Consider the following 243,793-nt stretch of genomic DNA (forward strand, 5'->3'; position numbering starts at 1 on the left):
TGAAGCCCTCGTGCCTAGAGCTTGTGCCCCACAATAAGAGAAGTCACTGCTATGAGAAGCCCTAGCACCACAATGAAGAGTAGACCCCTGCTCATGACAACTAGAGAAAGCCTGAGCAAAAAAAAAAAAAAAAAAAAAACACCAAAAAACAAAAAACAGCAATGATGACTCAGCACAGTCAAAATTAATAACTAAATAAATAAAATTCTAAAAAACAGAAAAAACATGTACTGAGGGAATAGGCAAATCCACCAGAAAGCTGACTTGTGGTTGCCAGGGACTGGTGGGAGGGAGGAATGGGAAGTGACTGCTTAATGGGTATGGGTTTCCTTTCGGGGAGATGAAAATATTTTAGAGCTAGACAGAAGTTGTGGTTATACAACACTGTGAATGTACTAAATGCCACTGAGTTATTCACTTTAAATGATTAATTTTATGTTACATGAATTGCACCTCAACAGAAAAAAAGAAAGAAATCTACCGAGGAGAAAAACACAGCATAAATCAGAGTCTGCCACTCTCATGCTTAAAAGCCTTCAGAGACTTCCTAACTCTTTAGCAGATAAAGCTCTTCATTTCTGGCCCTGCTGCTCCTCCACCACGGCTACCTCTTCCTGTAAACCTTACTCCCCAGCCATACAAAACCATGTTCAGTGCTCTGAAAGGGCCTATTCTTCCCTTCTTCTGTGACTTTGTATGGCTTTTCTTTTCTTGGAATACCCTTCCCCTAGTTATTTTCCACTCATCCTTCAAAACTCAGCTAAACATCTATTTTGAGATGCTTTCTCTGACTTCATAGTCTCAGATGCCTCTTCCCCAGATCCCAAGAACCTTCTGGACATTATTTTATCAGTGTAGGTGATTGAGACTCTTAGGAGGACAGGACCTGGGCTTTTCCTCCCATTAGCTTCAAAACTTGGCCCAGGAGAGAAGCCATAATGAATGTAGAATGAATAACAGATTTAAAATCACTGAAAATAACAGGCTTTTCTAATGTAAAACAGGTACAGGTAGTTATCCTGGGTATGAAATTGAAAATGATTCAGAAAAGTTTACCTGACTTACTGTAGTATTGATATAGAGGAACAGGATATGTTTCCTTTTTCTTCTTACTTTTTATGGATTATTTAGGGATTGAAGCATAGATAAAAATTCTGAATAATAGGTTAATAAAACTGTCAATCTAAGTAGCAAAATGGTCCCACATGGGAGATAGAGGGTTGCAGAATACTGATGGTTTTAGGAAAATAAGGCTAAAAGCTCAATCACTTTTGCGAAAAGAAATAAGTGAAAACAAACCAAACAATCCAAACCCATGATAGGTAATAGATAAAAGGAGATTTCTTCTTCTTCTTTTTTTTTATATATCTTACCTCAAAACTAAGATGCCCTATTGCTATCTTAGGATGGTTTTTATTTTAAAAATTTTATTTACTTATTTATTTTATTTTTGGCTGCTGGGTCTTCATGGCTGCTCACAGGCTTTCTCTAGTTGTGGCAAATAGGGCGTACTCTTCTTTCCTTCATTCTTTCTGGATTTTTTTCTCCAGTGATCTCCAGTAGGATATTGGGCATCTACTGACCTGGGGAGTTCCTCTTTCAGTATCCTATCATTTTGCCTTTTCATACTGTTCATGGGGTTCTCAAGGCAAGAATACTGAAGAGGTTTGCCATTCCCTTCTCCAGTGGACCACATTCTGTCAGACCTCTCCACCATGACCTGCCTGTCTTGGATGGCCCCACATGGCATGGCTTAGTTTCATTGAGTTAGACAAGGCTGTGGTCCATGTGATTAGATCGACTAGTTTTCTGTGATTATGGTTTGTGTGTCTGCCCTTTGATGCCTCTCTCAACACCTACCATCTTACTTGGGTTTCTCTTACCTTAAACGTGGGGTATCACTTCACGGCTGCTCCAGCAAAGTGCAGCCGCTGCTCCTTACCTTGGATGAGGGGTATCTCCTCACAGCTGCCCCTCCTGGCCTTGAACGTGGAGTAACTCCTCTAGGCCCTCCTGCGCCCTCTCAGCCACTGCTCCTTGGACGTGGGGTTGCTCCTCTCCGCTGCTGCCCCTGACCTCGGGCATGGGGTAGCTCCTCCTGGCTGCCGCCAAGGTCCGATGCTGTAAAGAGTGATATTACATAGGAACCTGGAATGTTAGGTCCACGAATCAAGGCAAATTGGAAGTAGTCAAACAGAAGATGGCAAGAGTGAACATCGACATTCTAGAAATCGGCAAACTAAAATGGACTGGATGGGTGAATTTAACTCAGATGACCATTATATCTACTACTGTGGGCAGGAATCCCATAGAAGAAATGGAGTAGCCATCATGGTCAACAAAAGAGCCTGAAATGCAGTACTTGGATGCAATCTCAAAAACAACAGAATGATCTCTGTTCGTTTCCAAGGCAAACCATTCAATATCACAGTAATCCAAATCTATGTGCCAACCAGTAATGCTGAAGAAGCTGAAGTTGAACGGTTCTATGAAGTCCTACAAGACCTTTTAGAATTAACACCCAAAAAAAGATGTCCTTTTCATTATAGGGAACTGGAATGCAAAAGTACGAAGTCAAGAAACACCTGGAGTAACAAGCAATTTGGCCTTGGAATATGGAATGAAGCAGGGCAAAGACTAATAGAGTTTTGCCAAGAAAATGCACTGGTCATAGCAAACACCCTCTTCCAACAACACAAGAGAAGACTCTACACATGGACATCACCAGATGGTCAACACCGAAATCAGATTGATTATATTCTTTGCAGCCAAAGGTGGAGAAGCTCTATACAGTCAACAAAAACAAGACCGGGAGCTGACTGTGGCTCAGATCATGAACTCCTTATTGCCAAATTCAGACTTAAATTGAAGAAAGTGGGGAAAACCACTAGACCATTCAGGTATGACCTAAATCAAATCCCTTATGATTATTCAGTGAAAGTGAGAAATAGATTTAAGGGATTAGATCTGATAGATAGAGTGCCTGATGAACTATGGAATGAGGTTCGTGACATTGTACAGGAGACAGGGATCCAGACCATCCCCATGGAAAAGAAATGCAAAAAAGCAAAATGGCTGTCTGGGGAGGCCTTACAAATAGCTGTGAAAAGAAGAGAAGTGAAAAGCAAAGGAGAAAAGGAAAGATATAAGCATCTGAATGCAGAGCAAGGAGAGATAAGAAAGCCTTCCTCAGCGATCAATGCAAAGAAGTAGAGGAAAACAACAGAATGGGAAAGACTAGAGATCTCTTCAAGAAAATTAGAGATACCAAGGGAACATTTCATGCAAAGATGGGCTCGATAAAGGACAGAAATGGTATGGACCTAACAGAAGCAGAAGATATTAAGAAGAGGTGGCAAGAATACACAGAAGAACTATACAAAATAGATCTTCATGACCCAGATAATCACGATGGTGTGATCACTCACCTAGAGTAGACATCCTGGAATGTGAAGTCAAGCTAGTGGAGGTGATGGAATTCCAGTGGAGCTCTTTCAAATCCTGAAAGATGATGCTGTGAAAGCGCTGCACTCAATATGTCAGCAAATTTGGAAAACTCAGCAGTGGCCACAGGACTGGAAAAGGTCAGTTTTCATTCCAATCCCAAAGAAAAGCAATGCCAAAGAATGCTCAAACTACCACACAATTGCACTTATCTCACACGCTAGCAAAGTAATGCTCAAAATTCTCCAAGCCAGGCTTCAGCAATACGTGAACCGTGAACTTCCTGATGTTCAAGCTGGTTTTAGAAAAGACAGAGGAACCAGAGATCAAATTGCCATCATCTGCTGGATCATGGAAAAAACAAGAGATTTCCAGAAAAACATCTATTTCTGCTTTATTGACTATGCCAAAGCCTTTGACTGTGTGGATCACAATAAACTGTGGAAAATTCTGAAACAGATGGGCATACCAGACCACTTGACCTGCCTCTTGAGAAACCTATATGCAGGTCAGGAAGCAACAGTTAGAACTGGACATGGAACAACAGACTGGTTCCAAATAGGAAAAGGAGTATGTCAAGGCTGTATATTGTCACCCTGCTTATTTAGCTTATATGCAGAGTACATCATGAGGAAACGCTGAACTGGAAGAAACACAAGCTGGAATCAAGATTGCTGGGAGAAATACCAATAACCTCAGATATGCAGATGACACTACCCTTATGGCAGAAAGTGAAGAGGAACTCAAAAGCCTCTTGGTGAAAGTGAAAGAGGAGAGTGAAAAAGTTGGCTTAAAGCTCAACATTCAGAAAAGTAAGATCATGGCATCAGGTCCCAACACTTCATGGGAAATAGATGGGGAAACAGTGGAAACAGTGTCAGACTTTATTTTTTTTGGTTTCCAAAATCACTGCAGATGGTGACTGCAGCCATGAAATTAAAGGATGCTTACTCCTTGGAAGAAAAGTTATGACCAACCTAGACAGCATATTGAAAAGCAGAGACATTACTTTGCCAACAAAGGTCTGTTTAGTCAAGGCTATGGTTTTTCCAGTGGTCATGTATGGTTGTGAGAGTTGGACTGTGAAGAAAGCTTAGTGCCAAAGAATTGATGCTTTTGAACTGTGGTGTTGGAGAAGACTCTTGAGAGTCCCTTGGACTGCAAGGAGATCCAACCAGTCCATTCTGAAGGAGATCAGCCCTGGGTGCTCTTTGGAAGGAATGATGCTAAAGCTGAAACTCCAGTACTTTGGCCACCTTATGCGAAGAGTTGACTCATTGGAAAAGACTCAGATGTTGGGAGGGATTGGGGGCAGGAGGAGAAGGGGACGACAGAGAATGAGATGGCTGGATGGCATCACTGACTCTATGGACATGAGTTTGAGTGAACTCTGGGAGTTGGTGATGGATAGGGAGGTGGAGGCCTGGTGTGCTGCAATTCATGGGGTCGTACAAAGTCAGACATGACTGAGCGACTGAACTGAACTGAACTGAGGAGATACTCTTCACTGTGGTGCATGGGCTTTTCATTGCAGTGGCTTCTCTTGTTGCAGAGCGCTGGCTCCAGGGTGAGTGCATTTCAGTAGTTATAGCGCATGGACTTAGTTGCCTTGAGGTATGTGGTATCTTCCCAGACCAGGGATGGAACCTGTGTCCCCTGTACTGGTAGGAGGATTCTTAAACACTGGACCACCAGAGAAGTCCCCATAGGATGGTTTTTAAAAATACCTAAGCCTTATAGGATTTAAACAAATATTTATACATTTATTTAAAAATTTTTTGACTGTGCTGGGTCTCCTTTGCTGTACACTGGCTTTCTCTAGTTGTGGTGAGCGGGGGCTACTCTCTAGTTGAGGTGCAAGGGCTTCTCATTGTGGTGGTTTCTCTTGTTGAGCAATACAGGCTCCAGGGTGCATGGGCTTCTGTTGTTGTGGCATGTGGGGTCAGTAGTTGGGGCTGGAGGCCTCCAGAGCTCAGGCTCATTAGTTGTGGCACCTGGGCTTAGTTTCCCCTTGGCATATGGGATCTTCCTGGACCAGGGATCGAACTGGTGTCCCTTGCATTGCAAGGCAGATTCTTAACCTCTGAACCACCAGGGAAGTCAGTCTTATGGATTTTAAATGAACCTAAGCTCCTAATGAAATCATGGATATAAGAGAAAAAAAAAATCATCAATGGCTGCTGAAACTATTAGGTAAAAATTTGATGAGGAACTTTGTAAGGTATATACCAGGTTGGCAACTACTGAACCTTAGCATTTACTAAAAGTGGGACAGATATTTATTGCCACCTGATAAACTGCAATAGGAAGTATATATTAACGCTTAAGAAACAATCTTGCCAAAAAAATTGAACCTGAATTTAACAAGTCTCTCACCATCATGTTGTGAGAAATATAAAGGAAAGTTGTGGTTGTGTGGTTTAGTCACTAAGCCGTGTCCGACTCATGCAACACCATGGACTGTAGCCTGCCAGGCTCTTCTGTCCATGGGATTCTTCAAGCAAGAATGCTGGAGTGGGTTGCCATTTCCTTCTCCAGAGGATAAAAGAAAGAGGAGCATGTTAAATGACCCCATTGATATATGAGAAATTGAATTAAGAAGATGGGAAATTCTATAAGACAAATGATTCAATTTCTTCAAAAATTAGTTGTATAAAATAAAAAGGAGGGGAAAAATTAGAATTCAAGGAGACAGACAAATTTTGAATAAACCTAAAAAGATATTTTTGAGACAATTTAGAAGACTTTACATGGATTGGATATTGATATTATTAAGGAATTATTGTGAACTTTATTATTTGTGAAAACAATATCTATCACACCATTATTCTTTTTTCTAAAGTTTATTTTTTATTTTATTGAAGTATAGAGGATTTATGTTTTTTATGTTCTTACATTCAGAGATTGAAATATTAATGATGAAGTGGCATGGTGTCTTGAATTTGCAATTGAAATGCTCTCTAAAAAGTATGTGTTGGAATAGATGAAACAGTGACACAGAATATTAATAATTGTAGACTCTGGATGATGGCAGGCACATGGATTCATTTTTACTCTTCCTTCCCTTTTTGTGTATGTTTGAAAATTTCCATTAAAAACAGTTTTAAAGAATAAACCTAATATTCAGCAACCTTGTGGCAATGGCCCATCTACTGAGTCAAGACTATGTCACAGAAGATGCCGTTGTTGGACGATTGGGAAGATCTTGGGTCTTGGAGTCAGAAAGTCCTGGGTTTGAATTCCAACTCCACTACTTACTAACCCTGTTAGGTTGGGCAAGTTACTGACTTCTCTGAACTTATTTTCTTATCTGTAAACAGGGATGATTATTACTTACTTCAGATGGCTTGCAGAATAAGTGAGATGATATACAAAGTATCCATCACATGCCCAACATAGAATAAAGACTCTGTAAATGTTAGCCACCTTACACAAATCTAGTTATTTATTTTCTTTATTTAAAGAATAAATTTAAATAATACCAAAGTATATGAAGTAAAAAATGAAACTCCCCCAGTTATACTCTCGGAGGAAGGAACCACTGTTAACAGTTTGGTTCTGGTATCTTTCTGGGCTTTTTCTTTACACCTATAAATATATATAGGTATATGCATCTACATAAATAAAATGTGGGTTTTTAAACAAAAATGGAATCTTATATTATTTACATATTTTTTGGCAATTTACTTTTATCACATCACAATATATAGTCTCTCTTTTTGTCAGTTCATGTGGCACTTACATGTGATTCAATCAGTAATGCCATTCATATGTCTTTACTCCCAGGTATGAACATTTCTGTGAGAGAGAATGCTGCGAAATTGTTAGGAGGAAGAGGGTGTGTAGTGTGTATCTTGATGGTGCTCCAAAATGGTCCTACTGCCCCTCCACAAATTATTGTCACATGAAGACCTCAGTATTATCTATTTTCTACACATTTCTTAGTTGTGTTCTGGGAGGTATATCCTTTCTTATTTCTCAGTAGGCATGAAAGTGTTTCAGAAAATAAATGTGTTTGATTAGCAAAAATCAGCCTCATGGAAAATAGTCAGGTTCCATTCTGCTCTTTGTTCCTGTAGAGGATCATTCACTGCATGCTGTTTTCAAGGTTGAATGTAGGGATGTATTGGATAAAGTAAATGGGAGTCCTACTTTGCTTCACTGAAAGTCAGTGAGGATTATTTGAGGCAGAATCTTGAAAGAAAGCAGGGAAATAAAACCTCCTCTCAAATGAGATCCCAGCGGCTGGCAGCCATGGAAAGATGGATGAGTAAAGAAAAGGGAAGGAAAGTCTGCCTTGATTCCCTGGGGAGTTCAAGATCTCACTTTTCCCTCCTGTTGTTCTAGTGACTTTCAGAGAGGACAGTTCTAGATAAGGATGGTTTCAAAAAGAAAATAAATCCAAATGGAAACCAATTTGGCCTTACTTATGTCAGAGCACCTGCCATGTGGTGTACAATAGTCCCAGGCAGAGCGCCTAAGAAAGATCATTTTGTAAACCATTCTTCCGCTGTGGGAGGCCAACAATTGTCCTTTGTCCATGCAGCCCTCCCATCATCCTGCTATGGAGTTGCTGGTCCAAACCACTGTAGTAAGGTTTGGGCAAGAAGAAATTATTCCATTGTTTGTTTGTTTTTTTTAAAGTTAGATCAGTAAGGCTGATGTCATTTATGAAGGATGGCTTTGGGTCCCGGCTGTCCCAGATGTAGGAGATCATGTGCTACCCCAGTGATGGATATATTTCTCCAGATCCATAGGCTGTATGGCCACAGAGAAAGTGACCTATGTCAGATGAGAATCTAAGTCCCCAAAACACTGACTTTTTTTTTTAGGTGAAGTAAAATCAACATCTTGCTTAGTGTCTTCTAAAACAATACATGTAAAAACAATTAAATAAATAGATGTCCTGGTCTTTCTTGACTGAAGAGATAGGTTTTTTGTTTTTTTTTCTTAACTTATTTTTGTCTGCTCTGGGTCTTTGTTGCTGCATGTGGACTTTCTCTACTTGCAGTGAGGGGGGCTACTCTAGCTGTGGTGTGTGGGCTTCTCATTACCGTGGCCTCTCTTGTTTCAGAGCATGGGCTCTAGGTGCTCAGGCTTTAGTAGTTGTGGCATGCAGGCTCAGTAGTTTTCGTGAATGGGCTTAGTTGCCCCGAGGCATGTGGGATCCTCCTGGACCAGTGATCCAATCCATGTCCCCTCCATTGGCAGGTGGATTCTCAACAACTGGACCATCAGGGAAGTCCCAGAGATAGGTTTTAAATCCAGGTTACTAACTCAATAATGGACAGACAACATTTCATTGCATTTGATCTCCAAAACACCTTTTGCCTCTAAATCTTTTTTTAGTCGTGAAGCAGTCTTTTGCTATGACAGATAGGTTGACTACAGCAAATGGGAAATTTGCATAAGAGCCTTAATATAATCTCATTTGTTTTCTTTGACAGGCAACTTTAATTATTTTGACAAATATTTAATGTGCCAGGTATTGTCTTAGATGCCTTAAGGATAAAGCAGAACAAAACAACAAAAATCCTTGCATTTGTGGGTTTACATGCTAGTTGGGAAGTTTCATTCATTCATTCACTCATTTATTCCATAAGCATTTACTCATCCTCTCATATGACTCAGGCCTTAAACCACATACTATGCCTAAATAGGATTTTATCCTTGCCCTCAAAATCTAGTGGGAGAAATATAATATGTCCCCTCTCCTCCTCTGCTACCCTCCATATATCCTTATATATAGAAAGTACAGAGGAAGGGCACCTTGTTCAGTTTGAGTGGTTTGAAGCATGTTTCTCGGGGAAACATGTAAACAAACAAATCGAGGCTGGAAGAATGAACTGATGGGGGAGAAAGGCAATCCTGGTGGTGATGAGACAGAGCATGGCCTAGGGCCTGGGCCAGATGAGGAGACCAATGAATGCTGTTGAATGGATGAAGAGAACTTCCTCAGGAGAACATAAACTCCAAGAGGTATGTTCTGGGAACTGCAAGTCCTTTACCATAGCTGAAGTTTAAAGTGTGTGCGGATGAGGAGTAGAAGATGGAGTTAGGGAAGAGGCTGGGTTGAGGCATGAGGTAGGCCTGGCTAAGGAGCTTTATCCTGATGACAATGAGAAGATTCATGGATCATTTTAAATAGCAATGTTACCTGGTCTGATTGTTTTATTCTTTTCTTAATAAAAACATATTTTAGGGACTTCCTGGTGATCTGGTGCTTAAGACTCTGTGCTTCCAATGCAGGGGGTGCAGGTTTGAACCCTAGTCAGGGAAATAAGATCCCACATGCTGCATAGTGTGGCCAGAAGACTTTTTTAAAACATATTTTTAAAATTCCACAAATGACGGATGTTTATTTTAGATGACTCTTCAGGGACTTTTTGTGGGAGCAATGATTTCATTGTGCTATTTTTGTAAATCATACTTTGCCCATCTCTTTCTGCTTCACAGTGAAAGGACCTTTTTCTTTCATTGGGTCTGACATCCAGAAAGCTCTCTATAAAGATTTGCTGTTTTTGAAATTCCATGGACACTGGTGAGGAGCAGTCACCTTAGGTGAGGCCATGATCTGGCCCAGTTGTGCCACTCTGAGAAACTGGAGCTTTATTACCTAACTGGGAATATTTAGCAATTCCCCCTGCCATTATACATTTTTAATCTCTATTTTTTCACCTTGTATTATGGAAAAATCCAAATATTAATGTATGTAAAAATAGAAAGGATAGTGTAATAAACTCATGCACCCATCAGCCAACTTCAACAATTAACAACTTAGAGCCAATCTTGTCCCATTTATATTCTTTGCTTTTCCCAACCACTACATTATTTTGAAGTAAATCCAAGACATCAGATCTTTTTGTATGTATCTCTAAAAGATAAGAACTTGTTTAAAAACATATCCACGATTATTATAACTAACAAAGAGGTATTTTTTTACTGCCATCAATGTATAGTCAGAGCTCAAATTCTAGTTGTCTCATTAAAAAAAATTTTTTTTTGGCTTATTTGAATCATGATTTAAACAAGATTCACATTTGTATTGGTTTGTATAAATTTCCGTTAATTAATAGGTTCCCTCTTTTTTTGTTCTTACCTTGCTATTTAACTATAGGCTCTTAACAGAATGGATAAGTTGAAAACAGCACTTTTAGGGTGCCATTTCTTCATGCTTATCTTCACGAAGTTTTTTTTTTCTTAATGCTTGATAATTTTTAAGGTACAAAATGGTATCTCGTTACTGCACAACATTCTTTTAATTTGCAAAGCATGTCTAATGTTGCCTTGTTTTTAGCCTGTCATCTTTATCCATTAAGACCATTAAGAAACATGGTGATCACACCATATATAAAAATGAGCTCTAGATAGAATAAAGAGTTCAGTTCAGTTCAGTCACTCAGGCATGTCTGACTCTTTGCGACCCCATGAATTGCAGCACGTCAGGCCTCCCTGTCTATCACCAACTCCCGGAGTTCACTCAAACTCACGTCCATCAAGTCAGTGATATCATCCAGCCATCTCATCCTCTGTCGTCCCCTTCTCCTCCTGCCCCCAATCCCTCCCAGCATCAGAGTCTTTTCCAATGAGTCAACTCTTCGCATGAGGTGGCCAAAGTACTGGAGTTTCAGCTTTAGCATCATTCCTTCCAAAGAAATCCCAGGGCTGATCTCCTTCAGAATGGACTGGTTGGATCTCCTTGCAGTCCAAGGGACTCTCAAGAATCTTCTCCAACACCACAGTTCAAAAGCATCAATTCTTCGGCGCTCAGCCTTCTTCACAGTCCAACTCTCACATCCATACATGACCACTGGAAAAACCATAGCCTTGACTAGACGAACCTTTGTTGGCAAAGTAATGTCTCTGCTTTTGAATGTGCTATCTAGGTTGGTCATAACTTTCCTTCCAAGGAGGAAGCATCTTTTAATTTCATGGCTGCAGTCACCATCTGCAGTGATTCTGGAGCCCACAAAAATAAAGTCTGACACTGTTTCCACTGTTTCCTCATCTATATCCCATGAAGTGATGGGACTGGATGCCATGATCTTCGTTTTCTGAATGTTGAGCTTTAAGCCAACTTTTTCACTCTCCACTTTCACTTTCATCAAGAGGCTTTTGAGTTCCTCTTCACTTTCTGCCATAAGGGTGGTGTCATCTGCATATCTGAGGTTATTAATATTTCTCCCGGCAATCTTGATTCCAGCTTGTGTTTCTTCCAGTCCAGCGTTTCTCATAATGTACTCTGCATATAAGTTAAATAAGCAGGGTGACAATATACAGCCTTGACATACTCCTTTTCCTATTTGGAACCAGTCTGTTGTTCCATGTCCAGTTCTAACTGTTGCTTCCTGACCTGCATGCAGAATTCTCAAGAGGCAGGTCAGGTGGTCTGGTATTCCCATCTGTTTCAGAATTTTCCACAGTTTATTGTGATCCACACAGTCAAAGGCTTTGGCATAGTCAATAAAGCAGAAATAGATGTTTTTCTGGAACTCTCTTGCTTTTTCCATGATCCAGCGGATGTTGGCAATTTGATCTCTGGTTCCTCTGCCTTTTCTAAAACCAGCTTGAACATCAGGAAGTTCACGGTTCACATATTGCTGAAGCCTGGCTTGGAGAATTTTGAGCATTTACTTTACTAGCGTGTGAGATGAGTGCAATTGTGTGGTAGTTTGAGCATTCTTTGGCATTGCCTTTCTTTGGGATTGGAATGAAAACTGACCTTTTCCAGTCCTGTGGCCACTGCTGAGTTTTCCATATTTGCTGGCATATTGAGTGCAGCACTTTTACAGCATCATTTTTCAGGATTTGAAATAGCTCAACTGGAATTCCATCACCTCCACTAGGTTTGTTTGTAGTGATGCTTTTTCTAAGGCCCACTTGACTTCACATCCAGGATGTCTGGCTCTAGGTGAGTGATCACACCATCGTGATTATCTGGGTCATGAAGATCTTTTTTGTACAGTTCTTTTGTGTATTCTTGCCACCTCTTCTCAATATCTTCTGCTTCTGTTAGGTCCATACCATTTCTGTCCTTTATCGAGCCCATCTTTGCATCAAATGTTCCCTTGGTATCTCTAATTTTCTTGAAGAGATCTCTAGTCTTTCCCATTCTGTTGTTTTCCTCTATTTCTTTGCATTGATCGCTGAAGAAGGCTTTCTTATCTCTTCTTGCTATTCTTTGGAACTCTGCATTCAGATGCTTATATCTTTCCTTTTCTCCTTTAAATATGAATAAATAAAACAATAAGAAAACTAAAAGGGAATATAATATTGAACATATTCTTGGAAAGGGATGATGTTACCTAAACAGAAAAGGAATGGAAATATGACAAAGAAAGCATCAATAAAATCACGTATATGCTGTTAAAACTTTTTAGTCAGCAAATACAAAATGAAAAGACAAATGATTAACTTGGTGGGGGAAATAGTTGCCATCTATGAGAGATAATAGTTAGTAGCTTTAACACATCACCTTGTGTAGATTGTCACTGGATCCAGATGGGTCCACTCACAAGATGGCTGTAAGTCATTATCTTCTTTAAAAAAAAAAATTTATTGGAGTGTAGCTGATATACAACATTACATTAGTTTCATGTGTACAGCGAAGTGAATTATGCATACAGCCACTCTTTTATAGATTCTTTTCCCATATAGGTCACTACAGAGAGTATTGAGTAGAGTTCCCTGCAGTATACAGTAAGTCCTTATTAGTTATTTATTTTATATATAGTAGTGTATATATATCAATCTCAGTCTCCTAATTTATTCCCCTCTCCCCTCCCTGGAATATTGTCACTTTACTAATCTAACTTCTATGCAGAGTACATCATGTGAAATGCTGGGCTGGATGTATCACAAGTTTCTATCAAGATTGCCAGGAGAAATATCAGCAGCCTCAGATATGCAGATGATACCACTCTAATGGCATGAAATCAAAAGAAGTGGTCCCATCACTTTATGGCAAATAGATGGGGGAAAAGTGGAAAGAGTGAAAGATTTTATTTTCTTGGGCTCCAAAATCTCTGTGGATAGTGACTGCAGCCATGAAATTAAAAGATGCTTGTTCCTTAGGAGGAAAGCTATGACAAACCCAGACAGTGTATTAAAACGCAGAGATGTCACTTTGATGACAATAGCCTGTATAGTCAAAGCTATTTTTCCAGTAGTCATGTATGGATGTGAGAGTTGGACCATAAAGAAGGCTGAGCACCAAAGAATTGTTGCTTTTGAATCATGGTGCTGGAGAAGACTCTTGAGAGCCCCTTGGACTGCAAGATTAAACCCGTCAATCCTAAAGGAAATCAACTCTGAATATTCATTGGAAGGACTGATGCTGAAGCTCCAAAACTTTGGCCACTGATGTGAAGAGTCGACTCATTGAAAAAGACCCTGATGCTGGGAAAGATTGAGGGTAAATGGAGAAGGGAGCAGCAGAGGATGAGATGGTTGGATGGCATCACCGACTCAATGGACATGAGTTTGAGCAAACTCTGGGAGATAGTGAAGGACAGGGAAGCCTGGTGTGCTGCAGTCCATGGGGTCACAGAGTCAGACATGACTTAGCAACTGAAGAACAGCAACAATCCCCTCTGGTAACCATAAGTTTGTTTTCTACATCTGTGATTCTATTTCTGTTTTGTAAATAAATTCATTGGTACCATTTTTTAGATTCCACATATAATGATATCATATATCATATGATCTAGAAATTGTATTTTTTTCTAAGATCTCCTGCCCCAGTTATTCACCTGAGAAGCCTAGGAATTGAGGGCAAGATTCTTAACATTTAGTTCCTCTGTTCTGTCTGTTGGTCTCACCATCCTTCTGCTCTGTTGACCTCAGGAATTCTGCTGGGCCACTACTGACCTCTTCCCCACCACTGACATCTGTCTTTCTTCTTCTCCTCTAACTTACAGGAAAACACTCTCTATCTCTTTTATATGTATATATATATATATTTAGCTGTGCTGGGTCTTAGTTGTGGCATACCAACTCTTAGTTGTGGAATGGGGGATCTAGTTCCCTGACCAGGGAGTGAACCTGGGACTCCTGCATTGAAAGTGCAAAGTCTCAGCCACTAGACCACCAGGGAAGTCCCTCTACTTCTTATGACTTTCAAGTCATAAGATTTTCAAAGGGATTTCATGCAAAAGAGCTCTGGGTTCCTGATGACCCAGTTAATTTTGTTAGACCACAGACCTTCTATCCCTGAACTCACAAGCATTCTTAGGAGGAAGGAGGAAGGGCGAAAGTGCAAATCAGAGGATGGTCAGGCCTCTGTGGTACTAAAGCTATACCAGTCTAACTCCCAGGATTTGTTGCATAAATTATTTCCTGGCCACAAGTAACAGAAGCTGATGCTGGCAGATTGAACAGAAAAGAGTTTTATTCAGAGGATAATGGGTAGCTCACAGAGTTGTTGGGAAGACTGGAGGAAACAATTGTGAGGCTAAGTTTCCAAGAGAATCCCTCCAAATTAGTAGCATAGCTGGCCTAATGAGCAGACTGAGGCCACTGCCCTGTCACCATTCAGCCACTATATGCTGCCAAGAACTCAGTTTGACTGCAGGTACAGCCACTGTTGCCAAAGGGGCTTCCCAAGTGACTCGGTGGTAAAGAATATGCCTGCCAATGCAGAAGACATGGGTTCAATATCTGAGTTGAGACGATCCTCTGGAAAATTAAATGGCAAGCCACTTCAGTATTCTTGCCTGGGAAATCCCGCGGACAGAGGAGTCTGGCAGGCTACAGTCCATGGGGTCGCAAAGAATTGGACTCGACTTAGCAACTGAATAACTGCTGCCAAAAGCATCAGTGCAACTTCTGCACCAGAACCTCAGCCTTACAGACCATCGCAGTTCCCCTAAACCACTTGGCTCTGCCACCCACCCCCCACCAGAAAAGGAGTGCACTGAGCAGCCTTTCCTCTCTCACTGCCCCTTTCTTCACCAGAATCTCACACAAATGCATTTGATTAGAGGAAAACAAATCACATGCCCTTGCCCTAACTGCAAAGGAGGGGGAAGGGGAATGAGTACCCTGCATTCTAACTTTGTGGAAATCAGAAAAGGAAAATTCTCCTAACATCAGAAAGCTGTTCAAAGGCATTGGGTATAAGTGAAAGTCGCTCAGTCATGTCCAACTATTTGAGACCCCATGGACTATACAGTCCATGGAATTCTCCAGGCCAGAATACTGGAGTGGGTAGCCTTTCCCTTCTCTAGGGGATCTTCCCAACCCAGGGATCAAACCCAGGTCTCCCACATTGCAGGTGTATTCTTTACCAGCTGAGCCACAAGGGGAGCCCTTGGGTACCCAAAGACCAGGACAATTGTTTACCAGAATGAATGACTTATGCTGGGTGTGGCAGGGAGTGGTCTCTTACAGATAGGGTGGACTTATATCTCTTAATTAAAATATGGACTAAGTTAAAATATGAAATGACATACTTACAAGGTTATTCATGGAGGCATTTTTTAAAATTTTATTTAGTTTTTAATTGAAGGATAATTGCTTTATAGAATTTTGTTTTTTTCTGTCAGTTCTCAATGTGAATCAGCCATAGGTATACATTTATCCCCTCCCTTTTGAACCTCCCTCCCATCTTCCTCTCCATCCCACCCCTCTATGTTGATACAGAGCCCCTGTTTGAGTTTCCTGAGCCATACAGCAAATTCCTGTTGGCTATCTATTTTACATACGGTAATGTAAGTTTCCATGTTACTCTTTCCATACATCTCACCCTCTCCTCCCCCTCTCCCCATGTGCATAAGTCTATTCTCTATGTCTGTTTCCCGTGGAGGCATTATTTTTAATAGCAAAAGATTGGAAACTGAATGCATTGTAATAGAGATTTGGTTAAATAAAAATCATGGTACATCAATACACACATGGAAGATAGTGCACCTGAATGAAGGAGGAGAAATGATCTTTAGAATATATAAGTGAAAAAACAAATATATAATAATACATATAGTAGCTATCTTTTCTGCACAAAGTGTGGGAATTTATATATGGCTCAACCACAGAACGGAGAAGGCGATGGCACCCCACTCCAGTACTCTTGCCTGGAAAATCCCATGGATGGAGAAGCCTGGTAGGCTGCAGTCCATGGGGTAGCTGAGAGTTGGACATGACTGAGCGACTTCACTTTCACTTTTCACTTTCATGCATTGGAGAAGGAAATGGCAACCCACTCCAGTGTTCTTGCCTGGAGAATCCCAGGGGTGGAGGAGCCTCGTGGACTGCCGTCTATGGGGTCGCACAGAGTCGGACACGACTGAAGTGACTTAGCAGTAGCAGCAACAACCACAGAAATTGCATTTTTGATGATAAAATAATTAATCTTTGGCAGTTTTGCACAATTCAACATAATATAGGGCAGAGGAAACAAGCACGGAAAACAGACTTTTCTGAATATATTTGTTATGAATTTTTGACATTGGAATCACATAAATGTGTTTTGCAAAGTCAAATTTTAATTTAATTAAAAATAACAATTCCTAAGATTTTAAAACAAACCCAAAACAATGATCTTAACTATATATGAAGTTAATTAAGTAGCTTCAGAGAGAAAACATTTAAAGAGATTCTAAAATATGGTACATTTGCTATACATACATAGTGGAGTATATTTTAAGGGCAAAGAGAGCTGTAAAGAAATCTAACACTTCTCTCAATAGTTATATTGCTAATAGAAGTCTTTTTTTTAATTAATGTATTTTTTAATTGAAGGATAATTGCTTTACAGAATTTTGTTGTTTTCTGCCAAACCTTAACATGAATCAGTCATAGGTATAATAGAAGTCTTTATATTAGTGTTTTCAATATTTTTTATGTAGTGTAGCACAGAGTAGTAAATAATTATGTCAATGTTTTTAGGAACCAAGATTTTTAGTGTAAGAGAAGAGAAATATAAAATCAAAGGCATTACTAAAAATAAATTTGAGTGTTAAATTTGAATTAGACATATCAGTATTTGCTTATGATAATTTCTACTATTTCTATACTTTTAAGAAAGGCCTAGAAGTATTAAAACCTCACGAACAATGGATAATGTCTAGTGCCCAGATTGTGGTCCCCAAATGGCATTCCTTGTTTAAAAGAATCAGGATCTTGAATGAGTGATTCCAAGTTTGGGGCAGTACGTATACAAGATAAAGTTTACACATCTTGATGAGCCCAAACTATGAAGTTATCAAAGATTCTTTTTATCAAAAGGACTCAAGAGCAAACATGAAAGGGCTCCAATTGGTCAAAGATGGAATAACTGAAGTATGCAAAAAAAGTAATGATTGCATTTGATTGAAATACATAGAATATGTAAAACCTAATGAGTTCATGAGTGGGTGGGGTGGAGGAGTATCTTAAATAGATTAACAAACTCTTTGGGTAACATTGGTGTAATTAGGTCATGGACCTTACCCTGAAAATTGACAATTTAAGAGAAGTAGGTAAGCATTTTCCTGCTTTTCCAATTCAGTTTGTATTTCAGGATGACCAAATAGCCCTAATTACTGAAGAAAAGTTCTTCTATACAGACTGTTCCCAGCTAATAAATGTGAAAGGAATGACAGAATTAGAAAAATCACCATTTTTTTATCCTAATGATAGAACCGATTATGGCAAAGATCAATAAAGGATGAAAGCATTAGATGAAAGGCTTATGGGGGACTTTAGTGCATTTCATGATACTGAACTCTTTTAGCTTTTTCTGGTCTGTAAATCTCTTGATCTCTCCTTCAAATCTGAATGATAACTTTGCAGAGTATTTTTGCTTATAAGTTTTCCCCTCCCATCACATTTTGGGGAGCTTATTCTATCATGAGGACACTGGTGTTGGCAAGCGCCATGTTGGAGTCCTTCCTATAGTTTATTAGTCCCAGGACATGGATTCTTGGATTTCCCAGGCTATGTAGCTAATCGTGCAGCTGGCCTGCTGGTGGGTAGAGCTGTGTCCCTGTGTTTTGCAGCCTGAGAGATTTTGTGTTTGCCCTCTAAGAGTGGAGTTTCCATTTCCCACAGCCTTCTGACTCTCCTGAAAGTAAGTCCTGATGGTCTTCAAAGTCACATGTTCTAGGGGCCCTATCTTCTTGTTGCAGGACCCTTGGTTGGGGGCTCAGAACACTTCCTCCTTGGGAAGAAACTCTGCCATTGTAACTAACCTCCCATTTGTGGGCTATGGGTCTTGAGTATAATGCAACTCCACCCCTCCTACCTAATTGTAGCTTCTTCTTTATATCTTTAGTTGTAGAAGACCTTTTCTGCTAGTCTTCAAGTAGTGCTCACAGTTGCTCTGTAAATAGTTGTAATTTGAGAGGAGTTGAGCTCAGGGTCTTCCTGAAATCTTGGCCCTTCCCTAGAAAAAAAGAGCTTATGGAGAAGTTTACAGTGGAGAAATCTAGCTGACACCACCTGAATCTGCTGATCAATCTTAACTTCCCTAAGAGTAAGCACAATATGTGCTTCTTGAGATTCCTCCTTATGGAAAAGAGAAACTGAATCTAACAAGCCTTTTAGAACTAACCTCCAGTTTACATGAACTACAGGAGGTAGAGCCTCAAGTTTAAGTGATGCCACAAGGACATACACGGATAAACTCAGAATATATCCATCAGATCAGATCAGATCAGATCAGTCGCTCAGTCATGTCCAACTCTTTGCGACCCCATGAATCGCAGCACGCCAGGCCTCCCTGTTCATCACCAACTCCCGGAGTTCACTGAGACTCATGTCCATCGAGTCAGTGATGCCATCCAGCCATCTCATCCTCTGTCGTCCCCTTCTCCTCTTGTCCCCAATCCCTCCCAGCATCAGAGTCTTTTCCAATGAGTCAACTCTTCGCATGAGGTGGCCAAAGTACTGGAGTTTCAGCTTCAGCATCATTCCTTCCAAAGAAATCCCAGGGCTGATCTCCTTCAGAATGGACTGGTTGGATCTCCTTGCAGTCCAAGGGACTCTCAAGAGTCTTCTCCAACACCACACTTCAAAGGCATCAATTCTTCGGCGCTCAGCCTTCTTCACAGTCCAACTCTCACATCCATACATGACCACAGGAAAAACCATAGCCTTGACTAGACGAACCTTTGTTGGCAAAGTAATGTCTCTGCTTTTGAATATGCTATCTAGGTTGGTCATAACTTTCCTTCCAAGGAGTAAGTGTCTTTTCATTTCATGGCTGCAGTCACCATCTGCAGTGATTTTGGAGCCCACAAAAATAAAGTCTGACACTGTTTCCACTGTTTCCCCATCTATATCCCATGAAGTGATGGGACCAGATGCCATGATCTTCATTTTCTGAATGTTGAGCTTTAAACCAACTTTTTCACTCTCCACTTTCACTTTCATCAAGAGGCTTTTGAGTTCCTCTTCACTTTCTGCCATAAGGGTGGTGTCATCTGCATATCTGAGGTTATTGATATTTCTCCCAGAAATCTTGATTCCAGCTTGTGTTTCTTCCAGTCCAGCATTTCTCATGATGTACTCTGCATATAAGTTAAATAAACAGGGTGACAATATACAGCCTTGACGTACTCCTTTTCCTATTTGGAACCAGTTTGTTGTTCCATGTCCAGTTCGAACTGTTGCTTATGACCTGCATACAGATTTCTCAAGAGGCAGGTCAGGTGGTCTGGTATTCCCATCTCTTTCAGAATTTTCCACAGTTTATTGTGATCCACAGTCAAAGGCTTTCACATAGTCAATAAAGCAGAAGTAGATTTTTTTCTGGAACTCTCTTGCTTTTTCCATGATCCAGCGGATGTTGGCAATTTGATCTCTGGTTCCTCTGCCTTTTCTAAAACCAGCTTGAACATCTGGAAGTTCACCGTTCACATATTGCTGAAGCCTGGCTTGGAGAATTTTGAGCATTACTTTACTAGCATGTGAGATGAGTGCAATTGTGTGGTAGTTTGAGCATTCTTTGGCATTGCTTTTCTTTGGGATTGGAATGAAAACTGACCTTTTCCAGTCCTGTGGCCACTGCTGAGTTTTCCAAATTTGCTGACATATTGAGTGCAGCGCTTTCACAGCATCGTCTTTCAGGATTTGGAATAGCTCAACTGGAATTCTATCACCTCCACTAGCTTTGTTCGTAGTGATGCTTTCTAAGGCCTACTTGACTTCACATTCCAGGATGTCTGGCTCTAGGTCAGTGATCACACCATCGTGATTATCTGGGTTGTGAAGATCTTTTTTGTACAGTTCTTCTGTGTATTCTTGCCACCTCTTCTCAATATCTTCTGCTTCTGTTAGGTCCATACCATTTCTGTCCTTTATCGAGCCCATAGGATAGTCTATAGAACAATTGAACTAATTTAATCAGGAAATCAATGGCATAAAGAAAAATTAAAAGTTGGGGCAAGGTGGGGAGAGACTGTTCTAGATTTAGAAAGACTCAAAAGATGTAACCATCAAACACAAAATATAGAACTAACCTGGATCCTTATTCTAACAAGCCAACTATAAAAATATATATTTCTTTAGATATATAGTCTAAGAATAAGATGATATCAAAGAATTACTGCTCCTGTTAGGTGTGTTTCTGGCAGAGTGGTTTTATAAGAAAATATTCATGTAATTTAGAGATGTGAAATGAAGTATCTAGAGAAGAAATAATGAGGGCTTTAAAATACTTCCATAGAAAAAGAAGGATAGATAAAGCAAGTGTGGCAAAATCCTAATTATTATTGAATTGGATTATGGGTATATTTTGTACTATTCTCTCCAATTTTATTTATTTGAATTTTTTTATATTAAAAAAGATAGTGGAGGGAATTCCCTGGCTGTCCATTGTCTAGAATCTGACGCTTTCATTGCTGTAGCCTAGGGTTCAGTCCCTGGTTGGGGAACTAAGATCCTGTAAACCTCACAGCATGGCCAAAAAGAAAAAATCTTCAGGATGATAATTCAGTCTGACCCTTGAAAGTCAGTGGAGCAAATAAATAGAAAAACTTTTTTGCAAAACAGACTATCTTGCTGTTCTTTAGTTGTCAACTCACACTATTCGGTAAAATCACGTCTGATGTCTGTGATCACACCTTGGATGATGTGATCATGGTGAAAGGAAGGGCTGTTGCTGGGTGTAACAATTCTTTCTCTCTCACATCTATTTTGCTAACACCTGAGATGGCACCTCAGCATACCCAAGCAGGGTACAGAGCAGTTTGCAATGTTCTTTTGCATCCAAAAGCTGCTAATCACACTCAGTGTCTTTGCTGATTCACTGAGGAATAACTTTTGACCCTGTATGTAGATCTCAAGAATTAAGTGGGGACTCTGAAGAAGTTAACAAGCATGTTGTCCGTATCCCACATTTCCTGACAGTTCCTCTATGCTTGCCCTGTTTGAGTAAGGGTGCTGGATGAAGGAAGAAGACTTTTTTTTTCAGATGGATTATAAAAATCAAGGATGCAAATGCAGCCAAGTGTGTGACCCCCTCTCCATTCCAGAACCTGGAGCAGGCAGACATCACAAAATGATCACAGTTTTCTTTCTCTGGACTCTTCTTGCCATACTACTCCAGTAGCACCATATTGATGAAATTGTTACCAAACCAAATTTGGGGCTGCTCAACTGCACTTAGTAAAGCCAATCTACTGACACCAGGTCACCGTGAAGCAAAATGTACTATTTATTGCAGGGGCCAAGCAAGAAGTCCAGACAGTTAGTGTTTAAAAAACCTGGCTTCCCCAGTGGTGTTCAGGGGAAGATTTTTAAAGACAGGGTGAAGGAGGGTGAGCTATGGGGTATATGATCAGGTCCTGGGCATTCTTCTGATTGGTTGGCAGTAAGGTAATTGGGAGTCAACATGATCAATCTTTTGGTTCCATCCCATAAGGTCTACATGCTTGTGGACTGCACACAGATAACTTCTTCCACCTGGTCAGTGGAGCAGTTTCAGTATCTGCAAAACAGCTCAAAGGGTAGAGCTCAGAATATTACTTATAGCCCTTTAGGAAGAATTAAAGGTCCTTGACTTTTTAGCCATACTTAATGGCTAAAGTATTATTTTGTCTTACTTGCTGTTTTCTTTTCTCTCTGCATTTTCTTACTTCTTTGATTAAATGTATTCTTTGACACTTGGGGAAGGAAGCTAAAATTTCCTATAGACAAGAGGCACAGAAAGGACATTGGGTGACTGGCTGTCCTGTTCTGGGAAGGCCTATAGGGTCTTACTCGGCTACAAAATGATTCCTACTCAAAAACATCTTCAGACTACATTATAGAGTAAAGCATTTACGTAACTATTTTGTTTTAAACTTTTACAAACAAGGAGAAAAATACCTTTAATAGGAATTCAAGGAATTTAGATTAGATTGGATTTGAGGAAGAGCCTCATGAGAGGAGAATGAAATCTGTGAATAAGTATTAGAAATATTAAGTTAATTTTCTTAAAAGGCATTTTAAACTTGTGCAGATTCTTATTGTCTGAAATGATCTAGGACTAATGAGGTTGACAACCATCTTTCAGCCCATGTTAAGGGGTCTGGTGCTTTTGCCTGCCTATCCTCCTTATAATAGAATATTCTTTACTTTAAGAAAATATGTCTGTTTGCATAGGTCTGTCCCTTCTCTTCTATATGGGGTGCAGGCCTAGCCAATCACATTACTCCCCATTTCCTTGAACGCAGAAGTTAACACGTGGATGGGCACATGACTCTAGCTGGGCACATTAAATTCTAGCTATAATTTTTCAGCGAGATGTGGCATGGCTAGGATGCTCATGACTGGCTGCCAGTAACTGGGAAATGGTGCCAACAGTGGGAGCCCTTCAGTGCCAGAGACGGTAGTATTTTTTTGTTCACAGTGGTGCGCTTGGAATTTGTGTATACCTTGCAACCTGATGGCCCTGAGACTATATTTGCTGTAGAGAGATACAGAGAGATAAAGAAACTCATTGGAAGTGTCTCTTTGAGAGAATAAAGCAGACGTTATTTATTTTTGTGGCAGCCATTCAAGTGTTGAAGGAGCAAATTGCTTTTGTTCTGTTTCCTGCCTTCAGACAAGACCTGTGAATAAGAAGTCTCTTGGATAAGGTATGTGTCAGGTATACTGAGGTCAAACTACACGTTTAATTAGAAAACCAGGGAGCAGAAGACAGTATTTGGAGGAGGGGGCAGATTTTCTATGATCCCTAACAGGCATAGTTATCTAATAAAACTCCATGTAACCAACTCATGAAAGTAATTGATGCTCTCCATTCCTTCTGGAAAACGTATCAGTGAAGGTATACCTGTGTGCTTCTGTGTCCAATGTTTACTGAGCACTTACCAAGTTTTTTAAACACAGATTAACTTGTTAAATACTTAGAACAACACCATTTTGCAAGCGAGAATAATATGGCATAAGGAAGTTAAATAACTCAGCACCAACTGAGTTAGATGCTTACCAGGATTCAGTGATGTTTGCTAACAAACTGATTTTTGCCAGGCACACATGGTATAATTTAACTAAATAAAGTGTAAATCTGTGAAGTCTGAGTATAAAGAGAGATTGAGCTATTATTTCTATGAAAACAAAATTGAATGTTTTGGAAAGGTTTGATAAAGGTGAGTTTCAAAAAAGGTTGCTATTGAGTTAGGTCTGAGCAAGACCAACCACTGTTTCCTGTGTCTATGACTTGGCCTAGTGCTGCTGTTTAGAAACCCTTGTCTCTTGTTGTTCTCCTTCAAATGCTTTCCTCCAGATTGACCTCCTCTGAGAAGACTTCTCGGGTAGACTGAGTTTTACTAGTTCTGTGACTCAGCAGCAAGTTGCTTAATTTCTGTAAGCCTTAGAGTCTGTATCTGTGAGATGGAGATAATAATATTTACCTTTCAGGATAGTTGTAGAAATTAAGCGGGTTTATCTGGCCCATAGTGAGTACTTAACAAATGGCAAAAAAAAAAAAAAAGTGTATATATATATATATATATATAGTGTGCTTGTTCTTGTGCTGGGGGCTATGGAAACAGATGAACAAGATAGTCCCTGCCTCCAGAAGACCAAGACTAGCACAAGACTGTTTGCTTTCGGTTCCACTTGCCCTGTAGTGAGTTGAAGCAGATTTTCACAAATGTAACTGGAAACTCTTCTAGATGTTTTCAGACGCTGACACCATTATGTCATCCAGCTTCTCAGCATTTGAATAACTCATCCTGAAGGCCTGGAGTGCATCAGCACAAAAGCTTTTCTTTCTGTAAAAAAAAAAAATGTATTCATTTATTTGACTGCTTCAGGTTGGGTCTTAGTTGCAGTGCTCAGGCTTAGTTAACCCAAGGCATGTGGTCTTCCTGGATCAGGGGACGCAGACCAGGCATGAACCCTCATCCCCTGCATTGCAAGGCAGATTCTTTACCGCTGGGCCACCAGGGAAGTCCCCAGAGGCTTTCTTATATTGTGTCCCTAAATGATCTGTCCTGAAGCCTAAAGGGGCCATTGCAATGGCTTCAAGAGGCACAGCTTCCAAATCATGGAGGCTACAAGGAGCAGGCTCTGGAATTTCCCCAAGTGGGGTTCAAAGCATGGCTCTTTGACCTCAGGAAACTTACACAATAACTCTGAGTATCAATTTCTTCCTCAGAAAAATGGGGGTAATGATTCTCACTTTATAGAAGGTAACAAGAAGCAGATGAGATGAAGTGTCAAGTGTTCAGCACAGTACTTGGCATATAGTCAATACCTAATAAATGTTAGCTTCTAATCACTCAGTTCAGTCGCTCAGTCGTGTCTGCTCAAATGTAATAGGTGAATGTAAATAGGAATGTGGTGGGCACACAGCTAACCTATGAGCTAAGGAACTGCGAGTAAGCCTTTCTTCAACACTTTCTTCTTGCTGTCATCACAAAGACTCTAGTCTGGATAGCCCATTGGTTTGACCCTGCACAGTCTTCTCTTAGTGTTCCAGTGGAAATGACTAATACTCAAATTCTTATTCCATTATTTGACTTACAGGATTGTCCTGAGTGAGATAATCAGCCTCTAGCAGCCTCAGTTATAACATGCAGATACAACTGCCAACATTGTAAGAATTATGAAAAGAATTGAAATAAAGAAACACATGTAAGACAGTGCTGACCCTCACAGATATTTGGTGAATTGTGGCAGTTACAGTAGGAGGCCTCTATTAGAAGTTGGTCAAGTGATCAAAAAAGTTGATTAAAGCAGGAAATCTTTTTAAAAAAATCTTTTGGCTGTGCCACACATGATGCAGGATCTTAGTTCCCCAGCCAGGGATCAAACCTGTGCCTCCTGCACTGGCAGCACAGAATCGTAACCACTGGACCACCAGGGAAGTCTCTAAGGCAGGAAATCTTAAAAAAAAAAAAAAAAAAAAGATACAATCTTTTCTTCCCTCACCATGCCTTCCCAGTACCAATGAGTTCATCAGACCTGTTAACTTTATCCCTAATGGTGGCTCCCATCCCCATTCCTGGCCTGTATGATAGACATGAGTCACCTATCTACAAAGTCCAGAAACACTGCTCCATACATAAAGTTTGGTTTGAAGCCTTGCAGATTTTTCTGTTCAGAGACCACATAAATGACCACAGGCCAGAGTAGGATGAGAAGAGAGTAGGGGTGGCATTTACCACAGATCACAGAAGAGGAAGATGTGGTGCAGTCTGAAATGGGGGGAGGTGGAGGTGGGGAAGCCATGAAGTGGAAACTGCTTCAGTGACCAGCTGTCCCTCATGCTGCTCTCTGGAGTGAACCATGCATAGCCTGCAGAATTAGGCTGCCCCTGAGCATATGATTTGGAATGAGTTCTTTTGCCCTGGAGGTTTTGGCAAGCTCTCCTTTTCCATCTGACCTTTCACGTATTACAACATTGACTCTTGTCAGCCCCAGAAGGCTTCCTGGAGGAGTTATAATGTCCTGAAGGGAAATCCTTACCCCTTTGTCAAAGTGAGACAGGACAGAACCAGTTTGACCAGGCCTCTGTGTTGGAATCATGGTGGAATATCCTCCCCCCTTTTTATTTATATTGCAAATTGCAAACTGTATGGATTTAGGGCTCTGTGTTTCTAAGTCAAATTGGAAGCTACTCTGATTCTGAACTGGGAGTTATATAGTCAATGCAAAATTCACCTGCCAAAGATGACACTCATATTATAATCAACACTTCTGATTTAGTTGTTCTTACAACTTATAATTAGATCTTGTTGTCAGGGGGAAAAAAAAAAACTTGAAGAAAGCAGCTGTGTTTTGGTGCTATTCAGGTCTGTGACTGACCCAGTTTTTATTAAAAATGTGGGACTGATATTTGTCACATCTTTGCGCCTTGCTCACACTCTTGTAAGATGAGTGTTGAGAAGTGTTTTCTGATCTGTGAGGAGGAAGGGCATTGTTGCTGAAAGCATTGATCAGCTCTCAAGCAAAATTCCAGAGGCATAGCTGTTCCTGAGGTTAACCTTCACATCCTGAAAGGAAGATGGTAAAATAGACCTCTATAAATAGATGAGTTTTAGAGGTAAATAAGAAAGGATGTTCTTTATGCTGTGTTCTCAGTGTTTTTGCCGCCATTACCTTCATGATAGACATGAGCTATAGAGCCGAAACAATCATCAATACTTCCATCCCATCCCTGGGTACAGAGAATCTGGTTGCTAGGATATCACTCCAAAGCTTGCAAGGAAGTTGGTGGTTTATTCTAAAGAAAGAGAATAAATTAGGACTATTCTCTGGTGTTTGGATTTTAGACTCTCCAAGTATAATGGCTGATTCTCTACCTGCTCTTTTTGAAACAAAGCTTTCAGCCTCCCAACCACCCTCCCACACAGAAGTCACAGGCAACTCTCCTCTCTCCTCATTCTCAAGCATGTATAGACAATTAAAGATGACTAGGACAAGATAGTGGAGGTTATAGAATTCCAGTTGAGCTATTCCAAATCGTGAAAGATGATGCTGTTAAAGTGCTGCACTCAATATGCCAGCAAATTTGGAAAACTCAGCAGTGGCCACAGGACTGGAAAAGGTCAGTTTTCATTCCAATCCCAAAGAAAGGCAATGCCAAAGAATGCTCAAACTACCGCACAATTGCACTCATCTCACACGCTAGTAAAGTAATGCTCAAAATTCTCCAAGCCAGGCTTCAGCAATATGTGAACTTCTAGATGTTCAAGCTGGTTTTAGAAAAGGCAGAGGAACCAGAGATCAAATTGCCAACATCCGCTGGATCATGGAAAAAGCAAGAGAGTTCCAGAAAAACATCTATTTCTGCTTTATTGACTATGCCAAAGCCTTTGACTGTGTGGATCACAATAAACTGTGGAAAATTCTGAAAGAGATGGGAATACCAGACCACCTGATCTGCCTCTTGAGAAATCTGTATGCAGGTCAGGAAGCAACAGTTAGAACTGGACATGGAACAACAGACTGGTTCCAAATAGGAAAAGGAGTACATCAAGGCTGTATATTGCCACCCTGTTTATTTAACTTATGTGCAGATTACATCATGAGAAATGCTGGACTGGAAGAAACACAAGCTGGAATCAAGATTGCCAGGAGAAATATCAATAACCTCAGATATGCAGATGACACCGCCCTTATGGCAGAAAGTGAAGAGGAACTAAAAAGCCTCCTGATGAAAGTGAAAGTGGAGAGTGAAAAAGTTGGTTTAAAGCTCAACATTCAGAAAACGAAGATCATGGCATCCGGTCCCACCACTTCATGGGATATAGATGGGGAAACAGTGGAAACAGTGTCAGACTTTATTTTTGTGGGCTCCAAAATCACTGCAGATGGTGACTGCAGCCATGAAATTAAAAGACGCTTCCTCCTTGGAAGCAAAGTTATGACCAACCTAGATAGCATATTCAAAAGCAGAGACATTACTTTGCCAACAAAGGTTCGTCTAGTCAAGGCTATGGTTTTTCCAGTGGTCATGTATGGATGTGAGAGTTGGACTGTGAAGAAGGCTGAGCGCCGAAGAATTGATGCCTTTGAACTGTGGTGTTGGAGAAGACTCTTGAGAGTCCCTTGGACTGCAAGGAGATCCGACCAGTCCATTCTGCAGGAGATCAGCCCTGGGATTTCTTTGGAAGGAATGATGCTAAAGCTGAAACTCCAGTACTTTGGCCACCTCATGCGAAGAGTTGACTCATTGGAAAAGACTCTGATGCTGGGAGGGATTGGGGGCAGGAGGAGAAGGGGACGACAGAAGATGAGATGGCTGGATGGCATCACTGACTCAATGGATGTGAGTCTGAGTGAACTCCGGGAGTTGGTGATGGACAGGGAGGCCTGACGTGCTGCGATTCATGGGGTCGCAAAGAGTTGGACACGACTGAGCGACTGATCTGATCTGATAGATAGACTGATCTGAAGACAAGATAGACTAACAGATAAAATAATAATACTGTAGGAAGCAGAGATAACTCAGGGGAACAAACCAAAACACGAAATAAATATTTAAAAGAATCATCTAATTAGTATCCTCATAAAAGATGGTACATCCACAAAATAAGAACAGATTGCTATGAAAAAAGAAAACTTCAGAGTGCAAAATTGAGGCTTTCCTAAAGTTGACAAAAATCCTGACAATTTGTATGATCTTATAGATAATGATATGTGAGGCAGAAAGAAACTTTTCTAAACTATCAGCTACAGAGAGTGAATTTTGATCACCATAATGACAAGACTGACTTATCTTTCTATTCTCTCTTTTGAAAATGATATTATAAGACAATTGTCCTATGAAGAGGTTATCGAGAAATAACGTTGTAGGCAAAAAAGTATAAAGAGGTGTGTCAGCATTTAATATCTGTGATTTTTTGTAATTTTTTTCTCTAAATAAAAATATTCTGTCAGATATAATTTTATATTCACAATTTAATATTCTTAAAGAGGCCTTCCTTTCCCCTCACCACCAACTGTCTAACTTTCAGGGCCCACAAAGCTTGGATGTGCCCCTGGCAGTGACCTACCTTGCCTGCAGATAGAACAGAGAAGATGCCAAACAAACTGCAGAAGGGCATATACCACAAGATTTCAATTCAAATACCTTTCAAATACACAATTCTCATGGTGTGTGTGTTCAGTTGCTCAGTTGTGTCTGACTCTTTGAGACCCCATGGACTGTAGCCCACAAGGCTTCTCTGTCCATGGAATTTTCCAGGCAAGAATTTTGGAGTCGGTTGCCATTTCCTACTCCAGGGGATCTTCCCAACCCAAAGATCAAACTCGCATCTCTTGTGTCTCCTGCATTGGCAGATAGATTCCTTACCACTTTGACACCTAGGAAGCCCAGAGCTCTCACTATTGATTCTAGCTACACATACAGGTAGTAAAAGTGTGAAAATATAGACTAGGAGATACACATCCAATTTGTGAGAATAGTTGTTTTGAAGTATGGAGTGCTCTATTTTTTTACTTATTTTCTGAAGCAAAAATGAAAAAAATGTTAGCGTGCGCTTTGAATGGTGGGCATGTGGATATTATTTCATTCTCAGTGATTTTCTCTTCTCCATAAATTGTACAGTTATAGTCAGATCCCCTCAGAATTTGGAAGACATTGTTGATAGTCTTCTGGTATTCAGGTCATCCTTTGCAGGTGACCTGATTTTCTCTTCTTTTTCTTTGTCCTTGCCATTTCTGCTGTCTTTCTTGATCTTTTGTTAGTCAAATTTAAACTTTGTATTTTTGTCTCACATTTTATGCAGATTCCACCCCCCATCTTATTGGAGGTTTCTTTTCCACCTTACAACACTTTTGTTAAAAATTTATATTTTTGTTTTCCAACATTATTTTCCTTTTTCATAACATACTGTTTTTATTTTGTAGATGCTTTGTCTTCTGTGAGGATACTAATTAAATTGTTAGAATTATAACAGTTGTTTCTATTTTGCATTATTTTGTGGATGTGGTAGTTAAAACACACATACTAACATGGATTTTTCTTTAAAGAGTCAGAGTATAGTTAGACAGCCTACCCATTATAAAACTGTTCGAATTTTACCATATAGATACAGAAACATTTCAGGATTCTAAAATATATTTTCAAAACTTGGTTGAGAAACCTGAACACAAACAAAATGAAGAAAGTTTATTCAAAAAGTTGATGAAACTCTAATATGTCATTTCCCCCTAATATATCATTTTTAACTGAAATTTGAAAAGATATTTTTAAAGGTTTTAATTTTTAAAATGAGAAATGAGTCCTAATTTGGATGTGTATACAATTTCATACAGATTATGGTATAATAAATATATACTTGGTCTTTGGCACCAGTTCCTGGCACGGATTTCCTAAAACCATCGGAATTTCCTGAGTGATAGGATTATCTTTTGTTGTTCATTGGAGCCCCTTTCAACCACACTTGAGTTTGTGTTAGTGAGATGACTCAGGGGTTCCTAAGTGACTTTGGAATAGAGGCCAGTCAGTAGAAAGAACAATCAATTTTATTTCTCCTTTCATCCTCAATCTCTGACTTCCTGGAAAGTGATAGGGACTAGAGATTGGGTTGTAAAAACTCTTGAACCACAAGACTAAGAGAGCTTCTGAGGTGGTGAGTACATCCTTGTTTTCAAGAGTGGCAAAGCCTGACTCCCTGGGTGCAGAGGTTCCTATGTACCAGACCTCAATCTATATACCTCCTCATCTGGCTGTTCTTTGTATCCTTTATAATAGAGTGTAAGAGTAAGTTTAGCACTTTTCTGAGTTCTGTAAGTCATTCTAGTGAATTATCAAACCTGAGCAAGGGTATTATGGGAACCTCTGAATTTATAATCTGCTGGGGAAAAGTATAGATAGCCTGGGTACACAAAGAGTCAACACGACTGAGTGACTGATCTGGTATGATCTGATCTGCCTATCTTATACTTCATTGTGCCCTAGTCCCTAGAACAAACCTGATGCATAGTAGTAATAGCTAACATTCACTGGCTGTTTATCATATCTTGGATACTTCTATTGGGCTTTCAGTTCAGTTCAGTAGCTCAGTCGTGTCTGACTCTGCAACCCCATGGACAGCAACATGCCAGGCCTCCCTGTCCATCACCAACTCCCGGAGTTTACTCAAACTCATGTCCATTGAGTCAGTGATGCCATCCAACCATCTCATCCTCTGTTGTTCCCTTCTCCTCCTGCCTTCAATCTTTCCCAGCATCAGGGTCTTTTCCAATGAGTCAGCTCTTCACATCAGGTGGCCAAAGTATGGGAGTTTCAGCTTCAGTATCAGTCCTTCCAATAAATATTCAGGATTGATTTCCTTTAGGATGGACTGGTTGGATCTCCTTGAAGTCCAAGGGACTTTCAAGAGTCTTCTCCAACACCACAGTTCAAAAGAATCAATTCTTCAGCCCTCAGCTTTCTTTATAATCCAACTCTTACACATGACTACTGGAAAAACCATAGCTTTGACTAGATGGACCTTTGTTGGCAAAGTGATGTCTCTGCTTTTTAATATGCTGTCTAGGTTGGTCATAACTTTTCTTCCAAGGAGCAAACGTCTTTTCATTTCATGGCTGCAATCACCATTTGCAGTGATTTTGGACTTTACATGTATTAAATTGTTTAGTCTTCATGTCAACTGTATTAAATATTACTATTAGGTATTATTATCATCAGTTTCTTGGTGATGAAACAGGCGCAGAGAAGGCTAGATTTTACAGATCTGGACTCCAACCCAGGTCACTTGCCTCTGTAACCCTCAACCTTAACAAAACAAAACAAAACAAAACTTCTCCAGCTTTATTGCGGTATAATCGACACATAACATTGTGTAAATTTAAGGTGTAAAAACATGTTGATTTGACCATTGCTATTCAACATAGTTTTGGAAGTTTTGGCCACAGCAATCAGAGCAGAAAAAGAAATAAAAGGAATCCAAATTGGAAAAGAAGAAGTAAAACTCTCACTATTTGCAGATGACATGATCCTCTACATAGAAAACCCTAAAGACTCCACCAGAAAATTACTAGAACTAATCAATGACTATAGTAAAGTTGCAGGATATAAAATCAACACACAGAAATCCCTTGCATTCCTATACACTAATAATGAGAAAACAGAAAGAGAAATTAAGGAAACAATTCCATTCACCATTGCAACGGAAAGAATAAAATACTTAGGAATATATCTACATAAAGAAACTAAAGACCTATATATAGAAAACTATAAAACACTGGTGAAAGAAATCAAAGAGGACACTAACAGATGGAGAAATATACCATGTTCATGGATTGGAAGAATCAATATAGTGAAAATGAGTATACTACCCAAAGCAATTTATAGATTCAATGCAATCCCTATCAAGCTACCAACAGTATTCTTCACAGAGCTAGAATAATTTCACAATTTGTATGGAAATACAAAAAACCTTGAATAGCCAAAGCGATCTTGAGAAAGAAGAATGGAACTGGAGGAATCAACCTACCTGACTTCAGGCTCTACTACAAAGCCACAGTTATCAAGACAGTATGGTACTGGCACAAAGACAGAAATATAGATCAATGGAACAAAATAGAAAGCCCAGAGATAAATCCACGCACATATGGACACCTTATCTTTGACAAAGGAGGCAAGAATATACAATGGATTAAAGACAATCTCTTTAACAAGTGGAGCTGGGAAATCTGGTCAACCACTTGTAAAAGAATGAAACTAGGACACTTTCTAACACCATACACAAAAATAAACTCAAAATGGATTAAAGATCTAAACGTAAGACCAGAAACTATAAAACTCCTAGAGGAGAACATAGGCAAAACACTCTCTGACATACATCACAGCAGGATCTTCTATGACCCACCTCCAAGAATATTGGAAATAAAAGCAAAAATAAACAAATGGGACCTAATTAACCTTAAAAGCTTCTGCACATCAAAGGAAACTATTAGCAAGGTGAAAAGACAGCCTTCAGAATGGGAGAAGATAATAGCAAATGAAGCAACTGACAAGCAACTAATCTCAAAAATATACAAGCAACCCTTACAGCTCAACTCCAGATAAATAAATGACCCAATCAAAAAATGGGCCAAAGAACTAAATAGACATTTCTCCAAAGAAGACATACAGATGGCTAACAAACACATGAAAAGATGCTCAACATCACTCATGATCAGAGAAATGCAAATCAAAACCACTATGAGGTACCATTTCACACCAGTCAGAATGGCTGCGATCCAAAAGTCTACAAGTAATAAATGCTGGAGAGGGTGTGGAGAAAAGGGAACCCTCTTACACTGTTGGTGGGAATGCAAACTAGTACAGCCACTATGGAGAACAGTGTGGAGATTCCTTAAAAAAACTGGAAATAGAACTGCCTTATGATCCAGCAATCCCACTGCTGGGCATACACACTGAGGAAACCAGAAGGGAAAGAGACACGTGTACCCCAATGTTCATCACAGCACTGTTTATAATAGCCAGGACATGGAAGCAACCTAGATGCCCATCAGCAGATGAATGAATAAGAAAGCGCTGGTACATATACACAATGGAGTATTACTCAGCCATTAAAAAGAATACATTTGCATCAGTTCTAATGAGGTGGATGAAACTGGAGCCTATTATACAGAGTGAAGTAAGCCAGAAAGAAAAACACCAATACAGTATACTAATGCATATATATGGAATTTAGAAAGATGGTAACAATAACCCTGTGTACGAGACAGCAAAAGAGACACTGATGTATAGAACAGTCTTATGGACTCTGTGGGAGAGGGAGAGGGTGGGAAGATTTGGGAGAATGGCATTGAAACATGTAAAATATCATGTATGAAACGAGTTGCCAGTCCAGGTTCGATGCATGATACTGGATGCTTGGGGCTGGTGCACTGGGACGACCCAGAGGGATGGAATGGGGAGGGAGGAGGGAGGAGGGTTCAGGATGGGGAACACATGTATACCTGTGGTGGATTCATTTTGATATTTGGCAAAACTAATACAATTTTGTAAAGTATAAAAATAAAATTAAAAAAAAATGTTGATTTGATACATTTATAATTGCAAAATGATTACCATCATAGTATTAGTTACCACCTTCATCCACTGATATTGTTACTGTTTGTTTTTGTAGTAAGAACATTTGAGATACACTCTGTATCAAGTATGTGATAAAGCATTATTAGCTATAATCACCATGCTGTGTATTAGTTTCCCAAACTTGTTAATATTATCACTGAAAGTTTGTACCCTTTGAACAATATCTCTCCCTTACTTCCACCCCAACTCCTGGTAACCACCACTGTACTCTCCATGACACTCACTCTGAATCACCATATTATGGTGCTCAACAAAGTTACTCTCTTCTTATGCAACATCACTTCTTATATCCAGTACCTACCCATCTCTTTTCTTTCCTCAAACTATGACTTTCTCTTAAAAACATGCTCCTTCAGAGAGTTAACACTCTGCCAACTATTTCTAGCATATAGTGCATCTTCAAATTGAAAAAGAGTAGGACTGTTAAGTTCTGGATTTGGGGTAAGAAAATAAATCCACAGGAGTGACCAGTTATTACAATAGAATGAGTTCTCTCAGATTTTCTAGGATCAATATATTTTGGCTGCTTGACAGATTGTATTATCAACCTGCCAAAATAACTTTTGTGTATCTGGTGAAATCTTGGAGAAGCAATAGGGAAAAGAAGCTCATGATGTTACTTGATAGGAAGCCTCACAAAGAAAATAATAATAGACATCATTTACTTTATTTTGGGTGTATGATTATCTCATTTAATAAAAAATTCTTATTGGAGTATAGTTGCTTTATAATATATTAATTTCTGCTGTGCAGCAAAGTGAATCAGTTATATATACACATATATCCCCTCTTTTTAGGATTTCTTTCCCATTTAGGTCACCACAGAACACTAAGTAGAGTTCCCTGTGTTATAAAATAGGATCTCATTAGTTATCTATTTTGTACATCAGTTCAGTTCAGTTCAGTCACTCAGTCGTGTCCGACTCTTTGCAGCCCCATGAATTGCAGCACGCCAGGCCTCCCTGTCCATCACCAACTCCCGGAGTTCACTCAGACTCACGTCCATCGAGTCAGTGATGCCATCCAGCCATCTCATCTTCTGTCATCCCCTTCTCCTCCTGCCCCCAATCCCTTCCAGCATCAGAGTCTTTTCCAATGAGTCAACTCTTCGCATGAGGTGGCCAAAGTACTGGAATTTCAGCTTTAGCATCATTCCTTCCAAAGAAATCCCAGGGCTGATCTCCTTCAGAATGGACTGGTTGGATCTCCTTGCAGTCCAAGGGACTCTCAAGAGTCTTCTCCAACAACACAGTTCAAAAGCATCAGTTCTTCGGCGCTCAGTCCAACTCTTCACAGTCCAACTCTCACATCCATACCTGACCACTGGAAAAACCATAGCCTTGACTAGACGAACCTTTGTTGGCAAAGTAATGTCTCTGCTTTTGAATATGCTATCTAGGTTGGTCATAACTTTCCTTCCAAGGAGTAAGCGTCTTTTAATTTCATGGCTGCAATCACCATCTGCAGTGATTTTGGAGCCCACAAAAATAAAGTCTGACACTGTTTCCACCGTTTCCCCATCTATTTGCCATGAAGTGATGGGACCAGATGCCATGATCTTCGTTTTCTGAATGTTGAGCTTTAAGCCAACTTTTTCACTCTCCACTTTCACTTTCATCAAGAGGCTTTTGAATTCCTCTTCACTTTCTGCCATAAGGGTGGTGTCATCTGCATATCTGAGGTTATTGATATTTCTCCCGGTAATCTTGATTACAGCTTGTGTTTCTTCCAGTCCAGCGTTTCTCATGATGTACTCTGCATAGAAGTTAAATAAGCAGGGTGACAATATACAGCCTTGACGTACTCCTTTTCCTATTTGGAACCAGTTTGTTGTTCCATGTCCAGTTCGAACTGTTGCTTATGACCTGCATACAGATTTCTCAAGAGGCAGGTCAGGTGGTCTGGTATTCCCATCTCTTTCAGAATTTTCCACAGTTACATAATAATATATATAGAGAGGTTTCTCTAGTGGCTCAGTGGTAAAGAATCTGCCTGCAATGCAGGAGATGCAGGAGATGTGGGTTTGATCCCTGGGTTGGGAAGATCTGCTGGAGAAGGAAATGGCAACTCACTCCAGCATTCTTGCCTGGGACAAGGACAGAAGAGCCTGATGGGCTACCATCCATGGAGTCACAAAGAGTTTGGCATGATTTAGCATTTAAACAGTAATAAAGTTCATATATGTCAATCCCCAATCTCCTTATCTTATTTAATTAAAAAAATTTTAGTTTTAACCTTGACCAACATCTCTTCTTACTCCTCTCTCTAAGCCATGGCAACCATCATTCTATACTGTTTCTATGAGTTTGACCTTTTTTTTTTTTTGAAGATTCCACATATAAGTGAGATCATGCAGTATTTGTCTTTCTATCTTATTTCACTTAGAGTAATACCATCAAGGTCCCTCTATGTTGCAAGTAGAAGGATTTCCTTGTTTTTTACAGCTGAATTAAAAACTTTCTGTCTCTCTCTCTCTATATATATATATATATCACATTTTCTTCATCCATTCATCTATTGACAGACACTCAGGTTTTTCCACATCTTGGCTATTGTAAATAATGCTGCAAAGAATATTAGGATGCAAATATCTCTTCAAGATAGTGATTTCATTTCCTTGGGCCTTATCACCAAAAGTAGAAGTGCTGCATCATATAATAGTTCTATTTTTAAATTTTTGAAGAACCTCCGTGTTGTTTTCCATAGTGACTGTACCAGTTTACATTTCCACTGAATTTAAGGTTCCCTTTTCCCCAATGCTGTCTACCATTGTTGTTTCTTGTCTTTTTGATAATAACCATTCTAAGAGGTGTTAAGGTGATATCTCATTGTGGGTTTGATTTGCATTTCCCTGATGATTAGTGTGTTGAGCATATTTTCATATACTTGTTGGACGTCTGTGCATCTTCTTTGGAAAAATTTTCATATCTCTGCCCATTTTAAAATCAAATTATTAGTCTTTTTTACTGTTAAACTGTGTAAGTTTTGGATAGATAGCCCCTTATCTGATATGTGTTTGGCAAATATTTTCTCCCATGCCACTGGTTGCCTTTTCATTTTGTTGATCATTATTTTTACTATAGAAGCTTTTTTTTTAGCTTTATGTAGTCCCACTTTGTTTTTGTTTTTGTCATCTGCTTTGGTGTCATCTCCAAAAAATTGTTGCAAGACCAAGGCCAGTTAGCTTTATCCACATGTTTGTTTTTTTCTAGGAATTTCATGGTTTAAGGCCTTACATTTAACTTTTTAAACTGTTTAGTTGATTTTTGTGAATGGTACAAAGATAGGGTCCAATTTCATTCTTTTACATGTGAACATCCAGTTTTACCAGCACCATTTATTGAAAAAAGCTATCCTTTTCCTGTTGAGTATTCTTGACTCTCTTGTCAAATATTAGTTGACCAAATATGCATGGATATATTTCTGTGCTCTTGATTCTGTGACTGTTTTTATGCATTTACTCTTTAAGGTATCTTTCTGTGGTAGCTGGCATTTACTGCATCTAAATGCAAGGAAACTGAGACAGAAATGTTCTGTTCTAGGTCGCACAGCTAGAATGTACTCAAGTCATTTTGATTCCAAAGCTTGTGTCTTCAACTGTATTATATTACCTCTTGGTATAGTGTGTGGAAATTGTTCCTAAGCCTCAATAAACTTCCCTGTTTTTCTTGTTCCCACATATAAGAATACAGGGATATATATAATTAGATTCATATTTATTATTTCCATGTACTTTCATATAATTTGGTATTATAAACAATACCTTGTAAATTAATAATAACCCTGTAATTTAATTGTATTTATATTGAGAGTATATTGCAAGTTGTTTAAACAGCACCACTTCAGAGGCAACCACACGTATCACCACAGAAGGGTGAATGCAAAAATGAAATTTAGAGAGATAACATTTACATCAGCTTCAGCCATTTGGGTATTGGATGAGTCATGATTGAACCATGATTATATATATATCTTCAAGTCTAATTATTAGAAAATTATAGCACAAAAATGCTGCTGGTGCAAATATGTGTCACTGCATGTTCTGTAACACTTAACAACCTTAACAAAGAAAAAAAGGGGGAGCTAACAGTAATTTTAAATTAAAGAGAAGGAATATCAGCAATTGAAATATCACAACAAACCGAAGATAATACTATGAGGATTTAATACTCTGATCACAGGGAATCTATTCCCCAAATTAAGACTATTCCAGCTATCTGAGTGAGAAAATAATAAGCAGCAGGAGGCAAATTGTGGCTATAAAGATTGGCCTCTGACTTTTTAGTGGAATCCTGAATTTAGACTCTTTAATAAATTCTAGTAGCAGCCCAATTTCAGTTTATGAATATAACATTTTATTAATGGATAATTCACTTAGTAGGCGACTAATGAAAATGAAAGTTCATAAAATTATGAATTTAGGCATCATTTTGAGGCCCTTCAGTAAGCCTCAGATCCATCAGTAGATGCCAACTCATTTTTAAAGACTCTAGGGGAAAAAAGCATAAAGAATTAGGATCAGAAAAGACTGGTTTTAAAAGGCTGATCTTTCCAAGTGTGAGACCTTGAGCAAGAATCTTAGCTGGACTGAGTTTCAGAGTCTGTGAATCACTCTATGGTGTGCTCAGAACTGACTCATGTCAGTGCTGGAAAGCTGATAGTTTAATTTCCAAAATTTTTGCAGACCAGTTGTTAAGCCATTAATCATTTGATATCCACCACAATGGGAGTATTATACTACAAAAATCAGCAAACACTATAGATCAGGAATTTCTTTCAGATGGTTTAAATTTTTATTGTAGTATAATTGGTATATACTATATAAGTTTCAGGAGCACAATGTTATAATTTAATGTTTATATACATTAAAAAGTGATCACCACAATAACTCTAGTTACCATCTGTCACCATACAGTTTACCCCTGCAACCATTTTTGCAATTTCTCAACCCCCAACACCACTGTTAACCACCAATCTGTTCTCTATCTATGCGTTTTGGTTGTTGTTGTTGTTGTTTGTACATTTTGGTCTTTAGATTTCACATAAAAATAGAATCATATAGTATTTGTCTTTCTCTGCCTGGCTTACCTTCCAGGTCCATCCATATTGTCAAAAATGGCAAGATTTCATGATTTTTTATGGCTGAATAGTATTATATATATATTTGTGTGTGTGTGTTAGTTGCTCAGTCGTGTCCGACTCTTTGCAACCCCATGGTCTGTAGGCTGCCAGGCTCCACTTGGTCCATGGAATTCTCCAGGCAAGAACACTGGAATGGGGTTGCCATTTCCTTCTCCATGTATATAAATATACCATCAACAGTGCACAAGGGTTCCCTTTTCTCCACATCCTCTCTACCACTTGTTGTTTCCTGTCTTTTTGATAACAGCCATTCTAAGAAGCATGAGGTGATATCTCATTGTGGTTTTGATTTACATTTCCCTGTTAATTAGTGATGTTGAACACCTTTTTGTGTGCCTGTTGGCCCTCTGTCTGTTTTTTCTGTAAGAGTGTCTATTTAGATCTCCAGTCAGGAACTTTTTCCCCCTAGAAAACTGGTTTACCAGCAAACCATTGTTTCATTCTTCCCTCCCCTCCAAAATATTACTAAATTCTGCTAGAAGGGAATAATGATTCCTCTATAAGAATTAAATTGTTTTGATACTGAGCCAAAGCTACATAATCAATAAACATCCGTTTTGTAGGGTGGCTACTAGGCACGATCCTGTTTAATTCCTTTAGAGGTATATGTTACATTTTTGGAGAATTACACTTTTGGAAATACCTGAGAACAAATTACTGATGCTCAAAATATTACAAGTGACTCTCATATCTATTATATTGAGTGGAAGAAGCCAGATATAAAATAATATATACTATATTATTTAATTTATATGAAATTTAAGAACTGATTGAAGTTCAAGAACTGATAGAAGATTATAGAAGCCAGAAGAATGCTTATCTCCAGTGGGAAGAAGAGTGGTGACTGCGAAGGGATGTGAAGGAAACATCTGAGTGCTGGAGTGTCCCTACTGTGATCCAGATGGGAGTTACACAGTTGCAAAAATTCATCACATAATACACTTAAGATAGTTGCACCTTATAATAAAAAGTACTTTTTACTCAATAAAAATTTAACAAAAAGTAAATTCTTAAAGAGATGGAAATGCCAGATCACCTTACCTGCCTCCTGTGAAACCTGTATGCAGGTCAAGAAGCAACAGTTAGAACCAGACGTGGAACAACAGACTGATTCCAAATTGGGAAAGGAGTACGTCAAGGCTGTACATTGTCACCCTGTTTATTTAACTTATATGCAGAGTAAGTCGGATACGACTGAAGAGACTTAGCAGCAGCAGCAGCAGAGTACATCATGCGAAATGCCAGGCTGGATGAAGCACAAGCTATAATCTAGATTGCTGGGAGAAATATCAATAGCCTCAGATATGCAGATGACACCACCCTTATGGCAGAAAGTGAAGAAGAACTAAAGAGTCTATTAATGAAAGTGAAAGAGCAGAGTTAAAAAGTTGACTTAAAACTCAACATTCAAAAAGCTAAGATCACAGCATCCAGTCCCATCACTTCATAGCAAATAGATGGGGAAACAATGGAAACAGTAAGAGACTTTATTTTCTTGGGCCAAAATCACTGCAGATGGTGACTGCAGCCATGAAATTAAAAGATGCTTGCCCCTTGGAAGAGATTCTGTGACCAACCTAGACAGCATATTAAAAAGCAGAGACATCACTTTGCTGACAAAGGTCCCTCTAGTCAAAGCTATGGTTTTTCCAGTAGTCATGTATGGATGTGAGAGTTGGACTATAAAGAAAGGTGAGCGCCGAAGAATTGATGCTTTTGAATTGTGGTGTTGGAGAAGACTCTTGAGAATCCCTTGGACTGCAAAGAGATCCAACCAGTCTATCCTAAAGGAAATCAGTCCTGAATATTCATTGGAAGGACTGATGCTGAAGCCGAAGCTCTAATACTTTGGCCACTTGATGTGAAAAACTTACTCCTTAGAAAAGATCCTGATGCTAAGAAAGATTGAAGGCAGGAGAAGGGGACGACAAGAGGATGGTTGGATGGCATCATTGACTGGATGGACATGAGTTTGAGCAAGCTCTAGGAGTTGGTGATGGACAGGGAAGCCTGGCGGGCAGCAGTCCATGGGGTGGCAAAGAGTCGGACACAACTGAGTGACTGAACTGAACTGAACTGAAACTGTACTAAAATTAAAAGAAAAAGAAATATCTGAGAAAGTATGTCTTATAAACTAGGAAGCAGTGCAAAGTCTCCTCTATCTTAAAAATCTGAGATGCCTTTGACAACACTCTTCTCCTAGTTTCTCTCTCTCTGGCCACTCCTCAGTCTATCTAGGGTACCACTAGTTTCTTTCTGCCTGTCTTATAAGTGTTGTGTCCCCAGAGTTCTGTCCTTGTACTTCTCCTCACTTTACATTCTATTGATAATCTCTGTAGCTCCAACTCCCAATGCAATTTCCTAACCTCTAGATCACACCCTTTTCTCCTCTAGACCCATATTCATTCCTTCAGCAACTACATACTGGTTTAATCTTACTGGGTGTTTTCTTATGCCAAGTACTGTTCTTGGCACTCAGTTCAGTTCAGTTCAGTCACTCAGTTGTGTCTGACTCTGTGACCCCATGAATCACAGCACACCAGGCCTCCCTGTCCATCATCAACTCCCGGAGTTCAGTGATGCCATCTAGCCATCTCATCCTCTGTCGTCCCCTTCTCCTCCTGCCCCCAATCCCTCCCAGCATCAGAGTCTTTTCTAATGAGTCAACTCTTCGCATGAGGTGGCCAAAGTACTGGAGTTTCAGCTTCAGCATCATTCCTTCCAAAGAAATCCCAGGGCTGATCTCCTTCAGAATGGACTGGTTGGATCTCCTTACAGTCCAAGGGACTCTCAAGAGTCTTCTCCAACACCACAGTTCAAAAGCCTCAATTCTTCAGCACTCAGCTTTCTTCACAGTCCAACTCTCACATCCATACATGACCACTGGAAAAACCATAGCCTTGACTAGACGAACCTTTGTTGGCAAAGTAATGTCTCTGCTTTTGAATATGCTATCTAGGTTGGTCATAACTTTCCTTCCAAGGAGTAAGCGTCTTTTAATTTCATGGCTGCAATCACCATCTGCAGTGATTTTGGAGCCCACAAAAATAAAGTCGGACACTGTTTCCACTGTTTCCCCATCTATTTGCCATGAAGTGATGGGACCAGATGCCATGATCTTCGTTTTCTGAATGTTGAGCTTTAAGCCAACTTTTTCACTCTCCACTTTCACTTTCATCAAGAGGCTTTTGAGTTCCTCTTCATTTTCTGCCATAAGGGTGGTGTCATCTGCATATTTGAGGTTATTGATCTTGGCTAGTTCTTAGCCTTAGCCCATGTTTTTTTTTTTTTTTTCATTTTTTTTTTAAATTTTATTTTATTTTTAGACTTTACATAACTGTATTAGTTTTGCCAAATATCAAAATGAATCTGCCACAGCCCATGTTAATTAATGAAACAGACAGAGATCTTTGCCTTCCTGGAGCTTACCTCCCCAGATCTCTCTCCCTAGGCATACAAAGATTCAAGATGTCCCAAATGATCTCATCATCTTCACCCCTAGATTCTCCCTAAATTGTTTTTTACCATGCATCCCCCATCTCCATGATTCCATGGTCATCTTCTCAGAAACTTGAGAGTCATCCCTGACCCCTTTTCAGTAAATCATGAGGCTGACTACTCTGTGACCTGCATATTTCTCAAAACCTTCCATTTGTCTGTATTTGCACTGCCTAGCTCTGTTCTCATTCTTGTTCGTTTGGCTTATTAACTGGCCTCTGCCTCCAGTTTCTTTCCTGCCTATCGCTCTCCATATAGCTGCTAGAATGACTATAAAATGCAAATCAGAACAAGTTGCATTCTGCCTGAACCTGTCCAGTGGCCCTGCCAGATGAAAGTCTAAATTCCTTACCTTGTTCTCATGTTTGCAGCTGTCAAATCATGAGGGTGGTTGCTGAAATCTGGGTTCACATGCCTGCTTATCAGCATAACCTTGGGTAAAATTGTTTTGTCCTTTCTGTGACTTTATTTTTTTGGGCTCCATAATCACTGCAGATGGTGACTGCAGCCATGAAATTAAAAGACGCTTCCTCCTTGGAAGGAAAGTTATGACCAACCTAGATAGCATATTCAAAAGCAGAGACATTACTTTGCCAACAAAGGTCCGTCTAGTCAAGGCTATGGTTTTTCCAGTGGTCAGGTATGGATGTGAGAGTTGGACTGTGAAGAAGGCTGAGCGCCGAAGAATTGATGCTTTTGAACTGTGGTGTTGGAGAAGACTCTTGAGAGTCCCTTGGACTGCAAGGAGATCCAACCAGTCCATTCTGAAGGAGATCAGCCCTGGGATTTCTTTGGAAGGAATGATGCTGAAGCTGAAACTCCAGTACTTTGGCCACCTCATGCGAAGAGTTGACTCATTAGAAAAGACTCTGATGCTGGAAGGGATTGGGGGCAGGAGGAGAAGGGGACGACAGAGGATGAGATGGCTGGATGGCATCACTGACTCGATGGACGTGATTCTGGGTGAACTCCGGGAGTTGGTGATGGACAGGGAGGCCTGGCGTGCTGTGATTCATGGGGTCGCAAAGAGTCGGACATGACTGAACGACTGAACTGAACTGAACTGTGCCTTACTTATTCATCTATAAAATGGCAATGATAATAGTACCGACTTCAAGAGTTGTCATGGGAATTAGATTTATTATTGCACACAAGGCACTAAGAATAGTGTCTTGTTGTTGTTCAGTTGCTCAGTCGTGTCTGACTTTTTGCAACCCCATAGATTGCAGCCCATCAGGCTTCCTTGTCCTTCACCATCTCCTGAAGCTTGCTCAAACTCATGTCCATTGAGTTGGTGATGCCATCCAACCATCTCATCCTCTGTCATCTCCTTCTCCTCCTGCCTTCAATCTTTCCCAGCCTCTGGGTCTTTTCTAATGAATTGGCTCTTTGCATCAGGTGTCCAGAGTATTGGAGCTTCAGCATCAGTCCTTCCAATGAATATTCAGGATTGATTTCTGTTAGGATTGACTGGTTTGATCTCCTTGCAGTCCAAGGGACTCTCAAGAGTCTTCTCTAACACAGTTCAAAAGAATCAGTTTTTTGGCATGCAGTCTTCTTTGTGGTCCAACTCTCACATGTGTACATGACCATTGGAAAAGCCATACCTTTGACTATACAGACTTTTGTTGGCAAAGTCATGTCTCTGCTTTTAAATATGCTGTCTAGGTTGATCATAGCATCTCTTCCAAAGAGCAATCATCTTTTAATTTCATGGCTGCAGTCACCATCTGCAGTGATTTTGGAGCCCAAGAAAATGAAGTCTCACTGTTTCTATTGCTTCCCATCTATTTGCCATGAAGTGATGGAACTGGATGCCATGATCTTAGTTTTTTGAATGTTGAGCTTTAAGTCAACTTTTTCACTCTCTTCTTTCACCTTCATCAAGAGGCTCCTTAGTTCCTCTTCACTTTCTGCCATAAGGGTGGTGTCATCTGCATATCTGAGGTTATTGATATTTTTCCTGGCAATCTTGATTATAGCTTGTGGTTCATCCAGCCTAGGATTTTGCATGATGACTCTGCATAGAAGTTAAATAAACAGGGTGACAATATATAGCCTTGACGTACTCCTTTCCCAATTTGGAACCAGTCTGTCATTCCATGTCCGGTTCTAACTGTTGCTTCTTGACCTGCATACAGGTTTCACAGGAGGCAGGTAAAGTGGTCTGGCATTTCCATCTCTTTAAGAATTTACCACAGTTTGTTGTGATCCACATAGTCAAAGGCTTTAGCATAGTCAATGAAGCAGAAGTAGATGTTTTTCTGGAATTTGCTTGCTTTTTCTATGATCCAATGGATGTTGGCAATTTGATCTCTGGTTCCTCTGCCTTTTCTAAACCCAACTTGAACATCTGGAAGTTCTCAGTTCGTGTACTGTTGACACCTCGCTTGGAGAATTTTGAGCATTACTTTGCTTGCATGTGAAATGTCTGCAATTGTGTGGTAGTTTGAACATTCTTTGGGATTGTACTTTTTTGTAATTGGAATGAAAACTGATCTTTTCATTCCAGAATGAAGGAAAAGTGCCTGGTCCTCAGAATATACACAAGAAATGCTTTTTTTTTTTTTTTTTAAATATGATTGCTGTTATGTTTAAATAAGTTAAAACATCTAAAAGACTTTGCACAGTACCCAGCCTGTCTTAAATGCTCTGTAACATCCATGGTTCATATAGTCAAAACTATAGTTTTTTCTGTAGTCAGGTACAGATGTTATAGTTGGACCATAAAGAAGGCTGAGCATCAAAGAATTGATGCTTTCAAATTGTAGTGCTGGAGAAGACTCTTGAGCATCATTTGGACAGCAAGGAGATCAAACCTGAATATTTATTGTAAGGACTGAGGCCGAAGCTGAAGTTCTAGTACTTTGGCCACCTGATGTGAAGAACCGACTCATTGGAAAAGACCCTGATGCTGGGAAAGATTGAGGGAGAAAGAAGTAGAGAGTGGCAGAGGATGAGATGGTTAGATAGCATCACCAACCCAGTGGTCATGAATTTGAGCACACTCCAGTAGATAGTGGAGGACAGAGGACTTTGACATGCTGCAGTCCATGGGACTACAGAGTTGAACACAACTTAGTAGCTGAACAACAGCAACAACAAACATCAATGTTGTTGCCTCTCTAGCCTTACTTCTTGTCCCTCTTCCATACAAACCTGACTCAGCCCAGAGGGGCTGGTTGTGGTTCTCTTACACCTCCAGGCCATGATTCCTTCCTTTTCCTGTCTTTTTCCTGGATGTCTCCTATCGATCCTTAAAGCCACTGCTCAGGCACCAGCGCCTGATTGCCCCAGCCCAAGCTGGATCAGTGGCTCCTCCTCTGTTACTTCTCTTTAAGAACCTGTGCTTGCTTCCATCACAGAACTTAGTAGTTGTTTATTTAAAATGTTCTATGATTCATCCATCAACAGATGAATGGATAAGCAAAGTGTGGTATATATGTATAAATGGGATATTTATTATTCAGTCTTAAGAATGAATGAAGTACATCATGGATGAACCTCAAAAACATTATGCTAGTTAAAATAAGCCAAGATTAGAACAATTAGGCTAAAATTGCTCTAAATCCTGGCTTTGCCAGGCTGTGTGACCTGGTGTAAGGTATATAACTTCTTTAAGTTTTAGTTTCTTCATATATAAAAATAGGTAGATTTTCCTTATAGATGTTGCTTGAAGTAATGTGTGTAGAGTACTTGACACATAAGTGGATAATGGTAAGCACTGTGTTTTCTCTTATTATTGTTCAGTTGTGACCTCTTTGGGCATAGGGTTTGTATCCTGTCATAGTTGTATCCCAGGTTCAGTGATATGGTTTCAGACTCCACATTGCAACCAACCTTGAAGAACATATTGCAGAAGATTGAGTATAGAAATAGATAAAATAATCCATCTGTGTTCTATTGAACTAGATAGTGACAAGATTTAAAAAGAAAATAGGCAATGCTGCTCTTCTTCTTAGATTTTTTTTTTGAGTAAATATACTTTCCATAAAATCTTTTCTTTATGTTAATGTATTAATAAAAGGAATCAATAACGTTATTTTATTTTAAATATTTATTTATTTTTATTAATCATTGGAGGATGATTGCTTTGTAGTGTTGTGTTGGCTTCTGCCATACAACAATATGAACCATCCATTAGTATACACATATTCCTCCCTTCAGAACCTCCCTCTGCTCCCCCTCACATCTCACCCCTCTAGGTCATCAAAGGGCTTCAGGCTGAGCTCCCTGTGTCATAGAGCAACTTCCCACTAGTTATCTGTTTTGCACATGGTAACATACATTTCAATGCTACTCTCAATTCTTCCTATTCTCTCCTTCCTCCACTTTTGGCTGTGCTGGGTCTCAGTTGGGGCTTTCAGGATCTTCCATCTTAGCTGTGAGGGCATGTAGGATCTTCATTTGCAACATGGGAACTGAGCTGTGGCATGTGAACTCTTAGTTGCAGCATGCGTGAACAGGGATTGAAGCCAGGCCCTGTGCATTGGGAGCACAGAGTCTTAGCCACTGGACCACCAGGGAAGTGCCACTAATGCTATTTTAAAATAAGTTACTAAGTATTTTAAATGTTCCATTTTAATTTCTAATATGGTAAATGTTGATAGATAGAACCTTTTAAACCATGTTCTTTGGGATCCTCCATAATTAAGAGCATAAAGGAGTCCTGAGACCAGAAAGATCAAGAACCATTATTCTGCCTTGCAGCTGAATCCCTGCCATCCCACCCAGGACAGCTGGCCTCCAATGTGGGCCTTAACACTTCACAGGATGGAGAGGTCATCACGTCCTGGAACAGCTGGCTTTATCTTTGGTCTACTCTGGCTCTTAGAAAGTTGTGGCAAGGAATAAAAAATCCTTGTTTTGGAGGCCCCATTGACTGTTCTTAGACTCACCTCTTATTTTCACACTTTGCAGTTTGGAACCCTCTTCCAGGTCTGGAAGACTGTCATCAATTCCCCTTTGTTGTAGCCCCAGAGGGAATCACCCTGTTCTTTTGGTGACTAACGTGCATATGTATTTTTCTGAGTCAGCTAGTGATTTGTAGGAAGCATTGCCAACCCAAAGAGCTCACAGCTGCTTTTCCAGGAGCCAGATTATCTCCAGTCCCACACTGAATTTGAGGAACTCATTTTGTTGTTATTTTTGCCAATAAATTAAAATTTTCCATTGTAAACCACACATGCTTAAGGAAAATAAAGAAAAGTAGGGGGAAAAGAGGCTTAAAAATGAAAATAAGGTCACGATTAGCCTTAACTTTCTTATCTTGGCATCTAGCTCCTTTTCAGGGTTGCCCTGAATGACATTTTTTTCAAACAATTTCTACAAGCAGTTATGTGAACTATGCTTCCAGAGGTCTCTCAGGTTGACAGGCTGCCTGCTGCCTGGTCAGTCCCCAGCCCTTTAAGGACAGCTGAGAAGGGGAACTCAGAGGAAACAGGAAGCTCTCAAGGAACATGATTCTTGTGCTATCTGGAGGCACTTTAGGCCAGATCTCTCCAGGCTACATGGGGTCAGAAGGGATAGATGCTGTTTTACAGAAGCAACTGGTAATTTTTTCCTGCATTTTTGGGGGATAAAAATAAGTTCTTATAAAAATTCTACTTCTAGGAATCTATCCTAAGAAAATCATGAGAGATGTAGATGGCATTAGGTATCTATCATTATTCATAAAACTTAAATTTGGAAATAAGCTTAATATTCTACAATACAGGTTTAGTTTAAAAACTATCTGTAAGGGAACAGGGGTTATATGGGAACAGGGGTTCACAACTTTGCTGTGAACCTAAAACTGCTCTAAAAAATGAAAATCTTAAAAAAAAAACACCTGCCTATATGCTTGTATATTTTGCCAGTTAGTAATAAATGACATTTACAAAAATCTTTTGAATGATGTGGGAAAATTCTCAACATAGAGTGTTAGTTGCTTACTATATGACTAGCATACAGTTTTTATATAAATATTTGTTGACTGAAAATAGCAGATAAGAAACTGTATATACAGTACTGTTACTAATGCTAAGTTGCTTCAGTCGTGTCTGACTCTGTGCGACCCCATAGATGCCAGCTCACCAGGCTCTGCCATCCCTGGGATTCTCCAGGCAAGAACACTGGAGTGGGTTGCCATTTCCTTCTCCAATGCATGAAAGTGAAAAGTGAAAGTGAAGTTGCTCAGTCGTCCTACTCTTAGCGACCCCATGGACTGCAGCCCACCAGGCTCCTCCATCCATGGGATTTTCCAGGCAACAGTACTGGAGTGGGTTGCCGTTGCATTCTCCGATATACAGTACAGTCTTGACTATATAAATATTTTAGTTACAAAGTGAAAAAAAATTTATCTTAATGGTTGGCACCAACATATCTCATATGGAGGAAACTGTCTTTGTGAAAACTCTGAAATGACTTGCGGGTACAGGTGTCAGCATATACCCAGTTTAGACATGGGGAAGCTGCTTTGCATGAAACAAAGAAAGTAATATGGTTTATTGCTTATAAAAAGGAAGGGGAAGAAAGAAGGAATTGGTCAATGCTCTTGAAATTGCAAATGACAGAAATTTAACCCAGTCTGCCCTAAGGGGAAAACCCTGATATCTAGTTAGACGTGGCTGGATTTAAGGACCAAGCTTTGTCATTCATATCTGTGGTCTCTCCATCTCTTGATTTTCTTTTCCTCAGTCTTGATTTACCCTCTAGCAGGCTCTTTACATGTGGTGGCAAAAATGGGCACTAGCGATATTAGACTGACTTTTCTACCAGCTCAGTGACCCCAGGGATAAGAGTCCTTCACTCACAGGAGTTCCCACATTCAGGTATATTCATTATACCTGAATGGCAGTCTGGCCGTGGATATGGGATGCACCAATTATCTGTGTTTAGTGACTTGTTTGGATCACTGGAATAGGATGGGGGTCAGCCTTGCTCAAGCCATTTGGAAGTTCCAGAAAATAATTTACACAATTCCTGGCATGGAGCTTCTAAAACCCTTGCAATTTCCTGAGCGATTAAAGTGTCTTTATTATTCAGGAGTCCCTTGGATCACTGCTGAGTTTATGTTAATGAGGGGACTCATGGTAGGACCTTCCAGTAGCTTCAGGATAGAGACTGGTCACCAGAAAGACCAACCACTGGTTAGAAGGTTGGGACTTTGAGCCAGCCCAACATCCAGGGAGGGAAGAGGGATTGGAGATTGAGTTCAAGCATGTGGTCCATGATTTAATCAGTGAAATTCCCGTAAAACTTTGGACAGCAAAGCTCAGTGGACGTTTCTTGTTGATGAACTCATGTTGGGAAGATGAGGTGCCCTCATCCTATGAGGAGAGATCACACAGAAGCTGTGTGTTCAGGACCCTTCCAGACCTTTCCCTATGTATCTCTTCATTTGGCTGGTCTGATTTGAATCTTTCATAATAAAACTCTAACTGTAAGTATAGTGCTAGCCTCAGTTTTGTGTCATTTTACTGAATTATAGAACCTGAGGGACATTTAGGAACCATTTGGATTTGTAGCCAAGTTGGTCAGAAGTATTGGTGGGCTGGGACCCCACTTGTTCCTGGTGTCTGAAGGGGAGGGAGTCTTGTTGGGGACTGTGTGCTGTGGAGTTTGACAATAACTTTGGGTGCTTAGTGTCAGACTTGAATTGCAGCACAACATTGCAATGACATCATTGCAGATGCTGTCAGAACAACTGAAACAGAATAGGATTGAGTCTGGATCCATGCCCTGCAGAACAGAGGAAGAGGTGTGGAGCCAGGAGCCCCAAGGCCAGGTGGTTATGGTAACAGAAGATCACTGGGAAGAAAATGAAATCTTAAAGAGGGCTTCGGAATTTCACAAGATAGGTAGTTGAAATAGGGACTCCTCTTCTTGAGAGGAGTCCAAGACAATTTTATCTCAGCCTTTCAGAAAAGGCAGTCTCTAGTTGAACTGAGTTACATACATTCATCTTTGCTATTTGAATCTGTTTTCACTTTTATGAACTGATTACAAGTAGTTTTTCCAACTGAACAGACTTCTTTCACTCACTTATAGACAGAGCTTGCTTATCTTGCACATGTGTATTCAAAGGCCTTCCAGTTACTCTCAGAACCAGATGTAGAAGTGGAGAATGGAAGTGTTGGCTTATGTAGGAAGGTACATTTGCAAGGTGAGTGCAAGAAAAAGTCAAGGGACAAGATATATCAACCAGAATGTGTCTGTTCTGTCTGTGGAAGCCCCAAAATGCCAGAAGATTCAGTAGTGTGTGTGTGTGTGTGTGTGTGTGTGTGTGTGTGGTGGGGGGGAGGGCGGGGGCGTAACACATATCAACTCTAGCAGCATGAGCTCAGGACCATATCAGCTCACATAAATTAACATTCCCATTGAGACTAGCTGGTTTGATGAATACTTCTGGTTCATAAGTCTATGTGTGAGTTGTCCCATAGAGCAGCTCCTCCACAAAAACGTGTAAAGCACATTATTGTATTTTCCTCACAAATAAGTACTGAGAATGGTTGAGCTCTTATTCCCTTATTCTTTTCTTTTTAAACCAGTTAATAATAAAATAAACTTCAGTTTAGTTTAAATAAACATATTTAATATTTTATTATATTTATTATTATATTTCATTTATATATTGATATATGCAATAAATATGGTATATAACAACATATTTTATAATTTTGTTAATGTATAGTTTTTTCTTTAAATGTATTTGAAGTATACAATTTGATAAGTGTTAGCATATAGGTATATTTGTGAAGTCATTGTCAGTCAGGATCATAAACATATCAATCACCCCCCAAAGTGCCCTTTGTGATTACTACCTTCTGCTCTTTCTTCCAAATCTAGAAAACACCTGATCTCCTTTTTGCCACTATAGATTAGTTCACATTTCCTGTAATTTTTTATCAATGAAATCATATGCTATATATTCTTTTTTGTCTGGCTTCTTTTACTCAGCATAATTTGTTGAGATTCATAAGTTGTTTATTCCTTTTTATGTCTGAGTAGTATTCCGTTGTAAGGATATACCTCAATTTGTTTATCCATTTACTTGTTGATGAACCTTGGTACAACTTGGTAAGTTTTGACATACATATACACACATAGAGCCGTTGCTCCAACCAAGACACCCATCACTGTCAAAAGTTTATCTCCAACGTTTGGCTATATAAAACTACATATAAAACTACTATGAATATTCATATATGAAACTTGCTATGGCTATAGCTTTTATGTTTTCTCTTTAGAAAATATCTAGGGTTAAAATTACTAGATCATTTAATAGGTATATATTAACTTTTTAAGACACTGCCAAATTGTTTTTTAAGAAACAATTTCCCAATCTTGTATACATTACCACTCTTTCTAATTCTTGCCCAACACATGGTTTAGTAAGTCTTTTTAATATTTTACATTCTGAAGAGTAAACAGTACTATTTCATCACATTTTTAACTTGCATTTCCATAATGGCTAATGATATTGAGCAACTTTTCACATATTGTTAACATTTTAATGCATTTCCTTCCTGTCTTCTCTCTGTTCTTTTTATTAATCCTTTTCTACATGGAGAGAAATGCTTTCATAAATTTTTATTCATTGTTGAAATTTCATATTGGTGGTCAATATTTCTGTTATAATTAATGTAAAAAAAAAAGGCAGAGGAACCAGAGATCAAATTGCCAACATCCGCTGGATCATAGAAAAAGCAAGAGAGTTCCAGAAAAACATCTATTTCTGCTTTATTGACTATGCCAAAGCCTTTGACTGTGTGGATCACAATAAACTGTGGAAAATTCTGAAAGAGATGGGAATACCAGACCACCTGATCTGCCTCTTGAGAAATCTGTATGCAGGTCAGGAGGCAACAGTTAGAACTGGACATGGAACAACAGACTGGTTCCAAATAGGAAAAGGAGTTCGTCAAGGCTGTATACTGTCACCCTGCTTATTTAACTTCTATGCAAAGTACATCATGAGAAACGCTGGGCTGGAAGAAGCACAAGCTGGAATCAAGATTGCCGGGAGAAACATCAATAACCTCAGATATGCAGATGACATCACCCTTATGGTAGAAAGTGAAGAGGAACTCAAAAGCCTCTTGATGAAAGTGAATGTGGAGAGTGAAAAAGTTGGCTTAAAGCTCAACATTCAGAAAACGAAGATCATGGCATCCGGTCCCACCACTTCATGGGAAATAGATGGGGAAACAGTGGAAACAGTGGCAGACTTTATTTTTCTGGGCTCCAAAATCACTGCAGATGGTGACTGCAGCCATGAAATTAAAAGACGCTTACTCCTTGGAAGGAAAGTTATGACCAACCTAGATAGCATATTCAAAAGCAGAGACATTACTTTGCCAACAAAGGTTCGTCTAGTCAAGGCTATGGTTTTTCCAGTGGTCATGTATGGATGTGAGAGTTGGACTGTGAAGAAAGCTGAGTGCTGAAGAATTGATGCCTTTGAACTGTGGTGTTGGAGAAGACTCTTGAGAGTCCCTTGGACTGCAAGGAGATCCAACCAGTCCATTCTGAAGGAGATCAGCCCTGGGATTTCTTTGGAAGGAATGATGCTAAAGCTGAAACTCCAGTACTTTGGCCACCTCATGCGAAGAGTTGACTCATTGGAAAAGACTCTGATGCTGGGAGGGATTGGGGGCAGGAGGAGAAGGGGACGACAGAGGATGAGATGGCTGGATGGCATCACTGACTCGATGGACGTGATTCTGGGTGAACTCTGGGAGTTGGTGTTGGACAGGGAGGCCTGGCGTGCTGCGATTCATGGGGTCGCAAAGAGTCGGGCACGACTGAGCGACTGATCTGATCTGATCTGATGGTGTTTTTCTAATGGAAAAGTAGCTTCAAGCTTGATATAACATTGATACTGAATTCCAACCTTTAGATAGCTCTAAACTGTATCATTTTATGAATAAAAGATGAAAAGTTCTGAAGCAGCTGAAAATTTAGTAGCAGTTGTAGTCTTGATGTTAACCATTATTTTGTTTGCAGCTCTAAACTTCAGTGTGAGCTGGTAGTTACTGTTGCAATGAGTTTAGGAACTGCTTTGCTCTAAATCAGTGATTTTTGTAAAAGCAAAAACATTTCAGCTCAACATGGTGGCCTTGGAGAATAAACTGAGGAGAGAACATGAACAAAGGGAATCTTACTTGAGTCTCAGAGACTCTGAATGTTTATCTGTAAATGAAATATTCTCTTTGTATTAGGGGGCTTTCAAAAATTGCATTTTGTAAGTTTGGTCTTGGAGTACAAAATAAAGCAGTGCAAAGGCTAAGAGTTATGTCAAGAGAACACTTGGGTCGTAGCAAACACCCTCTTCCAACACATAAGAGACAGCTCTACGTATGGACATCACCAGATGGTCAATACCAAAATCAGACTGATTATATTCTTTGCAGCTGAAGATGGAGAAGCTCTATGAGTGAGTGAGTGAGTGATAGTCACTCAGTCGTGTCTGACTCTTTGCGACCCCATGGACTGCAGCACACCAGGCACCTCTGTCCATGGAATTCTCCAAGCAAGAATACTGGAGTGGGTTGCCATTTCCTTCTCCAGAAGCTCTATACAGTCAGCAAACACAAGACCAGGAGCTGACTGTGGCTCAGATCATGAATTCCTTATAGCAAAATTCAGACTTAAATTGAAGAAAGTAGGGATAACCACTAGACCATTCAGGTATGACCTCAATCAAATCCGTTACCATTATACAGTGGAATTGACAAATAGATTCAAGGGATTAGATTTGATAGACAGAGTGCCTGAAGAACTATGGATGGAAGTTCGTGACATTGTACAGGAGGCAGTGATCAAGACCATCCCCAAGAAAAAGAAATGCAAAAAGGCAAAATGGTTGTATGAGGAGGCTTTACAAATAGCTAAGAAAAGAAGAGAAAGTGAAAGCGAAAGTTGCTCAGTCGTGTCCGACTCTATGCGACCCCGTGGACTATACAGTCCATGGAATTCTCCAGACCAGAATACTGGAGTGGGTAGCCTTTCCCTTCTCCAGGGGATCTTCCCAACCTAGGGATCAAGCCCAGGTTTCCCGAATTGCAGGTGGATTCTTTACCAGCTGAGCCACAATGAAACCCAAGAATACTGGAGTGGGTAGCCTATCCGTTCTCCAGCAGATCTTTCTGACCCAGGAATCGAACTGGTGTATCCTGCATTTCAGGCAGATTCTTTACCAACTGAGCTATCAGGGAAAAGGAAATATACCCATCTGAATGCAGAGTTCCAAAGAATAGAAAAGAGAGACAAGAAAGCCTTCCTCAGTGATCAGTGCAAAGAAATAGAGGAAAACAGTAGAATGAGAAAGACTAGAGATCTCTTCAAGAAAATTAAAGATACCAAGGGAACACTTCATGCAAAGATGTGCACAATAAAGGATAGAAACGGTACGGACCTAATAGAAGCAGAAGATATTAAGAAGAGGTGGCAAGAATACACAGAAAAAGTATACAAAAAAGATCTTAATGGCCCAGATAGCCACGATGGTGTGATCCCTCACCTAGAGCCAGACATCCTGGAGTGCGAAGTCAAGTGGGTCATAGGAAGCATCACTACGAACAAAGCTAATGGAGGTGATGGAATTCCAGTTGAGCTATTTCCAATTCTAAAAGATGATGATGTGAAAGTGCTGCACTCAATATGCCAGTAAATTTGGAAAACTCAGCAGTGGCCACAGGACTGGAGAAGTTAGTTTTCATTGCACTGCCAAGAATGTTCAGACTACCACACAATTGCGCTTATTTCACATGCTAGCAAGGTAATGCTCAAAATACTCAAAGGAGGAACCGAAGAGCCTCTTGATGAGAGTGAAAGAGGAGAGTGAAAAAGCTGTTTTAAAACTCAACATTCAAAAAACTAAAATTATTGCATCTGGTCCCATCACTTCATGGCAAATAGATGGGGAAACAATGGAAACGGTGACAGACTTTTATTTTCTTGGGCTCCAAAATCACTGCAGATGGTGACTGTAGCCATGAAATTAAAAGATGCTTGCTCCTTGGAAGAGATGCTATGACCAATCTAGACAACATATTAAAAAACAGAGACATTACTTTACTGACAAAAGTCCGTCTAGTCAAAGCTATGGTTTTTCCAGTAGTCATGTATGGATATGAGAGTTGGGCCATAAAGAAGGCTGAGTGCTGAAGAATTGATGCTTTTGAACTATGATATTGGAGAAGACTCTTGAGAGTCCCTCGGACTGCACAGAGATCAAACCAGTCAATCCTAAAGGAAGTCAATCCTGAATATTCATTGGAAGTATTAATGCTGAACCCAAAGCTCCAATACTTTTATCACCTGATGTGAAGAGTTGACTCATTTGAAAAGACCCTGATGCTGGGAAAGATTGAAGGCAGGAGGAGAAGGGGATGACAGAAGATCAGATGGTTGGGTGGCATCACTGACTGGATGGACATGAGTTTGAGCAAGCTCTGGGAGATGGTGAAGGACAGGTTTATGCAGTCCATGAGTTCGCAAAGAGTTGACACAACTGAGGGACTGAACAACAACAACAAATAAATTGCATTTATAGTCACCCTAGAGCATACATTCAGTGTATAAAAGCTGATCTAATCTTCCCATGCCAGATGAAGAAACTGAGGCCCTGGGAAGTAAAGAGATTTTTCCCAAGGGCACCTGGTGAAGTAGTGGCAGTGAGCACAGCTTAGTCAAGGTGGGCAATGGCCTCTATCCTGTTTCTTCTCTGAGTGGGATCAATTGTTAGTAAATCACAAGACCACAGAAAGTGAGTGTTGAAAGGAGAATTAGAGACCATCTAGTCTACTTCTCTTGTTGTAAAGTGAGAAAACTGAGGCTTTTGGCAGGGGAGCAGTGTATCCAAGGCCCATGCATAGTGATTTTATCATGTAACTGAGACTGAAAGTTGGTCCCCTGATGCTTAATTTTCAGGATGGCTAAGCTGGTCTGTTGCCTCTTCAGTGAATGAGAGGCCAGAGTCCAGGACTTTGCTCAAGGTTTTGATGGGATTTGGAAAATTTCCTTGTGGAAGCACTCAACACAAGCATTCAAGTTGTCTTTGTAGCCCCAGTAATAAGGTGATTGCATCATCCATATTCTCTCTACCAATGATCCTTCCATGGCAATGTAGCTGAGGCTGAGACCACAGGGCCAAAAAGCTAAGGATGTTCTCCATAGCGGATGATAAGTCATGTGTCTCTTTCCATGCATCATTCATTCAGCTGTCCATTCCTCTATTCCTTCATCCATCCATACACCATTCAACAAAACCTTAATCACCATTATCCCTGCCTTTGAGGAGCTCCCTGACTCTTGGGACAGTGAGACATGTAAAAAACTAATTAAGATACAAAATGTAATAAAGAGATAACTTAAGGTCCGTTGGAAAACCTTGAGAGGTATCATGTAATCTGTCTAGGGTAGAGAAAAGCAGGGAGGACAGAAAAGGCTTCCCATTGTTGTGATCATGTGTTGACTCTAGAAAGATGAGCAGGATATATTCAGATGGAAAACAAAAAGGAGGGAATGCATTCCAGGATGAGGGAACAACCTGAGGAAAGACACCTCTAAAATTTTATGAAAAATAGGACCATTTATTTTTAAAGTATTTGTATTTGTTTATACGTATGCAGATACAAAAGGAGTTATATATTAAAATGTTAGTAATACTTATTTCTGGTGGGTTATAGGTGACCTTCTCCAAGAAGGCAATGGCAACCCACTCCAGTACTCTTGTCTGGAAAATCCCATGGATGGAGGAGCCTGGTAGGCTGCAGTCCATGGGGTCGCTAAGAGTCAGACACGACTGAGTGACTTCACTTTCACTTTTCACTTTCATGCATTGGAGAAGGAAAAGGCAACCCACTCCAGTGTTCTTGCCTGGAGAATCCCAGGGACAGGGGAGCCTGGTGGGCTACCGTCTCTGGGGTAGCACAGAGTCGGACACGACTGAAGTGACTTAGCAGCATAGGTGACCTTCTAGGATTTAATTTTTTATTTTCATCCTTTTTTTTTTTTTCAGTAGTGAATGAGTGTCACTTGTGAAATAAAATAGCAATAAAAGTTAAAAACAGTTTAAACCTTTTTCAGAGGAGCTTCGTTACTGAAAGTCTTCTTTTCATATTGAAAGTCCCAAAGACGGTCATAAAGGTTTTTTGTCAGGAAAGACTTTCTGCCAAGTGTGAAAATTTTTATTTCATATAAAGCTTTCAGAAAAGATTTTATAGTAGATTTCTATGTATACACAAAGATTTCTTACAATTTGAAGAGGCAGAAAAACTCAAATAAGAGTGTTGAAACACAGCTATTCTTTCAAACATTTATTTAACAAATATACATCATGTATCCCTTTCAAGGTCTACAGAGAATTCAGACAAAGAGATCCCTTAAAGGACAGGTCATACAGATGAACATGAGCATAAGACAAGGCAGAGAAGGCCAAGGGCTGGGAGAGAGGTTGGCTGTGGCACTCTGGGAGTGATAAGAGTCAGAGAATGAACAATCCTGGACTTTCATGGATCACCACAACTATTCCCACCAGCATTACCTAAAATGACAGCAAATACCTACAACATTCAAAGTGAATTGCAGCCCATTAGTGGGTCATTTGCGCTCATCTCACACACTAGTAAAGTAATGCTCAAAATTCTCCAAGCCAGCCTTCAGCAATACGTGAACCGTGACCTTCCAAATTTCAAGCTGGTTTTAGAAAAGGCAGAGGAACAGAGATCAAATTGCCAACATCCACTGGATCATCAAAAAAACAAGAGCGTTCCAGAAAAACATCTATTTCTGCTTTATCGACTATGCCAAAGCCTTTGACTCTGTGGATCACAATAAACTGTGGAAAATTCTGAAAGAGATAGAAATACCAGACCATCTGACCTGTCTCTTGAGAAACCTGTATGCAGGTCAGGAAGCAACAGTTAGAACTGGACATGGAACAACAGACTGGTTCCAAATAGGAAAAGGAGTACATCAAGGCTGAATATTGTCACCCTGCTTATTTAACTTATATGCCGAGTACATCATGAGAAACGCTGGGCTGGAAGAAGCACAAGCTGGAATCAAGATTGCCAGGAGAAATATCAATAACCTCAGATATGCAGACAACACCACCCTTATGGCAGAAAGTGAGGAGGAACTAAAAAGCCTCTTGATGAAAGTGAAAAAGGAGAGTGAAAAAGTTGGCTTAAAGCTCAACATTCAGAAAACGAAGATCATGGCATCTGGTTCCATCACTTCATGGGAAATAGATGGGGAAACAGTGGAAACAGTGTCAGACTTTATTTTTGTGGGCTCCCAAATCACTGCAGATGGTGATTGCAGCCATGAAATTAAAAGACGCTTACTCCTTGGAAGGAAAATTATGACCAACCTAGATAGATAGCATATTCAAAAGCAGAGACATTACTTTGCCAACAAAGGTCCATCTAGTCAAGGCTATGGTTTTTCCAGTGGTCATGTATGGATGTGAGAGTTGGACTATGAAGAAAGCTGAGCACTGAAGAATTGATGCTTTTGAACTGTGGTGTTGGAGAAGACTCTTGAGAGTCCCTTGGACTGCAAGGAGATCCAACCAGTCCATCCTAAAGGAGATCAGTCCTGGGTGTTCATTGGAAGGAATGATGCTAAAGCTGAAACTCCAGTACTTTGGCCACGTCATGCGAAGAGTTGACTCATTGGAAAAGACCCTGATGCTGGGAAGGATTGGGGGCAGGAGGAGAAGGGGACGACAGGGGATGAGATGGTTGGATGGCATCACCAACTTGATGGACTTGGATTTGGGTAGACTCCAGGAGTTGGTGTGGACAGGGAGGCCTGGCTTGCTTTGATTCATGGGGTCACAAAGAGTCCAACACGACTGAGTGACTGAACTGAACTGAAGTGGGTTATTAAATCAGTTTAAATAGTCAAGCTAGAACTTTTTTTCACGTTTATGTAGGTTATTTATTTATGCATTTATTATTATAGTATAATGACATAGAACATCATATTAGTTTCAGGTGTGTATGTGTATGTGTGCTCAGTTGCTCAGTTGTGTCCAAGTCTTTGTGACCCCATGGACGGTAGCCTGCCAGATTCCTCTGTCCATGGGATTATCCTGGCAAGAATACTGGAGTGGGTTGCCATTTCCTCCTCCAGGAAACCTTCCCGACCCAGGGATTGAATTTATGTCTCCTGCGCCTCCTGCATTGGAAGGTGAATTCTTTACCACCTGAGCCATCTAGGAAGCCGTAGTTTCAGGTATGTAACACAGTTATTTAGTATTTGATATATGTTGTGAAATGCGTCTAGTTAACATCCACCCCCATACATAGTTATACATTTTTTAATCTTGTATTGAGGACTTCTAAGATTTACTCTCTTAGCAACTTTCAAATATACAATACAGTGTTATTAACCATATATGTCATGCTGTATTTACATCCCCATGATTTATTTTATAATTTGAAGTTTGTACCTTTAACCCCTTTCACCCATTTCAATACCTCCTACTCCTCACATCTGTTTTCTTTTTTAAACAAACTTTTTCTTTTGGAATAACTTCAGATCTACAGATAAATTGCAAAGATACTTCAGAAAGTTTTTGCATATTTTTACCCAGCTTTCCCTAAAATGTTAACATCTTCTATAACCATGGTACATTTATCAAAACTGAGAGATTAACATTGGCCCAATATTGTTAATGAAACTATAGATTTTATTTGGCTTCCATGTGTTCCTTCACTGATTTTTTTTCTGTTTTAGAATCCAACCCTGGATTATATTTGGGAGTTGAGTAAAAAGTGAAATTGTATAAACAATACAAAATATCAGGGTACATTGCTCAGATTAAGAATAAGTATTGTTGTGTGGAACTTGTTTCCATTACATGTACTATAGGTTGTAGTTTTACTGAAAGTGGCTGTTGAAAAAAGTAAGAGACATAGTGCTAAAAGACGCCAAAGAATTAAGCATTCTTGCCATTACGGAGATTAATATTCTAGTTAAAAGAGAAACTAAACATGTGAATACAATAACATGAACACTGGTGCAAAGTCAGAAAATGCAAAATAACACAGGACTGTAGAACTAAGAGAGGGCAGAGCAGAGTAGAGCGATCCTTTCATTCTGCCTACACTAATGTCCTGAACAGCCTTCTCCTTTGGAATAGAATGCAACTGGCCTCGTACATGTTGTTGAGTTGGATGGTGTTCTTGGATCAAGCAGGTGAATGGGATGCATCATAGAAACACACTATAAAACAGTAGCAAAACCTAGTACCACTCTCCCCAGGCCCTTCTCTTAGGCCTGGCTTTGTCCTTAGTGAATTAACTAATGGTTATAAAAGCAGTTGGTAAAATGCAGCTGATACATTTACTTTGAACAAGTCATTATCTCTTCTGGGCCTCAGCTTCCTCATCTGTACAATGGGGACATGACTCTTGCCCTGGCTCCCTCTCAGGGCTGTTGAGAGTATCAAGTGAGAAGAAAAATGTTGTATAAATTAGTAAGTAGTTATAAAGATCTATATAAAAATTATGATTTCTGATATGAATTTTCATTGGTATTATTCTTTTTCGTATGGTAAACATTTTGAGAACTAGGATCATATTACATATCTTCATAACTGTAGGTCCTATAACCATGCCTAGCCCCTCATGGCAGACTCATCTCTATGGAGACATAAAGACCTTGGCACATCTTCCCCTCCGTGGACTTGCAGATGTTCATGCAGTTCCCAAAAGTGTACCTCCCCCATCTTGTTCCTCCACCTAGCAGGGCAGAGTCAAGCTAGATTAGCTTTTACTGACGCTGCACATTTGGATCTCAGCCTGGACCTACCTACTTACTGGAGAACTACCCGTTTCAGTTTTTCTTATTTCTGGGAAGTAATCTAAATGTCCATTGATAGATGAATGGATAAAGTGGATGCCATATATACATACAATGAAATGTGAGTCAGCCATAAAGAGAATGAACTCTTGCCATTTGCAGCAACAGGAGTGGCCCTAGGGGGTATTAAATTAAGTGAAATAAGTCAGAGAGAAGAAGACAAATACTATTTAATCTCACATGTGGAGTCTCAAAAAAGAAAACCAAAACAAAACAGATTTACAGATCATTTTGTTGCATTTGACTGTCAGATTACTATGTAGTGTACCTGAAACTAACATGATATTATGTCAACTATACTTCAATAAAAAATATGAAAATAGTTTAATTCTTCAAAAAAGTTTCTAAGATATATACACACACCCCATACATATATATGAAAAATACTGAAAATCTCACCCAGTAAAGGCAAATCTTAACTATAACTGCATTTAAAAAAATTATATGGAGTAAAATGTGTAAAAGTCCAGTTCCTTTACCTCTCCCCTTTCAATTCCCAAGAGTAAGCACTGTTAGCAATTTTCCCTATATTTATACTGACATTTACCTCCATTTTGAAAAACAAAAAATAAGATCATAACAAAGTTCTCACAACTTGTTTTTTTGCACTCAACAACAATAAAGGGCATCTTTTTAGTATAGTATACAGAGATCCATCCAATTCCTGTTAATGTTGTATAGCATTCTGCTGTGTGGATATATCATTCAATTATTTAATTAGTCACCTATTGATGGATATTAGGTTGTTTCCAGATTTATGTATCCACAGTACTGTAATAAGCTTTCTTGAACTTTATGTATTTATGCTATTTTTTTTTCTTGGTAGGATGAACTCCTAAAAATGTGCTGTTTTTTTAAAAGATAAAAGATACATGTTTCTAATATTATTAGATGTTGTTAAGTACTTTCCAATAAGTTTATGTCAGTTTACACTTCCACCAATAGTGTATGAGTGTCCACATGATTGGCATTATCAATCATTGCAGTGTTTTTTTTTTTGGCCAAGCCACACCAGATCTCAGTTCCCTGACCAGGGATTGAACCCAAGCCATGGCAGTGAAAACCCAGAATCCTAACCACCAGGCTACCCGGGAACTCACTTAGTATTTTTTTAATCAATATTATTATTTTTTTTTTAGCTTTGTCTTTTATAGTGGAGTGTAATTGGTTAACAATTTGTATTAGTTTCAGGTGTACAGCAAAGTGATTCAGTTATAGTATATATGTATCTATTTTTTACTTTTTTACTTAAAAATTTTTATTTATTTATGGCTCTGTTGGGTCTTTGTTGCTGCATGAGGGCTCTCTCTCTGTTACAATGAGTGGGGGCTACTCTAGTTGCGGTGAGCAGGCTTCTTATTGTGGTGGCTTCTCTCAGTTGCAACCCCAGGCTCTAGGGTGTTGGGCTTCAGTAGTTGCAGCACACAGGCTCAGCAGTTGTGGCCCGCAGGCTCTAGAGCATGGGACTGGTAATTGTGGCCCATGGGCTTGGCTCCCCCCTGGTATGTGGGATCTTCCTGGATCAGGAATCGGACTGTGTCTCCTGCATTGGCAGGTGGACTCTCAACCACTGAACCACCAGGGAAGTCTCACATGTGTCTATTCTTGAGGAAAAGAGTTGGAGGGGGGAAGGGATAGTTAGGGAGTTTGGAATTAATATGTACATTCTGCTGTATTTAAAATGGTCTGTTGCTCTGTGGCAACCTACAGGAGGGGGATGGGAAAGGAGGTTCAAGAGGGAGGGGATATACGTATACCTTTGGCTGATTCCTGTTGATATATGGCAGGAAACAACAGAATATTGTAAAGCAATTATCCTCCAACTAAAAATGAATAAATCCAGGAGCCACAACTACTGAGCCCACGTGCTGAGCGTGTGGTCTGCGACAAGAGAAGCCACTGCAATGAGCAGCCTGTGCACCACAACTAGAGAGCAGCCCCTGCTCTCTGCAACTAGAGAAAAGCCCGCATGGCAACAAAGACCCAGCACAGCCAAAAGATAGATAAATAAATAAGTTATAAAAGGGATAACCAACAAGGACCTACTGTATAGCACAGGGAGCTCTGCTCAATATTATAAATGGGAAAAGAATGAATAAATATTCTTAATCCTATCAGACTGAATGTGGCAGAAATGATTGATTGGCTCACTCAACATCCCATGCAACTGCTTCTGGTATGTCTTCCTGAATTGGAGACTGGAAACACAAATAATATTTCCCAGACTGTTTCCAGCTAAGACCACAAATCAGATATACCTTGGTAAGACCTGAGTTTGGAACTGAGTTAAGTACGGAGAGAGGCAGAGCATAATGCAACCATTTGTGCTGAGATGAAGTGCAGGAGATGTCATGGTTCTGGAGTCAGCAGTTCTAAGAGAGGCTTTCTGATTGTGGGAGGGCCACAGCTCCCTTGGTGGCTCCCACCAGTAGGACCTGGGAGTCCCTCCTGAAAGCTCAGCCTGGAGTCTTTAGCATTGCCAATGATTCTTCAGATGATTTCATACCCTGAAATAAATATTCTTATGCTTTCTTTTTATCCATTATCTACAGTAGATCCTATATATTTTTTCTTATTATATTCAGCTATGTGACACTGTCAAATTATTAAACTCTTTGGGACCCAGCCTTCTTTTTTATATATATAAAAAAAGAGATAGATAATAATGTCTATCTATGGGAATGTTGTGAGGGTTAAAAGTCAGTAAGTGACTAAGTTACTCTGGGTTCACCAAGACTTGTAGATAGTGGGTCTGTTTTCTCTTCCTTCTGTTTAGACTTACTCATGTTGTAAAAGCCAGCTCAAATGCCATCTCTTAATACCCCTGGGGAGGCAAAATTATTGTTGTCTTCTCCAGGCTTTCACTACATTTAACTAATTCCTTTACAGGTCATAACATGTTTTAGAAAGGCAATGCCAAAGAATGCTCAAACTACTGCACAATTGCACTCATCTCACAAGCTAGTAAAGTAATGCTCAAAATTCTCCAAGCCAGGCTTCAGCAATATGTGAACCATGAACTTCCTGATGTTCAAGCTGGTTTTAGAAAAGGCAGAGGAACCAGAGATCAAATTGCCAACATCCGCTGGATCATGGAAAAATCAAGAGAGTTCCAGAAAAACATCTATTTCTGACTTATTGACTATGCCAAAGCCTTTGACTGTGTGGATCACAATAAACTGTGGAAAATTCTGAAAGAGATGGGAATACCAGACCACCTGATCTGCCTCTTGAGAAATTTGTATGCAGGTCAGGAAGCAACAGTTAGAACTGGACATGGAACAACAGACTGGTTCCAAATAGGAAAAGGAGTTTGTCAAGGCTGAATATTGTCACCTTGCTTATTTAACTTCTATGCAGAGTACATCATGAGAAACGCTGGACTGGAAGAAACACAAGCTGGAATCAAGATTGCCGGGAGAAATATCAATAACCTCAGATATGCAGATGACACCACCCTTATGGCAGAAAGTGAAGAGGAACTCAAAAGCCTCTTGATGAAAGTGAAAGTGGAGAGTGAAAAAGTTGGCTTAAAGCTCAACATTCAGAAAACGAAGATCATGGCATCTGGTCCCATCACTTCATGGCAAATAGATGGGGAAACGGTGGAAACAGTGTCAGACTTTATTTTTGTGGGCTCCAAAATCACTGCAGATGGTGACTGCAGCCATGAATTAAAAGTTGCTTACTCCTTGGAAGGAAAGTTATGACCAACCTAGATAGCATATTCAAAAGCAGAGACATTACTTTGCCAACAAAGGTTCGTCTAGTCAAGGCTATGGTTTTTCCAGTGGTCATGTATGGATGTGAGAGTTGGACTGTGAAGAAGGCTGAGCGCCAAAGAATTGATGCTTTTGAACTGTGTTGTTGGAGAAGACTCTTGAGAGTCCCTTGGACTGCAAGGAGATCCAACCAGTCCATTCTGAAGGAGATCAGCCCTGGGATTTCTTTGGAAGGAATGGTGCTAAAGCTGAAACTCCAGTACTTTGGCCACCTCATGCGAAGAGTTGACTCATTGGAAAAGACTCTGATGCTGGGAGGGATTGGGGGCAGGAGGAGAAGGGGATGACAGAGGATGAGATGGCTGGATGGCATCACTGACTCGATGGATGTGAGTCTAGGTGAACTCTGGGAGTTGGTGATGGACAGGGAGGCCTGGCGTGCTGGGATTCATGGGGTTGCAAAGAGTGGGACATGACTGAGTGACTGATCTGATCTGATCTGATTCATATATGTGTTTGTCTCTCCAAGTATCTTTTTGAGCTCTTTGAGGGCAGGGATGCTCATGATCTAGCTCTTTATTTTCAGGCCCTGACACAGAGCAGGGGATGAGTGAACTGTGTTGGTTGAATGAATTAACCCTAGCCTTGCCTCACTGACCTCCTCAGTATCCCACCCCTTGATGCAACCATCAACTCTTAATGACCCCATTGGTATCTTAGACTAGGATCACTTGGCTACAAGGAACTGGAAGCCTTTTAAATGAGCTCAAGCAAAGATGGGTATATGGGTAAGCTTTAGGTGCTGCTGCTGCTGCTGCTAAGTCGATTCAGTCGTGTCTGACTCTGTGCGACCCCATAGATGGCAGCCCACCAGGCTCCCCTGTCCCTGGGATTCTCCAGGCAAGAACACTGGAGTGGGTTGCCATTGCCTTCTCCATTGTGTGAAAGTGAAAAGTGAAAGTGAAGTCTCTCAGTCGCGTCCGACTCTTAGCGACCCCATGGACTGCAGCCTACCAGGCTCCCCCATCCATGGGATTTTCTAGGCAAGAGTACTGGAGTGGGGTGCCGTTGCCTTCTCCAAGCTTTAGGTGCAGGAAACAAAAATCACCATAGCTATTGTAAGTAGAAAATGATGTAAGGAAAAATGAGGTACTTATAAAAGTTGTTGTAAATTAGGAGTAATAAGTTGTAGGCTGGACCTTTAGGAATAACTCTCAGAATAACACTGCCAAACTGACTTGCCGGTGGAGCTGCCACTTTTGTATAATTAGGGAGCAAGGGGATTAGGAGCCCACCAATGGAGCTACAGATTTTCAATAATATACAACATAGCTGCAACTGAGGGATCGGGGTGCTATCGCTGCTGCTGTGACAATAACTACCTCTAGATAATCACAAAATTAGTGATTAGCCACTGAGATACTGTTACAGAAAAACCCAGTCTCTATAACCGTTCTTTCCAGCAGCTGTAGCCAAAGCATCAGGAAGATGATCTGCCTCACTTCTGTCTTCTCAAATTTTCATGAGTGCCTTTAACTCGTGGACATTTCTTTCCTGCCACTCCTGTATTAGTTTTCTCTTGCTCAGTAAATTATCACAAACTTACTTTGTGGCTTATAACAACACATATTTATCATCTTAGTTTCTGTGGGTCAGAAGTCTGTGGATGACTTAGGTAGGTCCTTTCCTCAGGGTCTCTCAGAAAGCTATAATCATGGTGTTGGAGGTTTTTATTATCATCAGAGGCTTCCAAGCTCCCTCAAGTTGTTGGCAGAATTAATTTCCTTGTGGCTTCAGAATTCCTGGTGACAGAAGGAGACTGAGAATGAGTCTGCCTGGAATCAGATGTACTAAGAGCACCTGGGGATAGTGACTGTATAGAAATGAGCTCAGTTAGTGCTTAGCTCTTGACTTCTAAATACTATTCTTAATGAAAAGAGTAAGAACTCTTTGGAGACATGACTTGTTTGAGGACTGGTTCAAAGAAAGTACAAGAGCCTAGAGCATCTTGGGGCAAAAACCAAGGAAGTGCTCAGAGAATGATACGGACATGTCAAAAGGATGAGTGGTATAACTATTTTGGAAGACAGTTTAGTGATTCTTATTAAGTATGCATTTAAGCCTACAACCCACCCATTTCACATCCAAGAGAACTGAAAATATATATCCCCATAAACACTTGTACGTGAACGATCACAGTAGCTTTATTCATAACAGCCAAAATCTTACAATGACAATCAATAGTTAAATGGATAAACTTGTGGTAGTATTGGGTTGGCCAAAAAGTTCATGTGGATTTTGGGGGGATATTACAGAAAATCCAAATGAGCTTTTTGGCAACTCAGTACATCCATACAATGGAATATTGCTGCTGCTGCTGCTAAGTCACTTCAGTCGTGTCCGACTCTGTGCGACCCCATAGATGGCAGCCCACCAGGCTCCCCTGTCCCTGGGATTCTCCAGGCAAGAACACTGGAGTGGGTTGCCGTTTCCTTCTCCAATGCATGAAAGTGAAAAGTGAAAGCAAAGTCGCTCAGTTGTGTCCGACCTTTAGCATGGACTGCAGCCTACCAAGCTCCTCTGTCCATGGGATTTTCCAGGCAAGAGTACTGGAGTGGGGTGCCACTGCCTTCTCCACAATGGAATACTACTCAGCAATAAAAAGGAAGTACTGACTGACACATGAACAACATGGATGATCTCAAAATATTATGCTGAATGAAAGAAACTAGACACAAAGGAGTACCTATTTACTGAAATTTTAGAATAGGCAAAATTAAGTTACAGTGATAGTAAGCAGACCATCAGTTACCATGGTGGGGGAGAAGTAAGGATTGACAGTAAAGGGGCACAAGGGAACTTTCTGGGTCAGAATGGGTGTAGAAGTGGTTACAAGGGATATACGTATGTCATAAATCATCAAGCTAAACACTTAAAACAGGTGCATTTCTACTATACGTAATGTATTCCTTGATAGCTCACATGGTAAAGAATCCAATGCAGGAGACCCTGGTTCAATTCCTGGGTCGGGAAGATCTGGTGGAGAAGGGATAGGCTACCCACTCCAGTATTCTTGGGCTTCCCTGGTGACTAAGCTGGTAAAGAATCCACCTGCAAGGAGGGAGACCTGGGTTCAATCCCTAGGTTGGGAAGATCCCCTGGAGAAGGGAAAGGCTACCCACTCCAATACTCTGGCCTGGAGAATTCCATGGACTATACAGTCCAAAGAGTCTACAAAGAGTTGCATATGACTGAGTGACTTTCACTTTCACTTTTATACCTCAATAAAGTTGATTTTAAAATTTGGGCAGAAGATCTGGACACTTCACAAAACAGGATATCCAAATGACCAACAAACTTATGAACAAGTTCTCAACCTCATTAGTAATCATAGGAATGCAGATAAACACAATAATGTGAAATCACTACACGCCCACTGAACGATTAAAATAATAAAGACTGATAATACCAAGTATTGGTGGGGATGTGAAACAGCTGGAATTCTCATAAACTGCTGGTGGTTGTGTAAATTGGTTCAACTATTTTGGAAGATAGGTTTGGCATTATCTTCTAAACTGGTTTTATAATGTGAACCTTTAAAAGAAACCCACTTAGTCTGTGGCAGATGTCTCGCACTTGTCACATTCCTTTAACCCTCATCTGATTTCAGCTGAAAACTGTGGAAAACAGTTCCAGCTCTCCTCATGGTGCTAGTGTGTCACCTCACATCTTTCCTTATTTTGCCTCAGGACCTTCTCTGATACCTGTAGACCCACAAGCAAAGTCACAAGGCCTTTGGGAGTCAGCTTCTCTGGGGATAATGTCATTCAATGAGGGATGGAAGCCAGTGGATAAAAGCTCTTATCTTTCAGTGGTTCTAATCTGGGAGACATTCTGTATGTTTCTCTGAGGTTATGGTGGAAGTGAGACCCTCCATAACACGCTCTCCATTGGCTTTCCCTTCCCCTTGTCTCATTTCTGTTTTCTTAGCATCACCTGCTAAATAAACTGAACCCAAGTATTTATCTCAGGCTCTTTTTTTTTTTTTTTTTAAATCTAAACTTAGGTAGTTGATACCAGAAGTGACCTCAGGGTGAACACCCTCAGGAGAGTTTCTGAAAGTGAATCACTTACTGATCAGATGACAACAAGGACTCTTGATGATAAGTTGAGCAATGATAGCCCCTGATATGCTGTTCGGTCACAATGACTAAGCTCTTAACCAGTGGGAAACTAGAAGTGCAAGTGGAAGGAGTATGTCAGAATATGTAGTAGCTTTAGCACAGAGATTCTCAGCTATTTAAAAAAAATTTTGCTCCCTAAGGAGAAAAATTAATTTGAAGAATTCTTGGTGGGAGGTAGGCAAAAGAGGTGACGCTGATCAAAAGATACAGACTTCTAGTTGTTCAGTTGCTAAATTGTGTTTGACTCTTTGTGACTCCATGGACTGCAGCAGACCAGGCTTCCCTGTCCTCCACTATCTCCCAGAATTTTTTCAAACTCATGTCCATTGAATTGATGATGCCATCCAACCATCTCATCCTCTGTCGTCCCCTACTCCTCCCGATCTCAAACTTTCCCAGCATCAGGGTCTTTTCTAATGAGTCAGCTCTTTGCATCAGGTGGCCAAAGTATTGGAGTTTCAGCTTTAGCCATTAGTCCTTCCAATGAATATTCATGGTTGATTTCCTTTAGGATTGACTGGATTGATCTTCTTGCATCCAAGGGACTCTCAAGAGTCTTCTCCAGCACCACAATTTGAAAGCATCAATTCTTTGGCACTCAGTCTTGTTTCGAATTGTGGCAATGGAATCACCAATTTTTCTGCGCTCAGCCTTCTTTGAACTTCCCAGGTGGCTCAGTGGTAAAGAATCCACCTGCCAATGCAGGAGACACAGGAGTCTCAGGTTTGATCCCTGCATAGGAAGATCCCTTGGAGTAGGAAATGGCAACACACTCCTGTATTCTTGCCTAGAAAATTCCATGAACAGAGGAGCCTGGTCGGCTGCAATCCATGGGGTTATAAAAAGTTAGACACGACTAACTTTTGGTCCAACTCTCACATCCATACATGACTACTTGAAAAAAACATAGCTTTGACTATATGGACCTTTGTCAGCAAAGTGATGTCTCTGCTTTTTAATACACTGTCTAGTATGAAAAAGCAAAAAGACTTCTAGTTACAAGACAAATGAGTCTAGGGAATGTAATGTATAGTATGATGACTATAGTTAAGCATACTGTTTTGTATATATCAAAGTGGCTGAGAGTAGATCTTAAAAGTTCTCATCATAAGAAACAAAAATTATAACTATATATGGTGATGGATGTTAACTGAACTTATGGTGGCAATTATTTCATAATATATACATGTATAAAATCACTATGTTGTATACCTAAAATGAATATAATGTTGTATATAAACCATAATTCAATAAATTATCTCTAGCTAGGGAAATGAAATACTAAAAACCAAGAGTTGAGCTTTGGAGGATACAAACCATTATAAAAGCTTAGGTGTTTTTTTGCCCACATAAGAACAAGTTTTCACTTCCTTGGGGAAGATATGATCAACATTAAGATTGTGTGCCCTAGAACTTGAATGATATTATAATTCTTGGAATTGGCTGGATTTTGTTAGATAGCATAAAAGACAATTTCAGATTCAGGTCATCCACCTATCAACTCAGGGCATGTATGAGATCCCAGAAAACGTCCATGAAAGATTTTTTAAAAATCCTTTTTTCCCTGCAGCTAGAGAGGAGAGTATGCTGAAAATCAGGCCTGGAATGTAATACTTGGTGTGTCAGTCAAGAACCCTTGACTGTTCTTATTCAAAAACCAGTTCCCATAGGTAGGGGGTGGAACTCTGAGGCCTGAGACATTTGGGAGGATGCAGCTGAGAGCCTTGTACCTCTAACAAGGAGTCCCTCTCACTTGTTAGCACAGAGCAGTCACCCTTGATTTGAGACTGTTAGTTTCCCATTGCTGCTGTAACAAACTATCACAATTGTAGTGGCTTCATACAACAAACATTCATTATTTTATAGTTCTGTGGTCCAGAAGTCCAAAATAAGTGTCACTGGGCTAAAATCTAGTTGTTGGCAGGGCTCTGTTAGTTTCTGGAGGCTCCAAGGAATAATCTGTTTTCTTGTCTTTTCCAGTTTTTGTTTTTATTCCTTACCTGGTAGCTCTCTTCCTGTCTTCAAAGGGTGAGTGGAGTGCTTCTAACACTGAATCACATCTCACATCTCACATCTGGCCTCTTATGTAGTCTAATCTACTGCTTCCTCACTCTTCTGTCTACTTTTCCCATTTTTATGGATCCTTGTGATTACACTTAATCGACCTGGACATTCCAGAATAACCTCATCTCAAGACCTTTAATTAATCACACTTGCAAAATCCCTTTTGTGAAAGGAAGTAACATATTCATAGGTTCTGGGGATTAGGACGTGAACATTTTTAGGGAGCCATTATTCTGCCCACCACTGAGACTATCCAAAAATAGTTTAGAATTAATTTACTGGGTTATGATCTTGGGTTAAGTTACTTAACCCCTCTGAACCTCAGTTTCCTCACCAATAAAATGGAGGGGTGGAGGATAACAGTAGACAATCTCAGAGGGTTGTTAGAGGTTTAAAAGAGATGGGTGCTTAGAACAGTTATCTGGCACATGGTAAGTACTATATGATCATTTATTAACTACATTTTTATAACATATTATGTGTCAGGCATATTCTAGATACTGGGGATATGGATAGTATGGGTAGGAATATAACTTGCTCTAAAGGAGCTCAGGGAGTCACATACAGAAATACAGTTACTACACTGTCTTCTACATGCCATAAACGGCATGAAGTACTATAAGATGACAACATTGTGAAGGCTCAGAGAAACTTAAGAAATATTAATTGAAAGAACAAAGGAACAGGACGTTTGTGCTGGGCTTTGTAGAATGAATAGGCTTTGGCCAGTGAGATAAAAGAGAAGGGCTATAGATATGAAGAAATGTACGTTCAAAGAACATTAAGTAGCATTTCAGTGTGGCTGGAACAAAGGATATACCAAGTGAGATGAAGGAAGACAAGCTGGTGTAAGCACCAAGGTTGTACAGTGCTAAATTAAGGAGTTTAGATTTTATCCTGAAAGCATCAAAACCCTTTCAGAGTATTTAAACAGGGGAAGGCATCAGATTTGTGGTTTTAAAAGGATACTCTGGTTTGGGAGAGAATGGATACATGTATACGTATGGGTGAGTCCCTTTGCTGTTCACCTGTAACTATCACAACATTGTTAATCCTCTATACCCCAAGACAAAAAAAAAAAAAAAAAAAAAGAATAATCTGGTTATTAAGAATGGATTGAATCTGGAGACTGAAAGCTGCTCCAATTGTCTAGGTGATGGTGGTGCGTGAAGAGAAGGGCAACAACTTGAGAAATATGTGTTGGAGAAGGAAATGGCAACCCACTCCAGTGTTCTTGCCTGGGGAATCCCAGGGACGGGGGAGCCTGGTGGGCTGCCATCTATGAGGTCGCACAGAGTCGGACACGACTGAAGCGACTTAGCAGCAGCAGCAGCTACAAAGACGGTGACCAATTTGATGAGTGCTCAGCGAGGAAGAATGGGGGCTAAGTTCAGGTTTCTGGGTCAGTGAACTGCTGAATGACGGTCCATTCTCTAAGATCAAGAAGTAATGTGAGTCACAATTTTGTGGGGAAATGGTGGTAGGAATAGCCAGCATTCCAAACGACTTAATACGTGTTAAACTGCACTTAACTATTATTACGGAAAGGATACACAGGTACTACTTACAGAGAAACTATGGCTTAGAAATGTTCAAGTCGTATCACTAACATTTGTATAGCTGAAATTTGAAACAAAGCAATCTGATTCCAAACTCTTCCTCGCTAATGTTAAACGTTTCAGTTTTGGTCGTGTGGAATCTGACGTACAAAGCGGGTATGCAAACACTGCACTGGAAAATAGAGGAGGCACTGGCAAACAATCCGAGCTCAGGCAAAAGGTTTGCGTTGAATGTAGCCTCCTTGATAGGGAAAAACTAGGAAAAGAAGCCCATTCTTTTTCTGTCAGTACAATTGAAACCTCCCACCGCGCCACCCCACCCGTCCCCGCCCCAAATCCAGTATAATACACGTCTGGCTCTGAGGTCATAGGAGATGGGGAAGTTTCCAAATTCAGCGCTTGGCACCGAGCTAGCGGATGCGGAGAAGACCATAAGACTAGTGGGTGAGCCATATTCTTCGACCATAACGATACCACTAACAACCCTGAAATCGGCCCAAAGCCTTCCGCCTCGAAAGATCCCGAAGCAGTAAACCTTGCGCGGTCAGAGAAGAGACGCGAGCGCAATGACGTCACGCGGCAGCCGGGTGCCTTCCCCAGTCTCTGGCGTCATGCGCCGATGACGTAATTCCAGGAGCTGGCCGTCCCCCCCCCCCCCCCCCCCCCGCCCCCAGGCCTGGGTTGGCCTCGCTCACGTGGGTCCGTCCTGCCCTCCCCGCCCCCTCCCACCTGCGGGAGGTGGGGCGGGCCGGGACTCCGCCGGCGCCTGTGCCTCACGGGGGAGGGGCGGGGGCTGGTGGGCGAGGCGGTCCTCCCGGCCAGCGGCGTACAATAGCTCGGCTGAGGTGGGGGAGGCGGCTCAGCGGCCTCTGCAGTTGGAGTCCAAGGTGTGGGTAGCACCGTAGACGGCCCCTCACGATTTCGCCCCCACACCCCTTTCCCCCTCTGCTCGTCTGTGGTGCCTTCCTCACCGACTCTGCCGTCCTGCCCCAGACGCTTTTTTCCCTCAGACTTTTTACCCCTCTTTCACGGAGCCCCGCGCTCTCGAGAGCCCCTCAAAGAACTCTGTCTCTCCACCTCCTCCCCCAGAGGCCACCCGAGCTCCTCACATCTCCGAGCAAGCGCCCCCCTGAGCCGCGTCGCCTAGGTCCCTCCGCCTCCCCGACTCCAGCCACGGTCGCTGACCCCCTCCCCGCCTTCCTCGCCCTGTCCTGAGGGGACTCCCCGGCACGAGCGGGTGGGGAGGCTCCGGGCAGGCGGCGGCGGCGGGCGGGAGAAAGTGAAGCGGCCCCTTGCGCACACTCGAGCGCTCACTCTGCGGCTCGGCCGCGGACACCGGGGTGGAGAAGGAGGAGGAGCCGAGTCGAGCCGAACAAGCGCGGACGGTGAGAGCCGGCCTCCCGCCCTGTACCCCTGGCGTCGCGGGCTGCGGGGAGACGGCGCCGGGGTGGGGGAGGCGCGGGGTGGGGGTTCCGGGACCCATTCATTCCCCGCCGCGGCCGGGCGGATGCGGGCGCCAGGTGAGGGAAGGCGGGGGCGCCTCTTGAGAGGCTCGCCGTTTCTGTCGGACCAACAAAGGCCCCCTGTGTAGTTACCCGCGCGGCCGCGGGTCTCTGACGCCTGGGGACCCAGAGATCCCGGGGAAGTCAGCGGAGGGGAGACCTCGCAGGTCCGGCTCCGGGAGCGACTGCCTCCTGAACTTTGTGGTCCTCGGATCCTAACTCTGGACCGCGTAGAGGGACCTAGCAAGGCGGCGACAGGTTCATTGTGCACGAGAAAAGTCACCTTTGTCCTGGCAGTGGGGATCACCTATAGAGTTGAACTCCTTGAAAAGTACGAGTGGACAGTGCTTGACTTATGCCGCCCCTCCCCCGCCCCGGGAATACTCTTAACCTGTGGAGTTAAAACACGGGGAGACGAGATTTATTTTTTACATTTCTTATCCTACTTCAAAAGACGTGATTATTATAGCCTTTACTGTCTTGAATATTTTCACAGCAAACAGTGCTGGGAGTGTTTTGGAAGAACACTTGAGAAGTTTTGGGTGTTGAGAGCAAAGTGCTTTTTGTTTGTTCAGCCCTTTGGATTACTGTCTAACGCTTTCCCTCCCAGGACTGTGAAAGGTGATGAGAAGGGTTAGTAGTATGGTTACCAAAAAAAATTTGAAGTCACTAGTCTAACCTTTAAGAGTTGTTCCTAGAAAAATCTTTAATTTTGCCTACTGTGTCTTTGTGCCCTGTCTAAACTTTGTCAGGGGAAAAGAGGAGTCGACAGTACACAAATATCTCATTAGTCTTACCTTATGACTTCTACTTCCTGTGTGACCTTGAGCAGGTCACTTCCAGTTTTAAAGGTCCAGGAGTTTGCTTGTTTGCTTTTGTGCTACTTAGTTTTCAAGACTTTACTGAAGCACCCCCGCCCCGCCCCCCCAACTCCGGCCAAACCTCCCATGAAGTCTTGACTGGCACCCACCCCTATACTCCTTTCAGGCAAAACTTTTCTCATTGCGTCCCTCAGAGGCTTGGTAGGATTTATGCTACAGCACTTGTTAACATTTTGTTGTTGTTGTTCCTATTTGCAAAATCCTGAATCAGGTGCATATGAAATCCACCTCACCTTAACTAGAAACTCTACTTCTCAAGAAAGAGGGTGAGATGTATGGAGAGAGTAACGTGGAAATTTACAACACCATGTGTATTGTAACTGAACAGGGGAAACTGGAACAGGGAATTGAAACAGGGGCTCTGTGACAATCTAGAAGGGTGGGATGGGGAGGGAGATGGAGGGAGGTCCAGAAGGGAGGGGGCATGGGTGTACCTATGGCGGATTCTTGATGTATGAGAGAAAACTGCAAAATTCTGTAAAGCAATTATCCTTCAATTAAAATAAATAAAGTAGCAAAAAAAAAAAAAAAAAGGATTTTTGAATGATAGATCATGAAACATTCCATGAGGCTTATCCAGTTAGCTTATGGGTCTGTCTGGTAAATTTGCTTATTCAGTCATTCATTTACCCAACATTACTGGAGTCTGGAGAGCTACTGTGTTTCAGGTCTCCTGCTAGGACTATGGGGATTCAGAATCTGTTAAGACATTCCCTGTCTGTCAAAGAGCTCAAAGTCTAGTGGGTGAGGTAGGCTTGTAAACAATGAAGGCCTTCCCTAGTCTCTACTCCAGCTGTACAGGGAGTAGTGTGCAATAATTGAGGCTGCTGGACCTGTTTTGCAAGTCTTGTCCTGGTCAAAGTGAGTCCTGCAAGGAAGGTAGTGACCTGCCTCTCTTCTGTGAGATAGCACTTGACAAAGAGCTTTTTTGAGTGTATACTCGATTCAGTATACATTTGCTAAGCACATGGTATGAGGCCCTGTGTTAAATTTGGAGGAAGGACTGCTTTCTAAAAGGAGGTTGTTGTTCAGTCACTAATGTGTCTGACTCTTTGCAATTCCCAGGGACTGCAGCAGGCTAGGCTAGGCTCCTCTGTTCTCTACTGTATCCCGGAGTTGGCTCAAATTCATGTCCATTGAGTCAGTGATGCTATCTAACCATCTCATCCTCTGCTGTCCTCTTCTCTTTTTGCCTTCACTTTTTCTCAGCATCAAGGTCTTTTCCGGTGAGTTGACTCTTCACATCAGATAGTCCAAGTATTTCTAAAAGGAAGGCACTATATATCCAGAGAGATCTTTGTAAAACAAAACCCAATCATCTATCCCCACTCCTGACTAGTCATTGCCTAAAGATAAAAATTTAAACTTTTTGACATGACTAAGAAGCTCTCAGAAATTAAGAGGACTGCCTGCCTTTGCAGCCTCACTTTCTGCAACTTCCTTGCCACCCTCTTTTCATCTCTGCTTTTTCATGTGCCATTCTTTCTGTCTAAAATGCCATCCTGCACCTGCCCATGGAGAAGCACCTGTACTTCTGGGAGAAAAATGAAAGTGTCCCTTAGTTTTTCCTCCTATTACCTCCATATAATGAGTTGCTTTTCTGTTCTCGGGCTTATGTACAGACCACTCTTATAGATCTCTATAGCACTTTATTGCAAATTTTTTTGACTTTATCACACTGTTGCAAATATTAACCTGTGAATTTTTTGAGGGCAAGGTCTCTTTAGTCTTACTGCCTTGCAAATTTTCTGGCACTAAATAAGTGTTTGAAATGACTGTATGAGTGAAGAAAGCAAATCAAGGCCCTCAAGTTTGAGATTACCTAATTCTTTGGGTTAGAATAATTTTAGCTCCAAGTGTAGTCCCTGCACCAGGATCATCAATAGAATCTGAGAATTTGTTGGACTTGCAAATTACTTGTCCCATTCCAGACATACAGATGAAAAACTCTAGGGTTGGGGACCCCAGATATTTAACAATCCTCCACGTGATTCTGATACTTGCTAAAGTTTGAAAACCACTGGGTTAAACAATCTTCCTTTAATAAGACCATTACCTTCCCACCTCCCTCCCTGTTTCCTTTCTCCCTACCTCCTCTTTCTTCCATAGCACAAAATGCCTGACATTCCGTTCCATTTCCTTCCATTCTGTTCCATTCCACCCCATCTGTTCCATTCTGTTCAGTTTCATTCCATTCCATCTTATTCTATTCCATTCCATTTCATATCATCTGTTTTTCTCACTTAATTGAAAGCTTCCTGAAAGCAGAGAATTTTGTTTTATTTACTTCTGTAATCCCAGGGGCTAAAATAGTGACTGCATATAGCAGCCATTCAAATATTTGTTGAATGAATAATATAAAAATGATTTAACTCTATTTACTGCCAGCTGCTACATTGGGGTTTATTCAGGAATAGTTTTCAGTAGGAAGAGAAACCTCACTCCAGTATGCAAATCCAAATGGATTCCAACATTTTGGGGGATTTATTTTATCAATAGATTGAATTTATTTTCCCCCTTTTACTTCTTCAACAGAATCTGCATGATTTTTCTTCTTTTGTTCTTTTTTCTCAGGATCTGAAAACTGCAGCTGAAATATCCTAGGCCAGGATTGCACTTAGTTTTGCAAGTTTAAGTAAGCACCCTAACTTTTGAACCTTTTAACTTGAAACTGTCTCTTCCGGATCTCCTGTGGTTTTTGTCTTTCTCTAGTGATAATTTAAAGCCATACAAGGACCTGTTTGACTCCACACAAAGGTTTCTCTTCCTTGTGAAGCTCTTAAAGTGTTTTGTTTCTTTCACTTTCTTATTAGCCCTAAGATACAATATCCAGTTTTCTCTTTTTCTAACTTCCCTCTGGGAGATTGGCTTCATTTATTGATTCTTCATTTATAAACACTTGTTGAGTCTTTCTCTACCATGTGCTGGGTCCCATGCTGGGACAGATGTACGTAGGATGTGGTTCAAGTCCTTAAGGAATTAAAGATATTACAACATTATATAATAATTATGGAAATGAAGGAGTTAAATGGAGGGATAAAGTGATGTATACTCATAAAGGTGGGAGAAAGCTGTCTTTCTAAATTTAAGTTGATCAAGCATCATTTTGGTGAGCAGACCTTAAACATCTTTTAGTTAAGAGGTTCGTGGCTTTTTTGGGGGGAAACTAAAACAAAAATCAAGGTAGAATCAGCAGTTGCTAATTTGAGATAGTTCTCAATTCTATTGTTGCTGGTTTTAATGAAATTTCCTTCCCCCCTTTTTGTTTTTCTAAATCATGACTAGGAAGTAGGGGGAAAAAAACTTTTTTTTTTTAATAATAAAGAGAAAAATTTATCAAAAAGAATATGCTGTTTCATTTTAATTCCTAAGGACTAATGTTATTATTTTGGGTGGGTGGTTAATGAAACCCAGAGAAAGTCAGGAGACCTTAATTTAGTCTTGATATTACTGCATGGCTTTATGGAAATTATTTTATCTCTGCCTTTGGTTCTAACTTTAAAATCAGGATAGTAACAGTTGCTATGACTGGCTCACAGGTTTATGAAGCAACTAAAAAAATATTGAATATAAAAACACTTGTGAAAAGTATAGTTTGTTAGCTAGTTGTTAGGTTGTGGTAAACTTATTAACAGCAGTTTACATTATTGAACAACTAGCAGGGGTCCCCAACCCAGGGGTCCACATCTGGGATCTAATGTCTGATGATCTGAGGTGGAGCTGAGGTAATAATAATAGAAATAGAGTCCACAGTAAATGTAACACACTTGAATCATCCTGAACAATAATCCCCTTCTGTGGAAAAATTGTCTTCCATGAAACCAGTCCTTGGTGCCAAAAAAGGTTGCAGACCACGCTGTACCAGATACCATGCGAGATATTTTTTCCAGTCTTCAAAATGAACCTGTAAGATGGTTGCTAGTATCTCCATTTCATCAATAAGGAGGCTAGGCTTAGACTGGTGAAGGGATCTTGTTCAAGGTTTTGCTGAAAGTGACAGACCTCAGTTCCAATCCATATCCATCTGATACAAGCAATTATGTGTTGTGTTCATTATTCCAGCTGCTTTAATTTTTCTGTATGGCAAATTTTAGGAATGTTTTGTAAGTTTATTGCTGTGAAAGTTAAAGTTTTTCTTCATTTAGCCTGCTTTCTTTGTGCATAGAATGACTGGTGAAGAAAGATTTACATGCATTTATGTTTATCATGATTAGGTAAAAGAATAACATCCTTCCCTGGTGCTTTTTATTCAGCTTCACAACAGCCATCTATGAGACAGATATTTGTTTTATAAGTTAGTATCATAGACATATTGTCTTACTCAAAGGCATATCATTAGGAAATGACTAAATATTGATTTAAAACTATGTTTTAAAAATCTAAATGTGTTACTTTATTTTTGCCCCTATATCATAAAAGGCAATAGCCTTTTAAACTCTGAGGCTGAACTTTGGAGCACTAGAAATGTCCTTTTAGATTGCTCTTTAAACTTTCTAACCTCTTCTCACTAAGAAAATCCTGACTGAAGTCCATGGTTTGAACCACAAAAAAAATAATTGCTGATAAAACTCTGCCATATGGTCATGATATTGCAGACTTACAGGATAACACTTTTTCATTGAAGTTGAAAGAGCAGAACTTTATCTGTATTCTGAGTCACTTGTGCCTGAATATTTGTTTTTCCTCTGCCAATGTAAATTTATTAACATAGTGCAATACATTTTTCTGCTTTAGTGTTAAGCTTTATCTCTTATAAATAACTTCCTCTATTCTCTCATCTAGTCTTTGAGATGGGAGAAATCTGTGTGTCAGGATCCTCTAGATTATCCCCTCTCTAGGTGTAGTGTAGTAATAAGTCAAAAAAGAACCAGAGGTTCGTTGATCCCTCATAAATAGGATTTTATTTAGTATTGATTAATTCTCTAAAATTGATCTAAGTCTTAATTTAAAAAACTCCATTATGTTTTGGCTCTTATTCATGGAGATGGTGTGTGGTAATTTGCATGCAGCATTGGGAAATTCTTTCTTGTTTATGGGGCTTTCTTCTTCCACTTTTCCACTTCTAGTCCTCTGCAATGTCCCTTTCCCTTTCACTTTGTGTAAGTACTGAAGCTGACAAGAGCATTCTTCTCCTTTATAGAATCTGCCTTTTGAATCTTTGGGGATGATAAATGACAGTATATGTGTAGCCTCTACCTTTGTCTGCCTGCCTGTATCTTCATGGTTTAGCTTTTCTCATTCTCTCTCTCTGATTTGCACAAAGGGATTGATGGCTTCCTCATCTTAACTCTTGTCACATAGTACTTTGTATATTACGGCAATATTATTTGTAACTTTTCTAGGAAAGGAGGTAGATGTAGAAAGAAAAGCACTATATTTGAAGTTAGGCAAAGACCCACTCGGACACTTATTTAGGCCTCTATTTCTTCATTTGGAAAATAAAAATAATGCCTAACTCACAGGGTTGTTGTGAAGATTAAATGAATAATATGTGAAAATGACTTGTAAGATGTTAAGTTATATAGATGTTAGGTACAACTGTTGTAATTTTGTAACTACTATTTATGTCTATTATGTATAGCAGTGGTTTTTAGTTTTGGCTATGTGCTTGAACTATTTGTGAAGATGTGAAAAAAAAAATACAGTTGCCTGGACTTTATCTCAGGTCTACTTAAGCAAAGTCTCCTGGAATCCTTATTCTTGAAAATTTATAGATGATTCTGATATGCAGCCAAGTTTGAAAAGTACTGCCTTATAATATTTTGCATAAATGTCTTTTGTACTTACTATATGAAAACTGTTTTAATTGTCATCTGCTGCTGCTGCTGCTAAGTCGCTTCATTCGTGTCTGACTCTGCGAAACCCCATAGACGGCAGGTCCCCCCAGGCTCCTCTGTCCGCAGGATTCTCTAGGCAAGAATACTGGAGTGGGTTGCCATTTCCTTCTCCAACTGTCATCTAAAGTCCATTTATTTGCTAAGCACATATTATGCATCAGGGATTGTCACGGGCTCTAAAGAAACAGATTGTAACCTGGTGCATACCTTTAAATTTATAGTTGAGAATCAAACATGACTGTAGACAATTGTACTATATTGAGAAAAAAATGACACATGGTTATGTATAGTGGTGGTATGTGAAGACAGAGGAAAGGCGTCTACTTCATCTGAAACAGGGATGGCTTGGCAAGCCTTCTCAATGGAAGTGGAACCTAAATTGGATTTTGAGAGAGAAGCAGGGGTTAACCAAGGCAGCGGGGGAGGGGTAGAAAGAGAAGGAAAGGAAGAACCTTCCTGAAAGAGAGCAGTATGAAGATTAGAAGGCTTGAGAGCATAATCTGAGGAACCCTGAGTAGGGATGCAAAGTGGGGAGTGGTAAGAAGGGACAGGAAGGCAAGGCCCAGATGATGAACGGCCTTTTGGATAGTGTACAAAGTACTTTCACTAATGTTATCTCACTTTATTCTTTCAACAGCTCCCTGGGTTAGCTTAGACAGGTATTATTTCATGTCCATTTTATAGAAGTGAAAACAGAGGTTAATTGAAACACCTGAGGCTGTACAGCACAGCTGTGGTTTGAGGACTGGTCCTTCTGACTTGAGTGCATGTTTTTTCCAATACACTTTTTCCAATAAGACTAGCTGTCTTATACTTTTATGGGAGATCAGGTGAGCTCTGTAGATAAATGCATAGCAATTTGTAAGCTGTAAAGTGCTTGACTCATGTTGGCTATTAGTTGGGAGTTTGGACTAAGTGATCTATTAAAGTGCTTTTAGCTCTTAAGATTTTGTGGGCATTTTCTGGGATTTTCCTTTATCATTAAAAAAAAAAGATATATATATATATATATTTTTTTTTTTTTTTTTTTTCCACCAGGAGTTGGTAACCAGGGCCCAGCAAGCTAAAATAGTATCAGATAGTTACTCTTCCAATTTGCTTGTCTTTACTCAGATCCCCTTGCTTTTAACATACATTTATGTTTCTTTTATTATGAAAGTAATACATGATTCTTGCAGAAAATATAGAGAATACAGAAGAATAAAAGGTAAAACAAAGACAACAACAAATGTCAGAGTTTTATTGTACAAAGATAACCAATAGCAGGTAGCATTTCCTCTACTCCCTTCTGATCTTTTTAAAAAAGTCAGTTTGGGATGTTGAACTCCGTGTTTCTCAGCCACCTTCTACCCCCAATCTCATTGTATATTGAGGATAAATGACATCAGGAACAAATCATCACCCTCAGCCTTGTTATAACTGACCTTTTACTGGGGATAATGCTAAGTACTTTACATTTGATTTTTCATTTACTCCTCAGAATAATCCTACAAGAGTGATACTGTTCTATACTCATTTTACAAATGAGGAAATTTAGAAGCAGAGAGATCAAGTTGGGATTTGAAGACATGTTTATAATTACTACTGTGTAACTATGGCAAGTCACTTAACCACCGTGAGCCTCAGTTTTCCTTTGATGTTATACAGATGTATTAAATTTGATGTCAGCTTAGTTCAATTATTTTATGAGTAGTGTTTTTTTTTTTTTTTAATTTTGTTTGTTGTTTGCTTTTACCTTCTCTCCTCCTTTTCCCTGTCCTCACTTTTACTACTTAGTAACATAGTCCCTGATCCCCATAGTCTATCAGTAATAGTGTTTCACTGTGGAAACAATTCTCCATGGGTTAGCAGAGCAAAATTTTAATTTCCAGGCTGTGGCATGGGTAGAAAGGGACCTGGTATAGTTGGGAGGACTCTTGCTGCTGCTGCTGCTAAGTCGCTTCAGTCGTGTCCGACTCTGTGCGACCCCATAGACGGCAGCCTACCAGGCTCCCCTATCCCTGGGATTCTCCAGGCAGGAACACTGGAGTGGGTTGCCATTTCCTTCTCCAATGCGTGAAAGTGAAAAGTGAAAGTGAAGTCGCTCAGTCGTGTCCGACTCCTAGTGGCCCCATGGACTGCAGCCTACCAGGCTCCTCTGTCCATGGATTTGCCAGGCAAGAGGACTGGAGTGGGTTGCCATTGCCTTCTCCGGGGAGGACTCTTAGTTCCCCTATAACTTTTTGAAGAATTATTATTTTATAACAATTTCTTATATTTAAAATTATTTTCCCATCCGGAGTTATCTGGCCAGTCCAGGTTCTGAGATTTTTATTTGGTATCTGGGTAGATTTTGCTTGGTCAGTTCAAGACGTTATCTATATGTAATCTGCAAAGTAACTGAAAACAAAACAAGAAAGTGGGTGAGCAAAGGGTAAAATTTCATTATGATAGACTTTTGAAAGTCCAAGTTTCCTAAGTGGCCTAGAGACAATTAGTATATATTTAGGTTTGTGCGTGTGTGCTTAGTTGCTCAGTCGTGTCCAATTCTTTGCAATCCCATGGACTGTAGCCCGCTAGGCTCCTCTGTCCATGGAATTTTCCAGGTGAGAATACCTGAGTGGGTTGCCATTTCTTACTCCAGGGGATCTTCCCCACCCAGGGATCGAAGCCATGTCTCCTCTGTCTCCTGCATTGGCAGGAGGATTCTTTACCATTGAACTACCTGGGAAGCATTTATACTCTTACGTGTTACTCTGTGGCATTATTTGATTAATATCTGTCTACTAGACCCTACTCTCTAGAGAATCATTTTTCTGAAGAGAAAGAATTCTAACATAGTATCTATTTCCTTAAAATAAAAAGTATCTTTTTTTTTTTTTTTTTGCTGTCTGTTGTAGTCCCAGTTCCTAATAATATAGTAGCTATTCTGTAAATGTTTTTGACTGGATGAGGAAGAGTGGAGCCAGCATTCAAACTAGGGTGCATATGACTTCTTTACTCAAGTTTAGCAAATATGCAAGAATCCTTTCATTGTCTGGTGTTGGGAGAGGCCAGGAGAGAGGAAACCTCATTATGGTAAATATTTAGCTGCCCAGTACAAACACCTTTGACCTGAGTCAAAGCTGAATGTATGCCCTGATGCTTGGTAAGGATGTGGAAAATTCTTAAGGGGCTCTCCAGCTACTTTGCCATTCTGGGTCTTTCTTCCTTTTATTTGAGTTACAGAATTATGTTACTAAAAAATGATATTGGATTAGGGCCCTTTTAGGTGTATTTGCTTTCCAGAATATTCTTTTTTTTCTTTTTTAGTGTTATCCCAGGCAGTGGTTTTGTATCAATTTCTTTATAGTGCCAAGTAATTTTAATAAGGCTTAACATATACATTACTTTCATCAATTAAAAATAACAGAGCTCTGTTTAACCAACTTTTGTAAGACTGTTAATAAATTTAAAATTCAGACGCAATTCCATCAGTCAGATAAATGAACTCTTTTGTTTTCTTTTTTCTTGTATGTAAACATACTTACTTACATAATTATAATCACAATATAAATCTACATTTGTTGTTTGCCTTTTTTTCTTGACTTATAGTAAACATTCCCTCCATGTTACTCCTTAGTATCCATTGTAAAATTTAAGATGATATTTCATAATTTGCCTAAAACCATTGTGTTGGTCAGTGTTCTACCTGAGAAACAGAACTAGTAGAATTCCTTAGCATGGAAACCCCAGTTCTGCTCTTAAGGCCTTTCAATTGATTGGGTGAAGCCCACCCATATTATGAAGAATAATCTCCTTTATTTAAAGTCAGCTGAATGTAGATGTGTACTATATCTATAAAATACCTATTAAATACTTTACAGCAGCACCTAGATTAGTGTTTAATTGAATTACTGGATACTGTAAGCTAGTTAAGTTGACACATAAAACTAACCATCAAAATCATTTAAATTTTTTCCTTGTTATAAATTACACTGTAATTTTATCAATAACATTACATATAGCTTTCTACTTTCAGGGTTTATTTCTTTAGAATAAATTCTGATCATTGGAATTGTTGAATCAGTGATATATATACCTAATAGGCTCTTGATGGGATTTAATATTTGGAAACTGAAAATACCACCACAGTTTTTCTTTTATTGATTTCTTCAGGAGTTGATCTGTTCAGCTGACATATTCCCCATTTCCAAAAACCGCTCCCCCACCCCCCGCCCCCCTGTCGCGTTTTCTAAATCTGGGAATAGCCACTTTTCTTCAGGGTTATCTTCAGTTCTCCCTTCAGTCTCTACCTGTCACTTTCTCTTTGTGCTTTCATTACTCTGCCCGCCCCCCAGCCCCCGCCAACTTTGTCTCATTTATCACAAAACAGAACAAATAGAAAAAGAATAGATAAAATAGAAGCTTTGTATTCCTGCTTCTGAATTTGAGAATCTACTTGAACTTGAACCCATTCCTTTCTTCATGAAGGTAGTGATTCTCTTTCAAGGAAAGGCCTGATCCTTCATATGCTTTTAGATTCCTGGGGTCCTGTCTTAGAAACCTCACTTCACTATCTTGTTACATTTTGCTTTTTAGAGTTATCATAAGCAGTATTCAAATGCTTTATTTAAAGGAAAACAGTTTTCTTCTCCACCACACAGTAGTGCTCCTGAGACCCCATGTCAGCCTTCAAGCTAAGCACTATCTTTGCTCTCTTTCAAAGCTAGTCTTCTTTAAATAGCTGTTTACAACTTCTGCTTCTAATTCCTTACCTCCTATTTACTTGGCAGCCTACTCCACTCTGTTTCTGTCCCCACCACCTTATCATAACTGCTTGTGCTAAAGTCCATAATGACCTGTATGGTGCCAAATTTACTTAAAAAAGAAAAAAGCAAACCACTCCAAAACCATAACCACACATATCACCTCCCTTCCCATAATTCTTTAATGTCATCAAAATGTTTTGTTGTGGTGCAGAAATCATTTTTTTTTTTCTTTAGTAGTTTGAAACAAAGGCTACACAGAGAGATTGGCTGATATTTCATTTATGTCTTCTTTAATTTCTAAATTCCCTCTCAGTCTCTCCACCCCCACCCACCCCACCTTTCAGATTATTTGTTGAGGAAACCAGTTGTCCTATTGAGTTTCTCACTCTCTGCATTTTGTATCACCCTGTTACAATTTAAGAAGTTCCTTGGTCCTATATATTACTTATAAGTTAGAATCTAGAGGCTTGATAAAATTCAGGGTTTTTTTTTGCATGACCGCTTTATATGTGTTGGTGTGTTCTTTCATCAAGAGGCTCACAATGCCTGCATGGCCCTCTTTTGTGTTGTTAGCAGCCATGGAATTTCCTTTTCATTCTTATCTTTCTGGACCTCTCAATATATTTATTTTATTGATTACTCCCACTTTAAAAATATTCTTTTCCCTTCTGTGATATCACTTTACTTATTTGTCTCCTACCTCTGACCATTCCTCCGTTTATTTTGTTGCCTTTTTCTACAATGTTGACTTTAAATGTTGCAATTCCTCAAGGGAGAGATCCTTTTCTCTTACATTGTACTCTCTTTCTGCTTGATTTCATTCATTGTCCTCTCTTTGAATACTGTATATATGATCACAGCTTCCCTATTTTCCCAGATACCTCTAGCTTAAACTTCTCTCCTTAACTCTAGATCCTTATATTCAATTGCCTGCTTGATATTTCTACTCTGGAGTCTTATAACATCTCCTACTTACTATGCTCTAAACTACATTTTTGGTCATTTTTCATAAACCTGGTCCTCTTCCGGTTATCACTGTCTTACTAAGTGGGATTTTTGTTTTTTGGTTGCTCAAACCTGAAATTTAAGATTCATCTCTGACACCACCTTCTCTCCTTTCCTTCATATGGAAAACTGCACTCCCAACCTTGTTAATTTTACTTCTGTATATTTCTTGAATTCATCTACCTCTCTCCCTTTCTGCTGTCACCTCCCTAATTCAGACTACTATCCTCTCTACCTTGAACTATCTTTTAACTGAGTTCTGTGCTTGAAACCTGTAAAAGCTTTTTATTTTATTTAGGAAAAAATATAATTTTTTTTCTTTTTGGCCACATTGCGTTTCTTGTGGGATCTTAGTTTCCCAACCAAGGATTGAATCTGGGCCCTGGTAAAAACAGTGAAAGTGCTAAGTCTTAACCACTGGACCACCAGGGAATTCCCAAATATCAAATCTTAAACATGATTTTAAGGTTTTGAGTGACTTGGCCTTGTTTTTTGTTTCTCTAACTTCATCTTGTGCAACTCTTCACCTCAGTGGTTGTGATTCAGAGAGATTGGCATCCCCTAAAGTTTGAGAAAGTCTCTCTTGCTTCAGGGCCTTCACACCTGTTCTCCCCTGGTATGGTTCCCCTAACCGCTGTTTCTGGTTTCCTTCAGAAGTCTAGCTGCTTTCTCCCGCCTCTTTTTCTTCTTTAAGAAAATTGAGTATTTTCTTCTTTTTAAATATTGGGTATCTGCTGTGAACCAGGACCTATCTGATCTAAAGAAGATCACCTTCATTATCCTCTTACTGTATTTTGTTTTTTTCTGTAATAGCTTTAATTTATTTGTTTATTTTTGGCTGTACTAGGTCTTCATTGCTGCATGTGGGCTTTCTCTATTTGTGTCAAGTGGGGGCTACTCTCAGGTTGCAGTGTTTGGGCTTCTCATTGCAGTAGCTTCTCTTGTTGCAGAGCACAGGTTCTAGGGTGTGCAGGCTTCAGTGGTTGTGGCCCAGGGGCTTAGTTGCCCTGTAGCCTGTAGAATCTTGCGACACCAGGAATCAAACCAGTGTCCCCTGCAGTGGCAGGCAAATTCTTAACCACTGGACCACCAGGGAAGGCCCTGTAATGGCTTTTATAATGACCTGTAATTCTGTCCTTACTGACTGTTTTATAAGTCTAGCCTTTCCGCTCCTTGGGGTCAAAGATCATATCTCTTTTGTTCACCTTTGTTCCCCATCACCTTAATGTGGTGCCAGAATATAGTGAGTGTTGTAATATTTGCTAAATGAATGAGCTCACATTATCAAGGATTATCAAGCCTTGTCAGTTTTATCTCGGAAGTTTTTTCCAAATTTGTTTTTCTCTCTTCTGTGCTCTGGTTTAGACCATAATTATCTTTTCTCTAGGTTTTTAATTAGCTCTTAACTAGTGTCCTGGCCACCAGTCTTTCTGTCCTCTTGTTCACCCATTAGTCTGTCTGGAATAATTTTCCTGATCCTGTTAACTATTCTTCTCAAAACCCATCAGGGTGTCCCCATTGCTGATGGAATAATATGCTAATTAGTTTGTTACTCAGGGAGCTTTACAATATGATCCCATCTATTTCTTCAGCCTCATCTCCCTTGACCCTAATCCATCCCTAAAAGACTGAATTTTATTCACTTTCATATATCACTTTGTTCCTTCAGCCTGGAATTCCTTTTTCCTTTATGCTATTAAAGCTCTTTACTCTTTAATATTCAACTTAAATCAACTAAGCTGCCAATTTTTCCCTGTAGGCTTTTAGCCCTCATATACTCATTCATGACTATAAATTCCTTGATGGTATGCTATAGACTGAATGTTTATGTCTCCCCCAAATTCATATTAAATCCAAATACCAAATGTGATATTTGGAGGTGGGACCTTTAAGAGGGGTTGAGATCATGAGGACACAATAGGATTAGTGTCCTTATTCTCCCCTTCTGCTATGTGAGAGAGAATGACTATCTATGAATCACATAGTTTTCACCAAACACTGAATCTTCTGGTCCTTTGATTTTGAACTTCTCAGTCTCCAGAACTGTAAGAAATAAATTTCTGTTGTTTGTAATCCACATAGTCTGTGGTATTCTGCTGTTGTTATTTAGTTGCTAAGTCATGTCCAACTCTCTTATGACCCCATGGACTGTAGTCCTCCAGGCTTATCTGTCCATGGGATTTCCCAGGCAAGAATACTGGAGTGGGTTGCCATTTCTTTCTCCAGGGCATCTTCTTGACCCAGGGATCAAAGTCGGATCTTCTGCATTGCAGGTGGATTCTTCGCCACCGAGCCAGCCATGGTATTCCATTGTTGTTGTTCAGTCACTTAGTTGTGTCCAACTCTTTGCAACCCCATGAACTGCAGCATGCCAGGCTTCCCTGTCCTTCACTGTCTCCTGGAGTTTGCTCAAACTCATGTCCATTGAGTCAGTGATGCCATCCAACCATCTTTCCCAGCATCAGGTATTCTGTTACAGCAGCCCAAAAGGTCTAAGACAGGTAATATTTTGTTTTGTTCCTTGCTGTATACTCAGTATCTTGAACAGTGTCTGGGATATAGTAGGCTCTCAATAAACTTCTCAATAAACTCACTGAACTTTTGAATAAAATAATTTATCCACTGTCAGTCAACAAATATTTATTAAGCTTTTTTGAATTTTCATAGCACTCATTCTGTCCTTTGGACTGTGATTAGATGTATGGATGGTCATTTGTTATCCATGGCAACCAATCACTTATAAAATCAGTCCCCAGTCAAACATCCCCTACATTGCTCACCCCTGGGCTTTGTTCTCATCCTCTTTGTCAGTAGTTACATTTCTAATGGTAGGATAATTAACATCTAAGAATATGATGCAAGTATGTTCTAAAACAAAAGCTGAAATTTCTGCAAAACATGAAGAATTGTATGAATTTGAAATAAAGTTATGCTGGAGAATGGCTTGAACCACACACAGCCATGTCACTGACAAATGAGAATTAAGTAAAGTTAGACCAGTTTAAAACTGAAGGAAAAATTAGTGTGAATAAAGACATAATAGCAGACTCAGAGGAAAATGATTTTGTTGCAGGAAGAGGGACCCCCTTCCAAGGCCCGAAACTGGGCTCTTGTCTAACACTCGGAAATGAATTGTCCGAGGAGACACATGTGCTGACAAAGCAAGAGATTTTATTGGGAAAAGGCACCCGGGTGGAGAGCAGTAGGGTAAGGGAACCCAGGAGAACTGCTGTGCCGCATGGCTTGGGTTTTATGGTGATGGGATTAGTTTCCGGGTGGTCTTTGGCCAATCATTCTAATTCAGAGTCTTTCCTGGTGGCGCATGCATGCATCGCTCAGCCAAGATGAATGCTAGCGAGAGGGATTCTGGGAAGTGGACGGACACGCGGTGTCTCCTTTAGACCTTTCCCGAGCTTTTCTGATTGGTGGTGGCTTATTAGTTCCGTATTCCTTATCAGGATCTCCTGTCATAAAACAACCCATGCAAATGGTTACTATGATACCTGGCCAGGGTGGGCGGTTTCAATCAGTGTGCTTCCCCTAACAATTTGAGTAACAAAGGATTCAGAGAGACCCTTGGGAAAAATTGGTGAAGTTCTTGAATACTTTTACAAAATTGATCCTCTCATCAGTGTGTTCTGAAAGCCAAATGTGAAATGACCAGTGAGTGATCTTTGGTTTAAGAATTACCTTGGTGGTGATTATAGCTTAAATTTTATTAAATTACAGATTACAAATTTTGTTTTATACTTATCTTGATAAAAAGCCTCATCTACTTTTTATTTGTTTTTATTTACTAGGAAATTTTTGTCTCTCATCGGTTAACTTAATTGGCATTTTTAGGTATTAGCTATCCTCAGATAACAGGAATTCCTTTGTATGTTTTTGTGCCTATTGGGTTTAGTTCCCTGATGTTGGGGACTGTGCATTATTCATTATATTCCTTTGGAGCCTAGCTCAGAGTCTGGTATATAGGAGATACCTAATAAAGCAAAGTGTTAGGAAGAAGTGACCAGTAATAGAAGAGATTTGGAAAAGTGCTTTGAAAAGATGCCATTTGGGGAGGGGAACTAAGATCCCACAAACCACATGGTGTGGCTGAAGATGGGGAAAAAGGTACTGTTTGGTACAGAGTTTACATAGCAAGTAAGTGAGTAGAGTTTGACTGCTGTGCTTTGATATGTCCTAATGGAGAACCTCTCTTATTATTCCTTGCTAGCTCCTGCCTAGCGTGTACTTTAATATTCAGAGTCGGCTCTCTGCCTCAGTAGCTCTTGTTATCATTGTAATTCTTCCTGGAGATTGAGATGGAAATGAGGAAGGCTTTGGGCTGCAGCCTGGGCATCCACATTCATGAGAACTTAGAAATGCAGAGGGACCAAATGCCATGCCTGACCTAGATGGATCCAGGTCAGCCAATCATTGCTTTCCTGCCTTTCTCTTTGTTCTCTTTGCGGCCAGGCTTCTATCCTGCAGGAGGTTCATGCTACAGCTGTTTGTGCCAATTAATATGATGCTAATTTACCCCTTAATGAAAGCATGGAAACACAGGGTCCCAGCCCGTGGCTAAGAACTATATAGTGTCAGCTTTCAAAGTACCTTTTCACTAGGCACCTAGAAACCTTTTGACATTGTTTTTGAAACCATAGAAACAGATGCTGAAAGTGACCCTTGCTTAGGGAATCTATTCCTTCATTTTGTGGGATAAGGAAAAAGAAAACCTCAGAGATGGTCAGTCTCATGCCGCATTAACAGTTCCATGCCCCCATTTTAACAAATCTATATCTCATGTAAAGATAATTTTGTCCTGTATATTGTGTAGCAGCTAAAAACCCTTGCTACAGACCTAACCATGAATCCTGTTTCCCTACCAATTCTGGACTCTGTGATCTGGGCACAGTTACTTAACCTCTGTAGTTTTAGTTTCCTTATCCTTAAAATGGTACTAACAGTAGTACCTGCTTCATAGGTTTGTTACCAGGATTACAAGACATAATAATTGTAATGCACTTAACAGATTCTGGCACTTAATAATTGTTCTGTAAATGCTGACTGTCATTATTATTGCAGAGGAGGGGAGTGAAAATGAGCCTAATGACCAGGGCTTTGATTTACAGCCCTGTTCTCGAAACTTTTGTTCCCAATTCTCCTTCAGTTAGAATTTAAGCCTTATAAAAGCAAGGACCTTGTCTACTTGCTTCTCTGTATCCTCAAGTACCTAAAATAATTTTTAGCATATAGTAGATACTTAGTAAATATTTGGTGAGTTAATGAATTCTTTTAGGAAAATTTTCTCTGAATATTTTTAGATATATTTTTTATATATCTGTACACCTACTTTTAGATATTCCAGTGACTTGAACCTTTTGTCTTTACAGCTGATGTGAATTTGCACTTATCTTTTTAGTTTTCGTGTTGTGTCCTGGATCTTCTCAGATGTCTTTGTTTCCCTCTACACTATAAATCTTTAAGAGTGGAAGACTGTGATCTCTGCTTTGGGAATTAGCTCCTATAGCCCCTAATATAATAGTTTTTTTGTGCATAGTTATTGTGCTTTGTAATTATTGACAAGTGACTATAAAAGTCACTTGTATCCATATACATTTTTAAGCAAACCTCAGTATGTGGGACAGCATCACTCCCAGCTCTAGCAAGTTGTGAATTTGTAGGGTCAGTCCTTGGTGGCAAGAGATACTTTATTGCCGTTGTAAATGTTACTCTTTACGCTTGAAACACTGTCTCCTTCACCTTGCCCCTTCTCTGCCAGATGTCATACTGCTCTTTCTTCAGGGCTCAGTTTCCTCTGTCAAGTTGGTTTTCTTCCTTTCTTCTGTAGTTAATTCCTCGTTATGTAAATCTCTTCATGGAGGAAGTGGGCAACTTTTGCAAATGGGATGATTGTGTAGGAGGACCTTCTACACTGAGGGAAGAATTGATGCAAAGACAAGGAAGGAAAGAGTCAGTTATTATGGGAATATGATGGTAAATATTATATGTTATCTTTAGTGTAGGGCAGTTTTTTGGTCAGGTTCTTATTGGTGGGGGCAAGTAACAGAATCTACTCTAACAAGTTCAAGGAAAATGGATTTATTAATGGGTACCAGAGAGATTAATGAGTCTTTGGAGAATGGAAGAAATGAATCCAGGCTGAACTTCCAGGAATAAACTTTCTAAACTACACCAGAGAACAGAGCTCTCAAGAATGCGACTGTCTTTGCAGCTTTAGAAGCTGCGGAATCAGGAGGCTGTTGCTGCAACCGCTAGATCTAGAACTATGCTGTCTTGGTTGCAGTTTGTTCCAGCAAAAGGGATGTCCTATGCCCAGTCTCCCTCCATTCATCTAATATTGTTCCAAATCATTATCTAGTGTGAGAGCATCTGAGTAGCAGAACCAAAAATGACTTGTAGAGGGGAGTCTGGGAGTACCTATTATTTGTCAGATAAAAGTTAGCTGGATTGATAATTCATAAATATTAAGTGCTTTCGGAGATAAGAAGTGGGATTCTGAGTGTTATGGAATATAATAGAATGGAAGTAAAGAGTGAAAAAAAAGGGAATCTGGGAAATAAAGGGTTTTTTTTTTTTCTTTTCAGTCTCTGCTTGAAAGGGGTTAGAATAGGTGTTAAGCAAACTGATTTACATATTCTGCTATAGAGAGTATTCAAGTGGGTTGTACCCTCTTCCAGTTGTTATTGTTTAGTCACTAAGTCCTATCTGAGTACCAGATTCTGTATCTTTTGGAATTCTGTAAGCAGCAATTCTACTCAAATTTGGCATAAATCATAGTGAAATTTATGTCACTTTAGATTATAACAACACAAAAGTAAAAGATTGTGTTATTTTATCCCCAAGTTGCCTTCCATCATGGTGGTAAATTGATGGAAACAGAGGAGCTAAATTTCTTTGTTAACCAGTGGATGAGAGAGATACATAGACAGAAGGGTCAGGGGAAAGGGAGGGAGAGAGGCAGAAAGAGGCAGAGAGAGAGACAGACACTGACCTCATCTCCCAAAATGGACAAAATTTCTTCTCTTTAGTCCAGTTGGACCACCTTAGGCCACGTATCAATCCTTGAACAATCATGAGATTCCAGGGATGTGCCAGATGCCAGTTGGTTAAGCCTGCATTCTTGGACTGTTCACTGGCAAGAAGAATGGGATTATTATGTTTGGTTTGGATGTAGAGTGAAGACCTACCCCTGGATCTGGTTTTGGGGCCAGCTTTCCTTTTGGACAGTAGTTTTCAAAAAATGGTCACTTGAAAGGAAAGAAAAGAGGAAAGAAAAGAAAAGGAAAGGAAGGGAAGGCAGAGGAGGGAAGAGGAGGGGAGGAGGGAGGGGAGGAGGGAGGGGAAGGGGGGAGGGAAGGAAGGAGGGAAAAAAGAAAGAAAGAAAAATCGCTCAGTTGTGTCCGACTCTTTGTGACCCCATGGACTGTAGCCTACCAGGGTCCTCTGTCCATAGGATTTTCCAGGCAAGAATACTGGAGTGGGTTGCCATGTCCTTCTCCAGGAGATCTCCCTGACCCAGGGATTGAACCCAGGTTTCCCACGTTGCGGGCAGACGCTTTACCATCTGAGCCACCAGGGAAGCCCATAGTCACTTGGGAGCTTGTTAAAAATGCAAAGTCTCAGGGCATGTATCAAAAACTCTGGGTCTAGGAATATGTGTTTTAACAAGCTCTCCAGGTGATTTTGACTCTGGCAATATACTAAAATTTGAGAACTGCATTAGTTACATTGGTTACTGAGAAATGAATACCTGATAAAAATCAGGGCTCTAATAAGAGAGAGGAAAAGGGGAATGGATGCTGAGCAGCCAGTAGCATCCCTTTCAGACCTGTAAAGGTGAGTAGGGATCAATCAGTTCATGATGAATCTTGAACACTTGCCTCACAAGGCTGTTGTGAGATTTCAGACTAGATAAGGGACGTGTGAGGGACCAGTAAAGGAGATAGATTGTAATAGGGATGCAGTAGAAAGTACATTGAACTTGGAGTCAGAGATTAGGCTCTCATCCTGGTCATCTTTACCTCTCTGAGCTTCAAACTCCTTTTTTGTAAAATAGGGACTATATAACTACTGGAGTGTTGGGAGAATTAAATGAACAAAGGTATGCCAAAGTGCTTAGTTCATCATTTAGCATATTAATAAGTAAATATTTACTTAAAATAATGATGCTTAGTTAAAGCAGGATGATTTTTAGTCTGAGGTCAAGGAGAGGTGTGTTCCCTTAGGATTGCCTTTCCTCCTGAGACAGTTCCCTGATTCTCAGTGATTGTTTTAGATCTAATCATATTCAGTTCATATTCATATTCAGGTCAGCTCTAGTTTAGCTGCATGAGCAATGGTTTTCTGCCTCTGCAGTCTTATCCTGAGGGAATTATGTGAATTATTTACTTCAGCTGTCACAGGACTATAGTGGTTTCTTTTTTCTTTTATAACTACCATGTATTGGAGGTCATGTGACCATACATATTTTATGTTCTGCCTTGGCATTTTTTTTTATTTTCTTCTCTGAGGTCTTTTTAATTTGTAAAACTATGCCCTCTTGATCTTTTGGTTTTTATACATTTCACATTTTCTAAATATAAAATATTTATAAATTATATTAGATTACAGTGGGAAAGGTGTTTAGGATTGGCTTGGACTCTCTTCCTTGCTTTACATGTAAAGAAACTAAGACAGGAAAGTAATTTATCCAGTCTTGGGTCCTGCTTCTTAGCCTCTTCTGTTTTCTTGGCAAGGAAGAATTGCATCTGGGGTTACATTTCATTTTTTGTTCTGTAATATTAATTAGTCAAAAGTCACTTATAGGTGCACCCCTGGTGGCTCAGTGGTAGAGAATCAGTCTGCCAATGCAGGAGACATGGATTTGGTCCCTGGTCCAGAAAGCTCCCACATGATACAGAGCAACTAAGCCCGTGCACCACAACTATTGAGCCTGTGCTCTAGAGCCCAGGAACTGCAACTACTGAGCCCATGCACCCTAGAGCCCAAGCTCTGCAACAAGAGAAGCCACTGCCATGAGAAGCCTGAGCACTGCAACTAGAGGAAAGCCGGCGGAGCAATGAAGACCCAGCATAGCCAAAAGTAAATAAATATATTATTAAGACAAAAAAAGTCACCTGTAAATTGTTTTTATCTGATCAGATCAGATCAGATCAGTCGCTCAGTCGTGTCTGACTCTTTGCGACTCCATGAATCACAGCACGCCAGGCCTCCCTATCCATCACCAACTCCCGGAGTTCACTCAGACTCAGTTTCATCGAGTCAGTAATGCCATCCAGCCATCTCATCCTCTGGCGTCCTCTTCTCCTCCTGCCCCCAATCCCTCCCAGCATCAGGGTCTTTTCCAATGAGTCAACTCTTCGCATGAGGTGGCCAAAGTACTGGAGTTTCAGCTTCAGCATCATTCCTTCCAAAGAAATCCCAGGGCTGATCTTCAGAATGGACTGGTTGGATCTCCTTGCAGTCCAAGGGACTCTCAAGAGTCTTCTCCAACACCACAGTTCAAAAGCATCAATTCTTCGGTGCTCAGCCTCCTTCACAGTCCAACTCTCACATCCATACATGACCACAGGAAAAACCATAGCCTTGACTAGACGAACCTTTGTTGGCAAAGTAATGTCTCTGCTTTTGAATATGCTATCTAGGTTGGTCATAACTTTCCTTCCAAGGAGTAAGCGTCTTTTAATTTCATGGCTGCAGTCACCATCTGTAGTGATTTTGGAGCCCCCCAAAATAAAGTCTGACACTGTTTCCACTGTTTCCCCATCTATTTCCCATGAAGTGGTGGGACTGGATGCCATGATCTTCATTTTCTGAATGTTGAGCGTTAAGCCAACTTTTTCACTCTCCACTTTCACTTTCATCAAGAGGCTTTTGAGTTCCTCTTCACTTTCTGCCATAAGGGTGGTGTCATCTGCATATCTGAGGTTATTGATATTTCTCCTGGCAATCTTGATTCCAGCTTGTGTTTCTTCCAGTCCAGCTTTTCTCATGATGTACTCTGCATATAAGTTAAATAAACAGGGTGACAATATACAGCCTTGACGAACTCCTTTTCCTATTTGGAACCAGTCTGATAGTCTACTGTAAATGAAGCAGAACTGATGTCCCAACCTAGGAAGATTACCAAGTGAATAGAAGTGTTGTGAATCCAGCAGTGGGAAGAAGGGCCCTGACATAAATACATTCTTCCCTCCTAGACACATTTGACATGTTATCAGATGTGCCACTTATTGAAGGTGCCAGCATTGTGTTATTAGGTGGCTTGTGGCCTTTTCTGTTTTTACATCTGGAGTGTCTGAGGAAGGAAGGAATGCAATTGAATGTATAATTTCTACTCTGTGGCATAGAGTAGAAATTACCTTATCTGTACTATAAATAACAGTTAATTTTTTTTTTTTTTTCTTTTAAAGAGTTACTGTTGGGTGGCAAGGAAACCAGAGAAACTGCTTTTCATAGTTCTGTTGGTAGTAATTAAAGTCTAGATTTCCAGCTGAAGGGGAGCCTAATGATTATCCAATCTAATACCCTTATTTTATGAATGAGAAAACTAAGGCCAAAAGAAGACAAATTACTCAGTATTATACAATAAGCGAGTTCCAGAGTTAGGATCACATCTCAGACCTTCTGGCTGTTAAATACTGCTACACTGCTCTGCAAGGCAGTGAGTGTTAGAGGAAACTTGGAGTAGTGAGAAGAGCACAGATTTGAGGGCAAAAGATCTAGGTAAAATCCACGACTCTGCCACTTACTGGCTTGTTCCTGAGAAAAGTAATACCACTTCCGTAAGTACCCGTTTCCTCCTTTGTAAAACAGGATAATGCTGATACTTTCTTACCTGCTTCACAGGGTTATTACTAGAATAACACGTAAGATGCACTGGAAAAAAGGGATCTTAAGACAGATGTGGCCAATTTGCTTATGGATTTCAGCTGTATCACCTATAAGCAGTGATTTTTGGGCAAGTCACTTAATTGCTGTGAACACAGTTTTTCCTTTGTAACATTGGAACAATAGTATTTCTATTGCAGAGTTGTTTTGAGGGCTTTAGTGTATGTAAAACGTTCAGAATGGTGCCTGGCACATAATAGATGTTCAGTGAGTGAGTGAGCTCTTCTCAGATGACTTAGTTCTGCCTTCTCAGAACTGTTCCTCTAAAGGCTTAACATGGATATAGCAGAACTTATTCTGTGGCTTTGAAACTTTTTGTAGAGTTGAATCAGGAACTATAGGTGGGGTAGGGTAAGGGCTTTGCTGTTAGTCAGGTTTCCATTCTAAACTACAGTGGTCTATAGTCAGACTTTTCAACCCAGGGAAGAGCCTCTGAAAATGGCAGGCATTGAATGTGGTGAATTGTTTGAAGAAGAGGTGGAGGAAGCTTGGTGACTGGGAAACTTGGGAGGAAGAATGGAAATGGGACAAATGTTCTCTTTCTGGTCACTACTGCCTGCAGTCCACAGAATATCAGTATGTCAGGACCTTAATTAAAAGTGAAAACTTTTTTTCATTATGATCTAAGTTTCTGACACTGTAAGTACCTCAAACTCTTGGGACAATATCTAAATCCTCTGTTACTCCAAACACCTGACTTAAGAGTAGATATGCAATATATATTTTATTGAAAGAATGAATATCTGAAATGGAGAAGTGCTGTGACCCATGCTGCTGCTACTGCTAAGTCGCTTCAGTCGTGTCCGACTCTGTGCAACCCCATAGACAGCAGCCCACCAGGCTTCTCTGTCCCTGGGATTCTCCAGGCAAGAACACTGGAGTGGGTTGCCATTTCCTTCTTCAATGCACGAAAGTGAAAAGTGAAAGTGAAGTCGCTCAGTTGTGCCCAACTCCTGGCGACCCCATGGACTGCAGCCTACCAGGCTCCTCCACCCATGGGATTTTCCAGGCAAGTGTACTGCAGTGGGCTGCCATTGCACCCATAGGGGTCCATAAATCCCTGGTGGCCGCTAATCTCTCACCAGCTCTACCCAGCAGAGATACTTGTATTTAACCAGGTGTTTCTAGTTTTTAACCTTAGGAATTTGAAGGATTTCAGGTCTTGGAATTTTTAAGTTTTGCTTTACTGCTGACTTCCCTTTGCAGTCTTGGTTAGGCCAGACAACTATTTTCTTCAACCCTAGTCTTTGTGTGGCACCTACCAGGTTCCTCTTTCTGGTTTTTAATGCTGGGATGGGGTTTGTGGTTATAATGCATGGGAGCTGGGGAACTTGAGATCTTCATGGTCAGGGAAACTGTATTTCCTCAGACGTTCCAGGATTATGGGAAAGCATAATGCTGAGGAGTTCTCTCCCCCTCCCCTCACAAAAAGGATGTTCTCATATAAGTCATTAATTCATTAATGCATACTAAACGTATATACCGGAGACCAGGCATTCTTCTGGGCACTTTAAATACATCATCTTGACAAATGCTAATGAGTAACTCTTTGAGGTAAGCTGATAATATTGCCCTCAGTAACACAGATAAGAAATAAGGAATTTAGATAAAGGAAATGACTTCCCTTAGCTAGTAAAAGGTAGACCTAAGATTTGTACCCATGTCTTTATGACTCACAGATAATCACTGATTGCCATGTCTGTCTTCTTTACTAAATGGGAGCCTCTTGAAAGCAAGGGTCTTATCTGATTCAAATCTGTGTTTCCTATTCTCAGCACAGGAATCGAAACAGAATAGATTTTACTGAACGTTTTCTACCCTGAAGAGTCATCAGTTCAGTCACTCAGTCGTGTCCGACTCTTTGCGACCCTATGAACCACAGCATGCCAGGCCTCCCTGTCCATCACCAGCCCCCGGAGTTTACCCTAACTCATGTCCATTGAGTCGGTGATGCCATCTAACCATTTCATGCTCTGTCGTCTCCTTCTCCTCCTGCCTTCAGTCTTTTCCAACATCAGGGTCTTTTAAAATGAGTCAGCTCTTTGCATCAGGTGGCCAAAGTATTGGAGTTTCAGCTTCAAAATCAGTCCTTCCAATGAACACCGAGGACTGGTTTCCTTTAGGATGGACTGGTTGGATCTCCTTGCAGTCCAAGGGACTCTCAAGAATCTTCTCCAACACCACAGTTCAAAAGCATCAGTTCTTCTATACTCAGCTTCTTTATAGTCCAACTCTCACATCCATACATGACTACTGGAAAAACTATAGCCTGGACTAGACAGACCTTTGTTGACAAAGTAATATCTCTGCTTTTGAATATGCTATCTAGGTTGCTCATAACTTTCCTTCCAAGGAGCAAGTGTCTTTTAATTTCATGGCTGCAATCACCATTTACAGTGATTTTGGAGCCCCCCAAAATAAAGTCAGCCACTGTTTCCACTGTTTCCCCATCTATTGCCATGAAGTGATGGGTCCAGATGCCGTGATCTGGAAAGTCATAGATTCAGACATTAGAGCAGTTGGGATGAGGTATTAAGAAACTATCTTCTAGTCTGTTATTTGCCTGGGGATAACCCAGTCCTCAAGGTGAATTTTTTGTAACCTGTGGGATCAAAAAGGAAAGCATTATATACTCTAGAAGTCCATAAAAGTAACTAATGCAAACTTTATAATGCTCTAAAGAACTTAGTGTCTCATTGGGAAAATAGCACATCTTTTACTGTTCTGTCTTGAGATAAGGTAAAGAGCCTGCCTGAAGTGTAAGGTGTATGCTAAATTGTTTTTAGGCCAAGCTCTCCTTGCCTGTTACTCTGTACAATGAGGTATGGGACTAGATGACCTCTGGGGCTCCCACAACTCAGACATTTAGATAATGGTCTTGCAGCTGTTCTATTGCTACTTCCTCCATTAATGTGATAACAGATCATTGGATGCACTGGATAAGCCTCTCTTGTTCTATAGTCTCACTGTCCCTCTTTAAGTCCTCTGCCTAGTTTCCCTTAAAGTCTATTGCCTGCTTTAGTTTTTTTTTTTAGACTGTTACTGTGCGGGCTAGTGTTCCCTTTTGAGGTTGAACTGAGTTGTGTAAAGCTTCAGGAAGTGGCAGAAGCACCTTCCTCAAACCTGGTTGCACCAAACACCCATCAAGTCTAGTCTTGTCCTCAAAGAGGAAGAAGCAGCCTGGGTTCCTTAGCCAGTAGATATCAGTTTCTACCCTGAGCTGTCTGGGCTATTTTCACCCCTTAAAGAAAGGCCATTTCCTTTTAAATTCCAAATGCCTCACTTATATACGATTAATATTCCTAGGCCATTTTCATTTCTGTTCTCTGGTGAATACTTTCCTCAAGAGTTTCTCAAATGACTACCTCTCTTTGCCTCTCATAACCACTTTTCTCTCAACAAAATATTCCTGTGGGTCGGCCCTTCTTTATGCTAATCTTCTGGTCCTGTGTAACCCATTCATTTCTGCTCTCCTCTGAGTTTTCTCACTGTTGCTTAAATAAGCCATATGTTCTCTGTCATGTCTCCCTAGCTTGTTTTTCATGGTTTTTTTTGTTTAAGATGTTTTCCTTTGCTTACTGTTTTTTCACTCAACAATCTTCAAGGCCCATTTCAGATATCTCTGTCTCTGGTACCTTCCCTGGTACTCTCCTCCTGTTCCAGAGAGAATTAATATCCCCTTTTTTTAGTGTTTATGTGATAACTTTGTTCCAATGACTGTAAAAGCATTTACTGTTTTGTATTGTACCTATTTGCATTATATTGTATTGGAATTATTTGTTCACCTGTCCTGTTCCACCCTAAACAGTTCTTCAAAGCAATCAGCCCTTTGAAGGTTGAAAATACCTGGTATTTACCAGGTGGTCAATAAAAGAAGAAACTAACATTTATTGAGTGACTTATTGTTGTGCAAGCTGTCTTATATACATAATCGCAATCCTTATACTAGGTCTCTCATGTAGGTATTATGTCCATTTTACATATGAAGAAATTGAGACCCAGAGAGATTGGATTCAGAAGACTAGGATTCAAACCTGTGTGCTGACTCCAAAGCTTGAGCTGTGTTTAGAACTATTCTGACTCCTAATTTAGCATTCTTTCAGTGCACATCAGAAAAACACAAATTGAATATGTAGACGTTTAGTGCACTGATGGATGAGAGTTCAAATGGGAGTAGGGTTCGAATAGCTGTGGCACTCAACGTTATTGCTGTGCATTAAGAAATGGCCTTAGACTCATTAATGCCTCAATTGGTTCTGTAGGCAATCCTATAACTAGGCATTTAAAAATAAATCTGTTTTAGCTGGTTGGCAGATGTAACAACACCTACCTTTGGGCATGTTCTGTTCTAAAAAGGGATGAAAAGCTGCCTCTCTCACACTTTCATAGGCAAGGGGGATGAGCTCAGCTTTGACCTGAAACAGTGTTAGTGCTTTTGAAATCTTTCGTTTTCAAGCTTTGTCATATTTTTGTCAGGTGCTGGTAACCTACATCTTCTGCACTGTAGAATCAGACAGTTGGAGCATGAATTGGAATATGGGGTTCTTACCCCAACTGTTTGAAAAGCCTAAGCTCTCACCAGGGAGACCCTAAACACAAAGTATTTTTTGTAGTTGGAAAAGGAAGACAAAAGGTAGACCTTGGGAAACACCTCTGTCTCCTTGTTTTGTGACATGGGCTATTAAAGTCTAATAGCAAATGAGTTACAGAAAGGTAACAAAAAAATTAAGACTGGGTTTCAAGCTCTTGTTAGCTCACTGTGAGTTTGAGCACGTAATTTCTACTTCCTAGGCCTATTCCTTTGTGTGTTCTAATCCAGTGATTCTTTTCGGGGAATGTGATCCTGCTGTCCAAGTACCACATATTTCTGTGGCCTAGGGACCATACAAGGTTCTGGGTTACAGCTTTTTTTCCCTTCTTTTTTGATTACAAATACCCCATTTATTATGGATAGTCTAAATTTTTGTTGAAATATCTCATCTTCTGACACCCCCCTCACCCATTCTCTTTATTTGTTTAGGTTTATTCCCCCCACCCTTTTTAAAAAATACCTTTACTGTCATTTTAGTGTGATTTTGGGGAAGAACACAGATAAATGTATTTTTAATCTGCCAAATTTAACTAGAAGCAAACTTCAAAAGAAGTTAAAGAAACAGAAAATAAAGTTGCATTTATATAATGGAGTTGCGAAAACTTCACCATGAAAATAAATGAGAGGATAAATCTTCTGTCCTAGGTTCAAATCTTGGCTTTGCCATCTACTAGGTCTATGGCCTTGGACAAATTACCTCCCTATGTCTCATTTTGGAGATTATTATTATTTTTTTTAAAAGAGAAAAGATCTTTCAGAAGTTATACTGAGCTAGGAATCAAAATATGATTTTTCTTGTAGCAGACCATGAGACCATGACCAAATCCTTACCCCTTTTTGGGCCTTAGCTTCTCTTACTGTAGAATGAGGAGATTGAGTGCATGTCCTCTGAGTTCTTTCTTCCCTTACTGTTTTAAGGAGCCTGAGATTCTCCTGATTCTTGAAGAGCACTGATCCTTTAATGCTAACTTCCAGTCCCTTTTTAGCCTGATTAAGGCCTAGGTCTTGGAAAAATAGGATTGGGTCTGTCTGTACCTGCCTACCATACTGACCAGAGCTTGATACTTGAAAAAGAAAAAGAAGGATCACAGTGTACAGATCCATGGCTCTTAGACAGCACACAGTAAACAGGCAGCTAGTTGAAAATATTTCATCTTTTTCCCTTTTCTTTCTGGTATTAGGACAAGCCAGAGTAATGAGGTCTTAGCATGAGAAGGAGCAGGTTAAAGCTTTTTTAAAAACTTCATTTTATTTTTTAGTTTTAATTGGAGGACAGTTGCTTTACAGTGAGCTTTTTGCAGCCATGGATTATTGTGTGTCTGCTTTTAGAGGAGAGAGAGGCACTAGACTTGCTGTAACATTCAGTGATGAATGTATAATAGAGGGATGTACAAAGTATTATTTAAGCAAGAAGGAAGAAGGGAGAAGAAGAGACAATAAGGACCCCATAGAGGAGGAGACACTTGAGTGAGAACAAACAAGAGTTTATCAATTTGAAAATGTATTGATGTCTTTTAGTATTTCTTTTCCCTTTCTTTGGATTTCAGCACAACCTGGAAGATTCCTCCTTTGGGAATTCACTGGAGCCTATTGGGAACAGAAAAGTCTGAGTTAGTGTTTTTCTGGTGCTGGCTTAGACTTTTCTTTGCACTAGTGGTGACATGGGACCACAGGATACTTGGCCAGATTGTTGTTCTTAGTCTGTTTGAGGTTTGGGTCTACTAATTCATTTATGTCAGTTAAGCAGAAGGCTGTGTTTGCCCCTTTGAGAGCTACCAAAGTGAATTTCTGAGAGCTGTTTGGAATCTCTACTTCCTGTCATCATAGGCAGTTGTGGGGTCTTTAGGACCTAATCTATTAGGGTACCTCAGTGATTAATTCTCTTAATGTATCTCACCAGTATATTTTTGCTTTTGGACTAAAAATTGATTCTGTTTTGACTTTGCTACTTTTTTTCTCAACCTTTGGTATACTTACAGCCTAGTGGTGGGTGGGTGGTGAGAAGGAGCCCTGTGAATCAGTAACAAATACAATGGACAAGAGAGAATGTGGCATTTACTGTAAAAGTGAGAAATGATATTGTGTACTTTGAAGAAGATATTACTTCATGATTGCACTAGATGGTCTGTCTATAAGCTCTCTCCTAGTCCCAAATAGTACATGGTTCTGTGATTTTGTGAAATTTTTATTTATGAGTACTAGAGAGTATGTGGTATTATTTGTATAATAGATACATAAAAAGCTCATAAAATTTTTTTGATTTTAAAATAGCTAATTCCAATGTGACAAAATTATAGAAGTAGGAAAAGTGATTTTCTGGTTATCAAATTCTGAAACAACCAGCAGTGGTTGTTGAGCATTTTCCAGAAAGTAATCAAGTGAGAAAATGTTTCCTGAATACCTTTTCCAAGGTCAGTCTTTCTCTGAAAGTGGTAGGTAATACAAAAGATATATGAAATGGTGTTCCTCTCCTTGAGAGGCTTTGATTTCATTAGGAATATAGGATGCATATGCTAAAAAAATTAAATAGTCCCAGCTTATAAACTGGGTACAAACTTTGAGAATTTAGTGAAAGGTAGATGATTAGTTTCCTAGGGCTACTATAATAAAGTACCGCAAACTCGTTGGCTTAGAACAACAGAAGATTATAACCTTACAGTTTTGGAAACCAGAAATCTGAAATCAGAGGTGATGGCAGGGCTACGCTCCCCTTGAATATGCAAGAGCAGGATCTGTTCCAGGCCTCTCCCTAGCTTCTGGAAGTCTCAGGCATTCCTTGGCTTGTAGCTGAACAACATCTCCCCATGTCTCGTCACAGTCTTTTCTTTATGTGTATCTGTCTGTTGTGTCAAAACTTCCCCTTCTTATAAGGACACAAGTTGTATTGGGTTAGAGCTGACCTTCATGATCTCATTTTAGTTTGATTGCCTCTGTAAAGACCCTATTTCCAAACAAAGTCACATTCTGATGTACCAGAGGTTAGGACTTTAACAAATCTTTTTTTTTTTTTTTTTTTTTTTGGCAGATACCATTTAAACCCATAACAATGGGGTTTATGGTTAAGGAAAGAACTTGGTCAGGTAAGATTTGAATTAGCAGAGAGAAGTAGAAATGTTATGAGACAAGTCTTTGCAGTATCCAAACAACCCTAATTAGAGAATGCTCCAGGAAATTCATCTCAGTGGAACCAAGTAGTTCTGAGATCCCCAAGCAGGGACATTTGGAGACAAAAGATTACTTCAATTATTTTTAGTTGTTTTATTCACAGCATACTATTGTGGGCAGCTTTTCTTTTTCTATAAGCAATTTTATTGCTGCATAACACATAACCAGTCTTGACCGTTAGGATGCTGATTGAATGGCCCATAAAAATTTATTCTAGGTAACAAATTAAATTATTTTAACTTAGATGTCATTTATAATAATAGAAAATATTTTGCTTTGTAAATGTTATGAATTTACAAAAAAGTAGATAACTTCATTCAAAGAATTTCACATTAGAAACTGAGGGTGGATCATGACATTTCTTAACTTGTGTCTCTTGGGGTTAGGGCAGTAGTTCTAAAGTGTGGGTACTTCTAGAAGGCTTAAAAACATGTTGATGCTTAGATCCCTCTTCCTCTCCCAATATATATTTTTTTGCAGGTGTAGGGGGTGCAGAAGTAGTTATGGGGTTCAGGAATTAGTGTTTTTAAAAAGCATTTCAGGTTTGCATATCTGGTTGTAGCTCACTGGATTGGGGGATAAGAAGTAAATTGGATTCTTGTCTTTGCTGTGACCTTTGTGCATTCCCCAAAACCTTTGCGTCTCAGGTACTTCTGAGAATAAGAAATCTAGATATTGGTCTCTGGCATGTACCAGCTGTCTAATAGCCACAGGCAAATTACTGGAATTCTTTTTGAGTCTCAGTTTTCGCATTTATAGAATAGAGATTTTAAAAAAATTGTTTATTTTGCTGGGTCTTCATTGCTGCATGGGCTTTTCTCTAGTTGTGGGTAGCAGGGACTCCTCTCTAGTTGCTGTGTGCAGGCTTCTCATTGTGGTGGCTTCTCTCGTTGTGGAGCACAGGCTCTAGGGTTTCTTGGTGTCAGTAGTTATGGCGCTTGGGCTCTAGAAGTGAAGTGAAGTGAAGTGGCTTAGTCGTGTCCGACTCTTTGTGACCCCGTGGACTGTAGCCTACCAGGCTCCTCTGTCCATGGATTCTCCAGGCAAGAGTACTGGAGTGGGTTGCCATTTCCTTCTCCAGGGGATCTTCCCGACCCGGGGATCGAACCCGGGTCTCCGGCATTGCAGGTAGACGCTTTAACCTCTGAGCCACCAGGGCTCTAGAGTACAGCCTTAATAGTTGCTGTGCAAGGGCTTAGTTGCTCTGAGGCATGTGGGATCATCCCAGATCAGGGATCGAACCCTTGTCTCTGGCATTGGCAGGTGGATTCTTTACCAATGAGCCACCAAAGAAGCCCTAGAATGGAGATTATTAAAACTACCTTCCAGGGTTGCTATGACAGTCAAACATTTGTGGGTACTCAGAATGGTTTGTAGAATCCAAAGTACTCTGTAAATGTGAGGGTTTAGAAAATTTTCAATGGCTGATAACTTGCCCAAGGTGTTAAAATTGCTTGGTGCCCTAGACAGGACTAGATTCCACATTTCCTGAACCTTTGAATTTTCTGATTAACTTGGAAGGTGATTTTTTTCTTCCTGTCTCTTTAATTTATGTAGCTCTTTTGTTAAGTGGGGGCTGTACACCTTCTGCATTGGATATTTTCAGTCTCCTTGTTGTAGTGAGCAGCATATTGGTTTAGTGGAAAGAACATGGTCTTTGGAGTTGTGTGGATATGAAGTCCAATTCTGCCTGTCTTACTAACCAAATCATTTAAACCTCTTTTAGGTTTCAGTTTCTCTATAGGTTAAATACAGCATTAAATGAGAAAATGATGTGATAACACTTAGCACTATGCTTGACTGGTAATTTTTTCTTGTTGTTATTATGAGAAGCAGTGATAGAGGAGGATACTTTTAATGCAGTTGGATAAGTGGCAGAGAAGAGGCCTTTCCATTTGACTACACTGAGCAGCATCATCTCCTTTTGGTTACTGTTGGAAGTGGGCTTTGTTGGGTTATCTTCTAGTCTTTGTAACAACTTTAATTTGTATAGTTCCAACTATTTTAAAGATACTTTTACAAATTATTCTCATTTAATCCTCTTAGTACTCTGCAAGGAAAATGTCCTTATATATTCACAGAAATCTCAGCTGAGAGAGATTTAGTGACTTGGTCACCCTATGAATAAGCCATGGAGACAGTTATTGTTTAAAGGGAAGCTCCAACCCTTGAGGCCTTGGGTTTGTTTCAGCTGGACTTTTGGTTTCATAATAGGGGCTTTCTGATGTAAACCCAGGAAACCTTAGTTTTGTGGTTGCATTAGTTATGTATTGCTCTCTAAATAAGTTACCTCTGAAAATTAACAGCTTTAAAAAATAAACATTTATTATCTCACACAGTCTCTAAGGGTGAGGAATCTTAGAGTGACTAGGCTGAGTGGTTCTGGCTCAGTGTCTCTAATGAGGTTACAGTCAAACTGTTGCCCAGGACTGCAATTATCTGGAGGCTCAACTGAACCTAGAGGATCCCTTTCCACACTCACTCATCTGGTTGTTGGCCAGCCTCAGTTTCTTGCTGGCTGTTAACAGGCTGATGTCTTCAGTTCCTTGCCACATGGCCTCTCCATAGGGCAGCTTACAGCCCTTGAGTTGGCCTCCCCACAGTGAGTGATTGGAGGGAGGAGAAAGCCACCAGAACAGAAGGTACAATGTCTTTTATAGTCTGATTTCAGAAATGACACACCTTAACTTCTGCTATATTTTTTTGATCATACATACTGACTCTTCTACCTAATGGGAAATGATACACAGGGTGCAAATACCAGAAGGCAGGGTATTTGTCTTGGAGGCTGGTTATCACAGTTGTAGAGAATCTTTGAAGCCTGGTTAACCATAATATACAGATGCAGATTCTGTTCCATGTTTCATGCATGGTGGATGCCAGGAGAATTCCCATATGTCTTTAAGGGATGGTTTCTCAAGATGCAGGGAGCAGAGAATCCTTCAGAAGCCTCCAGAGTCTTAATTATCTACTCTCAAAGTTGGTGACATAATTATGCCTATTTTTACAGATAGACACTTTACTGAGGGGTTGAGAACATGAGAAGATTTCTTTGTCGTTGGGTGCTGTGTGGTGAAATTTTCCTTGGAAGTCTGAGCATTATGATTATTTTACCGTTAGAGAAATTTTGCAGAGGGAACTGTACAGGTCTGTTCACTTAGTGCTTTTAAAAATGCTTTCATATTGATTTGCATGTGATTATCCCAAGGGAGCAGTGTGATGATATGGGAAATTGGCTGCCCTATAAGTCAGCCCCTCTGATTTTTGAGTTCCAGCGTTGGCACTGACTGTGTGATCTTGTTAAAGACATGTTCTCTCTGAACCCTAGTTTTCTTAAGCATGGAGGTGTTACACTAGAGTCTCAGGGTTTTGAAGTGCAGCCTCACAGAATATGGGGGTGAGAATGGGAAGTGGAAAAGAGGCTGAGGAAGTGGAACTTCCCCATCTCCTTTTCAGGCAGTGCAGTACTACTTTTTATCTGTTTAAGTATTGGTGTTTCTGTAAGATTTGATTGAAAGAAAGGTTGAAAGCCTTCAGAAAAAGTTTGGACCTGAGTGGATTGAGTGATCTTAAAAGACTTCTCTGGGTAAAGAAAGGGGTTGGTCTGATGCTGTTGGGTAAGCAGTTGTCTCGGGGTGCTGGAGTACCCTCCTTTCTACATTTCTACAGTGAAACAGTGGGCCTGGAGAAGGAGGGAAGGGGAATGGAGAAGAAAATTCCTTGGGTAATTTTTCCCCTCCAGAATCTGCTAATCTTTCTGTTGTTGTGTGAGGAGAGAATTATAGAATTTTAAGACTGGACGTTCCCTTTTAGGACGTCTAACACAGCCTTTACTCCACGTTTAACTTTCTTCTGCAAAGTTCCTGTCAAGCATCTCTCCAGTATCTCCTTGCATACTTCCATGATGGAGAGCTCTCTATTGCTGGAGGCAGATCTTTTCATGGTTTGACACTTTGGCTAAAATCTGCTGCTCTGTGGGCCTCTAATCACTGGCCTCTCACATGAGGAAGTTTAGGCTCAGGCAGATGAAATGGTATGTCAGGCCATTGTGTGTGCATCTTCCCTTCCACATCCAGCTAAGGGGATCAACAAGAAAGAGACCCATTAACGTGTTATTGGAGCCTCAGATTCATCCTCGTGTCTTTGTAGGTGAGTGGTTTTTATTAAAACTATTTTTTCTTTTTCATGGATTTGCTGAGTTTATTAGGACTAGAATAATTAGAATGTATTATTCTTCAAATTTACGTGTGTGTGTGTGTGTGTGCATGCGCTAAGTTGCTTCAGTCATGTCTGACTCTTTGTGACCCTGTGGACTGTCGACCACCAGGCTCCTCTGTCCATGGGATTCTCCAGGCAAGAATAGTGGAGTGGGTTGCTATGCTCTCCTCCAGAAGGTCTTTCCTATCTGGGGATTGAACATGTCTGTTATGTCTCCTGCATTGGCAGGCAGGTTCTTCACCCCTAGTGCCACCTGGGAAGCCCCCGAATTTATTAATACTAGAAAGAAACTTGATGATCATATGTTCTGTTTTGATTATCATTTTATAGATTAATAACTGAATTCCAGAGAGGTAAACACATCTGCTTAAAGTAATATACAGAAATTCTTATGACAGAACTGAGATTAGGACCTTGGTCTCCTTATCAGGAGCACCTAGTCCTGGATGTCTTTTCATAGACAACTCTTATAGAGAAGTTGTACCAAATGCTAAAACTTTTTTTTTTTTTTAGTGCCATGTGGCTGTGTCCCTTGAGATTTCTATTAGGAGAGATATAGAATCAGTTAAATATTACATAGATTTTCATCTAAAAATACCATGCTGTTTTTCTACATCATAAGACAAGGTAGAAGAATTCCATCTACAAATATTTATAGAGCACCTATAGGAGCTCATTTGCTACATTCTTGAAAATGTCTACATCAGGTCACAATTCAGAATCTTCATTTTGTGAAGCTTCCAAACTCTTCCCTCCCTCCCTTGACCTCCGTGCTTCATGGAAATGTTTTTTACAATAGAACTTTTCATGCTGCATGGGCAGTGTGGTGTGGTGAAAAGAATATGAATGTTGGATTCAAACCAACAGACCTGGGTTGGATCTTGGCTCTAGTAATTCATGTAAAGTGCTTATCAGCATGCTAGACACATAATAAGAGTTCCTGAAATGTTGGCTACTGTTACTGTAATTATTTTTTATCGTTACTCATGTCTTATTTCTCCCTTTAACCTGGGGGCTCTGAAGGGATTTTCTTTTTTTTTTTTTTTTTTAAGCTGTATGTCATAACCCATGAGTTGTGAATTTAACATAGTACTATGGACCAGCATTTTTAAAAAGTGAAAAAACAAAATGTCAAGTATAATATACCAGAGAAAATGTCAGGATATATTATATATACAAAGAACATGGATTATCTTTTGAAACTTTTGTCTCAGTTTTGTATTTATAGGTGTATATGCATGTGTGCATGTGTGTGTGTGTACTGGTCTCCATCTGAATTGTATTATTGTAGGTTGTAGTCAAAACAGTTTGATAAACTGCTTTATGGAAGAGACTACTATTTATATCTTTTATTCATAAGGCCTAGCACAGGGTGTGGAACGCATCTGATGTGCACGAAACTAAGAAAAGGCAGTCTGAAATTAATTGCTTAATATATAATACAGACAGTAAATGAGATATAGGATCAAAGAAAGGGGAAATTGTCTTGAGAAACAACTTAGTAAAATAGTTGTGAGCTTAGTTTTTTTGTGTCTGAAAGATCTAGGGGTAAATTGCAGCTCTGCTACTTACTGGCCAAGGCAGTAGGCAAGTTAACCTCTGCTGGCCTCATTTCCTTCATCTCTAAAATGGAGATAAATAATTACCTCAGGTTGTGAGGATTAAATAAGATAAAGTTGCTATAGTGGCTGACACATAATGAACACTTGCTTAATGTTTTCATGAATGAAAGTGGTCACAGGAGACTTTTTTGAGGAGGCAGGCACTCGTCCTTGAAGTACTGATAAGAATTAGACATGGGAAATGTTTGAAAAGTCCTGCATGTAGACTCTGTTAAAGGTATGTCTTACATGTTTTACTCTGTTAAAGGCCTCAGTATTTTTCTCTTACATATCCTTTTCCCATGTTTCCCTCACCAAGATACCCACAATCTTTTTTCTCTTCAAAACCACTTCCTGGGGAGAAAGTCCAACGTAAGCTGTAACAACTTGCCTTTGGCCCCTCCCTGAGACCAGTTCATTCCCCTAGACAGGGAAAAGGAAATTAACCCAAGTTGTCTGACCCAAGTTATACTTTTAGGCAGAACATCTGCCTAACCTCGGGAGACAGTAATAACCAAAGGAGTTTCAGCTTGGCCTCTGCAAGAAGGGACCCAGGGCAGGTAAATGGGAAGAAATCTTCGTTTCTTGTCCAAAGCCTAGCCTGAAGTTCTAGAGGCAGGTCCTTGCGAAGGTAGGCAATGGAAAGGTGGGGAGAAAGGTCTGCCCTTCTCTGACTTCTGATGGTGCTAGAAAAGAAACAGATTTTATTTTCAAACCTGAGGATGAGGGAGGGAGAGCTGAAGAAGGGAGAGGGTTAGAGAAAGTGGGGAAGAGAAAAAGGAAGTGCTTGTTAGGTGTCTGAATTAGCTGTGGAAGGAGCAACAGTAAGCGCTCCAGTGCTGGCTTTCCTACTGAGTTTCTGTTCTTTTGTGAACTACTTGCCTGTTTTAGCTCTGTAAGGAGCTCTCTAAAGTCTGTTTCAGGTCTAAAACTTTTCTATCTCTTTAATAGCATCTAGAAGAAAGATTCAGATAAAATACTCTACGAGTCTGGAGGAGAGAGAGAACTTCTGTTTGATTTGTGTGGTCTGTATTGGAATTTCTCAGTGTTGAGACTAATGATATTTTAGATCATAGAGTTTTATGTTGGGGGCTCAGGCCTATATATTATAGGATGTTTAGCTGCATCCTTGTCCTCTACCCCATAGTATCTACCCCCACTCCAGTTGTGACAATTAGGAATGTCTCTAGACATTGCCAGATATCCCTTAGGGAATAAGATCACCCCTGATTGAAAACCAGTGGTCTGTATACATACAAATTGTGGGGACAGCTAAAAGTTAAATTTAATGATGATGATGTTGTTGTTCTTCTGTCGCTAAGTTGTAGCCAACTCTTTGTGACCCCATGGACTACACCTTGCCAGGCTCCCTTGTCCTTCACTACTTCTTGGAGTTTGCTGAAATTCACGGCCGTTGAGTCAGTGATGCTGTCTAACCATCTCATTTTCTGCCGCTGTCTTCTTTTGCCCTCAGTCTTTCCCTGCATCAGGATCTTTTCCAGTGAGTCAGTTCTTTGCATCAGATGGCCAGAGTACTGGAGCATTAGCTTCAGCATCTGTCCTTCCAATGAATATTCAGGGTTGATTTCCTTTAGGATTGACTGGTTTGATCTTGAAATCTGAGGGAGTCTCCAGTCTTCTCTAGCACCACAATTCGAAAGCATCAGTTCTTCAGTGCTCAGCCTTCTTTATGGTCCAGCTCTTACATCCATATGTGACTACTGGAAAAACCATAGCTTTGACTATATGGGCCTTTAAGATGAATTTGATGATAATGATGATGATAATAATAAAAAAATCTCATGGCAAGTACTATGTGCCAGACAGTGTTCTAAGGCTTTAAATATATTAACCCACTTAATCTCCATAATAATCCTATGAGTTGGGTACTGTTATTGTCCTTGTTTTACAAATGAATAAACTGAGGGAATAAGGTTAAGTGAATTAATAACTGCTAATATTTTTTATGAAATGCTGTGTCAGGGACTCCACTAAGCACCTTATCTATGTTATCTCATTTAATCCTCACAATCACTCTGTGAGCTGAGTACAGGTGTTACTGCAGTTTTACAAATGGGAAAGCTGCACTGAGCACTGGGGACACACGGCAGTAGATTGGTTCCAGAGTACTTTTTTCTATACTATCTTCAGAATAGTATTGTGAAGTAGATAGAATTATCTCCATGTTATAGTTGTAGACACTGAAGTTCAGAGAAAGGGGAAGAAACTGGTGAATGGAGGTGGCATTTATTTTGTATATATATATATATATGTTTTTTTGTGGTTGACCGTGATGCTTCTAGCCACACAAATCATCAGGCAGTTAAGTGAAAACATGCAGCCAAGGAATACTGAGCCCCTGTTTATGATGGAGAGCTGAGAGCCACTCCTCCTGATTTGTAATCTAAAGTTTGTTGGTGAGGTTTTCGTCTGCTCTCCTAGGCACCTCCTGATTGACGCTGGCTGTGTATCACAAGTTGTAATTATGTTAAAATTGACTTGCTTATTTCTTTTTTAATATCTGAGTTCTGTAGCGTTCTATCCTGTAAACTCCTAAATACAGACTTACTTGTAAACAGACTGTTCACCGCACTATCTCAGCACGGTGCCTTGTGTCTAGTAGTTACTTTGTGAACTTTCTGAATCAGTAGGCACATGGGAAGGGAATAGAGTCAGGATGATTTATTCAAGGTCAGGCAGCAATTTGGTAGCAGTTTGGGGACTAGATCTTATTTTTCCTATATTTAGAACCAGAATTCTTTGTAAAACATTGTACTGCTTTGCATGTACCTGTAGGTTGAGATTATATGGACTTACTTTGTGGCCTTAGGCAAATCCCTTGGTTTTCCCTTCTATAAACAAAAGTATTAAACAGCTGCTCATTTCTCCTTTCCATCTTTGGTTGCCCACCAGTGGTGTCCTGGTGTGGCCTCCAACCACAGGATAAGTGTCTACTGAGAACCAGGGACACCCCATTCTCCTTGCCAACCCAGATAGGAATCATGTTACCTCTCTGGAACAGTGACTTCATAGTTCAGCCATGATGTGGTGGTGAGGGTATAAGGATTGAAACAAAGTAGGTTTAGGTTCTAGGGGAAAGAAGGCAATTAGGTATCTACTTACATCTCTTCTTTTTTCAGTATCGCAACTAAGTTTCTGTGTTCATAACTTTAGAGCTTTCTTACTCTTCATTGTATTTTTTGTGGTCTGCTCATTTTCTCTTCAGCTTGTAGGAAAAAGACACAAAGCTACTTAAATTAGGTGAGAAAAGTGTCCTTCTCTCTTTATTTCAATTGTTTTGGTCAGTAAAACCAGTGACAAGAAATGTCTATCAAGAGAAAATAACTGTCTTAGGAAATTAGCTGTATGCAGGGCACTTTTCATGTCTGTTTTCTTACTTCATTTTCCAGTTATTTTGCAAGCATCCCTATGAACAAAGCTAGTGGGGGTGGAAGAATCCCAGTTGAGCTATTTCCAATCCTAAAAAATGATGCTGTGAAAGTGTTGCACTCAATATGCCAGCAAATTGGGAAAACTCAGTAGTGACCACAGGACTGGAAAAGGTCGGTTTTCATTCCAATCCCAAAGAAAGGCAATGCCAAAGAATATTCAAACTACCACACAATTGCACCCATCTCACACGCTAGCAAAATAATGCTCAAAATTCTCTAAGCCAGGCTTCAACAGTACGTGAACCATGAACATCTAGATGTTCAAGCTGGATTTAGAAAAGCCAGAGGAACCAGAGATCAAATTGCCAACATCCTTTGGATCACAGAAAAAGCAAGAGAATTCCAGAAAAACATCTACTTCTGCTTTATTGACTATGCCAAAGCCCTTGACTATGTGGATCACAACGAACTGTGGAAAATTCTTAAAGAGGTGGGAATACTAGACCACCTGACCTGCCTCCTGAGAAATCTGTATGCAGGTCAAGAAGCCACAGTTAGAATGGGCCATGGAACAATGGACTGGTTCCAAATTGGTAAAGGAGTACAACAAGGCTGTTTATTGTCACCCTGTTTATTTAACTTATATGCAGATACATCACGCGAAATTCCGGGCTGGATGAAGCACAAGCTGGAATCAAGATTGCTGGGAGAAATATCAGTAACTTCAGATACGCAGATAACACCACCCTTATGGAAGAAAGCAAAGAACTAAAGAGCTTCTTGATGAAAGTGAGAGAGGAGATACAAAAAGTTGGCTTAAAACACAACATTCAAAAAATGAAGATCAGGGCATCCAGTCTCATCACTTCATGGCAAATAGATGGGGAAACGATGGAAACAGTGACACACTTTATTTGTGAGGGGCTCCAAAATCACTGTAGATGGTGACTGCAGTCATGAAATTAAAAGACTCTTGCTCCTTGGAAGAAAAGCTGTGACCAACCTAGACAGCATATTAAAAAGAAGAGACATTACTTTGCCAACAAAGGTCCATCTAGTCAAAGCTATGGTTTTTCCATTAGTCATGTATAGATGTGAGAGTTGGACTACAAAGAAAGCTGAGTAACAAAGAATGGATGTTTTTGAACTGTGGTGTTGGAGAAGATTCTTGAGAGTCCCTTGGACTGCAAGGAGATCAAACCAGTCAATTCTAAAGAAAATCAATCCTGAATATTCATTGGAAAGACTGGTGCTGAAGCTGAAGCTGAAGCTCCAGTACCTTGGCCACCTGATGCAAAGAACTGACTCACTGGAAAACACCCTGATGCTGGGAAAGATTGAAGGCAGGAGGAGAAGGGGATGACATTAGATGAGATGGTAGGATGGCATCACCAACTCAATGGACATGAGTTTGAGCAAGCTCCAGGAATTGGTGATGGACAGGGAAGCCTGACGTGCTGCAGCCCATGGGGTCACAAAGAGTCGGACACGACTAAGCGACTGAACTGAACTGACTGAACTGATGGTTCCAGCCAGAGCAATGAGGCAAGACAAAGAAGTAAAAGCATCCATATTGGAAAGGAAGAAGTAAAATGTTTTCTATTTGGGATGATATGATCTTGTGCACAGAAAATTCTGAGGAACCCACACAGGCACACACATATACACATACACACAAACACACACACACAAGTATGAGAATTATAAAGAAGTTTGACTAGGTTGCAAAGGTAGTGATTACTATTATTACCTTAGTTTTACAAATAAAGAAAGTAAGGTTCAGGGAGCAGTCATGGTTGATGCAGGTAGAGAGTAGTAGAACTAGGATTTGAACCTAGGTCTGACTCGTAAGATTGGGTGCTCATGTCACTCTATCACAATGTGTTTATGTTTATCAGCTTTATTGAGACATAATTCCACATACCAAAAAATTCACTTACTTAAAGTGTACAGTCGATTTTTAAAAAAAATATATTCACAGAGTTGTACAGCCATCATCACATATTTCAGTTTTAGGACATTTTGTCCTTCTAAAAGAAACCCTGTATCCATTAGGAGACACTCACGGTTCTCCCCCGTCCTCATCACTCTGGCCCTGCTGCTGCTGCTGCTGCTGCTAAGTCGCTTCAGTCCTGTCTGAGTCTCTGTGACCCTGGGCACTTATTAATCTACTTTTTGTTTCTTTAGATTTGATTTGCCTATTTTGGACATTTCATATGAATAGAATCATACAATATGTGGCCTTTTGTACCCTGTTTCTTTCACTTTGTATGTTTTCAAGGTTCATCAATGTTGTAACTTGTATCATTTCTTTTTATTGCTGAATAATATTTGGTGACATCTTTTGCTGAATGTTTCATTGTATGGATATATCATGTTTTATTAATCTTTTTATCAGTTGATGGGGATTTGGATTGTTTCCACTTTTCTGCTCTTATGAATAATGCTGCTCTGAACTTTTTTGTGTATGGATGTATATTTTTATTGATCTTAGGTATATATCTAGCAGTAGAATTGTTAGATCATATAGTAACCCTATGTTTAACTCACTGAGGAACAGCCAGACTTTCTCCCAAAGGAACTACAGCATTTTATATTCCCATAGCATTGTATGAGGGTTCTAATTTCTCCACATGCTTATGGACACTCATTATTCTCTCTCTCTTTTTTTTTTATTATCTGTTGGGTATGAAATGGTATTTATTTTGTGATTTAGATTTGAATTTCTGTAATGACTAATGATGTTGAGCAACTTTCATGTGCTTATTGACCACTTGTATATCTTTAGATGGGACAAGTGTCTATTTAGATCATTTGTCCATTTTAAAATTGGGTTGTCCTCTTACTGTTTTTGTTAAGTTCTTTATTTATTCTGGTTACAAGTCCCTCATCAGATACATGGTTTACAAGTATTTTCTCCTATCCCATGGATTGTCTCTTCACTTTCTTGATGCTATTTCTTATAGCACAAAATTTTAAATTTTGATTTAGTTCAATTTATTTAGTTTTTTTTTTTTTGCCTTTGGTACCATATCTAAAAAAACTATTATCTAGTCCAAGGTCATGAATATTTACAGCTATGTTTGCTGCTAAAGATTTTGTAGTTTTAGCTTTAATATTTAGAGCTAAGATCCATTTTGGATTACTTGGATATGACGTTAGAGGTTCAACTTCATGTCCTGTTGTCCTGGTACCACTTGTTGAAGAATAGTCTTTACCCATTGAATTTGTCTTGGCATTTTTGTCACAATCATTTTATTCTTTACATAAGCATTAATTCTGGAACTCTCAATTCTGTTTTGTTGATCTGTATATGTTTATCTTTATGCTAGTACCACATTGCAGCTTGGTAGTAAGTTTTGAAATTGGGGAGTGTGACTCCTCCACTTCTTTTCTTATTGCAATCTTGATTCCAGCTTGTGCTTCATCCAGCCCGGAATTTCGCATGATGTATCTGCATATAAGTTAAATAAACAGGGTGACAATAAACAGCCTTGTTGTACTCCTTTACCAATTTGGAACCAGTCCATTGTTCCATGGCCCGTTCTAACTGTGGCTTCTTGACCTGCTTACAGATTTCTCAGGAGGCAGGTCAGGTGGTCTAGTACTCCCACCTCTTTAAGAATTTTCCACAGTTTGTTGTGATCCACATAGTCAAGGGCTTTGGCATAGTCAATAAAGCAGAAGTAGATGTTTTTCTGGAATTCTCTTGCTTTTTCTGTGATCCAAAGGATGTTGGCAATTTGATCTCTGGTTCCTCTGGCTTTTCTAAATCCAGCTTGAACATCTAGATGTTCATGGTTCACGTACTGTTGAAGCCTGGCTAGGGGAATTTTGAGCATTATTTTGCTAGCGTGTGAGATGGGTGCAATTGTGTGGTAGTTTGAATATTCTTTGGCATTGCCTTTCTTTGGGATTGGAATGAAAACCAACCTTTTCCAGTCCTGTGGTCACTAGAGTTTTCCCAATTTGCTGGCATATTGAGTGCAACACTTTCACAGCATCATCTTTTAGGATTGGAAACAGCTCAACTGGGATTCCACCGCCTCCACTAGCTTTGTTCATAGGGATGCTTCCTAAGTCCCACTTGACTTCACCTTCCAGAATGTCTGGCTCTAGGTGAGTGATCACACTATCATGGTTATCTGGGTCATGAAGATCTTTTTTATATAGTTTTTTGTATTCTTGCCACCTCTTCTTAATTACTTCTGCTGTTGTTAGGTTTGTACCATTTCTGTCCTTTTTTGTGCCCATCTTTGCATGAAATGTTCCATTGGTATCTTTAATTTTCTTGAAGAGGTCTCTAGTCTTTCTCAGTCTATTGTTTTCCTCTATTTCTTTGCAGTGATTATTGAGGAAGACTTTCTTATCTCTCCTTGCTATTCTTTGGAACTCTGCATTCAAATGTATATATCTTTCCTTTTCTCCTTTGCCTTTTACTTCTCTTCTTTTCTCAGCTATTTGTAAGGCCTCCTCAGACAACCATTTTTCCCTTTTGTATTTCTTTTTCTTGGGAGTGATCTTGATCTTGATCACTACTCCTGTACAATGTCATGAACCTCCGCCCATAGTTCTTCAGGCACTCTGTCTATCAGATCTAATCCCTTGAATTTATTTGTCACTTGCATTATATAATCGTAAGGGATTTGATTTAGGTCATTCCTGAATGGTCCAGTGGTTTTCCCTACTTTCTTCAATTTAAGTCTGAATTTTAAAGGCAAATTTTTACGAACAAAGCTAGTGGAGGTGATGGAATCTCAGTTGAGCTATTTCAGATCCTAAAGGATGATGCTGTTAAGTGCTGCACTCAGTACAATGTTGAATAAAAATGGCAAGAGCAGATGTCCTTGTTTTGTTCCTGATCTTAGGGAGAAAGCATTCAGTTTTTTACCAATTACGTATGATATTAGCTGTGGGTTTTTCATGAATACCTTTTATCAGATACAAGGAAATCTCCATCTATTCTTGGTTTATTGAGTGTTTTTATCATGAAAGGGTGTTGAGTTTTGTCAGATGCTTTTTCTTTATCAATAAGATGATCTTAATGGTTTTGTCATTTATTGTATTAATATGGTATAATGATTGATTGAAGTTTGGACATTAAACAAACCTTGCTACCTAGAATCATACTGTGTTTTATGACAAGGACTTATTGGGCACCAACTACTTACTAAGTCTATAGAAGTACATGGATTACTAAGATGTTGGGGCCATCCACTATATTTGAGGAGACAGAAAAACACACAGGCTTAAAGTTGAGAATGCAAGAGTGAGATAAAGACAGTACCTTGTGTTGATATGTGATAAAGTGAAAGTGAAGTTGCTCAGTTGTGTTCTACTCTTTGCGACCTCATGGACTGTAGCCTACCAGGCTCCTCTGTCCGTGGGGTTTTCCAGGCAAGAGTTCTGGAGTGGTTTTCCATTTCCTTTTCCAGGGGGTCTTCCCATCCCAGGGATCGAACCCAGGTCTCCCACATTGTAGGCAGATGCTTTACCATCTGAGCCACCAGGGAAGATCCCAAAAGAATATAAAATAAAGTAGCTTGAAAGTGAAAGTGAAGTCACTCAATCGTGTCTGACTCTTTGCGTCCCCATGGACTGTAGCCTACCAGGCTCCTCTGTTCATGGGATTTTCCAGGCAAGAGTACTGGAGTGAGCTGCCATTTCCTTCTCCATGATATGTGATAAATACTTACCATATTAACTCCACAATGACCTTATTTTCAGGCCAGTGATTATAGGGTTGGTTTTTTTCTTTTTGGCCTCACTGCATGGCTTGCGGAATCTTTGCTCCCCAACTAGGAATTGAAACTGGGTCCCTGGCATTGGAAGCACAGAATCCTAACTACTGGATCGCCAGGGAATTCCTGAGGGTTGGCATATTGTAACTTTTTTTGAGATACATCTTTTTCATTCTTCAGGTCTCAGCTTTATCACCTGTACATGGGTAAGTTGGACTTGGTGGTATTTAAGATCCCTTCTAGTTTTAACATAATGTGAAATAACTTGCTCTTTATAGGGGTTCCTTCACTTAAGTCTGTCTGAAGAGTTTGTTTTTCTGATAAGTTTCAAGTGGCTAGGTAGTTAGGTGACTATTTTAGTTCTGAATGGTAAAAAGATTCTTTACTCCTTGTTAGTTGGCCTTAATCACACTTGCATCTCAGAGAGATTATTTCCTTTCATATTATTCCAAATTCTGGTGAAAAGGGATAACCGTTGTGAAAGGCTATGTTCCTAGGTAACGTGTAAGTTTTATGAGAGGGAAAGGCCACTGGGAATATGTTTCAGGGCTCAGCTGTAAGTGTAAGTTAAACATTGGGCACGTCAATGCATTTTATTTAGGTTTCAGTTTCTCATCTGTCAAATTGAAAAGAATATCACTTATTGTGTAATCTCACAGACATCATATACTAGTTGTAAATACTATCCTAGATGCATATAGAATTGTGTATAAATGTGAGTTATTTGCAGAAGTTGAGTTGCAAATAATGTAAATAATGTATGGAATAATGTGAATATAAACAATAATGCAAATGATTTTCAATGTTGTAAATGATAATGCAAATAATAGCAAAACATTGTAAAAATGTAGCAAAATATGCCTAAATAATAGACACATTTTAAATCCCTACTATTCATGGCACTTTTGATATGTACTTTAAGCATTATCTCTCCAACACTTCACAAAAACATTATTTCTCCAACACTTCACAAAAACTTTATCTCATTTGGTAGCTGAGGAAATTCCAGTTCAGAAGGATTAAATAATCAGCCCAAAGTGGCAGAGTATGGAATTGAAACTAGACCTAACTCTGCATTTCATGGCTATCTCATTACTGTTGATGTTCAGTTTGCTAACTTGGTCAAGATGGTGTCTGCCAGGCTTCTCCACTGTGAAGTTATAATTAATAAGTATTTTATAGGAAGGTACTATGAAACTATATGAGTATATTTTTCTTTGTCAAACAATGTATTTAATTATTTTTATCTGTTTGGACTCATAACTTCCTACTTTATTCAATGTGTAACAATCTATTGCTGTATCATTATTTTGATGCTCAAATTCTGCCTGATTTGGCCAGTAGGAACATCATTCAGGTTTACTTCTATCTAGTTTTGACATGTCCTATTTTGACCACTCCCTTTGTTTCTGACCCAACAAGATATTCTAGACTCATTTATGCTTTCTGTGCCCCAGCCCTGTAGTAATCCATTTCATCAGGGAGCCATAGTTTCTTTTATTGTTAAGCAGTGTTTAGAAGCCAGGGTCTGGCTGCTGGTATGCTTATTGTTATTGGGTTGGTGCTGCTCCCAGTCCCTGTCTGTGGACACAATGAGGAAATGAGGTTCCAGTTCCCTGTGACAGACTCTTCACACTGTGTGGATGCCCTGCTCATTCTGTATAGGTTCCAGTACGCTAAACCAGGCTGCTTCAGCACTGGACTTCTTCACTTCTTTCCTCTGGGCTCTGACATACTGTATCAGGCACCCATCCCCACACCCAGTATGCATGCCCTTCTTGCTGCACTCAGTCTACCACCCTGTGCCATATGTGGATGCCCTTCTCTCCTCCTTCAGCTCCGATTTTCCTTACTAGTCTTCCTCTCCTTTCTCCACTGCCCATTGTAGGCCGTTTTCACTCTGCTGAGGCTCTGGTCACAATGTTGGATTGCCCTCATCATTTCTTAACTAGGCTGTCATAACACAGTAGATTCCTAACCGTCTTACTGCTGCTATCTTTCCTTACCTTACATTCTTCTGCTAGAGTGATCTTTATAAAAGATGTCAAATGCCACAGCTCTGCTTAATAATAGTTCCCTTTGCTTGTAGAATAAATTTCAAGTTCCTTAGGCTGATATTAAAGACTTCCTAAGATTTGACCTAAATGCACCTTTCCTGCCTCATTTCTTGTTAATTCTTCTGTGTACCTTGCACTCCAGTCATGGTCCCTGGCCATTCCTTAGACAAACCTCAGTACATTTACTCTTTCATTTTGCCTTTGCCTTCTCCTCTATCTGGTCTAGCCAACTCCTTTTTTCACTATCTGACAAAATCCCTTGGGGTCCTATTTCAGACATCTGGTGTGGTGTGTCAGAGTCTGACTACAGTGTGGAGGGGATTTCCAAGGGGAGGGATTACCTGGTGAAGCCTCTCTGACCTTCATAGTAAAAATTAATCCCTTTTGTTCTTCTGATGTAGTGTTTCCCTCATTCTTTCTATTTTCATGATTAACTTTTATCTGTTATCTCTGGTTCATTGCCTGGTCCTTGAAAGCACCTGATGGAACTTGTTGAGGTGATGAATTCTGAGTTGTGAGCTTTTTTTTTTAAATTTTATTGAAGTATAGTTGATTTACAATGTTGTGTTTATTTTCTGCTTGAAAGCAAGTGACATATATATATATATATATATATATTCTTTTCCAGTTGGGTTTATCATAGGGTGTTGACTCTAGCTCCCTGTTCTGTACAGTGGGATCTTGTTGTTTAGCCATGCTGTATATAGTAGTTTTCATCTGCTGATCCCAGACTCCCAGTGCTTCCCTCTGCATCCCCCCAGCATCCACAAGTCTGTTCACTATACTTATGAGTCTGTTTTTGTTTTGTACATATGTTTGTATTTTAGATTCCACATATAAGTGGTATTCTGTGGTGACTGTCTTTCTGACTTCACTTAGCATGATAATCTCTAGGTCCATCCACGTTGCTGAAAATGGCATGATTTCATTCTTTTTAATGACTGAGTAATATTCCATTGTGCACGCATGTGCGCACACACACACATCACATTTTCTTTATCCACTCATCTGTCAGGGGACATTTAGATTGTCTCCATGTTTGGCTATTATAAATAGTGCTGCTGTACATATAGGGGTGCATATATCTTTTTAAATTATAGTTTTGTCTGGTTATATCTCCAGGAATGGGATTGCTGGATCATATGGCAGCAGTGAATCTGTTGTTTTTATTTAAAATCTGTTTATAGACATTGTGAGGTCCAGAAGGCTGACTACAGGAAGGAGTTTGGACCGTGGCACAGCTGGGTTAGATACCTGCCCTATACCAGGGCTCTTTCTGATAAAAATGATGTATTTACACTGTTTTCCTCTTTTGTAAATTCCAAATATGTTTTTTAAAATGATTTTTTTTTATGCTGTCATTCCAAATAAAAGAATTTGCTGGCTATATGTATATGGGTATTTAAAACTGCAAGTAATAGCAGCTACATCACAACCAAAAAATCTCTACCCAAACTGTATGAAGGACAGTATAATGACAGTGTGTGTCTACTGACATCCTGTTTGCCATTCAGTCTGTCTCCAGAGGGGCATTTAGAAGGAAGTATTAGCAAAGGGGAGTTTTAGACTTTCTCAATGACTTGGCTTTTCTTTTCTGCTCTAAGTTTTAATTGTCTCATTTCAAAGCCTAGGCTCTTTCCATGCTTCATAATCATAGCAATGAATGGTAAAAATAAATATTTAAACTAATTGGTTCATAGATGATCAATTTTATACACAGACTAAACAGTGCAGCACTTTGCCAAAAATAAGTGTAGCATTGCTTAAACATTGTGTATCAGCAGCAGTTCTTTGTAATTGGGTTCAGTGATGTATTTTGCGCTACCTGGAGTTACAGTTTTTAATCTGTCAGTAAATGAAATGTGCTTTACCTTCCAAAAAATAGTTCAATTTTGAGATTTTCAGTCTAAAATTTCAAAATTGATGTCAGAACATTTTCTAATACTACACATATTCACTATTTAGCTCATCCTACTGAGGTGTGGAGCCACAGAAATTGCTTTCAAGCTGTACTTACTTACAAGGCTAACTTAGTTTGATTTGGCCCGAGAGATGGTGAAATGTTCTCAAGATTATCGCTGTTCTATCTGTCTAGAGGTAACTGAGATTAAAGAAACATAAAAGCTTTTATTCTATAGTGTTGGGGAAGCAGAATGGGAAGATCTTTAGGATGTGATGGACTGATATTTACTCATATTTACTACGTTTGTAGTCTTTGTCAGGTGTTAAGCTCCCTGTGCCTTATTTTTTTGATCTGTAAAATGAGGATGGTAAAGTCAATTTTTTAGAGCTGTTACAATAAATATGTTTCTTCTAGGGCAGACTGATTTTGACTTTGTGAGTGACAAGTGGGATCCCAGTCATAAACCTAAGAATTGTCTCTAGCCAAGTGTATCATTTCACACTTCCCAAGTCACTTCTACTCATATTATCTTATATAATCTTTACAGTGTGTTCTGAGAGAAAAGACTGTGTGGTTGTTTCCACTTGAAAAAAATGAGGAAACTGATACTCAGAGAAATTAAGTAGATTGTCTGGGGACCATGATTTCCAAGTCCCAGTTTAGGACATCTTCTTTTGTGCACTGACCAGTCCTTAAAAAGGGCAGTGTGGTGTAAGAGTCCTGAATTGAAAGTCAAGAACATCCTGATTATAGTCTTAGCTAGGAGAATTTGGGGAAGTCATCTTAATTTCTGCTTTATGGAGACAAAAATGCTGACTGTTGTGCCTAACTCACTTTGATTTGTTTATTCAGCAGACAATTATCAAACATTTACCGTGCTATACACTGTGGTATGCCTGGTTCCTTCCCTTAGGCTCCTTACACTTCACTATAGATAGTACATTGTATGAATGAGAAGAGCTATAATAAGTGTGTGTGTGTGTGTGTGTGTGTGTGTTTGGTGGCATTGAGGGGTGGCCCTGGTGGCAGTTAGGAGTGCAGTTAGCAGTGCGGGAGAGATGGCTTTGGGACTGGGCTTTGCTTGTGAGGAGAAATCTCTCAGGGTTGTGTGCAAGAATTAAATTGGATGATGGGTATGATTGTGCTTTGTTGATTGTAAAGAACTGCATAAATATTGGAAATTGTCATATCTTATAGAACAGGGAGGGAATCCCCAACCCCTGGGCCACAGATTGGTGCCAGTTTGTGGACTATTAGGAACCATGTGAGTGGCATGTGAATGAGCAAAGCTTCATCTGTATTTATAGTTGCTCCCAACTGCTCACATTACTGCCTGAGCTTCCCCTTCTGTCAGATCAGGCATTAGATTTTCATAGGAGCCCAGACCCTACTGTACTTGAATCATCCTGAAACCATATCCTTCCTCTCCCCACCCCTGTCTGTGGAAAAATTGTCTTCCACAAAAGTGGTCACTAGTGCCCAAAGGACTTTCCTGGTGGCTCAGATGGTAAAGAATCCGCCTGCAATGTGGGAGACCTGGGTTCAGTCCCTGTGTTGGGAAGATTCCCTGGAGAAGGGCATGGCACCCACTCCAGTATTCTTGACTGGAGAATCCCTATGGACAGAGGAGTCTGGCGGGCTACAGTCCATGGGGTCACAAAGAGTCGGGTACGACTGAGCAGCTAAGCACAGCACACAGTGCCAAAAACATGAAAGACAGCTGTTACAGAGGATACTTCTTTTCTAAAGCCTTGACTGACCTGGTGGAACACTATGGTTGGAGTCTAAGCTTAATTAAGAAGAAAATTTTCAGTGGCAAGAAGGATTGGGAGCTCATTAAAGAAAAATCCATGTCTTAAAGTGTTTGGAGTCTAGGAGTCCTTCAGTTGGAACATACCTTTTATCTTTTGCTTTGATGATGTGGTGGACCTTCAAACTGCTTTGGGTTTATAAAGAACTTATTTATAATCATCTTTTTAAAGAAGCACTTGTACTCCTGCAGCATTTTAAATATTTAGGAGAGATATTTAAGGCAGCCTTGGAGACAAGAATATATCCTGGGATATAAGAGGAGTCAGAGCAAGACAAAGAAAAATTGGATGGCTGTGCCAGAAGATACATTATATTTTTATTTTTTAGTTTTGTTTGGATTTAGTTGATATAATTGTTGAGAACCTATTATGTATGAGGCTTTAAGTACTGAGGGACTAGAAATGGGTGATGAAGCATTTCCTTACCAATGAGACTTATATTCTGGCTGGAGATACACAATGCCCGTGGTAAATAGATGAGAGGAGTTTCCATGAAGTGCTCTAATATCCTAAGGGAGGACGACCTACTGAAACTTTTGGTCAGGACTGCCTCAGAGAGGGACAGTTAGAGGACATCTGAAGATTAAGAGTTTTCCAGGAAACAAAGGGAGCTAAGGCCATTCCGGTCAGAAATAATGGCATGAACAAAGGCATAAAGGCTTAGGGTACTATCTGGTACTTAAAGCATTCAGTAAATACACATAAATCCCAGACTTTGGGTTCAAGATGGTGGAGTAGAAGGACATGTGCTTATCTCTTACTGCGAGAGCACCAGAATCACAACTAGCTGTTGAACACTAGAACCCACCAAAAAAAGATACCTCACATCCAAAGTCAAAGAAGAAGCTGCAGCAAGACGATAGGAAGGGCGCAATCATGATAAAATCAAATCTCATACCACTGGGTGGGTAGCCCACAAACTGGAGAACAATAATACCAAAGAAATTCTCCCACTGTTGTGAATGTTCTGAACCCCATGTCAGGCTTCTCAGCCTGGGTATCTGACAAAGGGCTTGGGAATCCCTAGGGTATCCTACCTAGAAGGTCAGCAGGATTTGATTACAGGACTTCCATAGGACTAGGGGAAGCAGAGACTCCAGTCTTGGAGGGCACAAACAAATCTTGTGCATGCCAAGACCCGGAGGAAAGGAGCAGTGATCCCACAGGAGGCTGAACCAAAACTACCTGCTAGTGTTGGAGGGTCTCCTGTGGAGGCGTGACTTGGCGGGGCTCACCGCAGGGTTAGGGCTTCAGCCTATCAATTTTGGAGGTTGGGGAGGGAGCACAATTCAGTCATAATAATGTATTAACAAACACTTTTAGTAAATTGGGATAAGTGGGCAGATTGCTCTGAGGACCATAAGTAGAGTGACTAACTGTTTTAGGGATTCTGGAAAACCTTACTAGAGGTGTTGACATTTAAACAGAGTTCAAAAGGATAAGCCAGAGGGGAAAATTATGGGAGAGTACTTTGTTACTGCATCGTCCCTGCTGAGAGGTTGATTGGAGGTATTAATACCTTAAATGTTATCCATTTCATTCTTGGATAGCTCTAATTATTATAATGTTCTTATATTGATACAAAATAGACTCTCTACTTGGTAGAGAAGACAAGGTGATTTTTATGACAAATGACAAGATAATCACTCTTGGGCAATCACTTCTTTAGGCCAATCCTAAGATTACATCCACATTTCTTTTCCGGCTTTCATTGTTCTTTCTGGTTTCTTCCTGACTGGTCTTTCCAGTTTCATTTATTCATTCAGCCATTACTTACCATTCTCCTACTGTGTGCAAGGAATAGTTATTAGGTCTGAAGATAAAGGAAAAGTTTTTGCTTGTGGGGTATTTATTCTATTGGTGGAAGTCAACCAATAAGCAAATAAATATGTCAGTTGATGTTAAGTGCTGTGCATACAAATAAAGGAGGGTAGGAGGGAATAAAGAGTGCAGAGATAGAGTGAAGAGAGGTTTTTGTTGTTTCTTAAAGAGTAGTCAGGGAAGACCTCTGATGAAGTGATGTTTGAGTAGAGACCTGAAGGAGCTGAGAAAACAAGTCATATGGATATCTGGGGAGAAATATTTTTAGACAGGTGACCAAAGGTACCAAGATCCAGAGGTGGGAGTGTATATATCCTGTTGGTAGTTTGTCATGACTGAGCAAGTGAGCGCACACACATACATGCTTATACACTATTCTAGGTAAAAGTTGCTGATAGTGTGGACCAAGGTGGTAACAGTGAAGTAAAGGTGATGAGAAGTGATTGGATTATAGATCTATATTGAAGGTAGAGTTGTTGGAATTTGCTGGTGGCCTTGATGTGAAGGTGATAGGAAAAGTGGAGTCAAAGATGAATCAGATTTTTTGGCTTGAGTAACTGGAAGAGTAGAATTACCATTTATTGAAAGGGGGACAAGTGAAGAAACAACACATTTTTGAATCTGTTAAGTCCAACTGTCAGGGACACATTGTCTTCTGTTGTCTTTATAAATGCTCTGTCTTTGAAGGTAGGAAATAGGTCTCCTCATGTTTTCATCCTCTGTGACTGCACTGAATCTAGCATATGGAAAAAATTCAGAAAATGGTGAATGAATAATGAGATTATTTACTGTTTCCTTGAATATCTAGATTATTTACTGTTCCTAAATAGAGCTCATGTTTTTTCATTCTTTGGGCCTTTGCTTTTGAGGTTCCCTCAAGATGACTCTCTATCCTCACCCCTATTCTCAGTACCTTTATCTGTGAAAATTCTACTCCTAAAACCCAGCCCAGATACTCTCTCCTTTACAAAACTTCGAGCTCTACAGATGTAATTGATGTCTTCCTTCTCTATACTTTTTTGCCTTGTTTGAACTTCAGGTACATTGTGATTTAGTTAGTTGCTTTGGAACTGACCGCCACTGAATAGATTTTTGCCTTTCCCTGCTCTTTCCATCCCTCCATTGCTTATTTCTTTTCTTGAAATATTTTGGTAAGCTATTATTGTTTGCTTATTTGTTTTATACTCTGCCTCACTTCATAGTCCTTAATAGACAATTGGCTCTGCCATCTAATTACAAGAAAGCATGGTATATTAGATGACTGTTTTAAGAGAACCAAAATCATTATCATTGACTGACATCCTCTTATGTTTAACTGGTAATATCAGAGGTTGGAGGAGGTCTTGGAGGAGGTCACCATTAACTGCACTGTAGAGCTGCCAGAACTTACACAGGACTGGGGAAACAGACTCTTGGAGGGCACAAACAAAACCTTGTGTGCACCAGGACCTAGGAGAAAGGAGCAGTGATCCCACAAAAGACTGACCCAGACTTGCCCCTGAGTGTCCAGGAGTCTCCAACAAGGCATGGGTCACCGGTGGCCTGCTGCAGGGTTAGTGGCATTGAGTGTGGCAGTGCATGCATGGGACCTTTTGAAGGAGGTTGCCATTATCTTCATTACCTCCATCATAGTTTGGCCTCAGGTCAAATAACAGGGAGGGAACACAGCCCTGCCCATCAATAGAAAATTAAAGTTTTACTGAGCATGGGCCCACCCATCAGAACAAGACCCAGTTTCCCCCTCAGTCTGTCTCTCCAATCAGGAAGCTTCCATTAGCCTCTTATCCCTCTGTCTTATCCCTCTTATCCCTCTGTCCCTCAGAGGGCAGACAGAATGAAAACCACAATCACAGAAAACTAATCAAACTGATTACACGGACCACAGCCTTGTCTAACTCAATGAAACTATGAGCCATGCCCTGTAGGGCCACCCAAGATGGACGGGTCATGGTGGAGAGTTCTGACAAAATGTGGTCCATGGGAGAAGGAAATGGCAAACCACTAAGTATTCTTGCCTTGAGAACCCCATGAACTGTATGAAAAGGCAACAAGATAGGACACTGAAAGATGACCTCTCCAGGTCGGTAGGTGCCCAATATGCTACTGGAGAAGACAGGAGGAATAACTCCAGAAAGAATGAAGAGACAGAGCTAAAGCAAAAACAACACCCAGTTGTGGATGTGACTGGTGATGGAAGTAAAGTCTGATGCTGTAAAGAGCAATACTGCATAGGAACCTGGAATGTTAGGCCCATGAATCAAGGCAAATTGGAAGTGGCCAAACAGGAGATGGCAAGAGTGAACATTGACATTTTAGGAATCAGTGAACTAAAATGGACTGGAATGGGTGAATTTAACTCAGATGACCATTATATCTACTACTGTGGGCAAGAATCCCTTAGAATACATGGAGTAGCCCTCGTAGTCAACAAGAGTCCAAAATGTAGTACTTTGATGCAATCTAATAAACGACAGAATGACCTCTGTTTGTTTCCAAAGCAAACCATTCAATGTCACAGTAATCCAAGTCTATGCCCCTACCAGTAATGATGAAGAAGCTGAACGGTTCTATGAAGACCTACATGACCTTCTAGAACTAACACCCCAAAAAGATGTCCTTTTCATTATAGGGGACTGGAATGCAAAGGTAAGAAGTCAAGAGATACCTGAAATAACAGGCAAATTTAGCCATGGAGTACAAAACAAAGCAGGTCAAAGGCTAACAGAGTTTTGCCGAGAATGCACTAGTCATAGCAAACACCTGCTTCCAACAAAACAAGAGAAGACTCTACACATGGACATCACCAGATGGTCAACACTGAAATCAGGTTAATTATATTCTTTGCAGCCAAAGATGGAGAAGCTCTATACAGTCAGCAAAAACAAGACTGGGAGCTGGCTGTGGCTCAGATCATGAACTCCTTATTGCCAAATTCAGGCTTAAATTGAAGAAAGTAGGGAAAACCACTAGGTCATTCAGGTATGACCTAAATCAAATCCCTTATGATTATACAGTGGAAGTGAGAAATAGATTTAAGGGACTAGATCTGATAGATAGAGTGCCTGATGAACTATGGAATGAGGTTCGTGACATTGTACAGGAGGCAGTGATCAAGACCATCGCCAAGAAAAATAAATGCAAAAAGGGAAAATGGCTGTCTGAGGAAGCCTCACAAATAGTTGAGAAAAGAATAGAAGCAAAAGGCAACGGAGAAAAGGAAATATATTCCCATCTGAATGCAGAGTTCCAAAGAATAACAAAGAGAGATAAGAAAGCCTTCCTCAGTGATTAATGCAAAGAAATAGAGGAAAACAATAGAATGGGAAAGACTAGAGATCTCTTCAAGAAAATTAGATATACCAAGGGAACATTTCATGCAAAGATGGGTACACTAAAGGACAGAAATGGTATGGACCTACCAGAAGCAGAAGATACTAAGAAGAGGTGGCAAGAATATACAGAAGAACTATACAAAAAAGATCTTAATGACCCAGATAAACCATGATGGTGTGATCACTCACCTAGAGCCAGACATCCTGGAATGTGAAGTCAAGTGGGCCTTAGGAAGCATCCCTATGAACAAAGCTAGTGGAGGTGATAGAATTCCAGTTGAGCTATTTCCAATCCTAAAAGATGATGCTGTGAAAGTGCTGCACTCTATGCCAGCTAATTGGGAAAACTCAGCAGTGGCCACAGGACTGGAAAAGGTCAGTTTTCATTCCAATCCCAAAGAAAGGCAATGCCAAAGGATGCTCAAACTACTGCACAATTGCACTCATTTCACACGCTATCAAAGTTATGCTCAAAATTCTCTAAGCCAGGCTTCAACAGTACATCAACTGTGAACTTACAGATGTTCAAGCTGGATTTAGAAAAGCCAGAGGAACCAGAGATCAAATTACTAACATCCATTGGATCATCGAAAAAGCAAGAGTTCCAGAAAAACATCTACTTCTGCTTTAGTGACTACGCCAAAGCCTTTGACTGTGTAGATGGCAGCAGACTGTGGAAAATTTTTCAAGAGATGGGAATACCAGACCATCTTACCCGCCTCCTGAGAAATTTGTATACAGGTCAAGAAGCAATAGTTAGAACTGGAGATGGAACAGCAGACTGGTTCCAAATTGGGAAAGGAGTACATTGAGGCTGTATATTGTCACCCTGCTTATTTAACTGAGATGCAGAGTATATAATGTGAAATGCCGGGCTGGATGAGCGCAAGCTGGTATCAAGATTGCCAGGAGAAATACCAATAACCTCAGATATGCAGATGACACCACTCTTATGGAAGAAAGCAAAGAAGAACTAAAGAGCCTCGAGGAAAGTGAAGGAGGAGAATGAAAAAGTTGACTTAAAACTCAACATTTAAAAAACAAAGATCATAGTATTCAGTCTCATCACTTCATGGCATATAGATGGGGAAACAATGTGAACAGTGAGAGGCTTTATTTTTTTGGGCTCCAAAATCACGGCTGATGGTGACTGTAGCCATGAAATTAAAGGATGCTTGTTCCTTGGAAGGAAAGTTATGACCAACCTAGACAGCATATTAAAAAGCAGAGACCTTAGTTTGCCAATAAAAGTCCATCTAGTCAAAGTTATGGTTTTTCCAGCAGTCATGTATGGATGTGAGAGTTGGACTATAAAAAAAGCTCAGTGCTGAAGAATTGATGCTTTTGAACTGTGGTGTTGGAGAAGACTCTTGAGAGTCTCTTAGACTGCAAGGAGATCCAGCCCATCAATCCTAAAGGAAATCAGTCCTGAGATTCATTGGAAGGACTGTTGCTGAAGCTGAAACTCCAACACTGCGGCCACCTGACGGGAAGAACTAACTCATTGGGAAAGACCTGGATGCTGGGGAAGATTGAATGCAGGAGGAGAAGGGGACGACAGAGGATGAGTTGGTTGGATGACATCACCAAGTCAACGGACTTGTGTTTGAATAAACTCTGGGAGTTGATGATGGACAGGGAAGCCTGGCATGCTACAGTCCATGGGGTCACAAAAAGTTGGACATGACTGAGCAACTGAACTGAACCGAACAGTGCTCGCATCTAAATGACCTGAAAGGTCCTGATTAGGCTAAGGTGACTTCATAGACAAAACATCACTGGTCAAGGTCCTTGGGTTGAAAGAATAGTTTGTGATTTTTTTACTTTGTGAAAACAAAAGACTATATAAATGCAAGGAGTAATTGGACTTAAGTCAACTGCCAACTTCTGTAAAGTTGGGCATGTTATTATGTATCTTAGATTTAATTTCTTTCTTTAACTGTATAGTTTAGTCTTTTAAAGTCCCTTCTACTTCATCTAATTCTGCTTTTTCATATATTTAGCCAATAGTCTATTAGCCCTCAGTAATAAATAAAATGCTGGCTTCTGATTAATATACCTCAATTTCACGTGTCTTTCATTTCATCAGAGGAACCAAGCTTAGCCAAGCTTCCTGTAGCTCACCTCTGAAGGAGACAGCATGTGAGTTGGCTGGTCTGCCTTCTGTCACCAAACCAGCATCTGGTTTTTGAGAACTGAGGTCTAAAAACAGAAGGTGCCTGAATCTGCTCTTTCTTGCTGAAGACATCAGTGGTCCTCCCTTATACTGTATCATTCATGTTTTGCAGTTTCTTCCACCATATCCTGTTTATTTTGTTTATTCAGTTTTCTAGTGCAACACCTTTTACATTTTTCTGTATGCTAGCCTCCCTTCTTAGTTATGATTCTTGGAGTCATAGGCCATTTCTAGGTCATGTTTAATCCTGATGACCAAGTACAGGCAAGACCACATGGTATGTGTTTGATAAATGTTTGAAGAGATAGAGTACTTATTACATTTGCAGGTGATAAAGAATGGAAAGAAAAGCTACTGTGCTAGATGGCACGAGAGAGAGAAGAGAGTGAATGAGAGAGCAAGGGAGCTTGATAAGGTAGATTGAAGCCAAAAAGATGAAATTTAAGGAAGATGACAGTGAAGTTCTACATTTTAAGTTTCAAAGAAATGGCGACATATGGGGACCCTAGAGGAGACCTAGCATGATGCTATGCTTAAGAAAATTGTGGTTTTGGCTGCCCAAGCCCAATGTCAGTCAAAGGTACTACTGTGACTTTAAAGCTAGTGGAGCTTCAGACTGAATTATTGGAAGTACTAAGTGTAGTTAATGGAGGTGAGTCCAGCTACATTCTATAGAGGATGGACTGCACTTAGACTGTCATATTCCCCATGGGGAACCAGGCAATAAGAGGTTCATTGCAGACAGAACTGTGTTTAGTGGCAAGTGCCCTAAAGCATCACTACTCAAAGTAGAGTTTGAACTCTTCACAGCCTGGAATGAGGTAAGCATAGAAATTGAGAGTGTGTAGGAAATGGCAACCCACTCCAGTGTTCTTGCCTGGAGAATCCCAGGGACGGGGGAGCCTGGTGGGCTGCCGTCTGTGGGGTCGCACAGAGTCAGACACGACTGAAGCGACTTAGCAGCAGCAGCAGAAACAGCAGAAACTTGTACAACAATTTGACAGAGTAATTTTATGCCTAATGAATCTAATAAAAAGAAAATGAAGTTTATCTTATGTGTCTTTTTTTGTTTGATACTTTCCCTTTATTTTTTATTTTAATAGATTTTATTTTTAGAGCTATTTTAGGCTTGTAGAAAAATTGACCAAAAAGTGCAAAGACCATACTCCGCATCTGTCCCACTGCTCCCAGCACTTCCTCTGAAAGTGCTTAACATCTTGCATTAGTAGGTACAATTGATGAATTAGTATTGGTACATTATTATTAACTAAAGCCTATAGTTTATATTAGGGTTCACTCTTTGTGTTGTACAGTTTTATGGATTTTGACAAAGTCATAGTATCAGGTATCTACTATTATAGTATCACACAGGATAGTTTTCCTATATAAAAAATGTCGTGTGTTTCACTTACACATCTTGCCACCACTTTCTTAGTGCCTGGCAACCACTGATCTTTTTGCTGCATCTCTAGTTTTTCCTTTTCCTGAATATTCTGTAATTGGAGTCAGCCTTTTCAGACTAATGTTTTTCATTTAGCAGTATATATTTGGGGTTTTCTAAGTCTTTTAATGGGCTTTCCTGGTGGCTGAACTGGTAAAGATCTTTTAATGTTTTAATAGTTCATTTCTGTTTATTGCCGAATTTAATACACATTCTATGGATGTTTGTCTATCCATTTATCTATTTGAAGCATATCTTGGTTACTTCTGAATTTTGACAGTTATGAATAAGGCTGCAATAAATATTTGTGGATAGATTTTTCAACTCATTTAGATAAATATCTAGGAGTGCAATTGTTAGATTGTTTGGTAAGCCTATATTTAGCTTTATAACTGCCAAACTCTCTCTCAAAGTGGCTCTACTATTTTATATTCCCTTAGCTGCTGCTGCTGCTAAGTCACTTCAGTCGTGTCCAACTCTGTGCGACCCCATAGATGGCAGCCCACCAGGCTCCCCCGTCCCTGGGATTCTCCAGGCAAGAACACTGGAGTGGGTTGCCGTTTTCTTCTTAATGCATGAAAGTGAAAAGTGAATGTGAAGTCGCTCAGTCATGTCCGACTCTTCGCGACCCCATGGACTGCAGCCTACCAGGCTCCTCCATCCATGGGATTTTCCAGGCAAGAGTACTGGAGTGGGGTGCCATTGCCTTCTCCTATATTCCCTTAGCAGTGAATGAGAATTCTTGTTGCTCCACATCCTCAGCAATATTTGGTGGTGTCACTGTTTCGGGTTTTAGCCATTTTAATAGGTATCTAGTGGTATTTTGTTGTGTTTTAATTTGCAAGTCCCTAATGACAAATGACTTCCCTGGTGGCTCAGACGGTAAAGAGTCTGTCTACAATGTGGGAGACCTGGGTTTGATCCCTGGGTTGGGAGGATCCCCTGGAGAAGGAAATGGCAATCCACTCCAGGACTTTTGCCTGGAAAATCCCATGGACAGAGGAGCCTGGTAGGCTACAGTCCATGGGGTCGCAAAGAGTCGGACATGACTGAGCGACTTCACTTTCACTTAATGACACATGGGGGATTATCTTTTCATGTGTTTATTTGCCATCTCTATATCTTCTTTGATGAGGTGTCTGTTTAGATTTTTTGTCCAGTTTTTGATTGGGTTGTGTGTTTTCTTATTGTTGAATTTTAAGAGTTCTTTGTATATTTGGAATATAAATCCTTTATCATATGTGCATTTTGCAATGTTTTCCCAAGTCTATGACTTGTCTTTTCATTCTCTTAAAGGGTCTTTTGCAGAACAAAAGTTTTAATTTTTAAATAAGCCCAAGTTTTCAGCTTTTTCTTTTATGGATTGTGATTTTGTTGTATAAAAAGCCATCACCCAATCTGTAGTCATCTAGATTTTCTCTCTGTTATCTTCTAGACTTTTTTTTTTTTTTTAATAGTTTTGCATTTTACATTTAGGTCTGTGATACATTTTGAGTTAATTTCTGTGAAAAGTGTAAAGTCTGTGTCTAAATTTTTTTGCAGGTGGAGGTCAAGTTGTTCTCACACCATTTATTGAAAAGACTATTCTTTCTCCATTGAATTTCCTTTGCTCATTTGTCAAGTATCAATTGACTGTATTTGTGTATGTCTATTTTGGGTCTCTGTTCTGTTCCATTGATATATTTGTCTATTCTTTCACCAATAACATGCTGCCTTTATCTCTGTAACTTTATAATAAGTCTTGAAGTCAGGTAGTATTAGTCCTGTGATAGATACCTATATATAGCTAGAGTTATATTCATAAGATATGTTGCCTAGGCTATATCCCAGACCAATTTAGTAAAATTCTCTGCTAGGACTTAAGTATATATATTTAAATCTTCCCAGATAATTTTGATACATAGGGAGAGTTAAAAACCAGCATACCAAAACCATAAACTCCTTGAAGGTATGGTCCTCTTTGATGATATGTGTGTCTCTGGTGGCTTGTACAATTTGCTTTAATAGTTGTTGAATGAACAGATAATTAAAAGAACTGAATGTGTTTATTTTGGAGAAGAGAAAAAGTGCATGGCCATGATACATCATCATATACACATATCTGAAAGCCTTTAACATGACTTGGCACTGAAGGATGCTTTCTGAGTGCTCTCGGAGGTAGAATTAGAAGTTTACAGAGAGGCACCTGGCTGAATATTAGGAAGCACTGTCTCATAGTGCTCATTGCTCCTGAGCTTTCTGTTCCTTCACATGTCAGCAGAGCCCATATATAAGAGCAGATGCTTGGGAAATTAGGTAAGGTCAGATGTTATGAACTATGTTCAGGACTGAGAACTCTTTTCGGTTCTCCTCTCATTCATAAGTTGAAGGACATGGGTATGGGGGTTAAAAGAATATTCTAAAACTACTTTGAATCTGAGTTCTCATAGTGCAGCAGACCCCTCTAGTCTGTATTATTGACTAATTATCTCCATGCTGGAAGAGATTTTCAAGAAATTCCATCTCCTCCACTAAAATTGAGATTTTGGTAGTTGTAATAGCACAGGTACTGAGGGTCTGGGAAGGGTGAAAGATACTTAACAGAAGAGCTCTTTTCTGTGCTCCTGGAGTTCTTTCCCTGCATCCTCCTGTAAGCAGATTATGTTGGTATATTGAATGGACGTGTGGACATCTCTCAGGGAAAATGGGTAAATTCTATAAAATTTCCCTATAGTACACTTAAATTTCTGATCAGACGTAATACTGGTTACCTGCTCTTTGCCAAGCTGTAGGAAGAGGGATATGGCAGACATCTCTTTGTTGCTACAAAGATAATTGACATGGCAGAGAGAAATAAAGCATAGGCTTGGGAGTCAAACCAAAGTTGGAATGAGTCAGTCCTTTACCAGGTGTGTGGTCTTGGGAAAGTCACTGCCGTCTCTCACTCATCATATCCTGTCTTTTACCAACTTTTGCTGCTGCTTCCAAGCCATATATCTCTAGAATATGTTTATTTCTCCTTATCTCTTCTCCATTATATTAGTCTAAATTATTACCTTCTTCTCTACAATATGTTACTCTAAATCATTACCTTCTCTTGGCTAAAGTTCTGAAAGAATTTACTGACTTCTCATTTTCATAACCATCTCCTCTGTTTTCCATTCAGCAGTTGGTGATTTTAAAAAAATATAGATTAGACCTTGTCATTATGCTTGAAACTTTCCAAATCTTTCCCATTGCTAAAACCTAGAACAAAACCCAAACTCCAAGTTATGACCCCCAAGAGGTCCTACATTCTCTTGACTCCTGATGTCTCTCAAGAGCAGTTTATAGAGTCTTACCTCTATAAGAAATTACCCTTAGGAAGCACTTGGAAATGTGTGAAAGTTTTTTTTTTTTTCTAATTTATTGTTTCATTTTGGGGGGTCAACACTAGGATTTAGAGGGTCTGGGCCAGTGTTGGTAAATAGTATGTAATGTGTTCTGCTCAGGGCCCTTTACAATGCCTGATTCACAGTCTGTGTTTAAGAAATACTTATTGTACAAAACCATGTTTTCTTGGAACTCAGTTTTTTTTTGTTTTGACTGGTGTCTTGGTTTTGGTGAGCAGGGGCTACTCTCTCGTTGCAGTGATGGCTTCTCTTGTCGTGGAGCCCAGCCCAAGGACTCATGGGCTTTAGTAGTTGCTGTGCATGGGCTCAGGAGTTGCAGCTTATAGGCTCTAGAACACAAGCTCAGTGGTTGTGGCACCCTGGCTTAGTTGCTCTGTGGCATGTGAGATCCTCCCAGACCGGAGACTGAACCCATGTCTCTTGCACTGGCAGGCAGACTTCACCACTGAGCCACCAGGGAAGCCCAGAACTCAGTTTTGACACATGTGTTGGTGGGGCTTCCCTGATGGCTCAGTGGGAAAGAATCTGCCTGCCAGTACAGGAGAGGTGGGTTCTATCTCTGGGTTGGGAAGATTCTTCTAGAGAAGGAAATGGCAACCCACTGCAGTTTTCTTGCCTGGGAAATCCCAGGGACAGAGGAGCCTGGAGGGCTATAGTCCATAGTCTTGCAAAAGAGTTGGACCCGACTTAGCAACTAAATAACAACAAACAACTACTTCCTAAGGTTGTGGTGAGATAGACATAACATTTTGTGAAGTACCTGGTACAGAATAGCACTTAATAAATGGTAACTGCTACAGAGATTTCTTTGCTTAGAAGCAGCTATAAGTATCCGCCCAATGTTTTCCCTGGGGCATTCGAATTAGAACCTGACACCTTTGTTTGGGGCGTGGGTGGGTCAGTTTCTTTGCTTGAGGCCTAATATAGAATGGTAGGTTTGATTTGACTTGTCCTGGGTCCAGACCTAGCTGGAGAAGCAAAGGCACAGAAGAGCTCTGGTTCTCTTTCTTGACTCTGGGGCCCACCCAGGAAGCTCAGACAGTCCCCGGACAGCCTGGATTCACTGAGAAGTACTCCCTGCTGAAGACTAGTTGGCGGAGAATAGCTGAGGGGGTGGGGAGGTCTCTCTGCTTTCCCTCAGAGCTTCTTTACTGAAAGGAGAAGCGGGTTTTCTCCCGCCTCCTTCCCTCCCTTGTTTCCCCGCCCCTTCTGCTTCGCCAACCCCGGAGCGGAGCCTTTGCTGCGCCCTGTGAGGGCGGGAGCGTGCTGCACCCCAGAGCCACAGCTCGGGCGGCTGAGCTGCTGCGAGCCCGGCCCCAGCCAAGTATAGCTGCCCGGGTGGAGCCTGGGTGTCGTGCAGCCGACCAGGCGTGGGAGAGGTGCGGCTCTGCGACAGAAACCGCAGGCAGAGATGCCGGGGCCGGCTCCTCCGACCAGGTAATGCTGGCCCACCCTGGGGCATGCTCAGCTGGGCGGTGCTGGGGAGGGGGGACGGCTCTGCTGGTTTCCGGGGAGTGGTGACGCGGGTCCGGTAGACTTAGGGTCTCTTCCCTTAAGAGACCCTAAGTAAGAGAAGGGGTTTATGGTGGAATGCTCAGATGAGCCCACCCAGGGCTAGGCCAGGGCTGGAACCAGAGCCCTGGCTAGGGAAGGCTCTGAAGGGGAAGCTGGTTTTGGGGAACTTGCTCTGCCTGAGGATCCTTGCTTCTTTGCAAGCACCCTTCTGCTTGGCGGCTGGGGTGATGCTTCCCTCTGCTTTGGATTAGCTGCTGTCCTGCCGGACCGAGGGGGCTTTTCTCTCCGGTGCTGAGGAGGGGCACTGTATTATAAATGACTTGTTAAGAGGTGAAGTGAACTGAGAGATGAGAGACCTGGGGTGAGGGGGAATTAGTCCTATTTAGGCAGCCTTTGTGGGCCTCAGTTTCCTTATCTGTGCAGCGAAGGGCTTGACATTTTGTTTGTGACTGGCATTTTCAGACTGCCAAACTGCCTTTTGGACAGGCAACTTGGTAAAAGCCCTAGAGTAGACTGCAGAAATGTCCCCCTCAACACTGTAGGAGATAGGCAAACTTGGGAAACAGATCTTGGTACCTTGTCTTCCAGCCAATCTTTTGAATGGCATCTTACTGGGCTGCTCAGGACTCTGTGACTTCAGGGACAAGGCAGAGGTTAAGAATGGTGGATTTTTAATTATTGAGTGTAGGTGTATTCGAAGAAGGCAATGGCACCCCACTCCAGTACTCTTGCTTGGAAAATCCCATGGATGGAGGAGCCTGGTGGGCTGCAGTCCATGGGGTCGCTAAGAGTCGGACACAACTGAGCGACTTCACTTTCACTTTTCACTTTCATGCGTTGGAGAAGGAAATGGCAACCCACTCCAGTGTTCTTGCCTAGAGAATCCCAGGGACTCAGGAGCCTGGTGTCTATGGGGTCGCACAGAGTCGAACACAACTGAAGCAACGTAGCAGTAGCAGTAGGTGTATTGGTCGTAGGGAGACAGAGCTGGGAAGAAGCAGGTCAAGGTATATTAATAGTTTTTCTCCAAATTGGTCAATTCTTTGATACTTGGGCATAAAGCTGCTTTAAACGTTGTTATCTTCTCTGGAACTTCCTCCTTAGAATGTCGAGCTAATGACAGACCTTGAGACTGTGTAATGTCTTAATTATGATCATCTGGGACCAAGAAACACATGTCAGGCTGATACTAATCTACCTTGATTATTTTGGACTGCCTTCTTCCCCTAGTTTTTCTATGACTCTACCACCTTATCTTCTCACCACTTGCCTTTCTACTTCCTACTCCTGATCATTTTTCCTGTCCTGTGCTCTACCCACTTTTTCTCCCATTCCCATTTTCTTTTTCCTGCTCCCCTTTCCTCTCATACTTTCTCTTTCTAGTTCTTTCCCCTCCATAGCCAATTTTTCTCTTGAGTCCTTCTCTTCTTGATTAGGCTTTCTTCTCTTTTCCTTTTGGTTCAGCTTTCTCATTCTTGGCAGGTTACTGGTTTGCAGGGACTTTTGCCATGGTGTTAGTGAAATTCAAACACTATTCCCTACCCAGCTCCCTTACTTTTGCCTTACACCATGAATCTATCTTTCCCAAGCACCAGTCTCTCCTTACTCCTCTTTGCCTTGCTTTGGGCCCAACAGTAAGCAGTCTTTCTTCCTGGATTTGTCCCCCACCTCATTTCCCAGAGGCAGAATGAGTAAGCCAGATGGGAAGGGGAGGACTTAGGAACTGGGGTGTGAGGACTTAGGAACTGGTGTGGGAGGAGGGCAAGAGTTTTCTGGAGGCTCTAACTTCCTTTAGTGAGATGAGCAACTAAAGTGAAGTCGCTCAGTCATGTCCCACTCTTTGTGACCCCATGGACTGTAGCCTACCAGGCTCCTCTGTCCATGGGATTTTCCGGGCAAAAGTACTGGAGTGGGTTGCTATTTCCTTCTCTAGGGGATCTTCCCGATCCAGGGATCGAACCCCAGTCTCTCGCATTGTAGGCAGATGCTTTATCATCTGAGCCACCAGGGAAACGGTGAGCAACTAGGAAGCACACAAAGACTCTATAGCAGCTTAGAAGCTTTGCTGACCTGAAGGAAGGGAGGCAGACCTGTGAACCTAGAGAAGAGGAGGAGGATAGCAGGAGTGGGTTGGAGGGAGAGAAGGAGGAATCCTGAGGGAGAAGAACAGTGGTCTTTTGAAGAAGAGAGTGGCCTGGGTAAGATAGGGGTTGTTTAGGGCTAGAGGTTGCTGTATTGGGAAACACTGTAGTTTGGGAAAGAGGACCATATACATTCATTTTCTTTCTCTCTGAAAACTAGCTTTTTGGGCTGATTTGTTTTCTCCTCAGCAAACCTTTTTTCAGGAGCGTCCTCAGTGTGGTTCAGTGAGAGGGAAAGCAGATATAACAAGGCAAGATTGCTATTATATGTATACTTACTGTCTAGACAATGTGCTTATGTACAAAAAACTTTGAATATGATATCTGTTCATCCTTAAACCTTCTCTGAACCATCTATGTTAGTTATGGTACCAGGTGTTGGGAATGCAAAAATGGAAATTGAACTAAGTTGCTGCCTTCCAGGGCAAGTCTAAGAGTGGGTATCTGAAACCTCATGTGATAACGATATGTGATGTAAGAGAAGCACAAGGAACTATAATAATGCAGAGGAGGGAACTTTTGATTTCAGTAAGTGGCAGAGCTGGACCCTAAACTCAGGTCTTCCCTAAAGGTGATATCTGTGCTTTTATACCACATTATCTTCTGACTCTGTGTGTACATACAGTGTACAGAGGCTTTTCTTATGTTTCCCTTTCTGCCTATCTGTGAGGCTAGACTCTAGGTGCTGCTGATATTGAAAAAGAACAGATACCTGTGATAGGTCACTGTGCCATGGCCAAACACTTATTATTTTGGAAGGGAAACACTCTTTTTCCTTGTTAACTTCTCCTGGCTCTTGGGCCATTTGGGGGACTTGATGATGAGCTCCCTGTATGAGTCATTTGTACTCCCCTCCCCTTCCGCACCCCTCCAATTTCTTAATTCAATTTCTGGCAGACTATAGAGCCGAGAGACCAGATGGAGCTAGGTGAAGCATTTTATTTCCATTGGCCTCTGTAAAATAGGGACTTAATAACTCATAGGGTTGGTAAGGATCAAATGAAATAATAAATGTGTGAAAAGACTTTGTAAACTGTGAAGTGCTGCATAGATGTTATTGTGATTGTTCCTAGGTGTATTTTCAGCCATGAAAAATGCTCAAATGTTGCAGCCTGGAGGAAATGCCAAGGGTTGTTCACTGACTAGTTTAAAACTGAGCCTCAATCCTTAAAAATGAAAGAAAGGGGCTAGAAAGAGGATGCTTTGCTTTAGAGACTGGTAATTGAGCCCTGTACTGAACACTGAGGTTGAGAGGCTTAGTGTTTTCTTTGTGTGCATGTGTGCTAAGTTGCTTCAGTCATGTCTGACTCTTTGTAACCCTGTAGATGGTAGCCTGCCAGGCTCCTATGTCCATGGGATTCTCCAGGCAAGAATACTGGAGTGGGTTGCAAGGTCTTCCTCCATGGGATCCTCTTGATTCAGGGACTGAACCCACGTCTCTTATGTCTCCTGCATTGGCAGGCAGGTTCTTTATCACTAGCTGCTGCTGCTAAGTCACTTCAGTCGTGTCCGACTCTGTGCGACCCCATAGATGGCAGCCCACCAGGCTCCCCGTCCCTGGGATTCTCCAGGCAAGAACACTGGAGTGGGTTGCCATTTCCTTCTCCAACGCATGAAAATGAAAAGTGAAAGTGAAGTCGCTCAGTCATGTCCGACTCTCAGTGACCCCATGGACTGCAGCCCACCAGGCTCCTGCGTCCATAGGATTTTCCAGGCAAGAGTACTGGAGTGGGGTGCCGTTGCCTTCTCTGTTACCACTAGCACCACCTGAGAAACAGTGTTTTTAAGGTCAAATAAATGGTAGGTGGCAAGCATGAGAAGTATTTTTAGTGATACCTTGTGCTATAGCAAAAAACAAAACAAAATAAAAGAAGGAAGGGGGAAAGGGATTAAAACTAAACTGACCTCAGTTCACCTACTAGGTACTGGTTTTTAATCTTTCTAATATTCATATATAAAATAGAAGATATTTATAAATATCTTGAGTTATAAAGTTTAAAATAATTATATATAAAAAAGAAAAGAATATATAGTAGGTACTTTATAGCTGTGGAGAGGGCACTGGCACCCCACTCCAGTACTCTTGCCTGGAGAGTCGCATGGATGGAGGAGCCTGGTAGGCTGTAGTCCATGGGGTTGCTAGAGTCGGACACGACTGAGTGACTTCCCTTTCACTTTTCACTTTCATGCATTGGAGAAGGAACTGGCAACCCACTCCAGTGTTCTTGTCTGGAGAGTCCCAGGGACGGGGGAGCCTGGTGGGCTGCCGTCTATAGGGTCGCCGAGAGTCGGACACGACTGAAGCGACTTAGCGGCAGCAGCAGCAGCAGCAGTTATAGCTGTACTTACTTTTATCCTGCAAAAATACCTTTGAAGTTACCTTCTTCAGAAAGTCTTCCCTGACTCTTAGGCTGTTAAGGGCTTCTATTTTTATTTTTTTTCATTGAAGTGTAGTTGATTTACAATATTGTGTTAGTTTCAGGTGTACAGTGAAGTGATGTAATTATATATATATATATATATATTTCACATTCTTTTCCCTTATCAGTATTACAAAATATTGAGTATCATTCTAAGGACCCCTTTTTTGGATTCATGTGCATCCTCTTGTCACTCATAGTGGCACTTACCATGTTATACTGTCATTGGGGTTTTTGTATCTGTCTCTCCTGTTAACATGTGAGTGATTACTAGACAGAGAAGGTCTAGTAAATCTTGGTGTTTACTGTTATTAAGCCCTATTTAATTTCTAAGTATACATTGATAAATAAAACAGACAAAGTTGCTCCTTTGTGAAGCTTACTGTTTAGTGAGAGAGATGTATAATAAGTAAGCAAATATAATTAAAATTCATGATACATATTGTAAAAACCCAGAATTCCATTTGTTGAAATTAGCTTTAGGGTACTTGTGAAGAAAGCTGAGCTCTGAAGAATTGATGCTTTTGAACTGTGGTGTTGGAGAAGACTCTTGAGAGTCCCTTGGACTCCAAGGAGATCCAACCAGTCCATTCTGAAGGAGATCAGTCCTGGGATTTCTTTGGAAGGAATGATACTAAAGCTGAAACTCTAGTACTTTGGCCACTGAAGAGTTGACTCATTGGAAGAGACTCTGCTGCTGGGAGGGATTGGGGGCAGGAGGAGAAGGGGACGCCAGAGGATGAGATGGCTGGATGGCATCCCTGACTCGATGGACGTGAGTCTGAGTGAACTCCGGGAGTTGGTGATGGACAGTTAGGCTTGGCGTGCTGCAATTCATGGGGTCGCAAAGAATTGGACATGACTGAGCGACTGAACTGAACTGAACTGAGACATGCAGGCAAAATATTTAAAAGAGTGGCCCCCAACTCTTGGGCCCAAGTTAGTAACTGTGCCACACAGCAGGAGGCAAGCGAGTGAGACTTTGTCTGCCCCTCCCCATCACTTACATTGCCTGAATCATCGCTTGCATTAGCATCTAAACTGAACCTCCCCATCCCCTCCCCCTGTGCCCCCAACCCTGTCTGTGGAAAAATAGTCTTCTGTGAAACCCGTCCCTGGCACCGAAAAGGTTGGAGACTGCTGATCTAACAGATAGTTGTTGGTCTGAAAAAGCTTTGGGACTAAAGATAAAAACTTGGGTTTCATCAACATCTAGATAATATGTTAAGTTATGGGAATGGATGAACATCTAGGACAGAGTGTATTGTGAGGAAAGGAGCTTCCTAGCCTGTGACATGTGTAGGATAGCTAGTGAAGGAAGAGTCTACAAAGGAGATAGGAATGGACAGAAATATAGAGGGAAAGTTAGGTGAATGTGCTTTCCCAGAAGCCAAAAAAGTAGAGCATTTGAAAGAGAAGGGAGGTCAGTTACATTGAATACTGCTGGAAGGTTGAGTAAGATGAGGACAGAGTAGTGACCATTTGATTGGCAACATGGAGATGATTGACAAGGAGGCTTGACAAGACCACTTTTGGCCAAATAGTAGGGTGTTAGTTGGCAAGCAGAAGGGGAGGAAGTGGAGATAGTATAAGTAGACAGTTCTTTTGAGAAGCTGTGTTATAAAGGGGAACAAAGAAATAAATAGTGTTTGGAGGAGTATGTGAATGTCAAGGGATGTGTGTGTCTTTGAATAGGAGATGCATAGCATGTTCATATTCATCCAGTATTCTAGCTCAGGTCAAAAATTTAGAGATCTTCTTGGTTTTTCCTTTTTTTCTTACATTGTATATTTAGTCTCTAAATAAGTCATTTGGCTCTACCTTCAAAATACTCTCTGCCTACTGTGATCCATTTAAGCCACCATCAGTTCTCATGTGAATTATTGTGATAACTTAATTGTTTCTCTGCTTTTCCTTTGCTCCTCTGCAGTCATTACTCTGCAGCCATAGTGGTTTATTCAAAACATAAATTCTTGAGTGTCTTCTCACACTTGATAGAAAATTCAAATTTATTGTGGCCTGTAAGGTCCAGCCTGTTCTGACCTCTGGCTACATCTCTGCTCTTAAACTCTTAACCACATTTCTCCTTGTTCACTCAACTTCTGTATTGCTGGCCTTTTTGCTATTCTGTATGCCCCAAATATTCTTATCTAGGACATTTGTGCTTACTGCTCCCTTTGCTTAAAATGCTTCCATATATTACTGTGATTTGCTGTTGCATTTCATCCATGTCTTAAGTGTCTTTTCCTCAGAGAAGCCTGTCCTGATCATTATCATGTATACCACCCCCATCCCTGTCCGTTTATATTCACATGAACTACTGTTTAATTTTCATTATGGACTTGACATTGTATATTTATTTATTTATTTATTTCTTCACTTCTCTTACTAATCAATCCATAAAGTCCACGGACACAGTGACTTTGTTCTATTCAGCTAGATTAGAATTGTTACATTATGAGTATTAATGAGTATGAGCTAAATAAGTATTAATATTTGCTGAATGACTGAATGTGTGTGTGTGTGTGAGAGAGAGAGAGAGGGGTTAATGTAGCTGCTGAAGGAGAAGAACATTCCAGGTGAGAGGGAGTACAAGTGAAGGAGTAAAGGGAGAAGAGAGAAGGGGAGGATAACTTCTGATAAGAGAAGAGACACCTCCTTCATTGTATGGTACAGTGGGTGGTACTGGTGCAGGGAAACACAGATTTAGGGTAAGAAGATAGAGTTCTCCTGAGAAGATTTTTGTTTTCTCATTGAAAGTTGGATCATTGCCTGAGGCAAGGGGTAGATGAGAATCCCAATTGATGATTTGAGGCAAGGCTGGATGGCATCACTGACTCAATGGACGTGAGTCTGAGTGAACTTCTGGAGTTGGTGATGGACAGGGAGGCCTGGCATGCTGCGATTCATGGGGTCGCAAAGAATCGGACATGATGAGCGACTGAATTGAACTGAATCTTAATTAGAAGAGCATCACAATTTTCAAGCTAAAGCAGTCAACCAGGTAATGTTCTCTAGGGTACTCAGCTCTTTTTGTATAGAGGCAGTTTGGAGAGAGTTAAGCTCAACTATCCTGAAGCTGGGATTTTGCCACTTGTATTTTGGAAAGGAAGAGGAGGCAAGGGGGTAGATTTTTCTTGTTTTTTGATCAGGGTGGTTTAGTATATACACGTGCAGAGAAATTTTATTATAAGCCATCTTATTATCCTACAAATTTTACTGAGAGTCAATTATCCAGTGTCCACAGTTAATATCTTAAGTCTCATTTTACTAATCTTTACTCTGGCATTAATGGGGTAATATGACTGTTGATACCACTGTGTACTTTCGGCACATTGTAGTGTATTTATTAGATGATAAATTCTAATTCTCCTTACTTTTTTCTTTTTTATTGTGGTAAATGCACATAATATAAAGTTTACCATCTTAATAATTTTCAAGTGTACCACTCAGTGGTGTTAAAAATACATTATTGTACAACCATCACCACCATGGAACTTTCCTGGTATCTCAGCCAGTAAAGAATCTGCCTGCAACTCAGGAGACCCAGGGTCAGGAAGATGCCCTGGAGAAGGGATAGACTACCCCTTCCAGTATTCTTGGGCTTCCCTTGTAGCTCAGACTGCAAAGAATCTGCCTGCAATGCAGGAGACCTGGGTTTAATCCCTGGGTTGGAAAGGTTCCCTGGAGGAGGGCATGGTGACCCACTCCAGTATCCTTGCCTGGAGAATCCCCATGGACTGAGGAATCCTGTTGGGCTACAGTCCATGAGGTTAAAAAGAGTCAGACATGACTGAGCGACTAAGCACAGCACAGCACAGCACAGCATCACTGCCATCCATCCCCATAACTCTTTATCTTGTAAGACTGAAACTCTATACCTGTTAAACAACAACTTCCCATCCTTCTCTTCCCCTAGCCCCTAGTCAACACCATTATACTTTCTGTCTTTATAATTTTGAGTATTCTAAGTACCTCATGTAAATGGAATTATACAATATTTTTCTTTTTGTGATTGACTTATTTTATTGAGCATAAAATCCTCGAGGTTCATCAGTGTTGTAGCATGTTGTAGAATTTCCTTCATTTTCTGAATTATATTCCATTCCATACCACATTTTGCTTATCCATTATCTGTCAATGAACACTTGAGTTACTTCCACGTTTTAACTATTGTGAATAATTCTATTATGAACATGAGTGTACAGATAGCTTTTCCAAACTCAACTTTCAATATTTTTAGATATAGACCCAAGAATTAGAATTGCTGAATCATATGGTAATTCTATAATATTTTAATTTTTTTAGAAACTGTTTACTATTTTCCATAGTGGCTATACCATCTTATATTTCTACCAGCAATGCATAAAGGTTCCAGTTTCTCCACATCCTCATCAACACTTGTTATTTTCTGTTTTGTTTTGTTTTTTTTTTGATAGTAGCCATCCTAATGGATGTAAGGTGGTATCTCATTGTGGTTTTGGCTTGCATTTCCCTAAACATTAGTGATATTAAGCACCTTTTTATGTGCTTATTGGCTTATGTGCATATATCTTCTTTGGAGAAATGTCTGTCCAAATCCTTAGCCCATATTTAAATTGGGTTGTTCATGTTTTTGTTTTTGAGTTTTAGAGAGTTGATGTTTTTTGATGTTTAAGTGATTTATGTTTAGGGAAAAAAGGAAGTGATGGCAGTAGGGACTAACTGATAGTGGATTGAAGCTCAAAATAAAGTCTAGGAATGCTTTTGGAAGTTCTTGAACAGGTGAGCTACATGGAGGTTTTGTTTGGATGATTCACTCTAGATATCAGTGAACATTTTGGGAATAAAGTCTAGGGTGTAATCATGAGAATAATGGTTAACTTGGACTGTGTGCATGGTAAGTCACTTCAGTTGTGTCTGACTCTTTGTGACCCTGTGGACTGTAGGCCTCCAGGCTCCCCTCTCCATGGGATTCTCCAAGCAAGAATCCTGGAGTGGGTTGCCATCCTCTGCTCCAGGGGATCTTCCCGACCCAGGGATTGAACCCACGTCTCTTCTGTCTCCTGCATTGGAGATGCAGGTCAGGAATTGCCCAAGATGATAGAAGAGGATTATAAGACCTTTGGTGTTGATTTCTGTAAGTCATCTGCAGGGGTGATAGGAGTGAGGAAGATGTGTGGTATTATTGGTAGGGTGAGGGGAGGGTGAAGGTATGTCAGCATAAGTTAAATCTTTGACTCCATATCTCTCTGCTTTTTCCATTTTGCTTTACAAGTACAATTTTTTCCAAGTTTTCCAGATAAAGCTCTTTGTTCATTTTGTCTCAAGTTATAATTAGTGGAAAAAGTATTTTTAAGAGAATTTGAATAATCAGGCTAGTCATGTCCTTTGCACTGTTTCACTGAGTGATCTTAGGTAAGTTACATACCCTATGGGTTTCATATTGGAACTATAAAATAAAAATTTTGAATTAGCTGACTTTATAAGATACTTCCAGCTCCTGTGTTTTTCTTCTCTAAACCAGGCTGCCTTAGTCAGTGAACCATTACTAGTTACCTAATTGTGCCAGGTCTGTGCTGTCTTGGGGACACAGACATTAATCGTACTTAGTTTTGTTCCATGACTTGTTCATGGACTGGTGAGATTAATATCATGAAATATGGAACCTGCTGCACAGAATTATGTATAAAATGCTATTAAATTTGGGGCAAGGTAGAAATAGGAGGGCTGTGTGAAGGTTTTGTAGAGGAAGTGAGTCAAGCTGGGTGTTGAAGAATGAGTAGGAATTTTCTTGGCAGACAAGTTGGGACGTTTTAGGCAGAGAGAACAGTGTGGGCAAAGGCAAGAGCGTGAAATCACATTGGGCTGGAATGAGAAGTTTAGCGATAAAAGAGATGAAACTGGTTAGGTAATTGGAGATAACAGGTATTTATTGAATATCTGTTTTGTGTCAGACAGCATGCTGGGGACTTTATATACGCTTTTAAATTCTCATAATAACTCTGTGAAAAAGACAATCTTACTTGTATTTTACCAAAGAGGAAACTGGGGGTCAGAAATTAAAGTAGTTTTTCTATGCCCAGAAACAGCTTCCAGTTTTCCTTTCTGCTATTTCAGCACTTGCTTTCTTGTTGCTAAACCAGTGCAAGTGACTGGACGCTGCATAGCGGGAATGTCTTTGACTTGTCAGAAGGACATCCCTCAGCAAATTCAAGACTGCAACATTCCAGGCTCCTGCCAAAGAAAACCTCCTGGCACGATTTAATTAAAGATCAGATTCTTATAACCAGGTGTCAAGGGCATGCACTCCCCAGTCTTGGGTGGAGTGCTGGTCATTCAAGTCTCAGCAGCTCTAAGTTGTTGGAACTGAAAAATGTGATTAATATATGAGATAGGTTTTGTTTCTTTTTTCCTTTCCCATCTTCATTTAAATAATGGCCTGAGGTATTATTAGAGGTTATGTAGTCCATTCCTTTGCCTCTTGAGTGAACAGTAAGGTATAGTGCAGTGGAAAGAGAGGTGATTCTATAGTCACACAGATTTCATTTCAGGTCCCTGGCTCTGCTGCCTACTAGCTGTGTGACCCTGGGTGACTGGCAGCATCTCTTGAGATTTTTCTTCTGAGTTATTCACTATTTTATCCCCAGTACCTGACACAGCCTGACAAAAAGTAGGAGATGAATAAATGTTTGCATGACTGAATGAGGAAAAGATACCAACCAAACAGATTTCCAAGTTTTCTTGTAAATTTCACTAATGTTAGTAGTTACTAAAATATCAGACCTAAGTGATGTCTGAAACCCTGTTTGTAAAGCTGGTTGGTCCAGGAGCTTCTATTCAGATACTTTTAAAGAATTTTGGCAACTTTGTTTAGGCATTCAGAGGCCTCTCCTAAACTCCAAGCCCTATTGTGTGAGCTCAAGGCACCACAGAGTCCTCAGTACAGACAAATAGCAGTTGGTCCCCTCCTCCAGACCATATCTCCTTTCTCATTGTCATCTCTCAGCCTTTTCTTAATCAACCATGTCATCTTTTATTTTTAACATGGAGCTTCATTGTACAGATCTAGAACTGCTTAGAAGGGGCCGTTTTTCTGACTAAAGCTGTGTGCGTTACAGAAAATAAAAGGCCCTCTCTGACTGCTGTGTCCTGTTTTTTTCACCTTCATGTTGCATACAACGCCATACTCTCACACTTGTGTTTTTCCTATGGTCTGGAGTATACTTGCCATCATTGTTCTCTATCAAAGTCATTCATTTATTTATTGTCTGTTTTCCTTGGTCAAGGTAATATTTCAGTGTCTGGGCCTATCCCAGACCAATTAAAATCAGAGTTCAAGCAGTGGTATCCACCCCTCCCTCCCTTTATTAGGAAAATCTGAAACATACAGCAAAGTTGGAAGAATTTTATAGTGAATGCCTGTATAATCACCATATAGATTCTTATATCATTAATATTTTCATGTTAACTTGCTTTATCACTTCCATTATATGTTGACATGTATATTATATCACATCCCTATGGTCAGCCATTAATTTATCTTATTTTTAAAAATGCATTTCAAAGTAAATTGCGGGTATTAGCATACTTCCTCTCTTAAGTACCTCATCTAGTATTTTAAAAAGCCCCAAGAGAATTCTTATAGTCTAGAGTCAAAGACTACTATCTGACCCATTTATTCTTTAAGCCCCTACTCTTTTTTTTTTTTTGGTTGCACTGCATAGCATGCAAGATCTTAGTTCCCTGACCAGGGTTCTAACCTGGGCTCCCTGCAGTGGAAGCACAGAGTCCTAACCACTGGACCACCAGGGAATTTACCTAAGCCCCTACTCATTTATTTATCTCTATATCCCTGGTTTCTGGCATAGAACCTTATAAGTAAGTACACATTAAAAATTATTTGAATTGTACTTGAATGAAGAACCTACAGCGGCAGTAAAAGGTGTACATAACTTTGACTTGACTTATTTGAGGAACAGGAAATTATTTTATCTTTTCTGTTGCTTACCTCGTGGCAGACATTTAGTAAATATCAATCTCAAGTCCAGCCTGAATGTGTTTATATATTTCTGTATTTGCCACTGGCTAGATTTGACTGATCTAAATGTAAATCAGAAGTAGCATAGTTCAGGTCAGTGAAGGTACAGAGGGGCTAGAATTACCTCAGTATAGTTGGAAAATTCTTTGGCAGCGTGTCTGAAGACTTGGGTTCCAGTCCTCACCTTTAAATTTCTGTGTAGTCTTAGGCAATTTCTCTGTGCTTTTTGGACCTCTGTATTCTCACCTGTTATGTAAGGGGATCAGATTAGATTACCTTTAAGATTTTTTCTGGCTTTGATGTTATGGGTATCTTAATATCTTTGATTATCTTGACTGTGTATTATACTAGTGGCTGTGGAATCCAGATGTGATAAAGTAGAAAGAAGTGGTTGTTGGTGAGCACATTCCTCTGAATCCCTGTCTGGTTTTATTTAGTATGTAAAGGTCGGTCTAGTCAAGGCTATGGTTTTTCCTGTGGTCATGTATGGATGTGAGAGTAAGACTGTGAAGAAAGCTGAGCACCGAAGCATTGATGCTTTTGAACTGTGGTGTTGGAGAAGACTCTTGAGAGTCCCTTGGACTGCAAGGAAATCCAACCAGTCCATTCTAAATGAAATCAGTCCTGGGTGTTCTTTGGAAGGAATGATGCTAAAGCTGAAACTCCAGTACTTTGGCCACCTCATGCGAAGAGTTGACTCATTGGAAAAGACTGATGCTGGGAGGGATTGGGGGCAGGAGGAGAAGGGGACGACAGAGGATGAGATGGCTGGATGGCATCACTGACTCGATGGACATGAGTCTGAGTGAACTCTGGGAGTTGGTGATAGACAGGGAGGCCAGGCGTGCTGTAATTCATGGGGTCGCAAAGAGTTGGACACGACAGTGACTGAACTGACTGAAAGTGTACTTGCACATAATGGGTACTTGAAAAGTGTTTTCTTTCCCTTTTTTCTACTTCAGCACTGTATCTTCATGCTTTTTATAGCATGCTTGATTGAGCTTCCCAGGTGGTGCAGTGGTAAAAAATCTGCCTGCCAATGCAGGAGATGCAGGTTCCATCCCTGGGATGGGAAGATCCCCTGGAGTAGAAAATGACAACCCACTTCAGTATTCTTACCTGGGAAATTACATGGACAGCAGAGCCTGGTGGGCTACAGTCCCTGGGGTCATAAAGTCAGACACAATTGAGCATGCATGTATATGTTTTTATATGCTTTTTACAGAAAAACAGACATAAATCACTTCCCCTCCTTGGTTGCCTCTTGACCCATATCTGTCTTGAGACTGCTCAAGGGAAACAACAGTTTGTAGCTCATAGGTATAGAGGCTTCTATTAGAACTATAGCTGGTGAAGAGCAGAGCCAGGACTTAAATTTCATCTGATTTTAACTCCAGTCATCTTTTTACTCTATCACCCTGCCAGTGGCCCTTTTGAAACCTCACAGTGATCCTGCATTTATTATAGAGTCATTCAGTTGATTAATAATTAATACTTCAGTATAGTTAGTTGCTTATAAATTATTAGGCTCTCTGAGGCTCTGGAGCATTGGTAAAACATGGTCGTTCTGCCTTTCTGTCTGTCTGTCATCTGTAATAGATAAGTGATGCTATCTGAACTCTCATTCTTAATGTTGGCCTTGAGCTTAGCTTTATCTTGCAGCTTGTCACAAGGCATTGGTTTGTCATCTTCCCAAATCTTTGACCTGCAGAGATTGCTAGATTTATGATATATTTGGTCATGATATTCAAGAGTCAAGTGTAATTCTTTTTCCTCTCAGGATTGAAATTTTTGAATTGTTTTCCTATAAATGAAGTTTACGATAGTGTAGGTTATGATTACTATGCTAGGTTCTGATGTTCTGATTATTAAAATGTTCTTTAAATGATTATTGTGCAGTATAGATGAACAAAATGACCTGTGAGTGGATCTATGAAGTGTAAAGAGAGTAAAGACTTGTGGAGAAGCCACAGGAAGGGACTGGCTGGAGGGCTTCAGAGAAACTGGAAAGAAGTATAGAAATACTAAGTCCAAGTATGTTCAAAGGGAAGGTTCAAAAAAGCACAAACTTGTGTTCTGTGAGTATTGTTGAAAGTACTGGCAATGTTTAGCATTGAGAAAATAGATTTTGGCGGAGTCTTGAGAGATGATTTCAGGTACCTAAATTTCTGTCTGAGTAAGAGGCAATAGGCCTTTCTGAGTGGCCCTGAGATAGGATTTAGGAATAATAGGTGCACGTACTGTTTATTTGTTCATTTGTTGTTATTTTACTGGTCACTTGTTTATTCATTTGTTCACCAAGTCTTTACTGGTATTGGGGATTGTGAAATGACTGAAGTTTGTTCTTGAGTTTATAATCTTAAGTCTGCCAGGAATGAGAATTGTAGGGAGAGGTGAATGTATAAACAAATAATTGCAATTCAGTGTGAGAAGATAAAAACTTAATATAAATGAAAACTCTCTAAATGAGATCACTGAAGATACAATAAGCTGACTTGTGAGACTGTAGATTTCTTATCACTGGAGGTTTTCAAGTATGGGCTAGATGACGTGGGCTGAAGTGCTGTACAAAGGATTCAAAGGTTGTATTCCAACAATAGATTTTAGGTTCTAATAATTGAGAATACTTTGGAAAGTGGAGATCTACCACCAGGAGTTTTCCAAACACAGTCACTTCACTTCACGTCAGTTGCTCAGTTGTGTCTGACTCTTTGCGACCCCGTGAACTGCAGCACACCAGGCCTCCCTGTCCATCACCAACTCCCGGAGTTCACTCAGACTCACGTCCATCGAGTCAGTGATGCCATCCAGCCATCTCATCCTCTGTCGTCCCCTTCTCCTCCTGCCCTCAATCTTTCCCAGCATCAGGGTCTTTTCAAATGAGTCAGCTCTTCACATCAGGTGGCCAAAGTATTGGATTTCAGCTTCAGCAAACACAGTGGAAGAACTGAAAAATAAAGAAACGCGTTATCAGAAAGATTGAAGCCTTTCTTGAAATGTTCCTGGGCTGTGATCCTGAAAAAGGAGTGATATTCAATGAAGCTTTTGGCTGAAGGACTTAAGAGGCAAAGAAGGGCCTGCTGAGGGTATCAGGTGGCTGCAGGGAGTGTAATTTTGGAACTGGCAGTCTGGAGTGGGAAGGTATACTTGAGAACTGAGCTGGTAGAAATTCTCTTTGGGGGAGCTGAGGGACTTGTGTTGGGGTTTGGGAGGGAAAATGAAGGCAGATCTGCAAAATAAAACTGGAAGAAATGGATAAAAAGTGCACCACCCAGAGAATTGCTCTAGATTAACAAGATTAACCTTGCTACTTGATTTCTTTTGTTCAAAAAGAGAAGTAAGGAGCAGTTGGTTTGCCAGAGGTAGGTCAGGATGAATTATATAAATAGATGAAGTTTGATTTGGCCTTAAAAGATGAGTAAAGTTTTCATCAGTCAGAAGAGAGAGAAATCATTGACAAGAAGCATTAGGTGGTGGGAAGTGGAATGGGGCAAGAGAAGGGTAAGAGACTACTTGACAAATTCAAGAGAACAGATTTCTGAAGTGTAATTTGACTGTAAGCTGTGTTCAGATATGGTGGCTTAGTTTGTGAGGCAGTTCATTATCAGACTGTGAAGGACCTTAAAATTTCATCTGTACTGAACTCCTTAAGACAAGGTATATATCTCTGTCAAACTTTTGATTAATAAAAATATTTATTGAATCCACTGTGAGTCAGATATTATACTAGACTCTTCTGGATTGCAAAGGTGACAAAATCGTGCCTGACCTCTGGGTATCTTCTGGCTTCTGGTGAAGATAATTATAATATAATAGTAAAAATAAATGTGATAACCTGGAAATATACCCATTGCCTTGGGAGTCCGGAGGAGGGGACCTTCACTTCTTGAAGATGAGAACATTTCAAAAGGGCTTCTTAGAAGAAATAGTGGTTGAAGGATGAGTGAATTTGAGGATAGGAAAGTTGGCATTCTAGGCAGAGGGAACAGCATGTGCAAAGGAATGAAAGTGTGAAAGCTGCAGTATATTTAAAGAAGTTAGAGAAGTTGGGTATGGCTAGAATGTAAGGGGAATTAGAGGGAGTGGTAGTGGTGGGACATGAAGCTGATGGGTAGAACTGGTTAAATAATGGAAGGGCCTTCAAAAGCAAGCCAAAAAACTAGTTTTTTTTTGGAATATTACTGAAGCGTTTTGAGTAGAGTGTGAGTGTTTTAAGGTCATTGATGACATGTGGAGAAAGGATTGGGGAAAAAATGGATGCGAGGGATCATTTAGCTTTGCATTTATTAGAAAATGTTAAAAAGACTACTGTAGCTTTTGTCCATTTGTTGTTGTTCAGTCGCTAAGTTGTGTCTGATCTTTGCGACCCCATGGAGTGCCGCACACGAGGATTCCCTGTCCTTCACTGTCTCCTGAGGTTTACTCAGGTTCATGTCCATCGAGTTGGTCATCTAACCATTTCATCCTTTATTGCCCCCTTCTCCTCCTGCCCTTAATGTTTCCCAGCATCAGGGTCTTTTCCAGTGAGTTGGCTCTTCTCATCAGGTGGCCAGAGTATTGGAGATTCAGCTTCTGCATCAGTCCTTTTGATAAATATTCAGGGTTGATTTCCTTCAGGATTGACTGGTTTGATCTCTTTGCAGTCCAAAGGACTCTCAAGAGTCTTCTCCAGTACCCCAATTCATCAATTTTGTCCATAGCATTGAAGTAATTGACTTCTAAAGCAGTGGTATTCAATTCTGGCAGTCACTGGGATCACTAAGTTTTAAAATTATAAAATTTTGGCCTTAATTATGGCCAGCCATACTAAATCAGAATTTATGGGGGTCAAACAAATACATTTGTATTTCTGAAAAGTTCATGGTAATTATTATGCTTTTTTTTTTTTTTTTTTAATAATTAGAAACTAGTTTCTAAAGCACTGTTGTATTTGACTCTAAGGAGCATACATTCTAAATAGTCATGGTTAAAGATATAATTTCCATTGTAGTATGAAGAATAATGAAAAACTTTATTAACTCTGGATATATTTATATCTATTGTCAAGCCTATTTAAGATAATAATATCTATCTTCATTAAAACTATTGATTCCATGTGATGGGGATTTTTCCCACTTTCTTGTAGATTTTATTCCTTCTATTTCTCAGAAGCATTAGAAATTGCTTGTAAATTCAGTGCTGTACAGTATAAAATGGTTATGCGTTGATCATCGCATATTTAGAACAAGGTCAAATTTTAGTGGAAGGAGATCCTGGAGAAATGATGATAAAGGTAATGGGTCAGCAAACTTTTCCTGTAAAGGACCATATAGCACATATTTTAGATTTGTGAACAACCTAAATATTTTAAGTCTGTTACAGCTACTCAGCTTTGCCATTGGAACATGAAAGAAGCCATAGAAAATATGTAAATGAATGGATGTGACAGTGTTTCAGTGAAACCGTTTACAAAGCCAGCAGTATTACTGACCTTTGACATAGTGATGCAGTTCCTACCAGAGAAGGAATGATTTTTCTAAGGCAACGAAATTAAGACTTGGCAGAGAACTCACTATGTGGAATGCTGTTGGCATTTTTATTTAATCTTCATGTGAATGTATAAATGGAAACCAAGTGATTAAAGAATTTCTCTAAAGCCTGTCCGTAGCACATGGATTCATACTCAGTTTAGCTAGGCCAAATTTCTGCCTTTTAAACCACATCATTGTGGTTTTTTGTACTTTCGAATGCCTTAGAATAGGAGAATGAAGAGAAAAGCAAGAACTTTGTGAATTTTCAGCAGTGCTTAGGACTGAGTAGGTATTCCATCTTTGAGTATGGTGAACTAAATAAGACAGCAGTAGTCATGGAATGTAGTAGAAGGGCTTGAGGTGAGTCCTGGAGGAAGGGTTGTAAAATTTGGATTTTTCTAAAATTTCCAAAATGTATTTCCTTTTGCTCAAAAATAATTAAGAGCTATGTTCTTCTTTCTGATTCCAGTAGCCGCTGCTGGTGGTGACGATGTCAAATAACGGCCTAGACATTCAAGACAAACCTCCAGCCCCTCCGATGAGAAATACCAGCACTATGATTGGAGCTGGCAGCAAAGACTCTGGAACCCTAAACCACGGTTCCAAACCTCTGCCACCAAACCCAGAGGAAAAGAAAAAAAAGGACCGATTTTACCGAGCCATCTTACCTGGAGATAAAAGTATAGTACTTCATTTCTTTCTCATCATTTGTATACTTAATTTTTTTTTTTTTGGTAACCTGAATAAAATATTTGTTGCTTCTTTCACTTAATGTTCTTTTAACCCCCTTTTTTCTCATTAAATAGTTTCTTTGTCTTTTTTCCTGAAATGACTGAAGTCAAATAGAAAATAGACCCATTTTTATACTCCATTAATTATATCTGAGCAAAATTTGAGGAAAATAATTATGCTGTTTCTAGATCTTAGTCAATCTGAATTTACTTATTTTTTAAGTTCATAACTGTTTATGACCTCACAAAATATAAGAAATATTGAAATGTCTTCATTTGGAAATTTTTTCTCCCCAAACTAGTTTCATTTGGAAGGTCTTCTTTCCAGATTTTTTGATTGCCTCTTCTTTAGTCATATGTCCTAGTTTTAAACCCAGATTTAAGCATTAAACATCAGTCAGAAAGACAAGTAATAGCTGAGGTAAAAAAAGTAGGCCTTAGCATGACTTCACTAAGAAGAAGTAATGCTAGGGAATTCCCTGATTCCCGGGCAGTCCAGTGGTTAAGGCTTGACACTTGCAGTTAAGGCTTGACACTTTCATTGGAGACCTGGGTTCAATCCCAGGTAGGGGCACTAAGTTCCCACAAACCATGTAGTGCAGCCAGGGCTCATTTCCTCTTTATGAATAAAGCTTTTAGAATAATCAGTATTTTAACAGTGTATCTAATGAAGTCACTGATATCCTGTGAATAAGATAGTGAAATAGAAGGTTGGATGTCCACATGAATAAATGACTTTGGTTTGACCACCCAAATATGTAAGTGGCTGTTGAAATGAAGTAAAGTTCTCAGCCATGTTTGTAGGGCTTTGTTTTTATGGCATGCTGAAAAAATTGCCCTTTTGTCTGCAAATAGTTATCATGAGCTTCTCACTTAGGAAGCCCTGGTTCAGATCCTGGATTCATCACTTAATAGTTCTCTAACCTTAAGTATGTCAGTTAACTCCTTTGACTTTTAGTTTCCTGTGTCTAGGAAAGGTTGGGATTTAACATTTTTTGTGCTTCATCAAGAAAGTGAAAAGATAACCCACAGAGTGGGAGAAAAATTACCAAATCATATATCTGATAAGGAACTTATATTAAAAAAATATAAAGAGTTACCCATATGACCTAGAAATGAAAAATTATGTCAACACAAAAACTTGTACATGAATATTTATAGCAGCATTATTAATAATAAACAAAAAGCGGGAGCAGCTCAAATATTCATTGAGGATGAATGGGTAAATAAAATGTTATATATCTATCTATACAAAGAAATAATATTTGGTAACAAAGAAATGAAGCCCTGATCCATACTACAAGATGGGTAAACGTTGAAAACTGGTGAAAGAAACCAGTCCCAAAGGACCACATATTATATAATTCTGTTTATATGAATTATTCAGGCAAACTCATAGATAAAAAGTAAAAGAGTGTTGCCTAGGGTTGTAGGAGTCAGTGAATGGGATTAGGGAGTGATGGCTAAGAGGTGTGGAGTTTCTGTTTTTACTTTTTATTGGTGTATAGTTGCTTTACAGTGTTGTGTTAGTTTCTGTTGTACACAAAGTGAATCAGCTAAAGATACACATATATCCCCTCTTTTTTGGTTTTCTTCGCATATAGGCCACCACAGAGCAGTGAGTAGAGTGCTCTGTGCCATACAGTAGTTTCTCAGGGGTTTCCTTTTGGGTAAAGAGAATGTTCTAAAATTGATTGTGGGGATGGTTCTCCAGCTCTGTGAACATATTGACCCATTGAATTTTACACTCTGAGTGAATTTTATAGTATGTGAATTTTATCTCAGTAAAACTCTGTTTAAAAAACAACAACAGCTGATGCAGCCATTTAGACATCATTGGGAACTGAGAGGATAACCTTATGTATTGAATGGAGAGGTAGATATCTAGGTATTGTTATAGTCTTGGTTCTCTCATAGATTGGCTGCCTGGTTTGGGTCAGGTATTGTCTGTGAACTTAGTGCCTTCATCTAAAATATTACAGCCACACAGATATAGGGACCACACTATGATACCAGTAGGGAGAAGGAAGAGGGAAGAGGGTTGTTATGGAACAACACATATGAAATCATGTGTATGAAACCTTTGAAAATCATAAAGTGCTATAGAATTTAAAGAATCTTTCATTCAATAAAAAGTAATAAAAAAATAAAAAATTCGTCAAACAAGTTGAAATACAGTCTCTTACAGTTTTGAAATCCTATAATTATATAAATGAGATATAAATGTGAAATTGGATCAGGTTGTATATTATGGGAAACAAAACTAGGCCATTGTGAAGTATTTTGATCAGCAATAAAGCTGTAGATGCAGAGGTTCTTCTAGAAATCCTCGTTGAGTAACCCTAGGCCAAATCTGGTCTGAAAATAAAACTCATAGCTCAAGATCAAAGCATAGAAGTTTTCTATAAGTTCAAAGCAAAGAGGTAGAAAGCATATTGTTATGAGAAGTTCTTGTGAAATGATCTAGTGACCTTTTTTTCACTCCCTAATTTTGGATTTTCTATACATACCCTAAACACATAGGTTTTACTCCTTTGCGTTAATACTTTGCTGTGCTGTGCTGAGTCACTCAGTCATGTTCAACTCTTTGTGACCCTTTGGACTGTAGCCCACCAGACTCCTCTGTCCATGGGGATTCTCCAGGCCAGAATACGGGAGTGGGTTGTCATGCTCTCCTCCAAGGGATCTTCCCTATCCCAGGGATCGAACCCAGGTCCCCTGCATTGCAGGCAGGTTCTTTACCGTCTGAGCCACTGGGAAGCCCTATTAGACAGCTGTAATTAATGCATACATCAAAATGAAATAAATGAGTTTTTCCCCTTTGTTTGGAAATTTTATTCAGCTTGATTTCATTCAACCAATAGGCATTTGTTGACCTGCAGCTTTGTGCTTAACTTAATCCTATTAGGATACATAGCAGTGTTGGCAGTCTTTGAAGTAGTATGCTCTCCGTAAATTATTTGAAACTTTATACCTGCTACACAGAGTAATGAGCTAGAATTGAACTCAGAGAACCTGAATTGAGTCCTACATCTAACATTGAATAAATCTGTGATTTTTTTTTTTCTTGTCCTTTTACCTGTTTATTTTAATCCCTGTATCCTTAACTGTAAGGTGGGAATAATTATAATTCCCAGTCATCCCATATTATGAGTAGGCTATTGTCATTTCATGTAGTGGATGTAAAAGCATTTTTTAAACTGTAAAACACTACAGAAATACAAATTTTTTTTTAAAGGGAAACCTCATTTCCTGTTTGATCTGGTATCTATTAACAACTCATTTTCAATTGAAGAGGCTAAAGCTTAGAGAAAAGTAAATTGAGGTCTTAACAGCTGTAAGGTGGAAGGAATGAGTGTGAAACTAAATCTTTGTAAAGTATCTACCACGTCACAGAATACTATCTGTTAATTGTTCCCAACCCAGATTACACGTCTGACTCATTCATGGTTCTTTTTTGAAATACAGATGCTTGGGTCCTACTCATACTTTTGGAGCCAGAATTTCTATAGAGGAGCCTGGCAGGCTATAGTCCATAGGGTTGCAAAAAGTCGGACACAACTGAAGCGACTGAGCAGGCACACAGTCTTGGGGTCTAAGGGGATTTGGAGAAGAGAAAGAAGAGTTCCGTGTGGGCTGCATTAGTGGTTGAGACTTGAGTTAGCAATGGGTAGAATGTCTGTAGTCATTACCTAATGCTGATCTCCACCATGGCTTTAGTGTGTGCCTGGAGGGATGCATAAATGATTGTGAGAAGCTGTAATTGAGGGCCTGTGATAGGTGGCGCTGAGTTGCAGAATTCCATGTGGGAAAGTCTGGTTCCTGTGGTTAGGATCTGGATGGAGCCTTTGGTTTATTCTAAGAAGTTCTTCAGCATTTAGTTTGGAATTTTTTTCTGGCTGCATTTTCACAACCAAAGTGGAATTCTCCAAGCTTGGGAAGAGTTTAGCTAAGTTAATTTTAAAACTGGACTACATCAGTGTTTATCTCTCCAAGTTTGGAGTGTTTTACTGCCTTGAGCTCAGATTAGCTCAGCTGAACCCATGAGAGGGGCTTCTTAAAAATAAATCTTAAAAAAAAAAGGCAATGATTTGTGCTGGAACTTGGATAGCTGTACTGCAACTTGGGATTTTGCAATGTCAGCCTTATTTCCCATGCTATCAGGAAGTCAAATGGAATTAGCCAAAGATAGGGTTAATATTAATATTAGGATGGATGGGGTTGCAGACTTCTTTTTGCACTTTATTTCTGTAAGTCTGTGATATCTGGTTTCATGAAATCAGGTGATTCGTTCTTTTTCCTCAGTCATAATTTCTCTGTCTTAATGAGTGGGTGGGTAAACCCTACTCCGACACTTTACGTTATTAATAATAATTTATGTTTATAAAGCTCTTTAGCTTTTATAAAGCACATGCATTCTCTTTATCTTACTTGATCCTTAAAATAATATTAATAAATGTAGAAATAACAAATAGTACTAACACAATAGTAATAAGCATAACATTTGTTGTTATTCAGTCGCTCAGTTGTGTCTGACTCTTTGCGATCCCATGGATTACAGCACACCAGGCTCCACTGTCCTCCATTGTCTTCCAGAGTTTGCTCAGATTCATGTCCATTGAGTTGGTGATGCTATCTAACATCTCATCTTCTGCTGCCCTCTTCTCCTTTTGCCTTTTCAATCTTTTCCATCACTGGGGTCTTCTCCAGTGAGTCAGCTCTTTGCATCAGGTGGCCAAAGTATTGGAGTTTCAGCTTCAGTATCAGTCCATTCAATGAATATTTGGGGTTGATTTCCTATAGGATTGATTGGTTTGATCTCCTTGCTGTCCAGGGGACTCTCAAGAGTCTTTTCCAGCACCACAATTTTAGACCATCAGTTCTTTGGCTCACTTATTATATTAGGAGCTTTGATGGTTGTGAAATATACTAGTTTTTCATGGAGATAAAGATTTCACTTCATAGACAGCAAACTGAGGTAACTCAGTTTAAATAACTTAACCAAGGTGGCTCGATGGATGTGAGTCTGGGTGAACTCCAGGAGTTGGTGATGGACAGGGAGGCCTGGTGTGCTGTGATTCATGGGGTCGCAAAGAGTTGGACACGACTGAGCGACTGAACTGAACTGAACTGAACTGAAGGTCTACTTAGGAGTGGCTGATGTGTAATTGTAGCTCTTCTCTATGATTCCAGGGACCTTTCCACTCTACAACTGTGATACTTTTGTGCTCAGAGAGTCAAGGACTTGCCCAAGGTCATATGACACATAGTTGCATGGAGTTTGGCATTTGAAATATTGTCTCGATTTCTGGACTGGCTCTTTAATTTTTCTAAGTCCTCAGACACCAAATGTACTGTTTGAAGGCTCCCATCCTATAGATGTTCAGACTAATGCCTTTGGTAGAACTGATTTGGTTAGTTCTTTTAACTCATTTTAAAACAAATTTGCGTTTAATGACATACATTCATATTCACTTAGTCTGCAATATAGGGAAGGCACAGTGCATGTAGAAGAAGCTATGTTGAAATTCAGGCCCTTGAGGTTATGACCATTGACCATCCCTGACTTTGTGACCTTTGGCTCTACCTTTCTTCACCTCAATTATCTAACCTGTGAAAGTGAAATTGCTTAGTCATGTCCGACTCTTTGCGACCCCATGGACTGTAGCCTACCAGGCTCCTCCATCCATGGAATTTTCCAGGCAAGAGTACTGGAGTTGGTTGCCATTTCCTTCTCCAGGGGATCTTCCTGACCCAGGGATCAAACCCGGGTCTCCTGCATTGCAGGTAGGCACTTTATCATTTGAGCCACATGGGAAATCAACCTGTAGTATGGGTACATAATAATATTTATCTATTAGAGTTGTTGAATGGATTATTATTATTTTTAAAATATTTATTTATTTATTTGTCTTCATTGGATCTTAGCTGTGGCATGTAGGATCTAGTTCCCTGACCAGGCATGGGACCCGGGGGCCTCTGCATTGGGAGCAGAGAGTCTTAGCCACTGAACCACCAGGGAAGTCCCTGATTGGGTTATTAATACTAAAGATTCAAACTGAAGCTTTATTAACAGTTGGTAGTAATTTTGTGGCTATTATTGTTTGCTGTCATGGTTTTCTTTTGAAATCTGTGATTAACACCTAAAAGTTGTTTGAGATGTACAAAATAACAACTCTTATGAAGTTCCTCCAAGAATGAAGAGTGGTCCTGGGAAAATACCTTTCTCTTCTTGTATGTAGGCTATATTTCCAGTTGGTTTAGACAGGGCTATTGGAGGGGGCCACATTAAAAAATTTTGTGCCCTAGGACTAAGCAGACCCAAGGTAAGGTTTCCCAAGAAGTTCTCAAGAGTTCTCTGTAATGTCAGAAGCAGAACTCTAAGCTCTGGACATGGGCCTAGATCTCCGGAACAAGTACTCAATATTTGAAGCTGAGGCCAAAATGATAAGCCTCTTGAAACTACTAATCTCAGATATTCTTTATATGTTCAAGTGTTAAGTGATTTCATTTCCCAGGGGTTCTTTTCTATAGACTATTCATCCTGTGAACCACTCTCTTTGTTTCCATTACCAAGGTTCCTTTTGAAATTCTGTGCCTGTGATGGGTATATTATATGGCATATTAATAACATATCATAGAAATAATATATAAAAATATTACATCTGGAAAACAAAAATCTAAGTAAAACATAAAAATAATGTAAAAGTGTTCTTCCCTACAATCTTTTGACTGACTAGATCAGGAGAAATTTAGGAACAGAAAGCAATTCTAAAGCCTTGCAACATGTCCGGTGCATTCTAGCTATGAGTAAGACAGATGGACTTATGTCATAAATAAATGCTTAATTTGGGCCATAGCAAGCCCTTCCCTTTCACAAAGCATCTGCTTCTGGAAGGAAAATTGCCAAATGTAAAAATAGCTTAAACCCTAGCAGTTGGAATGTAGGCAAATGGTTCTCATTAAGATACTAAGGGAAGAACCTTTGGAATCAGACCTGGGTTCAAATTCATCTCTTACTAGCTGTATAAGTTTGAGCAAATTATTTAACTGCTTTTAAGTTTCCTCATTTGTAAAATGACAGTGGTAATAATATATCCCATAGGATTATGGCAATTAAGGAAAATATTCTAGTATCTTAAATGTGTTAACTCTTATTTAATGTTATTTCTCCTCTTCATAACAGGAAGTTTTCTTGATGCAGCTTGAAATTGTTTAGAGGGGGTAAAGTAGTAGAAAAGGGCCTTGGCTCTGAAGCCACATTTTTAAAAATTTAAGTTACTTCCATAACTGTAGAGAAGTCCATATTTCAGTTTCATAGTCTCCAAGTAAAAATTGATTCTCAGGATTGTGGTGATTATATGAGATGATATATATGAAGTACCTATTAAAACTGTGGGATGCTGTGTCAGGAAGAGATGTAGTTACAGGGCTTTGAGAGTGCTGATCTTTCTGTTTTCATAGACATTTGGAATGTAGGAGCTGAAAGAGCACTTAAGATCATCTAGTTCATTTTCCACATTTTTCAGATGAGAAAGCTGACAACCTGGACTACGTGGTGTAGTAGAGGCAAAACTGGCCTTGATTTTTTAGACTTTTTTGCCCTCTCCTTCCCTAGCTCCCACCTCGGCCAAAAACTGCCTTTCTTTAGGGTTGTGTTGGGTCTATTGGAGGCATTAGGACTTCAGAATATCTTTGGGCCAGTGTGTTGAGCTACCACAGAACAGGATTTTAAAACAGGATTCTGTACTTCAGGTCAGAGCTGGTACAAATGAAACATATAATCCTGCCCTGGAGAGAATTTGCATGTCTTAGGCAGATTCCTTAGATTCCTTGCCAGGTTGAGTTAGGCGTCTGATCATTTGTTCCTTTCTTCACTCAGTGTCTGAGCACCTGTTTTATACCTGGCTTTTGCTAGCTGCTGGGGATTCGTGATAAGTTGGACATGATCCCTGCACTTAGAACTGAGTCTGCTTAGAAAAATAAACTCTGAAAGTAGGCAATAACTATCATGGATGTGGGAACAGAGGGGAAGGTGAACACCCCAGTGCAGAGATGAGAGAAGACTTCACAGAAGAGATGACCTTTAAGCTGAGACCTGACAAGGATAAAGGAAAGGGTTTGTGTGGTGGCATGGCAAGAGAAGGGAAAGGGAAAGACAGGATTTACAGGCAAAGGGAGTAACTAGAGACAAAGTCAGGATGTGTGGAAGAGCACATTATGTGCTAATGGTGGACCATTACCACTGGTTCAGTGTATTTGGTGAAGACTGTATGAAGCCTAAGTATAAGTATGCCTTGGAGATGCTGTGGGTTTAGTTCTGACTACCCCAATAGAGTGAGCATCACAGTAAAAGGAGTAACATGAATTTTTCTGATTTCCAGTTCAGTTCAGTTCAGTTCAGTCTCTCAGTCGTGTCCGACTCTTTGTGACCCCATGAATCACAGCATGCCAGGCCTCCCTGTCCATCACCAACTCCTGGAGTTCACCCAGACTCATGTCCATCGAGTCAGTGATGCCATCCAGCCATCTCCTCCTCTGTCGTCCCCTTGTCCTCCTGCCCCCAATCCCTCCCAGCATCAGAGTCTTTTCCAATGAGTCAACTCTTCGCATGAGGTGGCCAAAGTACTGGAGTTTCAGCTTTAGCATCATTCCTTCCAAAGAAATTCCAGAGCTGATCTCCTTCAGAATGGACTGGTTGGATCTCCTTGCAGTTCAAGGGACTCTCAGGAGTCTTCTCCAACACCACAGTTCAAAAGCATCAATTCTTGGGCGCTCAGCCTTCTTCACAGTCCAACTCTCACATCCACACATGACCACAGGAAAAACCATAGCCTTGACTAGACGAACCTTTGTTGGCAAAGTAATGTCTCTGCTTTTGAATATGCTATCTAGGTTGGTGATAACTTTCCTTCCAAGGAGTAAGTGTCTTTTAATTTCATGGCTGCAGTCACCATCTGTAGTGATTTTGGAGCCCAGAAAAATAAAGTCTGACACTGTTTCCACTGTTTCCCCATCTATTTCCCATGAAGTGCTGGGACCGGATGCCATGATCTTCATTTTCTGAATGTTGAGCTTTAAGCCAACTTTCCCACTCTCCTCTTTCACTTTCATCAAGAGGCTTTTGAGTTCCTCTTCACTTTCTGCCATAAGGGTAGTGTCATCTGCATATCTGAGGTTATTGATATTTCTCCCAGCAATCTTGATTCCAACTTGTGTTTCTTCCAGTCCAGCATTTCTCATGATGTACTCTGCATATAAGTTTAAACAGGGTGGCAAAATACAGCCTTGACGTACTCCTTTTCCTATTTGGAACCAGTCTGTTGTTCCATGTCCAGTTCTAACTGTTGCTTCCTGACCTGCATACAGATTTCTCAAGAGGCAGGTCAGGTGGTCTGGTATTCCCATCTCTTTCAGAATTTTCCACAGTTTATTGTGATCCACACAGTCAAAGGCTTTGGCATAGTCAATAAAGCAGAAATAGATGTTTTTCTGGAACTCTCTTGCTTTTTCCATGATCCAGCGGATGTTGGCAATTTGATCTCTGGTTCCTCTGCCTTTTCTAAAACCAGCTTGAACATCAGGAAGTTCACGGTTCACATATTGCTGAAGCCTGGCTTGGAGAATTTTGAACATTACTAGCATGTGAGATGAGTGCAATTGTGTGGTAGTTTGAGCATTCTTTGGCATTACCTTTCTTTGGGATTGGAATGAAAACTGACCTTTTCGAGTCCTGTGGCCACTGCTGAGTTTTCCCAATTTGCTGGCATATTGAGTGCAGCACTTTCACAGCATCATCTTTCTGGATTTGAAATAGCTCAACTGGAATTCCATCACCTCCACTAGCTTTGTTCGTAGTGATGCTTTCTAAGGCCCACTTGACTTTACGTTCCAGGATGTCTGGCTCTAGGTCAGTGATCACACCATCGTGATTATCTGAGTCATGAAGATCTGTTTTGTAAAGTTCTTCTGTGTATTCTTGCCACCTCTTCTTAATATCTTCTGCTTCTGTTAGGTGAATATAAAAGTTACGTTTACACTGTACTGTGGTGTATTAAGTGAACATCTATTTTTAAATTAACAGTGTACATACCTTAATTGAAAAATACTTTAATCACTAAAATATGTTAACCATCATCTGGTAATGCAAGGTTGCCACAAATTGTCAATTTGTAAAAAGTACTTAGTTACTGTGAAGTATAATAACTCCAGCATAGTAAAACAAGGTTTTCCTGTAGTGGGAGATAGAGGATATAAGTCTGTAGGGCAGAGTTCTCAAAATCTTTATAAAAAAGTTCATTTTTTATAGAAGCTTTAGGTTCACAGCAATATTGAGTGAAAAGTACACAGATTTCCTGTAAACACTCTGCTCCCACATATGCACATCTAACCTCACTACCAACATCTTGTCCTTAGGTGGTACATTTGTTACAATAGATGAACCTACATCAGCACATCATATTCGCTTTACATCCATATTTTACATTAGACTTCACTGTTGGTGTTGTGAATCTGTGAGTTGAATAAATATATATATGTATATGGATACACACACACAATATTATAGTATCATGCAAAATATTTTCATCTCCCTAAAATTTCTCTTGGAGAAGGCAATGGCACCCCACTCCAGTACTCTTGCCTGGAAAATCCCATGGACGGAGGAGCCTGGTGGGCTGCAGTCCATGGGGTCGCTAAGAGTCGGACACGACTGAGCGACTTCACTTTCACTTCTCACTTTCATACATTGGAGAAGGAAATAGCAACCCACTCCAGTGTTCTTGCCTGGAGAATCCCAGGGACGGAGGAGCCTGGTGGGCTACCGTCTATGGGGTTGCATAGAGTTGGACACGACTGAAGTGACTTAGCAGCAGCAGCAGCAGCAAAATTTCTCTGTGCTCTGGTAACTCATCCTTCCTTCCCCTCTCATCTCTGGCGACCACTGATCCTTATACTGTCTCCATAGTTTTGCCTTTTCAGATGTCAGATAGTTGGAATCATGTAGTATGTAGTCTTTTCAGATTGGTTTCTTTCACCTAGTAGTGTGGATTTAAGGTTCCTCATTATCTTTTCATGGCTTGATAGGTCATTTCTTCTTAGTGCTGAAAAATATTCCATTTTCTGGATGTATCACAGTTTATCCATTCACCTACTAAAGGACATCTGGTTGCTTCCAAGTTTTGGCAATTATGAATAAAGCTGCTGCAGACATCCATGTGCAAGTTTTTGGTGAATAAGTTATCAGCTCCTTTGGGTAAATAACGGAGGAGCACGAATGCTGGATTGTATGGTAAGAGTATGTTTAATTTTTTGAGAAACTGCCAACCTTTCTTCCAAAGTGACTGAACCATTTTGCATCCCCAGTTCTAATGAATGAAAATTCTTGTTATTCCATACTCTTGTTAACATTTTTTGTTGTCAGTTTCGGATTTTGGCATTCTAGTAGGTGTGTAGGGGTTTTTATTGTTTTAATTTCAGTTCCCTAATGAAATATGATGTTGAGTATCTTTTCTGTCTGTATATCTTCTTTAGCGAGGTGTCTCTTCATGTCTTTTGCCTATGTCGTTCATTGGTTTGTTTTCTTATTATCGAATTGTGTGTGTGTGTGAAATTATAGTTTTTATTGGGTTGGCCAAAAATTCATTCACATTTTTCTGTAAGATGGTGAGGAAAGCCTGAATGAAAATTTTTTCCAACTCAATATTTTATTAAAAAGTTTATTTTTATTGGTGTTGGTTAACAATGCTGTGTTGAGTTTTAGGTATATAGCAAAGTGAATCTGACATACATATACCCACTCTTTTTTGAGTTCTTTTCCCATGTAGGCCATTATTGAGTATTGAGTAGAGTTCCCTGTGCTATGCTGTAGGTCCTCATTATCTATTTTATATATAGTAGGAGTGACAGGAGGAGAGTGAAAAAGTTGGCTTAAAGATCAACATTTCAGAAAACGAAGATCATGGCATCCTATCAGTTCATGGGAAATAGATGGGGAAACAGTGGAAACAGTGTCAGACTTTATTTTTCTGGGCTCCAAAATCACTGCAGATGGTGATTGCAGCCATGAAATTAAAAGACGCTTACTCCTCGGAAGGAAAGTTATGACCAACCTAGATAGCATATTCAAAAGCAGAGACATTACTTTGCCAACAAAGGTCCGTCTAGTCAAGGCTATGGTTTTTCCAGTAATCATGTATGGATGTGAGAGTTGGACTGTGAAGAAAGCTGAGCACCGAAGAATTGATGCTTTTGAACTGTGGTGTTGGAGAAGACTCTTGAGAGTCCCTTGGACTGCAAGGAGATCCAACCAGTCCATTCTAAAGGATATCGGTCCTGGGTGTTCTTTGGAAGGACTGATGTTGAAGCTGAAACTCCAGTACTTTGGCCACCTGATGCGAATAGCTGACTCATTGGAAAAGACTCTGATGCTGGGAGGGATTGGGGGCAAGAGGAAAAGGGGACGACAGAGGATGAGATGGTTGGATGGCATCACTGACTCGATGGACGTGAGTCTGGGTAAACTCCGGGAGTTGGTGATGGACAGGGAGGCCTGGCATGCTGAGATTCATGGGGTCGCAAAGAGTCGGACACGACTGAGTGACTGAACTGAACTGACTGAGGAGTGACAGAATACAAAGGCTTTGGGGCTGGGAGCCTGAAGACCTCAATCCTGGCCCCAGATCTGCTGCTAACTTGCCCTGTACCTTGGAAAGGCTACTTAACTTCTTGAAACTTCTAGTTTCTTCTGTCAAATGGGCACCAGTATCACTATCCTACTTGTTACAAAATTGCATTGAGGCTCCAATGGACTGCTGCTGCTGCTGCTGCTAAGTCTCTTCAGTTGTGTCTGACTCTGTGTGACCCCATAGACGGCAGCCTACCAGGCTCCTCCGTCCCTGGGATCCTCCAGGCAAGAATACTGGAGTGGGTTGCCATTTCCTTCTCCAATGCATGAAAGGGAAAAGGGAAAGTGAAGTTGCTCAGTCATGTGCAACTCTTAGTGACCCCACGGACTGCAGCCTACCAGGCTCCTCCATCCATGGGATTTTCCAGGCAAGAGTACTGGAGTGGGTTGCCAGTGCCTTCTCCATCCAATGGACTAGGTCTAGCTAATACCAAGACCTGAAATTCTTTTTAGCTGGGAGAGGGTTATATTAATTTGCTAGTGCTGCTGCAACAAATTACCCCAAACAAGGAGCTTAAACAAGAAATTTTCAGTTTTGGAGGCTGGAAGTCCAAGATGAAGGTGTTTGTAGGGTTGGTCCCTTCTGAGAGCTGTGAGGAAAAATTTGTTGGGCTTGAAGGAGCACTGGTCTGATCTCTGCATTTATCTCCTCCTGTGTGCATTTGTCTCCAAATATTCCCTTTTTATAAGGACATTGACAGGATTAGGGACTGAACCTACTTCAGTATGACCTAATCATATTTTAAATAATTATATCTGCAATGGCTCTGTTTCCAAATAAGATCATACTATGAGGTACTGGGAGTTAGAATATATGAATTTGGGGGGAACACAAGGGTATGACAAGGGCACAATAACTCTGTAAATATTGAAGCTTTTTGTGCCAGATCAGCAGACCTTTAGTGAATACCTGCTAATGATTCTTTGAGGTCCTAGCCTAGGGAGGCAGCATAGAATAGTGGTTTAGAACTTAGAGCCTGGGCCAGACTGCCTAGATTTGAGTCTGACTGCTGCTGTTACTAACCATTTGATCTTGGGCGAATAGCTTAGTCTCTATGCTTCAGCATCTTTATCTGCAAAGTAAGGATGATAGTACTTAACTGATAAGGTTGCTGTGAGGCCACAGTGAATATTAATACATATGAAGAACTTGAATTAATACATAAGATACAGAGATATATTTTACAGTACAGGGCATATAGCCAATATTTTATAACAACTTTAAATGGAGGATAGTTTATAGAAATATTGAATTACAGTGTGGTTCACCTGAAACTAATATTGTAAATCACGATACTGGATGCTTGGGCCTGGTGCACTGGGAAGACCCAAGGGGAGGGTGTGGGGAGGAGGGAGGGAGGGGGGTTCAGGATGGGGGGGCACGGGTGTACCTGTGGCGGATTCATTTCGATGTTTGGCGGAGCTAATACAATATTGTAAAGTTTAAAAATAAAATAAAATTAAAAAAAATGTAAATCAATTATAATAGAAAAAAGTAACTTGAATCGTTGTACTTGATTAATTATTAGATACTCATTTTAAGAAACAATTTCCAAATCTAAAACTCCATAATGTGGAGAACCTTAAAGTGATGCATAATCAAGAATCAAAAGGTAGAAGCAGGTTCTAGAAGCTTATAGAATATAAGATGTCTGGGTTGGAAGGCTCTTTAGAGACCATTTACTTGAGTCTTCTCATTTTGCAGATGGGGAAACCAGGGTTCAGAAAAAAGAAGTTACTTGCCCTGGATCAACAGACTCATTAGTGGTAAAACTAAGACATTTTGATAAATGTTCTTTGTGCTCCTGCCTTTAGTTCAATGAAAAATTAAACCTTTAATCATGATTTGAGCATCTACTTCAATCTAGGTCTGGTTTTGGGCTCTGTAAATACACAGGTAAATTTGTATCATAGTCCTTGGCCTTTAAAAGAGCTTAGAGCTCAACAAAAGAGCTAAATAAATAAAGATGTAGTCATATCCTTGTTTTTATCTCCTTTTTCCTGTTTCTCTTGCAGCAAATAAAAAGAAGGAGAAGGAACGGCCAGAGATTTCTCTTCCTTCAGATTTTGAGCACACGATTCACGTTGGTTTTGATGCTGTCACAGGCGAGTTTACAGTAAGTTTTGGGTCACAGAAAGACATTTGGTCTTTCAGAGTTCTGGCTATGCACCGTTAGATTTAATCTTTTCCAGACTTCCTGATGCCTCTGTCTTTTCCTGAGACCCTTTTTACTGTCTTCTCATGTTCTTGAGAGGGACTGTTTCTACACCTCCAGAATTGTACCAGAGAAGCCTTTAAATCTCCATTCCTTAAATAGACCTCGGTTAAGTGGCCTTTTGGCAGGGACTCTGTGGTGGGCATTGATGATCCAGAGACAAATCAGATGAGGTTCATGCTTTAAAGGAGGCATAGCCTGGTGAGGAGCAAACATCTCAAGAAGTTAACTGATACAGTAAGATGTCTTGTAAGAGAGGCCTGTGAGAAGCTCTGAGAGCAGAGAAAGGAATGACTAAATTCATCTTTAGCTGCTATCAGTTATCAAAGTTAGTTCTTTTAAAAAAATTTTAAAAATTGTTTTTATTTTATATTGGAGTCTTGTTCCTTGGAAGGAAAGCTGTGACAAACCTAGATAGCATATTAAAAAGCAGAGACATTACTTTGCCAACAGAGGTCTGTGTAGTCAAAGCTATACTTTTTCCAGTAGTCATGTATAGATGGGAGAGCTGGACCATACAGAAGGCTGAACACCAAAGAATTGATGCTCTTGAATTGTGGTGTCGGAGAAGATTCTTGAGAGTCCCTTGGACTGCAGGGAGATCAAACCAGTCAATCCTAAAGGAAATCAATCCTGAATATTCATTGGAAGGACTGATGCTGAAGCTCCAATACTTTGGCCATCTGATGTGAAGGGTTGACTCATTAGAAAAGATGCTGATGCTGGGAAAGATTGAAGGCAGAAGGAGAAGGGAATGACAGAGGATGAGATGGTTGGATGGCATCACCGACTGGATGGACATGAGTTTGAGCAAGCTCTGGGAATTGATGATGGACAGGGAAGCCTGGTGTGATACAGTCCATGGGGTTGCAAAGAGTCAGACATGACTGAGCGACTGAACTGACTGATAGCCAGTTAACAATGTTGTGAATTTCTGGTGGACAGCAGGGGTACTCAGTCATACATATACATGTATCCATTCTCCCCCAAACTCCTTTTCCATCCAGACTGCCATGTAACATTGAGCAGACCTCCCTGTGCTACACAGTAGGACCTTATTGGTTACCTATTTTAAATATAGCAGTGTGTAGGTGGTGATCCCAAACTCCCTAGCTGCAAATGAGATTATTTCATTCTTTCTTATGGCCAAGTAGTATTCCATTGTCTGTCTATACCACATTTTCTTTATCCATTTCTATGTCAGACATTTAGGTTGCTTCTGTTGGCTATTTCTTGGCTATTGTAAACAGTGCTGCAATGAACATTGGAATACGCATATCCGTTCAGATCATATTTTTCTTTGGATATATGCCCAGGAGTGGGGTGCAGGATCATATGGTAGCTCTGTTTTAGTTTTTTAAACTAAGCCTCCATACTGTTCTCTATAGTGGCTGTACCAATTTACATTCTCACCAACAGTGTAGGAGGGTTCCCTTCTCTCCACACCATCTCCAGCATTTATTGTTTGGGGATTTTTTGATGATGGCCATTCTGACTGGTGTGAGGTAATATTCATTGTGGTTTTGATTTGCATTTCTCTAATAATTAGTGATGCTGAATTTCCACTACTATTGCATTACTATTAATTTCCCCTTTTACCATTGTTAAAATTTGCCTTATATATTGAGGTGCTCCTATGTTGAATACATATATGTTTACAGTTTTTATATCTTCTTGGATTCATCCCTTGATCATTATTTAGTGGCCTTTTTTGTCTCTTATAACAGTCTTTGTTTTAAAGTCTGTTGTGTTTTGTATGAGTATTGCTACTCCAGTTTTCTTTTAATTTTGATTTCCATGGAATACCTTCTTCTAACCCCTCACTTTCAGTCTGTATGTATCCCTAAGTCTAAAGTGCGTCTCTTGTAGACAGCATATATATGAGTCTTGTTTCTGTATCCACCCAGCCGGTCTTTGTGTTTTGGTTGGCACATATAATATATTTGCATTTAAGGTAATTATCAATATGTATATTCCTATTGCCATTTTGTTAATTATTCTGTTTGTTTTCATGGGTCTTTTTTCTTCCCTTCCTCCTTTGTTCTCTTGCGGTTTGATTACCATCTTTAGTGTTGTGTTTGGGGTGATCTTTCTTTTGCTTATGTGTATCTATAGAATCTACCTGCAATGCAGGACACCCTGGTTGAAGCCCTGGGTCAGGAAGATCCCCTAGAGAAGGAAATGGCAATCCACTCCACTATTCTTGCTTGGAGAATCCCATGGACAGAGGAGCCTGGCAGGCTACAGTCCTTGTCATTGCAGAGTCGGATATGACTGAGCAACTAACACACAATGTAGTTTTTGGGTTTGCTGCACCCATGAGGTTTTGATATAACAATACATATATATAGAAGTTTTCTTTTTTAAAGTTGCTAGTCTCTTTCCCACCCAGAGGAGTTCCTTTAGCATTTGTTGCAAAGTGGGTCTGCTGGTGCTGAATTCTCTTAGTTTTTGCTTGTCTTTAAATCTTTTGATTTCCATGTCAAATCTAAATGAGAGCCTCACTGGGTATAGTATTCTTGATTTTGCTTTTGTGGGCAGCGACTTTAACCCACTTGTCTGCTGATGAGTGGGACTGTGTTCCCTCCCTGTTTGTTGTTTGGCCTGAGGTGACCTAACCCTGGACCTAAAGGCTCTATGATAGGGCTGATGGCAGGCTGCAGGAGCACTCATGCCCATGGGTAGTGCTGCTGCCAGTGCCCTTGTCACCGTGAGCAGCAGCCACCCCTTGCCTCTTCAGGAGACTCTACAGCACTAGCAGATAGGTTTGGTTCATTCTCCTATGGGGTCTCTGCTCCTTTCCCTGGGTTCTGTTGGGCTCAACGTTTTGTATGTGCTCTCCAAAAGTGGAGTATGTTTCCCCTAGTCCTGTGGAAGTTCTGTAGTCAAATCTCATTGGCTTTCAAAGTTAGATTCCCTGGGGTTTCCTAGTGCCATTGCCAGACTCCTAGTCTGGGAAGACTGACGTAGGGCTCAGAACCTTCACAACAGTGGCAGAACTTCTGGGTGGTATAATTGTTCTCCAGTTTGTGGGTCTCCCACCTGGCAGATACTGGATTTGGTTTTATAGTGATTGTGCCTGTCCTATGGTCTCATTGCAGCTACACCTTTGTCTTTGGACTTTTTTTTGATGGGTTCCAGCAAACTAGCTAACTATTCAGCAGTTAGTTGTGCTAAACTAACTAACTGTTGGAGGAAGAGGTGAGCACATGTCCTCTGCTTCCCCATCTTGAACCAATCTTCCACTCCACAGTTAGTTCTGAATTTGCTTCAGGGTCCCTGTGACTGTGTGCCTTGCTGACAGCCTTACATATCTCTCTTACAGGGGATGCCAGAGCAATGGGCCCGCTTGCTTCAGACATCAAATATCACTAAGTCGGAGCAGAAGAAAAACCCGCAGGCTGTTCTGGATGTGTTGGAATTTTATAACTCAAAGAAGACCTCCAACAGCCAGAAGTATATGAGCTTTACAGGTATGGAGATTGTGTACAAGGACAGTCTAGGGGAAAAAAATTTTTTTTTCATATTGGATGCTCGTTGGTGTGAAGGAAGAACATTATGGGAAGAGTAGAGATGGCACTTTCACTAAGATGGAATTTTGAAATTTGAGAGCTACGATTTTGGGTTTTTGCATCAAACTTGAGTCTTTACTCTAAAACGGCATGTTTCTAAAAAATACTGTGATATTATGTATAAAAACATAGACTTTGTGCTAGAAAATCTGGATTCTGATACTGACTAGATTTTAGTAATTACTTCATTTCTTTGAGCTTCAAAATGGGGATGTTATTTCCTATCTCAAGAGGTTGTAATGAGAATAAATGAGCTCACTGATGTGAAAATTCTTTGTAGGTTATAAAACAGCACCATGGAAATGTAAGCCATTGTTATCATCGTTTCAATATCAGTAAGTTATGTGATAACACATTTAAGTAGGCAAGCCCAATTTCTTCCTCAAGAAATGAATTTTTATCAGTCAAATGAAAAAAGGCCAAATAATAATAAATGTTCTTTAGATGTATTCGTTGTCTCTGTATAAAGGGCTGTGTTTTTCAGAATGTTTTTCATACCAGAATTGGGATTAGAATCCAGGTCTCCTAATTCCAGGACTAGGAATTACCACTTCCTTCTAGTAACTCTTACTCGGAACACCTCCTTCCATGGCAGAGAGATTTTTCTTTTCTTAAGCAAGTCCTAAGAAGGCCTACATTTCTGGAAACTTGCCTTTTATATAGCATCTTAGAATTTTAGGGCAAGTAGTATCTTTAGTATATACCACTTTCAGTTTCCTCTTGTTTTGCAAACATTAGAGCCCCAAATGCCTTTCTATTGTGCCTAAATTAGTAGTCTCTTAACCACTATTCTTAACTCTGAGTTCAGTGCTTAATGCTGGTGTTACTGTTGTCTCTTTTAAAGGTCAGTGTTGTTGGGGATAGTGAGAACCAGGATGAGCTAACTGATTTTGAAGGATGCTTTTCCCAGCAAGTATCTGGCTTGTAGCAGAGGACACAGATGGTGAGGATGACAGACTGCAGCTTTGCTCATTCTGCATAGTGGTGCCCAGCAGAGCATTATACATGTCCCTAGCATATTCCTTTACTGATATCTGTCCCCGCTGGATCTATCTCACTTCTTCCATTGAGGGAGTGAGTTATTCCAAGGCAGTATTAGGTTTGAGGGATCATGGGTAGGAAAGTTTTCTAGATTAGGGTTTGTGTTTTCAAGAGTTTGTCATGGAGATGTCAGATTAGGAGCTGGTTTTGAAAGCCTCAGTAGCAGAGTCTTTGAAATAATCTCTTTTTATGTGTATGTGTGTAGATATATACAAATACTGTTTACGGAAGCAGCTCTGTGGGTTTCTGTATGTTTGGAATATAAAAAGTCCCCTTTAAGTATATATGAGTGAATATGGGTATATGATATACACATTCAGGGTATTGTGTGTATGTTCCTGCATGTATCCATAAATGAATAACATTGAAGGATTTTTTGTTTTCTGTAAATTGAAGACCAAAGCAGCTCCAGGCAAAAGTGTATATTTGTCATAGTTATTTTTTTATTGAAGTATAATTGATTTACAGTGTTGTGTTAGTTACTGCTATACAGGAAAGTGATTCAGTTATATATACACTCTATTTTAAAATATTCTTTCCAGTATGGTTTATCATATGATATTTTTTCCTTTAAAAAAATTATTTATTAAAAATTTAAATTGGAGGATAATTGCTTTACAGTATATCATAGGATATTGAATATAGTTCTCTGTATTATACAGTAGATCTCATTTTTTTATGGCACAGTTATTTTAAATGTCCTATCTCTCATTTTCCTATTTCCTTTCTTCTCATACTATTCTCATATTAATTATGACAACACTACTTCAGTTTGTATATGCTTGCACATAAATTATCTCATTTGATTCTCATGATGACATTGAGAGACTGGCAGCACAAGTACTGTTACCCACATTTTGCATACTCAGAGAAATTATTTAGGCTCAGGGGAAGTAAGTGATTTATTCATAGAGCCTTAACATATCAATTGAGTGATACACCAGTGATGTAAGTGTGTTTTCAATTTGGGTCTTTAAGTCCTTTGCTGTCTAAAACCAAAGCACAATTTTTCATGCCAATTTTTTTTGTTGTTTGTTTCCTATTTTTTTAGCACTTTATTTTCTGTACCAACTAATAGGTAATGTGATAAGCAAAATTTAGATTAGATTGACAACCTCAATCTGGTTTTAGAAAAGGCAGAGGAACCAGAGATCAAATTGCCAACATCTGCTGGATCATGGAAAAAGCAAGAGAGTTCCAGAAAAACTTCTATTTCTGCTTTATTGACTATGCCAAAGCCTTTGACTGTGTGGATCACAATAAACTGTGGAAAATTCTGAAATAGATGGGAATACCAGACCACCTGACCTGCCTCTTGAGAAATCTGTATGCAGGTCAAGAAGCAACAGTTAGAACCGGACATGGACCAACAGACTGGTTCCAAGTAGGAAAAGGAGTACATCAAGTCTGTATATTGTTACTGTGCTTATTTAACTTATATGCAGAGTACACCGTGAGAAACGCTGGGCTGGATGAAGCACAAGCTGGAATGAAGATTTCCGGGAAAATATCGATAACCTCAGGAATGCAGATGATATCACCCTTATGGCAGAAAGTGAAGAGGAACTAAAGAGCCTCTTGATGAAAGTGAAAGAAGAAAGTGAAAAAGTTGGCTTAAAGCTCAGCATTCAGAAAACAAAGATCATGGCTTCTGATCTCATCACTTCATGGCAAATAGATGGAGAAACAGTGGAAACAGTGGCAGACTTTTATTTTTTTTGGCTCCAAAATCACTACAGATGGTGACTTCAGCCATGAAATTAAAAGACACTTACTTCTTGTAAGAAAAGTTATGAGCAACCTAGGCAGCATATTAAAAAGTAGAGACATTAGTTTGCCAACAAAGGTCTATCTAGTCAAGGCTATGGTTTTTTCAGTGGTCATGTATGGATGTGAGAGTTGGACTAAAAAGAAAGCTGAGCACCGAAGAATTGATGCTTTTGAACTGTGGTGTTGGAGAAGACTCTTGAGAGTCCCTTGGACTGGAAGGGGATCCAACCTGTCCATCCTAAAGGAGATCAGTCCTGAATATTCACTGGAAAGACTGATGTTGTAGCTGAATCTCCAATACTTTGGCCACCTCATGCGAAGAGCTGACTCATTTGAAAAGACCTTGACGCTGGCAAAGATTGAAGGTGGGAGGAGAAGGGGACCACAGAGGATGAGATGGTTGGATGGCATCACCGACTCGATGGACAGGAGTTTGAGTAAACTCCGGGAGTTGGTGATGGACAGGGAGGTCTGGCGTGCTGCAGTCCATGGTGTCGCAAAGAGTCGAACACGACTGAGTGACTGAACTGAACTGAACTGACAACCTCAGGTTCTGGGTTTTAGCCCTCTTTGCCACGGATTTGTGACATTTGATTTATGTAATCTTAAACCAGTTTCTTTTCCTCTGAACCTTAGTTTATTTATTTATAAAATGAAGGGATTGGAAGTGTTTTCTGCTGTGTCATTCTGTGCTATGAAATTTAATTTTTATGTATAAAAATTGTACATCTCATTTAGAAGGTGCAAACTTACTCTTCTTTTATACGATTGAGATATGTTTATTACCAGAATACCCAGTCCTCAAAAACAGTAGTACTACGGAAGGTTGGAGGTGGTGCAGTGAAGGCATAGTATTCTGCTTGGTATGGAATTTGCTTTTGGACAAGAAAAACAAGTGAATTATGTTTAAGCTATATCCTGATTTGATTTCTCTGGGGTATAGCTTGCCATTCAGGGCTTGCTTTAAGAACATATTATCACAGTTTGTGGGTTCATAATTTGTCACAGGATCACAGGAGCTATACCTGACACTTTCATGTATGTGAGATCTTGGACATTATCTGGGCTTGTTTCCTGGTGAGGTAGATGTAGGATTTGATATAATATTTCTTCTCCTTAATTCCATTGGTGGTGAACTGATGAAATCAATTTCTTCTTGGACTTCTAGGAATTAAAGAATAAATCCAAACATAATACTTGGTGTTTAAACTTATTTTCTTGCTAGATCTCCATTGGGTTTATGTTTAATACTTTATCAAGTTTAAGATATCATTGATTGTAAGATGCATTGTTATTTTACATACATGAAGAAAAAAGAAGCTGCCAATTGAATCATGAAATACCTTTGACTATAGGACACATCTTTGTTTCAGAGATGTTAATGTGAAAAAATATATATCTTGAAATTAATAAAATTTGGTGATGTTGAGAGAGTTTAGATCTAGTGTCAGAAATAAGACCATACCTTTAATTATACTTGACATGACTGTGTTGTGCTAAGATGCTTAGTCTTGTCCGACGCTTACCCCATGGACTGTAGCCCACCAGGATCCTCTATCAATGGGGATTCTCCAAGTGAGAATATTGGAGTGGGTAGCCTATCCCTTCTCCAGGGGAACTTCTCGACCCAGGAATCAAACCAGGGTCTCCTGCATTGCAGACAGATTCTTCACCAGCTGAGCTACCCGGGAAGCTCTTTTCCTAAGTTTTTCTTAGTTTTTCTAAGTTTTAACTAAGTTTCCTTAGTTTTTCTCTCCTTGTGGGGAATAGACATGGATATAGAAAATCCTTTCTAAAAGCTGAAGTCGCATGCTGATTTGTTATAGATGTCTCAGGGTGATACCAGTTATGAACTGTTTCCTTTTCTCTTAGAATGGAGGAAATTTCCTTAATCACTGAGGCTTGATAATGTGGATGTAGTTCTAGCATAGTATTTAGAATTAGACCAGGATTCAAATCTTGACCCCTAATAACCTGTGTGTTAAATAATTTGTAGACAAATCACTTCAATGAATGTCAGTTTCCAAATTTATAAAAGTAGACATAATAATAGTACCCAGCTGTAGCAAGGATTAGAGGTGGTAATGTGTATAAAGTATTTAGCATGGTATTGGGACTGTAGTATCAGTAACACTGTTATTCTAAGCTTGGCAAGTATTTTACTGAATAGGCTTCTTAAGTCTCAAAGAATTCACTGTAATTGTTTACTGACTGAATCACTTGTCTTTTTTCTTTTGCAGATAAATCAGCTGAGGATTATAATTCTTCTAACACTTTGGTAAGCCTTTATTTTCTCTATTCTGATATGGGCAGGTATGATTTTTAGGGATCAGGTCAGTGTGGTAGATGCAGAGTCTGGGCTGGTGGGCACTCATCTTGGTCACTCTCCCACCCTGGGCCTCAGAGTAAAGGACTTGAAGTTAATAAGCAGTAGATATCCCTTCCAGCTTTAATTTATTAATGCTCTAGAAATCCTAGCCCTGGAACCAGAAGAACTGGCTCCTAGACTCAGTTTTCAGTTTTAGCTTTGAACCTTTTTGCCTTTCTGAGCTTAAGTTTTTTTCTCAGTAGAATGAGGACTATACACTTTGCCTTACCTGGAAATGTCCTCAAATAGCTGCATTTAAAAGAGAATTCCTTCTTTTGGGTTAATTGGGTTTACAAAACCAGGACTAGGATTAATTGTTGAAGGGAGCAGATTCTATTAATATAAGGTCATTCATTCTGTCCTCTGAAGTTGTAGTGAATGTCCTATCACTTGAAGGAATGTATAGAAGTCATTGATGACCTCATGGGTCCCTCTGACCTTCACAACTTACCAGTTCCTTTTTCTAAAGCAGATTATGAGATGAGATATTGATGTATTTGAAAGGGTCTTATAATGAGTAAGCTGTGGCTTATTATACTAGATTACTGCTATTCTTTTTATCTAGTGCTGTCTCCTGTGCAGACTTGGTTATTTTATGTTGATTTACTAAACATTTTCAAAGCCGCTATTCTATGCCAGGTCCTCTGTGGAGAAATGACAGTATAGGGATGAATCAGACATTATCAAACTCCTTATCTCCTAGTCGCGTGAGTGTCATGAAGGTGCAAACAGTTACAGTACAGGATGCTAAAACTTCATGAGGCCAGGAACTGTGTCTCATCTGTCAGTTGCAGGTTCCACGGCATGTGGCACACAACAATAGAATACTGAATAAAATTATACTGTGGCACGTACTGAATAGAAGATTGGATGTTTAAGGAAAGCTTCCTGTTGGTGAAGTCTGAACTGAATGAGTTAGTTATCTTGGGGAAGAATAATAAAGAGACAAGTGTATTCCAGGCAGAGGATAAATAGCATGTGCTAAGGCAAGGAGGTTCGTGAGGTTGGCTTGCACAGAGAACTGCGAGTGGTTTGTTATGATTGGAATGTGAAGTGTAGGCAGGTCAGATCATGTAGGAATTTTAACTTTTAAAGGTAATAACAAGCTACTGAAGGATCTTAAGTGGAGGAGTCATGCATTCTAACACAATACTGAGTCACAATCCAAGAACATTGAATCATGCTTCCAGCATTGGAGATTGGTTTATTCTGAGTCATTTATACTGTAATTAGTGATTTTAAAAAAAAGGTTCACATGTCCATTGCCAGTAGCATCCTGGGTCCTTTCATATTCACGATCTCTTTTAATCTTCACAGGAGTTTAATGAGACAGGTTATTATCCTCGTATAATAGATGATAAAACTGAAATTGAGAAGGGTTATTGGCAATAGGTAACTGATTCCCAGTTCATTTTGCTTTCCACTGATTCATTTTTTCATCAGATGGAAGAGATACAGTTAAAAGGTGGTGAAGAACTTGCTGATGTTAAGATCCCTGGAAATTTCTCCCCATTATTGAGTTGTAAATTGTTGAAGAAGGGATGTTAACCAAAGCTGAACTGTACTTTGTGGCTCAAATGTCTTTATGCTTTTAAAGGTGAAGTAGCAGCTCTTATTTATTGAGTAGCTAAGATGTGCCAGGCACTATGTTAGTAACTTATATGGTGGTGGTTTAGTTGCTAAGTCGTGTACGACTCTCATGACCCCATGGACTGTAGCTTGCCAGGCTCATCTGTCAATGGGATTCTCCAGGCAAGAACACTGGAATGGGTTGCCATTTCCTTCTCCAGGGGATCTTCCCATCCCAGGAATCAAACCTGTGTCTCCTGCATCGCAGGCAAATTCTTTATCGACTGGGCTATGAGGGAAGCCCAGTAACTTATGTATGTTAACATAATTAGTCCTCACAAATTAACCTTGTGAAGAAATTATCATCTCCATTTCACAGATAAGAAACAGACTTTCCTGGAGACTCATAACTGGTATGGTGATACAACCAGGTTAGAACTAAGGTCTTCTGAGTCTGTGTCCTGGGTTTTTTTCCCATTGTGTCAAGGAACTGAGAAAGAAGATGTCAGAGAGGTCTTATAAAGGAGATTGCAGTAAAGCCTTTGGTCTGTTGTTCCTTAGTGAGGAGGAGGAGCCCTGGGGCTCATGCCATATGGCGGAGAGGATAACACCTGCTTTGTAAAAACCTGTACTGATTTTAGTATCTACAATTAAAACCACCAGATTGTCAAGGACATTTTCTCCCCAATTCAGAACATTATCCCTGTGGCTCAGTCCTCTTTATTTCCTTAATAGTTATATGTGGGGATATGGTTTGTCCTGTAGATAGCATGACATCGTTTTCCATATTGGTTTTACACAGATCATTCCATTTGATATTGGAAATATTTGAATGATACTGTAATCTCCTGACACAAGGAACTGGAACTCAGAGATAACATGACATGCTTCCTATCCTTGAATGAATTAGTAGTAGAAACGAGTACAATATTAAGTTCTCTGCAGCGTTCATTTATACATTTAACCATAGATATTTATTTAGCACTTTCTTTGTGCCCAGGTATTGGTGATACAGAGATAAAATTTTTGCGTTATCTTAGTCCCTGAGAAAAAATAGAAGGATGAGGGCTGCAAGAGGAGTACATGAATAACATACAATGAGGGTCATATTTGATGGAGTGATTTATTCTGCTTGGTAGTACAGGATAGTTGGCACAAGGCTCTTGGGCCCTCACAGTTTGTTCATTTAATAAACATAACCTTTAATGTTTCTTCTAGTTCTAAAATTCTTTTATTTGTGGCTCATTGGTCTGAGATCCATCTCAGATTATCTAGCATTTTAATGCCTGAGCTCTCATTTATAAAATGATCACCTACTATGTTATAGGCTCTGTGGGTGCCCAAGAGTCAAGGATGGGTAAGGTCTTTGCTCACGTAAACAAGGATTGATAACACAGTGTCAGGTAAGTAACACAGTGTCAGGTAAATGTAGGCAATGATACCAGCCAGAAAAAAGGGCAGTCAATGCTTTCTTGTGTGAGGCAGCATGAACAAAAGCCACATTGTTAAGGATCCATCATGTCAGGTGAAAGAACTTGGACTCTCCACTTGAGCTAAGGAAGTATTTTAAATAATGTAGTTAGATGTTTATTTTAGTCTAAACTACCATCTTAGAAAGGGCTTTCCTGGTGGCCCAGTGGTAAAGAATCTGCTTGCCAGTGCAGGAGATGTGGGTTCAGTCCTTGGGTCAGCAAGATCCACTGGAGAAGGAAATGTCAACCCACTCCAGTATTCTTGCTGGGAAAATCCTTGGATAGAGGAGCCTGGCAGGCTACACTCCGTGGGGTCAGAAAGAGTTGGATACGACTGAACTACTGAATAACAACAACCATTTTAGAAAGAGACCTCTGGAATTTGGATCTGTGTAGTGGGATGAATTCATATCTCTGTCTCTCTCGCTATGCTTAATTTCTTAAATTCAGAAAAGATACATAAAAAATAAATTCAAAACAATGCTTATTAATGAACCATTGTTGGAAATTTATGGAAGATAGAAAGCAGATAAGATTAGATTGACTGGAGCAGCAGAAAGTACAGCTGCTCTGTATGTGAGAGAATATATATAAAAAACAGGAAAGAGTCCTGGGTCATCTTCAAGAGTAAATTACTTTAAATTCTGTAATTGAAAAAGCTGGGGTAGCCTCCATGTTAAGTGAGCAAAAGGTATCAGAAGGTTGATCCTAAGCTTAAAAGACACTTTTCTAAAGAAAGTACACTGACCTTTTCCAGTCCTGTGGCCACTGCTGAGTTTTCCAAATTTGCTGGCATATTGAGTGCAGCACTTTCACAGCATCATCTTTTAGGACTGGAAATAGCTCAACTGGAATTGCATCACCTCCACTAGCTTTGTTCGTAGTGATGCTTCCTAAGGCCACTTGACTTCGCATTCCAGGATGTCTGGCTCTAGGTTAGTGTGAGTGATCACACCATCGTGATTATCTGGGTCGTGAAGATCTTTTTTGTATAGTTTATGTGTATTCTTGCCACCTCTTCTTAATATCTTCTGCTTCTGTTAGGTCTATACCATTTCTGTCCTTTATTGTGCCCATCTTTGCATGATTACTGAAGAAGGCTTTCTTATCTCTCCTTGTTATTCTTTGGAACTCTGCTTTCAAATGGGTATAGATTTCCCTTTCTCCTTTGCCTTTAGCTTCTCTTCTTTTCTCAGCTATTTGTAAAGCCTCTTCAGACAACCATTTTGCCTTTTTGCATTTCTTTTTCTTGGCGATGATCCTGATCACTGCCTCCTGTACAATGTCATTAACCTCCATCCATAGTTCTTCAGGCACTCTGTCTATCAGATCTAATCCCTTGAATCTATTTGTCACTTTCACTATATAATCGTAAAGGATTTGATTTACCCAACAGGTAAATATTGTTAATATTTAGTGTTTAGCCTTTCCAAGGGTGGTAAACTAGATCATCACATTTTTTTTTTTTTTTTAAGACTTGCTGGACTAATTCTCTGATTTTTAAAAATATTTACTCTATTTTCCTTGCCTTAATTTTGCAGCATAGATATGTAGACTGGTTTTCAGATTTGCCTGCCATCAACTTGAGATTTGGTCTTTTTAACAGTTACTGCTCATCTATTTGTCTTTGCCTCCTTTGCTAATCCTGCCTTCTTTCCTGTTTTCCCCAACCTTCTGGGTTTAATGGCTTTAACAGACTATTATTTATTATAGTTCTAATGAGATTTTAAGAAATAGATGCGTATGTTCAATCTGCCATCTTTATCAGGCATTCCTGAGGAATTTTTACTTTTAACTCCTTACATATCTGTATTATATAAAATGTAAGATAAGAACCTGCTGGTTTTACATATAACTTAAATTTTTTACTTTTAAAAGGTAGCATTATTGACTGTTATTTATATACCGTAAAATTCATCCATACTAGTTGGATTGTACAATTCAATGATTGTATTAAATTTATAGACTTGTGCAGCTGTCTCTACAATCTATTTTTGGAATAGTCCCATCACCACAAAGAGTTCCCTAGTATTCTTTTACAGTTCATTCAAACTCCCATGCCCAACCCTAGGAAACCACTGATATTCTTTCTGTCTACATAAACTTAAATTTTCCAGACATTTTATGTAAATGGACTCACAGACCATGTAGTCTTTTGTGTCTAGCTTCTTTCACTTAGTATAAAACATGCGAGTTTCATCCATGTTCTAGTATGTATCAGGACATCATTCCTTTTTATAAAAGTCTGAATAATATTTTATTGTATTGATTATTCATCAGTTGATGGGCATTTGGCTTTTTTCTTATTTTTGATTATTATAAATAACGCTTATACTAACATTCATGTACTAACTTTGGTGTGGATCTGTGTTTTCATTTCTCTTTGGTATATACCCAGGAGTAGAATTTTTAAGTCACATGGTGACTCTATGTTTAACCATTTAAGGAACTGCTAGACCGTGTTCTACAGTGGCTGCACCTTTTTACACGCCCACCAACATTAGGATGCTTCTAATTTCTACATATCTTCTCCCACATTTGTTATTGTCTGTCTTTTGATTATAGCCATCTTAGTGGATATGAAGTGTTATCTCATTGTGGTTTTGATTTGCATTTCCTAATAATGATGTTGAGTATTGGCCACGTGCTTATTGGCAATTTGTTTATCTTCTTTGGAGAAATTTTTGTCGTTGTTTGTCTCTAATTTAATTCTACTGTGGTTAAATAAGACATTTTGTGTGTCTTCAGTCATTAAAAATTTATTGAGATATGTTTTATGGCCCAGCATATATTCTAGTCTGAAGAATTATCCATAAATGGTTAAAAATGTGTGTTCTTCAGAACTTGGGTGGAATGTTTTGTATATGTCAGTTAGGTTGCATTGATTGATAGTGTTAAAATCTATATCATTGCTCATTATTGAGATCTCTTTCAGGGCTGTCCAGAAACTTTAACTTTCTTGTTGTCCCTTTTGAGGCTTTTATGTATGTGCACAGAGCCAGGCATGTATGACTAGTGTAGGACCTCTCTCTAATGTCTGTTGTATCTTTGAGCAGTCTTGGCCAGAATTCACTTGCCCTATCCAGGATTGCAGCCTCAGGCTAGCAGCGGTTGACCCTCTCCTGCTGCCGTCTCTGGGAGGTCACTTCCACTGATGGCCCCGCTGGGCCTTTGCACTGCTCACTCCTCCAAATGAAAGTGAGCCCTCTTGGACCACATAGTTGCAGCCTGCCTTCCCTGGAAGAAACCCTGCTCTAATGAAGCTAGGGTGGGATGGATGGGAGAAATCCTGGGCCAGAACATCAGAGATCCCTATGTTTTTACCCAAAGTTCAGCAGTTTTAAAATGATAAACACTTCTCAGTAGTATATGTAGGCACCTGGAGGTTTCGGGAACATTCCAAGCATGTTCCCTTTTCAGAATCTTTGTATCTCTTCCATCTGCCAGGAATATTCTTTTCCCAGAGGATCTGATGGCTTGTTTTCTCATTTTATTCTGGCCATCAAAGAGGCCTTTTCATGACTACTTATATCTAAGGTAATAATTCCTTACTTTTAATCAATCTCTACACTCACATGTTTCTTACTATTACCTGGCAATTTGGTGATGAATTTTAAATGTATAGTCTTCTAAAATGTAAGCCATAGGACCAGGCACTTTATCTACAGTGAATCAGTGGATGAGTTGGAGTCACTTTTAAAAAAGAGCTTTGTGGTTATTAACCATAATGATAATTTAATTGATTCCCTACATCTTTCTGAGTGTTTTTATACCCACATCACTTCATTTCTTTCTCCATGTGGTCCTCTAAGGTAGGCAGAGAGCTTCTTGTCATCATTTCCATTTTATGGATGAGAACTTTGGCTTAAAGTGGGATAGCCTTGGCAAAGAACACAGGGATAAGAAATAAAATTCTGGGAAAGAAACCTATATCTCTTGATTCTGGTAGTCGTTAATACAACCACCCAAAGCCATCACGTGTGGAACCCAGAATGTGTTGCTAAGGAAGGTGATGAAATCCCCTCCTCCACAGTTTTAGGAAGCAACAAACTTGGTGTTTATAGTCTACAGTGGGTAGCCCTAGGCCCCCAAGAGGATGGAGAGGCTGCTGAGTTAACTGTATTCTCATTTTGGGTTCCTAGTTAAATTTTGTTGAGTGGAATATAAGGGGAAAACAAATTAGAGTGGAAAAGTATCAAAATATGTGCTTTCACAGGGAAAGAACCTCTGTTGGATTTTAGAACTGAAAGTGACTTAAGGGCACCCCTCAAATTTTACCAGTCCCCACCTCCACATTCCTCAAGTGATGAAACTCAAAGCCGAGAGGATGGATTCATTGCCTGTAGTCACTAAAACTAGTTGCTTACAAATGCCTGTCGCTGACAGTTTTTAAGTTATGTCCTGCACTGGAGGTCCTGTTATAATCTATGAGGATGCCAACTTTCCTTACTTAGTATGTCAAAAGTGGTAAAGGCCACTCTCCCACACATAACTCCAGTATAATATTCAACTAAATAAGTTCCTTCGCTTAGCCCATGTTGTTCTGACATTCCTCTCTCCAGCGACCTCAAATGGCAGCAGAAGGGGAATTGTCCGTCTGTCTATCTCCTGCATCAGATGGTGAGCTACTTTTAGGACTTGGATCATCTTTTTCATCTTTGTACATTTATATAAAAAACATTCATCACAGTATCTTACTGAGCACAAAGTAGATGCTCTGAAAATAATCTGAAACTGTTGAATTATATCAATATCTACTAAAAGATCTCTATAGCTTCTCTGGTCCTATACTATAACCATTTAATCTCTATCAAAAATCTCATATTTTGGAGCTATTTTATCTCTTGAACATGTGTTATAAACAGTAATGGTATGATCTTTTTGCCTGGACTTGCCCTGAAACCTGCCAGTCTTGGCCTGGCTTTGTTATAGTTTACGTGGGAAAATCAAGTTTCTGAGGTTATAGCAGATTCAATTAGTGGTGCTGGTAAGGATCATTCTAAGACAGGGCAGAAGCTTAAGGAAATAGGTAGCATCTGATCTGGGGAAAATCTCATTGCTTCTTGTGACAAGGGTCTCCTGATGTTCTGTATCTGCAGGTTGAGGTGAGGGTACCTGATAACATAAGGGATGCAATATATTTTGGTAAAGAAGGAAAAGGAGAGGCAAAGACTTTTCAGAACTTCTACTTACCATATCAGAAAGGACTACAGAATTATAATGATAAGCTTTGTAAAATTCTGAACTTTTGATCCCTTTCCTACTTTATTGTACTTTATCCTCTCTTCAGCACAGAGAGTAAAATTCATAGAGAAGCAGGAAATATGAGCTTGTCTTCAGGGTTTGGTTTGGCGTAGGCAGGTAGAGAAGCTGTCAGTTGGTTTCCCCATCCACAATTAGGCTTTGGGTGGGAGAAGGAAGCCCTCCAGGGACTGAAAGGGGAGTGGTAGCTAAAAGAAGAGAGGGGAGATGGCTGAGTTCCTGAGGCCAGGAACAAAGTGGAGAGCTTGGAGGCTGATGTGTGTTTCAGAAAGAGTGTCAGGAGAAGGTTTCTTCTGGGAGATTGGTGACCCTGGTAGTTTAAGTTCCATGTTGGCTTAACCTAACGTATCTGGCTTTTGTCACTGTGCAGAATGTGAAGGCGGTGTCTGAGACCCCTGCAGTGCCACCAGTTTCAGAAGATGAAGATGATGATGATGATGGTACCCCACCCCCAGTGATTGCTCCACGCCCAGAGCACACAAAATCTGTGAGTCTTAGTGACTTATTAGAGTTTGGAGGTGGGGAGTAAGGGATGGGTACCAAGGTCTAGAAGTTTAATACTCTGGTAGGGGTCCTGAGATTTTGGAGGTGGTGAAATAACCAAATTACCTTGACTGAAAGGTACTTTCTGTATGACTAAAGACAGGAAGTGGTGTATTTATTTATCGTTGATTTGCAGATAGTCCCATGGTGTCCTAAATAGTTGGTCTTCATACCAACTTAGCCCTACTTTCTTTACAGGCAGGAAGATATGCAGAATTAATGTTACTTAGTGTAGAAGTAACATAAATTGTTCCAGTCTCCTAGGAAGCAACAAATTAGCCTGCTATAGATCGTTTCTTCTCTGTTAAATGTCCAGTGTTCAGGCTCTTAAGACATTATTGATGATACTGAAAGACTCAAGAGAATTTGTAAACATTAGTGCTATTAATATCCTGGACATCAGGAGTACATTTTGATGCTGGATATTGGCAGTGATTTTTATTTAACTTCCTTTGAGGTTCTTGCATTTCATAATAGCCATGGTCCCTTTGCCCTCACTTTGCATAATCTGCGTTTTACATGATTTAGCATCACTGAGCACTGATCTATCATTAGATGATACTACTAGTGTTTCTTTGTTTGGACTTTTTATTATGACAAGAGAATGATTTAGGGCTTAAACTCTGTGGTAATTCAAAGAAGATTGTCTCTGAACTAGAGAATTCATGGAAGTATTCAGGCAGATGTTGGTTGACTGAGTATGGGAGATGCTGTGGAGGCAATTCAAGGGGATTAGATGACCTTTTAGAATTATAATTTATAAGCAGAATCTGGAATCACTGCTTCTATAGGTTACAAAGTCACTTTAAGGATAATGAGCTTCAGAATCAGAGAGCTGTCCAGAGATGTCACATTGGAAAGGTTTTTTTGATTTGCAAGCATGTTCATTTAAAAAAATTTTCCCATTAAACCATGAATTCCTTACAAGTAGAGGAAATATATATGTGTGTCTGTGTATGTATATGTAGAGGATATATATGTGTGTGTGTGTATATGTATACACACACACACATATATGTGTGTGTTTGCAGTGATTAACATAGTTCTTAAAGGGTTTTAGAACGGCAGTATTGAATGAACTGATAAATTTGATCTTCATAGCATTCCTCTCTAAAAAGATACTGTTAATTCCTAATTTATAAAAGAAGAAGAAGTTGAGATTTGGAGAGGTAAATTGATCTATCCAAAGAGTATAAGCAAAATAGCCAGAACTGAAAGCAGGTAATTTACCCCAGGTCCAGGTTATATTCCAGCATAGCATAGTGGCCTTTTTTTATATGAGCAGACCTATTCTGGGAGCCAGAAAAAGAGAATGTTAGAGAAGGAAAAGGCAGATTTCTTCCCCTCAAGGAGCCATGTCAGAACCAAAGGAGGAGGACAAGGCATGAAATTCATGTTTAGGTGCCAGGGATATAGTTTGTCTACATGTGCCAGAATAGAAAATTAAGGAATCACTATGCTGGAGTAGTCAGTAAAGAAACAATAGTGTCTGATCTCAATGTTTCAACTTATTGCTATTTCCACTAGCAATAAGTTAGTGGAAAGTTCTCTTCCATTTCTGCCTATTGTAACCATGTCCATCCTTCAAGATCTGGCTGAAGAACCCCATTTATTTGTTCTGTGATTCATGAAACTTTTACCTGAATGCTTACTTTTTGTTAGATGATTGGTTAGATACAGAAGCGCAGTGATGAACGAGTCAGATTCTCTGTCTTCATAGAGCTTTTGTGTGTGTGTGTGTTAGTCACTCAGCCGTGTCCGACTCTTTGCGACTGTAGACCACCCGTGGACTGTAGACCACCCATGGACTGTAGACCACCAGGCTTCTCTGTCCATGGAATTCTCCAAGCAAGAATATTGGAGTGGATTGCCATTCTCTTCTCCAGAGGAACTTCCCAACCCAGGAATCGAACCCTGGTCTCCTGCATGGCAGGCAGATTCTTTACCGTTTGAGCTATAGGGAAGTCTTTAGACTAACTCAAAAATTGTTGTGACGTTTTTATGAAAAAAGTGATAAATGCCTTGAAGCATCTCTTGGGGATGGGCAGTAGATCATGTGATCACTTCTTCTGAACCTCAGTAGTATATAGATTGTTCTTTTTTTCTGATATTTGTCCTTTCTGCCTAGTTAGGACTTTCTCCAAGACTTCCTTCACAGAAATAGTGGATGGGGCAGCATTTTGTACAGCAAGGCAAAGAACAGATTATCAGTAAATGCTTATTAAGTAAATGAATGAATAGGCAGTATAATATTAGCCGAAATTTGAAAGCTTAATGTCTCTTGAATGTGGTGCTGCTTATTTCACACATTAATTAGTTTATTTATGGTTTATTAGCAACTCTATGGAGAAGGCAATGGCACCCCACTCCAGTACTCTTGCCTGGAAAATCCCATGGACAGATAATTCTGGTGGGCTGCAGTCCATGGGATGGCTAAGAGTCAGACACGACTGAGCCACTTCACTTTCACTTTTCACTTTCATGCATTGGAGAAGGAAATGGCAACCCACTCCAGTGTTCTTGCGTGGAGAATCCCAGGGACGGGGGAGCTCGGTGGGCTGCCGTCTGTGGGGTCGCACAGAGTCGGACATGACTGAAGTGACTTAGCAGTAGCAGCAGCAGCAGCAACTCTGTAAGATAAGTATCACTAACATCACTATTTTACAGACAAGGAAACTAAAGCATAGAAAAGTTAAGTAGTCTGCCCGAAGTCATACAAATGGTAAGAATAAGATTTGGAATTTAAGTCTGGCAGGTTCCAGAGTCTGTAATCTAAATAACTCTATCCCATGGCCTCTTAAAGAAGAACAGTTGCAGTTTTTTCTCTGTGAGCGTTCAGGATTTAAAGAGGGAGTAACTCAAATGAAGGTAATGTTCAGTGTTGTATTAGCAGTGAAAAGTACTGTAGGAATACAGGATATTCATTTCAGCTTGGGAAAGAACAGAATTTTACAGATGAAGGGGATTCCCATCTAATGATAGGATGTCCTTTAAACTCTTTATAGTGAGAGTTGTGTAGCTTATATTGATTATTTTAAGTGCTTAGACTCTCACTAACCCTTGTAAAAAGTGAGAGCAAGGAAGATCATTCCATTCTCACAGCCTGGGCGTAGAGGAAGAGTATCATAGGATACTCTTCATTAGCAACTCTATGGAGAAGGCAATGGCACCCCAAAGGTGTAGAAGAGATGAGTTTACTGAGATTTGTTCTTCTTTGGGTGTTCTAACACATAAATCTAAGAGAGGCTGGCCTCACCAAATGTTTGCACCAACAATGCAGGTATACACACGGTCTGTGATTGAACCACTTCCTGTTACTCCAACTCGGGATGTGGCTACATCTCCCATTTCACCTACTGAGAATAATACCACTCCACCTGATGCTCTGACTCGGAATACTGAGAAGCAGAAGAAGAAGCCTAAGATGTCTGATGAGGAGATCTTGGAGAAATTACGTAAGCACTTTGTAGGTTTTTTAATTTCCCTCTGGTATGTGACTGGTTGAGCACAAAGAGAATTCTATTGCTATAAAGATCTAGGTTCTGTGCTAGGTGTATGTCAGTGGTGGCTGTGCTTTATATCTTGCCAGACTGTGCCTCTTCTCACCCGTCCCTACACCCACCTCCTCTGTCTCACCAGCCCTGATTAGATGCTATGTTAGGATGGGAATATGATGAGAGAGTATGTGAATAGCCCACTTCAAAGGCTGGGAATCACTTACCACAGGCATGGCTTATGGAGATGACAAATAGCTTTTACTTACAATATAATCTGAAAGGTTGTGTTGAGAAAGACTGAGGTCTTGTGTAAACCTGGTGAGGAAGAGTGCTATGTTGGTTATTGATGTTTCTGTTGGCTGCCATTTGGTTGTAGAAAAAGAAGGAAGGGAAACTAACATTTTGTGAGCCTGCAATATGTACCAAATGAACATTTATTCCTTATTTTAGCCCTGTGAAGACAGACATTATAATCCTTATTTTTTGCAGTTAAGTTATTTGAGGCTAGGAATGCTAAATGCTCTGCAAAAATTCATGCAGCCAAAAAGTGACAGATCTGGAATTAGCATGCAGCTTGTGCTCCTGTAATCAGAGCATGCTATTTCTTGCAGTCAGGTGGGAACTCCCATTTTGCTTTTTAGTGATGAGAGTTATTAGGGCAGCTTGTTTCTCTTTTTAAGTAATCTGCAGGAGAATTCATATGAGAAGAAAGGAATGGGTTGGCCTGTAGGCTTGAAAAAGCCATCTGAGAAGGCTTTTGATTTATTCTTTGAACTTATCTACTTCTAAAGAAGATTTGATGTGACTGATCTGGTGAAGTCTGCCCACTGGCATTGCTTTCTAAAGCTGAGGTTTCTGGTTCCTTAGCTTAGTGGCTTTTGATTTCATCCTGATAATTCTTATTTGACTTTTTAAAAAAATTTTCACTCTTTCCAAAGTTGCCCTTGCCCAGTGTTAGTTGCTCAGTCATGTCCAACTTTTTGCAATCCCATGGACTGTAGCCCAGCAGGCTCTTCTGTCCATGAAATTCTCCAGGGAAGAGTATGGAGTGAGTAGCCATTCCCTTCTCCATGGGATCTTCCTGCCCCCAGGATGGGACCTGAGTCTTCTGCATTGCAGGTAGATTTCTTGACTGTCTGAGCCACCAGGGAAGCCTCGCCCTTACCCAGAGCCCTTCTATGAAATGATGAAATAAGAAAAGCCACTTCCCTTGGCATCTATTTACTCCTGTATGTATTCTTTTTCTCTGAATCAGATTTTTTTTTAGGATACTTTAGATACTTTAGGATACTTAGAACATAGGATTATGCAAAAACAGATTGGCCTGAGAGTTAAGGACCCTTGGGTTGAAGCCCTAGCACAGTCATTAACTTGGGTCTTGGGTAATTTTCTACTGTTCCCTGGCCCTCCTTTTTCTCATCTTGTAAATAGGAATGTTAGTCCCTGTCTCATTTGTAAATCAAATGAGATAATGTGTTTGAAAAGTATAAAATCCTAGTAATTGATATTATTGGAAAGCACTTTGGAGTGGAAGACCAAACCTGAACTCCTAATCTTAACTCGGACACCACTTTGCTGTGTGACCTTGAGGGGAAGTATCTTCCCTTTAGTGAGGCTCAGTTTTACCATCTTCAGAAGACTTTTTTTTTTTTGAAGCTGTGAACTTTCTCATACCTCTGTGTTTTTGCACTTAAAATACTTTTTTTGTAACCCCTTCTTGACTTTCTCTCCCTGGAAAAATTAGTGCAGGTTCATTTCCCTTCTGAGGCCTTCCTGGTCTATATTTTTGCTTCTTTCTGTATCACAGCAATTATTTTATGTTCATGGAACTTTATACATGGTGTCTGTTTCCTGTATGAGATTACAGCTTCTTGAGAGCAGAGACTGTCTTAACTGGGTCTCATCTGTTGGGTCCATTAACTGGATCTTCATTTGTTACACTCAACCTAGGGCTTAGTGCATAATAAGTGAGCATATTAAAATTAGAAAATGTTTATTGAATTGATGAATTTAAAAATGAATGAATAACTTTTAGGAGATTAGAAATGGATTAGGGTACTATTAATAAAAGTGGTAAGGAGGTGAAACTTTTGGTTGAAACTTAAGAGGGAAATCTAAGCACCTTAGTGTGGTTTTAGGGTATTGGAGATAGTTCTTTAATCTTTGCTGGCTCAGAGTTGGGGGAACATGGAGCTTGTTTTGTATTGTTGATCTGGGAAAAACTGATTTATGTTCTCTGTTTCTTTTAAAGGCAGCATAGTGAGTGTGGGTGATCCTAAGAAGAAATACACACGGTTTGAGAAGATTGGACAAGGGTTAGTAGGCGCCTTTTGTTTCCCTAGAAAAATGACTTAAAATCATATGTGCTGATATATATATGATTTTGCTTTTGTTTTGCCTCTTCTAAACCTTTTTCTTCATTCTCCACCTCACCCCTCACCCATCTGAAGGTGTTTTATTAGGCTGATCTCAGGCTTCCAGAATTATGTTTTAATATGTGAGATGTGCCATTAGCTGACATTGTTGCTAAAAATATCCCTGCATTGAGAGTGCGAAAACCATTTATTTTCTTAGCACAAAAACCTTCTTCCCAAATTATAGCTCTGCTTTTCCATATTAACCTTGTTTACCTGGTGCTGAGACTTACTAGCACTAATATGAAATGAAAGACAGAACTCACAGACTCTTCTGCTAGTATATGGGACCTGTTTTTCTAGTGGATGACAGAAATCATATCTCTTACTCTCTGGTTCCTTTTCTGCATCTTGTATTCTGACCTCAGTGTATGATTCAGCAAATCTTGGCTGAATCTCTGTTAGATACTGTGCCACAAGTACAGCTATGAATAGGCCCGTATCTGCTTTCAGAGAGACCCTCATATCTACAGAAGGAGATAGGCAGACAAACAAAAAATTATAATATACTGTGATACATCTTAAAAGTATTTTTGAGCAAGAGAAGCCAGATATAAAAGAGCAAATACTGTGTGATTTTTTTATATGAAGTTAAAGAACAGGCAGAACTAATACATGCTAATGTAAGTCAGAATAATGGTTGTGTCTGGGAGGATTAGGAAGTAGCATGAGGGAACTTTGAGGGGTTGATGGTGAACATGTAGGTGTGTACATATTGAAAAATCATCAAGTTGTATACTTAAGATTTGTGCAGATTAGTTTAGGTAAGTTATGCCTTTATATAAAAAAGAAAAAGAATGAGATTTCTATAGAGATACCCAAAGCTAAAATTAAAAAGAAACTGAAAAAAGTATCTGGCTTGTAGAAAGCTCTCAGTGTTACATGAATGAAAACATTGTTGTTAATGAAGTCATTGAAGTTTTCTGTTTTTTCTTTCTTTTTAAATTTTTGATGCATCAGGGCATCAAAAATTGTGGCACCATAGTTGTGGCACATAGGATCTTCCATGCAGCATGTGGGATTTTTAGGTGCAGAATGGTGGCTTCTCTCTAGTTGTGTTGTGCAGTCTCCAGAGTGTGTGGGCTCTGTAGTTGTGGTGCATGGGCTTCGTAGTTTTCAGTACATGGGCTCTCTAGTTGAGGCATATGGGCTTAGTTACCCTGAGACATGTGGGATCTCAGTTCCCCAGCCAGGGATCAAACCCGAATCCCCTGCATTGGAGGATGGATTCTTAACCACTGGAATGCAAGGGAATTCCTCAGGTTTCTTTCTTATATATCTAAGAACTTCTGAAATAAGATAAAGTAATGCATAGTATACTGATGTTGTATTTGTACAGTATTCTATAGCTTACAACTGTTATTTGCATCTGTTGTTCAGTTTAATCCTCAAAGTAGCCCTGGACTTGAGTGGATCTCCTTTTTCCCTGGTCCAGTGCTTCTGCTATTAGACATGCTTTTGTGAGTCTGACCTAGTATAAGGTAGTTAACACATTGAGAAGACATTATTTTCCTTGCCTCTGAGTAATCTGGGATGGTATTTTCTTAAGCTAATTACATTGAGATACTAAGAATGTAGAAGAAAGGTACACAGATAAGTGTGGATAAGTCAGGTCCTATCTCTGGACATCAGTTTCTTCATTTAAGGGAGAGGGATTGTGGATTCAGGGTCTTTTACCTCCCAAACTGTTGATTATATATTTTATATATATGCATATGCAGATGTATGTGGCCCATAAATAGGCACTATCTGCAAAAGATTTCTCCTTGCTTATTTGACAGGTATGTTAGTGCTGAGAGAGGACTGCAGTACTTATTAAGCACCTATGCTGGTGTTTCCACATTCCATTATTTTAAAACTATACATGGAGTATTTCCCTGGTGGTCCGGTTGTTAACACTTCGCCTTCCAATGGAGGCGTGCAGGTTCAATACTGCACCCCTGGTTGCAGTTGGGGAGCTAAGATCTCACATTCCTCAGGGCCAAAAAACAAAACAAAACAGAAACAAACAAACAAAAAACATAGTCCACCTAAAAAAATCTTAGAAGAAACAAGATGGCAGAGTAGGTGAATGTAGAGTACATCTCTCTCCATGGATACGTCAGGAATACACCTTCAGACACAGAAGTGCATGCAGAATTCCAGCTGAGAGTGGACAGGAGTGCCTGACCAGTGGAAGGAACATATGCTGCTGCTGCTGCCGCCAAGTCGCTTCAGTTGTGTCCGACTCTGTGCGACCCTATAGACGGCAGCCCACCAGGCTCCCCCATCCCTGGGATTCTCCAGGCAAGAACACTGGAGTGGGGTTGCCATTTCCTTCTCCGATGCATGAAAGTGAAAAGTGAAAGTGAAGTCGCTCAGTTGTGTCCTACTCTTAGCGACCCCATGGACTGTGGCCCACCAGGCTCCTCCATCCATGGGATTTTCGAGGCAAGAGTGCTGGAGTGGGTGCCATTGCCTTCTCTGGAAGGAATATATAGAACCATGCAAAACTCGGTAGGATAAAGCAACTAGGGGGAGAAACGGGAGTGTTAGTAGGACTGGACCCTCAGCCAGTGGGGGAACTGAAGCAAGGGTCCAGTCCCCACATTGGGGCAATTGTCTGAGCCAGAGGAGAAACATTTAAGGCTGAGAGTGAAATAGCTGATCTGTGGCAGCTTAAATAAGAATCAGACAGTCCTTGCTACAGCCGTACATACCCTGGACAGGGATGCAGGTCCCCTGGAAGGCATAGTGGCTGGGAGTTGGAGTTTAGGGATTGTGGAGCAGTCCCAGGGCGAGGGCTGCTGTTGACTACAGAGAGACAAATGGAGGGGATGTGAGGGAGGAGATAGTGGTGGGAAATGCTGGTGGAGGAAAGCCAGGCAGCCGTGGAAGCAAGATGATAGTGCTGAGTCACGCATAGAGGGGTGGAGCCATCACCATAGCTTCTCTCTCTACACATGCCAATATCAGCTGCTGGACAATAGAAAGGCTGGCCCATCAAATGCCTGACACACTGAACTACAGAGTAGGACCCCCACCCAGGGTGCCCTTTTAAGTGCCTGACGTGCTGGTCTACAGAATAGGACCCCAGCCACGGGGGGGGGGGCCCCTCTATGTGCCTGATGCGCTGAACAACAGGGTAGGACCCCAGGCAAGGGAGCCTTCTAAGTGCCTGAATGGACGGAGCTATGGAGAAAGACTGGCCAAAGAGGCCTTCTGATAGCCAGCTGTAAGAGGCTCGAAAAAAGACTCTGATAGGGCCATAACTCCTGCTGCAGAGGCAGTCTGTGTCCCTGCACACTTGGCACCGCCAGGGTCCCCTCAAGCCAAGCGACTGCATCACCTTCCCACTCAACTCTCAATGGGGCAGAGCTGCCACAGGCAAAAAATGTCTTGCATCTGTTCTCACAGGATCACTTCGGTAGTGTTTAACTCTTTGTGACTCTGTAATCTGTGGCCTGCCAGGCTTCTCTGTTAGGGAGGGGGTTTCTACAGGCAAGAATATTGGAGCATATTGGCTAATACTGGTTGCCATACCTTTCGAGAGCACTATATTTCCTGCTGCCCTAGCCTCCAGCTCCCCTGAGTACTTGGTGCTGCCAGAACTCCTGCAACCCAAGCAGCTTACCACCTCCACACCTGACCCTCACAGGGGCAAACCCAAGTCCTCCAGAGCAGCCTCAGGAGCAAACCCCAGTGGACGACCCACATGCAGAGGTGGAAATAAAACCACAATTGAAATCCAGGGGCAATGTGGCTAAGGAAGAAGACCCCAAACCTTCCCACCAGCTGTTCAAGCTGCAGATTAAATCCACATGGTCAACTAGTCAGACTTTTATATATTCTATGGAATATATAAAAGGACATTGAGAACTCCTGCAAAAGAAAATGCACTGGTTCTGATAGCTGTGGACATTGGAGGCAAGAACACACAGGAGTAGGACCAGATTAGAATCTGAGCTGCCCCCACAGCAGGTACAGAGATCAGTACAGTGTTGGAGGGAATCCTAGAGAGATGAGGTGGACTGTGACTCCCAGTGAGAGCAATCATTCAAGAAAAACATTTATTATTATCTTTTGACTTGTTCTGTAGATTCTTTTGGATTTTTTTTTTTCTTTTTTCCCCCTCTGTTGTTGTCAATTTTATTGGCACTATGAAATCTAATTAAGCTTTTGAACTTCTTTTTTTTTTTTTCCTCAGTGACTTTTTATATTGTTGTTATAAACCTCTGTCTCTACATTGGGCTTTTGCAGTTCTGTGGTGTTTTCCATTTTTTTCTTTTTTCTTTTCTCTTTCTTTTAATTTTAATTTTTAAAAAATATTATTTTTTCTACATTTATTCCTTTGTTTGCTTTTCCTACTGTTCTTTTCCCTTTGCAGTTAATCTTTAATGTATATAAATCTTCTTTATCAACCTCTATTTAACTTTGCATATTGATTCTTTCCTTTCTTCCCTTTCCTCTCAATACATTTGTTAGTTTTATTTTCATTGCTTTAGTCCCCAATTGGCACCTTGCTTTAGTTTTGTTTTCCAGTTTGTGCTTTCGTTAGTTTTGTTCTGGTAGATGTAATTTTGGGTTTCCTTTGTTTGCTGGGTTAATTTATTGTACTTTATTTTTGTTGGACTGTTTTGATTTTGCTTATGGGTGTATATGTATATGTGTATATTCTGTCACTTTTTTTTATCCTTAAATTTTTATTGGAATATAGGTGGTTTACAATGTTGTAATTACAGTGTTCTGCTGTACAGCACAGTGAATCAGTTATACATATATTCACTTTTTTTTAATGTTTCTTTTTTTTAAATTGAAGGATAATTGCTTTACAGAATTTTGTGGTTTTCTGTCATACATCACCAAGAATCAGCCATAGGTATATCCATGTCCCCTCCCTCCCAGACCTCCTCCCATGTCCCTCTCCACCCCACCCTTCAGCCTGTGGCAGAACTCCTGTTTGAGTTTTCTGAGTCATGCAGCAAATTCCCCTTGGCTATCTGTTTTACACATGGTATTGTAAATTTCTATGTTACTCTCTCCATACATCTCCCCTTCTCCCTCCTCTCCTCCCACCTTGTCCATAGGTCTGTTCTCTATATCTGTTTCTCCATTGCCACCCTGAAAATCATTCATCAGTGTCATCTCTTCAGATTCCATATATATATGTCAGTATACGATATTTATATTCTCTTTCTGACTTACTTCACTATATAATGGGCTGTAGTTTCATCCACCTCAGAACAGATTCAAATGTGTCCCTTTTTATGGCTGAGTAATATTCCATTGTATATATATATACCACAACTTCTTTGTCCATTCATCTGTTGATGGGCATCTAAGTTGCTTCCATGTTCTAGCTATTGTAAATAGAGCTGCAGTGAACAGTGGGGTACATGTGTCTTTTTCAGTTTTGATTTCCTCAGGGTATATGCCTAGGAGTGGGATTGCTGGGTCATATGGTGGTTTTATTCCTGGCTTTTTAAGGAGTTTCCATACCATATTCCATAGTGGCTGTATCAGTTTACATTCCCACCAGCAATGCAAGAGTGTTCCCTTTTCTCCATACCCTCTCCAGCATTTATTATTTGTAGACTTTTTGATGATGGTCATTCTGACAGTCACACTTTTTATTCCTGTTATAAACCTCTGCTTCTACATTGGACTTTTGCAGTTCTGTGGAAGTTTCCTTATTTTTTTTCCTTCTGATTTTTTTTTTTTTCTTCTTTTATCTTTTTTATGATTTTAATTTTTAAAAATCTATTATATTTTTTCTATATTTATTCCTTTGTTTGCCTTTCCTACTGTTCTTTTCCCCTTGCAGTTAATCTTTAACGTATATAAATCTTCTTCATCTATCTCTATTTAACTTTGCATATCTATTATTTCTTTTTTTCTTTCCTTTCCCCTCAACATATTTGTTATTTTTGTTTTCATTGCTTTATTCCCCACTTGGCACCTTGCTTTAGTTTTGTTTTCCAGTTTGCACTTTAGTTAATTTTGTTCTTAACTGGTAAATATAATTTTTGATTTCCTTTGTTTGCTGGGTCAATCTACTGGACTTTATTTTTGTTGGACTGTTTTGACTTTGCTCCTGGGTATATATGTATATGTGTATATTCCATTTATTTTATTTATTATTTGCCTGATTTTGTAACTGCCATTTGTCTGGGGTTTATCTTTGATTTCTCGTTTTTGGATATTTGTTTTAATCTCACTTAATGCCATAACAGACTACTTGTAGAATCTTCATTCCTGACCAGAGATCAAGCCCTGAGCCTTTGGAGTGGGAGCACTGACTCCAAGACCCTAGATTACCAGAGAACTATCCCTAGGAAGTATCAAATAGTGAGAACTCACACAAAGGAAACCACATGAGTACAAGACCTGGTATCACCCAACCACCAGTAGCACCCTGTGCAGGATGCCTCATCTAAACAACAAACAAAACAAAAATATAAACCTAGTCATCAGTAGACAGGATTACCACCTCAGCCTTGCCAATCAGAGGAAAAACAAACAAACAAAAAACTCAGCACAAATCTCACCCTATACAAAGCTTACACAAACCACTGGACCAACCTTAGGAGGGCAGAAACCAAAAGGAAGAAAGAATTCAGCCTTGAAGCCTGGGAAAAGGAGACCTCAAACACAATAAGTTAAGAAAAAAATAACGAGAAGGCAGATAAATACTACACAAATGAAGGAACAAACTAGAAACACAGAAGTCCAAGTAAATGAAGAGGAAATAGTCAAACTACCTGAAAAAGAATTCAGAATAATGATAGTAAAGATGATCAGAAACCTTGAAAACAAAATGGAGAAAATGCAAGAATCAATTGACAAAGATCTAGAAGAATTAAAGAATAAACATACAGAGACAAACAAAACAATTACTGAAATTAAAAATACTCTAGAATGAATCACTAGCAGAATATCTGAAGCAGAACGAATCAGTAAACTGGAAGATAAAATGGTGGAAATAACTTCTGAAGAGCAGAATAAAGTAAAAAGAATGAAAAGAACTGAGGATAGTCTCAGGGATGTCTGGGACCATATCAAATGCACCAACATTCAAATTACAGGGGTCCCAAAAGAAGAAGAGAAAAAGAAAGGGTATGAGAAAATTTTTGAAGAGATTATAGTTGAAAATTTCCCCAACATGGAAGAGGAAGTCATAGTCAGTCATAGTCAATCAGTCCAAGAAGTACAGAGTCCCATACAGGATAAACCCAAGGAGAAACACACCAAGACACACACTAATCAAACTGCTGCTGCTGCTAAGTTGCTTTAGTCATGTCCGACTCTGTGCAACCCCATAGACGGCAGCCCACCAGACTCCCCCGTCCTTGGGAGTCTCCAGGCAAGAACACTGGAGTGGGTTGCCATTTCTTTCTCCAATGCATGAAAGTGAAAAGTGAAAGTGAAGTCGCTCAGTCGTGTCCGACTCTTAGCGACTCCATGGACTGCAGCCTACCAGGCTCCTCCGTCCATGAGATTTTCCAGGCAAGAGTATTGGAGTGAGGTGCCATTGCCTTCTCCAACTAATCAAACTAACAAAGACTAAACATAAAGAAAGAATATTAAAAGCAGCAAGGAGAAGCATCAAGTAACATACAAGGGAAACCCCATATTCTTAACAGCTGATCTTTCAGCAGAAACTCTGCAGACCAGAAGGGAATGCTGCTGTTGCTGCTGCTAAGTCGCTTCAGTTGTGTCCAGCTCTGTGCAACCCCATAGACGGCAGCCCACCAGGCTCCCCTGTCCCTGGGATTCTCTAGGCAAGAATACTGGAGTGGGTTGCCATTTCCTTCTCCAATGCATGAAAGCGAAAAGTGAAAGTGAAGTTGCTCAGTTGTGTCGGACTCTTAGTGACCACATAGACTGTAGCCTACCAGTCTCCTCTGTCCATGGGATTCTCCAGGCAAGAGTGCTGGAGTGGGTTTCCATTTCCTTCTCCAGAAGGGAATGGCAGAATATATTTAAAGTACTGAAAGGGAAAATCTACAACCAAGATTGTTGTACTCAGCAAGGATCTCATTCAAAATTGATGGAGAAATAAAAACCTTTTCAGACAAGCAGAAGTTAAGATGATTCAGTACACCAAACTAGCTTTACAACAAATGTTAAAGGGACTTATATAGTCAAGAAATACAAGCGAAGAAAAAAGATCTATAAAATTAACCCCATTCTATTAAGAAAATGGCAATAGGAACATATATATCAATAATTACTTTAAATGTAAATGGATTAAATGCTGCAACCAAAAGACACAGACTGGCAGAATGGATATGAAAACAAGACCCATATTTGTGCTGTCTACAAGAAACACACTTCAGAGCTAAAGACACATATATACTGAGAGTGAAAGGGTGAAAAAATATATTCCATGCAAATGGGAAACAAAAGAAAGCTGGAGTAGCAATCCTCATATCAGACAAAATAGACCGTAAAATAAAGAATATTACAAGAGATAGGGAAGGACACTACATAATGATCAAGGGATCAACCAAGAGGAAAACATAACAATTGTAAATATCTATGCACCCAACATAGCAGCACTTCAATACATAAGACAAACACTAAAAGACATAAAAGGAAAAATTGACAGTAACACAATAATAGTAGGAGACTTTAACATCCCACTCACACCAATGGACATATCATCAAAACAGAAAATTAATAAGGAAACACACATCTTAAATGATACATTAGATGAGATGGATCTCATTGATATTTTTAGGACACTCCATCCAAATGCAGAAGAATACACCTTCTTAAGTGCACATGGAACATTCTCTAGGATAGGACTGTACACAGAAAATTATAAAACACTAATGAAAGAAATCAAAGATGACATAAACAGATGGAGAGATACTCCATTCCTGGGTAGGAAGAATCAATATTGTGAAAATGACTATACTATCAAACACAATCTACAAATTCAGTGCGATCCCTATCAAATTACCAATGGCAGTTTTCACAGAACTAGAACAAAAATTTTCACAATTCATATGGAAACATGAAAGACCCTAAATAGCCAAAGCAGTCTTGAGAAAGAAAACTGGAGCTGGAGGAATCAACCTTCCTGACTTCAGATTATACTACAAAGCTACAGTCATCAAGACAGTATGGTACTGGCACAAAAACATAAATATAGACCAATGGAACAAGATAGAAAGCCCAGAAATAAACCCATGCACCAAGGGGTACCTTATTTTTGACAAAGAAGGTAAGAATATGCAATGGGGCAAAGACAGCCTCTTCAGTAAATGGTGTTGGGAAAACTGGACAGCTACATGTAAAAGAATGAAATTAGAGCACTTCCTCACACTGTACAAAAAGATAAACTCAAAATGGATTAAAGACCTAAATGTAAGACCAGAAACTATAAAACTCTTAGAGGAAAACATGGGCAGAGCACTCAGTACATAAATCTAAGCAAGATCCTCTATGACTCACCTCCTAGAGTAATGGAAATAAAAACAAAAGTAAACAAATGGGACCTGATTAAACTTAAAAGCTTCCGCACAGCAAAGGAAACTATAAGCAAGGTGAAAAGACAACCTTCAGAATGAGAGAAAATAATAGCAAATGAAACAAGTGACAAAAGATTAATTTCCAAAATATACAAGCAGCTCATACAACTCAATGCCAGAAAAGCAAACAACCTTATCAAAAAGTGGGAAAAAGACCTAAACAGACATTTCTCCAAAGAAGACACACAGATGGCTAACAACACATAAAACGATGTTCAACATTGCTCATTATTAGAGAAATGGAAATCAAAACCACAATGAGATATCACCTTATACTGGTCAGAATGGCCATCATCAAAAAGTCTACAAACAATAAATGCTGGAGAGAGCATGGAGAAAAGGTAATGCTCTTGCTCTGTTGGTGGGATTGTAAATTGATACAGCTACTGTGGAAGATGGTATGGAGATTCCTTAAAAACCTAGGAATAAAACCACCATATGACCCAGCAATCCCACTCTTAGGCATGTACCCTGAGGAAAGTGAAGTAGAAAAAGACACATGTATCCCATTGTTCATTACAGCACTATTTACAATAGCTAGAACATGATAGCAACCTAGATTTCCATCGATAGATGAATGGATAAATAAGTTGTGGTACATATACACAATGGAATATTACTCAGCCATAAAAAGGAACACATTTGAGTCATTTCTGATGAGGTGGATGAACCTATAACCTATTATACAGAGTGAAGTGAGTCAGAAAGAGAAAGATAAATACCGTATTCTAACACATATATATTAAATCTAGGAGAATGGTAATGAATAATTTATTTAAAGGGCAGCAGTGGAGAAACAGACATAGAGAATAGACTTATGGACATGGGGAGAGGGGAGGAAAGGGTGAGATGTATGGAAAGAGTAACATGGAAACTTATGTTACCATATATAAAATAGATAGCCGGCAGGAATTTGCTGTATGGCTCAGGAAACTCAAACAGGGGCTCTGTATCAAGCTAGAGGGGTGGGATGGGGAGGGAGTTGGGAGGGAGATTCAAAAGAGAGGAGATAAATGTATACCTATGGCTGATTCATGTTGAGGTTTGACAGAAAACAACAAAATTCTGTAAAGCAATTAACCTTCAATAAAAAAAAATCTTAAAAAAAACTATACATATCACATATATATGATAAATTGGTACTATTATAATTTTTGCTTAATTTTTTTTTCCCTTTAAGAGTGAAGAATTTTGTTTGTTTGACTTGGAATTCATGTGTCTAATTATATGTCTATTGGAAACAATTAAGTACTACCCAGTGGGCCTGAGTAGCTTTCCTCTGTAATCATGGAGAAGCAGTCTGAAAATGTCCAGTCCTGTGAGGCCTGGGCATTTTGCCCTTTAAGAATGGTACATCTGGTGGGATAAGGGGGAATGGGGACAGGAATATGGACATCAATTTTATAACAGAAGATGGCTAGGGGTAGGATGATTAGTAATGAGGAAGTAACTGCTAATGTAGAGAATCCAGTCCTTATTTGATTGTCCATATCTTTGATCTCAATTTCCTGACATGTAGCTACAATAAAATCCTAACCAAAGAGTTTGGAAGCTGATGACCATAATTTCTGGCTTCCAGGCAAACTTAAAAGTGACTTTTCTCCCTGAATTGACATGACTTCTCTGGGAAGCGTAATCACAGGGCTTACCAAGAATACATTTTTGCAGTACATAGGATTTTAATTTTCTTCCAATCACATCATGTAAATCTGACACATTGTCATGTAAGGTTACAAATATTGTTGCATACCACTCACAGATATGCAGAGTTCATGGTTATAGGCATAAAGTGAGATTTTTAGTCATTTAGAATGGACATGTTCATTTTCGTAGCATTATTCCAGAATTTCTCTGCTTTCTTCCTCTGTCCCTACTTTCTTTCCTCACCTGCTGATGGCCACTTGAGCCTATATTCTCTTTGCTGCTACATACTGCTTTTCATGAGAGTCGAAGAGACAACGGGGAGGGGAGGATCATTTTTTGCTACTATTTTTATTAACACTTGCATTGCCAGATTGTGTGTGGAGAGCTTCATCTGACAAATGTCACCTCATCTAACACCTGTTTTTTTTTTTTTTCTTTCCCACACCTGTTCAGTGCTTCGGGCACTGTGTACACTGCAATGGATGTAGCCACAGGACAGGAGGTAAGTATCCACCACCAACTACTACTCCTTCAGTTTTACTGTTTCTTACTCTTTTTTGTTAAGTTTTAGCCCTTCTTAGATCAACAGGGACTCTTCTAGTTTCTTACTATTGTAGACTAGAAGTCTTTCAACATGGTGAACATTACAGATTTTGGAAAGTTACTGTGGCTGCAATGTGGAGAAGAGATTGGAAGAGATAAGAGTGGAGCAGGTGACTCAGCAGGTTTTTGGGTAATTCCATGTGAGAGATGATGTCTGGACTAAGGTGGTAGCACATTATAAATGGGGAAAAGTGATGTATTTGAGAGGTACTTAAGTAGATTTGAGGGACTTCCCTGGTGGCTCAGACGGTAAAGTGTCTGCCTACAATGTGAGAGACCCAGGTTCGATCCCTGGGTTGGGAAGATCCTCTGGAGGAGGAAATGGCAGCCCACTCCAATACTCTTGCCTGGAAAATCCCATGGATGGAGGAGCCTGGTAGTCTGCAATCCATGGTGTCTCAAAGAGTTGGACATGACTGAGCAACTAAACTTTCACTTTAAGTAGATTTGACAGAATTTGGTGAGGATGACTCACAAGTGAGTGATCTGTGTATGTGTGTTCTCAGTTGTGTCTGCTCTTTGTGGCCCCATGGAATATAGCCCACCAGGTTACTCTGTCCATGGAATTTTTCAGTCAAGGATACTGGAGTGGGTTGGCATTTCCTTCTCCATGGTGTCTTCCCCACCTGAGGACCAAACCTGCATCTCTTGTGTTGGCAGGTGGATTCTTTACCACTAGTACCACCTGGGAAGCCCAAGTGAGTGATCAGAGGAAGTATAGATTTGAAGAAGTCAGATACTGCCTGAGAGACCATGTGAAACTGCCTGGTAGACAGTTATTTTTACAAATTTGGTGCTTAGGAGAGACATCTGATACAGAAGAGATTTAGAACCTTGTCTCTTGTCTCGAATCTAGTGGGTCTTCCATTGTCCCTAGGATTCTGGTAGACATTGAAGTTCTCATTTGGAGGCATCTCTTTGTCTCTCATGTTTCATAAGCTGGGAAATCTGTAATCTTATTGCTAAGGCCTGATGACCCAAGATCTTATCTTCAGCAGAAGGATGCCAGGAAGGAAATCTAGAATGCTTAAAGTTTCTTTGCATTGTACTCTTTGGTTGCAGAGCAGGAATGTTGGCAGGTGGGTTGTGGATGGGAGTTACCTGGGAAAGGTCTTAGTTCAAAGATTAATGGGGCTCAGAACTTGAGAGGCACCTCTTGTTCCAATGAAAATAGAGTTGGACTCCTCTGAGGGAGGCTACTAGGACCTGCTTGTATATGTTTGGTGGTTGAAACCCCATGATGTACTGGAGAAGTCACATAAATCACTGTGCTCTTGTCAGGCTTTTATAAGTGTCTGAGGCAAATATTGAGGCTCCATTGAGGGTAAGTCAACTTCAAAAAAAATTATGTTGAAAGATTTATTAATTGTTCTTTGATGTGAGAACCAGATAACTAGATGTTTACCTTTAGTGGATAGTGAAAGTCTCTCAGTTGTGTCCAACACTTTGTGACCCCTTGGAGTATAAAGTCCATGGAATTCTCCAGGCCAGAATACTGGAGTGGGTAGCCTTTCCCTTCTCCAGGGGATCTTCCCAACCCAGGGAAAGAACCCAGGTCTCCCGCATTGCAGGTGGCTTCTTTACCAGCTGAGCCACAAGGGAAGCCCAGATGTTTACCTTTACTTACTTATAAAAGCTTGGAAAAGTTGTTTGACCTCTGGAGCTTGAATTTTATTTCTTTATAAAATATGCATGATAGCATACACCTCACAAGACTGTTAAATAAGTTGAGTGAAGCAATGCATGTGAAAAATACATCATAAACTAAGAATTACGTATATATTAACTTTTATCTGCACATATTTATTTCACACAGTGTTCACTGATCATTTGCTTTATACTACACTTATGCTAAGAACTATGAAAGATTCAGACATTAAAAAACATATATATATATAAGTGTAAGAAATCATACTTTCTGTTGTGTACATATAAAACTCTTACAGTGCTGACAGAAACCTGTGTTGAAATAATAGTAAGTAAGGAAGGAAGGATGGTATCATTTTGCTGATTTTAAATATGCTATATTGGAGGCAGAGATAGAAAAGAGGAGGTTATACCAATACTAAAAAGAACCCTACACAGTAGGCAGTATTATTTCCTTTTTACTGATGAGGAGTTTGAGGCTTGGAGTTAAAGTAACTTTTGCGGGGTTGTGCTGCCAGCAGTTAGCAAGGACTTGGGTTAGAATCTTTTGATTATAAAATCTTAACTTGTGTTTTCTTGACTGCTAGGCTGTAGCAAGTTTTGGCAGCATGGCCCCTTGTCATATTTCTGACTTCTGGAGCCTCACAGCCCTTGATGGGAGGCAGGCTGGTGCTGGCTCGTTCCTGGAAGGTCTGGAGCTGCATGTGTGAGAAGCTGCCCACGGGAAACAAGCTTGATGTCATGTGCTTGCTTTGTGGTTACAAAACTATGAATGGAAGCAAGTCCATTAGGGTGGCTAATGCAGTGTAGCCAGGAAGGCCTCATTTTCTCCCTCAGGGAGTATAAATCTTTAGTGGAGCTGGCGGGATGCTCTGTCTTTGTGAGTGACTGCGTATTGGGAGTTACCCGATGGGAAAGGAGAGCTATTGCCTGTCACAAATAGGAAGATTAGCATGTTAGTGCTGGAAGTCTTCTAGTTATAGATCCGACAATTCATTTTCAAGCCTATTTTTAGAGGGAATGGGTGTAATAGAGAAAATAGACTGGAAGACGCTTTGAAGTCATACAAGGCTTGTATGACCTTGGGAAACTTCCTTGTAAGTCTTAGTCTTTATTTTCTTATCTGAAAATGCAGAGGATGATTTTCACTTGACAGGGTTGTTTTACAGAGATGATGTCAGTCAAGCACCTAACACTGTGTGGCGGGAGAGTGGTTGGTTTTTGCTGTCATTCCTGCTGACTATGTTGTCATTCTTGCTGCTCTGTGCCAGGTACTCATCAAATGCAGTTATGACAGTGATTAGCATTTTCACTGTTGTATTACTGTATTATTTAAATTTCTTATGTATGAGTAACATGTTGGCCACTATTTCTTTTAGTTCCCAAAAGAATCCTATGAGAAGGGAAATCAGGGTGGGGATTATTATCTTCAGTATTGATAAAGAGATGGAGGCTCAGGGAGCTTGTGATTGGTCAAGGCTGGTAAGTGACAGAATCAGCCCCAGAGCTTAGGCCCTCAGAGTTCAAGTCCAGCTCTTTTCCTGTTATGGGAGTGCTGTCTGCTGGCTTGAGTTAAGAGGGATCTGATCAGGTGAAGGGTGTTTAGCCTAGCCCATGTTTAGTCAGTAGCTGTTGGAAAGGACTGTCCCCTCCTCTGTCATCCATGGCCTGCCTCTCTTCTCCCTTGCTGCTGCCAGCAGTGACCTCTGGGAAGTTCACAAGCTCTGTTCCATCCTCCAGGATGGCCTTAGGAATTGCACAGGGTCCAGATCTTAATATGTGTTATAAGGGCTTACAGTCTTAATGTGATGGGCCTTTAAATCAATGTTTTCCTCTTCACATGTTAGAAAAAGCTAATCATCAAGTGTTACAGAAAAGTGTAGCCAGACCAGAAGCCTTCCCTGATAGGAGACCCTACTCCAAAATAATTTTTTCTCACTTAGGGTAGGGAGTGGAGGTGGTCAGAATGTTTCAAAAAAATAGTTTCTGTTCTTACTGATAAATGACTTTTGGCAGAAGACTGTCCATACTTGATTTGAAGAAATAATAGAGTGTGGAGTTTTCCCATAAAAGTTGAATTATTCATCCTCTGCTTTTCTGGATGATTCTGGAACGACTAGTTGTAGTTGTTCTGTTAGATGTTCATGTTCTTCGATGTTATTTCTAGGAAATAAACCCTTAAATAATTTAAAGACTAGTCCTGTGGGATGAAGTAGCCTATTGCTGATGCTCTTTATACTTTAAAAACAAAGTATTTATCAGCCCACTGAATTCTATCTTTTCCTCTTCATTGCCAAAAAGATTTGCTGAACACATACTGTATCAGGCACTATGCTTGGCACCAGGGATTCTGAGCTTTCAAACGAGCTCTTAAGTGTCTCGAGATACACACACTAACTAATCATCATACAATTCAGTATGTGGTGAGTTCCATAAGAGATGTGTAAATATGGTCTTACAGGGCTTTAAAGAAGGCAAAAAACCTCTCTGGTTTGGAGAACGAAATTTCTTTTGGTCTGATACAAAGTATAAGAAGGTTTTGAACATGTGAAAACAGTGTAATATGTTCCAAATGGAGAGAGGCTCAGATATGAGCATACATCTTTCATTGTAGCATATGAAAGAATACAGTGAGAAGTAAGATAGAGGTCAGATCGGAAGGACTTTGAAGGTTGGGCCAAGGAACATCTCTAGGAACAGGAACCTTTTTAATTTTGAATCTGGGAGAGTGTTATCAAATGTGTACAGTGGGGGAGATTAATCTGGCTCTGTGTGCAGAATAAATGGGCATCGCTTTTGAGATTCTAATCCTGACTCTGCTACTGAATTGTTGTGCTTGCAAGTCACATATCCTCTCTGAATTACAATTTCCTCATCTGTCAGACATAGTCAGTAGTAATATTTAAGTCATAACATGTCTCAGAGGATTAAATGAAATACATTTGAGAATATTCTATGTAGTATCTGACACACTGAAAAAAATGGATGCAAAAGTGTCTTGGAAACTAACATATTCCTTAAATTGGTATTATGTGAAAATTTGTTTATTTCTATAGACAAAAAGCCTATGAAGATCTTTTTCATACATAAACATTAAGGATCCCCTTTCTCTATTCTCTCTTAACCTGGTCAACTCTGATTTACTTTTCCACAGTTTGAAAAGGCATCTCCCCTTTATGAAGCCTCTATATTGATCGTGTGAAAAAGTTCTTGCCAGCTTTATGTTTCTGTAACATTTTGTGTGGGCTTTGTTAAAGCACACCTCTTTTATATTGTAAGTTTTACAAGTGTTTTTTCTAATATAAGTATTTTGTAGCAAGTTTGATCTTCAAACTTTGGTTCACGTTAGAATTACTTGGAGGGCTTGTTAAAATACAGGGTTTTTGAGGAAAAGGAAGTCCCTATTTATCCATACTTGAGCTTGGATTAAGTAGAGATCTAAGAAGGTAGAGAGGTAAATGGAAAGATCAGTTTTTAAATTCTTTTACTTCCTCATTTAAATTCTTCATAACCATGTCTTATCCTCACCTCCAGTGACACCAATACCAATGCCAAGTAATAAATGATCTTTATACTTAGCAAGTGAACTTTTCCATTAAATAGAAAATTTGTGCAAACCACGCAGTACCCTCCCCCTCCGCAACCCCCCCTCCAAAAAAAAAGACACCACATATTTTCTGATTCAGTAGGTTTGGTTGGGGCCTGAAAATTTTCATTTCCAGCACATTCCCAGGTGATGTAGCTGGACTTTGCATTGAGTACCATTGGTCTTCAGTGATAAACTGTGAGTTCCTCAAGGGCTCAGACCATATTTTATTCATCTCTATCTCCTAAGTGTTTGTGTCTGGTACTTAGTAGGTGCTCAGTAAATTCGGAGTGACTCTGGTTATACATTGAATGTACTTTGATTTCAGGTGGCCATTAAGCAGATGAACCTTCAGCAGCAGCCGAAGAAAGAGCTGATTATTAATGAGATCCTGGTCATGAGGGAAAACAAGAACCCAAATATTGTGAACTACTTGGACAGGTATGGAGTGGTAGTCCTGTCAGAGAAATAAGCCTTTGGGACTGATGGATGTAGTGCTAGTAGGAAAGGCAACACCAGCACTCAGAACTGTTTCCATTCAAGAATCTTTTAAGGTGCTCAGCTCTGTGCCTCTGAGCCTGCATGCTGCTGGACATCTCTAACTGCTGCACAGTCTTCTGGGTTAGGCTGAACCCTACCACCCTATGGCTTCTCCCAGCTGGTCCCGCCCCAGGGAATGCCTTCAGCCCATCTGCCTGAGTCAGACGCAAAGGTCTTTAAATCATTCTGCATCTCATATCTTTTCCTCATCCTGCTTACCCTGCTGAATAACTTCTAGTTTGTCTGCATTATCTTAAAATGTGACATTCAGTAGTTTTGTTTGAGATTTGAGCCTTGTTTGAGATTTGAGCTGTATGGAGACAGTGCAACCCCTCCATTGTTTTAAACTCTATGGAACTTGATTTCATTCTTTTTGTTGTTGTTGTTCATTTAAAAAATTTTTTTTTAAAATTTTAAGTGTTCTGTTTTCATTGTTGACCCCTAGTAAGTATGTAGTCAGTTCAAATCTCTGATCCTTTTTTTTTTTGCCCCTTAACAAGAGCTTGCCTTAAACTGCTAACATAGATTTTGGGTTATCTTCATTAAATTCCTTTTTGATTCTTTTAACCTGTCTTTCCAGCCTGTAAGAATTCTGCTCTTTAAGGTAATAATAAGAGTTGTAGCTAATGTTTGTGTTATGCTTTTCTTTGTACTAAGCACTTTTGTGAATAGCAGTATCTCATTATGAGGTAGGGTTTATTGTCTGTATTTTACAGATGAAGAAACTGAGATTCATAGAAGTTAATAACTTGTCCAAGACCAGTAAGCCAGTAAGTAGCAAATGAGGGTTTTGGATTTGACTATTCCTAGCATCAATGTCCATGCCCTTTCCATCATATTATGTTCTTTTATACCATATCTGAACAAAAGGAAGTGCTTCTTGCCTGGGTTTCAGAGACATCAGAGGTGAAGGTGACATTGGAGCAAGTCTTGGACTCTGAGTAATTTTTCTTACTATTTATTGTGCATTGCCAACTTGTTTTCATTGCTGCCAGATTATGCCAGATTTCTTGTTCCAAATCTAAAAGTGGTAAGCATTCATTTCTTTAAAGAGGAAAGGAGTTGGACTTTGGCCTTCTCTGTTTTGGAGATGATAGTCTCTCCATGATGTAGGTCATGACTGGCTCTGAAGAATCCTCTGAAGTTATTCATCCTCCCATCTCTTTTAAGAACTTATTATATGGAGAATAAAGCATGGATAAGCTTCTGAAGGTTATAAGGATACCACATTTTGGCTCAGGATAAGGAAAAATGAAAGCTGTCTTAAGGGTATGGCCTATCTCATAAAATAGTGAGTTCCTCATTAGTGGAGGTAAGTAAACAACAAAATGCATGTGGTTGAATGAATCTGTGTTCTGGGAATGGGATTAGAAGGTTTATAAATTGTTTGTTTATCATGCCTTTGCCAGTGTTTCCAGAGGCTTATTATATTCTGTAGTCAGAAATAAATTAGGCTCAGTCCCTGCCATCAGTTGTAGTCTGGTGTAGAAAAACATACCTAGGAGTTCTTGCTGGAGGAGAAGAGTGGGTACTCTTAAGCTGAACATTCAGTGAGGGCCCTACATCTGAGAGTCTGTGGTTTTTGTGAGTTCCCAGAGGAGAACTCCATTCATATTTTTCCTTCTCTAAATATGGGATGCTCTGAAGCTCTTTTGATGGTACCTTGGCACAGTGTATAGCTGCATAGTAATTGAGACAACATGAATCTGGTCTTGAGAGCATTACGTGAGACCCAGCTAAAGGGACTCTGCTTTGTCAGTGTCCACATAATCTTTTGTACACTCATGTTTTTCCCCCAGTCAGTCCAAGTTGACAGATGTCTTTTCGATGTGCTGGGGGATGGTCTATAAATGCACATTCTTTGTCAGGGATGAAATAGGTAGTGGAGGCCTTTTTACCCAGTCCTGAATTCTCTTTTGGTCCAAGTCCAAAGGAGAAATTTGGTCCATTGTTGAAGGAGAAATTAATGTCATATTTATTCTTCATGGACATTAAAAACTGCAAGACTTTGATGTATAGAGAATGCATAATATTATAGAAAGAGGACTGAATTGATTAATAGGCAAGAGAATAGGATTTAAATCTTATCGTTTACTTGAGACTGTTTATTTTTTCCAGTAGCCTCCCATCTGCCCAGCAGTAGTCTAATAGGGGGATGAAGATGATATGACATACCACACAGCTCAAGCCAATCCAGTCTGCCTCCTTTGTCTAAAGCTAGCACAAGAGTTTGTAGAGCTCTAGACTATCTTTGTTGTTTATGTGTCTTATTTTGTAGCTGAGGAAACTGACAGGCTAAGTGACTTTTTTACTTATCATATAACAGAGCTGAGTGATCCAGTCCCTGAGTGAACCTTTCAGTTTTAGCCCTTCTCAGCCCCACAGTCTATCTAGTGATACAGTACTAAATTGGAAACCCTTGGCTTCCAGAAGAGGCTTTGGTTCTGCAATCCTTACCAAATTTATTCCCTTCTTAGAATCAGAGATGTTCAAAATGGAGATCATTGTCAGCAGAATGGATGTGTGTATAAAACTACAGCTTTTTAATGGTTTTTATAACCAGTATTTTATTTAACATTTGCAGTTATCTTTTATTTTATTCATTGATTTATTCAGTAAATAATGACATCTACTGTGCCACTCTCTCTGGGGATGGAATCTTGAACATGACCTGGTACTGATCTCATGGATCTCACATCTAGTAGAACTCTCAAAGATGTTTAGTGACTTCCCTAATATTGGTAACATGGACTCCAGATCCCATCTTCATCAGATGTTTGGGTACTCTCTGCTTTCAGGCTTCTAGAGATGTGGGAACCATGCCTGATTTTAAGAAATACTGCTTTGTGTTGTGATGAAATGAAATTTTATTGCATCTTCAACCTAGTGATTTTAGTTCTATCTTTTGGGGCTTCACAGGACAGTCTGCTTTGTTTTCTCCAGTCGAATCCTTAAGAGATGTCAAGCTAGTGAAACGGTCCGATAGATTCTGCTTTTCTTCAGAAAAAAGGACCCTAGACCCTTTCAGAGTTGAGGGAAATGCAGAGTCACCCTGTATATATGTTTGTCCTTTGAAAGCCACTGCTATGGCTCAGTGTACCCTATTCCTACTCACCTTTTACCTTTACCCCTGCAGTTACCTTGTGGGAGATGAGCTATGGGTTGTCATGGAATATTTGGCTGGAGGTTCTTTGACAGACGTGGTAACAGAAACTTGCATGGACGAAGGTCAGATTGCAGCTGTGTGCCGTGAGGTAAGGCCAACAGCCAGTTAGACTTGAGCAGGACATGGTTTCCATATCAATGTATCTCAGGGTTCTGCATCTGATGGGATCTCAGCCTGGGCACTGTAGAGGTGGGAGAAATTAGTTGTATTCTCCCATCATCCTTTTATGATACCTATTTTGAGACTTTTATCATCATTCTTTTTTCTTTAAAGGTAACTATATTCTGAAAGAAAGTTTATATATATATAAGTTTATAACTTATATAATATATATATTATATATTATAACTTTATATATGTAAAGTTATAATATATAACTTTATATAACTTATAAAGTTTATATATATATATATATATATAAACTTTCTTTCAGAATATGGCTGGATGGCATCACTGACTCGATGGACGTGAGTCTGGGTAAACTCTGGGAGTTGGTGATGGACAAGGAGGCCTGGCGTGCTGCGATTCATGGGGTCGCAAAGAGTCGGACACGACTGAGCGACTGAACTGAACTGAACTGATACACATACATACATACATATATATAATAATCATGTATTATTTCAGCCTCTTAAAAATAGCTGCAATGAACACTTACTTTCCTTTATCTCTTTACTATGGGTATATATTTTAGTCATTTTTTTTATTCTGCCTTCCTGCTTTATTCATATGTTATGAAGAAGGAAATAAAGCAGAGTAAAGAGATAGTGACAGAGGAGATACTATTTCAGATAGTCAGGGAAGGTTTTGCCATATATTTGAGTAAAGATCTGAATGATATGAGAAAGTAAGCCAAGCAGAAATCTAGGGTAAAATACTTCCAGGCAAAAGGAATAGGAAACAAAGTTTAAATCAGTATTGTTTTCTCCTCGTTGCTGTCAAACATCTAAAGTCTGTAAAATGCTTGTATAAGGAGGGAGAATAAAAACCTTGGCAAGACCTACATGAGAAGCCGTGTCCTTAGGGGATGGCCACATCTTCATTACAGCAAGAGGATGAAGGGAGTATTTGGAGAAGTTGGGTGTATTGGGTGCTTTGCTGATAAGAGACTGAAACTTTCTTATAGCCTAATAGTATAAAAGTTTGGGAATTAGGGAAAGAGAGCATGATTAAGTGGTTAGAAGATTAGACTCAGAGTTTTATGGGGATGAGTATGCCTAGGGTTTGATGATAGAGGAGTTAGAATCATGCAGATGAAATTACATGGTTTTGTAATAATATTAGGAAAAATAAAGTCATGTGAAATCACTATTGTCCTAGAAAATATGATCATCTTTTCATTAAAAACCCTGGGATCTAGAACACATGCACAGGTAGGTTAATGGAATTAACACAGGCCTGGGATCTTAGGAGATCTGATTTATTTTCTTTACTGTACCACTGAGGTGGTGTTTCTCAAATTTGTTTCATTATTCTCCCTCTCCCACCAGGAAGCTTTCAAGACATTTTTTCCTAATCACAGTTCCCCCATGAAATTTAATATCATAGATAAACTATGTATCTGTATTTTGGGGACCTTTGGAAATGCAGTTATTGTAATAACTAAGATGTTATTCATTTCAGTCATCCGAAGAACTGACTTTTACTGATTGAGATACATGCAAATGTGTCCTTGGGGAAATCAATATGTCTCAGGTGATTTATCTTAGGAATTGCAACATTCATACTGTGTATACCTTAGGGGTACCATGTGGATCAAAAAGCATTTGGAAAAACATTTAAATGTTATGCAAATACATGGCATTACTATTATCCATAAGTTCTCATAGAGATAATTCACCTTTCTAAAAATACTGTTATTGAGATATAATTCACATACCATATTATTCACCCATTTAAAGTAATAATTTAAAAGATATTAGTATATTTAGTTATACAGCTGTCACCATAATCAGTTCTAGAACATTTGCATCACCCTAAAAAGAAACAAAGAATGTTCAAACTACTGCACAATTGCACTCATCTCACACGCTAGCAAAGTAATGCTCAACATTCTCCAAGCCAGGCTTCAACAGTATGCGAACCGTGAACTTCCAGATGTTCAAGCTGGATTTAGAAAAGGCAGAGGAACCAGAGATCAAATTGCCAACATTCATTGGATCATTTGAAAAGCAAGAGAGTTCCAGAAAAACATCTACTTCTGCTTTAATAACTATGCCAAAGCCTTTGACTGTGTGGATCACAACCAACTGTGGAAAATTCTTCAAGAGACGGGAATACCAGACCACCTGACCTGCCTCCTGAGAAATCTGTGTGCAGGTCAAGAAGCCACAGTTAGAACTGGACATGGAACAACAGACTGGTTCCAAACTGGGAAAGGAGTACGTCAAGGCTGCATATTGTCACCCTCTTATTTAACTTTTATACAGAGTACATCATGCAAAATGCCAGGCTGGATGAAGCACAAGCTGGAATCAAGATTGCCAGAAGAAATATCGATAACCTCAGATACGCAGATGACACCACCCTTATGGCAGAAAGCGAAGAAGAACTAAAGAGTCTCTTAATGAAAGTGAAAGAGGAGAGTGAAAAAGTTGGCTTAAAACTCAACATTCAGAAAACTAACATCATGGCATCTGGTCCCATCACTTCATGGCAAATAGATGGGGAAACAGTAACAGACTTGATTTTTTGGGGCTTCAAAATCACTGCAGATGGTAACTTCAGCCATGAAATTAAAAGACACTTGCTCCTTGAGAGAAAAGTTATTACCAACCTAGATAGCATATTATAAGGCAGAGACATTACTTTGGCAACAAAGGTCTGTCTAGTCAAGGCTATGGTTTTTCCACTAGTCAAATATGGATGTGAGAGTTGGACTATAAAGAAAGCTGAGTGCTGAAGAATTGATGCTTTTGAATTGTGGCATTGGAAAAGACTCTTCAGAGTCCCTTGGACTGCAAGGAGATCCAACCAGTCCATCCTAAAGGAAATCAGTCCTGAATATTCACTGGAAGGAATGATGCTGAAGCTGAAACTCCAATACTTTGTCTACCTGATATGAAGAACTGACTCATTGGAAAAGACCCTGATACTCGGAAAGGTTGAAGGCGGGAGGAGAAGGGGACGACAGAGGATGAGATGGTTGGGTGGCATCACCGACTCGATGGACATGAGGTTGAGCAAGCTCCGGGAGTTGGTGATGGACAGGGAAGCCTGGTGTGTTGCAGTCCATGGGGTCGCAAAGAATCAGACACAACTGATCGACTTAACTGAACTGAAAAAGAAACTCCATACCTATTAGCAGTCACCCCCCCCCCGCCGCCCCCACCCAACCTGTTTGCCATCCCTTCCAGCCCTATGCAGCCACTAGTCTATTTTGTGTCTCTGTTGATTTGCTTATTCCAGGTGTTTCATATAAAGGTAATATATGCTCTGATTGGCTCATTTTGCTTAGTATAATATTTTGAAGGCTCATCTGTTCTACAGCATATGTCCTTTTATTAACAAGTAAGATTCTGTTTATTTGCCTGTCCATCAGCTGATGGACATTTGGGTAATTTCCACTTTTTGACTCTTATGGATAATGCTGTGAACATTCATGGATAAGTTGTTGGTTGAATATATGTTTTTACTTCTCTTGGGTATGTGCCTAGGAGCGGATCTGCTGGTCATGTAGAGACTTTATGTTTAATATTTTGAGGACTGGCCAAAATGTTTACCACAGTGGCTGTACCATTTTATATTCCTACCAGCAATGCATGTTGGTTCCAATTTCTAGAAATCATCCTTTCTGTTTATAATTTTTGACATCCAGAGGCCAAAGTCTCTAGCCTCTTTAGGAAAACAGGTCTTACTTTTCCAGGGAAAAGCCGCTTCTGGATATTGGTTTGTTTTTAATTTAGCCATTGATGTATTCTTAGAAAGTGAAGTATTAAGTTGAGAATATTTCAGTAGTGTCCTCTAATTGGTTTGCATCTTTTTCATGTTTTTTAATTGGTGGAAGCCTCTAAATTTTAGCTTTGGGTTATGAACTTCCTAATAGATTTAATAGTAACCTTGAGAGTGTCTTCTGATCCTCACCTTTTACAGATGGGAAGACAGTAGCCCAGAGGGAATAAGAGATTTATCTAGAATAATTTTATTGGTCAGAACCATGCATTTTTATTCTTTTCAGTCTCTATATTACTCATTCTACCTATTGAGTCTGTGTGTTTTCCAAGGTTCTTTTCTTTCTTCTTTATTTACTATAGCATTTGCCAATTTCAACCATTACCATAACTTGAAAGACTTGTAAACGTTTATTTCAAGTCCAGCCTCTCTTTAGCACCCAGGATTCACACCTGCAGTTGCCTGCTGGACATTTGTCTGCAGATGTTTATGGGAATGTAAAAAGCAGCATACAGCAAACAGTACAAACTACCTCCTCACCAAAATAAGATTATCTTCCTAAATTCATGGCTTCTAGTATCATTTCCATTTGTTCAGTTTCCCAAATGCGACTGTTATTTGTCATTTTCCTGTAGTTTTTTCTTTACAAAATCCCTTCCATTCTTCCTCAGTATTTTTTTTTTTTTTTGCCTTGGGTTCTTTGTCAAGGTGCTAATGTTCTGTAAACAATTCTAAAACACTTTGGAGGAATTCCTGTACCTGAAACTGTTATAAGCTATGTTACAATACACTGTGGTCAAGTATCTTATAAGAAAAGTATGAGGCAGCACTGAGTATTAAAAGTATGTTTAGTAATGAGATAAGAGACTGGATTTTAGATCTGCCTCTTCCATTTATTTGGAGTAAGTTCTTTTACTCACTGGGGTCTCACTTTTGTTATCATAAAATGAGGAGGTTGGATTAATGATTTTCTCTAAGTCTTCATAATTATTTGTCCTTTCTCTCTCTTTCTGTCCACATCACTTCAACAGTGCCTGCAAGCTTTGGAGTTTCTGCATTCGAACCAAGTTATTCATAGAGACATCAAGAGTGACAACATCCTGTTGGGAATGGATGGCTCTGTCAAGCTAAGTGAGTAGGAGTGATAATAACTTCTCTTCCCTCTGGGACCCTGTCTCCTCTGGGATGGTAATCATATAAGAGTAGCTACAAGACTCACCAAAGAATCTATTTCTTGGATATGCAGGCACTTTATGTTACTCAGCACTATATAGGATGACATTTTTTCCCCACTCATTTATACATTCAATGAAAAACATTTATCGTGTTGGGCAACAAGGATACTTTTGCCTGTATTTAAGTAGTTCTCAATCTACTATGGGAAACATAAAATACATAATTAGAAAAAAGAGTTTAGTGTAATAACTTTCATTCAGTCATTCATTTAGCAAACTTTTATAAAATGTCTGTTTATGTGGTCGGCCATCTGAGAATGAAAAATGTGAGTAAGAACACATAGTTCTTATTGAAGGTTTCATAATTAAGTAAACATATAATAGCAATATATTGGGAATGAATAGCAGGCAGAACATTCTGTTCAGAAGTGTAAGGACGAAGAATCCAGACAAACAGATTGTGTCACAGGTGGATGGGCAGCTTATGGGAAGACTGTTAGTAGTTTCTACCCTGGGGCACAAGAGGAGGAACTTATTAAATCAGGGTCATGCCTCAGTTCAGTTCAGTCCCTCAGTCGTGTCCAACTCATTGCGACCCCATGGACTGTAGTACACCAGGCCTCCCTGTCCATCAACAACTCCGGAGCTTGCTCAAACTCATGTCCATCGAGTTGGTGATGCCATCCACCATCTCATCCTCTGTCGTCCCCTTCTCCTCCCGCCTTTAATCTTTCTGAGCATCAGGGTCTTTTCCAATGAGTCAGTTCTTCATATCAGGTAGACAAAGTATTGGAGTTTCAGCTTCAGCATTAGTCCTTTCAATGAATATTCAGGACTGATTTCCTTTAGAATGGACTGGTTTGGATCTCCTTGCAGTCCAAGGGACTCTCAAGAGTCTTCTCCAACACCACAGTTGAAAAACATCAATTCTTCAGTGCTCAGCTTTCTTTATAGTCCAACTCTCACATCCATATTTGACTAGTGGGAAAAACCATAGCTTTGACTAGATGGAACTTTTGTTGGCAGAGTAATATCTCTGCTTTTATTTTAATATTCTGTCTAAGTTGGTAATAACTTTTCTTCCAAGGAGCAAGTGTCTTTGAATTTCATGGCTGAAGTCACCATCTGCAGTGATTTTGAAGCCCCCCAAAATCAAGTCTGTTACTGTTTCCCCATCTATTTGCCATGAAGTGATGGGACCAGATGCCATGATGTTAGTTTTCTGAATGTTGAGTTTTAAGCCAACTTTTTCACTCTCCTCTTTCACTTTAATCAAGAGGCTGTTTAGTTTTTCTTCACTTTCTGCCATAAGGGTGGTGTCATCTACATATAAGAGGTTATTGATATTTCTCCTGGCAATTTTGATTCCAGCTTGTGCTTCATCCAGCTCGGCATTTCTCATGATGTATTCTGCATATAAATTATATAAACAGGGTGACAATATACAGCCTTGATGTACTCCTTTTCCTGTTTGGAACCAGTCTGTTGTTCCACATGTAGTTCTAACTGTTGCTTCCTGACCTGCATACAGATTTCTTAAGAGGTAGGTCAGGTGGTCTTGTATTCCCATCTCTTTCAGAATTTTCCACAGTTTGTTGTGATCCACACACTCTGAGTCTTTGGTGTAGTCAATAAAGCAGAAGTAGATGTTTTTCTGGAACTCTCTTGCTTTTTCGATGATCCAACAGATGTTGCCAATTTGCTCTCTGGTTCCTCTGCCTTTTCTAAAACCAGCTTGAATATCTGGAGGTTCACAGTTCATGTATGTTGAAGCCTGGCTTGGAGAATGTTGAGCATTACTTTACTAGCATGTGAGATGAGTGCAATTGTGCATTAGTTTGAACATTCTTTGGTATTGCCTTTCTTTGGGATTGGAATGAAAACTGATCTTTTCCAGTACTGTGGCCACTGTTGAGTTTTCCTGATATGCTGGCATATTGAGTGCATCACTTTCACAGCATCATCTTTTAGGATTGGAAATAGCTCAACGGGAATTCCATCACCTCCACTAGCTTTGTTCATAATGAGGCTTCCTAAGGACCACTTGACTTCTCATTCCAGGATGCCTGGCTCTAGGTGAGTGGTCATACCATCATGATTATCTGGGTCGTGAAGTTCTTCTATGTATTCTTGCCACTTCTTCTTAATATCTTCTGCTTCTGTCCTTTATTGTGCCCATCTTTGCATTGAAACCTTACCTTAGTATATCTAATTTTCTTGAAGAGATCTCTAGTCTTTCCCATTCTATTGTTTTCCTCTATTTCTTTGCACTGATATCTGGGGAAGGCTTTCTTATCTCTCCTTGTTATTCTTTGGAACTCTGCATTCAAATGGGTGTATCTTTCCTTTTCTCCTTTGATTTCTGCTTCTCTTCTTTTCACAGCTATTTGTAAGCCTTCCTTAGACAGCCATTTTGCTTTTTTGCATTTCTTTTTCTTGGGGATGGTCTTGATTCCCATCTTCTGTAAAATGTCCCGAGCATCCTTCCATAGTTCTTCAGGTACTCTATCAGATCTAATCCCTTGAGTCTATTTGTCACCTGCACTGTATAATCATAAGGGATTTGATTTAGGTCATACCTGAATGGTCTTGTGGTTTTTCCCTACTTTTTTCAATTTAAGTCTGAGTTTGGCAATAAGGAGTTCATGATCTGAGCACAGTCAGCTCCTGGTCTTGTTTTTGCTGACTCTATAGAGCTTCTCCATCTTTGGCTGCAAAGAATATAATCAATCTGATTTCAGTGTTAACCATCTGGTGTTGTCCGTGTGTAGAGTCTTCTCTTGTGTTGTTGGAACAGGGTGTTGCTACAACCAGTGAATTCTCTTGGCAAAACTCTATTAGCCTTTGCCTTGCTTCACTCTGTACTTAAAGGCCAAATTTGCCTGTTACTCCAGGTGTTTCTTGACTTCCTACTTTTGCATTCCAGTCCCCTATAATGAAAAGGACATCTTTTTTGGTTCTAGAAGGTCTTTAGGTCTTCATAGAACCGTTCAACTTCAGCTTCTTCAGCATTGCCGGTTGGAACATAGACTCGTATTACTGTGATATTGAATTGTTTGCCTTGGAAACGAACAGAAATCATTCTGTCGTTTTTGAGATTGTGCCTAAGTCCTGTATTTCGGACTCTTTTGTTGACTGTGATGGTGACCCCACTGTTTCTATGGGATTCTTGCCCACAGCAGTAGATATGATGGTCATCTGAGTTAAATTCACCCATTCCTGTCCATTTTAGTTCGCTGACTCCTAAAATGCCTATGTTCACTCTTGCCATCTCCTGTTTGGCCACTTCCAATTTGCCTTGATTCATGGGTCTAACATTCCAGGTTCCTATGCAATATTGCTCTTTACAGCATTGGACTTTGCTTCTATCACTAGTTACATCCACAGGTGGGTGTTGTTTTTGCTTTGGCTCCATCTCTTCATTCTTTCTGGAATTGTTTCTCCATTGATCTCCAGTAGTATATGGGGCATCTATCGACCTGGAGAGTTTGTCATTCAGTTTCCTATCTTTTTGCCTTTTCATACTGTTCATGGGGTTCTCAGGGCAAGAATACTGAAGTGGTTTGCCATTCCCTTCTCAAGTGGACCATATTTTGTCATGCCTAGTTGTAGATGATTAGGGTTTCATGCCTGGGAAATAAAATAAGGACCTCGTAACCAGATACTGGTGTATGGGGATGGTTTTCAGGAATAAAGCAGAATTGGGGCAGGTGATAGATGTCAAAATGGGCAGCTTAGCCTTTAATGCCTAGTGTTTCTGGTTTGAGGAGGAGTAGGAAAGTAGAAATGATGTTTCATGTTCCTCCTTAAAGTCTGAACAAGGCAGAGCCTAGGAGCTGGATATAAAGGTGGCAGTTATGTGACTCCAGCTTTGGAGAGACAAGGGATGTAGTGGCTAGGACACCGGGAAAGCTTGATACCTAGGGGGAGGCACACACTATTTATAGAAGGAACACTCTGCATACGAATCGTTTCTGTCTTTTCTTTTTCAGCTGATTTTGGATTTTGTGCTCAGATCACCCCAGAGCAGAGCAAACGGAGCACCATGGTGGGAACACCGTACTGGATGGCACCAGAGGTTGTGACCCGTAAAGCCTATGGGCCTAAGGTTGACATTTGGTCTTTGGGCATCATGGCCATTGAAATGATTGAAGGGGAGCCCCCATACCTCAACGAAAACCCTCTGAGAGTGAGTGTTACTAGTCCCATATCAAGATGTTTGGGCTGTTGGATTTCTCTTTTCTGGATCAAACTAGGCAGTGATAAAGCATACATGCTTAAAGAAAATGTAAATTAGCAGTCATTCATTCATATATTCAGTGATTATTTGAGTTCTTATGGGCAAGAAATGGTTCCGATAATAATAAAACAAATTAGTATATAGTTACAGAAGATAAGAGCTGTGAAAGAAATAGTAAGGGGCTTAAGAGAGTAAGAGGGGGAAGGACAGAGAAGTGTGCTGTTTTATTCTAGGTGGAGATTGAATTCCTCTCTTATAACTTATCTGAGGAGAAATCTGAAGAAAAGGAATGAAAAAATGAAAAATTAAAAAAAAGAATGAGCCTTGAGATTAATCTGAAGTAAGAATTTTTGAGTTATCAAGTGTATAAAGAACTTGTTTAGAGAACATACTTGATACATCCTTGGGAAAACCAAGGAGACTAGTGTCCCTGAAGTGAGTGAGCAGAGTGGACAAGGTTCTGACCATGTTAAGTTAAAATGTTTATTAGACATCTTAAGTGGAGGTATTGAGTAGAATTGGGCATAAGAGTTCAGAGTTCAAGAGTGAGTATTCAGGACTCTAAATACAAATTTATTAGTAGGTATTATATAGTTGGTTTATTTAAAAATCAGAGGTAGATGATAATGAGATCACTCACCTAGGGAGTGAGTGAGGTAGTACTGAGACCTGGAATACTCTCATGTTTACAAATTAAAGGAACCAGCAAAGTTGACCAATGGGCAGCCTTTCTGGTAGAAGGAGAACTGAGAGAAGTGTCCCGGAGGCCAAGAGGACAAAGTGTTTCGAGAAGGAGGATGGACCAGTGTGTCAAATGTGACTAAGTTGCATTTAAGATAATCCTAAGTAATGATCATAAGATTTGCCCGTGTGAAGGTTATTGATGACTTTGACAGTCAGTTTTACTGGAGTGATGGGAATGAAAGTCTGATTAGAGTAAATCCACTAGAGTGAAGAAATGACATGTATAAGCAGTTACTTTTCATTGTTTTCTTTCAGAGGAATTTTGCAGTTATGCTAACAGAGAAGTGAGTGGAGCCATATCTTGAAGTAGAGACTGGGGGGGTTTCTTTTTTTGATTTGAAGATGGTATTATCATAGCATGTTTTTGTGCTGATGAGAATTATCTAGTAGAGAGGAAAATGGTCATGTACAAGAGGGATGTGACATCTGTAAGAGAGATAGTGATATCCTTAAGTAGATTAGGGGGGTTGGATCAAATACTGAAGTAAAGATCATCAAATTAGAACTTGGACAGTTTATTATTATAATAGGAGAGGGAAAGCAGCATATGTGAATACAGATGCAGGTAGGGTGGTAATTTTGATTATGGGCAAATGTGAGAGTTATTCTGATTGTTTTTATTTTGTTATTTATTCCAACCTCTCACTCGGTGCAAGAATTCCCTGAGTTTTGTCGCTAATCAACAGGCATGTAATTTTAGCCAGTTACCTCTTGGATAGCCCTGATTATTGAAAAGTGTTTTAGTGTACCAAACTGAAACTACCTTCCATAGTTTCTTCTCTTGGCTCCCAGTATTGCCCTGTGGATCCACATGCCACTCATCTTCCTCCACCTTAGAGTGGCCTTGAAAATGATGATGAGTAGTAGTAACAGAAATAAGACTGGGATCAAAGTCAGAGGACATGAGCTTGTGTAAACAGCATGATCCCAAGCATATCTCTTTATGTTTTAGGACTTTATCTATGAAATGGGGATGATAATTCTTGGCCTGCCTATTACCCAGAGTTATTGTGGTCATTAAATGAGATAGTGTTTGTGTAAACACTTTATGAAATAAAGTTCAGATTGCTTTAAAAGGTTTAGTATGATGATTTTCTTTATCTTTCCCAGGAGATAGCTTTATATTAGAGAACCAAGATGGCAGCAGTGAAACAGATTGCTCCTTTACGGAACAGTTCCTTTATATATTCTTTTCCTGCTAGAAGAGATCAGTTTTTAGATGACTGAGATGATGGCACCAGGAATAAAAAATTTCCTTCAGTAAATGGGCAGGTGTTTAACTCATTAGGCTAAATGTATAGTAAACCATTTAGATTTAAATCAATAATAATAAATGCTTGGATCTGTAACACACTTCATAAGCTTATGAAGTGCTTTCAATATGTTATCTTGTTTTATTTTACAGACATGTGAGATAGGCACTGTTAACATCCCTGTTTTACAGATGAGGAAGTTAGAAATCCACTGGAAATTTGGCTCTTAAGCCATATTCTCTCCAGTATACCAAAGCTGCCTCTTTGTCTTCTGAAGGCAGAAGGCAGCTGACCATATTTCTTGAGGGCCTGTCTGGGAACCAGGAAAGAACCCCAGGTAGAGCCCAGGGCAATTCTGTTTGTATTTCCAGGCCTTGTACCTCATTGCCACCAATGGGACCCCAGAGCTTCAGAACCCAGAGAAGCTGTCAGCTATCTTCCGAGACTTTCTGAACCACTGTCTTGAGATGGATGTGGAAAAGAGAGGTTCGGCTAAAGAACTGCTGCAGGTAACTGTCCCTATGTAGGGAGGCACCTAATTCAGAGAACCACATAACCAAGGCTTTTTTGCTGCATTTTTGTATGGCTGTTACAGAACTAGGCTTTTCTTCTAGCTCGTCCCACACTCCTATTTCCCTCATCTTGTTCATCCCTGGACCTTTGCTCATGTTACTCCCTTGGGCTCTTCCTCAGCCTATTAAAACTCTGTACTTTCTCCTAGACTGTATCTTACAGAGTTATTTTCTAAGCTCTTATTGAACTTTGCCTGTATCTTCCCTTGTGCTTGTTTTGTTCTGCCTGAATTAGTCTAGCAGAGTTTGAGTCTTGATGAGAAGAAATTTTTTGACATGCAAATCTTATACAAGTTATATTTTACTGGGATAAACCCGAAAGATAGATTTTTAGGAAAGGATATCAGAAGACATTCATTTAGAGGATAGTTAGTTCAACATTTCAATTCTTCCTAGTTTCTTCATGGAAACCCTTGCAGATGGTGGGAATGATAGTCTGCTTATTTGTTCATTTATTTCAGTTTTTTGACCATGCCACATGGCATGCGGGATCTTAGTGCCCTGACCAGGGATCAAACCTGTGCCCTTCTGCAGTGCAAGCTTGGAGTCTTAACCATTGGATCACCAGGATGGTCCCTATAGTCTGCTTGTTTGGAGTGAGATCCTGACAGGCTGTGGGGAACCTGAAGTTGGGGGTTTACCAAACCTTATATATTCCACCAGCTTAATCCTGAAGTTATAGCGTAATTATTTCATATGGTTTCAAAATTTGCTCTTAGTTGACCACATTATCTATATTTAGCATTTATGTTTTGGTTACAATTTCTCATTACTAGTGTTATTTTACTACATTGCCAACTGGTGATTTAATAAGTGTGATATGCAACTTAATGACAATGAGTAATGTATAGATTTGCACAGTCAGTCAGTATACAAAAGTCATAAAACTTTTGTATTTTGAGGACTAACACAGGGCAGGGCAGGGCAGGATGTACCATACTGCATCACATTAAAGCTAATTATGAACAGTTCTGTCTTCCTTACTGTTAGTAGATCATAGCTTCTATGTTAATCCTTGGTTTCCTCTTACCTGGGACCTGAATCAAAATAGGTATTCAGTGGGAGAAAACATTTGCAAATGATATGACTGATAAAGCATTAATATCTAAAATATATAACCAGCTCATACACCTCAGGGAAAAAAAAAGAAAAAACCCTACAAACAACCCAGTTAAAAAATGGGCAGAAGACCTGAATAGACATTTTTCCAAAGAGAAAATGCAGATGGTCAGCAGGCACATGAAAAGATGCTTAGTATTGCTAAGTATCAGGGAAATGCAAATCAAAACCACAATGAGAAATCACCTCACACCTGTCAGATGGCTGTCAAAAAGAATCCAAATAACAAATGTTGACAAGGATGTGGAGAAAAGGGAACCCTCCTACACGCTTGATAGGGATATAAATTGGTACAGCTAATATGGAAAACAATATGGAGGTTTCTCAAGAAACTAAAAATAGAACTATGATATGACCCAGTGGTTCCAGTCCTGGGTATATATATGAAAGAAACAAAAACTAATATGAAAAGATACATGCAACTCAATGTTCATAGCAACATTATTTATAATTGCCAAGATATGTAAGTGACCTCAGTGTCCATCAGGAGATGAATGGATAAAGAAGATGTGGATGAATACCACTCAACCATAAAAAGAATGAAATCTTGCCATTTGCAACAACATGGATGGACTTGGAGGATATTATGCTAAGTGAAATAAGTCAGACAGAAAAACAAATATTGTATGACATCACTTATATGTGGACTCTAAAAAGTAAAGTAAACTAGTTAATATAACAAAAAAGAAACAGATTTACAGATATAGAGAACAAATTAGTGGTTACCAGTGGAGAGAGGGAAAGTAGGGGAGGGACATTATATGGGTAGGGTATTAAGAGATACAAATTATGATATGTAAAACAAGCTGCAAGGATATATTGTATAACCCAGGAAATATAGCCAATATTTTATAATTAGTTATAAATGGAGTGTAACCTATAAAAATTGTGAATCACTATATTGTATACCTGTGACTTATGCAATGGGCTTCCCTAATAGCTCAATGGTAAAGAATCTGCCTGCCAATGCAGTAGACGCAGGTTTGATCCCTGGGTTGGGAAGATTCCCTGGAGAAGGAAATGGCAAGCCACTCCAGTATTCTTGCCTGGGAGATCCCATGGACAAAGGAGCCTGGCGGGCTACAGTCCATGGAGTTGCAAAAGAATTGGACATGGCTTAGTGATTAAACAACAATAAACTTATATAACATTGTATATCAACTATACTTCAATTAAAAAATAGGTATTCAGAAAATGTTTGTTGAATTGAATGGAATTGCTTAAACTTTCATTGAAATGTTACCTTCTGGAGATATTTAGCATCTCTTTGTAATCAGAGTTACTGACTACAGAGCATTGATATATTAGATATGAGATCTGGGTTCTGCCAAACCCATTAGTTTCTAGCATCCTTTGGGACAAAACCTCCTTATAACAGGCAGTATATATAATATAGGATCCTTTTCCTTTCATATGAAGTTTTTTCTGGAAACACTAAGCTTTGGGAAGTGTGCAAATAGTCTAAGCCTCAAGATGATATTGTTAACTAGGTATTAAAATATAGTTACTGAAAGATTAATGTCCTCTAGAGTTTTTTTCCTGGTATAATAATACATGACAAATAATAAATGCATTGTGTTGAATCTTTATCACATTCTGGGCAATGGCACCCCACTCCAGTACTCTTGCCTGGAAAATCCCATGGACAGAGGAGCCTGGTAGGCTGCAGTCCATGGGGTCGCTAGGAGTCGGACACGACTGAGCGACTTCACTTTCACTTTTCACTTTCATGCGCTGGAGAAGGAAATGGCAACCCACTCCAGTGTTCTTGCCTGGAGAATCCCAGGGACGGGGAAGCCTGGTGGGCTGCCGTCTGTGGGGTCGCACAGAGTCGGACACGACTGAAGTGACTTAGCATATCATAGCATAGGCACTAAGCACTTTATATATATTTTTTAATCTATTCTTTTTTAATAAACCTGTGATTTATAGATTTTTGTATTCCCATTTTTACAGGTGAGGAAACTGAGATTTCAAGTGTTCAATAACTTTGCATGATTAAAGTAACTGAGAAGTGGTGGATCCAGGATTTAAATCTATGTGTATTTGGCTCTCAAGTGTGTATATTCTTGGACACTGTCTGGTTCTGAGTGTTAAAGCTGGAAAGACCTTAGGGCTTATCTTGTCTGATTTGTTCATTACACAGAGAAGGAAACTGAGGCCTCCTAATTGGGTGTTGGATCATGATGCTTTCTCAACTCAGGGGAGTTGTATAAACATGCAATCTGAGAACACTGACTCTTTAACTTGTTACTGTACATTGTAAATATTCTAAACGATGACTTTCAGAATCTCAGATCATGAAAGCTTCACATCTGTTTCTCCTGTGAGAATGATATATATGGATAGAAATACATAGGGGCTTTTGTTGGAATTCATATCTTTATAATTTAGCCAAGATCTTGTATTCCTTTTGTAGTAATAGTTTCTTATTCTCAGTACCTCTTTGAGTCCCATCTCTGTTCAAAAAGAATTTGAAGCACTTCTAGCAAAGAATATTTGTAGATATTTCTATATTTAGAAATATAGAAATTTTAAAATTTATTGTGTGTGTATACACATATACAATATGATTAATAAAAGAGACTTATGAGGATGGCCAGAAGACTCAAACATACTAATCATTTGCATTAAATAGTTTTGTTTAAACATCAAATTTGGTTCTTAGTGTCCTGGTAGTGAAGACAGAAAAGAAAATACGTTAGTTAGTTCCTATATTTCTTATTCAATGGGAGAAACATCCTACACCCTCAAGATACAAAGCCTTTTCACTAGTAAATGAAGAAAAGTCATTTTTAGTTGCAAGTTCAGAGTTCTATGATGACTGTTTTCTATAATGTTTTTTTACTGAAAACATAAAAGTAATTTTCAAATGGTGTTTTTTCCACAATGGTCTTCTTTAATGGTTGTGGGTATGGCCCACAGTATAGCCCAGTGAAAGTGATTTGGAAAAGGACCAAGTCCTTCCTGGGTAAATTAACCTTACTAAACTCAAGGATAGAACAACAGATTCCCAAATCAGTGCTTCTGAAATGCAGAATTGTAATGTACCATTGGGTCATGATCAGTTAATAATCTTCCCTCTGAGCTCATTATTATTCTGATTATCACTATATTTTGGACTTATCTAATATAAAATGAAATCATACAGTTCGAACTCTTCTTATGTATGTGTTCTTTCATGCAGCATGTCTTCTGTGGGATTCATCCTATTATCAGTGTATAAATTACTTATTCCTTTTTATTGCTCTGTAATTTTTTATAGTATTCTATGAATATGTTACTCATTCTTTCAGTCTCTTGGACCTTTAGGTTCTTTCATTTATGACTATCATAAGTAAAACTGCAGTGAGCATTTATGTGTGTGTCTTCTGGTGAATTCAAAAACTTACTTCTCTTGAAATATGTCTAGAAGTGGAATCGGTAGGATATAGGATAGACATGTATTTAGTTGTAGGTAGATATGTTATCTTTGAAAGATGTCCTTCAATTTGAAGTTGATGATCTGTACAGTATACAAACATGGATGCCCTGAAAATCTTGTAATGGTTGCTAAAGAAGAATGGTAAATTGTCATGTGTCTTTTGTTCTTTTTCTCCTTTCTAGCATCAATTTCTGAAGATTGCCAAGCCTCTCTCCAGCCTCACTCCACTGATCGCTGCTGCAAAGGAAGCAACCAAGAACAATCACTAAAACCACATCACCCCAGCCTCATTGTGCCAAGCCTTCTGTGAAATAAATGCTCATTTCGATAATTCCAACCCCTGATGCTCTTCCTTGCCTTCTCCTCCCATTTCCTGGTCTAGTGCTCTCAAGACTGATCCTTGAAAACCATGTGTCCAGCATTGAAGAGAACTACAATTGACTAATTGGATGATGGCCATTTTAAAATAAGGAATTTGCTCCCAACCTGTGGATGTGAGGGTGATTTATGATCAAGGACTTACGTGAATAAATCCTTGGACTCCTATTTCTGCACCCCCCCGCCCCAACCAATCAGTTCTTGACTATATAAATTTTTGACTTTATAACATTATCAACTTGTGATCAGTTGAGATATTTTTCAGTGCTTGCTTTTCTGTTTTCAGACTGCCCAAACACATTATTGTACTTGAAAATAGGAATAGCTCAAGGAATGCCATGTGGGTGATATTCAGCCAGGACATGAAATGGCTCTTCTTTCTGGACCATGACTTTGGCATAGCTGATCCTGATATGGGTGGGAGAGCTACCATGTTTTCCTTTGTGTATGCTTCAAGCATCTTTTTGGGAGGATCTATATCCAATCGTGTTCCCCATGCTATTTCTTGTGAAATGATCTTGGCTATGTAGCCGCTTTTGACTCCTTAAAATTCCCCTAGGCTGCTGCCCCCATTCTGTCCTTGTTTAGAACATTGAGAAGTTTCCTAGGGCACATGCTGGGTGAGAGCAGTGTGAGAAGTCAAGGAAAAAAAAAACAAAACTGCTTTTAGAACAAAGCTGGGCATCAGAACCTGTCCAGCTATACCTATGTGATGTTTGAAGAACTCAGCATGTTTTTCCATCTGCAACAAGGAGCTAAAAGATTAACTCATCTTCTGATTGCCCTAATCTCTGGGTCAAAGAAAGAACTCCAAATCTGAGACTACATGTTCGTTTTGGATGGATTTGTTGGCCTGAGATGATAGTCTGCCAGCTGTGAGGGGACCCTGTTTTTACACTGCATGGCCAAGCTCTCTGCAAATGGAAATGCTTGCACTGGGTGTTGGGGCTGTTTGCTACCTCCTGCTATCTTTGTGGTTTTGGTCCTCCCATTATGGTAGGACCCAAGGCCAGCATTGTGGCTTGTCATGTTAGCCCCAGTGGCTACCTTGTCATGCTCTGAGGTACCACTGCCTCTGCAGTTTTATTTCCTTCAATAAAAGGAGATGAAAATGTTCTATTTGGTGTATGCCTTTCTTTCCTTTGTCCCTTCCCTTCTTTTCTAATTTTTTATTTTGATTTTTTCCAAGTTAAGAAAATATACATATATTATAAAAATATTCTTTCTTCCAGAATCATTTGAGATTAAGTTGCAGATAAGATGCTGCTTTACCACTATATACTTACTTTATTGTGTATTCTTTATTCTTAACATTTTTGCAAAGGTGAAGACCCATGAAAGCCAGTGGTGTAGTTTGAAGACCAGACAGCCAGAGAGCAGTGGTGTAGGTTTTAGTGGAAGTCTAGGGGATTCCCTGGTGATTCAGTGGTTAGGATTGTGCCCTTCCACTGCAGGGGGCATGGGTTTGATCCCTGGTCTGGGAACTAAGATCCTGTATGCTGTGCTGCTGCTAAGTCACTTCAGTCGTGTCTGACTCTGTGTGACTCCCATAGACGGCAGCCTACCAAGCTCCCCCGTCCCTGGGATTCGGAGTGGGTGGCATGGCCAAAAAATAAAAAAGTAGGTCCACACTGCTGTATTTAAAATGGATAAGCAATAAGGCCCTACTGTATAGCACAGGGAACTCTGCTCAATGTTATGTGGCCGTTTGAATGGGAGGGGAGTTTGGAGGAGAATGGATATATGTTTATATTTTTGACTGAGTCCCTTTGCTGTCCACCTGAAACTATCACAACTTTGTTAATCAGCTATACTCCAATATAAAATAAAAAGTAAGGGGGGAAAAAAAAGCAGGTCTAGTGGTAGAAGTCTGATTCCTCAGAATCAGGAGCACTGAGGACAGGAGAAGATCAATGTCCTACTGGTACAGTCAGAGAATAGCCTTTCTCCACATTTTTGTTCTGTTCAGACTGTCAGCTAATTGAATGATGTCCACCCACCTTGAGGAGGCCCATCTGCTTTGTTCAGTCCGTCAATTCAAATGCTAAACTCTTCTGGATACACCCTCAAAGGCACACCCAGAAATAACATTTAACGAGATATGGGGCTCCTGATGACCCAGTCAGGTTGACAGAATTAACCATCACACTCTCCATTCCCACCTCCAAATGAAGGTGATAACTCCAGAGAGGACTGGTCAGCTGACAACTCTTATAATGCTATGTGATTATGGCTTTTAGACCAGGGAGTCAAAAGTGATGAATAGTGAGACCTGATACTGTCTTATGAAGAAAAATGCAGAGCAACAGGAGATCCTCCTGTACTTACTGAAAGGACAAGTATGATTGGATTGCTTCTGTGTTAGACAGAAGGAACATTAGATAATGTTCTAGAAGAAATGATGAAGATCGAAAGATTGTATTTCCTCATTCTTAGACTGCAGTGGTAAACTGGTTAGTCTAATGAGGGCTGAAAATTGTTCGTTAATTGCCTCTCTGGAATTTTAGAGTTGATTGGTTAGGTCATGTCTGACTTTGCAACTCCATTGACTGCAGCATGCCAGGCTTTCCAGTCCTTCACCATCTTCTGGAGCTTGCTCAAACTCATGTCCATTGAGTCGGTGATGCCATCCAATCATCTTACCCTCTGTTGTCCTCTTCTCCTGCCCTCAGTCTTTCCCAGCATCAGGGTCTTTTCAAATGAGTCAGCTCTTTGTGTCAGGTAGCCAAAGTATTGGAGCTTCAGCTTTAGCATCAGTCCTTCCAGTGAGTATTTAGGATTGATTTCCTTTAGGATCGACTGGTTTGATCTCCTTGCAGTCCAAGGGACTCTGAAGAGTCTTCTCCAACACCACAGTTCAAAAACATCAATTCTTTGGCGCTCAGCCTTCCTTATGGTCCAGCTCTCACATATATACATGACTACTGGAAAAACCATAACTTTGACTAGACGGACCTTTGTTGGCAAAGTAATGTCTCTGCTTTTTAATATGCCATCTAGGTTTGTCATAGATTTTCTTCCAAAGGGCAAGTGTCTTTTATTTCGTGGCTGAAGTCTCCATCTGCAGTGTTTTTGGAGCGCAAGAAAATCAAGTCTGTCACTGTTTCCATTGTTTCCTCCTCTGTTTGCCTTGAAGTGATGGGACCAGATGCCATGATCTTAGTTTTTTGAATGCTGAGTTTTAAGCCAGCTTTTCACTCTCCTCTTTCACCTTCATCAAGAGGCTCTTGAGTTTTTCTTTCCTTTTTGCCATAAGAGTGGTATCATCTGCATATCTGTGGTTATTGATATTTCTTCCAGCAATCTTGATTCCAGCTTATGCTTCATTCAGCCTGCTATTTTTCATGATATACTCTGTATATAAGTTAAATAAGCAGGGTGACAATATATAGCCTTGATGTACTCATTTCCCAATTTGGACTCAGTCCATTGTTCCATGTCTGGTTCTAACTCTTGCTTCTTAACCTGCATAATCAGGAGGCAGGTAAGGTGGTCTGGTATTCGCATCTATTTAAGAATTTTCCACACTGTGTGGAAGAAGTCCTCTTGGAGTAGGTTGCCATTAGCCCCATCATAGAGCCTCTGAGCAGACAACCCCAAACTGGAGAACATTTAGACCAAAGAAGTTCCTGTACTGTTGCAAAAGTTCTAGGGCTCACAGTAGATTTCCCAACCTGGGGATCTGGCAAAGGAATTGAGAACCTCAGGGAATTTGACATAGCCATAGAATATGACAAAAACTGGTTAGAACCAAGATGGCAGAAGATTCGACTTCCAGTAGACCTTTAGCCTCATTATATGTTCATTATAATGCATTAGCATATTCTAAATGACACATCCACCAGCACCACGATGGTTCTGAGACCAACTATAAAAGGCCAAAAGTGGGTGATGGCCCAGTCCTGCAACTCTCCACCCTTTCCCTGAAATAGTTGGAATAATCTTCGACTCATTCAGTTCAGTTCAGTTCAGTCGCTCAGTCGTGTCCGACTCTTTGCGACCCCATGAATCGCAGGCCTCCCTGTCCATCACCAACTCCTGGAGTTTACTTAAACTCATGTCCATAGAGTCAGTGATGCCATCCAGCCATCTCATCCTCTGTCGTCCCCTTCTCCTCCTGCCCCCAATCTCTCCCAGCATCAGGGTCTTTTCCAATGAGTCAACTCTTCACATGAGGTGGCCAAAGTACTGGAGTTTCAGCTTTAGCATCATTCCTTCCAAAGAAATCCCAGGGCTGATCTCCTTCAGAATGGACTGGTTGGATCTCCTTGCAGTCTAAGGGACTCGCAAGAGTCTTCTCCAACACCACAGTTCAAAAGCATCGATTCTTCGGTGCTCAGCTTTCTTCACAGTCCAACTCTCACATCCATACATGACCACTGGAAAAACCATAGCCTTGACTAGATGGACCTTTGTTAGCTAAGTAATGTCTCTGCTTTTTAATATACTGTCTAGGTTGGTCATAACTTTCCTTCCAAGGAGTAAGTGTCTTTTAATTTCATGGCTGCAATCACCATCTGCAGTGATTTTGGAGCCCAGAAAAATAAAGTCTGACACTGTTTCCACTGTTTCCCCATCTATTTCCCATGAAGTGATGGGACCAGATGCCATGATCTTCATTTTCTGAATGTTGAGCTTTAAGCCAACTTTTTCACTCTCCTCTTTGACTTTCATCAAGAGGCTCTTTAGTTCCTCTTCACGTTCTGCCATAAGGGTGGTGTCATCTGCATATCTGAGGTTATTGATATTTCTCCTGGCAATCTTGATTGCAGCTTGTGCTTCTTCCCACTCATTAGCCTATGAAATTACCCAACCTGTAACTAACTACAGCATATTTCAGGGCCTCTCATATTCTGAGATGGCCCACACTCTTGTCTGTGGAGTGTATTTCCCCCAAGGCTGTTCCTGCTTTTTGAGATGAGCCACATTCTGTCTATGGAATGTGTATCTCTCTAAGTAAATCCATTTCTTATCTATGGCTTTGTCTCTCACTGATTTCTTTCTGTGATGAGTCATAAAGAACCTGAGCTTCATTGAGTCCTGAGATGAGTTGTGTAATCTCAGTTAAAGGACCATGGGTTCAAGTCCCAATCTGGCTTTTGGCTGGGTTTGAGTCCCAGCATGTGGGTTCAACTACCATCTCAGGTGCGGTCTTTCACAAGCATTAGCTCTGCTGTGAACTTTCCAACAATTTAAGCATTAGAGTGATGACTGTCTATGTAATCAAACAGGACCCCATTGGGCCCTGCTGGACACAAGAGTGATTCTAGTTTCTTATATGCAGGATCAAGGCTTCAGCCTTCTAGACATTCCTGAGTTCCAAAGAGCAGATTCAAACAGTTTCTAGTCAGCAAAGTAAGGAAATGCAGAAACAAAGGAAGAACAATCAAGAAGCTGCAGTGCAGCCATTAAAAACAGGATCCTGGTTCCTTCTCAAGGGATATACATTAAGTATGTGAATACTTCTGTAGGAACTAAAGCCCCCACACAGGTGGAGGATGGCAACTTTAGGCTGAACACAAGATTCCTGGAATACTAACCTGTTACTTCACCACCGACCAGTCAGAAGGGGTCATATACCCTGCAACCCTCATCCCGAATTTTGGCCTGTAAAAACTTTTCCCTAAGAAGCATTGGAGAGTTGGGGTTTTTGAACATGAGCCACCTATTCTCCTTCCTTTGCCCTGCAGTAAGCCTTTCTCTGCTCCAAACTCTGATGTTTGGGTTTGTTTGACCTTACTGTGCATCTGTGCCTGTGTAAGTCGCTCAGTCATGCCTGACTCTTTGAGATCCTATGGACTGTAGCCTGGTTGGCTCTTTTGTCCATGGGATTTTCCTGGCAAGAGTACTGGACTGGGTTGCTATTTCCCCCTCCAGGAGATCCCCTGACCCAGGGGTCCAATTCACATCTCCTGCATTGGCAGGTAGATTCTTTACCACTGAGCCATGCAAACTTTTGTTTGGTATCATTTACTATGGGGATATCTAGACATCCACTCACATGATGAATATTCTTCATGTCCATGCAACTTAACAGCAAGTTTCCTTACATTTCATTGCCTTCAGAGTGTGCAACCAGAACTCTGAAACTGTCTACTCAGATAATCACAACTTGTCTAATTCTTTATGAGTACTGAACACATCTGTCCCCTATATGTTAGATTTCTTTTGCTGCGTGACAAATTATCACAAACATCATGGCTTAAAACAACAGAAACTGTCTCACAGTTTATATAGGTCATGATAAAGGAGCGTGGTAAAGCATTATGTGGTTGTGTTACCGAATCAAGTCCGACTGCTCTTTGCTCAAAAATCAATAATTGAGAGAGAGAGAGAGACAAATGTTAGAAAGGAGTTGCTTTTAAACAGAATGTCAACAATCTCGGAAGATGGTAGATTCGTTGTCTCTTGAAAACCATCTCCAGTGATTCTGCTTCTCCCTGAAAGTTTTTAAAGGGAAAAAGGGAAGTAATCTTAGTTAATCATTGAAATGATGGGAGTTAGAGTCATCACCATCCCCCACTATACAGGCTCATGTGCAGGCATGTCAACTTCTTGTGATTTTTTTTTTAGATGCTATTTTATTCACACAGTTTATTCACAAAATTACTGAAGGGGAAGAGAGCTGATCATTGGTTAATTTATTTCTACTTCTTTGATCTACAGAAAGAGCCAATGGATTAGGCAAGATATTGTGTGATCAAAAGATTTGAAAGGTATGCCAGGGCCAGAGATACATATAGCATGGGGGTGCCTGGTTAAGGTTGGTGACAAAAGAGTGCACCCTGCAGTGAGCTCCTTCCTGCCAAAAGCCGCTTACAAATCCCCACTTGTTAGAACATCATTCCATTTCTATGGGATTTTGGGCAAAGGTTGGTCTTCTATAACTCTATCACACTAACATAGGGCACCATGTTCTTGAGTGGAAAATATTGACATGGGTCTGTACCATCTCTTTGCTGACTATTATAGTTGCCCATTTACATATAAAGGCAGAACAAGCTACAATTATTTTGATGTCCACAAATATATACATTATTATGAACTATAGTGTTAATCCCATTCTCTTAAGGCCAGTTCTTGGAATTGTGCTAGCCATAGATTCAGTATTACTCAATATGGAGCAGTTCATACCATGGTTGCTATCCAGTCATCCTGCAGTTGTTTTCCCCCTCTAATGTCAATTGCAGTATCTATAGAACAACTCAGGAATGTGCATCAGACATGAATCTGTGATTCTGTTGTCCTAATCATTAGCTGCTTGAGCCTTCTCGTTTGTGACTCAGGAAGGCCTGGAAGCCTTCAGCTTTTCTATAAGAAGAGGCAGGAGTATGGAGGGGGCCTTTGTACTGGGGTGGGGCAGGTGGCACAGGGTTCTGCTTGGTTCCAGCTGGATTTTTGCTAAAGCTCCCATCAGGCTCAAAATCCAGGTGTTAGTCAAGGTTGTAGTTCATGTGGGGATTGGAGTCATCTTCTAGTCTCTCTGGTTGTTGGTTGAATTCATTTACTTGTAGGACTGGGGTCTTTTTTCTCTTACTAGCTGTCAGCAGAGGACCCAGCTCCTAGAGGCTGCCTGAAGCTTCTTGCCGCATGGCTCCCACAGGCAATTCACAAAAGGAATGTTTGGTTTCTTCTAGACCAGCCAGAACATAGCTCTTTGATTTCCATTTTTCTCTTGCAATGCCAGAGAAAATGGCTTTTAAAGGGCTTATATGAATAGGCCAATCTCACTTAGATAGTCACACTGTCTTAAAGTCAAGTGATTTAGGAACTTAATTACATCTGTAAGACCCCTTCACTCCAGGACCTTAGATATATCCAACCGAATACAGAGTTCCAGGTGAAAGCAAGGAGAGATAAGAAGGCCTTATTCAAAGAACAGTACAAAGAAGTAGAGGAAAACAATAGAATGGAAAAGACCAGGTATCTTATCAAGAAAACTGGAGATACCAATATAATATTTCATCCTAGGATGGACATGATAAAGGGCAGAAATGGTAAGGACCTAACAGAGGCAGAAGAGATTAAGAAGAGGTGGCAAGAATACACCAAAGACTTATACAAAAAAGGTCTTAATGATTGGAATAACCACTCACGTAGAGCCAGACATCCTGGAGTGTGAAGTCAAGTGGGCCTTAGGAAGCATCACTATGAACAAAGCTAGTGGAGGTGATGGGATACCAGCTGAGCTTTTTAAAATCCTAAAAGATGATGCTGTTAAAGTGCTGCACTCAATATGTCAGGAAGTTTGAAAAACTCAGCAGTGGCCACAAGAAAGGTCAATTTTCATTCCAATCCCAAAGAAGGGCAGTGCCAAAGAAAGGTGTTCAAACTACCAGTCAGTTGTGCTCATTTCGCATGCTAGTAAGGTTATGCTCAAATTCCTTCAAGCTAGGCTACAGCAGTACGTGAACCAAGAAATTCCAGATGTACAAGCTGGATTTAGAAAAGGCATAGAAATCAGAGATCAAATTGTCAACATTTGTTGGATCACAGAGAAAGCAAGAGAATTCAAAAAAAAATCTACTTATGCTTTATTGACTATACCAAAGCCTTTGACTGTGTGGATCACAACAAATTGTGGAAAATTCTTAAAGAGATGGGAATACCAGACCACCTTACCTAT

At 39.9% G+C, this 243,793-nt stretch overlaps 1 protein-coding gene and 1 non-coding gene across 6 annotated transcripts; one reads left to right on the plus strand and one right to left on the minus strand.

Annotated features, from left to right (window-relative positions):
• Nucleotides 1-74,349: 74,349 nt before the first annotated feature.
• Nucleotides 74,350-236,284, plus strand: PAK1 (p21 (RAC1) activated kinase 1). 5 transcript variants are annotated; one of them, XM_025286269.3, is made up of 16 exons: nucleotides 74,350-74,832; nucleotides 78,405-78,465; nucleotides 158,997-159,207; nucleotides 173,960-174,060; nucleotides 177,485-177,632; nucleotides 182,783-182,820; nucleotides 191,584-191,700; nucleotides 195,037-195,211; nucleotides 197,505-197,568; nucleotides 209,283-209,331; nucleotides 214,994-215,106; nucleotides 218,342-218,459; nucleotides 223,294-223,393; nucleotides 227,430-227,626; nucleotides 230,046-230,183; nucleotides 234,972-236,284. In XM_025286269.3, exons 3-16 carry the CDS (start codon nucleotides 159,018-159,020, stop codon nucleotides 235,056-235,058), a joined length of 1,635 nt encoding a protein of 544 aa, XP_025142054.2. In that variant the 5' UTR covers nucleotides 74,350-74,832; nucleotides 78,405-78,465; nucleotides 158,997-159,017; the 3' UTR covers nucleotides 235,059-236,284. The 5 variants fall into 5 exon arrangements, with proteins under 5 accessions (XP_025142054.2, XP_025142055.2, XP_044799383.2 ...); XM_025286270.3 differs by lacking the exon at nucleotides 78,405-78,465; XM_044943448.2 differs by lacking the exon at nucleotides 78,405-78,465 and having other exon boundaries at nucleotides 159,000-159,207.
• Nucleotides 152,719-152,791, minus strand: TRNAG-UCC. Its single transcript has one exon. It is a non-coding gene; the product is annotated as a tRNA-Gly (tRNA).
• Nucleotides 236,285-243,793: the final 7,509 nt, after the last annotated feature.

The sequence above is a fragment of the Bubalus bubalis genome, chromosome 5 (assembly GCF_019923935.1).
Source record: "Bubalus bubalis isolate 160015118507 breed Murrah chromosome 5, NDDB_SH_1, whole genome shotgun sequence".
NCBI classification, from domain to species: Eukaryota; Metazoa; Chordata; class Mammalia; order Artiodactyla; family Bovidae; genus Bubalus; species Bubalus bubalis.

Bases quoted from the DNA above. Each gene is read 5' to 3' on its own strand.
- PAK1 (XM_025286269.3), top strand. From the start codon at position 159,018: ATGTCAAATAACGGCCTAGACATTCAAGACAAACCTCCAGCCCCTCCG. The intron at 191,701-195,036 runs GTGAGTCTTAGT...CCAACAATGCAG, and splicing joins GCCCAGAGCACACAAAATCT to GTATACACACGGTCTGTGAT. The intron at 230,184-234,971 runs GTAACTGTCCCT...TCTCCTTTCTAG, and splicing joins CGGCTAAAGAACTGCTGCAG to CATCAATTTCTGAAGATTGC.